The sequence below is a fragment of the Callospermophilus lateralis genome, chromosome 11 (assembly GCF_048772815.1).
Source record: "Callospermophilus lateralis isolate mCalLat2 chromosome 11, mCalLat2.hap1, whole genome shotgun sequence".
Classification (NCBI taxonomy): domain Eukaryota; kingdom Metazoa; phylum Chordata; class Mammalia; order Rodentia; family Sciuridae; genus Callospermophilus; species Callospermophilus lateralis.
Window position 1 is genome coordinate 14613833 of NC_135315.1, and position 232726 is coordinate 14846558.

At 46.7% G+C, this 232726-nt stretch overlaps 7 protein-coding genes across 10 annotated transcripts; 5 read left to right on the forward strand and 2 right to left on the reverse strand.

Moving 5' to 3' along the window:
- Nucleotides 1-17324: 17324 nt before the first annotated feature.
- Ern1 (endoplasmic reticulum to nucleus signaling 1) lies at nucleotides 17325-104663 on the forward strand. Its single transcript, XM_076870652.2, has 24 exons — nucleotides 17325-17366; nucleotides 17593-17772; nucleotides 17877-18059; nucleotides 49249-49369; nucleotides 65175-65208; nucleotides 66373-66445; nucleotides 70206-70278; nucleotides 72539-72661; nucleotides 76167-76268; nucleotides 77342-77603; nucleotides 79039-79117; nucleotides 80120-80285; nucleotides 83473-83591; nucleotides 86321-86509; nucleotides 88101-88368; nucleotides 88693-88783; nucleotides 89089-89278; nucleotides 90915-91014; nucleotides 91260-91459; nucleotides 95299-95446; nucleotides 96394-96521; nucleotides 98685-98808; nucleotides 99169-99236; nucleotides 100123-104663. The coding sequence occupies exons 1-24, from the start codon at nucleotides 17325-17327 to the stop codon at nucleotides 100333-100335; spliced, it is 3276 nt and encodes a 1091-aa protein (XP_076726767.1). The 3' UTR covers nucleotides 100336-104663.
- A 7317-nt stretch (nucleotides 104664-111980) lies between these two features.
- On the forward strand, nucleotides 111981-123008 carry Icam2 (intercellular adhesion molecule 2). Of its 2 annotated transcripts, XM_076869959.2 has the most exons (5): nucleotides 111981-112050; nucleotides 118193-118297; nucleotides 119587-119853; nucleotides 120939-121259; nucleotides 121914-123008. In XM_076869959.2, exons 2-5 carry the CDS (start codon nucleotides 118237-118239, stop codon nucleotides 122099-122101), a joined length of 837 nt encoding a protein of 278 aa, XP_076726074.1. In that variant the 5' UTR covers nucleotides 111981-112050; nucleotides 118193-118236; the 3' UTR covers nucleotides 122102-123008. The 2 variants fall into 2 exon arrangements, with proteins under 2 accessions (XP_076726074.1, XP_076726075.1); XM_076869960.2 differs by lacking the exons at nucleotides 111981-112050; nucleotides 121914-123008 and adding an exon at nucleotides 121784-121891 and having other exon boundaries at nucleotides 118125-118297.
- A 219-nt stretch (nucleotides 123009-123227) lies between these two features.
- Nucleotides 123228-125449, reverse strand: Prr29 (proline rich 29). Of its 2 annotated transcripts, none has more exons than XM_076871318.1 (6): nucleotides 125390-125449; nucleotides 125085-125139; nucleotides 124765-124880; nucleotides 123655-123875; nucleotides 123444-123514; nucleotides 123228-123256 (listed from the first exon to the last, which is right to left on the reverse strand). In XM_076871318.1, exons 1-6 carry the CDS (start codon nucleotides 125447-125449, stop codon nucleotides 123228-123230), a joined length of 552 nt encoding a protein of 183 aa, XP_076727433.1. The 2 variants fall into 2 exon arrangements, with proteins under 2 accessions (XP_076727433.1, XP_076727431.1); XM_076871316.1 differs by having other exon boundaries at nucleotides 125085-125160.
- Nucleotides 125450-134386: 8937 nt separating this feature from the next.
- Scn4a (sodium voltage-gated channel alpha subunit 4) lies at nucleotides 134387-177248 on the forward strand. Of its 2 annotated transcripts, none has more exons than XM_077110609.1 (25): nucleotides 134387-134458; nucleotides 148111-148765; nucleotides 148853-148970; nucleotides 149098-149188; nucleotides 149482-149610; nucleotides 150029-150120; nucleotides 151694-152026; nucleotides 152963-153026; nucleotides 153262-153403; nucleotides 154488-154697; nucleotides 155284-155437; nucleotides 157290-157528; nucleotides 159231-159404; nucleotides 160166-160522; nucleotides 165029-165517; nucleotides 167391-167526; nucleotides 168017-168171; nucleotides 168688-168861; nucleotides 169344-169466; nucleotides 170677-170955; nucleotides 171209-171262; nucleotides 171468-171605; nucleotides 172076-172180; nucleotides 172774-173044; nucleotides 173922-177248. In XM_077110609.1, the coding sequence occupies exons 2-25, from the start codon at nucleotides 148493-148495 to the stop codon at nucleotides 175181-175183; spliced, it is 5562 nt and encodes a 1853-aa protein (XP_076966724.1). In that variant the 5' UTR covers nucleotides 134387-134458; nucleotides 148111-148492; the 3' UTR covers nucleotides 175184-177248. The 2 variants fall into 2 exon arrangements, with proteins under 2 accessions (XP_076966724.1, XP_076727348.2); XM_076871233.2 differs by lacking the exon at nucleotides 134387-134458 and adding an exon at nucleotides 144792-144826.
- A 3685-nt stretch (nucleotides 177249-180933) lies between these two features.
- Nucleotides 180934-184111, forward strand: Cd79b (CD79b molecule). The gene is made up of 6 exons (XM_076870602.1): nucleotides 180934-181044; nucleotides 181538-181588; nucleotides 182467-182781; nucleotides 183019-183137; nucleotides 183437-183478; nucleotides 183584-184111. Exons 1-6 carry the CDS (start codon nucleotides 180978-180980, stop codon nucleotides 183680-183682), a joined length of 693 nt encoding a protein of 230 aa, XP_076726717.1. The 5' UTR covers nucleotides 180934-180977; the 3' UTR covers nucleotides 183683-184111.
- Nucleotides 184112-190123: 6012 nt separating this feature from the next.
- On the forward strand, nucleotides 190124-194006 carry Gh1 (growth hormone 1). The gene is made up of 6 exons (XM_076870654.2): nucleotides 190124-190210; nucleotides 191743-191759; nucleotides 192724-192913; nucleotides 193107-193223; nucleotides 193363-193524; nucleotides 193806-194006. The coding sequence occupies exons 1-6, from the start codon at nucleotides 190124-190126 to the stop codon at nucleotides 194004-194006; spliced, it is 774 nt and encodes a 257-aa protein (XP_076726769.1).
- A 15500-nt stretch (nucleotides 194007-209506) lies between these two features.
- LOC143410370 (intercellular adhesion molecule 5-like) lies at nucleotides 209507-215990 on the reverse strand. The gene is made up of 7 exons (XM_076871218.1): nucleotides 215936-215990; nucleotides 213701-213967; nucleotides 212537-212857; nucleotides 212007-212285; nucleotides 211008-211277; nucleotides 210115-210357; nucleotides 209507-209715 (listed from the first exon to the last, which is right to left on the reverse strand). Exons 1-7 carry the CDS (start codon nucleotides 215988-215990, stop codon nucleotides 209507-209509), a joined length of 1644 nt encoding a protein of 547 aa, XP_076727333.1.
- Between the last annotated feature and the right edge of the window lie 16736 nt (nucleotides 215991-232726).

Sequence of the window (232726 nt, forward strand, 5' to 3'; positions counted from 1 at the left end):
GGTGTGTGTGTGTGGTCAGTCCTTATCCAGGTGTGTGTGTGTGGTCAGTCCTTATCCCAGGTGTGTGTGTGTGATCAGTCCTTATCCCAGGTGTGTGTGTGATCAGTCCTTATCCCAGGTGTGTGTGTGTGATCAGTCCTTATCCCAGGTGTGTGTGTGATCAGTCCTTATCCCAGGTGTGTGTGTGTGATCAGTCCTTATCCCAGGTGTGTGTGTGTGATCAGTCCTTATCCCAGTGTGTGTGTGTGATCAGTCCTTATCCCAGGTGTGTGTGTGTGGTCAGTCCCTATCCCAGGTGTGTGTGTGATCAGTCCTTATCCCAGGTGTGTGTGTGGTCAGTCCTTATCCCAGGTGTGTGTGTGTGTGATCAGTCCTTATCCCAGGTGTGTGTGTGTGGTCAGTCCTTATCCCAGGTGTGTGTGTGTGGTCAGTCCTTATCCCAGGTGTGTGTGTGATCAGTCCTTATCCCAGGTGTGTGTGTGTGTGATCAGTCCTTATCCCAGGTGTGTGTGTGTGGTCAGTCCTTATCCCAGGTGTGTGTGTGTGGTCAGTCCTTATCCCAGGTGTGTGTGTGATCAGTCCTTATCCCAGGTGTGTGTGTGTGGTCAGTCCTTATCCCAGGTGTGTGTGTGATCAGTCCTTAATCCCAGGTGTGTGTGTGTGTGATCAGTCCTTATCCCAGGTGTGTGTGTGTGATCAGTCCTTATCCCAGGTGTGTGTGTGATCAGTCCTTATCCCAGGTGTGTGTGTGTGATCAGTCCTTATCCCAGGTGTGTGTGTGTGATCAGTCCTTATCCCAGGTGTGTGTGTGTGATCAGTCCTTATCCCAGGTGTGTGTGTGTGGTCAGTCCCTATCCCAGGTGTGTGTGTGATCAGTCCTTATCCCAGGTGTGTGTGTGATCAGTCCTTATCCCAGGTGTGTGTGTGTGTGATCAGTCCTTATCCCAGGTGTGTGTGTGTGGTCAGTCCTTATCCCAGGTGTGTGTGTGATCAGTCCTTATCCCAGGTGTGTGTGTGGTCAGTCCTTATCCCAGGTGTGTGTGTGTGATCAGTCCTTATCCCAGGTGTGTGTGTGTGGTCAGTCCTTATCCCAGGTGTGTGTGTGTGTGATCAGTCCTTATCCCAGGTGTGTGTGTGTGGTCAGTCCTTATCCCAGGTGTGTGTGTGTGGTCAGTCCTTATCCCAGGTGTGTGTGTGATCAGTCCTTATCCCAGGTGTGTGTGTGTGGTCAGTCCTTATCCCAGGTGTGTGTGTGTGATCAGTCCTTATCCCAGGTGTGTGTGTGTGGTCAGTCCCTATCCCAGGTGTGTGTGTGATCAGTCCTTATCCCAGGTGTGTGTGTGATCAGTCCTTATCCCAGGTGTGTGTGTGTGTGATCAGTCCTTATCCCAGGTGTGTGTGTGTGGTCAGTCCTTATCCCAGGTGTGTGTGTGATCAGTCCTTATCCCAGGTGTGTGTGTGGTCAGTCCTTATCCCAGGTGTGTGTGTGTGATCAGTCCTTATCCCAGGTGTGTGTGTGTGGTCAGTCCTTATCCCAGGTGTGTGTGTGTGTGATCAGTCCTTATCCCAGGTGTGTGTGTGTGGTCAGTCCTTATCCCAGGTGTGTGTGTGTGGTCAGTCCTTATCCCAGGTGTGTGTGTGATCAGTCCTTATCCCAGGTGTGTGTGTGTGGTCAGTCCTTATCCCAGGTGTGTGTGTGTGATCAGTCCTTATCCCAGGTGTGTGTGTGTGGTCAGTCCTTATCCCAGGTGTGTGTGTGTGGTCAGTCCTTATCCCAGGTGTGTGTGTGATCAGTCCTTATCCCAGGTGTGTGTGTGATCAGTCCTTATCCCAGGTGTGTGTGTGTGTCAGTCCTTATCCCAGGTGTGTGTGTGTGTGATCAGTCCTTATCCCAGGTGTGTGTGTGTGGTCAGTCCTTATCCCAGGTGTGTGTGTGTTATATCAGTCCTTATCCCAGGTGTGTGTGTGTGATCAGTCCTTATCCCAGGTGTGTGTGTGTGTGATCAGTCCTTATCCCAGGTGTGTGTGTGTGATCAGTCCTTATCCCAGGTGTGTGTGTGTGTGATCAGTCCTTATCCCAGGTGTGTGTGTGTGGTCAGTCCTTATCCAGGTGTGTGTGTGTTATATCAGTCCTTATCCAGGTGTGTGTGTGTGATCAGTCCTTATCCCAGGTGTGTGTGTGTGTGATCAGTCCTTATCCCAGGTGTGTGTGTGGTCAGTCCTTATCCCAGGTGTGTGTGTGATCAGTCCTTATCCCAGGTGTGTGTGTGTGTCAGTCCTTATCCCAGGTGTGTGTGTGTGGTCAGTCCTTATCCCAGGTGTGTGTGTGATCAGTCCTTATCCCAGGTGTGTGTGTGTGATCAGTCCTTATCCCAGGTGTGTGTGTGTGATCAGTCCTATCCCAGGTGTGTGTGTGATCAGTCCTTATCCCAGGTGTGTGTGTGATCAGTCCTTATCCCAGGTGAGTGTGGTCAGTCCTTATCCCAGGTGTGTGTGTGTGGTCAGTCCTTATCCCAGGTGTGTGTGTGTGGTCAGTCCTTATCCCAGGTGTGTGTGTGTGTGGTCAGTGCTTATCCCAGGTGTGTGTGTGTGTGTGATCAGTCCTTATCCCAGGTGTGTGTGTGTGTGATCAGTCCTTATCCCAGGTGTGTGTGTGTGATCAGTCCTTATCCCAGGTGTGTGTGTGTGTGATCAGTCCTTATCCCAGGTGTGTGTGTGTGTGATCAGTCCTTATCCCAGGTGTGTGTGTGTGTGATCAGTCCTATCCCAGGTGTGTGTGTGATCAGTCCTATCCCAGGTGTGTGTGTGATCAGTCCTTATCCCAGGTGTGTGTGTGTGTGGTCAGTGCTTATCCCAGGTGTGTGTGTGTGTGTGATCAGTCCTTATCCCAGGAGTGTGTGTGTGGTCAGTCCTTATCCCAGGTGTGTGTGTGTGATCAGTCCTTATCCCAGGTGTGTGTGTGTGTGATCAGTCCTTATCCCAGGTGTGTGTGTGTGTGATCAGTCCTATCCCAGGTGTGTGTGTGATCAGTCCTATCCCAGGTGTGTGTGTGATCAGTCCTTATCCCAGGTGTGTGTGTGTGTGGTCAGTGCTTATCCCAGGTGTGTGTGTGTGTGTGATCAGTCCTTATCCCAGGAGTGTGTGTGTGGTCAGTCCTTATCCCAGGTGTGTGTGTGGTCAGTCCTTATCCCAGGTGTGTGTGTGTGGTCAGTCCTTATCCCAGGTGTGTGTGTGTGATCAGTCCTTATCCCAGGTGTGTGTGTGGTCAGTCCTTATCCCAGGTGTGTGTGTGTGTGATCAGTCCTTATCCCAGGTGTGTGTGTGTGATCAGTCCTTATCCCAGGTGTGTGTGTGATCAGTCCTTATCCCAGGTGTGTGTGTGTGTGATCAGTCCTTATCCAGGTGTGTGTGTGTGGTCAGTCCTTATCCCAGGTGTGTGTGTGTGGTCAGTCCTTATCCCAGGTGTGTGTGTGTGATCAGTCCTTATCCCAGGTGTGTGTGTGATCAGTCCTTATCCCAGGTGTGTGTGTGTGATCAGTCCTTATCCCAGGTGTGTGTGTGATCAGTCCTTATCCCAGGTGTGTGTGTGTGATCAGTCCTTATCCCAGGTGTGTGTGTGTGATCAGTCCTTATCCCAGGTGTGTGTGTGTGATCAGTCCTTATCCCAGGTGTGTGTGTGTGGTCAGTCCCTATCCCAGGTGTGTGTGTGATCAGTCCTTATCCCAGGTGTGTGTGTGGTCAGTCCTTATCCCAGGTGTGTGTGTGTGTGATCAGTCCTTATCCCAGGTGTGTGTGTGTGGTCAGTCCTTATCCCAGGTGTGTGTGTGTGGTCAGTCCTTATCCCAGGTGTGTGTGTGATCAGTCCTTATCCCAGGTGTGTGTGTGTGGTCAGTCCTTATCCCAGGTGTGTGTGTGATCAGTCCTTATCCCAGGTGTGTGTGTGTGTGATCAGTCCTTATCCCAGGTGTGTGTGTGTGGTCAGTCCTTATCCCAGGTGTGTGTGTGTGGTCAGTCCTTATCCCAGGTGTGTGTGTGTGATCAGTCCTTATCCCAGGTGTGTGTGTGATCAGTCCTTATCCCAGGTGTGTGTGTGTGATCAGTCCTTATCCCAGGTGTGTGTGTGATCAGTCCTTATCCCAGGTGTGTGTGTGTGATCAGTCCTTATCCCAGGTGTGTTGTGTGGTTCATCCTTATCCCAGGTGTGTGTGTGTGATCAGTCCTTATCCCAGGTGTGTGTGTGTGGTCAGTCCCTATCCCAGGTGTGTGTGTGATCAGTCCTTATCCCAGGTGTGTGTGTGATCAGTCCTTATCCCAGGTGTGTGTGTGTGTGATCAGTCCTTATCCCAGGTGTGTGTGTGTGGTCAGTCCTTATCCCAGGTGTGTGTGTGTGGTCCAGTCCTTATCCCAGGTGTGTGTGTGTGGTCAGTCCTTATCCCAGGTGTGTGTGTGTGATCAGTCCTTATCCCAGGTGTGTGTGTGTGGTCAGTCCTTATCCCAGGTGTGTGTGTGATCAGTCCTTATCCCAGGTGTGTGTGTGGTCAGTCCTTATCCCAGGTGTGTGTGTGTGATCAGTCCTTATCCCAGGTGTGTGTGTGTGGTCAGTCCTTATCCCAGGTGTGTGTGTGTGTGATCAGTCCTTATCCCAGGTGTGTGTGTGTGGTCAGTCCTTATCCCAGGTGTGTGTGTGTGGTCAGTCCTTATCCCAGGTGTGTGTGTGATCAGTCCTTATCCCAGGTGTGTGTGTGTGGTCAGTCCTTATCCCAGGTGTGTGTGTGTGATCAGTCCTTATCCCAGGTGTGTGTGTGTGGTCAGTCCCTATCCCAGGTGTGTGTGTGATCAGTCCTTATCCCAGGTGTGTGTGTGATCAGTCCTTATCCCAGGTGTGTGTGTGTGTGATCAGTCCTTATCCCAGGTGTGTGTGTGTGGTCAGTCCTTATCCCAGGTGTGTGTGTGATCAGTCCTTATCCCAGGTGTGTGTGTTGGTCAGTCCTTATCCCAGGTGTGTGTGTGTGATCAGTCCTTATCCCAGGTGTGTGTGTGTGGTCAGTCCTTATCCCAGGTGTGTGTGTGTGTGATCAGTCCTTATCCCAGGTGTGTGTGTGTGGTCAGTCCTTATCCCAGGTGTGTGTGTGTGGTCAGTCCTTATCCCAGGTGTGTGTGTGATCAGTCCTTATCCCAGGTGTGTGTGTGTGGTCAGTCCTTATCCCAGGTGTGTGTGTGTGATCAGTCCTTATCCCAGGTGTGTGTGTGTGGTCAGTCCTTATCCCAGGTGTGTGTGTGTGGTCAGTCCTTATCCCAGGTGTGTGTGTGATCAGTCCTTATCCCAGGTGTGTGTGTGATCAGTCCTTATCCCAGGTGTGTGTGTGTGGTCAGTCCTTATCCAGGTGTGTGTGTGTGTGATCAGTCCTTATCCCAGGTGTGTGTGTGTGGTCAGTCCTTATCCCAGGTGTGTGTGTGTTATATCAGTCCTTATCCCAGGTGTGTGTGTGTGATCAGTCCTTATCCCAGGTGTGTGTGTGTGTGATCAGTCCTTATCCAGGTGTGTGTGTGTGATCAGTCCTTATCCCAGGTGTGTGTGTGTGTGATCAGTCCTTATCCCAGGTGTGTGTGTGTGGTCAGTCCTTATCCCAGGTGTGTGTGTGTTATATCAGTCCTTATCCCAGGTGTGTGTGTGTGATCAGTCCTTATCCCAGGTGTGTGTGTGTGTGATCAGTCCTTATCCCAGGTGTGTGTGTGGTCAGTCCTTATCCCAGGTGTGTGTGTGATCAGTCCTTATCCCAGGTGTGTGTGTGTGGTCAGTCCTTATCCCAGGTGTGTGTGTGTGGTCAGTCCTTATCCCAGGTGTGTGTGTGATCAGTCCTTATCCCAGGTGTGTGTGTGTGATCAGTCCTTATCCCAGGTGTGTGTGTGTGATCAGTCCTATCCCAGGTGTGTGTGTGATCAGTCCTTATCCCAGGTGTGTGTGTGATCAGTCCTTATCCCAGGTGAGTGTGGTCAGTCCTTATCCCAGGTGTGTGTGTGTGGTCAGTCCTTATCCCAGGTGTGTGTGTGTGGTCAGTCCTTATCCAGGTGTGTGTGTGTGTGGTCAGTGCTTATCCCAGGTGTGTGTGTGTGTGTGATCAGTCCTTATCCCAGGTGTGTGTGTGTGTGATCAGTCCTTATCCCAGGTGTGTGTGTGTGATCAGTCCTTATCCCAGGTGTGTGTGTGTGTGATCAGTCCTTATCCCAGGTGTGTGTGTGTGTGATCAGTCCTTATCCCAGGTGTGTGTGTGTGTGATCAGTCCTATCCCAGGTGTGTGTGTGATCAGTCCTATCCCAGGTGTGTGTGTGATCAGTCCTTATCCCAGGTGTGTGTGTGTGTGGTCAGTGCTTATCCCAGGTGTGTGTGTGTGTGTGATCAGTCCTTATCCCAGGAGTGTGTGTGTGGTCAGTCCTTATCCCAGGTGTGTGTGTGTGATCAGTCCTTATCCCAGGTGTGTGTGTGTGTGTGATCAGTCCTTATCCCAGGTGTGTGTGTGTGTGATCAGTCCTATCCCAGGTGTGTGTGTGATCAGTCCTATCCCAGGTGTGTGTGTGATCAGTCCTTATCCCAGGTGTGTGTGTGTGTGGTCAGTGCTTATCCCAGGTGTGTGTGTGTGTGTGATCAGTCCTTATCCCAGGAGTGTGTGTGTGGTCAGTCCTTATCCCAGGTGTGTGTGTGTGTGATCAGTCCTTATCCCAGGTGTGTGTGTGTGTGATCAGTCCTTATCCCAGGTGTGTGTGTGTGATCAGTCCTTATCCCAGGTGTGTGTGTGTGGTCAGTCCTTATCCCAGGTGTGTGTGTGGTCAGTCCTTATCCCAGGTGTGTGTGTGTGGTCAGTCCTTATCCCAGGTGTGTGTGTGTGGTCAGTCCTTATCCCAGGTGTGTGTGTGGTCAGTCCTTATCCCAGGTGTGTGTGTGGTCAGTCCTTATCCCAGGTGTGTGTGGTCAGTCCTTATCCCAGGTGTGTGTGTGTGATCAGTCCTTATCCCAGGTGTGTGTGTGTAATCAGTGCTTATCCCAGGTGTGTGTGTGGTCAGTCCTTATCCCAGGTGTGTGTGTGTGATCAGTGCTTATCCCAGGTGTGTGTGTGGTCAGTCCTTATCCCAGGTGTGTGTGGTCAGTCCTTATCCCAGGTGTGTGTGTGTGATCAGTCCTTATCCCAGGTGTGTGTGGTCAGTCCTTATCCCAGGAGTGTGTGATCAGTCCTGCGCCACTTTTCTTTCACTTAGCAACTTAGTGAGGCCCTAAGCGACTCAGCAAGGCCCTGTCTCTAAATAAAATATTTTTTTTTTAAAACGAGTCTGGGGATGTGGCTCATTGGTTAAGTGTCCCTGGGTTCAATCCCTGGTACCAAAAAAAAAAAAAGGAAAATTTGGTCATGGAGATGCACAAGAGCACAGCCATTTCAGAACAGAGGTGGAGGCTGGAGTGACCCTGCCACAAGCTGAGGAACACCTAGGACCAGCTACCAGAAAATGGGAGAGGCAAAGGATTCTCCCTTAAAGGTCGTTGGGGGAGCAAGGCCCTGCCACAGCTTTTATTTCAGACTTTTGGCCTCTAGAGCCGTGAATTGATAAGTTTTTGTTGTTTCAAGCATTCAATTTGCAGCACTTTGTTAGGGCAGTCCTAGGAAATGAACAGAGACCAGGGCTGCTGCTGAACGCCACACGGTGCACAGGATAGCCCCCGACCCCCAGCACAGAATTATCTGGTCAGTTAAAAATAAAAAGATCCGGTCAAAAAGGTCAGTGGTGTGGAGGTTGAAAAATCATCTTATAAGTTTAGTTTCTCCCTACAAATTGATAAGAGTATTGAAATCTAATATAAATTGTGGGTTTGTTTTTTTCTCATCAGTTGTGTTAGTTTTTGTTTCATGTATTTTCAAGCTCTGTTTTTAGCATTTACACATTTAGGATTATGAGGTTTTGTTCATAAATAGATAAATAAATAGATACTTTTAGCATTGTGAAATGTCTTTTATCTTTGGTAATATTCCTTGTATTAATGTCAATTTGTCTGATATAAATATAACCATTCCAGCTTTCTCATAAGTTTTGTAAGGTGATTTGCAATCAAGGTAACCTTTCAAATTCTCAGAGACTATCCCCAGGGTTGTTAAATGCTATATTTAATTTTTTTACTGAAAGTGACAGAAAACCCATCTCAAGTTGGTTTAAGCCAGAAAAGTAACTTAGTTCACACAACTTAAAAACTCAAAGGAGGGCTGGGGCTGGGGCTGAGCGGTAGAGCGCTCACCTAGTATGTGCGAGGCACTGAGTTCGATCGTCAGCACCACATAAAAATAAATAAAGGCATGTGTCCAACTACAACAACAACAACAAATAAATAAATAAATAAATAAATAAATAAAAACCCAAAAAACTCAGAAGAGCCAGTCTCTCGGCAAGACATGGCCCGGTGGCCCCACTCTGCCCTCTGTGCCATGGGCTTCATGGGCTTCGTTCTCAAGGCAGGCCCAGCAGAGTGGGGCACCGGGCTGGGCTTCCTGCTCCCTCACACCCACACGCACTGGAGATTTCCAACTTTGTGGGCTCACCTCTGAGCCAATCACTGTGGGACAGAATAGAGAATGCTATTGACCTATTCTGGACCCTTCCAGGAGCTGGAAGTGGTGTTTCATATGCAAACAATGGAGGTGTCCAAACCAACAGCCAACAGGGTATCATAGGGAAGGGAATAAAGGAAATGGGTGCTAAGAAAATACCTGGGTATCCACCACATTGCTTCTTTTTAAAGGTACAGTCAAAGCAGAACAAAGCAGCAGTCTTTGACTCAAAGGCTGAAAGATACTTTGCTTCCTCCCTACAACCCCCAACCCTACCTCACTCCATGAACAGTTCCTACACACACATTCCTGATGAACAGAAATTTTAAAAAGGGGGGGGGCATATTGGGATTGAACCCAGCGGCTCTCTACCACTGAGCTACATCCCAGCACTTTTTTTTTTTTTTTTTTAATTTTGAGTCAGGGTTTCACTAAATTGCTGAGGCTGGCCATGAATTTGCAATCCTCCTGCCTCAGCCTCCCAAGTCACTGGGATTACAGATTGTGCCACCATATTTAGTTTATGAGCAATAATTTAAATGAGTTGAAGGTTATAGAGTTTGCTTATTCTCAGACATGGTAAGTCCAAGGTGGAGAGTTACATGAAGCTAATATGATGGGGGCCGTTCCCACAGGGTCACAGTAAAGGCCCTGGGTTTTCTAAGTGCAAAGAAAGGCACTGATGAAGTTTTAAGCAGGAAAGTGACATAGTCTGATCAAGTTCAAGCTCCTTCATGTGACCTGCCACATTCCAAAGTCACCTCACCATGGAGAACTTCATTACAGAACACCTACCTTGTATCAGGCATTTTACATATTTCACTTCAGATTTTCAGAACAATTAGGGAACCAAGTCTCAGAAGATTAAGCAATGTGTTTACATTTGCACAATTAATAAATGGTCAAGCAGAACTTGGATTTGAACTCACAGCAGTTTGATTTTAAAGTTAGGTTCTTGATCCCTATACCATGCAGCCTCTTGAAGCCTGCCTTTGATTTAAGTCAAAACTATTCCACATTATTTGAGAAGTTTGATGACCTCTAACATTCACACACACTTCACCCTTGAGGGAGGGTACCTTAATTCCTCTGAACCACTCAAGGAACCAAACGAGGGACCAGGAGGAGAGGCAGTAGGGTCTCCTAACCTGAAATAGTAAATTACACCAAAAATCATATGGAAAGATCCAAAGTCTGACTCTTTAAGAGGAGAATCAAGAAGAACATTGAGCTTAAGAGGGACCCAAAGCAAGTGTGGAGTGCAGGTCCTGGGCTGTCAGAGCAGCACAAGCAAAAGAGGGTGAAAGATGGGAGAAGATAGAGAACGTGGTCTGGAGCAGTGTCCCACCAGCATGGGGGCCTGCATGTGCAGCCTGGGCTGGGTGGGTATGGATGGGGGAAGTGTCGCGTGGAAGTTTGAAGGCCCAAGAGTGGAAGAGATGAGACCATCCTGTGCGGCTGCCCTCTACCTCCCTCTTCTCTGTCTCAACTGTCTATCCATCCTTCCCTCCTGCCTCGGACAAACACACAGCATCTCATCACTTGGTCTTTCAATGAACATTTTAAAAGTCCCTCTTCTGAGCTTGATCCTGTTCTGAGCCCTGAAGTCAGGAATATGAATAAAACAGTCCCATCTTCAAGTAGCCCACAATATAGCCGAGGGGAGGGAAACCCTAGAAGTTATGGACTTGGTATCTCTCTTTCATTCCCCCTTTAACCACAGAGCCTTCTGAGGTATGGGTGTACATCAGAAAAAGGAAAGGAGAAAAATAGGACCCTTTGTTGAGGGCTGATCATGGATAAGGTATAGTCATATAAAAAATTTAGTCCTCTTGAGAATCCTGAACCAGAATTTTAATTGGAGCCTACGGGTTGTTAAGTGATGAACACCCAGCTCAAACTAACTAGTGGGGGTAAGGGAGGGTTTAGTTGATCAGGAAAGGCAGCTAGGCAGGCGGTTCTCAGTTCAGCCTAGAACCAGAAGCCCAAAAGTATCCAGGGCTCTCTGATGGCATCTGCGCTTTTATTTCCTTGTCAACTTCTTTCTTTCCTCTAAATTTCTTTCTTCCACAAGACACAAGAAGCTCCTGGGCCTCATACTTCCAGGCTTTGTCACCAGAAAAGAAATGAGTCTTTTCATGGCTCTGGTTGGAGTCAGATTGGGTATAAGTCTACCCTACACCAAATGAAGGTGGCCCTGTGATAGCTGTTTTGGTTATGAGTAGGTCATCAAACAACAAATCATAATATGCATGAACCACCCGTAACTCAACAGTTCAAGACAAGCCATTTTACTATGTCTCACAATTCTATGTTCCACCAAGAGCTTCTTTTCCGCTGCATGTGGTGGTGGCTAAGGAAATCTGGAGGCTTAATCGGGCTGGAGAATCCAAGATGGCTTGCCCAATGGCTGGCAGCTAGGAGCTCAGCTAGAGCTGTTCGGAGCAGCTCCATTCTCTTCCTGGGTGGCTGGGCTTCTCCCATCAAGGCAGCTAGGCTCTAAGAGGGGACACCTCCATAGTGAGTAGGCTAAGAGGAAGGAAATGGAAATGCTAGGCCTCTTAAGACCTGAGCTGGGAAGTCCCAGAATGTCACTTATGGTCAAAGTCCAGATTCAAGAGAAGGAGAAATAAGTGCTTCCTTATGATGAGAACAGCATGTGCGTATAGGAGGGGAAGAATTGTTTTCAGAGCTGATATGATTGCCCAGCCTGGGGAGGTGCTCATACCATCCAACATATCTTCCTTTCTTGCAAGGCTGGCCTCCATTCCTGTTCACTTGCTCTCCTCTGTGTCCCCTGTAGTGAGAACAGCACCTTGAACATGACAGGAGCCCAGTAAACATTTGACGAACTGTTCAATTCTTCCTTCCTCATCTTCTTGTTTGAATCACTGCACTAGTTGAATGCTTTCCATTCTGCCTTGCCAAGGTCTTTTCCTTTATTTATATATATATATTTTTTTAGTTATAGATGGACACAATATCTTTATTTTGTTTATTTACTTTTATGTGGTACTGAGGATCGAACCCAGGGCCTCACATGGGCCAGGCAAGTGCTCTGCCACTGAGCCATGACCCCAGCCCGCCAAGGCCTTTTTCTAGCATTCAAAGTGTCTCCTTCCCTTTTTTGCTCTAGATTAAGATGAAAATAACTCGTATCAACAGTTTCATTTGGTCTCTCAAGTGCTTGTTCCCCTGACCCGTCTCACTCTGATGCCTACTAATCAAAACCCAGACTGACTTGGGGTCTCTGCCACTGGCCCATCCTGCGTGCCCTCCCAATTTCGCCTCCCCTGCCCCTCTGTGGAAAAGCCCAGCATGAGCTCGCTGATGAGTCTGAGCCCTGTGCTTTCCTTCCCCCAGGCCTTTGTGCAGATCCTCCATGTCTCTTCAGAAGGTCTTTTCCCCTGTCTGGCAAAAGGTGCGTTCCGTCCTCCATGAAGAAGACATCCCTTCTTCCACGAAGCCTCCTTGCTCTGTCCATCGCCCCTTCCTCTTCCTACCAGGCCGAGCTCTAGACCACAGAGTTCTGTTTCTCTGAGTTTATTCCCATCTTTCTGCATTTCACAGTCACCCTTGTACCTTGGTCATTTCTGTGCATTGTGTCCCATCACCTTTACAACTTGCAGATTCCCTGATATTCTCTTATGACACCAACTCTTTGTACTGAGAAGTCCTAAAAGATATTAGTTGAAAGAATGAATGAATAAACAAAAGAATGAGTGAATGAATGGTAATCATCCATGTAGGGGGCAAAGATGACTTCGTCTGCAAAAAGAAGTTGACCAATAAATTAGGGCAAAAGTCCCACTCTGCTTTAATTTTTTTTTTTTTTTTTTTGTACTGGGGATTGAACCCAGCAGAGCTTAAAAGACTGAGTCAAAAGTGGGGGGGAACTGACCCACATCCCCAACCCCATTTACTTATTCATTTTGTGGTGCTGAGGATTGAACCCAGGGCTTTGTGCATGCAAGGCAAGCACTCTACCGACTGAGCTATATCCCCAGCACCCTGAGTCCTGTTTTAAAAAAAGTTTTATCTAGAGACAGGGTCTTGCTAAGTTGCTCAGGGCCTCGCTAAGTTGCTGAGGCTGGCTTTGAACTCACAATCCTCTTGCCTCAGCCTCCTGAGCTGCTGGGATGACAGATGTGTGCCATCACCCCTGGCACTGCTTTAAAATCTATCTATAAAATATGGTGGATGAATTCTCCTAGAAAGAAAGGAGAAGGAGATCATGGAAGGCCTACTTATTACAACTCGAAAACCACTCAGCCTGGAAGGAAGAAAAAGAGCAGGGAGACAGAAGGAAAGACAGGAAATAATATCCAAGAGGCAAAAGTTCAAGAAGAAAGAACTATTAACATACCTGAATTAAAGAGAGGCCCAGGGATAAAAGGATGAAGCATGACCCCTGGGATTTATAAGAGGAAGAATGTTTATGAGCTATTTGAGGGAAGTTTCCAGAGAGTTCTGTGGAAATAGGTCAGACCCCAGGGGATTAGGAGGGACCTGCAGTGAGGAAGTAGAGGTATTTTGAGAGGATGGCCATTTTCATAGTGGTGCTATGTTGTCCATCTGACATTATTAATATAAACTAGTGACACTTTGAACACTTTGTCACATAGCATTTAGACCTGGCATAAATGGGGGTGAAATACAACTGCTCAGAAGCTAGTGAACAAATAACTTGTCAGGATAAACCTGAATTAGTCCCTAGAGGAAGCAGGGGGAAAGTTCACTATTCTCAGGCAGATGGCTGCTATATATTTTTACATTCTTTTGTACAACTCCAAGATGAAATCATGAGATTTTACCTGTTATTTAAGGCAATGTCCCTCACCACCACATATTCAAGCTTTTGGTTGTTATTAGTATGCCAGCTCTTCCTATCCATGTGTTCCATACCTGTGGATGCAACCAAGTTTGGATAGAAATATTTGGAAAAGAACTGCAGCTATACCAAACATGCACAGATTTTTTTTCTTGTCATTAATCCCCAGACAATGCATTGACATAGCATTATATTATGTTACTATTATTAGCAATCTAGAGATTATTGAAAATATATAGGAGGATGAGGGTAAGATATATGCAAATGCTATGCCATTTCATATGAGGAACTTAAGCATCTTGGAGTTTTTGTATTTGCAGGGGTAGGGATGTCCTGAAACCAATCTCTCACAAATATGGGGGGATGACTGTCTTTCACAAAAATGCCAGCCTGGACTACTAAGTACACTTAAAGGTCCCATAATCATACCTGGTTATAATGCTGTTGACGTGGGCGAAAATAACAGTCAGTTGATGGTGGAACATGTTATAGCATCTAGGGTTAACTCAGGAACTCCAAAGTTAAATAGATCTCTGGTTTCCAATTCATGTTGTGCCTCTTGCTAGTGGTGTGTTATCCACCAAGCTGTCAACCTTTCTCAATTTTAGTGTTATCATCTGAAAGAGGAGGCTAATGGCATGTACCTCATAGAAGAGTTGCACAAGATGATCCCGTAAAGCAGATATTTGCACATTTCCAGTCAACTGCAATGGTCAATAGTCACCTTGATAATAAGAAATAATCACTTTTGCAATATAAGAAAGTGTGTATCATAGTGGGTATGGATCTATGGTAGAGAGGAATTCTGACAAAGAGTATCACAATATTTTCAAAGTCAGTCATCCTTGAACAGGAAAAGCCAAAATTCTATTTACCTAAGACGAAACTGCTCCCAGAGGCAACAGATTTTAGCTTTTCCCTTAAACATTAGAACAGAGCTGGGTGTGGTGGTGCATGCCTATAATGCCAGTGGCTCAGGAGGCTGAGGCAGGAGGATGACAAGTTCAAAGCCAGCCTCAGCAACTCTTCGAGGCCCTAAGCAATTCAGCAAGACCCTGTTTCTGGATAAAATATTAGTGGCTCAGTAGTTAAGTACCCCTGGGTTTAATCCCTGGTACAAAAACAAAAAACTAGAACAGAAAGGAGATAAAAATTTATCTTGCTACTAGAGACTGACTCCTGCTTCATTGTTTTATTTATCCCATTATTCCTGTGAATCCAAATCTGCTTGGAAACAGCAGTAACAGGGAGTTCACTAAAAAACAAACTCTCTGCTTATGAAGATGCTATTCCCTGGAGACTAACTCAAGCTTTGAAATATAATCTCCATTTCCAGCTTTAGGAACTTTTTTTTCTAAGTCCCCTTCTTCAAAAGTAACTATTGTTAAAAAAAAAAAGTAGCTATTGTCTCACTAAAGAGCTATTGCAAGACAACCTGACAAATCAATGTAAAAAGAAAATTTTAAACACAAATGAAATAGGCAAGTAGAGGTCATAATTTCTTCCACTAGAGGGCAACATTTGCTAAAATAAACATTAGCTATAGTCTCAGTCTCCTGAGGAGACTGGAAAACACAGGTTTCTGGGCTGTGTTCCCTGGAAATTCCGAATCATTAAAGAAAATGTATTGAAAATCCACTTTTTTTTTTTTTTTAAAAGCTCTTCAACTTTGGGAACCACTGTTTTAAAGAGAAGTGAAAATAAGATCTTGCTATCTCCCTTTCTCCTGCCTCCCAGCATTGAGATCCTGCTATAATCCTTGCTGAAGCTAATGCATATATACATATACATTTCTTACCTTGGTGACAAAAGAGGGTTTATTTTATACTAAGACCATGAACTTGGCCTTACTTAGTGGATATTATTTAAATCCTGAAACGTTATTTAGTGTCCATTTTCAGTGTTTTTGTTTGTTTTTGGAGTGAGGTCTGAACTCACTCCAAAGGTGAGGCATTCTGCCACTGACCAACATACCCAGCTCTTTTAATTTTTTTTTTTTTTTTGTACTGGGGATTGAACTCAGGGGCACTTGACCAATGGGCCACATCCCTGCCCTATTTTGTATTTTATTTAGAGAAAGGGTCCCACTCAGTTGCTTAGTGCCTTTGCTAAGGTTGGCTTTGAATTCACAATCTTCCTGTCTCAGCCTCTGGAGTTGCTGGGATTACAGGTGTGTGCCACCATGCCCAGTTCCTTTTTAAAATTTTGAGACAGGGTCTTGCTAAGTTGCTGAGACTAGCCTCAAACTTGGAATCCTCCTTCCTCAACTTCCCAAGTAGCTGGGATTACTGATGTTCGCCACCACATCCAGCTCTGGTTTTGGGTCTTTTATAGGGGAAGGTACACTTCACAGGCATCTACAAAATATTTTCATTTCTGTTTTTAATCAGTCATGCCAGCTTTTGTCTTGTCATAAGTAAAAAGCTGTCAAAAGCAGTATTTGACTGAAAAGCAAGATTATGGGCAACACCACCATAAATAAAACCAGTGCTTATCAGTCTAAACTGTCAATCAATGGAAGAAGTTCATGAAGCATGTGGCCTGAGTAAGCCTAAAAACCATCTTGTGGTGCATAAGCAATTTTGAGAACATGTAACAGTGCAATTAAGGCTTGGGAATTTGATCCAACTAAATACAGGACAAATACTCCTACCTGGCCCAGGTTTCTTGGATGATTTTTGTTTGTTTCCAGGATCTTTAAAACTGATTTATGAGTCAGATTGAGGTCAGCATACCCCTTTGTGTTTCATCTGCAGCATTTACAGGGTCATAGTGACATTTTGAATTGTCAAAGGTCTGCCAGGGTTTCAGCACAGCAAGTTCTCCTCCCAGACTTACTCTACTGTTTGAGAAAATACACTGAAGAAGAGATGTGAAAGTCAAGCTTTTCAGTTAAGCTGCTACTGCTGCTGCTTCTTCTTCTTCTCCTTTTTTTTTTTTTTTTAACTCAGCACATGTCTAATAGATCTTGTTGTCACTTTGTGATCTATCCAGGTAGTCATGAAAGAGCTCCTCCATTTTAAGACTGTAGGCTCCTCCCTGGCTACCTGCTACAGGAATGCTGAGGCTGTTTTGCCAACTTCTCTCTGCCCATCTCAAACCTCTCTGTTTGCATGTAGACATGTCAGTGACACTTCTCAAAATGTCTCTCCTGCTTTCACAGTTGCTAAATTTGTCTCTTAAACTGATGTGTCGCTTTCTCCAGCCGGGATAGGATTAGTCTATTAGCTGTGATTCAAGTTAGGGGTTGGGAATGGGGAAACTTTATAGGATTTGGGCTTCCTGTGAGCATTTCTGTCTGTTATAGTTGGGTAGGTTGACCCAAAATGCACACAGACCAGCCACTTGGCCATGCCTCTGCTACTCCTTTGCAATTTTTTTCTAACATTGCTTACTTCCCGGCTCCCTCTAAATCTGAAATATCTTAAGTCTGTCATCTGAGCAAGTTAGGAAAAATAAAAAAATTAGTACCTTTTCTTGCTTTCCTAAGATTTGTACTTCAAATCTTATTACAAGTAATATGTCCTTCTCAGTGGAAGGCAGCTTGGGACCTAGTGACCAAGCAGCTGCTGGGCGCTTTAATTCTGATTAATAGCCCACAACCCTCAACTAGACTGGTAGGAGCCCTCAACCCACACACTCTCTGCAATGAGCTGTGACATAAATCATCTCAAGCTTCATGAGGTCAAGCTTCACAAAGTTACGTAAACAAACGTCCCATTAACAAACACACAAGACTCAAGTATCCCAAATAGTTTTCTTCCTATAATTTTTAGTGAATGACTTGGCCATGGTTCATTCCAAAGGGAACTGATGGCTGCTGGACTCAATTTGAGGGGAATTCCTGAGGGTAAAGAAAGGGAAGAAAGAAAGAAAGCCCCAATAAATGGGCCTTTTTCGGCTGGATGGGGCACAGCAGGAGGGCCTCTGCAGTGAACTGTGCGACTGTAGGTAGGGCAGAAGCGGTGCTTGCTAGAATCCCCTGCCAGCAATTCTTCCACAACAGCTGGAAGACCAAGAGTAGACTTCTGGGTACACTGGGCGGCGGGTGTCCCGGGCTTTCCCCTAATTAGATCTGACGCCGCGGGTCCCTAGGCAGGGTTAGCGGGGTCGCCTGGAGGACGGGGCGTTGTCGGGTTCTCCGGCCTTCAGACAAACTTCTCGCCTCAATAGCCGGGCCCTCCTAACGCCGGACGCCAAGACTCGGTCCTTCTCATCAGCAGCGGTGGCCTAAAGGACCAGAGCCCTCCAGAATCTCGCTCCGCCCTCAGCCCCGCTTTTCGGTTTAGCCACGCCCAGACCCCGCCCCAGCCTACATTCGACCCGCCCCTCCGGGCAGCGGGCCCGCCCCTGGTAAGGCCCCGCCCAGGCCCCGCCCCCCGAACCCGCCCCGACCGGAAGAAGTGGCGGCACCCGGCGCTTATAGGGCCCGGAATGGGGGTGCCGCCGCCGCCTAGTCAGCTCTGCGTCCGCTGTGGCTCGGCCGCTGCCGCGCTGTCGTCGCGGCGCCCCCGCCCAGTCCTCCGTCCGCACCGCCCCTGGAGCCGGCCGGCCGGGCCCGGAGCCAGGGCCCAGTCCCCGCCATGCCGGCCTGGCGGCTGTTGCTGCTGCTTCTGGCTCTGCTGTTGCCCGGCTCCAGGGTAAGTGACCTGGGATCGCGGGATGGGGACAGCCCGCGGCGAACCGGGCTGTGACCGGGGGAGGGTCGCGCGGTCGCTGGGGCTGGGATCCGAGCCGGGGTACGGCGGTGGCCTGAGGCCGTGCGCCCAGCAGAGTCGTGGACCGGGCGTGGGAGGCGGCGCCGGGCCGCGAGCGCCTTCCCGGCCGGAGTCGTGGCCGGCAGTGGTCACGCTGAGGAGTCCGCCACCCGAGGGGCCTCTGGGGCCAGCGCGGCTGTCAGTGGCAGCGGCTCGCGGGGCCGGGTGGGCTGGGGCGAACTTCGTGCAGTCTCTCGCAGGCCCGGCGCCCCAGCAGGCTGCCCACCTGCGGGACCCTTCCCACAGGTGGGCGACGGCTCTGCCTGGCGATGGCCGCGGAAGGACGGAAAGGGCCCTGTAATCGAGGGGAAGGGGATGACTTGAGTTTCGAATCCTTGTTTGAACTTTTTAAAAATGCGACTTTGGGAAGCGAATGCAGCAAGCGAATGGGGAAGCATTTTTACCCAAGGGCTGGATTCTGCTTACCTGCCCTTCAGGTTTCTTAGTATTCGGAGGTAGGAGGCTTCCTTTTGTGCGCCAAGGCTTCATTAAGCAAGTTAAGCTGTGGGAATTTTTGACTCTTTTACGATCCCCCCATGGGCCAGAGGTGAAGCCACTTCAAAAGTTTGTATACCAAAAACTGTCTCCTCACGTGAGAGCACTGTGGGTTCATCAGAAAGGTCCTCTCATTTTTTTTTTTTTTTTTTCTGGAGAAGAATGACAGGGCCCAAGTTTATGTTTATTTAATTATTTACAACCTTCACTTAGGCTGTGGACATGGGCACCGTGACTGAGGAGGACATTTTGTGGGCAGTTAGACTGAGTTCTAACTGGTCACTTATATCTTCTAGTTGGAAGAAGTGAGTGCCTTTTAAAAAACGTATTGTTCAGGATGTGGGTATGGCACATTTGTACAGGTTCTGTTTAATGACCTCTTTGAAGGTACCGTGTTCCTTTTAATATGGCATATCATGTACCAGGTGTCCAGATGGAGAATTGACTTGTGTCGCCCTGAGGGCCAGCCAGGGTGAACTCTTTGAACTCTCATGCATTTTAGGTAAATAATTGTCTGTGCTCTTGGAGTAACAAGAATTTGGAAACTGCCCAAGTAACAAATAAGGTCATCTTTTTCAAATTCAGGTTTCTTTGAAAGGAAAATTGGTATACACTTTCTTCTTGATAAAACTTTGATAAGTTAAGGGTTTTTTTTAATAATTAGAAAAACCCACTTTCACAACTCAGAGCTAGGGTCAGGGTTTGAACTTGAACACTGCACCTTGATTTGGAAGATTATTGTTCACAAATATGAGTACAAACTGATCAAACATGTAAGGTGGAAATCGATCATCTCATATTGCCAGGACCCAGGTGTATGTAGTTTCTTTTCCCACATCTTTGCATTTGCTATCTTTTTCTAGATTGTAGTGTTTTAATTATCGAGTGATTTAAGATTAAGGAGCCAATAATAACTATTTAGCTTTAGTCAGGGCTTCAGTTTCAGTTCATGTAGATATTTCCAAATTATATTTAGAAATCCAAACTTCTCAGGGTTCATGGTAAAATATTTCAGGCCCTTATCAAAAGGTTATGTTTCACTGTTACTGCTTGGTGAAAGGTCAGAATGTCACTCCCAGAATTTTATTGCAGTAAAAGTTTTGACCCCTCAAACGTAGTATTAAAATTCTAAGTGAAATTTCTAGGAGGTTGTACTTAAACTAGGTAGTAGTTATGTTATACAGAACACAGTGGCTGTAAAAACAAACCTGAGTTCTAACTGGTCACTTGCTTACTGTGCCCTCAGGTAAGTTATTTTACTTTTTAGGAATTCAGTTTCTTGATTTATGAAATAATCATAGCTAATGTGTGAAAGAAGGCGCCTTGTACCTAGCAGATAATAAATGTCCATTCTCTTTCTTTCCCTATCACTTTTTTTTTTTTTTTTTTGTACTGGGGATTGAAAGCAGGAGTGGTTTACCACTGAGCTATATCCCCAGCCCTTTTTCTTTTAATTGCTGAGGCTGGCCTCGAACTTCCAATTCTCTTGCCTCAGCCTCCCAAGTCATTGGGATTACAAGTGTGCACCATCATGCCCTATTGAAGTCATCACTTTTTGATGTTATGCTATGGCTCTGCAGGAAAGGTTTTTTTTTTTTTTTTTTTTTTTAAATGACAATCTTTTTTTTTTTTTTTTCTTTTAAGAGAGAGTGAGAGAGGGAGAGAGAGAGAGAATTTCAACATTCATTTTTTTTTTAGTCTTCGGCGGACACAACATCTTTGTTTGTATGTGGTGCTGAGGATCAAACCCGGGCGGCACGCATGCCAAGCGAGCGCGCTACTGGTTGAGCCACATCCCCAGCCCCCAGGAAAGGTTTTTTAAAATAATATTTCTTTTTGATTGATGAAGTAACTAATATATTGGAAGCAATACTGCCTGTGATTTTTCTTTCAGTGTATGTCTAATTGAGCCAGGCATTAATTAATTATTGGTTGAGACTCAAGACTATCAGATCCCAAATTGCAACAATGTTGGTATTATTAAGCACTTGAGACTGTCTTTCCCCCCCCCTTTCTTTCTAGATCCTTATCTTGTACCTGGTATTGGTAGTGTCGCATCATCACTGTCATAGTTCTCATTTTATGGTGTTTAGGTGCCATTTTTCTTAGTTACTAAAAAGATTGGTAACATGTGAAGCCAAATACTTTCTAGTTAAATATATCAAATTTATTTAGCCTGCATTTTGGTTTTGAGATGGGGTAAAAGAAGTCACTGAGAACTAAGGACCTGTACACAGAAGCACAGTGTGCATCTGAGAGATGAGTCTTAACTAGAAATGTCCTTGCTTATCATTTATTCTGATAGCTATCGTCTGCATGAATTATCTAATAGGCAGGACTGAGATATTTATACTGTGGCCATGAGTAGAATGTTCCATTAGTTTAATTAGTTTATGTTATTAGGACTGTGGATCATGAAATTAAACTGTAATTGTGTACACTCATTTGCGCAAGCCACTCATCTTTCTGCCATAGTATAGCTTTTCAGAGCACAAGAGAAATTGTGTCTGAGAGTTACTCTTAAGAAAGTTTGATGATAAACCATATTCCTGAATATAAATCCAGTAAGCTACATAAAGATTTCTTCATGTTGCCTGGATAGAATAGTATCGCCTATGTGGGCTAGGGAATGTGGTTATTTGTTTGCCTTGGGTTTTTTATTCCATTTTTTCAGGATGAAGAATCATTGGATAATTTATGTTATTTTCATTGGAATCCTCTTTGGTTTTAAGATCCAAAGTTATCTGTATATCCAATATTTTGATTGTTTTATAATGATCAAACATTCTCCTTAAAGAAATGATATAAAGGAGAAAAGCCTAATGTGCCTTTTTAATGGATTCGTTTTTGTTGTTATTGTTAGTTATACAAGACTGCAGAATGCACTTTGATTCATTGTACACAAATGGAGCACAACTTTTCATTTCTCTGGTTGTACGCAATGTAAAGTCATACCATTCGTGCAATCATACATGTACCTAGGGTAATGATGACCTTCTCATATGGATTTGGTTTTTATTATTTTCAAATAACTTGGGGGCCTGTAACCTAGCAATATGATTAGAGTATGATGCTGGCTTATAAAAAAATAGGGATGATGAATCATAGTCTGTGAATAATAAACATGCTGATTGGATATATTTCCCAGAAGCTGAGAATTGTTTCCTATCTTTATCTTTTCCATATTCTATGTTTGGCATTAGACTTCCCTACCTCAGAGCAACATAGCACTGAGATATTCAAATGAGTACACAGACCAGATATAGACTGGGAAAAGTAGAACTTCAATAATAATCAGGGCTGGGGATGTGGTGAAGTGATAGAGTGCTTGCCCAGCATGAGCAAGGCCCGGAGTTCTAGCACCACACACACACAATTACAATAATAATCATGAGGTCATTGGTTACATTTTCTTTTTAAAATTTTAAGTTAGTTTTAGGCTCTGTATCATTTCTTATTATCTGTGATCTTTGTTCACATACAAATACAAGTATGTGTTCTCTCTCTCTCTCTTTTTTTTTTTTTTTTGTTGTTCCAGAATGTTTCCTATAACATTCTAGAATTAGGTCCTACATTTGTAGCTTTGGTAGCACCTTTGTAAACCATCATCAGTGTAAAAACATTTGAACTTCTGTGCCCATCCACAGGTTGACGAATGGGATCCTAACTGATTGGGATTGATGTGGTAATAAGCCATGATGCTTTGCCTAGCATTTGCCCTGCAGGGGTCATAAGGATTGTGAACAGTTTTCCACTATTATAAAGAAAGTTGTACTTCCTTTTTATTTTCAAAAAATTTTGTATGTTTGGTGTTTTCTTTATGATAACATGGTAAGATTTTTAAAAAATCTTTCAAAGTAATCATATTCAGTGTAGAAAAATCAGAAAGGATGGATAAGCCTACATTAAACAAAACAAAAACCCCCCTAGAGTTCTACTACCCAAACATAGCCTCTGTTAATATTTTCAACAACTTTATGGAGACATTGTTCAACTGTCATCACAATTCACTCGTTTAAAATGTTTCAATCAGTGGCTTTTTTAATACATTCACAGAATTGTACAGCCATCACCACAATCTATTTTAGAACATTGTCATCATCCCAGAAACTCTGCCCAGTAGCTCCCAATCCTCTTTCCCCCTTAAATCTCCTATTTTCTGGTAAGCATTAAACTACTTTTTTCTGTCTCTATACACATTAACCTGTTGTGGACATTTCATAAGAATGGAATCATACAGTATGTGGTCTTTTATAACTGACTTTCATCTAGCATCAGGTTCTTAAGGCTCATCCATGTTGTAGCATGTGCCAGTACTTAATTCCTTTTTTTTTTTTAAAGTTTACTGTTTTTATCATTTTTTTAACCTCTGTTTTATTTATTTATTTTTATGTGGTCCTGAGGATCAAACCCAGTGCCTCACACATGCTCTATCACTGAGCTACAACCCCAGACCCACCTACTTCCTTTTCATTACTGAATAATACTTCATTATACAAATATGCCACATTTTGTTAAGTCCATTATCAGTTGGTGGACATTTGGGTTATTTCTACTTTTTAGCTGTTATAGATAATGCTTCTATATACTTTTATGTACAAGTTTGTTGTTGTTTTGTTTATACTGGGGATTAAACTCAGTGGTGCTTTATCACTGAGCTAAGGCTTAGGGCCTCATTAAATTGCTGAGGCTGGCCTTGAATTTGGGATCTTCCTGCCTCAGCCTCCCAAGTCACTGGGATTATAAGTGTGTGTCATTGCACCTAGTTATGTACAAGTTTTTGAATTCACATATATTTTTACTTTCCTTGGAATGAAATTTCTGGGTCAATAGCTAGGATGGGATTGCTGGGTCATATGGTAAATTCATGTTTAATCTTTCAAGGAACTTTCAGATTCCTTTCAAAAAGCAGCTGTGGTGGGGTTGGGGCTGTGTGACCCAGTGGTAGAGCACTTGCCTGACATGTGTAAGGCACTGGGTTCAATCCTCAGCACCACATAAAAATAAATAAATAAAATAAAGGTATCGTGTCCATCTATAACTAAAAATATTTAGAAAAAAAAAGCAGCTGTGCTGTTTTACAGAGTTTCAATGTTTCATATCCTCACTTATTATTGTCTCTTTTTAATTGTAATTATCCTAGTGAGTATAAAAAGATACTCCTTATGTTTTTTTTTCCTTTAATATCAGTACTGTGAATTGAACTGTGAATATGATACTATCTTGCTAAGTTTGAGACCAAGCTGGCCTCAAACTTGAAATCCTTCTACCCCAGCCTCTGGAGTAGCTAGTATAAAAGGCCTGTGCCACTGTGCCCAGCTCATTATGGTTTTGCTTTACATTTACCTGATGGCTAATTTACTAACATCTTAATATATTTGCTTCCAGACAGTTTTTTTTTTTTCCTGTGCACATGTCTACATAGATAGACACATGTTTTCAGTTTTGTCTTCCCCAAACTGAAACAGATCTTTCTTTGTCAGTAACTTTAACTCTGCAACATCATTCTTACTGACTGCATAGAACTTCTCTTAATGGATGTATCATAATGTGACTTCAACCATTTAGAGATTGAGACTTTTTAATTTTCAGAATTATTTTCAATGTGATGGACCTCCTTGTTGCTAAACTCTTGAATACATATTAACTACTTAATTATTTGCTTGAAATAAATCCCTTGAGCTGAAATTTGTTGTTTGTGTGTACTGTTTTACAGCCCTCTGGAAACCCTTAAGGAATGTTGGATGTTTTAAAACGCAGAAAAAAACAAAACAAAACAAAACAAAACCCACCACCACCACCAACAACAACAAAAAAAACCTCACCTTAAATTGGTTTTATGATAGCTACTTCATTATTATTTTTTGTGGTACTAAGGATTAAATCTACTTGCACTTTACCTCTAAGCCATATCTCTAGCCCTTTTTATTTATTAATTAATTTTATTTTTGAAACAGTAATCTTTAGGACTACAGGCATGTGCCACTATATCCAATATGATAGCCATTTTAAAAGTAAGCTCTTAGCTGGGCATGGTGGCGCACACCTGTAATCCTAGCAGTTCTTGAGGCTGGGCAGAAGGATCAAAGCCAGCCTCAGCAATTTAGCAAGGTCCTAAGCAATCAGTGAGACCCTGTCTCTAAATAAAATACAAAAAAGGGCTGGGAATGTGGCTCAATAATTAATTCCCCTGGGGTTTCAATTTCCAGTACTAATAAGCTTTTTTTTTTTTTTATTTTAGCACTGTGGATGGTAAGTTGGGTGAAAATGGAATTTTTAGATTTTGTTTATAGATTTTATATATGTGTATGTATGGTACTGAGTATGGAACACAGGGCCTCATGCATGCTGGACAAGCTCTCTACCACTGAGCTACAACAGCTACCCTTTCTCGTTCTCTTTCCACATTGCAGCTTTTTGAAATTTAATTTTTTAAAGATGTACCATGCGTTTTTTTTTAAATGTAGATGGACACAATATCTTTATTTTTATTTATTTATTTTTATGTCGTGCTGAGGTTCCAACCCAGTGCCTCACATGTGCTAGGAAAGTGCTCTACCACTGAGCTACAACCCCAGCCCTTTAATTTTATTCTGAGACAGAGTTTCACTAAGTTACCCAGACTGGCCTTGAACTTGTGTTCTTTCTGCCTTAACTTCCCAAGTAGCTGGGATTACATTCATGAGCCACTGTGCCTGCCTAGATTTTGTTTATATTTTAAAGGTATAGATAACCATAGCAATCTCTGGATGACATCCTATATAACTAAAAGATTTTGAGAATTTTTTTTTTTTTTCATCCTGGTGTGTTAAACAGCTTGGTTTACAGCATCCTTTGGTATGCAGTGGTTTCACAATCTGAAACCAATCACTTTCTAGCAGATGTGGCCCCCATAAGCACCCTGAAATACTTTGGGGGTAATTCTGTTACTTCGGTTTTTGAGGGCAGCCTATCTCCTACAGATAAGATTGTTTGTATGCAGGGTTATGAAGCCATTGAAAGTTTTGCCTCAAGACTGTTTACAAATCAAGAGTTGATGCATTGATTGTTCCTTTGGAGGCTGCTGTTCTTAAAACGTGTGGGTTGTCCATACAACCGTTTTTTTTCCCCGAGGAAGATAAAAAGTACCACTTGATGAAAGTCATCCCTTTTGTTGTTTCTTGTTTGTTTTGCTTTTCCCACAAACATACCTGAATTATTCATCCAAAACAATGTGTCACTTTCAAAATAATCATTCCTTTGGGGTCAGCTTACATGTTATACAAATTATCTTTTTAAGACTTTGCGTTGTATCATTTGATAATTTATCTAACCCACTTATTAACCCAACTTTAAAGGAACCTTTAAAAATCATATTTACTCTTAAGCCCATTATCCTTACACAACTTAAAATATTTCCCAATTCCTTCCAGTCTTTATTTAATACATTTTTTTACATGAGTCATACTGCAACTTTTTTTTTTTATATTATTTAGTTTGACCACACAGTGCATTGAGGAGACTTGAATTTGATTTTTATTTGTTTGTTAAAATGAAATCCATCCTCAACTGAGCAGGAGTTTATACCACTTAGGGGATTCAAATATAAATATAATATAATGTAATTATAATATAAATATAATATAATATATATATTTTAATATCTTTTAATTGTAAATGGACACAATACTTTTATTTTTAGGTGGTGCTGAGGATCAAACCCAGTGCCCCACATGTGTGAGGCGAGTACCCTACCACTGAGCTATAACCCCAGCCACTCAAAAGTATATTCTTTGAAGGGAGATTCTAAAAAATTCCAGAAATAGTAGCTTATGTGAATAAACCTATAGTCTCCTGGGTGCACTGGAATCAGAATATATTAGACTGCTAGATGATATCTTAGATATCTGGTCCATTGAGTCTCAAGGTGCACACAGGCCTATGGCACATATCCCTCGGGATATGCTGTTTTCTTTAGCACACGTGGATTTTAAGTTGAGTGTAAATGGAAATTTTAGATTTTTAAAATATCTTTTGTATGGGGCTGGGGTTGTAGCTTAGTGATAGATTGCTTGCCTAGCACACGTGAGGCCCTGGGTTCAATCCTCAGCACCACATAAAACTGAAATAAAGATATTGTGTCCATCTACAACTAAAAAATAAATACTTTAAAAAATATATCTTTTGTATATGTGCATGTGTGCATGCATAGTAGAGCCTTAGAGAGTGGAGTTTAGGGAACAAACTACCTTCTCTTAGCCATGACCCTCCCCTCCCAAGTTGAAACCCTAGCTATCTAGAGCAAACATAGGAGGAAGCCAAGGCCACAGAGGGCTGGTGACCTGTCCAAGGTCATATACATGAGTGGCAGAACAAACTTTGAAACTAATTCTCCTGCCCCTCACCAGAGAGCAGCCCTGCAGAACTTAGATTCTGGTGCATTCGTTAGGACAAATTAGTCCAGCTCCCCCAGTTGCAGCCTGAGGAGCAGGCATAGGGGGTTGCCCTGAGGCTTGGGGGCTAGAGAAGTACATCCAGTAGGCTGACTTGTACTACTTGTAGATTTGTGGAAAGTGCCCAGATAGAGCTATTCCTCCTACTGCTAATTACCTTTATCTGATTGTTATACTATATATACTATATACTGCATCTTTACAGTGGTGCAAAGATGGAGCTTTAAAACGGAAATGCTGCCTTTACCTGAGAAGCTCCGTGAGGGAGGTGGACCATTTTTAGTGTTCTGGAGCCAGCTCTGGAGATAGAGAGTAAGAGGCTATTAAGCCCAATTCACAGCTTAAGCTTATTATTATTATTTTTTTCCATTTGGGGGTCTAATAATATCCAAGCAGGTGTGCTTTTCAGTAACATCTCACCCGGTATTACGGTTGAAATAGCAAAACTGAAAGTTCATGTCTTAGAAGCCTTTAACCAAAGTTGCTCACAGTCTTTACCCTGAAATCCTGAAAAGATCAAATTTCTAATGATACTGCTTTAGTTGCTTATAGTCACATTTGTTTTTTCACAGAACTAGGGATTGTACTCAGGGGCACTGTAACCACTTGAGCTATATCCTTCTCTGCCCCCCAGCCCCCACCCCCTTTTTTTGAGACTTGTTAAGTTGCCCAGGCCTCAAACTCGCAATTCTCCTGCCTTAGCCTCCCTGGTTGCTGGGATTATAGGTGTGTGTCACCCCTCCTGGCTGTATTCTGTATTGTTAATGGGGTCTCATAAGTAGTATATGTTTCTACAGAATTTGGGAGGCTTCCAGGATTCTTGCTTGGGTGGACACAACCTGTGATAACTTCTTGATGAGTTCTTCATATCAGTAATGAGATTAATTTTTTCATTTCCAGACCCCATGAGATAAATGGTTTATTATTATTCCATGTCTGTTTCATTTTTCACTAGGCAAGATGTTTCACTGTTAAAAAATGAACCTTGATCCAGGGTCATCCTCTTATGTATTAAACATGGTTTCCTTAGTTAATAGGCTAATTTATAATTCTAATTCAAAACCATCTCATTCTCCAGTGGATTATTTCCCCCCCCTTCTATTTCAAATGAGGAAATAATTGTTGGTGTAGGCCTTGGGAATGTTTGTCATGGAAACCATTTTTTTTCATTCATTTTTGAACAGCTGTCAGCTCCCCAGAACCTGACATTGTCATTGATCTCCGGTTGAGTCAGAGGAGTAAATCAGATATCTTTTCTCTTAAAGCCAATGACCCGTGACTCCTGGGGCCTGTAGGTGTGACAGAGACATCTACACAGAAGGCCACAGCTGTACCTAGGCGTGTTAGTCGAGGCAATGCTTCCCAGCTCTGACTCAAATTAGTCACCTGGGAAGCTTTTAAAAATCCTATGCCCAGAACATCCTAGGTGAAGGAAATCTGAATCAAAGGGAGTGGAGCCTGGCATAGTTTTACACCCTAGGTGACTCAAAGGTGCAACCATGTTGAAGCCTTCAGGTAATTCCTGTACTTTAACTGGACAGAGCAATGCTTCTATGTGTGCTTAGTAATATCAAAGTGCTGGACAGAGCAGAGGCACTGTTGGCTCATTTTATATAAAGGATAGGATTGGAAGATTTTGCTAGTTGGTGGTGAACAAGAAATAGAGAATCTAGTATTATGTTTTTTCTTCCATACTGTATTGCTCAACTTCTAAAGAGCAGGTAGTGCTTTTTAGAAGCATTTTTTCCTTGGATATTTTTGAGTATAAACTGTTAAAATCGCTTTTGACAGCTTTAGTTGATAGCTGGCCTTATATTAAAATACAAGAAGTTTAAAGGTTTATTAAAAGTTACCCAGCACTGAAGCTGATTTATTGTTTCTGCCTTTTCCATATATGAAGAGACCTGAGAATCAAAACAATACTGCTCTCCAGGTTCTGTCACAGTACCCTGTCAGGTAAAATCACCCTTGTGGTTTTAAAAGAGCTTCTGTAGCAAGAATGAAATAGCTAAGCGAATAGACAAAAGAAATTTATGGAAGGAGTGAGTGAGACAGTTAAAGCACAAGAAGGAAGCATGTGAACAAAAAGGAACTTTCCTAGAAATCAGTATACCAAAGACATAGGTGCACTCCCATGTTTACTACAGCACGGTTCACAATAGCAAAGATGTGGAATCAAACCTAGTGTCCAACAACACACATATTGATCAAGAAAATGTGGTATATATACACAGTGGAATTTATTTAACTATGAAGAAGAATGAAATTCTGTCACTTGCAATAACATGGATGGTATTGGAGGGCATTTATGCTAAATGAAATAAGCCAGGCACAGAAAGACAGATATCCCATTTTCTCATTCACGTGTGAAAGCTAAAAAAAATTGATCTGTTAGAAATAGAGAGTAAAATTGTTGTTACCAGAGCCTGGGCAAGGAAGAGATGAGGGGAATATAGAGAGAGGTACATGATTAGGTACAAAAATATAATTAGATCAGAGAAAAGAGCTCTTGTAGTATATGGTAGGGTGACTACAGTAATATGTCCTAGATTTCAAAATAGCTAAAAAAAGATTTTGAATGTTCTTAACACAAATAAATGATACTTGAGATGATGGATGTGCTAATTACCTTTATCTGATTGTTATACTATATATATAATCAAAATAACACATTGTATGTACATAAATGCATACAATTATTATGCTTCTAAAAATTTTTTTAAAAGGAACTTTGCTTCCACAGTTTAGCTATTGTGAACTGAGCTGCTATAAACATTGATGTGGCTGTTACTATATATGCTGATTTTAAGTCCTTTGGGTATAGACTGAGGAGTGGGATAGCTGGGTCAAATGGTGGTTCCATTTCAAGTTTTCTAAGAAATTTCCATACTGCTTTCCAGATTGGTTGCACCAATTTGCAGTCCCACTAGCAATGTATGAGTGTGCCTTTTCCCCCTCATCCTCACCAATGTTTATTGTTGTCTGTATTCTTGATAACTGCCATTCTGACTGAATGGAGTTGAAATCTTAGTTTTGATTTGCATTTCTCTAATTACTAGAGATGTTGAATATTAAAAAAAAATTTTTTTAAAAATATTTATTTATTTTTTTTTTAGTTTTCAGCAGACACAACATCTTTGTTTGTATGTGGTGCTGAGGATTGAACCCGGGCCGCACGCATGCTAGGCAAGTGCGCTACCGCTTGAGCCACATCCCCAGCCCCGAATATTTTTTATATATTTGTTGATTGAATGTATATCTTCTTCTGAGAAGTGTCTGTTAAGCTCCTTATTATTGATTGGGTTGTTTGTTTTTTCAGTTAAGTTTTTTTGAGTTCTTTGAATATCCTGGAGATTAGTGCTCTATCTGATGTATGTGTAGCAAAAATTTACTACCAAAATGTAGGCTCTCTGTTCACCTCATTGATTGTTTCTTTTGCTGAGAAGAAGCTTTTTAGTTGGAGTCTATCCCATTTATTAATTCTTGATTTTATTTCTTGCACTTTAGGAGTCTTGTTAAGGAAGTTGGACCCTAATCCAACACAATAAATATTTGGGCCTACTTTTTCCTCTGTTAGACGCAGGGTCCCTGGATTAATTCCTAGGTTCTTGATCCACTTTGAGTTGAGTTTTGTCCATGGTGAGAGATAGGGGTTTATTTTCATCTTGCCGCATATGGATTTCCAATTCTACCAGCACCATTTGTTGAAGAGGCTGTCTTTCTCCAGCGTATGTTTTTGGTGCCTTTGTCTAATATGAGACAACTGTATTTATGGGGGTTTGTCTTTGTGTTTTCTATTTTGTATCATTGGTCTAAAAGTCTATTTTGGTGTCAATACCATGCTGTTTTTGTTACTATAGCTTTGAAGTATAGTTTAAGGTCTGGTATTGTGATGCCTCCTGCTTTACTCTTCTTGTCAAGGATTGCTTTGCTATTTTGGGTCTCTTATTTTTCCAAATGAATTTCTTGATTGGTTTTTCTATTTATATAAAGAATGATATTGGGATTTTAATTGGAATTGCATTTAATCTGTATAGTGCTTTGGGTCATATGGCCATTTTGATAATATTAATTTTGCCTATCTGAGAGCATAGGAGATCTTCAATAGATGAATGGATAAAGAAACTGTGGTATATAAACACAATGGAATATTACTCAGCATTAAAAGAGAATAAGATAATGGCATTTGCAGGTAAATGGATAGAGTTGGAGAATACCATGCTAAGTGAAATAAGCCAATCCCAAAAAACCAAAGGCTGAATGTTCTCTCTGATAAGTAGATGCTGATCTAAAACGGGGAGTGGGGAGGACATGGGAAAAATGGAGGAACTTTGATTGGGCAAAGGAGGGAGTGTGGGGAGGGTGCATGGGGAAAGATGGTAGAATGAGATGAACATCATTACCCTAGGTGCATGTAAGACTTCACATAGGGTGTGACCCTACATCATGTACAACCAGAGAAATGGAAAGTTGTGCTGCATTTGTGTACAATGAATCAAAATGAATTTTGCTGACATATATACCTAATTTAAGTAAATAAATAAACAAACAAATTCAAAAAAAAAAAAAAAAAAGGAATTTTGCTACCAGGATGTGCATGGATGGTAAGTGGTAGGAAGCTAAGTTGGTGCCAGGCCTTCTCCTTTTCAGGGGAGAGCTAGAAGGTGGATACACCACCTGGATGGACAGCTGCTCCAAACAGTTTCTGTCCTGGGACAGGGCTGACAGGGCTGACTGTGAAAATGGAAAATGACCAATTGGTTGTTTTAGGTAATTGGACTAATCTTGATTGCTACCCAAAGAACCTATTTGTTGGATTAACAATAAGAGGAAACTCATTCCTAAGTATCATGTTGACTTGGTAAATCAAATCTAAAGCAGTGTTAGTAGAATTGAAGGTCACTCTTAAAACATCCTTGGAACTGGCTAGGTGTCTATATAGACTACCACGTGGGATGATTTCTGGTTGAACTTTATGGAAAAGAAGTCCCAGCTGGCAGATCCAGTTCTTCACCCCTTCAGTAGGCAGGTTGGCATGGTTGACTGTTTTAGCAGTTTTAAAATGTAATTTATGGCAGTCACTTGTTTCCATATACACATTTTGACCCACACAGTGACAATGTATTCTCCCAGTGATGGGGAGTGGGAGGTGAGGGTTCTCTATTAGCTAGCTATGAGACTTTGGGCAAATGAACCACCCCTGCCCCATTTGTAAAGCAAGGCAATGGAACCAGAAAAATCTCTTTGGTGGGCCCAATTCCAAATGTCTTCTTAAATTAGAGACACCAGTTACATTAAAATGAACAGTCACAAGCCACCTTCTTTTTGGCCCAATGTCACATTCTCACCTAGGGAAATGGAAGATGGGAGGGCTGCTTTGTTTTGACCTCTTTGTTTTGACCCAAGCTCCTGAATGTGGTGAACTTCATCTCTTTATTCCATCTGTTTGTCCATTTGTTTATTCACTGATTTTTTGTTGTTGTTGTTGTCCCTTGTTGGGCACAAACTCACCAATATTTGAAAGTATGTTGTTTAGTCAGCTTTGCATTACTCTGTGTGTGTGTGTGTGTGTGTGTGTGTGTGTGTGTTGCTGAGGATTGAACCCAATGCCTTGTGCATGTGAGGCAAGCACTCCAACAACAAGTTATATCCCTAGCCCTGGCTTTGCATTACTTTGATCAAAAGACCCAACAAAAACAAATAGACAGCTGGTGTGGCACATGCCTGTAGTCCCAGCTAAGACTAGGCAGGAGGTTGGTAAGTTCAAAGCCAGCCTAGCAAAACTTAGCAAGGCTCTAAGCAATTTAGTGAGACCTTGTCTCAAAATAAAAAATAAAAGGGGGGGTGGGGCTGAGGCTGTGGCTCAGTGGTAGAGCGCTCGCCTAGCATGTGTGAGGCACTGGGTTCGATCCTCAGCACCACATATAAATAAAATAAAGGTTTCATACAAAAAAAAAATTAAAAAAATAAAAAGGGCTAGGGATGTGTCTCAGTAATTAAGCACCTCTAGGTTCAATCCCTGGTACCAAAAGGGCGGGGGGCGGGGGAGGAAGGAAGGAAGGAAGGGAGGGAGGAAGGAAGGAAGGAAGGAAGGAAGGAATAAAAGAGGAAAAACTTTTTTGGCTCGCAGTTTCAGAGGTTCAGTTGATGGCTCTGGGCCCAAGATGAGGCAGAATCATGGCGGAAAGGCGTGGTGGAGGAAAGCAGCTCAGGACATGATACCCAGGAAGTAGAGAGAGTACTCCACTCACCAAGGACAAAAAATAAACCCCAAAGGCACACCCCCAGTGACCTAACCTCTTCCAGTCACACCCTGCTTGCCTACAGTTACCACCAGTTAATCTGTGTCAGTGTTTAATTCATCCACACATAAGTTAGACCTTTGAAAATTCTTGCATTTTCTCACACACTAGCTTTTGGGAGACACCTCATATCTAAACCATAACACACACATTATGTGTCAAGCACTGATACACATTAATGAACTAAAACATTGTCACCCCAGTCCTCACGAAACTTATATCTACGTGGTAGAGACAGGCAAGGAATAATAACATGTAAATATATAAATTATAAAGAATGTGAGAAATTTTTGTGGCAGGGATGGGGGGGCACAAAAAACATAGAACAAGAGAGATGGGGCGTGGCAAGTCGCCACAATTGTGTAGTTTCATCAGATACAGTCCACCTGTCCTGTAGGGCTTCCAGAAGTGTGGGCCTTTCCTGACCACTGTGCGGTTGTAGATAAAGACTTCTGCACTCCAGGGAGCATCGTGCCACTTAGTGTTGGGTTAACATATAGGTCTGCACTCTGGTTTGTTCTCCTCTAATCTTCTAGAGGACTGGTGTCAACAACTCACAAGTTGAAAATCCTTGAACAAATTTGAGACATTGAGTGTGACTGTTGTTGAATTTTATAACTTGACAAGAAAACATTTAAGGGTTTGGGGATGTGGCTCAAGCGGTAGCGCGCTCGCTTGGCATGTGTGCGACCCAGGTTTGATCCTCAGTACCACATACAAACAAAGATGTTGTGTCTGCCGAAAAACTAAAAAATAAATATTAAAATTCTCTCTCTCTCTCTCTCTTTAAAAAAAAGAAAAGAAAAAGAAAACATTTAAAATTATGTCAGGGAAACCTCGGAATATCCCTCAATTCAGGGAACAGAGCCAGCAACTCTTTGATTTTTATGATGGCTCTTCTCCCAAATACGTGTGTGTGTGTGTGTGTGTGTGTGTGTATTTTACATCAAACGAAATTAAATTTTTCCATTACAGAAGTATTTGTATCATTTCCAGATCAATTGAAATACTGTAAGAAAATTGTAGGTCAGATTTGTGGAGTCTCTGATCTAAAACATACTACTTGATCTGAACAAGCCAGTGATTTTATCCTGTCATTTTGGTAGGGTTCATTTTCTACTTGCCCTGGTCTGGTTTTGCAAAGAAGAAAACGGTTTCCTTTACACATAGAGATTGAGAAGAAGTTTATCTATAGTTTTGGAACTCAACTGACTGAGAACCAGGCCACAGTTGCTTCTGAAACAAACCCTAAGTCATCTTGATCTGATGGTTTATACTTAGAAATCTCTGGGGTTTTCTGTGTCTAGTAAAGTTCAGTCACTTATCTGATCTGTGGCTTGGAGAAGAATAGGGGTCTCCCTTTCAGTGTAGGTGATGGTGATATTAGAGTCTATAGCATGTAAGTATAGCTGAAAGTCAATCTTCTGGTCCCATATAATATTAGCTGATTTCTGTGGTATTTATTTAACCCACCCTGAACCTTAAAGTGAATCAGATTATTACTAGTATCTTGTGTTGCAACATTTTGAGATAAGTGGAGACATCATGATGTTGCAAGATCAGGATTGGGAATGACTTGTGTTCAGAGGCATCAACAACAAGACTTTTAAACTGTCTCAGTGGATTTGGGGTATGTTTTGATTGGTTTGGGCTGGAAGAATCTACAGCAAATCCTGAAGAGAGATGAAGCCAAGGTAAGTTAGGATGATTGTGCTTCAGAACTAAAAGGTTTCATCCAACTCTGTCTTCTTCCTTCATAGAACCTGAAACTGATCCCTGGATAAGTCTAATGACTGGCCCAGAGCCCAAACCAGAACACACACATGTGTGCCCCACGTCACCTTCTTTCAGCTTCATTCCCCCCCAACCCCCCATAAAAATCTATTAAGTATGTGCCAAGTTCATGAGGATAATTCAAGGGACTTTGGTTTTTTGAACCTGGAGTTTCAAGGAGATAATCAACAGGTTTAGAGTCATGTAGACACAGGGTAGGCTGAAGAGTGAGATGGCTTGGCCAAGCAGGGTAGTATGGCTCAGAAGCTTAGGGATTGCCCCAGGCAAGGCTTGGGGATGCTGCCAACTCAGCTGTCAGGAAACATGAAGGACCTAAAGTCTTTTTTCTTGCCTTCCACAGTTCCTCTGCTGGGTGGTCAGCTCCTTGAAGGCAGGGGTTGTGTTGGCCTTGGTGCTCCAGTGCCTCCTACATACCAGGACCCTTCTTTTATATATATATATATATATATATAGGATAAAAGAGAGAGTCTGAGGGTGGGGTGGAAATAAGTGAACTAGCAAGAGTTAGAAACTAAAGGAATCAGCCAGCAGGAAGACAGGCGAAGCAGGGAGTGCCTGGGCAACACTGTTAAGTTCTTCAAGTCCTTACTACCTGCTTGAGTAATGTGAGACCATGATTCAGTGACTTAACCTCATCCTATGAGGTTAGCATCCCCATGAGTTCTACCTACTCAAATAATCCTGACATGACAGGAAAGAGCTGGGCATGATGGTGCACGCCTGTAATTCCATCAACTTGGGAGGCTGAGACAGGAGGATTACAAGTTCAAAGCCAGCCTCAGCAACTCAGCAAGGCCCTAAGCAACTTGGTGAGACCCTGTCTCAAAAAAATTAAAAGGGCTGGGGAATGTGGCTCAGTGATTAAGCACCCCTAGGTTCAATCCCCAGTACAAAACCAAAAAGAAGAGAGGAGAGGTTTAACACGTTGGCCTTCAGGGGGTACTTTCTGATCTTATATCAGATGATTGGCCAGACTTTCAGATAAGAAAACTACAAAAAATAAAAATAAATAAATAAATAAATAAATTGCATCAGGGTTGTCATGAAGGCTGCATTTAAACATTTCCATCAAGTTTTGGTGTGTTACCCTCATATTCAGCTATAAGCCAGTTAAGCAATATTAGTCTAAAGTAAATATTAAATTACAAGTAAGGAAGACAGCTGGGGTATGCACACAGATTGTGTGCGTTGATGTCTCCAGGCTTCACCTTAGTGGAGCTGGGGTTTTCCCTCCAGAGCCACACACCTTCCTGCCCTTTCTGTAGGCCACATAGGCAACAAATCAGACACATAAAGGAAATTCAGGTTTTGGTGGCCCAACCTGTGTTAGTGCACCCCTGGGCTTTTGCCTGCTCCCCAGCCCCACCTTACCTGTTACCCCTTCTGTTTTTTTTCTGCAGTCACTCTGGTTCTTTATATCCTGAAAAACAAGAAATTATCTTTAATCTCAGGGCCTTTGTACAAGCCATGCTCTCTGCTTAGGGAATTCTTCCTTTCCTTTCCCCTTTCCTGTAGATCGTTTAAGAAAAAAAAAATATTTTTTAGTTGTAGTTGAATACAATACCTTTATTTTATTTATTTATTTTTATGTGGTGCTGAGAATCTAACCCAGGGCCTTGCACTTGCTAGGCAAGTGCTCTACCGCTGAGCCCCAGCCCCCGCCCTGCTGTAGGTCTTAATTCACATGTGACTCCTTCAAGGAAACCTTTGACACTGTAACCCCACCAGCACCACCACACACATCACAAAACCAGATCATCCTCTGTTATGTTCTAATGGTTCCCTGTGGGTCGCTTTCCAAGTACTTAGAGCAGTTGGTTATTTGCATGATTATTTGACTTCTGTGGCCCCTTGTTAGATAGACAATACTCTCTATGAGGGCAGGGATCAGATCTCCTTTGCTGTGATTAGATTGTAGTGTCTCACACAGTAATAATTATGATTAATAATGATAATAACTCATTAATGTGGCACTCACTGTATTTCCAGGCACTGTTCTAAGAACATATTATTTCACTTACATCTCCCAACAACCCTTATAAGTAGATTTTATTACAATTCCCATTTTATGGATGAGAAAACTAAGGCACAAATGAGTCTGTCAGTGACTGTCCAAGGTAATCTGGCTCCAGAATCTGTCTTCTAAAAACCATATCATATTGCCCAGGCACTATATTGAACTGAACAAATACTTGTCCAGTTGTTCAGTGTCATCGGAAAATGATGTGCCACATAAGGTTTCAAATGATTAACATACAATTCCAGAAATTAAAATGCAGTGATATTTGGTGAAAATCTTTTCAGCAGTTACATTCTTCCTTCTTAAACACCACAAGGCAAACTCTTCCAACCTTTCCTTGATCGTTCTCTCTTGTCTCTGTCAGCACTGTCTGTATACTGTTGCCCGTGAGGGTAAGGGATGAGGAGCAACTGAGATTTGAGACAGAGTGGATGATCAGGTTTTTGAGTTTTGTTTATTTTCTGATGATATCTTTGGCTACTACCAATTCTTTTATTAAGTGATCTTCCTTACTATTTATATAACTTTTGCCTTTGAAATTCTTAATGTTTATTTTGCTTCGCTAGCATTTAGAAAATGTTGCTATTCTTTAGTTTTCAAAAGAAAAAATGAATTTGGAAGCTTAGCCACCTTATCCCATGGTCCACATGCCCAAGTAATCTACTTTCTGGACTCAGAGAAGTTGGCAGTAAGTTTGGATGACCTCCAGAGTAGGCAGAACCTGACCAGGATGGTGACATTAAGGATAGAGATTCCTGGGAAATTTGAGCCTATTGATAGGAGATTATGTCCTATAAAACATGTCCCCTCCCTATCCCTGTTCTGGGAGCCATTTTCCCTTTTTCAGAAAGAAATTTTGTGCTTTGATGTATATAGAAAGTCCTCTTCCTTAAGCCCAAAGGTTTGCTATCTCCTTGTTGGTAATTCTCTCCTGCTTCTATTTCCTGCCAACCACTTGATAAGCTGGGGAGAGAAGCAGTATTCCCTCCTGGCCAGTTCCTATTGCTTTGTGCCTGTTTCTCTGAGTCCTCCATTTGCAAGCCACAGCTCTGTGGGTTTGGTTGTACCAATACAAGTCTTCCAAGCAGTTTCTTATGCTTTTCTATCTCTGTCCAAATATATGAGACTTGTATAAAGACTACTTCTTCAGTGAGCCTAGAAAAATAAATATATGTGCTGAAATTATAGAAATGTGATGACTTAAGATTTTTTTTCACATGGAAAAGTCACTAAGTATCCTTTTTTTAAATGAGTGTCCTATTCCTTCTAGTAGTCATAGCTTACATTGTGAGGCCCATCAGTTTATGGTCATTAAGATGGTCCTTGCTATTCAAAGGGGTTCCCCTGTGCTAATCAGTGGTGTGCATTTCCTTGGCACTGATGTTAACAGAATCATGTTAACTCTTGACAGTGGCTGCATCATCATCTTTATGACAGAGCATCTTTTAAGATCATTAGAACTGGGCCATTCAGGACATCTATTTACAACATGGTGATTGTAGTTAAAAAAAATTATTACGTACTTGAAAATTGCTGAAAGTAGATTTTAAATGTTCTCACCACATACACAAAGATAAATATGTGAGGTAATTTGCTCATTTGTTTGATTTAGCCACTTCATGGTATATACATACAACATCGTGTTGGGTTGAGGAGGTAGCTTAATGGTAGAGCATTTGCCTAGCATATATGAGCCCCTGAGTTTAATCCGCATACTGCCAAAAAGAAATGGGGGAAAAAAAAAAAGCCTGCATCACTGGGTGTGGTGGCATACATCTGTAATCCTGGTTACTTGGAGTCTGAGACAGGAGGATCACAAGTTTTAGACAGCCTCAGCAACTTAGGAAGATCCTGTCTCAAAATAAGACTTAAAAAGAAAGGGTTGGGGATGTACTCAGAGGTAGAAGGCTCCTGGTTTAATCCCCAATATTGCAAAACAAGAAAACATCATGTTGTACACGATAAGCATATATAACTTTTATATCAAAAAATAAAATTCTAAAAATTTAAAGAAGTGGGCTAAGATGGATATGTATTGTAGGAATTTTTATTTAAAAAAAAATTTGTGGTTGTAGATGGAGAGCATGCTGTGGGGAGCCATTCTCACACGTGACTGGGCAACTTCCGGTTTGGGTCTGAGGCGCTCTGGCTAAACTGTGTTGGAGCTTTCCCAACCCTCTCCTGGTGCGAGAGCCTGTCCGTGTGGGGGTGTGACTTGACCACTGACCCTGGGGCCAATCACTGACCCTGACCTTGGAGTGCGGCCCCCCTCAATCTTCATTGGATGGAATTCTCCCCTGAATTTCTTGTTCCCCAATAAAAGGCTACTCCCTGGCGTGCTCCCCCTCTCTCTCTCCTGCTAGCCTTGAGTAATCCTTGCTGCCCCCGGGTGGTTCGAGGTGGGAGCCAGAGGGGGAGCCGTCTCGGACCTGGTCATAGAAAAAGGTAACTGAGTCTGTGTGTTTTATTTCGATCTCACTAGTTAACTTTTATGCCAAGAACCTCTTTAATGAAACCAGTGCGCTGGTTGCATGGTGGAAGCATGCTTTTATTTTATTTATTTTTATGTGATGCTGAGGATTGAACCCAGTGCGTCACTGCTAGATGAGCGCTCTACCACTGAGCTACAGCCCCAGCCCAGGAATTTTTTTTATGGTGGTTAAGGCTGTGACTTTTTGTGGTGTTATTCCCACCCACTTAGATCTATAGTAGGATCTCAATTTTCATCTGGAGAATTTTTTAAAGACCACACCCTGTATAATTTGCAGTGTTGTTCGGTATATTGGATGTTTTTAGAGAATCTATAAATTACGTTTTGGTCTCATCTAAAAGATCCAACCCTCATATCAGAGCAGAGTGCTGATCTTCATCTACTCTAGCAGGATTCAAAGGGGAGCTTCAGGCTTGAAATAATTTACACTTATAACTCTCAGAGAACCATGATTTAAAGTAGCAAAATTACAGTGTGGTGCACTGGGCAAAAGATCAGATGGGGAGGCAGAGACCTTGAGCCAACTCTGTGCCTATGTTAACTGTCTGTGGTGCCTTGGGCAAGTCACTTCGCCTCTCTGGGCCTTGATTTCCCCTCTTGTGAAATGAGAGGTTTGGTAAGGCCATCTCTTCAGCCCTTTTCATCTTGGAAATTACATACTCCAGAAGTGGTTAACAGCCCTGCTGTTTGATCTGCGTTGTGTGGAGCCATATGGACTTATATATGTCCATCCAGATAATTGGAAAAAGGAAGAAGGGAGTATGGTGGACTTGGTAGAGAAGTGGGTAGTCCTCTGTATATTTCAAACCATGGGGGTTTTGGCTGGGGAAGTCAGTCTGGCCAAGTGTCTCTACTAGAGATGTATTTGCTGATATTTAACTTGTAAAGTTTGGCAACATCTGGCAAGTGTAGGTGGCAATTATAACATAAATACAGTTGTTTGTATGTAATTTTTATTTAACTAGAGTACTTACCCACTTTCTACTTGACCCCTTCCCTTTCTACTCCCTTCAAAGAAATCTCTAGCCAAAATATAAAAAGTAAAATTGACAGTTTCAGATCAATTGCTATTATCGGACTAGGAATTTGGGTATCTTTTTTTTTTTTTTTTTTTTTTTGAGAGGCGGGTACCAGGGATTGAACTCAGGGCCACTCAACCACTGAGCCACATCCCCAGCCCTATTTTGTATTTTATTTAGAGATAGAGTCTCACTGAGTTGCTTAGTGCCCTGATTTTGCTGAGGCTGGCTTTGAAATCACAATCCTCCTGCCTCAGCCTCTCAAGCCGCTGGGATTACAGGTGTGCGCCACCACACCTGCCTTGAGAATTTTAGTATTTAATTGAGACTTTTCCTTGGGTTTCCATATGAGGACAATGATTTCTTCTTCTGCTTTGTAGGTATGATATTATCTACTTCATGTACATTTTAAAGATATATTAATTGTATAAATTAATGAGGTTCAATATAACATTAAAAAAATTATTTTTAGTTATAGATGGATACAATACTTTTACTTTATTTATTTATTTTTTGGGGGGATCGAACCCAGTGCCTCACACATGCTAGGCAAGCGCTCTACCGCTGAGCTACAACCCTTGCCCCTCACTGTAACATTTCCACACCTGCATATATTATGCATTGATCACATCACATGAGGATTTCTCAAAAACAGTTTGACTACACATGAGGAGTCATACTAAAATGGATCAAGTTTGGCTTTTTGGAAGTCAGTGACGGCCTTATGAATTTACAGCCTGAGTCAGTCCTTTATTAATTAAGTTTGTTAGGATGCTTCTCCAACAAGGTAAGTGAGCCTAGTAGGTTTCTCAATTGTTACTAGATCTAAGTTGTAGTTATTTCTCTTTAGTGAAGATAACAAAAAATAGTGGCAGTACCTGCATTCTAAGCTCAGCTGCTAAATGATTATGTCACTTTGGGTTTTAGTTTTCTTATCTATAAATGCAGGATTTGGCCCAGCTCCCCAAGGATACTTGGGGACCTTAAGGATTTGATACTACAGGAAGAACAGGGCTTTTCTTGACCATGGTATAATAAAGGATTTCCTGGAGCACCTTTCTTGCCCAGGTGTCTGTCTTCCTCCCATGGTGGCAGAGGGACCATGAAGACAAATAAAACTTCAATTCACTGAACTTAGACATTTAGCCTAGGGCCCCAAAACCGGTTTTGGGGGAAATACATTAACCTGTTGTGAAATTATCATACCTTTATGCTCAAGAATAAAGTGGATTTGTGAAGTACCTTTTATCAGTTCCATTAAAGAGGAGGAGTAGCTTGAGCCAAAGAATTCTAACTGTCTTGGGTAGTGGTTAATTACACCACACCCCAGAATTACCACAAATACTAATTTAACTCTCCCTGCTGCTTAGTTTAGAAACCACACAGCACTGTTCGTTTAGGCCTTGCTCTTTACTGCATCCCAGATAGACACTTGACTCCCATCCAAAACAAATGTCATGGTTACCTTTATTGACATAGTATCAGGAAATATAACAGCCGATAGACTGGTTAGAAGGAACTGTATGGTTGATGGATTATTGCTGACCTGAACATAGGTAAACAAAGTATAACAGAATTTGGAATGACTTAGGAGTGGTCTGGAATCCTTAAAATGATAATTAAAGTAAAAGAGTCTCTTACCATCACCTATGTTTTATTTCTGTTCTGAGTCTTTATTCCATTTCAGTAGATAGGAGACTGAAAGCTGTGAGATTTCCATATCACTGTGCACAGGTGGCTTTATAGAAGTCTCCATATGTAGAGATGAATATTTTGTTTTTCAATCAGATGTATAAATGAGATGGGGTTTGGGGACCAGGGCTTGATTAGAATAAAGAAAATTTTTTATCTGTCTAATCAGGCCTTTACTTAAAATACTTTAAAAACCAGGGTCTGTAGCACATGCCTATAGTTCCAGACTTGGGAGGCTGAGGCAGGAGAGTCACTTGTACCCTAGAATTAAAGACCAGTCTAGGGCAACATAGTGAGCCACCTCACCAAGTGAAAAAGGAAAAAAAAAAAAAAAGATACCTTCAAAGGTAGGCCTTTTACTGAGAGTTCGCTCCTGTGGGTCACATGGGCTTTCTTTACCACTAAAAGAGCTGCATGTCATGGGTCTGTGCACTATGTACTTATTGGTGGTGATTTCATCTGGTGCTTTGTTGAATTCTTAATAGTTTTTTGGCCCTCATCAGACCCAGTCTCCTACCATGGGATAGAATGGCATTAGAATGACAGTACTCTGCTGGGTACTTTTGTAGAGCAACCAGAATTAGCAATAGTCTGGCTTTGCAATTATAGTCTGAAGTAGACAATGTTGTTACAAATAGAATGGTAGACACAGATGTTCCTATTTTTAAATATCACATAATGCCTGCCAAGAGTCTTTGTTATAAAACACTATTTTGAAGTACTTCCTACGGGATTGACATTACTGCCCAAGTTTTTGTGTGTGTTTGTGTGTGTGTGTAAATTTTTTTTGAAGAGGCCTTGCAAGACTGCAATCTTGTTATTGCACACTAGAAAGCATCTTTCTGATATTTCTTAAAATCAGCTGATCCATCCTGTGGCCTTAACCAGTTAGAGCTAGCTGAATAATTTAGTCTACTTGCCTGCCGCTACCTGTTACCAGCCTCTGCTTTGTTCTCCATCAGAACCATCCACCCTTGCTGTGTCTACAGATGGGCACTTGCAGTCTTGTCTTGTCTCCGTTTTTAGGTCCTTTGGCCATAAGCATGACTCCCTTTGGAGAATACCTTTCCCAACTTCAAGCATTATTGATAGTTAATAATTATAAGCTCTGATTCTTTAGCGCATTCTAATTTTACTTGAAATTTATTATTTTGCATTTGGCAACACACAGCTTTAACTGTTCTCAATTAAAATGTGCCTTAACTGTGTAGCAAAACAATAATACCTTGGAAGTCTTTCTTTTGTAATGCTTCCCTCACTTGCCTATTTCAAGTCTAATCTGTAATGCTGTGATGTATATCGACTGGCCACCCCAAGTGAATCAATCCTTAAGTCAGTTTGCCTTGGCTTTACCTCAGAGACCAGCCATCCAGTAGATGTGAGTCCTGGCAAGAAGCCTCTTCACTGCAGAAGGCAGCCTGGTTGTTGATGGCAGGTGTGGGTTCTAGGAATCTAGGTACACATGGTATTGTATAATGTCCCATTGGAGACGTGCCTTGCTAGCATTATATAACTATTGGTATTTTTAATTTGAAGGAATGTTTTCTTAACTTTAAATAAAATGAAAGTTAGGATTATGCAATATAACAGGAATATTAGTTAACAACAACAGCACAAACAACACACCAGGGAAAATCAGACTCTGAACAAATCCTAGCAGTTGATATGATACTCCTAAAAGAAAAAAAATAATTGTCATTAACCAGATTATTATATTCTAACTTTATAAATACTATAGTCTTTAGTGATGGAAGTGAGAAGGGGAGAAGATATATAGAAAAAAAATTTTGTTTTAACTCTACTCACCCCACTAAACCAGCACCATGATAGAACCATATGAATTTACCTCTTAGAGATGAACATTTAGACTTCATCAATTGGCATTGCTGCCTGAGAATAGTCGTAGGGCTTCTGCGTATATGTGTGTATATCTTTTTTTGAAGGTGTTTTGGAAGTGGAACAGAGATTACAGTCCTGTTATTATGCTCCAGTTTTGTAAATGGGACGCAGATTACAATCCTCATGGAGTATAAATCGCTTTGTAAAACTACAAGTATGAGGCATGTGTATGCATGAAACTGCCTCTTCCCACTGATTTAGAGATGGTTGCATTAACCTTATTTCTGACCTTTGTTATTAGGTAGTCACCTAACCTAGAAACTAGTTTTTAAAATGTGTCTGCACTTTCTGAATTTTATTTCTTTAGAAAGTGCAGCATTTCTGAAACCCGGATGAGAAACCTTCAGCAGTCCTGTGTTCTGAATCTCAGAGGAGCTTCCTCAGTGCCTCCTGCTGTGCTCATTGAGGGGGCCGTGAGGGAAAGTGGCAACTTTAGTAATAGGCATGACCTTCAAAGCCAAGCCAATGGGTCTTTGCTGGCTGTTCTTCAGCCACTGGTGAACCACTTTCTTGCCTGAATGGTCCCAGATATTGGCTTAGAAATTGGTAGGTTTTTGTTAGAGCCTATTCCATTTGTTTTTGTGCTGTTTAAACAGTTACCTATCCCTTGGGTCCATAATTCTCTTCACTGAAAATTTTTTCTAAACAAAATTATTTCAGAGGGTATTTTATTTTTTAGGTTTTGTTTGTTTGTTTTGGACCTGGGGGATTGAATTCAGGGGCACTGTACCACTAAGTCACATTCTCAGCTCTTTTTTTATTTTGAGACAGGGTCTCATTAAGCTTTGAATTTACAATCCTCCTTCACCAGCTTCCTGGGATTACAGGCATGCACCACTCACAGTACCTGGCTCAGGGATCATTTTAGAAAATAGTTTTTCCTTATTGAAGCATAAAATAATTAATGCAAAAGGAACAAAAAGTGAGCTGAGTTCAGAATATGGAGAAAAATTAAATTGTTGGTGACTTACCTTTCACTTATCTCTGCATTGGCAGAAGAGAGTTACTTTTGTATCTCTGTGGTACCAAGGAGGTGGTGCCTCATTGAAGCTGCTGGACTTTGGGGGAAAATTGTTTTATAATCAGAATATTGGGCTTTGCTTTTGTTTATGTGGAGGCGAGGGGCCTTGTTGAAATCCTTGCTAAGCAGAGCTGTAGAAATTACCCTTCTGTCACTCAATCCCTTTAAGTAAACTCTGCTAGTTTTACCAGGAGCTCTTTCCCAAGAATCATCTGCCTCCAGTAGTCGAGCTTCTCAGTCCTCAGGCTCAGCCTTTCCAGAATGATCTCCAGTCACCTTGTATGAGAAGGACTATGTAAACAGAGCCTGATATCTATACCAATTAGCTAATGGATGTTTAGTTTTAAGGTAGACTAGACTACATACTATTGAGTACTTCCTAAAAGTCACTGTCAAAGCTAGGTGTATATATTCTACTACTTTTAAACACGAGTTATATTCCAGATAGTCAGTGTGAAACGGATCTGTAGAATCAGCCTTTTCTTTCTATTTTCAGGCTCTCTGGAAACTAGCATGTATAGCCGTAGGGCCTGTTGCTATTTCATCCGTTCTAGAGAAAAGAGCACTGAAGACTGAACCGGCTGGGCAAAGGTAATGGACAAGTTTATTATCGTGAAGCAGTGTTTTTCAATGTTCAGGTACAAGTAGTTCTAAGTTGTGTTCAGAATCACAAAAGGCGTCTAGAAGCATATTTAATCCTTTAGTTATAGCAACTATATTTGAAAGCAGGCATTTTCATGCTTCAAAAAATACTGTGGGGGGAAGAGCCAGAAAATGTGTAATTTTTACTTGCCTTTGGAGCGTGGCTCCCAGGCATCCTGCTTTGAAATGTTGAAAACTTTAGACGAGAAGAACCTTCCAGTTATGAGATTACTGTGGATATTGTCAGTAACTATCAGAGCTCTCAGTTGCTAAATTCAACTTTTCTCTAACCCTTGTGTTTTCGAGACTTTTAGAAGACTACATTAGTTGTGTGATTAGTATTATATTTCGATTCACCAGCCAACCATAGACAGTTTTTCTTCCTGTGGTTTCTAATATGCTCAGACAAGGCAGATGGCTTTTGTCTCCACTCATAGGGAAGTAACATTGATATGTTTTAGTGAATATTGACCCTTTTAAATATCAATTATGTGAAAAGATGTATTCGGGAACATTTAGTTTATTATTGTTACACTGTAAGTTTTAATAGTAACAACAAACTCTTGCTCTTAGATGTATATGATCTGATTAGGAGACCTCTGTGTTTCCAAGTTTTGGTCCCTTCCTGCTTGGTATTGATGGTCGAGGGTGGTCAAGTTGCCTAATGTCCTGAGATAGAAAGCACTTCATCTAGAACTCAGGTGCTTGCTGAAGCTTCTTCAAATTGTATCTTTTCTGTCACCTCCTAAATTGTACATCTCCTTTTTCTTCATAAAAGATTCAATGTAAATGGCATCATATTATTGAAAAGTCAGAGAAGAAAAAGTACTATTGCTGTAATTTTGCAATATTTTCTTCATCTTTTTTTATGTTTGTATTTTTAAAAATAGGAATGTCAGAGGCATGCACTATTTCAGTTGCAGGTGACAGAAGCCTGATTCCAACAAGCTTAAGCAAAGAGGGAAATTTACTCTAAGGACTGGGGTGTCTCTGAATCCCAGGGAAGAGTCAGGCATTCTGTCTGAATCTGTGAGCCATGTTTCTCCTTAGCCTTCCTTTTGTTTCTCTTCCTATCATCCAGCTTTTACCACATGGCAGAGAACGTGTTCATAGAACTCTCCCAAGTTTTCTTTCTACTTCAGCCACCCAGAGATTCCAACTCAATTCTTAGATTCCAAGACTTGTTATACAAATGGTTATTCCTGTGGTCACTATTTGACCAGTAGGTGGAAGGGTCCACATCTTGGCCCGCAGGTGTGCATACATCTACCTTGTCATTTATTCAGCCTTGGAATTGCTCCTGCTAAGCTGATCTGTACATCCAACAGCAAGCTGCAAACACACTCTCTTCTCTGGGAGATAGCGCTATCTCATTTAGCAACAGCCTGGTGCTCTGGACCATGCAGCTTCCTCATGTCAGGTCCAGATGTGGCTTATTACCTTATGGGCTGAAGTGATTTTAACCATTCCTAACACTGTGTCCTTTGGATCCTCAGATAGGGCAGACATTACCTTTGAGATTCCTGTTTTCCCATCCATTTCAGATCTGAGACTAGTTTCCTGGTTCCACAGGTAGAATTAAAGCAGACTCCTCTTCCTGAGGCTCTAGACCTTGCACAGAGAATGGACCCAGCAGGCAGTAGTAAAGTTTCCTGTTGTTCCTCCTCCTCCAGGGAGTAGGCGTGGCCTGGGATTAAGCAAAGGGTTGAACCTTTCCCCCCTCCAGGCACTCCCAAGAGATAGATGGAAAGAGCAAGGTTCTGGCAGCAGTTCTAACACCCCATCCCCCCTTCACTAGTGGGTCTCCCCCATGGAAAAGGAATTCAAAGACTGGAGTGTTTGACCCCCCCAACTCAGCCTGCTCTGGAGAGTGCCATCAGTGCCTAAATTTTTAAAGGATTAACTAGGCTTCATCCTGGTTCTTAATGAGAGAGACAAGGCATTCTGGAATCAGGCTCTCATGCACAAGCAACCCACCAGAACTTTTGTGTTTAATGCTAAAAGTCAGCCATAGTCCAATTTTTTAAAAATAGCATTTATGACAAAATTCAAATGGTTTCAGTATAAACAAATTGCTTTGTCCTGTTTTTGATTCAAGACCCCCTCACAGGAACCAGCTAATTTGTGGAATAGTATAGTCACAAAGGAAGGGAAAATCTATTACAAGGGTTGCATTGCTAAGTGGGTCCCTAGGAAATCTTGCTAGCATGCACGCATGACTGCACCTATGGATACCATGGGTGAGGGTCCAGTTCGTAGCAAAGCCAGGCAGACAAAAATCTGTCCAGTATAATTATGACCACTGTGTACATCACACTTTGGATTCTAAAATTTTTACTGGATGACATGTATAAGAATTTTTCTGTATTGCAGATTTTTCAAAGTTCTGTGTTAATGCTTATGTAACATTTTATTCAGTTTATGTATTCTTATTTATTTTAGCCTTTTAGATACTAGAAATTTTGTTCTTTCTGGGGTTTTTGTTGTTGTTGTTGTATGTAAATAGGATGTAATGAATATCATTGTGTCCAGAGCTTTTGCATATCTGAAATTATTTCTTTATCTCTAGAAATATTACAAGATCCAGAAGTATGAATACTTTTGTATTTCCTAGAAAGATTATTTACTAATTTGTAATTTTTATTATGACCAGCAGTGGATCAGAAAGATAATTTCATAGACTTTGGATATTTTCTTTAAAAGTATTTTGAATTTTTTAAATAACATTTAGCAGAAAAAGGTACATTCCAATTTAATTGTATTTTGCTTGTGAGGAACAGTTTGAAGTTTGAGGTCACACTTTTATTCATAAGTGTATGCGTATGTGTGTGTTGTGTGTGTGTGTTTATTTTTATTCTTTTTTTTATTCATGGAGTCTTATGAAATGCCCAGGTTTTAGAGAGTAAAATAGGCAACTGGTCCCAGGAGGGAAGTCAGATACCTGAGCATACTGTCCCTCTCCCTGTCAGTGGGCGCTGCCAGCAGATTGTTTCAGAATTTTTGTCCTTGTCATGTTAGGTCATAAACCGTTTTCTCTGCAGGTAGGATTGACAGTGAGATAGGATAGGTGACCTGGTCCCACTCCTGATTCAGCTCTTGTCTAGACATGTGCTCTTGATGGGAACGCAGGCCTTTCCAACCTTAGTTTTTCCATCTGTGAGATGGAGGATTTCATGAGGGATAACTCGAGGCAGGGGTCTGTGATTGTACATGCCCAAGGCAAAGAATCATATTGACATGGAGAATCTTCTACATCCCATTGCAGATTTTTGGAAGTACCAGCACAGTGACACTGCCTGAAACCTTATTGTTTGTGTCAACGCTGGATGGAAGCTTGCATGCCGTCAGCAAGAGGACAGGCTCCATCAAGTGGACTTTAAAAGAAGGTAATTTCGATTGGTCCTTGGGCACCTTGGACATTTGCTTAGCTGCTTCCAAGTAAACATATTCCAAAGAAAGAGAGAAAACAGTTATATGTTATTTAATAAAATAAGAAAGGAGAATGGAATAAAGGGAGGGAAATGAATTCTGCTCAGACCATGTGTCTGTAGCCTGAATTGATTATCCACTAAGTGAATCAGTTGAAGAAGCGGGTCTTATCTTTTTTGCTTCTTTGCTTCTGTCCAGACTTTAAATAGCTCTAGGTTTTTCTATTAATAGCTCTAGTAGTTAGTCTTTATGCTGCATTAGATATGTTAGGTCCTGATGATTAGAATCTTGTTATCATAATTACACAAAGATGTCTTCTCAGCTCCTCAAATTACTCATTTGTTTTTATAGTCTGAAATAACTGAGGGCTATAAGATTTGACATTCATCCAAGCTAACCATTTATTGGGTTGTTGTGGTGAGGGGAGCAAAAGACTGGGCATGTTTTTATTTAACCTCTCATGTGTCTATCTTATGATCTTATCTTCCTGATGCTAGTTAGCAGAGTGGAGCCCTACTGCTGGGAAATTAATTGTATTTGATTTCAAAGGTAATCTTCCCAGATAAAGCCATGCAAATCTCAGGATTTGGGACTTTCAGTGTTATTTCTGCTTGTCTGGTAGTAATTCTCATTTGGCTATAGTTTGTCACACCAGCATATTTTTTTGTGGCACTACTTTATGGCTCGTTATTTTCATGAGCACAGCCAGTAGTATTCCTTTGTGGAGGGAAAGCTTTTGAAATAGTAGTCTAGATGAAAAATTATTTGGCATGTGTCAAAAGGTCACATCATTTTGTCAATTCAGTAGCAAACCTTGTGCCCATCCTGGGTACCACAGGCATCCTGCCTCACTTGATTGGGCCCTGATTGTATCGGCAAGAACTTTAAGCCCCCAAAAGAACTAGCTGTCTCAGGAGTGAGTGACCACAAGAAGACTGTAATGCTGATGTTTTCATTTCAGGTTCCAAGAATTTCATCTGTACTATCTGTTCTTCATGGTTAAGACTGTAATGCATTAAAAGGAAAGCAGAAATCTTTAAATTTCAGAATTTCCTATTTTGTACAAAGGTGAAAATCATTTAGTCACAAAGGACTAGGAGAAACATGTTGGCTGTTGAATGTTAGGACCCTGCCTTGGTTTCCAGTGTTTCCAGGCAGGGCCCCTTTCCCCAAGCTGCTGCCTTCTGCTCTGCTTTTCTCTGCATATGCAGTTTTAAGTTGATCTTCTCCAAGTCTTTAAGTAGCTTCAGCTGTATCCAGCAAAATTGTCTTGTCTGTTACTTAGTCATACATACAAGTCAATTTGTTCTCTCCTGTAACTTAGAGCTGAAAGAACTCACCTCTTTTTTACTCCATTTAACATGTATTTAAAGAACCTAAACTGGGAAAGATGCTGTGTGGACATGAAGATGAAAAACAGAAACTTTGTCCTCAAGGTACCCAGTGGTCTGATGGGGAGAAAAGTCAAATACTGAGAGCTTCCACACAGAGCCAAGTTCTCTATGTGTGCAGGAGAGGTACTGGTAATGTGCTGGGAGCCTGCACTATCTGCTGCAGGAGAGGCAGTGTGAATCTGTGATGTTGGAGGTGAGCCATGGGGCTTAGTTGAGTTTCAGTTGGGAGAGAGGCCTGGGAAAGAGCACAGGAGGCTGCAGGTTTGGATGCAAGGACGGGCCCCATGCAGCAGGACTTTAGGGACACATTAGAGTGGAGGGGAGGGGAGTTAAGTGGTATATAAAGCCTTACTGACTCAACAGGAAGCTGGGAACCATTAATGTGCTTAAGCAGGTGACTCAGCTGATGCTCTGCTTTCAAATGAATCCAGCAACAGTGTGTGGAGGGTGACTAGAGATAGGAAGGTGACCTGAAAAGGGGTAGAGGGAAGAGAAGGGATGGGAAAGGGGAGAGGTAGAATTCAGCAACTGATGGTCGGGGAGCAGGAGAGGAGTTAAAAGACACTTAGGAAATCCTGTTGGTCTAATAGTTTCAAGTAGTATTCATTATGTTCTCGGTCTCGTTGCTTTGATAAGAATAGGCTGGCCTTTTAAAGTTAAGTTCAACCCTTTTTTTACCAGGAGCCTCAATTTTTATTTCTCTACAAAGATTAAAGGTGCTAATGCATTGATAATTTGAGTTGGCAATTTAATTTTAATTTTGGGGTTATAACTAAAGTTTTAAGACTAGCATTTCTAAATCATTAATATATACATGGATTATGAAGGGATCCAGATGCTGCTGTAGTTCCTAAGGATGATTCTGTAAGGAAACAAAACAAGCAAAAAAAGAAGAAAAAAACCATAATAATAACAGTAGTTTTCATTCTAGTGGAGAAACAGGAAAGAAATTCATGGTGAAAAGAACTGTGGAGAAAAAAACAGAGAAGCAGAATGGGTAGTGCCACATTGGGACCAGGTGAGAGGACAGCAATTTTAAACAGGGAAGACCCCACTGAGGAGGTATCTTTTAAGCAAGACCTCAAGAAGACAAGGGCATGTTTTTTGGGAAAGGCATAGCAGGTAGGAGCAGGAGTGTCCTTGGCTGAGAAGCACTGAAGTCGGAATGGCTGGAGTGGAGTAGGAGGTGAGCCATGCTGAGAGGTTATGGGGGCTGATCAGGGAAAGAGTGGCCCTATTCTCCCTTGAAACAAAATTTATAGACAGTGACCTACACATTTCACAAAGAAATGTGTTACTCACTGGTAATCTAAAACGAAGATATTAGAAAAGTAATTTTTAATCACATATGCAGAATTCAGCACATAATGCTGAGCCTACACTGCTGTCCGCCTGTTTGAGAATGCTGTCTGTCGGTGCAGATGAACCTAATGCAGCAAGGCTGTCACCACACCTGTGGAGACTGGCTTTCCCAGGTGGTAAACTTCTTGGAAATGTTCCATACAAGGAAGTGTAGTCTTACCTGACATATAGTAGTTACCATTTGAGAAAATTTAGTGTATGGAATCATGCCAAAATTACTTTTGTGCTTATGTGTAAAGCAGATTGCAGGCTTGAATAATTAGTAAAGGTTTTTGGCCCCGTGTGAGTGTCTGGGAAAACATGAGAGCAGTGTGCAGATGCAGCTTAATCATGGATCATCAGGACTATGTAGCCTCCCTGGTCCCCACACTTAGGACCTGTGTCATCCCCAGTCCCTGTGGCCATCAAGAAATGCCCTTACAGATTTCCTAAGCATTCCCTATTGGACTATGCCCTTTCCATGGAAACCACCACCATAGGGCCTGTGGCCAGTGTAAGGACATCTTTTTTTCAACCATTGGAGGAATATGAACAGAGGAGTGATATTCCTCGGTGTTACAGACTGAGTGTTTATATGTTTGTGTCCCCACACAATTCACATATTGAATCTTTTTTTTTTTTTTATACCAGGGATTGAACCCAAGGGTGCTTAACTACTGAGCCACATCCCCAGCCCTTTTAAAAAATATTTTATTTAGAGACAGGGTCTCGCTGAGTTGTTGAAGCTGGCTTCAATCCTCCTACCTCAGCCTCCTGAGCCGCTGTCGCCTATTGAATCTTTGTTCCCCAGTTTAATAGTATTTGGAGGTACAGACTTTGGGAGATAATCATAAGACCCCATGATAGAATTAGTGTCCTTATGAGAAGAGGAGGAGAGATCAGAGCTTGCTTGTGCTGCCACATGAGAAGACAGCTGTCTGCAAGCCAAGAAGAGAGCCCTCACCAGAGCCCAATCATGCTGGCACCCTAACTCAGTCTTCCCAACCTCCAGCACTGGGAAGAATAAATTTTGTTTAAGTTTCTCAGTCTCTAGTATTGTGTTAGGCAGCCTGGGCAGGCTGAAACTAAAGGCCTCACTTTATAAAGGATCAGCAGGAGCCATGTTAAGACTGAAGAGAGGGCCAGGAGGAGACCAAGCAGGAGTCTATTGCACCGACTGGACAAGGGAGGCTGCTGCCAGGGGCCTGAGTCTTGGCAGTGGGAACTCTTGGTGCAGGTATCTTTAACTCATCAACCCGGGGTTCTTCAGAATACGAATCTGTGACTCCATTTAGTGGTTTCCTAACTGTTTACTTTTTTTAGGAGCCCACAAACTATGAGTTTGTTGAACCCACCCTCTGCCCCTTACCACAGTGGTTTTGGCAGGTGCTTTTGTTCCTCAACCAGACATGCATTGCTGTTCCCAGAAGTAGAGGTTTCTTGTTCTGTAGTGGCAAATTATACCTAGTAGGAAAATGAATCTTATTTGATCTCTGGAACTAACGTGAACTATTTCTCCAGTGAACAGGGTTGAGTATGTTTCATTTCTGCAGTTTTAGACCAAATGCAAACTGAGAATGGTTCTGTCACATTTTGTTTTAGATTAGATTTTACAAAGCTTGCTTTGACCTGGTGGAGTTGAAAGGCTCTAGTATTTCCAGGATTAGTTTAGAGTGTCTTATAGTCACCATAAAATACTAGTCACTACTGGTTTTTGATACTCAAATCTCCATTAAACTGGTTATTTTTTAGTAACCCTACTTTTTTTTTCTTCTAATGATAGGCACAAAGGACTGGGTCTGATTTAGAACCATTCTTTGCTAATCATAAAAATATGCTAAATGTGCATGTGGCTCCTTTCTCAACCAGACTCCTGAGGTGTCCCTGGGGAGGTTAATACTGGAGATTTCTCAGGAGAGAAAGGTGAGAACAAAATTAATTATTTGAAATTTGAAGACAGTCTTATTCCCATGTGTCTCCCTTTCTAAACATGTACCTCTTGTTTTGGTTTTTCCCTGTGCTGACAGTCACAGCCTACCAGTCTAGAAAATACTGGTGCTCTACTACTTTCCTCTCCGTGTCCAGGTGGTTACCACATCCTGTGACTTAGCAGGCAGCTTCAGAATCTGACTCCTCTCAGTTCTAGATGAAGTTGGCAGCTTCCTGACTGCCATCACCGTGCCCCGCATCCCTCCGCCTACCTTAGTCCTGCTGCCCTCTGTACGCCCTGCACAAAGACCATTTGGACCATGCCACACCTGCCTCTGAAATACTCTAGGTGCTGTCTATAGGGGGCTGCTGCCAGTGTGGTCTGCCCACCTGTGCATGAGAAGAGACAGGGCCTTCACAGTCCTCTTACCCACTTCTCCAGCCTTAGCTCCGTGGCTGCCTACCCTCCTGGCACATAGCTTACCAGGTCTTCACTTATTAGCATTAGAAAGACTCCCTTCCCTGGCTGCTCACCTGGCTTCCCAAGGCACGTTGTTGCAGCCTGTCATGGCACTTCTGACTTGTGCTATCTGCCTCTCTTCCCACTGGATTTCTACATCCTTGATGAGACCTCCAGGCAGCCGGGGTACTCAGTAAATGTCTGAGGTACCTAACATTCATTTGGCTTTCAGGACTCTTCTGACTGATATCTCTGGGAGTCCTGAGAAGCAGACAGGATTTACCTTGCGTCTTGGAATGCGTCATCTGTCATTCCAACCATCATGGTGGTGATTTCCAGCTCCAGTGTCTGATCTTGAGTTTCCTACCGCATTTCATGGCTTTGTGCCATTGTTTTCCTCGCCTACCCCCTAGCCAGTGTGCACAGTACTCTGGAAGAGTAGGAGATTTGTCTTCAGCAGGGTGGTGGAAACATGAGAAGAGGAAATTGTGAAAAGTGATGACGTTTCATTAGTACTTCTAACCTGTTTTCTTTTAAGGAATTTTCTAGGCTTAGGATATGCATTATCTACCTTTCCACCTCACTGCTCAAGCACAAGAAAGGTGTTATCTCTTTCCCATTGTTGTGGAGGATTGAAATTAAGTCTTATAAGTGAGAATGTGACAGAGGCCTATTTTTGCTTTTGAAAAAAAAAATATATATATATATATTTTTATACTAAGGATTGAACTCAGGGATACTCAACCACTGAGCCACATTCCCAGCCCTATTTTGTGTTTTATTTAGAGACAGGGGCTCATTGAGTTGCTTAGTGCCTCACTGTTGCTGAAGCTGGCTTTGAACTTGCAATCCTCCTGCCTCAGCCTCCCTAGCCAAGCTTTTGAGTATTTTGAAAAGGTGTTGGGTTCTCTCTTTTTTCTCTGAGTTTTACTATTTAACATGGAAGATTTTTTTTAATGGTTGAATAATTTCAATTTTTAAAAAATTTGTTCTAATTAGTTATACCTGACAGAATGCATTTTGACATATTGTACACAAATGGAGCCCAACTTCTTATTCCTCTGGGGGCTGTACGTGGTATAGAGTCACTCCAATAGTGTAATCACACATGTATATAGGGTAAGGGTAATAATCTCTGTCTCATTCTACCATCCTTCCTTTCCCCATAGCCCCATTCCTCCCCTCACTTTCCTCTACACAAAGCAAACTTCATTCATTCTTCCCTAACCCCTACCCCCCGTACCTCACTATGGATCAGCCTCCACTTATCAGAGAAAACATTTGGCTTTTGGTTTTTTGGGATTGGCTTATTTCATTTAGCACGAGATTCTCAAGTTCCATCCGTTTACCTGCAAATGAACATGGAAGATTTTTAACTTCTGAGCGTAGAGGTATTATATAATGCAACCCACGTACCCATCCCTCAACTCCAGAAAGTGCCAACTCGTGTTCAGCTTTGATCATCTGCACTCCCACTGGCTTCCCTTCCTCGTGCTTGGGATGTGCCTCTAAGTGCCACTTTTCATATTTCAGAGGGGTTCTCTTAGTAGCAATCCCATATGTAGTAGCTGATTTCGGCTCTAATAGGTATCCTTGGCAGTGTTGGTTGGCATATGTTGGAATACAGTTGTGATTATGGATAAAGTTCCTGTTGACTGACTTAGTTACCTTTCCCTTTATGTACCTTTGATTTATGTACCTTTGAGTGTCTGTGTGGTTTGATGGTACCCCCATTGCTTGAGAATGAATTCTATGAGTTTATGTGTGACACCCTGAGAGGCACCACTTGGGCGCGTGGGCTTTAGATTTTCAATTCCTTCCGGACTGATTATAACCTTTCATGTGTGTTTTCCACCTGAATGACTTCTGTCAAGTTGAAGATGAGTAAGAACATGGTAGAATTTGGTTGCTGTTGGTATGGCTAGTTTTCCTGATTACTTGGTATTTCTGTGTGGTCACCTTTGTCAAACACAACATTGTGTGATCTGCAGGGATGATTCCTGAAGGAAACTTGTTCTGTGCTTTCCCAGTTCTGATGAGATTTACAATTTGAGGAGCTTTTGATTAGACATCTATTTTAAAGTGCTTTCCTCATAAAAGCTGGACTTAGAAGAATGTTTGAGACTTTCTCACTTAAACTTGGGATCTAACAACCTTAATGGAAGTTTAGGGCTTAGATTAGCCAAGCACCTTTCCTCCAGAGGGAAGGAATAAACTGCCAGTAGGGAGAAATGTTCCCTAATTGGTCACTTGATGCATGGAACATATTTGGGAGTGTTAAGTTTTGAGGTAAAAGAAGGTGATTGACTTTGTTTCTGCCAATATTGTTTAATAAGAAAATAGTATTAGAACATTAAGCACATTCTTGAGGAAATGGCAGTTTATCACATTCAGACTGTACCTCTCTAGTTTCCCTGTTTCCTTCCACTAGGATGAAAATCTGTCACCTTTTCTCATTCCTTTCTTGTACTCATTCCTGCCTGGTCAGGACTGTTTGGCTGGTGGCTTAGGCCCACCATACCTGGGCTGCCCTGCTGCCTTCCTTCCAGCTGTGTGACTCCCTCTTTCCCCTTTCCTTCATCTCTTCCCCGATGGCCACCACCTGTCGAATCTGCATTTGGAAGACGGTATCACATTGTCTTTTTCTCCAAAGCCTCCAGTTGGGTCCTGTTGCCCACATACGCCATTGCAAAGCCTTTAAGACATATTGGTATTGTGCCTCAGCAAGAACACGTCATACTGACCAGGCCTTGTTCCCACACAGGGTAACAGTTCCTCACTCGTGTTGTCTTGTCATCCTCATGCTGAGTTCCTGCCACTTTTATGAAGCTTTTCTACCTGCACCTAGGAGGGCCTGTGGCACATACCACAAGTTTTACGGTTCTTTGTACACCACTTCATGTATAATCACTTTATAAGTCAACTGTACACTTCTTTTCATTACCCTGAGCAGTACATAACGGAGAACCAAGCTGATAATAGACACCTGACATTTGTTTTTGAGATGTGTGTGGTAAATCTCAATAGATGATTACTAGTATTGGGGTTGTTGACCTTCTTCTGAGAGAGAAATAGAGAGGGAAGGCAAATTTGTTATAACTTTGTCTGTGGGTCCTTTTGAAATCTCTCTTGAAAGCTCCAACTCAGTAGTACATTTCAATCTATTACTAGAGGTACACTTCTTAGAAGGAGCCAGTTTGGAGAATTTCTGACTGTGCTGTGACATCTTGGTTACAGTGGAGAAGTCTTCAGAGGAAGCTGCTTTTAAATGCCTGCATGTGGGCCCAGATCGGGGGTCAGAAGGAAGGCCAGGGGCATTTGGGTAGTACAATCAGAGCTTGTCTAGATGCTGCTCGAGAAGCGGTGTGTTCCAGAAATATTGGTGCTCATCTGGGGAAAAGAAGAGAACGATCTTGCAAAGTTCCTTGAGCTGTAGTCAGTGAGCAGCCTGTTCTCATGGCTTCTGTAATCAAAGAGCTCTTATTTCTTCCCACATGGAAGAAATCTGCCTGAATCATTCAGAAGGCCATTCATCCTGAACTCTGGTTAGAAATAGTTCCTTAGATCTTGATTGACTTCGTCAAAGACATTTTCTATTTAGCTGACTTGTCACTGCACATTCCCCCTATGCCTGCACCAATTCTGGCAAGGCTGTGTCAGAGACACCCATTGTAGTGCTGACAGGGTCTTGGTGTGGAGTGTAACTCTCTTCTCACTGTGCACCCCCGGAAACTGGGGGACAGGCTTCCCCAGACCCCTGCAGGTAGGAGCTGAAAGGATATGCCTTTCTTTCCGGGAATCTGTTTGTTGAAATACCATCCTTTGTTAGCTTCTATCATTTTTTATAAACTTTTCATTTAGAAAAGAGAATAGCATCATGAAAACCTTTGGCACCGAGTGCCCCGCTGTAGTACTGTTCATCACGTGGCAGTCCCCTTTACTCTCCTCCATTATTTTGAAGCAAATGCCAAAAACAGCTGCCCAGACTGTTCGTAGATTTTATAATGTAGGCTTGTATGTGGAAATGTGTTTCCCTTAGGAAAAATTTGAATGACTGTATGCCACATGTGATGTCGACGATCTTAACTTACTGATTTCCTTCCATTCTGCAGACTACATTTGCAATAGCCACTTTGTGGAGAGCAAGGCAAAGACTGGGGCAGCTCCTACCCAAGAGCTCCTTCTCTGATTGCTCACTAAACTGTACAGTGAACTTTCTGTACTTTTCTGTGTATATTTCACATTAAACAAAACAGATGGGCCCTGCCCCCAGATTGATTAAAATTCAATCCAGCCCTCAGATAGGAACCAGGGAAGCCACAGGCAATGAAGTACCTGGCCCTTGAGAAAAGTGCATCATGAATACACTGCAAGTGCAGTGGAGGGTGCATTTCTGATTTCCTGAAGAAGGGGGCGTTCGAATAGATTTAAATAGGTGGAGATGGAGCAGGTAAGAGTGAGTGTAGCCACTAACGTGAAAGCACAGAGTGAGTTTGGGGAAGAGGCATCACTGGGAGATAATTTGCAAAAGAATTGGGCCCACGTTTTGGGGGACCTTGAATGCTAAGGATTCCAGTTACTAAACCATGTGCTTAGAGGCCCTAGGGTGCCACTGTACTTATTTTAATGTTTTGAGAGAAACACCTTGATCCTTGACAAGTGTCAAATTTCATACTTGAGGGAATTTGTAGTTTTAACATTAGATTATGCTGTATTCCTTTCAGTGATGTTTTGTATCTTTGCAAAAGTGAGTTTTTGGTACTTGCCAAATTTTAGCATGTGCCAAAATTCAAATACCACATGGAAATGCATGTGGAATGTTAACAAGGGTGCAGTGTCCAGTTCCTTACAAAATTTGGAAGTTGTACAGTCCAGGTACCAATAGGTATGCACATCCCATTGGTAAGTAATTGTGGTTAAGAATGAAATAAAGCTTTTTCTTTCCATTTTTGTGGTCCCCCCACCCCCCGAAAGACTTTTCAGTTTCTAGACCCTAAGTACTTACTAAGTTGTTTGGACCTAACTATTGAGTAAATGAAACTGTTGGGTGTTTCTTTTGGCCTATGGCACTGGGAAAAAATTACAGAGACACGAAAGGTACTGTGAACGAGAAAGTTTGGGGAACCTCTGACTTGAGCCACCGAGAGAGAAGGCATTCAGTAGGCAGAGAGGAGTCGTTATAGGCTTCTGTGGAAGGGAGAGGCATGCACAGATTTGCCTTGTCAAACCCTCTTAGCAGCAGATGGAGTGTGGATCTGAAAGGCAGACTCGCAGACACGGAGAGATGTGAATGGTACGACCACTTTGGACGACTGTTTGGCAATTGCTTATCAAGTCAAATGCAAACAATATGACTCAGCCATTCTACTTCTTAGATATTTTCCCAGGAGAAATGAAAACAGGCTCAAATAAAGACTTGCACACAAATGTTAATAGTAGTTTGATTCACAATAGCAAAACCAACAACAATAAAGCAACTAAGACAACCCAAATAGATATACAAATTGTGGCATATTCTTAGGGTGAAATACTATTCAGCAATAAAAAAGAGTGATATATACAACCGGGATGAATTCCAGTAATGTTATACAGAGAGAAAGAAGCCAGCTACAATACCAACTGTATGGTCTCCATGTGGATAGAACAAACAAAAAGAATCTATCAGTGGTTGTCTGGGGTAAGGATTGAAGTATTGAAACCAAAAGGGTATGAGAAAATGTTTGGGGTGTTGGAAACCTTCTGTATCTTGACAGTGATGGCAGTTACAGGAGTGGATATGCTTTCAAGATTATTCAACCCGTGTACTTAAAATGGATGCATTTAGGAAAGAAAGGGAATCATGTACAGAGGAGGGGGGAATTAGAAGTTTTATAGGCAGAAGGGGCAGTGAGGTAGCCAGCAGAAAGGAGGAGCTGGAGATTACAGACAGAGGACTGCCTGGGGCCCCAGATGGAAGTGTGAGTATCTGGGCTTGAGGGTTAAAGCCTGTCCCTTTACCAAAGACTGGAAGGAAAGGGTGGAGCGGGCAAACTAAGAAGGTAAAGGGTTGGCAGTTTCAGTAAGCTCATGCAGTCCCCCTGTGGCACCGAAGGCAGATTCATCTGTGGTAAGAAAGGGCCTTGAGGTGAATGGTTGATCCCTTAACTCAATAAGGTAATCAAGAGCAGAAGCCATTCTGTGGGAGGCAGGGTTTGAAATAGCAGCTAGGAGGGATGGGATCCAAGGTCAACCAGAAATTAGATAGATAGAGCTAATGGCCTGAGACCCAACCGGCCATATGTGTATGAGGTATCCCACATATGATTGCAGTATTTTCTTCAACAGTGCTCAGAACCTGGATGGAGGAAAGAGGCTTGCTAGGTAGGTCCTGGGTTGAGGGTTGATTGTATGTCTGCTGGATGATTAGAAGTGATCAATGATGGATATGCAGGCTAAACAGGAAGGAGAAAGGAAACTAACAGTTGCTCCATTCAGCAGTGCATTAAACATCTTCTGTGTGCCAGGCACTGTTTTAGATGCTAAGAACAGCAGACAACAGAAGATAAACCAGCTCTCTAGGAGCTTGCAGTGATAAAGTTGGACATTAAACAAGTTGGCAACAAAATGTAAAGATCTTCAGAGGTGCTGAGTGTCATGGAGAAATATTAAGCAGAGACGAGGGATGGGATATCCCAGGGGAATAAGCAGTGGTTGTGGAAGACCTCTGTGAGATAATGACATTTGGTCAAAGACCTAGGCAGACAGGAACAGCCAATGCAAAGGCCCTGAAACAGGGGCATGCTGGCAGAATTCAAGGAATGCAAGGAGGCCCACATGGCTGGAGGCAATAGAAGGATGGTAAAAGGTGAGAGGAGGATTGCATGGGATTTATGGGCTACTGTGTGACTTGACTGAGCGAGATCAGGAGCTAACAAAGGATTTTGAATAACCAGAAGATAATCTGATTTGTTTTTAAAAGGGTCACTCTTTTCTGTGTCAAGGCACTGACTGAAATTCTTAACAAGTATTTAATCCTCATCTAATCCACAGAGATGCCACATGAAGTTGGTATCATCTGTTTTTTCTCCCTTTACGATGAGGAAATTGAGGTTAAGAGAGATTAAGCTTTGCCAAAGTCACTCAGATGGTCAGTAGCAGAGCTGTGATTTAAGCCTACATTTGTCTGATTCCTAAGACCACATAGATGAGGAGAAAAGGGAGGACTTGGAACACAAGGGTTCTGTGATGTTAAAGGGACACTGGAAGTAGGAAGCAGTCCTTGTAGACTACAGGGTTTGGCAATCATGGCATGTGTTGGGGAGAAATAGGTGTCAGCAGTGTATTTGAGTCTTGGCTATCCTCTAGGTGAATGGTTGATCCCTTAACTCAATAAGGTAATCAAGAGCAGTAGCCATTCTGTGGGGAGTGACCTGGATGGTGGAGGTTGAGGTGCTGGTAGGAAATAGTGAAATGTCTAGTTAATTGATCTAGAGGGAAGAACTCACGGTGGGGACCTAGAATCCACCTCTTAAGGTTAGGATTAGAGAAGTGGATATGCTTCCTGAGAGAGAAAAGAGAGGCAGGGGTGAGAACATGGAAATGCCCTTCCAGAATTAAAGCAGGAAATAGGAACAAAACTTCTTATGGAGATAGAAGTGTTTAGGAATTTGGACAAAGGAATGATATAAACATCTATTTTGTCATTTCAGCCTCAAATTAGCAAGGATGGTTAGATTAGCACAACCCAGTAGCAGCCAGAACGCTGGTTCCTGTGTGTGGAAAGGCTGGGACATTTCAGGCCCCAGCGGACACTAGGGAAGCACCGTCGGGTCCAGCGGCTGCTCCTCCCAGGGCAGCAGTGAGCGGGCTGCTCTCCTGAGTTGATCCAGAGACCAAACGTTGATTGCAACAGTTTTCCCTGTAACCTCATTTTTAACTTGAATAACACTCATTTTTACACTTGTGAAGGAAACCCCTCCCCCCTTCTTTTCCCTGAAAGTAGAACAACTTGTTGAGGTTGGCGTTTACCCTTATCAGGCTCCATACAGATAGAGTGGCTTATTTTGCAGTGGTGTTTGTGTTCAGCCTTACAGTTTGCTCAGTGTGTCTTTTCCCATGGTTGAAATCTTAAAGCAAGAATCTTGCCTGATACCAGTTCTCATTAACAGGTCAAAACCACCATATTTTCCTGTCGATGTTTCATTGTACACTTTCAGATAATGCATTTTGTTTTTGTTTTACTGGCTTCCCAAAGTGTCTTTAACCATTTTTAGATGGAAAAATTCTGAGCATATGTACAGAGAATAGTAAAATGCCTCCCCAAAGTTCTCATGTTCCATCTTTAACAGTTATCACCAGTCTGCCACTTTTTATCTGTCCCCACATACATTTATTTTGTATAATATTTTCAAGCAAATCTTGGATCCAAATGATTCTTTAAGAAGAAAATTATCTATAGAAAATTCTTTGTTGTACCTCTGAAGCCACACCTCAGCTTGCTGGCCCCTGTCAGAGCGGCCTTAGTTGTTGGGTTTTTACCGGGTCCACACATTTACAGAGCTTATTATCTAGGTACCCATTTTCACTGAGCAGATGGGGAATGCTAAGGTGACTCTAAGCTCCTCCTTCTGGACTTTTCTCCTCCTGGACTAGAAACAAGCATGGTTCTGACATCCCAGTGTGGGAATCCTTCCTTGTTTCCACTGGTGTCCTGTATCTTACATATGGGGCACATCTTAGGGCCTGAGGCCTCAGGCAAGTGACCCATGGGGAAGCTAGAGAAAACCAGGAAAATCTGCATCTAAAGACAAGTTGATAAGACTAAGCAAACATTGTACATAAAGATCAATTTATAAGCAAGTATTCCAGTCATGTCACTCTCCGGGTTTTGTTTCTGGTGAATTGCTAGATGTTGACAGTGTCCTTTTTATCTTTGTTTATCTGTGATAGCATTAAATGACTGAAATGAACATAAAAGATGCCTTTTTTAACTGCCAGCTTTCTTTGGAATATGACAGACAGTCTTGCTTTTCCTGGCTTGCAAAACTTCAAGGCCACATTGAAGTACCTGGGTCCTAATTGCACCTTGACTAGTTTGTTTCAGTCAGTGAGTGTCGTGCACCTTTATTTCCTGTCTCTTGCATCAGTCTGTTTGTGAGAGTGTACTGAGAGGTGATTAATGGGAAAGATAAACATATGCTTACTGACTGAAAGTTCATCCTGTTTCCTAAAGTGCTTTTGGTTTAGTGAATTGTTTGTTTGCTGCCCACAGACCACATCTGGTGAATGTACTTCTGTTGTAGTGAGCACCGTATGTCTTTGTGTAGGAGCTGGGCTTTTAAAGCAAAGTCAACATGTGATGAAGCTTGATAAAGCTTCCGTCATCAAGAATCCCAATTGGCAAGGGGGATTAGACAGCTGTCTGAGACCATAAAGCAGAGCCTCCTGGGTCTGGGAGTCTACATACAAAATCCTATTAGAATGTTCTCTGAAGTTGTGTACAGCACAGCTGTAGCCATAGGGTTTTGAATGTTGGCAATAACTCCTCCAGTCTCTTGCCTGAGGATTTCAAATGTGTTCAAGCTCATGCCCTCTCACCTCTACCACCATCCATTCCAGACAGTCAGGAACCACCTCTTGATGTGTGCCAGGAGAATCTAGGGAGACATTTCCATTTTTAACTGTTGTAAATATGAAATTGATTTAGAGGAAAAACAAAACCCTTTTCCCAACTTAAAAAGTAATGCTTGCTTTTGTAGAAAATTTGAGAAATATAGAAAAGGTTGGTTATACTCCCACAGAGATAACTTTCAATTAGCATTTTGGTCTTTCCTTCTAGTTTTTCTTTGTGCCTTGAAAATTTTCCCCATACTTGCATTAATATTCTACATGCAGTGTCATAACTGAATAAAGATTCGTACATGTTTAAAACTTTTATTAGCCCCTTTAAAACCTTAATTTCCCACTAAGTGGACATTCCATAATTTAAACATATTATTGAATAGTTAGACATTTGTAATACTATTGTGAGCACCTTTGTACAAAAAGCATTTTCTATATTTTATATTTTTAAAATTGAATTTTAAGGAAATGAAGCTAAAGGACCAAAAGGAATCAATGCTTGAAAGATCCAGGATTGCCACAGGCTGCTTCAAAGTGTGTGTACGTCTACCATCAGGCAGCATCAGTTCTTTACCCACAGTTTGGCATTTCATAATGGGAATCTCTAGTGCTATTCCAGGTTTCTTTTCTTTTTAACATATATTTTTAAAATTTGTTCTAATTATTTATACTATTCCAGGTTTCTGACAAGGTAATGATTTGGATTTTAGAAGTTCTCAATGTGCCAGATAGTGATGTTGTCACTCTTGTCTACTGAGGATAATGACTAGTTCTTTCTTCTATATCTACCCCACGAGTGACACTCAGGTTTCTTAACAGCAGTTCCATTCTGGGCTCAGTTCTCAATCCAGTCTCAGGGACCATCCTAAGAGCTTATGTTGGTGTCTTTGTGTGTAGGATTTCTAAAGTGCCCTCGAAGATGTTATCTCATGTATATCAACCTCTATTATCAGTACAACTTGTCACTTGGTCCTGGGAAATCTCTGGAATTCTTGACATTTTCCAGTCTGATGATGCCTTTGTTGTTCTTTTGCACAGACCCAGTCCTGCAGGTCCCGACGCACGTTGAAGAGTAAGTTTTCTGATTTGCTCTATATTTCCCTTTAATTCATTATCTTATTCATTCAATCAACATTTACCAGGCTAATTGCTGGGAGCACATACAGGCACAAGTTTAAGATATAAGAAGAATTAATGAGGTATATAGAATGCTACAGATGATATGATGGGGAGAGGGTGCTGTGATCCTTGGGGAGAAGAGGACAATGTGTTAAAAGAGTTTATCTGAGATGAACCTTAAGTTGAGTTATGAGTTTAAACTTCCAAAGTCTGTATCTCTTGCTGGGTGTGGTGATACACTCCTATAATCCCAGCTACTCAGGAGGCTAAGGCAGGAGGACTGTAAGTTTGAGGCCAGCCTGGATAACTTTGCCAGACCCCATCTCAAAACAAAAAATAAAAAGGGCTGGGGAGTGTAGCTCAGTGATAGAGTACCACTGGGGTCAACCTCAATACTGCAAGAAAAAAGAAATGTTTGGCTCTCTCCCTCTTCAAAGTCAGACAGAGGAGAGGACTGACCTACTTCTAGAGTATATGTATTATAGGGAAATCCAGATATCCCCTGTACAGATGATGGCGTGTCCTAAGTTGCACAGGGACTCAGCCAGGGGTTTCTGGGTGACTCTCATAGTTCAGTCTTTAAACTGTACGGAGGACCACCTCCCATTGGTTTAGTGGGAAGCTGCTGACAGAGACCCCAGTCCATCTCCCTGGCGAGTTCTCTGACGTCAGGTTTTCTGAGTCTGCTTTTATTGCCTCCGTTTGAAAAATAAACATTTGTTCAAAACTAAAGTTAGATTTGTTCTACTTGTTTATATACCATGACATACTATTAAATATTAATTGTTGATGTTCTGTGCGCAGTTGAGGAGGCGATTGGAAAGTAGGCGTGCTGGGTCCTTTTCACTTATCCTACCCTCATCCAGAGTGCTTTGACCAATGACAGCTTATCTTCTATAGTTTCTAGTGATCCTTCCTTTGTAGATTGTTTTTCTCCACTTATACCATAGGGTGTTTTATTTATTTGTGGCTTACGTGAGAGAGCAATGGGTGGAGTTGTCTTCTACTCACTCACATCACTCCCACTCCTGCTGCATGGTGACTTTGCATGGCTTTGGTATTCAGTTGTGTGCCCTGGGCAATACTTCATCACTAATACTTTTTATTTCATCTCTAGGCCTGCTTTCCTCCCAGATCCCAATGATGGCAGCCTGTATACACTTGGGGGCAAGAATAATGAAGGCCTAACGGTGAGGATATTTAGCTTCTTTGTGTACCCTGGAGGGTTCTTAACTGTGTCCTTAACTGTGTCTGCATGCCAAGGCCTGGGAGTTTGAAACAGACTTCTGAGGATTTGATTCAGGCAGTCTGGAGTGGGGCTTTGGCACCAGTATCTTTTCACAGCTTCCTAAGTTAGTTTTTAATGAGCATCCAGAGTTCAGAAACAGACCCAGACCAGCAGATGTTGGTGGCCCAGCCAACACACTGGAAGGATAGAGGGGTCTCTGCGGTGACAAGATTGGCTCCAATCAGAGACTTTCAACTTGGGAGGAGGGGGTGTAGTTTGAAACACTGTCTCCACCGCCGTCCCATCCTTCAGGGGGGCCTGTAGTATTCACCCTGTCTCCATTTGAGAATCTAGATCTGTGTTTGTCACCCTTTGCTTCACATCATAATAACCTGGGGAAACTCTGAAAAATGTCTGAGCCTAGGTCTCAGTCCAGGAAAGTCCCAATTGCATTGATCTAAGACATAAGGATTAAAACAAAACAAAACAAAACTTCCCAGTAATAGAAACAGACCCACATACATGGTTACCTGATTTATACAAAGGTGGTACCACAGTATGGTGGGGAAGGATGCTCTTTTCAGTGAATGGTATAAGTCAACTGGGATATCCATAAAGAAAAAAAAAATAGCTTGACTCCTACCCCACACTGTCCACATGAAAATCAGTTCCAGACAGATTTAAGACCTAAATGCAAAATAAATAAATAATAAAGCTTTAAGGAAAGAGTAGTGAAACGTCATCATGACCTTAGAGTAGACAGAATAGAATATAAAAAAATTAACTATAAATCTAGGCAAAAATTGATTAAATTAAGAACTTTTTACCCTGAAGAAAGGAAACTACAAAGTATTTATGTTCTATTTAACTGTTGAAGGATTCAAATTCAGAATATTTAAGGAGCTCCTGTGGACTGTTAGAAAAAGATAGATGACCCAACAGAAATGGAAAAGAGGACATTTAAATGATGAATAAATATATGAAAAGGTGTTCAATTTTATTAGTTATTAGGGGAATTCAAATTAAAATCACAGGGCTGTGCTGTTACTCAGTATGCATACAGCTGCTCACCAACATGATTAAATGCGAACATTTTTTTAAAAAAAGGAAAAAGCGTGGCGGGATGTAGAGCAACCAGAACTGCATCCTCTGCTGGTGGAGATAAAAGGTGGCATAACTGGTTTGGGAAACTGTTTGGCAGCATAGAGTCCATACAACCTGGTAACCATCACCCAATATAAACTCAACAGAAGTGCATGAATGTATACCACATCAGACACCACCCAAATGTAGAGCAACAGTATTAATAATAAACAAAAAGTGGAAACTAGCCAAATAACATCAATGGTAGAAAGGGGTAAATAACGGGAAGCTGCGGGTGGTAGCACATATCTTTAATCCCAGGGATTTAGGAGACTGAGGCGGAAAGATTGTAAGTTTGAGGCCAGCCTCAACAACTTAGCAAGACCCTGTCTCAAAACAAAAAAAGAAAATGGGGTGTGCCACTGGATTTGATCCCCACTACCACAGGGAGAGGATAAAAAAAGAGTTGAAGGCAATGTTTGCAGAATTGTTACAACAAGGATCTGAGTTAGTCAAAAGTACAAAATAAATGTTTAATAAATAAATACAGAGACAGTCATGCAATGAACTCTGTGACAGTGAGAATTAACAGTGTGTGACCTTACACAACATGGATCTATCTCACAAATGCAGTGTGGAGCCAAAACATCACCAAAAAAGCTACATTCCAAATGATTCATTTATATAAAGTTCAAAAGCAGGAAAACCTACTCTGTGCTGTTTTGAAGTGAGGATAATAGTTGCCCCAAGAGTTAATGGCTAAAAAAGGGGCACAAGAGGGATCTTCAGGAGTGCTAGAAATGTTATCTTCATCAGGTGCTAATGACATGGGAATATTCACTGAGGTGTGATTAATAATTACTGAGGTGTGTGATTGTGTTTTTCTGTTTGTGTATCATGTGATTCATAGAAAGTTTGAGAGATTCTAAGTTTATGAGATTCTAATACATAGCCAATGATGAGAACCATTGGTCTAAACTGTAAGTGGATTATGGGTACTAATTTGGGTATTTTAAAATTAGTTTTTGAGCCAGGCATTGTGGTGCACACCTGTAATTCCAGTGACTAAGAGGTTGAGGCAGGGATATTGCAAATTTGAAGGCACCCTCGAAACTTAGTGAGACCTATCTCAAAATATAAAAAGTAAAATAAAATAAAAATATCTTGGCACATCCTCAGCCCTATTTTGTATTTTATTTAGATACAGGGTCTCACTGAGTTGCTTAGTGCCTCACTGTTGCTGAGGTTGATCCTCCTGTCTCAGCCTCCTGAGCCACTGGGATTACAGGTGTGCACCGCCAAGCCCCACCACCTGGCAGCATTTCATAAGCACCTTGTTTGTCAGAAAATGTTGAGCCTCTCAGCAGCCCATAGATGTTTTCCCCATTTTAGAAACTGAGCCCAGAGAAGTTAGGGAATAAGTCTGAAGCTTTTAGGACTGGAGTTGGGATGTAAAGAAGTCTAATTGAAGAGGATGCTCTTAACACCACCGTGCCTTCCTGTGTATTGTGGCTTAGTAATTCCAGAGATCATAGGTTTCCCAGCCTAGGCCTCAAAGCAGGAGGGCCGTGGCAGTGCTCAGTTCAGGGCCCAGGACTCCAAACCAGAGGACTGGCAACCACTTTCTGATTATCAGAAACATCTGGCAAAAACCCAGGCATTACTGCCTCCATTTGGCATTTTGCCTTTTCTAAGGCTTAGTTGGAATGTTGAAATGGCAGGAAAATCCAAATTATTGATTCAGTTTACAGTTCTGTTTATCAATGCTACAGAGAAATCTTCTCTTGGAGAAAAAGTGGCAGCATTGTAGCCTGGAGTTTCTGTAACAGCAGTATCTGTAGAATGGTTTCAGAAACACAAGAGTATTCCAAAAATAAAGTGTACTGAAACGAGCATAGACCAAAAGGACTTGTCAGATGTCAGCTGTAGACGCAAAAGAGTCAGTTTTATGATGAAACATGTTGAAACATTTGGATTTCTTTTGGTTTCTTTTCCTGGCACCTACCATAACTTCCTTTTTCAACCAGAAAGCTCAATTTTCTTGTTTTTCAGTAGAGAATGATTTACTGAAGGAAATACCAAACTTCTTTTTCCACCTCCAACTCTTGTGTTGCCCATGTAATGGTGCCTTTATTCCCTCCAGGCTTGAAGCTTGGTTGCAAGGTTGTTTCTCTTTCGCATTAAAATCATGACCTCCTCCCACCTCTAAAAGGCATCATCATCCTTCTACCTAGTCTAGCCAGCTCTGGGTCACTTTTCCAAGATGGGAGAATCCTTTCCAGCTACCAAGATAGTGTAATTCTCCATATTTGTGTTCTCTTCTCAGAAAAGGCTTATGTCACTCCTGGTAAGTGCCCTGGACAGAAAGCCTTGCCTCCTTGTGTCAAGTAAAGGAATTAGTATTTACAGAGTTCAGAGGCCAAGGCCTTTCAGTAGTGGATGGAAACACGAGGTGCCCACCTCTTCTTGGGTTCCTATTAGGAAAACTCCCATCTGCTAAGTGTTCTTTTCTTTAGCAGAACTTGGTAACAGAAACAGACTGCCCAGTAAATTTGTAATAATTGCATAAGACTTGGTTAACTTATTTTTTCCTTTTTAAGTTTTCTTTACTTTTTTTTTTTTTTTTTTTTTTTTTAAAGAAACTTCCCTTTACCATCCCAGAGTTGGTACAGGCATCCCCATGCCGAAGTTCAGATGGAATCCTCTACATGGGTAAGAGTTTCTGTTCTCAACACTGAAACTTGGAACACTTTGACAGAGAGTCCTGGAATCTGGGCAAATGGCAGTTGAGAGAGAGGGCTGCTGTCGTCACCCCCTTGCCAATCCTTCTGGGAAAGGTCTTTCTTGCCTTGGTCATACTGCAAGTGCTGTTCATGTCAGGATCGGCTGACCAGTTAAGAAAGGGTTCCTTTCACCAAGGAGAAAAATTGACACCGTAAATATGGTTACTCATTTAACAAGCTTTTAGTTGCTGGTCTGGCCTACTCCTGTGATTTCAAAATTACAACATCCCAGCTGCAACTGTGTGAAATTTAAAGTGAATACAATTGTCTGAGCCAACAGAGGAAAGCTAGGCCCTGCCTATTAATTATAGGGCTTTCTTCGTATTTCCTGCTATCAGAATATTTGGTAGAAACAGCACTTAACAGCTTGCCTAGATAAGCTGCCTTTATACCTCTGGGGTCACAGCTTTTAAAGCATCAGCTCACCTGCTTTTCTGTACCATTTTGCTGCCAAAATGTCAATAAAAATGCATTCGTAACACAAAGGAGAGCTGTATTTATCTTGAAATCATAGTAGTAATAATAGCCTGTGTTTATATAGCAGCTTTCTTTTTGAGGAACTGAAAGTGCTTATTGCCTGTTCCTGCCTTGGGAGCTTTATGTGTTTTTCTGGGTCTCACATGCAGGCCAGCTTTTAAGTTTTTGCTGGGCACACTGGGGCTCTTGCTTCCTTCCTTCAAAATGAGGAATCCCCAGCATATGGATTCAGAAGAAATGACCAACAGGCTTTTTTCTCTGGGCCATGCCAGGCCCATCCAACCATCTTCTGACCATCTGGTCTTCCAGCCTTTCCCAGCAATGTGTCATTTGTGGTCTACTTAGGACATTGTGTTTCCATTATCTTTGTGTGATGCCATATTAAGTGAGTTTATTAAGTATATTTAAGAACATGGTAGTTCCCCAGTCTGTCCATTAAGGTAGTAGCTGGGTTATGCAGACTGCAGTTGTCCTTGATATATGCCATGCCAGATGGAAAGGATTCATGGTCACAGCTGATTGGTGACAATCTCATTCTACCTTCAGTCTTTTTCATATTAACATCTTACTGAGGATAGAGAGTTCACAATGTGTGGACAAGTTGCATACGTGTGGGATCAGCATGTATGCCACATGTTAGAACTGAGTGTAACTCTAGCAAATTCAATGCCCTGTAACCTTCCTAGGATCTCATTGTTCTGCTTCCAAAAGTGCTTGGACGTAGAATACTTTTAAGGTCATAGCTTCTTGGAATATGTTGACCTTCAAACCAGAGGCCCATGCACTGCCTCACCATTCCTAGGATGCCCTGGTGTGAATAGCGCAGATACGAAAGCCTTGGGTTTCCCTCATACTGGTGTTTGGCTGTGCTGTTCACCTGTTCATATCTTTTAATCAGCTGACCAAGGCGAGGGGTATGACCTATGGCCTGGGAATAACATACTGACCCAGGGGGAAGCTGAGGTAACTTTGGCCTCATTAGCATCAGGTTACAACTAGCACTACTGACCAGTCACAAGTACTAGGTAATTATAGTTAAAAACAGTAACTATAGATCCTCTTCACATGTGGCTTAATTAGTAGGGATGTTAAGAAATATGAATTATGGTTATCAAGGAGATGAACACCTGAGTACATTTCTTTAGTATTTGGCTCCTTGTCTTCGGGAAAAGGATTGTTCTTTACAGGCCAGACTTTTCATTAAAGGCCATTAATCAAGCAATAAAATCTAACTTGAAAGTTAGGAGAACTTTTTTTTTTTTTTTTTTTTTTATTTTAAAAAGAGAGTGAGAGAGGAGAGAGAGAGAGAGAGAATTTTTTAAATATTTATTTTTTAGTTATCGGCGGACACAACATCTTTGTACGTGGTGCTGAGAATCGAACCCGGGCCGCACGCATGCCAGGCGAGCGCGCTACCACTTGAGCCACATCCACAGCCCCAAGGAGAACTTTTTTTACTATAACTTAGTTATTGGGTTTGGAGAAATTTTTATGCCAATGATCAGATTATTAAGTGATTGTAAGACCCAGTGGCCTAAGAAGTTATCTCCACATTACCATTTACTTTATCACCTTCAAAATAGCGTAGAAATGTCTTCAACATTATAAGAATTTCATTCATAGAGTAGAATATCTAGAACAACTACTTAAGCAGTGATAATTTTTTTCTGTATAGAATAAGTATAATTGACAGAGTATCCTGTGACCTTTAGGTAAAAAGCAGGACATTTGGTATGTCATCGACCTCTTGACTGGTGAGAAGCAGCAGACTTTGTCATCGACCTTTGCAGATAGTCTCTGCCCATCAACCTCTCTTCTGTATCTTGGACGGACAGGTAAGAAATGAACCTCCATTTTGTACAATCGACCTGTTTCTAGAAAGAATCTGATAAAGCTCCCCTACCTGCCTCTGCTCCTGACCTGGTTCTCCAGAAGATGGCCAGGGCTGCCTTCTCCAAACAACCTTAGCATCTCTTTCTAAGACCCTACAGTGGCCTCCATTGCCTAAAGGATGCAGTCTAAGCTGTGCCATGACCCACATAGTCCCTCTGTTCAGCTGTCACTTCTCAGCCCTCAATGCTGCATTTCCCTCATTAGAACATTTTCCAATTGGGGTGAACTACCTGCAGTTCTCAAAATAGCAGTGCAATTCTTTACGACTCAGAATGGGGTATCCCTTCTGCCAGGCATGCCTGGTGTTGCCTGTATGGTAGATGTCCTCTCTTCCTCCACAGCTGCTCAAGAGTTCTCTTCTCTGTGAAGTCTTTTCCCCTGCTTCAAAGCTCCCACCCTGCCCAGGGACACTTGACTCAGCTCTCTCATTCTGGGGACACATGTAGCAATTGACAGGCCTATCATAGCAGCCATCACACCCCTGTCATTGTCCCTTTACATTCATGAATAGCACCCACTTCACCACACCATTTTCTGTTTTCTTTTTTTTCAGTCACTTTCTTAATGCTTATTATTATATATTTATAAGTTTTATGTGCTTGTCTTCTGCCCCTCTCACTAGAATATCAGGTCTCCTAGGGTAAGACTTTATTTTAGCTCTATCTCCACACTAGACATACTCCCTGATGCACAGTAGGTGCTCAGATATTTAAACAAGTGAATGAGTGAGCAAAGTCTTACTCATTTTCATATGTACAATACCTCACATACATCAGGATCACCATGAAAATTATTGAACAAAAGTTAAAACTAAAAGAAGACTCAAAAAAAATCTAGAAGCAAAAAATATTATACCAAAAACCTACGATCTTATAAGATGTACAATTATTATGTGTCATTAATATTTTTTTTAAATAGGTAAAGCAGGTCATTAAATGAAAATATTTAAAAACCTGGGATGAATTCATGTACAGTTGAGCTCCAAACTTAGGTCTAAACATTCAGGCAACCTAAGCTTTGAAGAAAGAGACAGAACCTTCCTCAGATGCTTCAGAAAACAGTGTATTTCTACAAATCAATGAAACTGATCTTGGGCCCTGTAACAGCTGGCTGGCCTTACCTGTCCTAGGAGGGAGGTCATAGGCTGCTGCCTTGTAACCCTCCCCCTATAAAAATCAGGCGTTCTAATTTTCAACTGTTGTGACTGCTTGGGATTTGTTGGCTTACCTTTTCCATCAGGTAAAACCTTACAGTGGTCTCAGCTTTACCCAGGTATAAAAATCATGGACTTCCAGGTAGAACTGGGACATTTAAGAGAGTTGGGCTATGCTCTGGCATTAGGTGCACATGCATTACTGTGTAAAGCTATTGTTTCCATTTTATTCCTGACTTTCTGGGTAGAGGATTCAGAAAGGGATGGGTGAAGACAGTCATCTCTATTCTACGTCTGGCTCACCTGTGTCTGGGACCTTGGTCCACCTCCATGTGACTTTTCTCCACACAATAGCCTGGACTTCTTAACATGGCGGCTTGATTCCCACTTGGTAAACATGGATGTTGGAATGCCTTATAAGGTCTGAGCTTAGAAGTCCTAGAACCTTACTTCCACTGCATTCTGTTGGTAAAAGGAAGTCACAAAGCCAGTCCAGAGCCAAAGGTGGAGAAATAGAAAGAGTGACTTGCATACTCCTGGGAAGAATTGTTAGTGGTGATCTTCAGATATTGCCCTGTAGTCTTCCCTCAGGCTACAGTAGTTTACAGCCCTTCTGCTTACAGAATCTACTCACCCTTCCCAAGATCCCCAAAGTCTAGTCACAGCATTATTCTGAAGATTCAACATCATGGAGTCTGTGTCAAAGTAGAAGCCTCCTCTCATTAGGTGAAGGAAAGAGAAAAGTTCTCTTACTCTCCCACCTGCCCCTTCCCCCAACCCAACAATACATGCTGAGATAGGATAGCTGTTGTAACAATTCCTGTTCAAAAATGGAAGGAAACCGAGGCACATAGCAGATACTGGTCCTTAGTAATTCTGAAATCCAGCCAGGTACATGTTTTGAGGTTCCCATACTCTGGGGGACAGGGAATTTTCCTTGATTAGGGCCTAGTTCTGCCCTCCAGGATTGGTTTTATTAATATATTGTTCTCAGTTGCTCTTGGTTCTGTCTTTCAAGAAATCCTTCTTTTCCATAAAAATGGCTATTTTTTAACTTTCTCAATCTGTTTTTTGTTCATTGAAAGTAGGGAGTCCAGAGGTTTTCTTTTATTTTAACTATCTCTGATCATTATAGTCCATGGTGATATTACTCCTTTAAAAACTTTGTGGGTTTCTCATGTGTCAAGTTATAGTCTATACCATTGGATAACAGTTGTGCCTTTGAATCCCTACTTTGGAATGTGAGAGTGCTACGGCACCACAAACTCTTAGGGTTCTTATACCCCTTCTTACCTTACAGAGGGTCTGAGAGATACTACTTTAAATCTTCCTGAAGTTTCAAGGAAGGGTCTCAGTAGACTCACTCTGAGTTAGATTTTGACCCTGACCTGAGGCCCTTTTTTTTTTACAGCTAGTGAGTGCTTTGGATTTAATCTTTGCCTTGAGGTCATTTTTTTTCTTTTCTTTTGTTTTATTTGTTTTTATTTTTTATGAGAACCCAGTTCCTCACATATGCTGGGCAAGTGCTCCAACATTGAGCCACAACCCCGGGCCATTGAGGTCATTTTTTTACATTGGGCATCTTTTCTAGCTGGAGAGCCAGTCCTGGACCCTCTCTTTTCTCTATGTTCTCACTTAAAAGCTGAATGATTTCTTTAGCTCATTGTCTTGCAGTATAGCATACATGGCTAAGAAAAATATTTCAGCATTTTCTGCCTTTTACCTAGAAATCTCAACCAGACCCCTGAGTGCATTCCAAGTTACTATAAACAGTAGTCTCACTAATTATTCACATCGATGGAAATCTCATAAGCTGGGTCTTCCCTTTTCAGGTTCCAGAAATGGTTTCTTCACTTTTTCAAGTCTCCACTAACAGTCCTCTTATTAGCCTCCAGCCTTCACCTCTCCCAAGTCAAAGTTACATGTTTTAAGGTTTTTTTGTGGCATCGTTCCCCTTCTAGGTAATGATTTCTAATGTCATATAAATATTGCTACATAATAAATCACCCCAAAATCTGGGTGGATAAACACAACTGTTACCTTTCTGATGATTCTATGAGCTGTGAGTTATAGGGCACAGCAAGGGTGACTTGTTTCTGCTACATATGCTGGTGGTTCACTCGTGTGTCTGGGACTATAGTTCTCCTGCACCTGGCTTTTCTTGTTCCACATGGATAACCTGGTCTTTTTAACATGTAATTTAGGGAGGATTTGTTTGTTGTAACTAGATAAGGTCAACACTTTAATTAGGTGCTAGATCCCTTTGTGATGGTGGACTGCTCTGTGTTCTTCAGAATATACCATCACCATGTATGATACCAAAACCCGCGAGCTCCGCTGGAATGCCACCTACTTTGACTATGCAGCCTCACTGCCCGAGGACGACATGGACTACAGTAAGTACTCCTCGTGGGCTGCATGAGGTTGGCAGGCACATTCCATCTATGGGAAATGACCTCTCCAGAAAGAGGATTTCCTTTAAGATACCCTTTATCACTGGGTTTTGGGCTTGCTGTTGGCTTGTAGTAAAAATGTCCCAGTCAATATGACAGGGCCTGGGTGAGAAGTCTGAGGGGAACCAAAGTAGAATGGTAGTGAGTTTAGATGAAGAGGAAGGAGGGCATACCTTGTTGAGTCCCTGTGTGTCACAGAAGAAATTTACAAGCCCATGGACACTATAATTAAAAATCAGCACATAAGCCAGGCACAGTGACACATGCCTGTAATCCCAGCTACTCTTAACGTTGAGGCAGGAGGATGGCAAGTTTGAGGCCAACCTCAACAATGTAGTGATGACCCTGTCTCAAAATAAAAAATAAAAGGGCTGGATTGTAGCTCAGTGGTAAAGCACCCGCCAGGTTCAGTATCCAGTACAGGGGACTGGGGGCTCAGCATGTGTCATTAACAGCCTCATCAAGAAGGCTACTCTAACTGTGGCTCATCCCCTAGTTATTTCTCTAATCTACACTCCTCCAACTCAAATGATAACTAAAAACCAATTTGATCATCTTAACCTTAGTATCTGAAAATATGACTCTGCCTAGAATATTTTCATCTCTCTCTCTCTGAATGCTTCTTTGTGAGTGAGGTGTTCATAAGTCTGATTTGCAGCTTGATCTATGAATTTCAAACAATGCTATAAAATTTCAGATTAATAGGCAGTTCTATTGTCTCCTCTCTCCTTAGTATTTACTCTCTTATTAAACAGAATGGCAGAGAACATGACTGAAGAAATTGCCTTTGGGGGAATGGTCCTATCTTAGGTTTATACTGCAGGCAGCATCAGGTTCCCTGATATCAGTGTCTTGATATCAGGGAACCTGAACAAGTTCATGGAAACCATAAATTGTTCTGAGAATATTTCAGAAGTCTTGTTTTCTCTGAGTGACCGCAGCTTGCCAAGAGAGTAGAGGATGTGGTTGTGGGATAGAGTGAGACAGAATGTACTTTTGTTGTTTGATCTTTACAGAGATGTCCCACTTTGTGTCCAATGGTGATGGACTGGTGGTGACTGTGGACAGCGAATCTGGGGACGTCCTGTGGATTCAAAACTATGCCTCTCCAGTGGTGGCCTTCTACGTCTGGCAGCGGGAGGGTCTGAGGAAGGTGATGCACATCAATGTTGCTGTGGAGACCCTACGCTACCTGACCTTCATGTCTGGGGAGGTGGGTCGCATCACCAAGTGGAAGTACCCGTTCCCCAAAGAGACGGAGGCCAAGAGCAAACTGACGTGAGTCAGGGAACTCAGGGCGGAGGGTGGCAGCTGTGACACTGGCATTTAGTGTACCCTACATTGGAGGAGGCTAGGGGGCAAGACAGATATCTCCAAGGCCCTGAGGAACATCATGAGCCAAGACTGTCTCAATCAGAAACCCCAGAATATAAATACCAGGGGTTACCCCTGGATGCATCAGAGCTCTTGAATGTTAAAGTCAGAATTTGGGGTGAGAATGGGAAGGAAACCGCTGAAATAACTACAGTGCAATTTGGCTATATCTCTTGTGGAAATAGAAGAAATCTAAATTATTTATTTATTTGTTTTTGGTACCAGGGTTTGAACCCCAGAGATGCTTGACTACTGAGCCACATCCCCAGCCCTTTTTATTTTTTATTTTGAGACAGGATCTCACTAAGTTGCTAAGGCTGGCTTAAATTGTCCTGCCTAAACCTCCTGAGTCGCTAGTATTATAAACATGCACCACTGTGCGTGGCTAGAAATTTATTTTTTTTTAACTTCATGTATTTTCTAAATTTTTATTGTAAGCTGAGTTCATTTCAAAAAGCAGAAGAAAAAAAAGTGGTATGATATATCAAAGACTCAGTAGGCTGTGTTTTCCATCCCAACCTGCTAATAACCTGTCACGAAGTCACTTAACCATGGCTAGCCTCAGTTTCCCACTTTACAGAGTTGTGGGAAATATAAAGAAGATAATGTACATGAAAGTGTTGTCTAAATTATAAGACACTGCTCCTATGGAAGGTGTTTGTTGAAAGAGGCTTGGTGATTAGTAGATAACTGGCTCCACAAAGGCTGTAGATAGTAGTAGCCAGAAGCATCTAGAGGTGCAGCTCCCACTGTTGTACACTGATACCACCATCAGCCATGGCCCCATCCCCTCCACACTGCCCCAGACACGAACAGACTGCCTAGCTAGGGGACTAGAAGTTCTTACAAATCCCTCTGCTCTGGGCATCTGGAGGAGAGCAGTTGACTGTTCCTCTAGGCTCTGCTGAGCCTCTAGAATCCTTAAAAAGCCCCGAGACAGCATGGTAGTAACACTAGGGGTAGTGGTATGGAAATGCGCTGATCAGGATCATTCAAGAGTCTTACGCAGTGGGTGCTAAGCTGACTGGTCATCAGATATGGTCCTTTACACTGAGCAATGTGTAGCCCAGCCTTGGCATTTTGCAGATGAGGAAACTGAGGCTCATCCTTTGGCAGCTTGTCTATATTTTGGAAGGCAGCACATGAAGCTGGAACATGAAGTCCTGCTGTCCGATTCCTTGATGGCACCCCTGCCTCACACCCAACTCTCTCCTCCATGCCCAGGACTAATGAGGCTGTTCCTGTGGGCAGTATTCAGGGTTGACTCTGCTTTCCCAAAAACCCTCTTTTGTGGAATCTGTACATGAAATGACTCGAACACATGTGTCTTTTCTCCCAGGCCTACCCTGTATGTTGGGAAGTACTCCACCAGCCTCTATGCCTCTCCCTCCATGGTGCATGAGGGGGTTGCTGTTGTGGTGAGTCTGCTGCGGGGCTTGCAGATGCAGCCTTCTGTTCCTTTTCCACAAAGAACGACTTTGAATTATATAGGACATCCTGCTGGTTATGAACATGAGACACAGAGCTGAAAGTTTCAAGAGCAGCTTCTGCACATCCCATATTCTATTTTGAAAGCAAGATATGCAACAGAAGCAGCCTCCTAAAGCCGGAAGCATGGTTATTCCATGTTGCTCTTGTGTTCAAATCTAAGCTCCCAGGTGATGTCCAGGCCCTCTTCAAGCCAGGACCACCAAGTACTTGCAGCACCCTGTTAGTGTAGCCAAGTGCAGCTTCTCCCCGGTGCCCAGAGTTCCCTGTTCATCTTTCATCTGAGCATTTATTGGGACTGACATCACACTTCAAATGCCCTTCCTTCTTCCTTTTCCCTAATTCAAATCCCTTACATTCTTTGTGACCTCCCCAAGCCTCTGTGGACCTCACCAGCCTGCTGTGAGCAGTCTTTTCTTTGAATGTCTAAGGCATTATAATCCCAGCAGCTCACCCTGACCCTTCCAGTATCTGGGCTCTTTTGTTTGTACCTTGTCTTCCCAGCAAGTTGGTTACTGCTTGTGTGAGCAGGACAGTGCTGGAACCAGCTGGGCACCTAGATGGAATTGTTTCCATGAGTTGCATCCGTTGTGATTAGTAGACAGCCACTCATTCTCCTTCACTTAGATCTTCTCATCATGGTTTCTTGAAGCCTGTAACACACTTGCTGGTCCTCAGAACCCAGGTTAAGAACTGAAAGGGTGTCAGTGGAGCAGTCCTGTTCTGAGAAAGCAACTTCCCTTGCCTGGTCCTAAGGCCCCTGTGTCTTGCTCTGAGTGTTCTACACTAGAGCCCCACACTAGACACGGCTCATCTGGAGGCATGGCAGATCTATCAAGGCTCAGGATAATGGTTGGGGAGGTGTTCTGTGGGATCTGGGGAACCTGCTCTCCTGCAAGGGCTCCTGGACTCACCATGCTGTGTCTCCACAGCCCCGTGGCAGCACTCTTCCTTTGCTGGAAGGCCCCCAGACTGATGGTGTCACCATTGGGGACAAAGGGGAATGTGTGATCACACCCAGCACAGACCTCAAGTTTGACCCCGGACTCAAAGGGAAGAACAAGCTCAACTACTTGAGGAATTACTGGCTCCTGATAGGTAAGAGCTGGTCTCCAGAGGCAGCCTTAGCTGATGGCACACTGCCTCCTGGTGGACAAAAGCTGGCCTTGCTGGTTTCTAATGCTCCTGGCTGAAGGCACTGTGCTCTGTCACTTCAAGGTGGTCTTTAGACCTTGGAACATATTTTACTCTCAGGGAGATTAAACAGGATAGCCAGGTTATCAAAGAGGTGAGAGCTCTCAGAAATTGTTTATGTAGTGTTCCAAAATTCAGGTTCACAGTAACATAAACTTTGTGTGATTACCTGACACAAAAATGTCTATTTCTGGGGCTGGGGATATAGCTCAGTTGGTAGAGGGCTTGCCTTGCATGTACAAAGCCCTGGGTTCAATCCCCAACACCAAAAAAAAAAAAAAAAAAGTCTCTTTCTTATTTCTCACCGTGACCTTGTATAAGGAATCCTCTTATTTCTGTTTTATAACTAAGAAAACTGAGACTATTTCTATGGGAAGTTGGTTTGGAGTTCATGTGGGTGAGGAGCCAGGAGAGAAGAGGTTAAGACCAGGAGAATTGAAAGCCATGCAAGGTCAAAGGCTGCCCCGAGCCCCACTCTTTTCCTTTATTTTTCCGTTGTTGCCGTCATCACTAATGGTCCTGAGGTTGAACTGGAGGCCCTGCCAGAGGTTATAGGGTTAGAGGTGGAGTTGACAGGTGAGAGGCTTTGTGTTCCCAGAAAGTGTCCTAAGTAATTGAGCAAGATGGAGTTTTCTTGAATCACGTCTGCTCTTCTTATTTTTCCTTCTCTCTCTCCCTCCCCCCCGTTCTCTCTCTCTCTCTCACACACACACACACACACACACACACACACACACACAGACACACTCCAAATGGCGCTGTCTCCCAGGCAAAGGTAGGGATAAATCCCAGCGGGGCAGGCCAGAAGGCTGGTAGGGATGCCAGAATGCCATGGAAGTTGACAAGGCTTCTTCTCCCCATCCTCTTCCTCTTGGCACTTGCAGAAAGAGGTGAGTGCTGGATCTCTGGCACAGGGATGAGGACAGCTGGGAGACCCGATACCTAGGAAGCATCATGACCTACCAGGCAGTGGGTCTAGATGGAGCTGTGTGCCTAGGAGCTGTGGTGGGGAACCTGGTGTGCCTGAGCCCTGAGGTGCCCTTTACAGGTTGCCCAGCTCTGTTTTGTCTTCCTCCTGATTCCTTGTATCCGTTTTTTTTTTTCCTTATTGTTTTTAACAAATAATAGGCAAAGGAGACAATGAAAGATTTCTACTCCTTTCTTACAGAAGTAATTTGGGATGTATGCCCAAGTGGACCCATGATGGAAAAAAAATAGCTAATTGAGCAGAGGTCATTAAACTTACAAGGCTTTTCAGTTTTCTGTACCAGTTAAGGGGTACGTGAACTGCCTGCCAGTGATGAAGAAGTGACACTGAGGAGAATACAAAAAAAACATGGGGGGAAGGTCTTTATGGCTAAGTTGTAAAATTAGATCCCTTTAAAATGGTTTGTGCAAGAATGAAGACTAGGAAACTTAACAAATTATAAAGAAGTAGTTAAATAAGGATCTCACAATTCTGAGGTACCCTCTGAGGAACTCCACAGGTAGTCATTTTTAAATAACGCAGAGGGAGTACTGACAATCTTCTTGCAGACTAGGGCCATGTGGTGTACCCCTTTACATCCATGTATGTCCTTCAGTTTGGTTTTTGTGAAAGAGATTAAAGACACCCCAAGTTCACGCTCATTTTAAAGACAGAATAGCCTCATGAGCTTGAGAGGCATAATCTATGGTTGCCCTAAACAGTGGTCCTAACCTGTGATGCTCCCAGCATCACCCAAAGCTTTGTCAATGAGGCATGGACCAGCCCTGGAGGGCCTGATGCCGGAGGTCCAGGACCTAATTGATGCTGATAGATAAATAAATCACAAAGGCCAGGTACTATTAAGAACTGTAGGAGAGACAGGGAGTTTGGGCTTAGGACTTCCATAGCACCCTCTTGGTAGGCGTCCTATAGACAGGTGGGAGCACTAAGTGTGAGCGTTGGGGAAAGGGGCAGGTAGGATGCTGCAGCAGAGTGGCGCGTGGCACCTCATTTCTCTTAGCTGTAGGTCTCTTGTCAGTGGCCTCAGTTACCTGCAGTTATCCACATTCAGATTCCTGAGCATACCAGGGGTCTGAAGTGGGTAGTCACAAGGTGGGAGACCCTGCCCCTGAGCATCGGCGTGTCTCAGGGATCCTTGGTAATTGTTCAAAAGTGGGTTTCCTTTCAAGATGATGTTAAGCTGTAGGTGAGAAGAGATGGAGGCTGGATGAAGGACTGCAGGAGGATTTTCCAGGTCAAGAAACACCCAGCCTAGACTAGATCCTGCTAGTTTTCTTCTCCCATTTGTGTCACAGCTTCTGATGGGTTTGGGAGAATAATGGAGAGGTAGTAAGGTGAGAGAAACCTGAATCAGTGAGGTGTGATCCAAGTGAGAAAACAGAATAGAGCCTGACAGCCAGCAGCCATGATGAGGAGGCAGCCTGGCCATTTTAGGCCACACTGGAGACATTTAATTGAGATAAGTAGATTATCTCAATTAACATGATATCCCAGGTCCCAATTTTAGTCATCTCTCTTATGGTAATTTAAATCCAGCAGATGCTCAATAAATGTGTATTGAATGATAGATAGTCATGAACTAGTTGTGAGGAGAATGGTATGTGGGCATTCAGAGAGCTGCGACACCCCACATCCATCTGGCAGATGTGCTCTCTTGCTGTCTTATGAGTGACTCACCACGTCCTCAGACAGAAGCTGAGGCTGGGGCTGGCACTGCACTGAGAAGCTGTGCTGCTCAGAAGGGATGCTGGTTAGAGCGTGGAAGAAGAGCTCCTTGGACTCTGAACAGGCTTCCTAACACTTCACCTGTAACCTGGGCACAGAACCCACACAGGCCTCACTTTGGGACACTTCACAAACATCTCAAACCCTCTCATCTTTATTCTCTCTGTGAGACCCACAGTACTATATTCTACCAAGTAATGACATTTCTGTTTTGATGAAATTTTTTTGGTTGCTGCCTCTCATTTTCTCTCACTTTGTAGATGTGAGGGTTTGCCTTGTGGAACACCTCAGCAGGTGGTGACTGTTGCCTGAGTTTAGTGTTGAATGTCACCACTGCTTGGGAAACTGTTCTCAATCAAGGTTTGTTTCCTCTCGCAGGACATCATGAAACCCCGCTGTCTGCATCTACCAAGATGCTGGAGAGGTTTCCCAACAATCTACCCAAACATCGGGAAAATGTGATTCCTGCTGATTCTGAGAAAAAGAGTTTTGAAGACGTAAGTGAGGAGTGGCCAGCTGCTGGCTCTCCTGCCAGGCGTTGGGGGATAAGGCAGTAGACTTTGCCCTGCCTCAGAGCTCACAGTCTATCTGGAGGAGAGAGGACCACACCAGAATCCATAGCAAAGGAGATAAACTGTTCAAGGCTGCAGGGGAGGAGCAGGAAGTAATTCATGAAGGAAAGTACAAGAAAGGCCCAGGAGGGAGCAGGCCTGGAAGAACGGGGTGGGCTTGGCATGATGGGTGGGAGCAGGAAGGTCCTGGAAGGAAGGGAAGAGCAGAGGTGAGAGCCTGGGTAGGAATGAGGCTGGGATGCCCAGAGCTGGGCCGTGAGGAGACAGGCCCCACTGGATCTAAGGCTGCCAGGGAAAGAGCTGAAGGAAATGAGCCAGGGGCAAAAGGGAACCACTTCCCAAGTCTCAGACAAGCCTGTTGGAGGGGATAGGGCTTGGAGAAGAGGGGAGACCTGAAGTTTTATGAAGCCAAGGTCAGACTACTAACAGTTGCCTGGTTTGGTTGCTTGAAGTGGCAGAGGCTTGGTCTGGCAGGACCCCAGAGCACCTGGAGGGTAGTACCTTGGGCACAGGGAGGTTATTCAGGTAGCAGCTGCCCTGAAGTGCTGATGTTGTCTGTGGAGACGGGGTGTGCTAGTCAGGATCTCAGCTGAGAGAGAGGGCCCACACAAACTAGGGTAATTTGAGAATTACCCTAGTTTATTAGTGGCAGGACTGTTCAGACAGGTGTGGACAGTACCGGGGGTCTCATGAAAGGGGAGAGAGTGGAAGGGAACTCAGACCAGGAGCTGAGAGCGGCGATGGAGGGATCCTCAACCCAGCAGAACTCCTTGTTCTCCCACCTCTGTCTTATCTGCTGGTGCTCCCTGTTGGCTTCACCCAGTCAGAAACCAGAGGTGTGGAAGACCATGCTCTGGCCCCTGCAGGTCAGCCTTTGAGGATACAGCAGGTGCCCTGTGGAGGAGACCCCACACCACCAGCTGAAGTCCTTACTGAGTTTGGCCCTCACAGCTGCTGCCCTACCATGGGGGCCCAGGGATGGAGAAGGTGCCTGGGCTAGGGGAGGGTCAGGAATGAGAGCAGCTGCTGATGTGGAGCCCAAGGCCACAACAGATTCACTTGAGAGACTTAGGTTTTATCAAGAGGCAAAGGGTGATCATGGTCTCTTAAATAAGAGTTCAGGGCACAGCGTCTTTATCCATTACCTCTGGAGGCAGCCAGGTTGGAGAAATACACTGATTCTTAAAGCAGTGATTTGAATAGCATTGCCCTAAGAGCTTATTAAAGTCGTGCATATTCATTATTGAACACTTAGAAATAGAACTGTAAAGACCATACCCTTAACGTAACACCCAGAGGTAACCACAGTCCAGACTTATATATTTAACCATCTGGTCTTTAGCCACAGTTCTTTTAAAATCCATCAAAATACTCTCGCTCAGACAGTAATGAGGCTGACTCCTTAAACAAACACTCTCAAGCAGATATAGACGAAATGAGTATGGTTGCTGGTCACATGCTCTGCAAACACTCCTCAGTTGCCTGCTACACACCAGGCTGCCACACTTCCCATGCACAGTGGGAGATACTGGGTGGAGGTGTGAGCAGAGCTGGAAGTGCCTGGGAGGGCCCAGGGAGCAGCAGGGGAGAGAATGGTGTGGGAGGCTCACAGCCAGTGGGTAGGGAATCCCACTGGGATGGGAGGCTGTGTGCTCATCTAGTTGGGCAAACAGAAGAGGAAGTACCTGGAGCACTGGGTGTATGAGAGGCAACCGGCACATTTCTCAGGGATTCTGAGGAGCTTGGAGCTTTATCTGATTTGAACCTTCTAAATAAAATTTTCTTTAACAAAGACTTCTGGTGCTTCTTAAAAACTTTAGGAAAATAGTAGAATTCTTGAATAAATTATTTTAGTTTTAGAGTTACAATAAAAGTTTATATGTAATGTAAGAAAGCAACTTCATCTCAGCATTGAAGGGAGGAAGTGAGGGAGGGAAGGAGGGATAGAGAAAAAGGCAGCTTCATTACTTTATAGGCACATGATGGGGGGGGCTTTCCTTTTTAGTGTGAAATTATATCATCATATTGACTGTCAGCTTTTCACCAGATGTTGTTACAGATGATTTCAGTTTTTCCAGACATCAAATCTAGGATCAGAGGAGGAAGTTTTTGCCTTCATTGAACATTTTCAAAAGAATATCAGGTCAGATGTGATGGGACACACCTGTAATCCCAGCAAGTTGAAGGCTGAGGCAGGAGGATCACAAGTTTGAGTTCAGTCTGAGCAATGTAGTAGAACCTGTGTTAAAATAAAAATTTAAAAAGAGGCTGGGGCTGTAGTTCAGTAGTAGAGTGCTTGTCTAGCATGCATAGGGCTCTGGGTTCCATTCCCAGTACCACACACACACACACACACACACACACACACACACACAAAGAAATAATATCAGAGTCTAAAGGCACTTGCAAAAGTATTTTGCTTTGAAATATGTTTTTGAGAAATGGTAACATCATTATAGAAACATGTGGTCTTTCAGAGCCATTGCCTTGGAAGAAGCAACAGTTATCTGATGATGTAACTTTGATGTGCTCAGAAAAAAAATCCAGCACATTAGAGAAGGGTCCAATTATAACTAGGGATTCTCTTGATCTTTTACCTCACCTATATCTGGCCAGAAATTCTGCAATGACATAGTGATTCTCTCCTACCCCAGGTTATCAACCTGGTGGATCAGACAGAAAATGCACCAACCACTGTGTCTCAGGATGTGGAAGAGAAGTTGGCTCGTGCGCCTTCCAAGCCTGAGGCTCCTGTGGACTCCATGCTCAAGGACATGGCTACCATCATCCTAAGCACCTTCCTGCTGGTTGGCTGGGTAGCCTTCATCATCACCTACCCCCTGGTAAAGCTCAACCTTCCCCCCTACACCTAGCCTACTGCCCAATCCGTTCCTGCAATTCTCCACCTATCATCTTTATCAGACAAAAATGGCCAATGCATTTCTTTTCACATTTCAAAGTCAATATTTGAACCAGATGTGGTGGTGTACATCTGTAATCCCAGCTACTCATCATCAGTTCAAGACCCAGCCTAGGCAACTTAGTGAGACCCTGACTCAAAATAAAAAAGGGACTGGGGGTGTAGCTCAGTGGCAGAGCACTGCTGGGTTCAACCCCCAGTACCACAAAATAAAAAAAGAAAGAAAAGAAAGAAAGTCAATATTTGCTTATCTTAAAAAAATTTTTGTAGTTAGAGATGCTAGTGTTCTAGATAAGGACAATTTTGTACCTAAATCTTAATGTTTTTTAAAAAAACAGATTGCAAGAGCTGATTTATAAACCTGCCCTCAGATCATTTTGAGTAGTTAATTATGCCTTCTTTTTTAAGAACAGGGATAATAAACAAAACCCTTTCTTCCCTTGAAAATTGCCTCTTAGGTCAGTGAGAGCAAAAATGGTAGCGTGGAGATTCCTTTGACTTCTCAGTTGGAAATAATTGAGCAAAAATTCTGCCACTGAGGGGCAGCAGGTGGGATGAGACCTTGATCCCTCCAGCAAGTCCATGGAGCATCAAGTGTTGCCTCCTCAGAGCAGCAGTGCTCAGGCAGCCCTCGGGGGCCCGGGACAGCAAACCCTGCACACACTTTGCTTTCTGTGGACAGTCTATTCACCTGATAGTTTTTGAGGTCAATAGGCTCTGGGAACCTAAGCCTCCTCCCAGGGTGCTTAGCTAGTAAATGGTGTTTCCAGGACTTCAACCCCAGGTTAAGAGAAAGGGAGCTAGAAAACTCACCTGTGGGTTGTGGCTGCACTCAGGCCCCTGTAGTCATCCTCCTGTGCCAAGTAAGAGTGATCACAGGTTACTGCCTCTTCTAATGATGCTAGAGTGAACCTCTCAGGGTGCTGGAGAGGAGTGAGGGTTCAGGGAGGCAACATGATAGATGAAGCCCCATGCTGCCTTGTCACAGCCATGTGGCTGGGGCGGGTGGCAGTGAGGTTCCAAGCCCCAGCTTCCTAGCTGCCTTCTGTGGGCTGCCCAGGCGCTGACCTCCATCAAGCACACAGCTGTGGGGAGCTGGCCTCGCCCCACGCACCATATTGCCTCCCACCTCAGAACATCCTCCCCATTCAGTGTCACCTTTGCAACAACTCCCAGACTTCCATAAAACTCCTGAATTCTAGGATTAAGTAGAAGCCCCTTCCTCTGGGCCAGTCCTTCACCCAGGGTAGAATTTCCTCTCTCGCTTCTGCCTGGCAGCCATTCAACCTCCACTGGCCCTTCCAAGGTTGGGGCATGGCCATACTGGGAAGGGTCGCACTGGCAGAACGACCTCCAGTCATTGGACAGATTGTGCCTCTCTGTGGCTTCTCCCTGGTCTCATGTCTAGGGTCACATAAAGTACACCTGGTCCCCTGCCTCGAGGAGCCATTTCTTTCCTGTGCTTGCTTCCCTGTGGAATACCACAACACCTACCTGGATGTGTTTGTTTGCAGAGCATGCATCAGCAGCAGCAGCTCCAGAACCAGCAGTTCCAAAAGGAACTGGAAAAAATCCAGCTCTTGCAGCAACAGCAGCTACCCTTCCATCCGCCTGGAGAATTGACCCAGGACGTCGAGCTCCTGGACACATCAGGCCCCTACTCAGAGAGCTCAGGCACCAGCAGCCCCAGCCCGTCCCCCAGGGCTTCCAACCACTCTCTGCACTCTGGCAGCTCTGTCTCCAAGGCTGGTGCCGGCCCCTTCCTGGAGCAGGATGAGGAAGGTAAAGCCAGTTGCCATTTTGGTGCTGCTTTATCTTTCTGTTGAATTCTACCTGAGACGTAGAGCACACCCCATCCTTCTGCAGTGTCTGCTTATCTTATCTCCGTGACATGATAAAGGGCCATTTCTAATGCAAAGAAACAATACAGGGGAGGAGACAGCAGCCCTGGGCATAAATGGGCAGTGAGCCATGCTGGCCCTTGTGTGGAGCCTTTTAAATCCCAACTCTTAATTAGAGGTCAGGAAGCTGGCAGCCATTTTAGCTTTGAAATTCTTTAGGTGGAACTGTTTAAAACAATCTCTTCTTTTTCTCCTTTTGTGCCAGATGAGGAAACCAGCATGGTGATAGTTGGGAAAATTTCTTTCTGCCCCAAGGATGTCCTGGGCCATGGAGCTGAGGGCACAATTGTGTACCGGTGAGTAGAGTGGCCGGTCCTGCGCCCTTCCTACCAAGTGTGTGAGTGCCTGTCAATTGCAGGCTGAGAGTCAGGCTCCAAAGGCACCACAGGATCAAAGTGGTGACCATGGCAGGTGAGACCCACATCCACAAAGCTTGTATACTAAAAGAGAAGTGATGTCCATGGGGTTGCTAGTGGTCAGTCTGTGAGACTGATAAGGTGACCTCTATGTCACAGGAGGACACTGTGGGTCCATAAGTCTCATCTCATTTCCATAGCCTGCTTGCACCAGTCAAACACAACTGTTGCTCCTTGTCCTACAGGGGCATGTTTGACAACCGTGATGTGGCTGTGAAGAGGATCCTCCCCGAGTGTTTTAGCTTTGCAGACCGTGAGGTCCAGTTGTTGCGAGAATCAGATGAGCACCCGAATGTCATCCGTTATTTCTGCACGGAGAGGGACCGGCAGTTCCAATATATTGCCATTGAGTTGTGTGCAGCCACCCTGCAGGAGGTGGGTATGACTGGCCTTTAGGTGCGAAGGGCCACTGACAGCTTTGCCATGGCCCCTGTGGACAGCCTCCCTTCCCCTGTCAACTGGGATGTTGTTTTAGGGATTGCCAGTTTGTTATTGTGCTTTATGAACCTGATTGAAATTGCAGTATAGGAGACTATCATGCTAAGTGAAATAAATTAGTCCCAAAAAACCAAAGACCAGATGTTCTCTCTAATATGCAGATGCTAACTCACATTAAGGGGGAAGTTTGGGGGAAGAATAGAGGTTCTTTGGATTAGACACAGGGGAATGAAAGGAAGGAAGAGGGGAGGAAATAGGAAATACAGTAGAATGAATCAGACATAACTTTCCAGTGTTCTTATACACAACCATATACTCCCCATTGTGTACAACAAAACTGGGAAGTTCCACTCCACACATGTACGATATGTTAAAATACATTCTACGGTCATGTATAACTAAAGAGAACAAATAAACAAAATTTTTAAAAATCACAGTACAATGAAACGTACTCCTTTTAAATGTATAGTTTAATGCATTTTGACAAATGTATATATATCCGTTTAACCACAAACACCAAATGTAGAATATTTTTGTCACTCCAGTTGTATGTGTTTATTTATTTATTCGTTTATTGGTACTGGGGATTGAACTCAGGGATGCTTTACCTGTAAGCTACATCCCTCACACTCTTTTTTTTTTAATATTTATTTTTTAGGTGTACACAATACCTTTATTTTATTTATTCATTTTTATGTGGTGCTGAGGATCGAACCCAGGACCTCGCACGTGCTAGGCAACTGCTCTACTGCTGAGTCGCAGTCCCAGCCCCGTCCCTCACACTCTTTATTTTTTATTTTGAGATAGGATCTTGCTAAGTTGCTTAGAGCTTCACTGAATTGGGGAGGCTTGCCTCAAACTTGGATCCTCTTGCCAGTTTTAACTTGAGAGGCTAAGGCAAGAGGATCCATGTTTAAGGTGCACCACACCCAGCTCACCCCAGTTTTAATGGGGTGGTCTTCTGAACACGCCTGGACAGTCTTGGTTTGTAGTTGGAATGTGTCTCCCCTTTTGCCTTCAAGGAACCTGTTCAGTTATTATTCCCATCTCTGGTCATGGCTGGTGTGTGCTTGGAGGTTGCTTGTTGATGAGTGAAGACTGTATAGTTATCCAGCAGACTTATTTCACTCTGTTCCCAGGCTTACCTTAAAACATTTCAGTATCATTTGGATTCCTCTGCAGGCTTACCTATATGAGGCAGTGAACTTGAATGTCTTGCCGCCTTCTTCTTCTTTTTTTTTTAATAACTTTTTTCTTTAAGACATAAATCTTTATTTTTATTTATTTATTTTTATGTGGCGCTGAGGATCTAACCCAGGGCCTCATGCATGCGAGGCAAGCGCTCCACCCCTGAGCCACAACCCCAGCCCCCGCCTTCGCCTTCTTATTTTTCTTATTGTAAATTAGTACATTGGAGCTTTACTTATTTGTTTAAGTCAGTCTATAACTAGGAGATCTGTTGGGAAATATGAATTTCAATAGAGAATGTTGGTAATAATGGAATCGGGAATGAGCTCAGGATCTAAGAAGTCCTGAGGGCTGCGATATGACCTTGCCATTGTGTCTTTTGCAGTACGTAGAGCAGAAGGACTTTGCCCACCTTGGCCTAGAGCCCATCACCTTGCTGCAGCAGACCACCTCAGGCCTGGCACACCTCCACTCCCTCAACATTGGTAAGAGGCTCCTCAGGGGCCAGTGGGGGTATCTGCCTGGTACATCACAGTTGTACAAGGGTGAAGGGGGACCCTAGGTGGTTTCTTGACAAGTTGGATTAGAATATAAGAGGGAACCTTACGTAGTTTAAAACCTTTAGAGAGGATAGTGGGTATATTGGGGTTTGACAAGAACCCATTTCCCCCTTATGGGAGGCTGGGGTTGCTCATGGTAAGCACTGGATGAATCTGGAATTCTCTCTTAGTTCACAGAGATCTGAAGCCCCACAACATTCTCCTCTCCATGCCCAATGCACACGGCAGGATCAAGGCCATGATCTCTGACTTTGGCCTCTGTAAGAAGCTGGCGGTGGGCAGGCACAGCTTCAGTCGCCGTTCCGGGGTGCCTGGCACCGAAGGCTGGATTGCCCCAGAGATGCTGAGTGAAGACTGCAAGGAGAACCCTGTGAGTGCTGGACATGGCCTCTGAAGACCACAGACCCAGTCATTGTGCCTCCATAGTCAGAACCATCAAATTCAAGTTTTGGGGGCTGAGGCACATGTTCCTGCTTTAACAGAAAGCTCCTATGCAAACATTTCCATATTGTCTCATACTCAGATACATGAGGGGGCAAATATGGGCAGTTGTCTATTTTTTTATCCTATTTTTTTTAATATTTATTTTTTAGTTGTAGTTGAACACAGTATCTTTATTCTATTTATTTATTTATATGTGGTGCTGAGGATCAAACCCAGAGTCTTGCACGCACTAGGCAAGTGCTCTACCGCTGAGCCCCAGCCCATGGTCCTATTCTTCTAATCACTTTTAAATCACATTTTTTACTTGGGGGAACTGGGGAATCAGGGTGTATGTGGGATAAGCAAACCTCCAGTTTTCATTATTTTTTATATTTGTTTTTGTTTTCCCCACTTTTTAATTTGAAGAGTTTTAGACATGCAGAAAATTTGAATGTTATTGTGACCTATGTTCCTCTATATGTCGATGATTTGCTATATTTGCTTTGTCTTTCTCTTGCTGAATTATTGGCATAGAAGTAGCAGCATTCCAAGCCTGTATACCTCTATATACAGCAACAGTGTCTCTTAGGAACAAGTACCTTCTACTTGGTCACCACCATGTCATTATTACACCTGAACATTCAATAGTGTTCTCATCCTATCACCTAATATTCACATTTCCAGTTAGTCCCCAAAGTCTTCTCTAGGGCTGGATTCTGTTTACCAGGACCCCATCGATTCTTCTGCATCGCATTTGATTTTATCTTCCTAAATTCCAGTTGTCTCCCACCTATTTTATTTCTTGTTGATTACATTTGGAGAGGATAGGAATACCCTGTTCGGGGTTTGTTTGCCTATTTCTTTATGACAGTCTTTAATATTTCTCTCTATTCTTTATATTTCCTGTGAACTAGATGTTAGGTCTGGAGGCCTGATTAGATTCCAGTGAAATGTTTTGGGCAAAAACAAAACACAAATCACTACATCAGGAAGTGTATGATAGCAAATTGTACCCTTGTTATTGTACTCCTATTAGTAATGCCCACTTGAGTCACCTGTGTCTGCTGATCTCTCTTCTGTAAAGGTTCATTTCTCCCTTTGTTGTTAGCAAGTCATGTGCAGGGTGACCCTCTGGCACAGTGGGTGTTGAAGTCCTTCACCCAGTGGCTTTCATCTATTGACCATGCTTCCTGAAGCACTCATTGCAAAGAAATTCTTCATTTATTATCTGGTATTTAGCTCCAATTTTAACTCCTTTTCTATTTCTTTCTTAATCACTGTGGACTCAAGATTCAAGTAATAGTCAATGGTAGTCATTCTTTTTTTTTTTTTTTTGTCCTTACTCCTTTTGATACTTAAAATGTCCCAAATTTGGCCAACAAGATCCCGTTAAGCTGGCTTTGGCATCCATTTGCTAAGAGTAAGCTCATATTTGGACATCTTTCTTTGTAGCACAAGTCATCAAAGGCTCGTCTTGTCCCTTCCTTGATCCAGAACTGGGCGGGATGAGCCATCTCAAACAGAACAAATAGGGTAGAATCCCTCTTATCCAGTTCCCTGGGGACAGCAGCCTGTCAATTATCACAAGTCAGAAACAATGATGAATTATTAAGAAAATACACACGTATCTTAAATACATTTTTTTTCCTAGTACTGGTGATTGAAACCAGGGGCACTGTACCACTGAGCTATGTCCCGGGTCCTTTTTTCTTTCATTTTGAGATATGTTCTCTTTAAGTAGTGGAATCTGGTCTCTAAGTTGTAATCCTCTGGCCTCAGCCACCCAAGTTGCTGGTTATAGGTGTGCACCACCACGCCCAGCTTTTAAACACATTTTCACTTAAAGCAAGTTATGTAGTTCTTTAAGTAATAGGAAATTTCTGCCATAGGTCAAGGTTTTGTTTTATTTTTTTCAAATTTGGGTCTGACTGATTGAAGTTGTTCATTTCTCTCGAACAATATTCATATGCCACTTTTGATGAGGCTCAGACATTTCAAACATGTCCTAAGGGGCTTGAGAGCCGAATCCTTTGTGTCCCAGTCCAGTACTGTTGGTTCACAGCAGTTTGGTAGCCACTCCCTTTTATTGAGTCTTCCCAAAGATTCAGCGGACCTCTCACTTTGTAGAACTCATATTTTATCAGCTTAGGGAATATTTAAATGACAAGTACAAATGGCAGTAGTACATTTGGGGATGAACTGAACTGGGACCCAGGAAGGCTGGAAAGGCACATGGCTGGAGTCCCCACTGCTGGACTCCACCTCTTATATTTTCCACAGAACAATTTGGGAGAAAAGCCAGGGATTCTTCATGACCTTCCATGCTGGAGAAAACAGGCCCTTAACAATGTAGCAGTTCCTTCGGCCTCTCCACAGGCCAAAACAGAACAAAACCTCCCTGCCCTCAGTGTGGCCTTTGCTGGGAATGAGAGGCAGCATGAGCTGCAGAAGGCATGGGGGGTGGCACGGCACCGTGGGAAGGTGCAGGGGCAGGAAAAAGATCCAACAATGGTGGCTGTGTTCCAGGTGTAAAATTAGAAGACCTGTCCTGGCAGGTCACTGTCTAGGAGGGACCCTGAGCTTGTCCTCAAACCTTTCTGTCTATGTCCTCATCTGGGAATGCTCACCCCACAAGGCTGTGGTGAGGCTAAACAAATGTGCTACGTTGTTAAGGGCCTGTTTTCTCCAGCATGGAAGGCAGTGAAGAGTCCCTGGATTTTCTCACAAGTTGTTCTGTGGAAAACATAAGAGGTGGAGCCTAGCAGTGTGGACTCCAGCCATGTTCAGGGACCCCCTTATGGTAGACCTTAAGGAGCATGAGCTACAAATCACACACTGTGTCTCTTTAAAGAGAGGCTCACCTGGACACTGAGCAGTTTGACAGGATAAGTGAGAGGTGATATCAGAAGATGTCAAAAACTGTTGTTTTTGTTAAGATGGCACCTGGCACTTTGCCAGGAGGAGTGGTTTGTGAAGTAACGCCAGCAAGCCATTAAGATGATAAGGATTCCTTAATGACTGACTGCTGTATCTAGATGATGTTAATTAAGTTAAGCTGTGTGTAATTAGTTGGGTATATGTACCTCTGCTGTCCTGCAGAAAAGCGGCTCCTGCTACCTTGGGTGCCCTTTGAGTTCTCACTCAGTTCCTGCTGAGTTCACTCGCAATAAAGTAGTTCCCACTTCAACCTTCAAGTTGCTTGTCACCTCTCCGTTATTTTGCCCAGCCGGACTATGGCAAAAAACGACTTCACTGGAAATCTGTTTGCTGCCAATTTTGAACCCCAAACAGATTCCTTTACTAACAAAGTCTAGATACCTATTATGTGCTGGCACCTTTTAGGCACGAGGGCATAGCAGGAAAGTGAACACGGAGGTCCCCACCAATGAGGACTCTGCTGTTGGGTAAAGAGCCTCTAACTGCTAGGGGAGCCACCTTCGGGCAAACACTGTTGTTTTAAGTCGCTGTTTTCCCATATTAATGCATTTAGTCTTCACAACACCCCTTGAGAACAAACCATCACTGTCCTTATCTTACACATGAGGAAGCCGAGGCACAGTGATCAAGGCCGAGAGGCAGAGCCGGCATTCCAGGCAGTTGGCTCCCAAGACCACTTCTTCCACTGTGACCATGACACCAAGACTGCTCTGTGCAATTAAGATCTATCAGCTGATTCTCCTAAGACACTTTCCAGGGGGCTAAAGTGGCAGCAGTACTCTTCCTCCCTAGTTGTGAGTGAGGCAAGAGCTCTGCCTGAGACCTCTCATGCCCTGCGTTTCTTTTCAGACCTATACAGTGGACATCTTCTCTGCAGGCTGTGTCTTTTATTACGTCATCTCTGAGGGCAGCCACCCCTTTGGCAAGTCCCTGCAGCGGCAGGCCAACATCCTCCTGGGTGCCTACAGCCTTGAGTGCTTCCACCCAGAGAAGCATGGTGAGTGGGTGGGGACTGGTCTGGCGTTGCCTCTACACTCCTGCTGCTCCCCCTGGGCTTCAGGGTGTACCAGGGCTGGGGGAGGGATGGCTAGAGTTATCCTTGGAGCACCAAGGTGTTCTGAGGTTCCTGCAGAACCTGTGCCCTGGGCAAGGCCCTCTGGAGACCTGTTTTTTCCAGCTTGTGATATATAAGGCTTGAATAATCTAAGGTTTCTTCCTGTACTGGCATTTGAGAGGACAAATTGTCTGTGGTTCATAAGTGACTGTGTGAGAGCACATGGTCAGTGGACACATTCTGTGCTGGGATGGATAGACTCTGTCTTCCCTCTCCTGGCTCAGGCACAACAAGTCTTTCTTCCTTACTTTGGAGTTTACTAGGTTCTAATGCCCATGATAGCCTAATGCTGTCTCTTGAAAAAAACTAAAACTAAATTATTGTTTTGCTTAGGGGTTAACTTTTCTTATTCATTATAACAAACGATTATCATAAAGGCCAATATTTCCATTATACATTATTTGATGATTGCTCTTAACTTTTTGGTATATAGTACCAATCACTTATCTAGAAATATGTGCACACGTTTATAAAATGGGCTTAAGTTACTACTTCCCAACAGGCTCATTTTTCAACTTCACCTTGAATGTCTCTCCATGTCAATCCACATCTAGCCACACCATCATTTTAATAGCTCATCATCCAGTACCTGGAGACACAGAGTGTCTCCCAAGTCCCCAGTATTAGGTATTTTCAATCACTCCTTTCACAAAACACACAGAGGACTCCCCTTTATTAGCTGAAGTTTGGTGTGAGTTTTTAATTATCTTATTGGAGTTAATTCCTGTAAGTGGAATCCTGCATTCAAAGGTATGCAGATTTTAAAGGTTTTTGGTATTTTGTTGTGACTTTGGGTATAATAATGGGTCGCTTATTTTCCTCCTTTGCAGAAGACGTCATTGCACGTGAGCTGATAGAGAAAATGATTGCCATGGATCCTCAGCAGCGGCCCTCAGCGAAGCATGTTCTGAAACACCCGTTCTTCTGGAGCCTGGAAAAGCAGCTGCAGTTCTTTCAGGTACATGTGTCTGTTTCTCCACCCCAAGCTTTCATTCATGTCTTCCTGATTTTGAAAATGGAGAAAAGGACAAAGACTAAAACAAAAGACCCAGAATCCTATAACCAAAATAGAACCATGGCGGCAGGTTAATGTATTTATTTCATACTGGTAAAAATTTAATTGGGGTTACACCATACATATAATTAGGAATTATTATTATTATTATTATTTCTTCTTCTATACTTAGTGTTTTAAGTATTTTTCATGTTAGAGTTCTAAAATTTTAATGACTATTTTATCATATGGATGTGCCATAATTTTTAAACTCTATATTATCGAATTTGCTAATACACAAAAAAAAGTAGATCAAATACTACAAAGAACTCCCCTTTACCAATTCCCCAGCTTCAATAAGAATTAACTTTCACCCTCTTCCCACTCCTGATTATTTTGGAGCAAATCTCAGGCATTATATAAATTCATTCAAGTGTCATAAATTTGAACATTTCCCTATATTGGATTTTTATTCTGTCATCTTTTACCCAATCTCTGCTTAGCTCTCATTTTTCTTAGGACAGATTCTGTGACATTAAATTATAGAATCAATAACTGTGAATGCTTTTGGTGGTTGGATAGTCTTTGTGACTGTGTGACATCTCCAGATGGCTTTGTGGAGGTTGTGCTTCCATTCTCATGTGGTGTGCCCTGAGCATAACTCACCCAGATGCCTCCCACCGGCACAGCATGGCTCTGAAAAGCAGCCTCATCGGGTAGAGCAGCTCCTCCTGGGTCTTGGCAGAGCTGAGCTTTGCAAGCACCATAATTCAGAAGTGATCATCACACTGTCTTAGAGTCCTACTGGCGCCTTGGCTATAGTGAAGCCCCCAGAACATAAGCTTCTTGTGGTCAGGAGTGATTGCTTCATTCTCTGCTCTGTCCCCACCTCCTAGGGAGAACACTGCCTGGCGCACAGCAGGTGCTAGTAACCATTTGTTTGGATTGGGAGGGGCAGGCCCAGTGCCATCTTCCAGGGCAGCAGTGTGTAGCATTAGGGTTGATCACTGTTCCAAATTCTCAAGTCTAGGCCACTTCGATGGCAAAATATAGAATAAGGCTAAAACTTGGGGGCTGGGGTTGTAGCTCAGGGGTAGAGCATTTGCTTAGCATATGGGACACTGGGTTTGATCCTCAGTATCACATAAAAATGAATTAATTAAATAAAGTTATTGTGTCCATCTACTAGTAAAAAACATTTTTTTTTAAATTTTGCACAAAGGGACCTCCACGTCACCGTGGTTTAGGATTAGCATCTCTAAGTCATGTCTTGCAAATACAGTTGGCTTCTATCCATGTCAGCTCAGAAACACATCCCTACTGTGCCCCGTATGGCAATCTAACCTCTCCAAGGCTTTTCTCTTGGATTACAGATCAGGTGTTCAGCCATTCTGGCTTTATCTTTGTCAAGAAAAAACTACAGCTTATCTAAGGCTGCTCGGTGTTAACATATCTGGCTCATAGCTCCTCGTTCCCTCCAGTAGTGACCTTCTTACAGGTGGGGATGCGAGAGGCTGGTACTCAGGGTGCCTCCTGACCCTCTTTCTCCTTGCCAGAACCAAACACAGCACAGGGCTTGAATCTAAAGAGGCCTCCTGATCCCATATTCTCACCACCAAGTTTTTCCCTCAAAAAGAAGGCTTGGTTTCTTGTCTTTTCCAATGTTCAAATGAGGAATGACAACACTCCTAGTTAGGATTTGAGCATGTTTCAATTGATAGATAAAGCATGATTTGCAAATGGATTACAGAGGTTTTTTTTTTTCTTTTTTCTTTTTTTTGGCAAATATAGATTACACATGGCTCTGTGTAAACGTGGTTGTGTGTGTTTGAGAGAGAGAGAGAGAGAGAGAGAGAGATTCCAGAGGTGTGTTCATGGTCAGTTGTGGAGATGATCTCTGTGGGCCTCTCCTAGTGAGAAACACACACAGCTGCTCAGCAGGGCGGAGTTGGCGAGCCGGGGAGGCAGGGTGCAGGGTACTTTCTGGGAGCAGCCTGGGCCCAAAGAGGAATGACAGGCTCTTTAAGACCTACACAGCAGTGGCCATTCTGTGGGCCAGCATGTGCATCCTATAGCACTCACCATCTCTAACATTGACCAGCATCTGTTGCCTTGTTTCCCTGGCAGGACGTGAGTGACCGAATAGAAAAGGAGTCCCTGGATGGCCCGATAGTGCGACAGTTAGAAAGAGGCGGGAGAACCGTGGTGAAGATGGACTGGCGGGAGAACATCACTGTCCCCCTCCAGACAGGTGATCATTTCTAAGAAGTTAGCAGGGACATGGCAGCCGCAGGTTGTCCAAGCTCCAGATCCCACCTTGGGTTTGAGACTCTGTGGGGTCTGGCTGTGGTCATATTGATGTGTTTGATTTTGATCTTAGAGTGACAGGTTAATGATAGTGACTGGGGGTCATTTCTGATCTGGTTGCAACCTTGAGGTGACTTCATGCTAATGCAACCCTCAGATATGAGGTGGGGCATCTGCTCCTATGACTATAAATAAAGTGATGTCACATTTCAGCCCAGTTGCTTAATCCCCAGGACTCTAAGAATTGTTTTCTTTTAAAAATTTGTTAATTTCTTAGCCATTTCATCCCTTAATGTTTTTCTAGATCTGCGTAAATTCAGAACCTACAAAGGTGGCTCCGTCAGAGATCTCCTTCGAGCCATGAGAAATAAGGTGAAGGACTTGTGGTTGCTGGGAGGGGAGGTGGCCACACAAGGCACCCACCTCTTTTGATCTGTCCCTACAAGTCCTTTCCTCATGCTGGTTTCCAGCTCTCAGAGGCTGGACTTGACAAGTTAGAGGCTATTTCTTCCCTCATACGGGTCTTTTTCTCCAGGGATGTTGAGGTACAGGGTTAAGCCTCTCTGAGCTATGTCCTTCATGGTCTCTCTGCTGACTCCCATGCCCTCTGACTGACAGCCACCATACAAACACTATAACGGGGACACTCTGGGCACCTTCTCACACAGGGTCTGGTCTTCAGGGATTCAGGGAGGGGGCCTTTTTTGTCTTCTGGGGGGCCTAGGGGTGCTTTTGGCCTATGCTGTCACCAGGTAGCTTTCAAACAGGGCCCAACCCCAGGCACAGTCTCCATGCCTTGTGGGATAGACACTTCAATTCTAGGTGATTTTATTCCACTTGCAGCTACCAGGACCTTCTCTTGGTCCTGACCCTCATGGGAAGCCTGTGCACCTACTTGTCCCCAGGCTGGACCTCACTTGCTTTTATTTATTTATTTATATATATATATATATATATATATATATATATATATATATATATATATATATATATATATAAAATACTTTTTAGTTATAGATGGACACAATACCTTTATTTTATTTGTTTATTTTATTTTTATGCCTCACACGTGCTAGGCAAACACTCTGCCACAGAGCCACGACCCCAGCCCCCTCGCTTGCTTTGAGGCCTCTTTCTAAAGGAGGGGAGGGAGGCAGGACGATTGGGATGGACTGTGGGATGTGCCTTTCCTGTATAGAGAAGCAGCCAGCACTGTGTCTTCTAGCTGCTAACCCTCTGTGTCTGCCTCCCTCTGCAGAAACACCACTACCGGGAGCTCCCAGTGGAGGTGCGGGAGACTCTGGGCTCCCTTCCCGACGACTTTGTGCGCTACTTCACCTCCCGCTTCCCCCACCTCCTCTCACACACCTACCGGGCCATGGAGCTGTGCAGCCACGAGAGACTCTTCCAGCCCTACTACTTCCATGAGCCCCTGGAGCCCCTGCCCCCAGTGACTCCAGATGCACTCTGACCAGGGCAGTCCCTCCATTCTGGTGACCCAGCTGTGACTGCAGACCTGGTCTCTGCAGTCCAGAGCTTGATGCCTCCCAGCTTAGCAGGGAGACCAGGCTTCCCAAACCAAGTGCCTTGAGCTGCCCACTCTGCAGCCAGCAGACGATAATGCTGACCCCAAGAAGTGGGAGAGGTGGCCCTCATGACCTATAGGAAACTAGGAGAATGCTGGCCCTGAAAGCTTTGTAGCCCAAGGATGTCTGCAAAGGAGGCCATGAAAGGAGCACCGCTGACCCTCTGCTGGTTGAACTCACTTCAGCTTGTCTCTGTTTATAATTCCTATTTGATGTCAGCTGAGGGCCTTTCAGGAGTGGAGCAGAGGAATTCTGTGTGGCCTGCAGGCTGAGACCAGCTAGGCTGGGCTGCAGGAAGTGCAGCCTCTGCTAGAGTGGGCTGGAGAGGTGAGGAGTGCTGAGGAGGAGGACGTTTGGAGATGTTCTCCTAGGGAGAAGGAACCTCATCACAAATGCATCCAGAGGCTCCTTGGCTACTGGTAGCAGTGTTTCCCCAGGCAGCAAAGCCGTGAGCATGGGGCATAAAGTTAGGGACGGCTCAGCCATGCACGTGGGCAGCTGAGGTGTATCTAGTCTCTGGAAATGAAGAGGACACTCTGTTCTGGAGGCTGCAGTTGGCAGCGTACCAGGGCCTGAATGGAGCCCCTGAGGTGGATTGTGTCCTGGGCCATTTGGGGCCAGAGGGGAAGAGTTCCCTGGCCATCACGGAGGGCAGCTAACACCAGACAGGGACAGGCCCTCAGGAGCAGAGGGGAGCCACTGAATGGGAGCCTCCTGGCTATACAGAGAAGACCCTGAGCCAGCTTGTGAGCAATAAGGTCCCTCTGTTCCTGAGGTCAGCAGATCAGGATGCACCGTGGTGAGTGAGAGCCTGTGGGCTGGGAGCCAAGGCCAGGGTCACGTGGGCTTCGTGGGCCAGCTTTCATATTTCTCTTGGCAAATCTTAATCTATTTTGATCATACTGTAGAATGCTATATTAGCATAAGTAAGCGAAACTTAACTTGAGGCTTGCTCATGAGGAAGAAATGCAAGATATCTTCTATTTTGTGTGGTACCAAAAATCATCATCCTCTTGAGAGTATTCCCATGTAGACCATTTTCTCCAATGCCGAAGAGTAAAACATTCTAGTAACACTATGTAAATGTACTAATGTCAAAGCAATATTCCCTAAATTATGTCAGTACCTTTTTTCCCCTAAAATCAATCAATGTTCATTTCTAACTTTAGTTTCAGTTAAAACTTCTGTCTTTTCCCTCCTGAGAGCTTAGAGGTTATGGTGCAGTCAGAGTCCGCAGCGGGAGAAAGTTCTGTGGGAACTTCCTGCAGCTCCTGGTCTGCTGAGTGTCTAGCCAGTCTGCATCAGAGCAGCACTGTCAGCTTTGCGCAGCCACAGGGTGCTGCTTCCCATGAGAGGTTTTCTGCTTCTGTTCACATTAGGTCGCTTACCCAAAGTTTATTCTGCCTTTCTATTCAGTTTTCTTGCTTTCTTAATGACTAAAGTGGCCTTTTTCTTAATGCAACCCTACATCTTTGAACTTCCTGGAGAACCCGCACATGACCTTAGAGCCTGAGCACTGTGGTTGGCTCCCATGTGTCTCCTGTCACATAGTCAGGAACACAGCTGGCTTTGTCCCCTGTACCTGGTCTGCCTTCACAGTGGTCTCTGTAGACTTGTATAGGTCACTTTGCTAGTGAGTCCAAGAGGTGACAGCCCGAAAAAGCATCAGGAGTGGAGCAGGCGCCACACATGATCTAATAGGACTCCCTGCTTCTGGAGCTGCCGCTCACCTCTTTCTCCTGGCTGGTTTTCCCTTCAGGAAGTACCCAGGCAGCTTCTTGTGGCCCGCTGTGGCGTCATCTCCCTGTTTTAGCCCAACTTACTGAGAGACAGCTTTTTCAGATGCCTTTTCCACTCAACAGATAGATGATCTGCTAACCACCCAAATTCCTCAAACCCTTTACCCAGCACATTTTATTTTAGCACTTACTGCATTGCACTGGGCAGGACACAGGTGCCAAAGAAAGAGATGGGCCAGATAAGCACAGCCTGCCTTCCCAGAGCTGCTTGTGAGAGTCACCAACAAAGACATCAGTGCTACAAAGAAACCCCAGCAGTGGGGAAGGGTGTGCGTTTGGGGTTTGCACCTCTGCCTTAAAATTGCCCCCATCCCAGAGTCCATGGGCTCTGGCCAGGTCACCATCCCTCTGTCCTCTCTTCTCATCTCTAGGGACTCAGGCACTTGTTTTGAAAACACCTGGGCATCATCTGGTGAATCCAATTTGAGTCTAGAATTCCAGTTTCCCAGTTTGCTCAGCAAGGAGGGGGTTGTCTGAGGCAGAACGGCTCTGCAGCACTACACACCTTTAGTCCAAGTCATGAGGCCTCTGTGATTCCCAGAAGGCTGCTCGGCTTTTTAGAAGTCTTCTGTCTTCACCTTTAAGACAGAATTGAGTTGTATCGGTTAGGAATCAGAGGACCCTGTATTTCGTTTAAATCTGTCTTGGACTGTGCGTGAAGCCTCTCTTGCCCATGAGCCACGTTTCTCTTGCTGCTGCTTAAGTCTTTTGTCTTCGTTTTTGAAGAGCACCACGTATCCATCATTAGGCACAAAAGCATTGGCACTTTGAGGAATGCTGTTATCACTCAGCACGTCACCAGGGCATCTGGTGGCTGAAGGTGAAACCCACGTGCAAGTGTCCTGCTCTCACTGCAGCAGCTGTCACAGGCTCTTCATGGAGACAGCACTGGACAGTTACAGACCCATATTGGGTTGGAGGTCTGCCGGGCAGGGGGTCCAGGGAAGTGCTTTCTTTCCACCCACCTGGAGGATTGGTTCTTGTCAGGGTTGACCTGAGCCTTTGGAGGGGCGTTGTGTGAATGTGATTCATTATGGATGGCAGGTCTTTCTTGCCCCAGTAAACTGGCTGTTGAGGTGAACTTCAGGCAGAAGCAGCCCCTCGGGTTGCTGGGCCCTCCCCTCCTGGCTGCTTTCTTTTCAGCAGCTGGGCTTTGGCCAGGTGTGGTTTTGCCCACTGTTCATCCTCCCTCCATTCATTAAATCCTTGTCTGTCTGCTCCTTGTTCATTTTCTTCAGTCAATCATTGGTTAGAAGGTGCTAGAAGAGCCAGCACAATAGTCCTTCTCTTTGATCTTTGATTTCTGAAACCACACTTCTCTTGCTCATCCCTCCACATCCGGGAGCAGTGGTGTCAGTTGGGTGTTCCTGGCAGAAGGTCCTGGGCCTCTGTGCAGGAAGCCCACATCACCCCAGTTCCTCCAGTCGGGCCATTATCTTGCCAGCCAAAGTATCTGTCTCTTCTTATTCTTTGTTTTCTTTATAAAATGGTGATTTCCTGTGAGTAACTCTGGTTCCAGTTTTATGTGTAGACATCTAAGTCCTTTCTGTATTCATTGGAAAACCACAAAAGACACCTCTGTGGCTGGGGAGACGGCTCAGTGGTAGCACGCTTGCCTCGCATGCAAATGGCCCTGAGTGTCATCCCCAGCCCACAAAAATAAACAAAGGATGCATCTGCCATGAACCTCCCCCCGGAGCAGCCTTAACCAACACTGCCAGCCAAAGTTCCCACCTGGGCCTCTCCTGCTCTCCATGTTGGTGGGTACAGTATTCCTTCCCAGTGTCCCTAAAGCTGTGACGGGGAAGTCCCCACTCACCTAAGCATTACTGGTCAACTATGCGGCATTCTCACATGCAAACGTTGTGTAGTGTTGTTTTTGCAATGACCTATTTATTGAACCTATTTATATTTATTTAATTTTTACTCTGAAGTATATCCAGTCACGGTTGCACTTGCTTAGAGCACATCATCTGTTTGGACAGTGCCCCTGACCAATTCAAAACTGGAAAAGGAAGAGTCCTACTTATCCTTCCATGGATGGATGCCTTACAGTAGTCTTGTCTTTTAAGGGTGAATAATTTGGTCGGGGTAAGATGTTAATTTTTAGGTGATATTTTTTTTAAATCTGTGCCACCATGTCTTCTCTGTGGATGGTTTAATGTTTGGTTGGTATGTGTTAATTGTGTGGTACAATCCTTTTGGTGGAATCTTAAAATTTTTTTTAGCTTTATATTTTATAAAATGCCAGATTGTACAACTTTTAAGTGTATTTTTAAAGCTTGATGATCTGAGGGTCATTATCTGAGTTAACGGCGTATTTTCGTACCTCTTGTACAGTTTTATAATCTACTGATTGATGATGGCATCTTATGTCAAGCCAACCACAAATAAAGGTAGTTTTAGATTTGGGAGTTGGTGTATTTTCTTAGGGACTTGAGCCCAGCTCACAGGCAGGGGCTCCTCCTGCTGTCTTCTGAGGGGCAGGCTCCACAAGGCCTGAGCAGCTGGCCCAACAGCAGGACCCAGGGCCTGGAGCACCCTCTTTGGGGGCAGTTTGTGGGAAAAGCTTACCTAAAACGTTGCCGAAGTCCCCAAAAGTAGTATTTGGGCTGCATTTTTAGGAATGTGGCCAGTGAGAAGTCGGCTCCAAAGTGGAGTCTGCAGTTTGTACTGCCAGCAGGAATCTGGATCAGGAAACCTAGGCAGGAGAAGACCCAACCAGGTTACTCGGCCAGCCGAGCCCTTGGGGAGTCTTGGTGGGCTCACGGCACCAACACCCGAGATGTCCCCGCACTCACACCCAGAACCCTCCAGCGTGCTCTCCTCCCACAGCCCCATCCTGTCTGAAGAAGTCAGGTGAGGCTCCCCGTGTTCCCCCACCAGGACAGGGGCCACTCACAAAGGGACAGTGAGGCAGGGCCTGCATGGACGCTGGCCCCCTCCTCATATCATGCTGGAGGGACTCTGGGTGTCACATCTCATGATTAAAACACTCAGGGTCACTCCAGGTGAACTGGGCTACACGAAATAACCACACAGAGACCTCTGACCTTAGGGGTCCATGGAAAGAGAGGAGCACGTGCTGAACCCTTTTATTGGGAAAAAGCCATTCAGATGAGGTACGGGGTCAGGTTTCAGGGGATTGAATCTAGCTTCTTGGTGTCTGCTGTCAGCAGATTGACTGACATCTGGGGAGGCCATGCCCATCTCATGAGCTGGGTGGGGATCATGGCAGAACAAGGCCCGCCCAGACAGAGGGGCAACGCCGGTTCAGTCCACTTTGTGCACTCAGTGCTCATCGTTGACAAACACAGCCCATGGCTGGCTGGCCACATCTTCACATTGTCACCACTCAAGGCTAAGGGGTGCTCGGTTCTATGTGGCAGCTCCCAACATCTGGGAACAGCACTGAGTCGGGCAGACACATCTCTCTAAAGCACTGGGTCTTAGAAAGCCACATCCCAGGAGAAAGAGAGCTGCCCTTGGTTTCCCCTCGGGGCTGCTAAGCAGAGTTGAGACCCAGCCTGGAAGTGGCCCGGCCCAGGAGGCAGGCAACTGGTAGCTCCCTTTGGCTGCCTCTGAGCAGAGAGATGCAGAGGAGGCTAGAGTCTAAAAGACTCTTCTTTTCTGCCCCATGCTGTCACAGACAGGGTTGACTGGCCAAAGACAGGCCTTGAGGTGAGGTGAGATGGTTTGTACAAGTCAGTTCCAGGCTTATAAGAAGTTGCTCATTTTCTGTACTTTGGCTACATTTCATTAAATACATATAGCCAGACATACAAGGATCATACATGTCTATCTCCTGTCAGCCTATGTAGCCACTTGTACTGTCTTTTTATATGTGGCCCATCTGGGTCATTCTTGCCCATATGCACTATAGCTTCAAGAGATTGTCGCCAACCTGCCTGCCTTTCACTATGGACCAGGCCCTGCTGGGGCATCCTGTGCCAACAAGGCCTCACTTGTTGGCCTTATTCTCTGTCCCTGAGCCCAGTATTTCCCTCATGATTGAAAACACTTAACAGCTTTCACTTAGTGAGTGACTGGCCAGATCAGATCCTTTGCCAAGGCCCAAACCCAGATCATGAGTCCATCTCTGGGACAGCTGCTGAGGGCAGAGTAACAGGGCTGGTGAGGACTTGGCAGCCACTGGGAGGCCACGCTGAAGGACCGTGGGGGTAGAGCAGGCAGGACAGCAGGACAGAGGGCTGGGCCTCTGAGAGAGTCCAGCAAACAATGACTCTGCCTTGTCCCTTTCCTTCCCTCTTGTCCCTTTGCCCTGTCTAATCCACTCAGGAAGCTGAGGCAGGAGGATCACAAATCCAAAGCCAGCCTCAGCAACCTGGTGAGGCCCTAAGCAACTTAGCAAGATCCTGTCTCAAAATATAAAACGGACTGGGGATGTTGCTCAGTGGTTGAGCACCCCTAGGTTCAATCTCCAGTACCAAAAAAAAAAAAAAAAGGGGGAGAGAGAGAAAGAAAGAAGAAGAAAACCTGGTAAGCAAACAAAAGCACAAAATTAGAATACAGGAAAAGTTCAAACAACAGAAATAAATGGCATACATTCATCCATTAAAATGCATAAATTGGCCAGACGTGGTGATACACACCTGTAATCCAGCTATTCCAGAGGGCAAAACAGGAGGATCATAATGTTCAGGGTCAAGCTGGTCAAGCAGCTTAGTGAGATCCTGTCTCAAAAATTAAAAAAATAGAAGGGGCTGGGGATATAGCTCAGTGGTAGAGCACTGGTCTAGCATGAGGCCCTGCGTCCTATCTACCCCTAGTTTGTGGGAGAAAATGCAGAAATTCCCAGGCTGGGTTTGCTTAATTTTTTTTTGTTTCTAATTTTAATTTTTTTAAATTTCCATATGAGCATCATTTACATATGAGTCAAAATCCAAAACTATAAAAAGATAAATGCTTCCTTTTCCCCTTCCTGGTCCTTGTATGTCCAATTCTACCCCCCAGTAGAGACTCTCCCTTTGGATTCTTTGGTAACTTTATAGAAATGTTTAAGGCAAAAAAAAAAAAGCCAATGCCAGGCTGCCCCCAAACTGCCAGGTGTCCATCACAGGCTCTAATGGTTATATTTGCAGAAAGAATATGAAATTAGAACTGTTTAAAAAGCAAAAATACCTGGAGAGAGGGAGGGAAAGACTAAGGAGCATCTTGGCTTGATTGCCTTCCATGCAACACAGGAAAGGGCAGCTGGTGGCCACTGGGACACCCAAACTTTCCAGAAAGCTGGCATCTCCCCCTATAGAGACCCTTCAGCAGCTCTTTGGCTATTGGATGTTTACGGATAAAGTTATACATCTACATAGATGATCCGCCTTAAAACTCAGGATCCCAGCTCTTTGCAAACCTATTTGTAATTGTGAAGGAATATGATCTGTCACAGCCACACTGCCTGGAGATGTAGGTGTCGTGCCTTTTGGACAGGGTGGCGGGGCATTTGCTCACTGTGGCCACAAGATGGCGCCTGTGGGCTGCCCCATTCCTTCAGGGCGCCAAGTGTTCAGCACGTAAGCCTGGGTGGGACAGCCCATTGCCTCCCCACTCTAGAGTGAGGCTTGAATGATGTTGGGGTCCAGACTAAAGAAGAATCGAGGGGCTTGGTTTCATAAACTCAATTTCTTCATTAGCTGGTAGTTTTCTCAGTTGATACATATTCACAATGTTTTCTCATTTAAGGATTAACACTACAGAATATGGACTATGGAAATGATCTTGGAGTCTGGCATTCTGTGGATCCATGCAGTAGTTCATACATGTACTGAGGTGTCCTTGAGCACAACCAACAGGGACAGAGGTAGATACATGTCCAGGCACAGCTGTAACAACAGACATAAACTTCATTGAGTATTTACTGTGTACCAAACTCTAAGACAATGTTTTACAAATTATCCTTGTAATTCCACTCTCCTGGCTGACCCTGCAGCCTGTTATTTAGCCCCTCAGCCACTGAGCCTCAGCCCATCACGAAACACTAACCTTCCTGGCCCTGTTCAGCATTTGCTCCATACCTATTTCCACTTGTGATTGTGATTAAGGGGACATTATTGAAACCGAGAACACTTTCTCATTCTATGAGCAGCATGCTCTCCTGATGAACTGATGGGGAATGTTAGCATCACCTGGGAACTTGTTAGAAATGCATGTCCTCAGGCCTCGTCCCAGAGCCACTGAATCAGAAACTCAAGATGGCCCAATAGTCTGGGGTTTAGCAAACCCTCCAGAAAATGCTCATCTTTGAGACTCTTTGCTGCAAACTGTCTCATAAAACTAAGGCGTTTGCTTGAGTTCAATAAGCATTTACTTAGCATAATCTTGGCAACGTGCAATGTACCAGTAATTCATCAGAGAAGGAAAGGAAATTAATAGACATGGTATGCAATCTGCCCAGAAGCTACAAAATTGGAGAAGGAGGCGTATAGAGGAGGGTTGACCAAATGATGCTTGAGGAAGAGAAGAAAGAGGCCTTAACCCTGGCTGACCACCAGAACACCAGAACCGTGTGTGCAGCTTCCAGAATGGGCACACAGGTTACAACCTGACAGTTCCAGGTGGACTCATCCCTGCAGTACAAGAAAGGGAGCCCTGCCTGATGAGAGGCAGTCCAGCTTCGGCACCCATGTGGAGTACCACAATGTTTGAATCCCAAAGGAGAAACCCCACCCCTGCTCTGAAGAAGAACCTCCTTAGGCTCCCTTCCTCTCTCTTGAGTGCTGGATGACCATGAGTGACTTTGCAGTTCCCTTATGAAGGGCCCTCTTCTCTCTGCCCACAACAGACCTCTGGTGACCCCATGCAGGTGACCATGCCTCAGTGCCTTTCTGCTTTTCCACCCTGTGTGCTGGTTCTCAATGCTGTTGCACATTTGAATTCCCTGGAGAGCTTTAAAAAGTGCACACACACTCACACACTTCCTCGTACATATACGCTTACAATAGGCAACGATCATAATTTGCAATAGTTGAGACATACAGAAAAAAACTTACCAGAAATTCAAACTTAACTGGGTCCCCTGGATTTTAAGAGAGTTTGAAATCGTGTTGGTGACAGGGTCTAGACCCTAGGGACAGGGGACAGCTCTGTAAGAATCATTTCCTGAGCCCCCTTCTTCATGGTGCTCTCCTCCCGAGGCAGGCTTCAGTCCCTGCCATAGTTTGGATCTTGAATATCATGCAAAGGCTTGGTCTCCAGTCCATGGTGCTATTGGGGGTGGTGGGACCTTGAAGAGGTGGGGCCTAGTGGGAGGTCTTTAGGTCATTGGAAAATACCCTTAAAGGTGATAGTGACACTCCCTCCAGGACCTTCTTTCTTTTACACCCAGCCACAGCCAAGAGATAAGTGGTTTTGCTCTGCCTCGTCCTCCTGCCACTATGAGCAGCTACCACAGTCCCAAAGTGAAAGGGCCGACCAGGCATGGACTGAACCCTCCAGTGCTGTGAGCCAAAGCAAACGTTCTCTCTTTATAAGCTGAGTATCTCCGGCATTCATTTCAGGACGGGAAATCGACACAGTCCTCGAGGACATACTCAGCCAGCCCAGAGCTCTCACTGGCCTCCCTCCTGCCCCAACCCCTGGTATCCTGGTGTGATTAGCAATCATAGGTCCTGGTGCCAGCAAGGAAATGTCGTTGGCACAAATGGTACCCGAGGAAGCATGGAAGGGGGTCTTAGAACTGGCTACACACAAGGGGGGCCTTTGCCTCAGGCACCATATCCAGTCCCCTCCACCACGACCTTGTCTACCCTTGTCTACCCTGCTGGCCTGTGCCCAAATGCAGAGGGCGGCCACCTCTGACAAGCCAGAGAAAGTCTGGTTTATGCAGGAACAGCTCATGCTGCACAGCTGCCGGCCGTGAACTGCTTATGCCCTGTTTTCCTCAATCCTGCGCAGCTTGGCTTTCGACAACTGTTCTGAATGACTCCCTGGAGTCTGGACCAAGAGCATGTGGAGGTACTCTCAAGCATCAGAGCCCTCTTGTCATGAAGACCCATCACCAAACTAAGCTGCCAGGGCTCAGGCCGGCCCAGGCAGCGTGCAACGCTATTGGAACAATCTTTGCCTGATGATGTCACCCTGAGTCTGCTTGCACCAGCTTCTTTGGCCACGACGCGTGCTCTCTTACCCTGGACTTGGTTGCATGAGGCAGAAACCAGCTAAATGTAGGGGCTGGGGCTGGGGCGCAGTGACAGAGCGCTTGCCTAGCCTGTGTGAGGCGTTCGGTTCGATTCTCAGCACCGCATATAAATAAATAAAATACAGGTCCATTGACAACTAAAAAAATAAAAATAAAGAAACCAGCTAAAACTGGTTTCTCATGTAGAAAGAGGAACAGGCTGACTCTGCAGGCCTGCAGGAATAGGCCTCGGGAGTTTACCCTCGCCCCTTCTCTGTGTCCTTGCCTCCTCCTCACCTCCTACACCCCCAGGTCCCCTGTGACTGAGGGAGCGGGGCCCCAGGCACCATCTCAGCATCAAATTCTGCAACCAGGAAGGAAAGGCTTTTTTTTTTTTCTCTTTTAATCCCAAGAGAAGATCCAAGGTAGAGTGCCACGTTACCCATCTTGGCCCAATCGTGAGACCTGGAAGGTAGGGTCAAGTAGGACGATGAAAGCTTCCCCGAAAATCTGACCAAAGTATAGGAAGGAGGGATTCCCTCCAAACAGGGACAAGTCCAGACAGAACTTCTGGAGAAATGATCACAAATGGGACATTGCTATGATTTGGACAAATGTCCCCCAAAGGGTATATATAAAGGCTTGGTCCCCAGGGTGGCAGAGGAGCCATGGACCTTCAGGAGGGGGGCCTTGGTGGAGGTCCTTAGGTCTTTGGGAATAAAGTCATTCTGTCCATCTACAACTAAAATGTTTTTTTTAAAAAAATATTGCTAGGCAAGGTTCTTAGTCACTAATAGAAGGTTTTTGTGGAGTGGTAGGACACAGGCAGGGTCACAAGTCACAGCTGCTCTGTGATGTCAGCTAGAGGAACGCAGGGGAGCAGAGGGGGCTCATCCTGGAATTGCCTCGTGCGCAGAAGGCCCTAGTGTGTGCAGAATCCACATGTCAGAAGAGACGGTCTCCCTCCTTCCCAGAGGGTAACAAGAGGATGGCCCCCCAACAAGTTAGACATAGAGTGACCACGATCCAGCAATTCCATGTGGGTTCAGACCAAGCAAATTGAAAGCAGGGTCTTGAACACGTGCATCTGCCCACCCTGTTCACAGAGCATGATTACAATCCATAGGAAGTGGAAGTAACCCCGCTGTCCAAGGACAGAGGAACAGATAAAATGTGGCACATGCACATATAATCTAATCATTAGTCCTCAGTCTTAAAAAAAAAAAAAAAAAAAGGAAATCCTGACACGTGCCACCACATGGATGAGCTTGAGGACATGGCGTTGAGTCACGGGATGGCGGCGCTCTGGGGCTCTGAGGGTGGTCAGACCCAGAGGCAGCAGGTCCAGCTCGGTCACCAGTGCCAGCTGGATGGTGGCGCAGGCTGAAGAGCAAGGTGAATGTTTCGCAGGCTACAAACTGAACGTTGAAAGTGGTTAAAATGATAAATTTTGTTCTATATATTTTACCACAATGGAAAAAAGAAAGAAAAAAAAAAACACAAACCTGTAGTGACTCTAAGGTCAGGCGGGTTTGTTTGTGGTGGAGGCCGCCCAGCACAGGAAGCACGTGACCCCACAGGAGCAGAAAGAAAACCACCTGAACCAGACGCCGCAGGGTGGCAGGGCAGTGACACGGCTCCTAACGGCGCTTTCCTGGCCCACGCAGGTAAGTCACAGCCTCACATTGGTCCTCTGACTAACTAGGACAGTGTGGGAAGAGTTTGGGACACGGTCAAGGGCTGAATTCCAGTCTCTTCCCCTGTCTGGGCCAGTAAGCACAGCGGGTGGGGACCCCAGAGTCCCCGGGGCTGGAGGTCTGCAGGGAAGTCCCTGTCCTGCCTGGCCTCTGTCGGCCGGCCTACCTCCGTGGTTGTTTCTTGTTCTCTGCTTTCCTCCTCCCCTTCCTCTTCTGCCCTGGCATCTGGGTGACCGATTTATGCCTAGCAACCCGCAGGTTGCACACTGATTTCCACTAACTTACAATCCCACCAACAGTGCAGAGTGTAAGCGTTCCTTTTGCCCACATCCTCTCCAGCATATATTTCTATGTATATCCTTTGAGGAGAGGGGGTGGCACCTGGGATGAACCCACTGAGCCGCATCCCCAGCCCTGATTTGTATTTTATTTAGAGACAGGGTCTCACTGTTGCTTAGCGCCTCACTTTTGCTGAGGCTGGCTTTGAACTCATGATCCTCCTACCTCGGCCTCCCCAGCTGCTGAGATTACAGCGTGCACCACCGCACCCGGCTCTATTTGTATTCTTGATGGTTGCCATTCTAGCTAGAGTGAGATGAAATATTAGTGTACTTTTAATTTGTACTTCCCTAATTGCTAAAGATGTTGAATATTTTTCCATGTATTCGTTGGACATTTGTATTTATTTTGAGAAATGTTTGTTTAGTTCATTTTAATTTTCACATTTATAGATTGGGTTATTTGGGGTTTGTTTTTTGTTTTGTTGGTAAGTTTTTGAAAAAAAAATTTTTTTCTTTCTACTGGGGATTTAATCCAGGGATACTTACCCATTGGGCTACTTAATCCCCAGTTCTTTTTTATTTTTTTATTTTGAGACAGGGTTTCACTAAGTTGCTTAGGGCCTCCCAAATTTGCTAAGCAATCCTCTGGCCTCAGCCTCAATTGCAATCCTCTGGCCTCAGCCTCGAAAGCCCCTGGGATTACAGGCATTGAACACCATGCCCAGATTTTTTTTTTTTTTTTTTAGTTCTTTATATTTTTCGGAAGTTAGTCCTCTGTCAGTTTTTTTATTCTTCCACATAAACTTTATTATATGCTTTCAATTTCCATGAACAAGCCTATTGGGATTAACTGGAATTGCACTGAATCTGTAGATAAGTTAGGGGTGAATTGACATCTTTATACTATTGAATCTCCTACCTATGAACATGGATTATCTCTTCATTTGTTGTCTTTAATGTCCTTCAATAAAGTTTTATAATTTTCTTACTACAGGTCTTATGGGTCTAGGATGTTAGATTTATTTCTGTTCCTTGTTTGGCTATTATAAATGACATATTTTTAAAGTTACATTTTTGTATGTTACAGATATACATAAAAGCAATTATTTCTGGATATTGATCATATAGCTAGCTAAAATCACACACCTCAGGCTGGGGATGTGGCTCAAGTGGTAGCGCGCTGGCCTGGCATGTGCGGGGCGCTGGGTTCGATCTTCAGCACCACATACAAATAAAATAAAGATATTGTGTCCACCGAAAACTAAAAAATAAATATTTAAAAAATTCTCTCTCTCTCTCTCTCTCTCTCTCTCTCTCTCTTTTTAAAAAAAAAAATAAATAAATAAATAAAATCACACACCTTGCTAAATCATTTGCCTGATGATTCTTGTGGACTTTTCTATCTAGTCATCATAATATGCTAATACTGATGGTTTTGCTCTTTTCTAATTCTTACACCTTGAACTAAAATATATAAGTTTTAAGTATATTCTCCTTTTAATATTCTAAGACCTTTTATCAAGAAAAGGTGTTGAGCTGGGCACGGTGCCCACACCTGTAATCCCAGAGGCTCAGGAGGTGGAGACAAGAGGATCCCAAGTTCAAAGCCAGCCTCAGCAAAAGTGAGGCACTAAGCAACTCAGTGAGACCCTGTCTCTAAATAAAATACAAACTAGGGCTGGGATGTGGCTCAGTGGCTGAGTGCCCCCTGAGTTCAATCCCTGGTACCAAAAAAAAAAAAAAAAAAGTTGAATGTCTTCAACACAGATATGTGTGTGTGTGTGTTTGTGTGTGTTGTTTTTTGGTTTGGGATTTGATAAGATGGTCATATAAGCCGGGCATGGTGGCACACACCTGTAATCCCAACAGCTCAGGAGGCTGAGGCAGGAGGATCACAAGTTCAAAGCCAGCCTCAGCAACTTAGCAAGATCCTATGGAACTTAGTAAAACCCTGTCTCAAAAATAAATAAATAAATAAATAAAAATGGGCTGGGAATGTGGCTCAGTGGTTAAGCACCCTGGGTTCAATTCCTGGTACTCCCAAAATAAATAAATAAATATAAATAAGTGTATATATATATATATATATATATATATATATATATATATATATCTCCAAATATGTTTTCCCTCTTAAATCTGTTAATGGAAGGTTTTAGAGTGGACTCCTTCAAAAGCAGATCCTGGGACAAAGCCTCGGGCTCAGGCAGGTTACTTGGGAGATGACTCCAGGAAGCAGAGTGGAGGATCTGGGAGGAGGTGGCAGGAAGGGAGGAGCCCATTCAAAGGAGCCAGACTGTGTTGCAAAAGGGCCAGTTCTGCTGGACCTCTGACCCTCCCAGTATTGGACACCACCAGGAAGGAAGCGCAGCTTGTCTCCACGGGCTGCTGTCCCCTGGTTGGGTATCGCTTCCTAGGGACCTCAACTCTCCATTTATCTGGGGAACGGGCAGGCACGGCATGGCCCAGAGGCACAAAGCGAAAAGAAGCCAGGTGTAAGGGTGTAAGTTTGAGGGAGGGGACAGGGGCAGCAAAAGGCTCAGATCAGAGGCCATGTGGCTCAGGGCACCAGGCCGAGTTTCCAACATAACCGCTCTGGCTCCTGGGCTCTCCTTCCACTGCTGGGCACCCAGCTCGGCTGTGACATCACAGGCACCCAGGGCCTTGAATGTGCCAAGCAAGCACTTTGCCAAGTTGCCCAGGCTGGCCTTAGACTTGCTATCCTCCTGTCTCAGCCTCCCAAACACCTGGGATTACAGGCCTGTGCCACTGTGCCCAGCTTCCAGCAGTTTCTTTGGGAGAAGATTTCAAATCACTGATTCAGTATCTTTAAGGGTTACAGAACCATTCAGGTTTTTTATTTCTTCCTAAATTACGTCTGGCAAGTCATATTTTTTTTTTCCTAAGATTTGGTCTACTTGGTTCCATTCTTCATGGCATACATACCTTGTAAGTCTTCTTTTTTTACTTTTAATTGTGGTAAAGTACACATAACATAAAACGTACCACTTATCCATTTTAAAATGCACAATTCAGTAGTGCTACATATGTTCACGTTGTTTTGCAACCAATCTCCAGAATCAATCTTACAAAACTCTAATGGCCCATTAAACAACTCTCATTTCTCTTCTCTCCAGCCCCTGCCGTCCACCCCTCTACTTTGTGTTTGTGTGAATTTGTATCGTCTTCTTTTTCATCTTGTGCTTGAAAGGAAAGTGACCACAACACTCGGAGCGACCAAGAGATCTTTTTGCAGCAGTGCAACAGAGGAGAAAAGAGAGAGAGAGAGAGAGAGAGAGAGAGAGAGAGAGAGAGGAGAGCATGCATGCAAGGGAGACAGAGAGATCAAGAGAGACAGAGCAAGAGAACAAGAGAGCAAGAGAGAGGGGCCCAGCAGGAGGGAGTTTATAGCCTCTGGGTCTGCAAGCTGCCTTGTTGGCACAAGGGGGGGTTGAGTGTTCATCCTTGAGTGGGGGTTGAATGTTCAGCTTTGACGCAAACAGGTGATAAAGGACCAGACAGAGGGCTGTTTGAGTGCGTGGGCCATCCTGCAGCTAACATTTGTTCAGCCTGCCCTGCAGATAACATAGTTCAGCCTGTTCTGCACCTAACAGTGCTTATGTTCCCATTCTGGTTCCCAGCAGTGTTTATTGGTTTCTCCTCCTCCTCCTCCTCCTCCTCCTCCTCCTCCTCCTCCTCCTCCTCTTCCTCTTCTTCCTTCTTCTCCTCCTTCTTGTTTGTTTAGAAATATGTTGTACCAGAGACTTGCCCAGAAATTTCCTTTGGCCTTCTGTCTTTCTTCTCCTTCCTGAGGGTCTCTGGGAAACCAACCCCTGACTGTCCTCCTGCTCTAGTTCATCAGACAAGACAGCTGGCTCTTGCTCACGGTGACTTCACTCCCTCCTACGTGTGTAACCCTGAACAAGTCCCTTAATTGTTCTGTGCCTCAGTTTCCCCATCTGTAAGACAAGGACAGTAACAGTGCTCTACCTTACAAAGTTAGGGGACTCATGAGTTAATACTGTGGAGTGCTATGACAGTGACCAACTTGTAGCAGCCATGTGCTAGGTAACGACATCGCCACTGCATACCGAGGTGGCAGTACAGTGGTAGCCAGGGAGTCCCCACTGAACGCACCTCCGGCCCTACCCTGCTGGTCAAGCCCCTGGGCGCCCCCTGCGACTGCCCCATGGGTGGTCAGTTCCCTGATCTCAGAACTCTGTGAACCCTGAGTGGAACTGACCCCTCCTGGCTGGGATTCCAGCCTCCTACTTTTGCCTCTTTCCCCCAGCATCATTCCAAATCCCAAGATCCCTTTCCAGAGACTTCCCTAGATTCAGACTGAGAAAGGCAACACTGAATGACTGCAGAACAGTCACTAACTTTGGCCTAAGTGGTGAGGGAAGTGCTGATGGCCCCGTGCCCTCTCAGTCCAGGAGTAGAGCTGGGCCTGACTCCCTAAAACTCTGGGGCCTGCATTCTCTCTCTCTCTTTCTCTCTATCTTTTTTTTTTTTTTTTTTTTGTACCAAGGATTGAACTCAGGGGCACTCGGCCACTGAGCCACATCCCCAGCCCTTTTTTGTATTTTTGAGACAGGGTCTCACTTCACCCCCTCCTAGGTGTGTAAACCTGGACAAGTCCCTTAATTGTTCTGTGCCTCATTTGTAAGGCAAGGACAGTAACAGTGCTCTACCTTACAAAGTTGGCGGATTGATGAGTTTCTACTGTGGAGTGCTATGACAGTGACCAACCTGTAGCAGATGCACCCATGTGCTAGTGCCTCACTTTTGCTGAGGCTGGCTTTGAACTCATGATCCTCCTGTCTCAGCCTCCTGAGCTGCTGGGATTACAGACGTGTGCCTCTGTGCCCAGCTGGGGCCTGCATTTCTAAAGGCCCCAACTGGAGTTCCCTGAGAAATCAGGGGACCTACAGCCTGGTCCCAGGGGATCTGGGACAGAACTGGGAGAGCAAAGGTAGGATATGTGGAGAGCAAGATCCACCTGGGAAGGTCCTGGTCCATCAGAGTCCAGCCCTCACCTGCGCCCTGCTTCTGGACCCCTGAAGGGAGCAGGAGCTTCCCTAGAGGTAGGCTGCAGCCCCTCAGCCCCAGCGCCCCAGACCAAGACCCTGCCTGGAGCGGGCAGGGAATGTCAGCAGGCTGGGCCCAGAAAGGGAGGCTGAGGCCACACATATCCCTTCTCTCCTGGGCCTGGGCCTCTGGGGACTGTTGTGGGCTGTGATTACCAAGGTTCTGGACCTCACATGGGCCCTTAATCAGCTGAGTCAGGACAGGTTTAAGGTGGAAGCTGAGCGGGAGGGGTATGCATACACGTGCTGGGTATTTGCAGAAAACTCAAATTCCTGCCTGGTTTTCCTTAAAAAGCCCAGGTCTCTCTCGCCTTTGCTGTGGTGACCGGGTGCCCTGATTGGATATTTTCTTCCCAGAGGAGACTTCAACAAAGTGTCTTGTGGGATTTGGGGTTCCCCAGATCTGCGCCTTGGAGGCCTCATTCAGCTGTGTGCACACAGTCCACAGGGATCCCGTGTGCACACACGTGAACACACACACACACACAGGTGTTGCCTTCCCTCGCCCCACTCTTGCAGGGGGCTTTGGAAGAAGAGGTTCCTCCCCTGCTTATCAGCTGTTTCCCAACTTCCTCTGCCTGCCGACCCTGGAGGCCTGGAGGCCCGGGAGTTGGCCTGTGCACGTGGCTTCCGGAGCTCCGATAATGAGAGGAAATGTGGTCATCAGCTCACAGAAGGCTAGGAATCTGGGGCTGCGGCTCCATTCACTGCTCCCAGGCTGAACCGTTCATCTTCCTCCAGACAGACTCCGGCTGTTCCCTGGGAACCCGTGGACCCAGCTGGAGATGTCTTCTTTAAGTCGCTGGGGCCTACACGCAGCCCTTCTCGCCCTGCTCTGCTGCTCAGGTGAGCGGGTCTGACACATGGCTGCCCGGGGTGGGGTGTTGCCCCGCTCTCCAGATTCAGGCAGGGAAGGGGGAGGTCCTGGCCCTGTCGTTTTTGAGGCTTTGAACATGGGGTTCATTCTACCATGGGCACAGGATACTGTGGCAGCCTGTCCTTGGGTTCCTGTGGCCCTGGGCAGTGGGGAGGGTCCCGGACTTTCGGACACCAGGTGGAACAGACCTCACAGCTTTGGGGTGTGTGGTATGGCAGGTCGTGGAGGCTGAATGGTGGGGGTGGGTGGGGGGCTCAGGAGGTGAAGGGATGCTGGGGGACCTAGGGGACCGTAGGGGGCAGCAGAGGACATCACCTCCCGGCCATGACGGTCAAAGTGAAAACGAAACTTCTTTCAGTGGGTTGAGGGGACTAGGAAGGGAGGTGGCTGCCATATGCTGAGCGCCCTGGCCCTGGATGGTCAGCCAGGTGCTTTCAAGCTAGGGGATACTAGCCTATTTACGGTGGAAGAGACCGAGGCTCAGGGAGAGGAAGCCCCCAGGCAGCCGGTGGCGAATTCCGACTCACACCCAGTGCAACCCACCTCCAACTCCCCTCTCTTGCCATTTCGTCATATGCCACACGCTGCAGGCTGAGCGGGGCGTGCAAGGGAGATGGGAGCATGGGACACAGGCTGGCCCAGCTGGTCTGGATCCAAATGCTCTCGGTCTACTTTGGTCACTGCTGAGTCCCCAGAACCTAGCATGGTGCCTGGCACATAGCAGATGGTGTTTTTGTTTTGTTTTTAATGTTTCTTAGTTGTCGATGGACCTTTATTTTTTTATTTATATGCAGGGCTGAGAATCCAGTGCCTCCCACAGGCTAGGCAAGCACTCTGCCACTGAGCCCCAGCCCCAGCCCCTAGCACATGTTTGAAAAGAGTTTACAAGGAAAGGAAGGAGGGAGGGGCTCGACCCAGGCCACAGCTCAGAGAGCACAGCTTAGGGCTCACCTCCATTCTCAGAGAGGCTGTCGGGGGGGGGGGGGGGGGGGGGGGGAGGCTTTCAGCTGGACCTTGAAGGAGATGGAAGAGGATCTTGAGGAAGGCCAATCTGCAGCTGAGGAGCAGAGGGGGTGGGAGGAAGGAACACCCAGAGGCTGGGAGGCATCCAGGATCTAGCCAAGAAGCCTTAGGCCTGAGGGCACTGGGAGAGGAGGAGAGGGACCATCCATGGCCCTTATCCTTGGACTCCTGGTGGCAGGTGCTCTGCTGGCAGGGCAGCAGGGACATTGACCACACGATGCTTCTGTTCCTCCAGAGTCTAGTGAGGCAGCATTCGAGGTACACACATGGCCAGAGAGGCTGGTGGTAGAAAATGGAGGGTCCAGGACAGTCAACTGCAGCACCAGCTGTGCCAACCCTGATAAGGGAGGCCTGGAGACCACCCTGGACAAGACTCTGCTGGAGGAGCAGCCTCAGTGGAAGTTCTTTGGGATCTCAAATGTCTCCTGGGACACGGTCCTCTTTTGCCACTTCACCTGTGCTGGGGAGCAGCAGTCAAAGAGTCTCAACGTCAGCATGTACCGTGAGTGGCTGTGCGCAGGCCCTGCTGTCCCCAGGGTGCTGCCCCTGGGGCCTTCCACCACAGCCCCCACCTCCCTGGGTTCCTGGGGTGACAAGGATCAGGACAGGACAATGGGCTCAGATCTGCCCACACCCTGGGTAGGACTCCTTGAGCCCCTGCTATCCTTGCAGCAGGCCCCAGGTCCTGAGCCTTGCTCTAAGGAGGACAGCCAACCAGGACTTAGGCAGATCCCACAGTCATTTCTCAATGTGGTGTTCCTCAGCCCCGCCCCCGCTCAGCCGCCAGTGCAGCCTGCCTCCATGACATCGGTGGAGGACCATCAGGAGACCTGGGCACGCTCTCACCTCATAAGGAGAAGGTCGAGTGCCACTTGGTGTCCTTATCTTACCCTGAGAGCCCGTGGCAAATGGGTTACCATCACCCACAGACACCTGCCCAGGAGCCATGGAAACACTCCAGATAGGCCAGGACTCTCAACATTTGGCTCTGGGGGTATCGATGAGGTCCTCCCCATCACCAGCATCAGAGGATCCAGATGAACAGAGAAATGTCCTGAAACCAACAGGTGATGCTGGGTGGGGGTGGGAGTGAGTGGAATCCAGGGCCCACCACAGGGCCCGTCAGTAGTCGGGAACCTGATCCTGGAGAAGCGAGGCTGGTCTGCAGTCCTCACCCCTAACGGAACCTCGCAGTTCAGTTCCTCAAGTGCCCAATGCCAATGAGCTCTTCCCTTCTCCGTCCAGCTGTTTAATTTTTGAATTTTTTTTTTTAATAACTGGAGAGGAAGGAGACAGACTCAAACTTTTTTAAATCTTTCCAGTTAGCTGTACAATTTCTGGACCTTTTCTTTGTAGACACCAGCTCACCTCCATGTTGTCTATTCTCCAAGTCACGTCCACTAATCTATCGCCCGGCACATCCTTCAGCTTAATTCTTCTTTCCTCCTCTCTTCACAAACCAGACCCCAGCCCACTTTCTCCCTTATAGTTCCTGGAACACCACAGTGACAGGAGATGGCCCTGGCCGGGTAGGGCCTGTGGAGACACACCCCATCCTAACCAGGCCTCCCTCCTTCACCCCCACAGAATTTCCAAAGCAGATCATACTGCAGCTGCAGCCCATCTGGGTGACCCTGGGCAAACCTTTCACTATTGAGTGTAGGGTGTCCGCTGTGAAGCCCCTCGAGAGCCTCACCCTCACCCTGTTCCGTGGCAAGGAGACCCTGCACAGCCAGACCTTTAGTGGGGGAGCAACTGACCCTCAGGAGGCCAGAGTCACATTCAACAGCACGGCAAGCAAAGAGGATGGCCTCCTGAACTTCTCCTGCCAGGCCGAGCTGGACCTGCGGTCTCGTGGGGGGGACATCTTGCGCAACATCTCAGAAAACAAGGTCCTTCAAGTCTATGGTAAGGAGACCCCAAGGGCAGAGGGGAAGGGCGATAGCATTCCCTCTTAGCCTTCAGCCCCATTCTCAGGCAGGTTGGGGTGCACATGTAATCCTGAGGGCTCCCCTTTGCTCCCCGTCTTCCCTGATTCTCTCAAGTCCCCAGCCAGGACCCTGGTTGTTCCAGAAGTCAGGAGAGCTCAACTAGTAGCTTGGCTGTCCGTGAGCTGTGTGGCCTTGACCAGGGCAATGCCCTTGGCTGCTCTCTGCAGTGGGAAGGCTGGTCTGCCTGACCTGGAAGGTCCCTGGGGCACAGCTGTCCCGTAACTCTTGATGGCTAGAGCATTCTCTGTCGACAGGGAGCCTGTTTATCCAGAACTCACAGGGCCCTGCTGGGGAGGCTTTGTCTGCACGATGCCACCCTCCAAGCCATGGTCCTCAGCTACACGTAGCTGGTCTCAGGAGCTGCTAGCAAGGGGACATCTGCCCTCACAGTCTCACAGAGGTCTCACTGGTGGTCTGAGGCCTGGGTCACCTTTCTCCTAGATGCCACTCTGGAAGAAGACACCACGTGCCCTTCCTCTTGACAACCTGGGTGACTGCTGGGTGGATGAGTGGGTGGAGCTGATGGGTAGCACCTGAGAACTTCTAAGACCACCACCCCCTCCTTCCCTAGAGCCCCCGCCGGAAAACCAGATGGTCATCATTGTCACAGTCGTGTCGGTACTGCTGTTCTTGTTTGTGATGTCCGTCCTGCTCTGCTTTGTCTTCGGCCAGCACTGGCGCCAGAGGCGGATGGGCACCTATGGGGTGCGAGCTGCCTGGCGGAGGCTGCCCCAGGTCTTCCGGGTGCAGCACATGTGAGCTGCGAAGCCACTGCCATGGTGGCTGCTGGAACTCAGCATGGCTCCTCAGGGTCGTGGTCCAGCCCTGGCTGAAGGACTATGACAGCAGCATAGGACTCTGGCGACATTTCCTTTTTGAGCCTGAATACAAACGCCCGGCCGTAACCCTGTGTCCTCCATGTCTGCTCCTGGGATATCAGTCAACAGCCCAGAAGGGGAAGGTACAGGCACGGGCTTCTGCCCCTGCAGGTTCCCTCAGCCTCTTCCTGTCCTCTCTTTCACAGGGGCCTTCCAGGGCTCTGCTGGCCCAGGCTCAGTTCCCAGACACCAACCCCATCTGGCCCCCAGTGATGAATTCCTACTGGGGGAGGGGGAGAAACAATGTGGCCTGTGAGCCAAAAGACACTGCTGTCACCTGGCCCGAGGTCCCCTAGGATCATTCCTGGTGAGAGCAGGACACAATTCTGACTCTCTTTCCCACTGTGTGAGGATGGGGCCCAAGGAAACTGGCTCAGCTCCAGGGTCTTCCCCGCTAGCCTCTCCCCTCCTACTTTGGGCCCTTCTCTCCCTCAAGGCGGCCTTCAAAGATCTGGGGAAACCAGAACATTCCACTTCTCTCTGGACCCATTATTAGGCCAAAAAGGCAGCCCCACCATCTTTGTCATTCTAGAAGGAGGAGTGAGGGACAGGGTGGACCTGGGGTTCTTGCACCTGGGTTTGCCCCAAGTCCAGGCAGGAAACGGTTGGGTTTCCGTGGTTTTCAGGCCCTGAAGGGGCAAGAAGGAGTGCTTACAGTCCAGTTAAAAGTCACAGTGGGTGGAGGGCTGGGGTTGTGGCTCAGCAGTAGAGCTCTCGCCTAGCACATGCAAGGTCCTGGGTTCGATCCTCAGCACCACATAAAATGAATAAATAAAATAAAGATATCGTGTCCAACTACAACTAAAAAATAAATATTTTATAAAAACCCACAGTGGGTGGAGAGGGGCTGACCCACCAGGGAGGAGAGGGCCTGGCTGAGGTTGAGATGGTGAGAAAGGATGTCAGCGTGGACGCAGAGTTGGCAGACAGCACGGGGGCAGCTGGAAGCTTCCAGGCTGTTCTCTGTCTTGCACTGAAGCAGGCATGGTCCCCACGAGCACCCATCTTCACAGCATACTCTCAGCATCATAGTAATCTAAGGTGACAGCACCCCCATCTTGCCTCCCTCCTGCCTCAGTGGACTCCAAGGAGGGAAAAGAGAAGGGGACAGTCCAGTGCCCATATCAGTGATAGCAAAGCCCCTACACAGGGCACATGGCCCTCCTGGCCTCCCCATCCATTCCTGGGCTGGGTTCCCACTGCCCACTTACCCAGCCCCCTACCTGAAGCAGGAGGTACATCTGCACCCACAGTCCCTGTGGCACTGGGGGGTGGGGGCGGTGGCACAGCTCTCCTGATATGGGGAGAGAAAAGAAGATCCTTCAGCAGCCCAGGCGTCGCCTCCAGTGCTTCCCCCACAATCCCCTTGGCCTGCTCTGCCAGCCTGGCCCCAGAGCAGGAACCTGGTAGAGCCCAGACCTCAGCCTCACTTACGTCCCCCTTTTCCTGGAAGCAGGAGGCCAGTGCTGAATCCTGGGTACATCCTGCAAGAGGGGCTGATGTGGGGGCGGGGGGAGGAAAGGGGCTGGCCAGAGTGGTAGGGATCCCAGGGAGGGCACTGAACAGGGCAGGTAGTGGTGGTGGAACACCAAAGGCCCTTCCTCCTGAGTGTCCATCTCCTCCTGCAGTTCTTCCAGTTGGTCCTCTAGGTAGACCTAGGATTGTGCAAAGGGGAAGGGGAGATGGTGACAGAGGATCAGACTCTTCTACCCCCACTCCTCTGTTCATCTACATTATTTTCTCCAGATATGTACTTTCAACATGGCTACTGAGCATTTACTGTATCACGCAAGGCACTTTGGAGACATTTATTCCTTATTTTACAGGTAAGAATACTGAGGCTCCAAGAGATTGAACAACTTTTCTAAGGTCCCCCAGCTAATAACTGGTAGAGCAAGGGCTGGAAAAATCCAGGTGACTCCAGAGAGGAAGCCTGGAGTCCACTCAGCTGTGCTGGGCCTCACTCTCAGCTCCAGAACTGCCTTGTGCCCCTCCGTGATGTGGAGCATCCTGAAGGTCCCCCTGCCCACCCCTGGAGGGTGGGTTTACCTCTCACCCCCTTCACCAACGTCAAAATCCTACTCGGCTCTCCAAAGCTGGTTCTAAGGCTTCCTGCTCCTCTTCCAAAGAGGGATGGCCCTTTCCCCATCCCTCACCAGGTGTGAGCATGCTGCCTACATTTCCTAGGCCAGCCATGCCAAAGCCGGCAGTATTCACAGCCGTTGGTTTATTCATTCACTTGTTGGACAAATACCAATTGAGTCTAGGCTAGGCAACAGTGTCCATGGTGCCTGTAAGTGGGCAGGGCTTGCACTGCAGGGAAACTTCCATGAAAACTAGATCTGTGTGGTGTTGGTTTGGGGACCCTCCCGGCATGGATGCTTACACCTGGCCTGACACCTAAATGCATGCCAAAGGGACTCAAGTATAGGCTGGCTTTCCTTGCCTCTTCGCCCAGGACTTTCTCTCCAGGAGAAACCCCAGTTGGATCACCCAGGGCCTGCAGGTGGGCGAGGCGGTGGCCCCCTCCCCACGCACCTGCACCTGCGCGCTGGGCGAGTCTGACCCGGGGCTCAGCGCCCCCGCCGCCCCCGCCGCCAGGCGGCTCAGCAGCAGCTGGTGCACCTGCGCGTTCTGCAGCATCATCAGCTCCAGCAAGTCTAGGGGCCAAGAGTTCAGCCGGCTGAACCCGGCTCCCGCCATCTCCCCGCCCCGACCCCTCACCCATTCCCGATCCCAAGGCCTTTATCTTGAAGTCCAGCCCCCAGCGGAAGCGGAGGTGGGGCAGCGCGGACCCCCGACACCTGGAGAAAGGGAACGTCGGGGACAGAGGCGGGCACAGCAGGGTGACCCCGGAGTCTCACCTTCCTTCACGCGGCCCGGCTGCGGGGGCGGGGGTGGGACGGCCGACGGAAGGGACTGCAGGATGGTCACCCAGGGCTGGGGACATTGGCGGGGAGACTCAGACCAGGTGGGAAGGGATGGGGCTTGTCGCGGGAGCCCCAACACCTTCCTCCCATGGGTTGCTTCTCCCTCCCTGTCCAGTCTCTTCCTCTTGTTTGGGGTCTCTGTCCTCACCTCCACCGTGTATCCCCTCCAGAATCCAGCCCTTCCGGGGGCGGTTCCCCAGCGCCGCTGTCCCCCCCCCCCGTAAAGTCGGGCTCCTCACCGTAGGGTCTGCACTCCGTGGTGGGGCGCTACCCCAGCTCCCGCCTGGCCCAGAAGCCATGGCCAGCGACTGCGGGTCAGGGTTACCATGGCAACGCTAGCGACGCCAAGGGAGGAGGACTTCCACTCCTGCGCCGCCGCTGGGCCCGCCCAGGCCCAGGCCCCTGTTGCCCTGGGCGACTTGCCCTCAGCCCTCCTCTCCCCCTCCCAGAAGGACGTGGGGTCCTACCGCTGTCGGTCTGGCCTCCAGGAGGCCCTTCCTTTAGGCCAGGGCTCCCAAGACTTCGGGTCTTAAACCTCCCTTTATCTTGTGGCCTTCCTCACCCTCGCTACTAGACGGGAGTGGGCCTATGTTTGTTGAATGAATGAACAAGTAGCTGGGTAGCCTTAGTTTGCTGGTCCCAGAGTTCAAACTTAGCTGATGAGTTCAACAGGAATAGAGAATAGAGAATGTTGTGTGCACAAGCTTGGAGTGAGGGTCTGCTGAGCTAGACAGCCCCTCTGTCAATCAGAAGAGGGGCCCTCTGCAGACAGTGTGGTTTCTGAAGATGACCAGGAAGGAAACACTGACCTGATTCGCAAAAGAGGCTGGGGCTGGGGCCAAAAAGGGTGGCCAGATGCTTATCTCTCCTTTGTTTTCTCCCTGATTTCTGGCCAGTGTGAGTTGCTACCCCTCTTAGGTGAATAAGCGGTCCCCAGTCCTGTCCCATATACTGGAACATGCATTGTTCTGACAGGAAGTTAGCAAGGTCTCCATTGCTCAAGAACAGGTGAGGGGGGAGATCTATTTCGGCAGCTGTGACCATCCTAAGATAGGCCCTGAGCAGCAGTCAAGGAAAATCCGGACAGGAAGCTGGGATTAGCACCCTATGAGGTGCCCTTCCCCCACCCCCCCACTTCTGTCCTGCTCCCTTCCTAGCAGTCCTGGAGTCTAGACCCAGAAAGACCATTTCCACCTTCCCCCTTTGATTCTTAGTCTTGTCCCCAAGGGAGGGGGCCAGTGGGCAATGCATTATTTGTCTTGTTGGTCTTATCGCTGCAGAACCACCAATAAGCTGTGGTCGCAGGCCCACAGGAGAGGAGCATGCTCCATCTCTACTTTCATTCCAAAGCCGACCACTGTACCCCCAACAAACCTTGAACAGGGAAGTGACTGTGTGTGAAGAGGCCTATCTGAAAACTGGAGGTGGTATCCTGGTCCCCTCCTTGGTCCCAGCCCCGTGGGGAAGTGTAAACAGACCCTTGAAAAGAAAGCAGAACTACAGCACCATGGAAAGTCCCTGTAGGTGACTTACGCAAGAAGAGATCGTGAAAAAGAGAGAATTCTATAACTGGGGGACGGAGATCTGAGCAAGGTGGCCCCCAGATGGGATCAAGCAGCTTGGGAGAGAGAAGGCACTTCAAACTGGAGACAGCCAGAAAAAGTCATGGCCATGACCTTCATTCCTCAGAAAGGAGCCCGGAGCCTGCTGGAGGTGGCTGTGGAAGGCAGGTGGGAGGAGGGATCGTTCCCGTTCCTCAGATGTAAAACTGCTGGTTAATTGTACAGGGAACTTGTATTTTGGAAAACAAGGCTAAGGTGAAAAGTGTCTGGCTTGCGGTGTTCAAGTTCTTTATCATAGGAAAACCAAAGCGTTTGCTGCTCGAAAGAAGGAGTGCACAGACAGATCTGCTGAGTTCTTCACCTGAGGAGACTTAACATCAGTTCCCCAGAGCAGGGGAGGTGACTCACCAGCTACTTCCTTGACTACTATTATTTTCTTTCAGACATTGGCCACTCCACCTATTTCCTTTTAATTTTTTTTCCATCAATGAGAACTCTATTTTATATCTTTGGATTTTTTTTTTTTTGAATTTTTTTTGTGTGTGTTTGGGTGTGTATGTGTGTGTGTGTGACCCAAAACAATTTGTACCAAAATTCAGCTTCCCAAGACAATTTGTTCTGCCTATTGCCTTGGTAAATCTATTTCTGGGAATAAGCTAAACATGGAAAAAATTTACACTCAAATGTGTTCATCACAGTGTTATTTTTAAGAGTTAAAAATTGAACATTACTCAAAGTCCAATTATAGGGGAATGGTTGAATAAATGAAGGTAATCTACCCAAAGGAATATTGTATAATCATTAAAAAGTATGGACCCAGAAAAAAAAAACAAAAAAACAAGTTACTCCTCTCCTCCTGAGATGCAAATGGAGAGGAAAAAGTTCCTAAGATTCTGATTAGAAATTTCAATGGTTATTTTGAGTGTAGGTGAGGGAACAGAGAGAAAGCACCAAGCAAACAAGGAGCTTTATTCTCATACCCAATACTTAGATACACAAATTGGATGGAGCTAGAACATAAGGATTGAAGGAAAGAAACTATATATTGCTCTGTAAAATCGTGCGACTGACATAGAATATGTACTAAAGAAGGAGTCTTGAAAACACAAGAGTGAAGGAATTCCATTTTCTGCTTAGAAACTCTACGCTATTTCTACAAATTATGGTTGTCCTTATGAGGTATGTGTTAGGGTTTAGATATGAGTGTCCCCCAAAAGCTCATGTGTGAGACAATGCAGAAAAACTTTAAGAGGTGAAATGATTGGGTTTTGAGAAGTTTAATCAGCACACTAATCTAAGGATATGGATTAGCTTGGTGGTATCTATAGGCAGGTAAGGAGAGGTTGGAGGAGATGTGTCACTGGTAGCATGTGCCTTTGGGGTTTAAATTCTGTCCCTGGTGATGGAGCTGTCTCTCTGCTTCCTGATTGCCATGTCCCGAGCCACCTTCTTCCTCCCCACCCTTCCACCATGATGTTCTGCCTCTCCGCGGGCCTAGACCGATGGAGTCAGCCTTCTATGGACTGAGACCTCTGAAACTGTGAGCGCCAAATCAACTTTTTCTCCTCAAAAACTGTTCATTTCAGGTCTTTTGTTTACAGAGGCAAAAAAAGCTGACCAAGTTTGCATATGTGATTTAGTCTAATAGGCACTTGGTGATTGTTCAGGTTGGGGTGGTCTCGCTGGGACCGGGATATCTAAGGTGAAGAGAATACTTGAGTAGCAGGCTCCCTAAATATTGTCCAAGGAGTAAATGATGTTATTACAGAAAGATAAATCAAGGTGTACAGAACTGGAAAAAGAAAAAGCGGGTTGTGACATGAAGAACTCATGTCACAACCCGCTGATGGAGGGAGTGATGATATTTTTAAGGTCTGCTGCACAGTTTTCCTGAAACTGGCCTTTGGTGCTGATACTCTGAACTTCTACCCATTTTCTTGTGTCAGATCCCTGTTTGCTAGAGTCTCTCAAAATTCAATTTCTGGCTTAACCATCTCAGTTTGGTAAAGCACATCTATCTGTAGTTTCCTAAGAATGAATTCAGGGGTGGTAAATTTTTATGATATCTTATATTTTAAAATGCCTTTATTCTAGAGGTTGGGGGTATAGCTCAGTTGGTAGAGTGCTTGCCTCACATGCACAAGGCTCTGGGTTCAATCCCCAGGAAACCACACACACACACACACAAACACACACACACACAATGCCTTTATTCTACTCTCATGTTTGATGGACAACTATAACTTGATATGGAACTCCAATTTTTTTCTACCTCTGTTTTCTTAACAGTTTTTAAGTTAGTATTGTTTCACATAAGGTATTCAGAGGGAGGCAGTCCTTGAAGTGGTTCAGTCTCCCAGTGGTGTCCTCAGACTTCCTTCCTCTCTGTGCTCTTGATCTTCCTCCTATCAATCTGGGAGACCAGGGGTTTTAAGTTTTAACTTTTATAGTGTCTGTAGGAAAGGCAAGATAGGAAGCAACAGCTGCTCATAGAGGTGGAAGGGGACAGTCTACAGAATATGCCATAAAACTTTTTGATATGCTCATCTAGAATTATAATTTCCTTCCAGTTTTCATTTTGTCTGAGAAATGTCATTGACTTTTTATTTTTTCACCATTGCATGGACATTTCTATTTTAGAAAGTGTTTAATGTCAAAGAGCCTTTAACATCAGAATATTCTTTGTTTATATATCTCATTTAAAGGTTGAACATGTTCTTTCTGAAGAAATAAATTTGTGTTGTTTTAAAAGTAAAAAAAAAAAAAAAAGACTGGGCTTCATGGGGCTTCAGGGAAGAAGGAGGACTGTACTGGAAACAGGGCTAGAGGCCATTCATGTTACATCCTGGCAAAAAAAGTTGTCTACATTTTGCCCACATCCTGAAACCTCTGTGAGGCTGAATTCAAAGGTGATGTACTAATTAAACTGGCAGAGAAAACTTCAAGCCAGCACGCCATTTAGAAAGTGGCATGATATCATTCACAGCTTTTAACCAAGTTTACTATGATAATCAGGAGCAGAAAATTTTGAAAAACTTGCAATTTGGCCAGAAAAGTGAATTGAAACTAGGCATGGTTGTTAAAGAGATTACAGCCACTAAAAACACTCAAAGTACCTTACCCAGAAACAACAGGAAAGATGGCTCAGGGGCATCTCAGAAACTGGCAAGCCCACAACCATCTCAGGCGGAAGGATGTAAAAGTAAAAATTCCTTTGAGAAGAGACCATGGGGTCACCCTTCTTACCTGGGGAGGGGAAAGCCGGGGAAGTTGTTTCATTGTGCTCAGTTGCTCAGGTACTCATGGTCGCTGTGACCATGGTCCTGAGAGGCAGCCTACTGCTCAAGATGGTGGTAGACATTGGTGTCAACCACATGGTACTGGGTCTGCAGGAATGCAGGATGCTGGAGTTAGGGGGTCGTGGAGGTTTCCACCAAGATTTCAAAGGAAGACCTAGGAGGCCAGGCAAAGTGTAGCAGGGTCAGAGTCCCAGTGGCTGCCCTTGAGACGTGATGCATGAAAATGTGAGAAGGAAGCCAGAACTTCAGTGGAGAGCCCCGAGCTTAAGAGATGTCCAGGAAAGCTGCAGGAATCCAGCAGAAACAAGCCTAGAAAGAGGCTGTGTGAGCTGCAACCAGCAAGGCCACAGGGGAAGAGCTAAGCAGGCCCTTTGGAGAGAACATCACAGTGCCATGCGCCCCGGATGCTAGGCACAGAGCTACAGGATTTGTTCGCCTAACTGGATATTGGTCTTGCTCTGGTCCCATTCCTTCTCTCCATGCCCCCATTTCTCCCTTGCAGAATGGACATGTTTACTGTGTGACATTATGTATTGGATAAATGTAATTTGTTTTTGATCTTTACTGGGGGAAAGAGCTAAGAGTTTGCCTTGAGTCTCAGAAGAGATTTTGGAGGTGGTATTTTTGGTAATGCTGGAACTGCTAAGGCTATGGGGACTCTTCAAAATGGACTAAATACATTTTGAATTATGAGATGGGCATAAACTTCCAGGGCCCAGAGCTGGAATGTTATGGTTTGTATATGTATTGTCCTCCCAAAACACATGTGTGAGACAATGCACGAATACTTAGAGGTGAAATGATTAGGTTATCAGAGTTGTAACCTAATCAGTGGATTAATCCACTGATATGAATTAACTGAGACTGTAGGCAGATAAGTCATGGCTGAAGGAGGTAGGGCACAGGAGCACACCTTTGGGATACATATATTGTCCCTGGTGAGCAGAGCCCTCGGTACTTCATGGGGGCCATGTCCCGAGCTGCTTTCCTTTTGCCATGATGTTCTGCCTTACCTCAGGCTCAGAGCAAGAGAGTCAGTCATCTGTGAACTGAGACCTCTGAAACCATGAGCCAAAGTAAACTCTTCCTCCTCTCATTGTTCTTGTTGGGTCTTTTGTTCACAGCAACAAAAGGGAGGTAAAACAGGGACCAGGCTTCCAGGTCCTATCCCATTGGAATTGCACTATGGGATGGAGTTCCAGAGCTCTCCCCTCCCAGGACCCCTGGAGTTGAGTGGGGGTACCAACCATGAGGGAGCATCCTGCTGAAGGTCCTGGGAAATCAAATGACTCAGGGCAGATAATGGACTTTCTTCTTCCCTCCTCTGGACCTGTCCTTCTCTTTCTTCCACAGGTGGGAGACACCACTTTCAAGTTTACTTCAGTTACTTCTGACAAATTTAGACTTCCAGATTTTTTAAATCGAGATGCACACAAACCCCAGGGAAGGATTCTGGTTCATCTTGATTCACACATCCAGCTTTTGGACCAACCACTATGGGCAAGAGGACTGGCCAGACCATGGGTGGTGAAAGGCCAAGGTTTGTCGTCGGAGATTAAAATGCACACACACAGATAGCAGTGACAAAGATGAAGCACCTTATTGCAAGCTGGTGCTAGCTTATATAGAAAGTGAGAGTCAGTTATCTTAAACCAGGAAGCTCCCGGGACCAATCATAGTAAAGGTCAGGTCATCACGCTCGCACTTCCGCCCTGCATAAGATTCAAGGGGATCACGAACTGTTCACAAGTATGGAAGACGGGAGGACCAATTAGTGAATTTTCAAAACAACTTGTTATCCACCCACTGGCAATTTGCCCGCCACCATGTCTGAAAGGCCCGGGGAATTCTCAGGGAGACTCCCAACAGGTGGCATCTCCATCCCTGAGTCAAGGGTAGGGTGAAATCAGCAGCCCCCCAGAATGACAGATTTGGAGTAGGGGAGAATCAGATACCTAAAGAAAGGAGGAATACCGTTCCCAAGAGAGAGTGCAATTCTTTCCCCCTGTGCTATGAAATAAAGTCATATTTAACAAAGAGTTTTGATTTCCAATCGACCCCATCCCAATCCAAATGACACTTTGTGCAAATTAGAAAAATTAACGCCTTCCCTGAGACATTTGTACTACCATCTGCCTGAAAATTATCATGGTAAATAAACTAATCTATGGTGACCTCAAATGTGATTGGTGCCCGGAGCAGTACAACCCATATAACCAACTGTAGCCGCCCAACCTCTCCGAGGTGCTAATTCCCTGCAGCTACTCCAGTCCTTTTTTTTTTTTTTTTAAGAGAGAGTGGGAGGGTGGGGCGGGGGGGGGGGAGAGAGAGAGAGAGAGAGAGAGAGAGAGAGAGAGAGAGAGAGAGAGAATTTTAATATTTATTTTTTAGTTCTCGGCAGACACAACATCTTTGTTTGTATGTGGTGCGGAGGATCGAACCCGGGCCGCACGCATGCCAGGCGAGCGCGCTACCGCTTGAGCCAATCCCCAGCCCCTCCAATCCTTTGTTAAAAAACATTTTACTCCATAGAACTTTGGGCCGAGGCAAGATAGAGACCAAAGAGGCAGAACCATGAGAGGACATGGTAGCTGGCTCCCACCCACTTCCAGTGCCCACAGGCAGGGATCAGTGTCCCATTAGGGGGATGGTGACCAGTTCCCAGGCAGTGACCAGCAGCAAAGTGAGCTGAAGTCAGAGCAGGGCTGGGAGTGATTGATGAGAGGGACCCTGAGGAAAAGCTCTGGGGAGACAGTTTGGAAGGGCTTGGGAAGAAATGCGGGCTTTTCCTCTGGATGCTACAAGCAGAAGAATGCCCGAGGGACTGGGGTGGGGACATCCAGGTTAGGGTTGCAATAAAACGAAGTGGACACTGCTTGTCAGAAAGGCCAGCAAGCAACCAGGATCAAGAACCACACATAGAGGATACCAGCACTCACACCCACACCTAGGTTTAGAAAACCCATCTCTCAGGGTGTCGGTGACTCCACAGAGGCCCATGGTGAGCCCCTGGGCAGGGGTGAGATGTGGGAAATCCCAGGCCTGGCAAAAAGTGCTCCGGCCACAGCCAGGCCTGGCCCCCAAGGAGGGGCTCCGTGGTGACCAAGACAACATCCAGAGAGCGGGAGCAGAGTGGCTGGGAGATCGGGGCCCAACCCCAGAGCTGGGGTGCCTGCTCACCAGGCTGCCCTGAGCCCCTCTGAAAGGGCACCGCCCAGGGCTCAGCTCACTGGAGGCCCGAGGCAGCAGCCAGAGCTCTGGGCTGCCAGAAAAGATGGAGGCAGTGAGGAGCCCAGGACGGGGAGAAGGGGGAGGGCACCAGGACTCCAAGAAGGACTCCAAGAAGCCTGGGAGCCCCAGTGAGCTGGGGCACTTCCCAACAGCTCCACTAGGGGTCACCATAGCCGCAGAGTGGGTGGGGGCTCTGAGCCAACCTCCTCCCTCCTCCCACCACACCCTCTCCCCAGGCTCTGGGGGACAGATGTCCAGCCAGTGAGGTGGGGGTGGAGCAGCAAAAAAATGCTCCTGAGACCACTGAGTGGTCAGGCTAAATGGCCGGCTGTGAATGTGCACGTGTGTGTGCCCACACGGGTGTGCGTGTGCAGACCTGCGTACACTGGATACAAATCTAGTGAGCGTGATAGGTGGCCCCGTGTTCCTATGAATTGGAGCATGTATTTTGGCACAGACCGCTGTCCGGATAAGTCACATGTGTGAAAATATAGGACCACACTAGCACGAACTCACACTGGATAAAATCCTCTTGTCCATGATATGCTGTTTTTGGGTTCCTCTGGGCATGAATGTGCCCATGAGCACATATGACTATGCGTGTACAAGCATATTCTTTTGCACAAGCCTGATGTGAGCCTGGGAATGTTTGTGTGTGTGAGTTGAAGGTATGTGTGAAGGGGTGTGACAGTAGTGGAAAGGTTTGTGCGGATTATGAAAGGGGCTCGTGCTGGGAGTGCAGCTGGGGGCACATGAGTGTGTTCCACAGTGAGTGTGAGTGTGTGAGTGTGAGCCAGTCCATGCCAAGGAGCGCCCTGGGGGAGAGTGTGAAAAGAGACTCAAGTGTGAAGACGAGCCCTGATTGTCAAGGTTTGGGAGAGGACCTGGGCATGGGGGCTCATAGTGTGTCGTGTGTGTGTGTGTGTGTGTGTGAGGGGGCGAGTGTGTCACCGCTGCCACTCCCAGGGCAGGGTGGCCCCAGAGCCCAGGCACTCCCTGGCTGAACCCATAGCACACCCGCGAGGGAAGTGTGGCTGAGGCTCCCACCTGAAGATTGGCCCAGTCCTCAGGTTTCACTCATGACCCTGTGACATCAGCGGCAGCAGCTGTCCTCGCCGGCCCGGCCCCCCAGCCAAGTCCCCCAGAGTTCCAGCCCCAGCCTGAGGTGGGCACGGCGCTGCGGGCTTGTCAGTCGCCACTCCGCTTCCGTCCAACAGTGAGTACCGCGCCCCTCCACTCCAGCCCAGCCGGGGACCCCAGGGCCGGCACCCCCAGCGACAGGCCACCCTGGCCCCAGCCCCAGCCTGGCTCCAAGAAAGTCTCCACTTTGCTCTGGCACCGCTGACCTCCTGCCCACACCGGGCTCTGCTGCCTGTGCCCAGGCCCTACTCTGCCCGGCTGCTCTGCCGAATCTCCTTCTTCCTTGACCCTTTCTTTGTCCCAAACTTGCCTCTCTCTGTCCGTCATTGGTTCTCTCTGCCCCTGCCTGGCTGGCTGTCGTCACCCTCAGCGAGGGTCCTTGCTCTGGTGACAAAAGCCCCGTGGCTAAAGCTTGGCTTAGGACAGGCACAGAGTGACCCAAGGGACAGGGACAAGGCTTCAGTTTCTTCAGAAGAGAGTAGGACAGTCAAGACAGTGACTTTGCAGGGTCTGTGTGCAGGGGCTCAGAAGCAGGGTGCGGGGAGAGCGTCAGGAGGCCGGGTGGGGGTGGCGGGTGGCGGGTGGCGGGTGGCGGGTGGCGGCGGCTCCTTTGCTTCGCTGAAACAGGAATCTGTGAGATGCCAGCAGAGGACACATCCCAGGCTGTGCCGCCAGCGACGGGCTGGGCTCTGCCCACCGTCTCCGCCCTCCTCCAGCCCACTCAGCTCTGGGGCTTTTTTTCCTGAAGAAGCTGAGCCCCAGGAAGAGGAGGGGACCAGTGGAGGGGACCAGAGGAGTGGCAGGAAGATAGGGCCATAGCACCAAGGGGACTGGGCGGGGGGGGGGCCGGGCTAGGAGAGCCCTGGGAGGATTCAGGAGGGCATGTAAGGCTCAAGCATGGGGTCAGGGGGCAGTGCTTGGCAGGCTACAGCCCCTCCCTCTCCTGGCAGAGCAGGGCACGGGGGTAAAGGGTGGGCAGTGGCTGGTGGAGAGGGTGGAACGGTCTGAGCCCCAGCTGAGTTGGGGACAGTTTGGAGATGCAGGAGCTCAAGAGTGGTGGGGTGCCAAGTGTTGCTGCATGTCAGAGGGACCACTTGAGAGAAGGATCTAGAAATCTAGAGGGCCACAGGAGACTTCTAAAGAATCACTTTGTGTGAGCGGGAGGCCCGAGCCCCCTCCCCACTCCATTGCCCCGTCAATCCCCAAGTCCAGTCATCTCACCCCCCGCTGAGGTCTGGGGTCAGAGCAGGGGCCAGACATGTCTGAGGGTGCTGTGGGAGGTGACGCCCAGGTGGGGACCCCACACATGCGAGGACCTCTACCCAGACCTCTTGCAGCGGTCACCTGCACAAAACTAAATCAGCCAGCAGAGCCTGGGAAGGTACTAGGAGGCCATTTAATTCAGCCACACTGGGGAGCCAGGTTGAGGTGGGTAGCCAGTCTGGAGAGAGAGGAAGGAGCTAAACTTCAGAGAGATGGGGTGGAGTCAAGAGTTACAGTTGCCATCACTCATCTGTGTCAGAGACAGAGGGTGACTGTGTCCCAGATGTCTGACTTGGGCCAAGGAGACCCCAGTAGTGGCAGAGGCTGGAGTCAGGTGTGGAGGGTAGAAGGGGAAGGCAGGGAAGGCTGGTTCTCCTAGACCCTTAAGATTCTCCTGGCAGCATCCCCAAGTCCCCTGGTCATGGCCAGCAAGCCACATCACCTGTGTGGGATGAGATTGAAGGATAAACATACACAAGGGTGTTTGGAACCTACCATGTCAGGCAGGGTGTCCAGGTGACGGGGACTCCACACAGGCCCTAGGCCACATGGCACACAGGCCCTGAGCCCTGCCCGTAGGGCTCCTCAGAAGCCCACTCCCAGTTCCACCCCAGGCATCGCTCAAGGAATTGTTCAAAGATCTTAAGGAGTTTGGGGAAGTAAATGAGGTACTTCCTAGGCAGCCCCTCGTCCAGCCTGGTCCTGCTTGTAATTTCTGATTGGAAACAGGCAGTGGGGGGGCTCAGGACCAGGGGTCACCTCCCCAACCAAGGCTGGTCTGCTCAGCTGGCTTCCCTACCAGAGTCTCTGCCCTGTCCCAGGCCAGGCCCGGGGAGCCCTGAGTTGTATGCCAAGGCTTGGTTCTCAGATGGTGGGTGGTTCTGACCAGGTCTTGCCTTTGGGGGCAACTCTGGCCACCAGAACAGGGAGGAAGTATGGACAATGTCAAGGAGGAGTTGGAATAATATGGGGGGTGGGCATTTAGAGAAGACTCCAGAAGAAGGCAGAGGAGGGAGGGAACTGGAACTCAGAGAGTAGCAAGGTACTCGCCAGGTGAAAAACCTGCCCCTAAGGCCTCAGAGACCAGGTAGGAGATGGGAGGAGGTGGAGGACGATGGGTGTCAATGGCCACTCTACTGGCTATACAAACTGTCGACCCCTGACCCCTCTTATAGGAGGCCTGCAGGTTCAGGAGGGTTATGTCATTTACCTGGAGCGCATGGCTAAAGCCACCAGAATTCTGTCCACAGTGGCCAACCGCCCTGCTCCTTGGGAGGAAGCTAACTCTGGGCAGGGCTGGGTGGGGACACAGGTCACTCCTGAGACTCAGGGGCAGTGGGTAGTTAGGGGCAGCCTGAGGGCTAGGGCTCTGAGTAATTCTGGTGACTTCTGGAGGGGTCCCCAGTCCAGCAACGGCAGGGACAAGCCAGGTCTCCCTGTGGCTCCATCATGACCTGTTAATTGGGGCTGGGGTCCCGGGTTCCCTTTGCCTCTATTGCCCCTGCCCAGCCTTTCCCGTGTGCCGCCCGTTCTGCCTCATCAGCAATGGCTATTTTTATTCCCTGCCGTTTTCAGTCAACAGCCCGTGTTGGGGGGGTGGAGTAGCAGGAGGAATGAGGGGCTCCAGGAGCCAAAGGGCAGCAGGGTAGGGAGGCAGGGGGCCATAACCCCCTCAGAGGGCCCTCTGCCAGGAGTCCTAGCATAGGACGAAAGGGCAAACCCCCAATAGTCACTGGTTCCCACTCTGCTTCTGAACTGGTTTGTGAAACCCTGCACCCTCACCCACCCCAAAGGTGCTAGAAGGTCACGGTCTAGTTTAGACAGAGGTAGGACACACAGCCTAGTAGTAAGAGCCAGTCAGAGTCAGGCACAGTGGTGCACGCCTGTAATCCCAGTGATTTGGGAGGCTGAGGCAGGAGGATTGTGAGTTCAAAGCCAGCCTCAGCAAAAGCAAGGCTCTAAGCAACTCAGTGAGGCCCTGTCTCTAAATAAAACACAAAAAAGTGTTGGGGATGTGGCTCAGTGGTAAAGTGCTCCTGAATTCAATCCCTGGTAGCCACCCCTAAAAAAAAGAGTCAATTAGGGTCTCTTTAAAGAGGGCTGGCCTGCTAATCCCAGTTTACTACATCATCTTCATCTGGCAAGTTACCTCCTTCTCCATGCCTTGGTTTCCTCATCTGTCGAATGGGGTGATAACAGAATCGTGATGAGCATTAAGTTCTTGGCATGTAGTCAGCTCTACATATCTACTCACTAATAGTACTGTGGCTATCACCAGGCTGTTGGGCTTGGAAAGAAAATGTCTTGTGCGGATGAGAGAAATTAGGTCTCACCCAGCTCTCTACCCGCTTCAGAGCTGGGGGTGGCAGTAAGGTGTTTTCTCCCTGTCTGATCTCCCTGGGGCAAGTCCTTTATAAATTGGGCAGCAAACTCCCTCCCTTTTGGCCTGAGGTCCGCAGAGGTTGCTGTGATCTCTGTGAAGCAGGCCAGCAGGTCAGAGACCCCGGCTCACGTCTTAGCAAGATCTCCCCAAGATCTTCTTGGGGTTTGCAAGTTCTTGGTCAGCCTGATTTTGCAGAAGGATCTTCAAAGAGGAGGGGAGAAAACCTCCTTGGGATAGTTTCTGGGTTGGTAAGCTCTCCAGCTAGCCGTGGCACTGGCTGAGGGTCAGGGTGGAGCTGTCAGAGCAGAGGGCCCAACCTGCCACCCTTTCCCAGAGATTTCAGGTATAGCTGGAGGCCTGATGGCCCTGACCCCAACTCCCAGTGGCCTCAGCAGGAAGGGCTCTCAGCTCCACACCCCCACCCTGATGGGGCTGGTGAAGGGGAGGGGGAGCCAGGCGGGCCATGCTGTTCTCAGGCTCTGGGAAGGGCAGAGGGCTAGGGTGGAGTAAGGGGTGGGGGCGCTGTAGGGATAGAAGAGATAAAGGCAGGACACTGTCGGGAGGCAAGGGCAGGAGAGGGGAGGCGGCTCTGTGTCCAAGCGCAGATGAGGGGGTCAGACAGGCCTGTGGAGGGGGATGTGTGCTTGCCTCTGTTTGGGAGGGGGCATCCAGGGTATCCAGGTCACTGTGCTTGGGGCTCCTTAGAAAGATCTGAGGCAACAGAGAGCAAGGAGCCCCAGACCTGGGTGGAGTCTCCTCATCCCTTCCAGCAGCTGGGAAATGACTCATAGAGCTGATGAGTGAGTGAGAGAGAGAGAGAGAGAGAGAGAGAGAGCAGGCGCATGCATACACTGGTGATCTATAGTGGAGGTTGGGGGTGCATGTGGCAATCAGTTGGTGCCAATAAAAACCATACCTTGAGGAAGGATCTCTATCAAACTATTGACCTCTGTGCCATTCACCCTCCTGCCTCAGCTGCCAACACAAAGCCCCAGGAGGCCTGAGGACAGTCCTGCCAGGACCTGCTGGATGCCCACCAGAGCCCACAGCTTTCAGGAGCTTGGCTCAAGGACTCTGGCCTGCCCTTTGAAGGAGACAGTTGGGCAAGGGCCAGGCCAGCCCAGGGGAACATCTGTGCTGGAGGAGGGCGGCCATGTCCAGTCCAGTCCCCCAAAGGATTGGAGGGAGGCCATGTTTGTAGTAACAGGCACGCAGGTTTGGCGTGAGAGAGAGCTGTGTTCAAATCCTGGCTGTGCCACTTGTTAGCAGGGATGACAAAAGTAAAACACATTGAAGAGGCATGGACACTGAGAGCACCAAATGGATGTGTCCACTGTTCCTTTTTGTCAGACGTGATTTCTTTGTGGGCCTGTGCACATCAGAAATGTGAGTCGATGTGCTAAGATTTGAGGCTGGAGGAACGGACTCTCCTACTCCAAGGAGACTCTCCCCAACCTATGGAAGCCCAAAACTCCACACCTGGGGAAACCATCCAGCGCAGGCAGATGAGCTGTGAGGGAGTTAGCAGAAGGGGTCACAGCACACAAAACCCCAATATAGCCCACTTGTAGGTTTTCATTTCATAGAGTCGTGAGCCAACAAGAAGCACTCTGCGCAGAGAGAAAGGGTCAGGCTGAGGAGCAGAGGCAGAAGTTTGGGGAAAACCACCCAATGTTCCCGGAGAGCCCTTGGACATCAGCAGGAAAGGGACTGACTGTGGAGGGAGGATCTGTGATGGATCCTAAACAGGAAGCCAGCCCTGACACACAGTGAGTGGCCACCTCTACCAGTCTTAGCCCTTAGGTAGAATAATTATCAGACTGGTCGCATCAGGAGACTGGGGGAAAAAAAAAAAAGACGTTTGTTCTGATCCACTGAGCCCCACGGAGCAATCAGCATTAGCTGCCCTCACTGGCTCAGGAGCTGTCCCCCACCTGACCCCATGTGGCTTCCAGAATTCTCAGGGCCCCTGAGCATCCAGGGGTTTCCGTTCTAGGCTCCCAGCTGCAGGCTACTCTCCAAGGCCCCTTGGAACAGATTTCCTCTGCGGAGAGTGTTAGGCCAAGAGGGGAGAGCCACCTGGGGTAACTTCCTCCAGGCCTGGCCGGCCAAGGCCACAGCCTCTCCCTCCTCTCCAGCCCTAAGTGCTGGCCGAGGAATAACACAGCCACCCACTTCCCATCTGCACCCACCTGCTCCAGCTGAGAAAAGGCTGTGACTTGAGACTGACAACTAGGGGAACACGGGGGCCAAATTTTCACTCTTGGAGCTGGGCCACGGTGGGAACCCCAAGAATTCGGGGAATAGTCCATTGTTGTCTATGACTAGGACAGAAAAGTCTGATCTGTTTCACTATTCCAGAAAGTTCTGAGTCTGAGCCCCCACTGCAGATGGAGCTTAAAGGGGGTCTCCACTGACCACCTAAGAGCTCTGGGTAGTTTTTCTCTCAAAGACACAAAAATGTCAGACATCGGTAAGTGACGATAACTCTGCTAGGGACCAAGGACATGCCTGATTGGCAGGAGGGGAAGGGGTGGAGTCTTGAGTAGGGCCATCTCTTCATCCCAGGGATGTGCATTAGAGTGAACAGGGAGGGCTGTGAGGAGCAGGTCCCCTCCGTTCTTGGTCTTTCAGGAGAGTACCAGAGTGGCTTCTATAGCCTGGGGGATTTCAGCCATAGTGCAGCTGGGTGGGTTTCTGGATATTTGAAGAACCCGCCCTAAAAACATAGGTCACCCAGGAGGGAAAGTTCTAGAAATATATGGCAACAAGTTTGGGGGGTGGTCTATCCTGAGCTTTGACTAGTCAATAATTTGGGACTCTCAGGATCATAGTGAGAGATAGCCTTGAACTGAGGGAAAATCAACATCCAACAGGCAGCCCTCCATAAAAGACCTGAGATGAAGGGTCACAAAGGGAACTTGAGTAGAGGTCAAGGTAAAGTCCTACACCTGGGTTGGCATTAACCTTGTATCCTGCAACTTTGCCATAATCATTATTGGTTCCAAGAGTCTTTTTGTCTATTCTGATTTTGTACATAGACGATCGTATCATGCAAAGACAGTCTCATTTCTTCCTTCCCAACCAGTAGACCTTTCATTTTCTTTCTTTTTAATTTTTTTTTTTAGCTGTAAATGGTTACAATGCCTTTATTTTGTTTGTTTATTTTTACTCAGTACTGAAGGTCGAACCCAGTGCCTCATGTATGCTAGGCAAGTGCTCTACCACTGAGCCACAACCCCAGCCCTCCTTTTCTTGTTTTATTGCATTAGCCATGACTCCAGTCTGATATCAAAGCAGTAATGAGAGGAGACACCTTGCCCGCTCCTGGATCTTAGTTTCTCACTATTATAATCAATGTTAGCAATAAGGTTGTTTTTTTTTTAAATAAGGACTTGTTTATTTTGAGAAAAAAGGTCCCAAACATCAGGCTGTTCACAAAAATAACCCACAGTATCAACTTTAGAAAACAAATAAAGACTATTATACTAATTATTCTTCTAGAGGATGCACTTAGCAATAAGGTTTTTGATAAAAGTTCTTTATCAACTCCATGAAGTTTTTCTCTCTTCCTAGTTTGCTGAGAGTCTTTATTATGAATGAGTGTTGGATGGATTTTTTTTTCTTTTAGTATAGGGGATTGAGCCCAGATATGCTCTACCACTGAATGACACTCCCAGCCCTTTTTATTTATTTTTATTTATTTATTTATTTTTTATTGTTGGTTGTTCAAAACATTACATAGTTCTTGATATATCATATTTCACACTTTGATTCAAGTGGGTTATGAACTCCCATTTTTACCCCGTATACAGATTGCAGAATCACGTCAGTTACACTTCCATTGTTATTTTATTTTTTAAAGATATTTTTTAGTTGTAGATGGACACAATATCTTCATTTTACTTATTTATTTATTTTATGAGGTGCTGAGGATTGAACCCAATGCCCCATGCAGGTGAGGCAAGCGCTCTACCACTGAGCTACAACCCCAACACCCTTTTTATTGTTTGAGTCAGAGTCTACCTAAGTTGCCCTGGCTGACCTCAAACTTGAGATCCTCCTGCCTCAGTCTCCTGAGTTGCTGGAATTATAGGCGTGCCTCATCTTACGAATGAACGTTAGACCTCTTCAAATGCTTTTTCTGCATCGATTGATATGGTCATGTGATTTTTCTGAAGCCTGTTGATATAATGGATTACATTAATTAATTTTCAAATGCTGAACCCACTTTATATACCTGAGATACATCCCACTTGGCCGTGGTATCTAATTATTTTAATACATTGTTGGGTTTAATCTGTTAATATTTTGTTGAGGTACGCTTAGAGCGAAAAGGGAAAAGAGAGTTATCCAGTTTGTCAGACAGGGAGACCTAAGAAGACCAGAGCTGAGAAGGGTGATGGCACCCTCCACAGGTGATTGGACTGCCTGAAGGCATGCCACCTTGGGATGAATGGATACAAAGGGTGTCCAGGCCAGGGAGAAAAGGCCTCTGTGGTCAGACTATATCTGGAGTTGGGTGTTCCGATTTGGCGGAGCAACAGGGAAAGACAATGCTGGGCTGGACCTGCTCCAGGAAGAGATGCCTGGCCCTCCAGCGTCCTCACCCTCGGCTCCCTGCCTGCGGACAGCTGGCCCAGCCTGCGCCTCTCCCAACCCTTCCTCCCCCACCCATCCAGGCCTACTCCAGCCCCCAGGAAGCCCTGACTTTACCCACTTCCGCCCGTACTTCCGTTTCAGAGGAGGATCCATGAGACTTCTCACTTGCTAAATGGTCTCCAGCCCTGGCTCCTGAGGAGCTGGGTTTTAGTCTTGGCTCCGTCCTTCTTTTATCACTCTCTAAAATTATCTTATTTGCTTCCCTATTTGCTGTCTACCTCCTCCCTCTGGAATGCAATCTCAGTGAGGACAGGGACTTTGCCACCGCCATGGTCCAGACCAGAGTCCAGCACTTAACAGATGCTCAGAAAACCTTTGCCAAATGTGCCCTGGAGAGAGCTGCTGCCTCTCTCTGGGCTTCAGCACCCTATGGTGAAGCAAGGGGGTGGGACTCATTGCTCATTCAGGTCCTGGACTCCAACATCCTCAAATGCACTGGGGAAGGGTCCTGGGGCCCTCAGATCCTCACCTGCTGTGTCTCGGGGAGCAAGCTGCCAGGGCTGGTGGGAGGAGGGTTGGAGCTCTCATCCTGGCCCCCTTTGCTCGCCGTGGCCCAAGAGCCTCATGGAGGTGTGCCAGCACATGGCCTATGTCACGATATAGTGTTGTCAGAGCTTTGTCCCTGCCAGGAATCCACCAACCATATATGTCCTAGATGTCCTTTCATACCTCCACTGACCCACTGAAAGCAACACAGCTTGTCCCCATCTGTCGGAGATACATGGAAAGGATGGACAGGGAAACGTATGTGCTGGCCAATTATGGCCCTGGGAGGGCTCTCCAAGGCTGCAGGATAAAGCCACCCTCCCACTGGCCTGACATTGACCCTGGCCCCACTCCTGCCCTTCCTTCCTCTCTCTACCCCAAACAGTGTTTGGGCTCCATGTGGGGAATTCCCTGTGTCCTGCCTCTGTCTTTGCTCTGTCTGTTCCCTCTGTTCCCTGGGATGTCCTTCCCTCTGTTTCCCTGTGTTCCTATTACTCATCCTTTGAGACCCAAACCAAGTCACATCTTTCCTCCTTCTTGGAAGTAACACTCACCCACCTGAACTCCTGCAGCACCACCAACTCCCCTTTTGAGGGCAGGTTTTGCCGTCTTCTCATACCACACATGTGTGCCCAGATCCCCAAGCCTCAGACTGCCTGCCCTCTGCAGGCAGGACACCCGGCTGGGCACCTTTGTGTCCTACTCATGGCACATGAACAAAAAATGAGAAGAGGATGAAAAGATGAATGAACAGATCAAACAGGAGAATCGTGGGGTCCCTGGAAGGGTCCCTATCCAAGGCCTCATCTTTTTATTTAGTCATTCAACAAACACTTCCTGAGTGCCCACCTGGTGCCTGGTGCTGGGGCCCAGACAGACACAGCTGCAGTGTTTCAAACTAGTCGGGGAGAAAGACAAACAAGTTAGGCAAACAAGCATTTATGACTAATGATACATGATGTAAGGAGAACACAGAGGACTGTGGTAGAAAGTAAGGGAAGTCGAAAGTCACTTGGAATAGGGGACACTTGAATCTAGACCAAGGGTCTAAGAAGGAACTTACATATGAAAAGGGCAGGGCAGAGCTTCCGAGAGACCAAGGAGCTGGGGATAGGCCCAAAGGCGGGTACAAGCCCCGTGGTCAACAAGGTTGTTTTTTGACCCGAGCAACTGTTTGGGGGCCTGGCTTGATGGAGACTGGGTGGAACCAAGCAAGGACACAAATGCTTCATCCCAGTCAGGGTTCCTCTTGGCTAGCCGTCCAGGAGGCAGTGGACTCTACCAGTGTGGAGTCCATAGGTGTGGACACAGTTACAGGAACGCTTCCACCCCACAAAGATCACGCCCCGAGAAACTCTAGAGATTAGGTAAAGAGAGAGAGAGCCAAGCAAAGGACACTGATAAGGAGCAGCCAGAGGGGTAGAAGAAGAAGACATGAGCGTGATTCCATGGAGGCGAGAACATGGAATGTTCCAGAAAGGGGGGGGCTGTGGCCAACTAGGTTGAAGGCTTCTGAGAGGCCGGGGAAGGTGAAGACAGAAACGCACGCGCAGGACTTGGCAGCGGGGAGGGCGTTAGTGATTTGACAAAAGACGTCTCAGTTGAGCGGGGGAAACGAAAGCCGGTTGGAATGGGCTGAGTGGCCGAAAGGTAAGCAAGTAGAGACAGCTGGGGTAGACACTTTCCAAGAAAATTTTCAGTGAACAGGGACAGAAAAAAATAGCGCAAGAGATAAAGGGGGTGTGAGGGTGGCGGGTGCTCTGTCGTGGGTGACACTAGTGCTTGCTCCTAGTGGGAAGACGTTGATGAGTGGTCAAGAGAAAAGGTCACTGGGGGATGAGGACCCGGGGAAGGGCAGGGGTCTGTCCTGAGCCCAAGGGGAAGACTTGGCTTTGGGTCTTTCTTATCCTTCTACTATGACAGGATAGAGGGAGAAGGGGTGGGGCTGTGTGGACGGGGGGTGCACGACGCTCCCACGTTCTCAGTGAAGGCCGGGGCCAGGTCGTCACCCAAAGTACCATGGGAATGTGATAGTCTGAGGAAATAAGGGACACAAAATATCTGTTTTCCAGAAAAAAAAGTGGAAAGATGAGACTAGTAGAAAATTCTGCCCTTACAGGCTGGCAGGATTGAGAGCAAAGCCGAAGTGCGTACCCACAGTTTCACTGTGAGCCCAGCCCCTGGCGTCTTTGGCAATATCCAGCTGCTGAGGGGCCACTCAGGGTTCCTCAGTGTGATGAGGAGAGAGGAGGCTGGGCCTTGGGGCGTTTGTAAGACTGGGCGAGGAGGAAAGTGAGCCCGAAGGGGTCTGCTGCAGGGGGGACAGGGCAGGACCAAAGGACTGAAGGTACCAGCAAGCCCAAGGATCACAGCAACCAGGCCCCTGAGCCACCAGCTGAGCCAGTGGGGAGAGGGAAGAACAGGGATATTGGAGGAGATGTGGTTTCTGGTTACAGTTTGGGTTCAGGGTGGCTTTAAAGGAGAAAGGGGCGCAGAGGAAGAGTGCCTCTAACTTACTCGTCCATCAGCTCATGGGTTAGGGTGGTTTCCTTTATTGAGCACTAGGCAAGCTACAGTACCGACAAGGGTAGGGATCCAGCCATCCAGGCTGGAGGGAGGGCTTCCTGGAGGAAGTGGTTCTTGTGGAGATTGAGTCTGGAAAGACAAACTGTAGCTCTCCTTGGAGACAGGACAGGTGTTCAGGAGGCCAGCAGATCACAAGCAGAGGCATCGCAGGGGCAGCGATGGGAAGCCCTTGGCCCCTTTGTGAAAATGGAAGCAGTACAGGCCAGAGGTGGGCCCAGGTGGGGAAAGGGTTGGACACCCAGGGAGGGATCATGGAGGAGCCAAATGGAGGCAGGAAGCCACTGGAGGATTTAAGGGAGGGGTGTGTGGGGGTGAGAGAGAGGGGACAGGTGGCGGGGGATCAGATTTGTGGTTTTAGAAATACAGATGATGGGATGGAGATGTACCAGGAGGGAGGGAGGGATCGGTGGGAGGCTCTTTGAAAAGAACAGGTAAACATGCAAACAGTCACACTCCTGGAGAATAGAGAGGGCAGTGATGCCGGGGAGGGACATCCACGGGGTGTGGGAACTGACCAGATCTGCCAGTGAGGCTTTCTGCATCCACCCACCCAAACTGGGCTGCAGCAGAGGAAGATACTTCTTCCCTTCACATCATGAAACATCCGCATGTGAAGTGGCTTCAGGCTTGGTGAGAGGGTCGGGGCACAGGAAGTTAGGATGAAGGGCAAATTTTGAAGGGAGAGACGGGTGCTGTACAAGGAGCGCCGCCCCGCGGCAGGGAAGGGGGAGCTCCTGGAGCAGAGTGGCCACTGGGCTGGGCCTTGTCCACTGTGAAGAAAAGCAGGAGTGGTGTGGGATGCTCAGGGGGTTTGGCTGAGAGGAAGCACTGGGTCTGTCCCCTGAGTCTTATGACTCCAGTAAGGGTGGTTTCTTCAGGGATTGGGTTGGGACCCGCCTGTGGCTCTGGGTTTTGTGGTCCCCCAGGGCTCCTATGAAGTACCAAGTGAGCAGTATCAAGATAAGGGGATCGTCGGGCTGGGGACGCAGCTCGGTGGCACAGCACTTGCCTAGCATGTGCATGGCCTGGGCTGCGTCCCCAGTATGGAGGCAGGGAGGGAGATCAGAGGATTGATGCCAAATGGGTCCCTCCAAGGCCATATGGCAGGCCACTGTGCTCATGTGGTGACAAGTAAATGTGAGCCTGCGGGGGATGGGTGACGGAGAGGAAGGTGTGGAAGTGTGTGGCAGGGCCGTGAGGGCCTGTGTGAGGGGGCTTCAGGTCGGGTGTGCACGTGAACGTGTGGGTCAGTGAGCAGCTGCAGGACAGGATGGGTGGAACGAGCAGAGTCATCTCTGGGGAAACACGACTCCTTGAAGCCTGGCAGGGAGCAGCTGAGGAGCCGGGCACGGGGTGTGGCCAGCTTGCCCAATGGCTCTGGCCTCTCCGTGGCAGTCCTCCCCATTTGTTGACCAAGCTGAGAAGTACACCCGCCGGCCAGGACAGGGGCACTGCTACAGCTCCTGGACCCACCGTGGGAGGGCTGCTCTCAGTGTAGTTCTGGGGGTCTTTGGGGGTCTGTCTGAGGCCCTGCATTGGGAGTGGCTCCAGGATTCGTGCATGTGACGGCTATGTGTGACTGGGCTGCAGTGGTCTCCCCAGTGTCTGCTGATGTTGTCATTCTCCTAGGGACATTTTCCATAAGTGACCCAGCACTGCTCTTCCCTAGGGAACAGGCTCAGAGCTCTAGACACGAGGGGCCAGGGGCCAGAAGAGGCACAGGACTGACCCAGGAGACATCTATGCAGTGCCCACAGGCCCCAAATTTTCCTGGTGGATACCCCTTCTCCCCATCTAGTTCATGGCCACCAACCAAAAATGGTCCCTGAGAGCTCTAGCCCTGCCCCACTGAAATGGTCCCCATGACCTCTCTTGTATGTCCTCTAATATGTTAGCATCCTAGTTCTCCTGACATGTCCCCCACACACCCTATCGGCTCCTATCTGCCCAGGGATTTGAATCCCTGCCGTGGGAGGGAGCTGTCAGACCCTCTTCAAGGCCCGGATTCTTCCTTCTTCCCTGCCTCAACCTAATGCCAAATACCACAGAGATCAGGAAGGGGACTCCATACCCCGATATCCTTCCTCTCTCCTCTCTAGGCCAGGGATGGCAATTACAGGCAGAGGTGCCACATTCTGGTCCTGCCCTGGCAGACATTGCTAATCAATCACAGCCATCAGTCTGGCTGGGACCCCTGTATGATCTCCATCCACGTCTCCAGGTAGTCAGTATCAGCCAAAGCACGTGGCCTCTAAGATACTTTAGGTGACTTTCACCAGGCCCCTTGTCCTGGCCTATCTAGAGGTCACTGGACACAGCCCGCTGAAGTTCTCTCTCTGTCCCCGTAGGCTGACGCCACACAGTTCCCAGAGCTCAGGCCCAGGAGGCAGTTGACGGCATTGGCCAAAAGTCCCCAAGGCAGAAGAGGATCTGCTTGGTTTGCTGTCAGTCCTGAAGGGGGCCACACCACTGCTGGGGAGAGTGTGGTGCGAGGCCCAGGGGGATGCTCTGTGCCCAGCACCTGGGCAGCAGCAGCACCTGGGCCTTGCAGGCACATCTCCCAATCCCAGGGCCTGCACACCTACCTTCCTGGCCCAGCCCCTGGGCAGGCAGGAGGTGAGGAGTGAACAGGAGACCCAGGGAGGGGTGGCCACCCAGGACCCCGGGGCTGCACGCTGCAGCCAGCCGGCTGCCCACCGCCCAGCTGGCCCCTGAGCCCAGGATGCAAGGATGGCCAGCTCATCTCTGCCCACCCTGGTGCCCATCGGCCCCGACTGCCTGCGCCCCTTCACCCGGGAGTCCCTGGCAGCCATAGAACGGCGGGCAGTGGAGGAGGAGGCCCGGCTGCAGCGGAACAAGCAGATGGAGATCGAGGAGCCCGAACGGAAGCCGCGCAGTGACCTGGAGGCCGGCAAGAACCTGCCCCTCATCTATGGTGACCCCCCGCCGGAGGTCATCGGCATCCCCTTGGAGGACCTGGACCCTTACTACAGTGACAAGAAGGTTGGGACCTGGGAGGGCTCCCTCCATCTGTCTGTCTATTGCGCATCTGTCTGTCCCTTGGCCTCACAGACTCTTTCCCTGCCTCAGACCTTCATCGTGCTCAACAAGGGCAAGGCCATCTTCCGCTTCTCCGCCACACCTGCCCTCTACATGCTGAGCCCCTTCAGCATCGTCAGGCGTGGCGCCATCAAGGTGCTAATCCACTCATATCCTGCCAGAGTGGGAGAGGCGGGGGGCCAGGGGTGGGCAAGACGGGGCGCTCTGGGACAGGAGACCCTCGTCCACCTCCCTCCCCTTCCCACCTACTCTCTCACTTTCCTTGACCGCCCCCACGCTCTTCAGCATGTTCATCATGATCACCATCCTGACCAACTGTGTATTCATGACCATGAGTGACCCGCCTTCCTGGTCCAAGGACGTGGAGTAAGTCTCCCCTCCCAGAGCCCCAGCCCTGGCATGGCCCATCCCAGGCATCTGCACCTCTGAGGAGGCTTAGTGACGCAGATTTTGTCTTTCAGGAGGGCACACACTGTCACTATGACCCTCATCAACACCTTAAGTCCCCTGGGGGAAGGCATACTGTCACTCTCACCAATGTCCTCTGTCCTTGGGTGAAACATTTTGCCTGCGTCCCTCCCTCTGTGTGAGGTCTATCACTGCCACACGCACCCCTGCCTGGGTGACGTGCCTGGCCCTGGCTGGCCCTCTGCCCTCAGGTACACCTTCACGGGGATCTACACCTTTGAGTCCCTCATCAAGATGCTGGCCAGGGGTTTCTGCATCGATGACTTCACATTCCTCCGTGACCCCTGGAACTGGCTGGACTTCAGTGTCATCACGATGGCGTGAGCAGGGGCCTGAGGGTGGGGGGAGGGCAGCCAACCAGCTGGCATTCTCAGAGGTGTGGACCACAGGGGCCGTTGGCCAGTAGTGCAGATTGTGAGCTATACCATTCTCGGGGTGGCCCTGCCCAGGGCCTGGCTTGGATTCTCTGCTGATGTCCCTTTCACACATCATCTTTACCCACAGAAGGCAGCCTGACCCAGGCTTTGCCACTGGGCCAGTGGGCTAGCCATGCCTCAGCAGCAAGGCCACTATACTGTCCTCCCCAACACTTGGACCCCAATAGGAACCTCAGGGTATCTGACCTGCCCCAAGGCCCCTGTGGTAACCCTGACCACAAGAATCCTAGGAAGAACCCCTGATTTCTGTCCCACCACTCACTGGGCTCTGACACACCCCCACTGGTCTCTCCCACACCAGGTATGTGACAGAGTTTGTGGACTTGGGCAACATCTCAGCTCTAAGGACCTTCCGGGTGCTGCGGGCCCTGAAAACCATCACCGTCATCCCAGGTACTGGGGAGGTGCGGGAGCCCCTGGCCTCAGCCAATAGGTCTCCTGTCATGCCCAAGCCTAGAACCTGACGCTCGAGTTCCAGGACCCTGACCCAGGGTCACATCCTGGGCTCATGTTAGTGGAGGACACATGCCACAGCCTGAACACAAAAGGATCACATGGCCAGAGAGCCGAAGAGGCCCTCTGTGGGAGGCTGGGCATCTAAGAGGCAGGGTAGAAAGGTGGGAAAGAGCACAATCCTCCCCATGCTACTGTCCGCCATCGACCCTAGGCAAGTGCCCTACCCTGTCTGCACCTCCGTTTCCTTCTCTGCAAACTGGATAAGAACAGTGCCACTCGCTGGGTTGTTCTGAGGACCGGTTGCCTAGCGTGGGCGAGCAAAATAAACCAAAATAAATGCATATGGAGAAACTGGAGACAGTTCCTTCATGGAGGAAAGATGATCTGAAAGGGATGGAGAAAGGGCCGTAGGAGGAGGGAAACAGTTAAATCCTGATGCTAGAAAGTGCCTTAGTCCTCTCTAGTCCAAAGCCCTGTCGTGGAGTGAAGGAAGGCAAGACCCAAGATGGGACGTGCTTACGGAGGGCCTGCCACACACAGGCCACTGAGTGGAAGCCACAGCTGCCTCCCTCTAGGCCAGCACCCCCCAGGCTCAGAGGGGTTCTTTTTTTAAAATTTAGTTATAGATGGACACTATATATATATATATAGATAGATAGATAGATAGATAGATAGATAGATAGATAGATAGATAGATATTTAATGATGCTGAGGATTGAATCCAAGGCCTCACGAGTTTGAGGCAAGCACTCTACCACTGAGCTACAACCCCAGCTCTCGGAGGAGGCTGCTGTGCATTTGGTTTCCATTCTAGGGCAAAAGAGGGAAATGAAGACAGAGATACAAGAAGTCATGAATTTTCCATAGATGCTGGGATTCCATCAGGGTCAGTTATGCTTTTGTCTGAAGGAGCAGAATGCTTTTAGAGTTTCTCAGACTGAACCTTGGGTTCTGTGGTCAAAGAAGTTAAAGAAACGTGGCATTCAAATTTTTGTTTATCGCTGTAGGACTTCTCAAAGCATTGAATAGAAGTAATCTTTTTCTAATGTTTTGAACAACCAACAATAAAAAAATAAATAAAAAAAAAAACTTATTGAGGTCATAAAAAAAAAAGAAGTAATCTTTTTCCAATATATGGACCCCACCACCACCACCACCTTTTTAAGGACACAGCTTGGGAGGCTAGTGTTCTGTAGAGCACTTTGGGAGTGCTAACCTGGAGACCTTCATTCAGCCCTCTGTATGCTCATGTGTAGCTGCACAGCATCAGCCTAGCGATTCCTAGAGTCCATTCCAGTAGCTGAGAATCTGTGGCAATTCCAAGGCTCCACTTGAGCATGTACCCAGAGTAGGACGGGGTTCATCTGGGAAGGCTGGGGGAGATAGTGGTGCCCGGTTAAGTGGAGCCTTGGAGATGGGGTAGGCAAAGGCTTGGGGCCGGGGTCAGGATAAGGAGGTCCACTGCACCCCACCCTGCCCCTGCCAATGCTCTTAATTTCTCTGTGGTCAGGGCTGAAGACGATTGTGGGGGCCCTGATCCAGTCCGTGAAAAAGCTGTCCGACGTAATGATCCTCACCGTCTTCTGCCTGAGCGTCTTTGCCCTGGTCGGGCTGCAGCTCTTCATGGGCAACCTGCGGCAGAAGTGCGTGCGCTGGCCCCCGCCCTTCAACGACACCAACACCACGTGGTATGGCAACGACACCTGGTACGCCAATGACACCTGGTACGCCAATGACACGTGGAATACCAACGACAGGTGGTATGCCAACGACACGTGGAACTTCCACGACAGCTGGGCCAGCAACTACACCTTTGACTGGGATGCCTACATCAATGACAAAGGTAGGATAGAGGGCGACCAGCAAGGGAGGCCCTGCCCCAGCCCCTAGAGCGGCCCCTGCCCCACCTCTTCTAAGACATGGTCTGGAGGGACCTGATTTTTTTTTTTTTTTTCAGTTTGGTCATAGATAGACACAATACCTTTATTTTATTTACTTATTTTTATGTGATGCTGAGGATCAAACCCAGTGCCTCACACATGCTAGGCAAGTGCTCTACCACTGAGCTACAGCCCCAGCCTGATCTTAATCATCACTTATCACCCACTGTGACTTCCGGCACTCAGAATCCTTGCCTAGAAAATTGAGATGACAATGCTTCAATGGGTTGCTATGACAATAAACGGCAAACTGCTTTTAAAATCCTGAGTTTCTCTCTAGACAAAGTGACAGGTCCTTAACTTGTGCACCCAGTTCTCCTTCATCACACTTGGGGCTCCTATCTTGGCAGGGTCACCATCAGGCACCCAAATACCTTCCTCCTGTCACATACCCATCCTTGACGTGAGTCCCACACCCTCACAGCCACTCTCCCACAGCGTCTTCCTGCATGTTGGAGAAGGTGCCCTTTCCTCACCTGCACCCTGGGTTCTAGCCCCCACTTTCCCTCAGGGTCCTGTGCAGGTTCCTGGCAGCCCCTTGCACTTGCACACACACATACACACATGTCCCTTCTGGCTCTCCCTGTGTCCCTGCTGAATCCTGACCGTAACCGCACTAAGCACCCAGCAGACCCTGCGTGGAGTTGGCCTCCGCATGATCTATCCGCAGGGGGACCCTGGAACTCAGGGCTGTACTCAAAAGAGGGAGAGGGGTCCCCAGGGAACCTATTTGGTGTATGTGGTACACTTGGACCTGCCCGTGGGTGTGGAATGGGTGCATGCATCTGCGTGTGTCCATGTGGGTGATGTGCCTTCTCTGTGACCTCTGACTTCCGAAGCAAACTACTATTTCCTGGAGGGTGCCAATGATGCCCTGCTCTGTGGGAACAGCAGTGATGCCGGGTGAGTGATGTCCAGGGGCGGGGAAAAGGAGCCCCATGAGTCCTGGGAGATGGGGGCTGATTAGGGACTAGATGTGGGGTGCATGGGAACATAAGGAAAATCCTTGGGCATGGGTGGAAGACCCTCCTGTTTGGGGGACACAGGCAGGACCAAGGGATATTTTTCCCTTGGGGTCCTCAATCTGTCCCTAGCTGGAGATCTCCTCCCTAAAGCCAGTCCCCCATCCTATCCCTAGGCACTGCCCCGAGGGTTACGAGTGCATCAAGGCTGGGCGGAACCCCAACTACGGCTACACCAGCTATGACACTTTCAGCTGGGCCTTCCTGGCTCTCTTCCGCCTCATGACACAGGACTACTGGGAGAACCTCTTCCAGCTGGTACAGCTGCCCCCAGCCCCACATCCACAGCCCTCCATCTCCACTGCCTCCTCAGGGCCACGCAGGGTCTACCCCAGGATGGCCACATCTTCAGCTGGGCCATCTCCTCCATGGGACCCTGTCAGTGCCCCTAAAAGCTCTTGGAGCCTTCTGATGCCAGGCTCCTGCGCAGAGCCACGCAACAGCCTATCTTCATTCCCCACCTGTGCTTCATGAGCTGGAGGCTGGGTCTGGCACGGGCTCAGGCCCAGGAAGTCCCAGGCCTCATAGAAAGCAGTAGGGCAGCTCTGCCCACACCATCACAGTTGACCCTCCGTAGCCTCAGGTTTCACCTCTGTGGATTCAACCAACCACAGATCCAAATATTTGAGAAAAAAAAAATTGTGTGTGTGCTGAACATGTACAAAAAAATTTTGTGACATTATATCCTAAATAATACTGTATGACACTCTTCACAAAGCACTTCGTTTGCATTAGATGTAATATCATAAGTAACCTGGAAATTATTTAAAGCACAGGGAAGATGTGTCTAGGTTAGATGCAAATACCATGCCATTTTATATACAGGACTCGAGCACCTGCAGATTTTGGTATGTGGGGGACCCTGGAACTAATCCCTGTGGATACAGAAGGACACCTGTATTTAATGTCTACAGTTTGCAGAGCAGGAGGGTTGCATTTGAGGGATGGTGCCTTCTGATCCCTGGTGATATTAATAAGAACAGTGATTATAGCAACTAGTATTTACTGAGCACTTACTAAGTATCAGGCTCTTTGGCAGAGGTAGGATTCAACCAGGCCCCAAAGCCCATGTTCACCATTTGTCCTGACTCCCTGACCTCAGGATGCCTGACTAGGGTCCTCAGGGGTCTCTGTCAGGACACTGGGATCACCTGGATCCCATGTATATATTTCGGAGTTCCCCAGAACGTGGTTTAGCCTGCTAAGGATGGCCATCCTCTGCCTCAAAGGCCCGCAAACCCCCAGGCTCTGCAAGGGACACCCTCTGCTTATGGGTCTATGCAACAGGCGTGTGAGGGAGGGTGCCACCAGACCCCCTCGCTCCTTCTCTCCCCACCCTCAGACCCTGCGAGCGGCCGGCAAGACCTACATGATCTTCTTTGTGGTCATCATCTTCCTGGGCTCTTTCTACCTCATCAATCTGATCCTGGCGGTGGTGGCCATGGCGTATGCCGAGCAGAACGAGGCCACCCTGGCTGAGGATCAGGAGAAAGAGGAGGAGTTTCAGCAGATGCTCGAGAAATTAAAAAAGCACCAGGAGGAGTTAGAAAAGGTGTGAACCCAGGGAGGGGCCCAGACCCAGGGTTCCCCTTGCCTTCAGCCAGGGCTGCTTGGCTGCTGGCTGAGGGGGTGGGAGGGCAGGGGGCAGGGGTTGCGGACAGGAGGAGTAGAAGGTCCCAGGTGGGATGGGTGCCATCTAGGCAGTAGAAAGAGTATTTCTCTGCTCAATGCCCCAGTTTCCCCATCCACAACAAGGAATTTGTTCTTGTGAAACCTAAGGTTTCGTCCAGCTCAAAGACGTATGGCTTCAGGCTTCTCTCTAGATCTATGCCGGGGAGAGGCAGGGTCCCCAGGTGGCTGCAGAGAGTCGCTGTCCATTTTTTCAATCTCATGAAGAGTAGGTTCAGTCAGGGCCTCTGAAAGTGGAGGGTATTCAGGGTTTGGGTCCTCAGTCGCTTGGTCCTTACCCTGTCATCTCACCACCACCAAAGCTGGCCCCTTTCCCACCTGCTAGGTTTGAGACAGGCCAAGAAGAGGGGCTGTCATCTTAAAGGACTTGACAAGAGGCTCTGAGAGTCAATGATCCATCCCCTGGCTCAGAGTTGGGCTTCACACCCGTCACCCTTGCTGGTCTACAGGCCAAGGCCACCCAGGCTCTGGAAGGTGTGGAGGCAGACGGGGACCCGGCTCACAGTCAGGCCTGCAATGGCAGCCTGGACACATCACCAGGAGAGAAGGGGCCCCCAAGGCCGAGCTGCAGCGCAGACAGTGGTATCTCTGATGCTATGGAGGGTGAGTTCCCTGTACCCCAATCCCCCCTGCCCTGTCTGCCCTACCCATAGGCTATTTAGCCTCCTGAGGGCAGGGTGCAGGCTGACTAGACCCAGCTTCAGGAGGACAGTAATTTAATATTGGCATTGAGGAAATAAACTGTGATAAATATAGTTCTGTCTTAACCTGGCCAAGTTGTGGCTACAAGGCCAAGCTGCTGCGGGAACCAGGGGCTTCCGGGAGGACCTTGGGGGCTGCCAAGGCAACGGGGAAGGACAGGCTAATAATACTAACCAGGAAGGCCCTGTGTTCCGGAAACTGAAGGGCCTGCTCTTCCAGTGTTCTCTGGACAAAAGTTAAAGGTCAACATCAAATTCTCAGAGTAAAATCAGAGATTCCCCCAATCCCTGTACCACACCCAGGACCTGGGAGGAGAATAAAGATATCAAAATGAGAGATGGATGGAAAGATGATGGATGGTGGATAGTGGCTGGATGGATGGATGTGCTGAAAGATTCCTGAATGGAAAGAGACAGTTGGGAGTGTAGATGAATGAGAGGGAAGAAAGGAAGGAGGGAAGGAGGGCGGGAAGAACTATAGAAAGCAGGAAGAAAGGAGGAAATAAAGAAAAGAGAATCGACACAAGAAAGAAAGTCTCACCCAGAGAAGGAAGCTGGTCCCTCTCCAGGCCAGCCTGCCTGGGCTAAAAGTGGGGAGTTAGAAAGGTGTGTGTGGTGGGGGGAGTGAGATTACAGGACTTTGCAAACCCTTAGAAGGTACATATCATCTCACCTTGCGTGACCTTGCATGATGCATTCAGGTGACTGTGTGCCAGAGAATGGACCAGGGAATGCAGGACAGACAGAGCTGGCCCCTGCTCTTGCTGGGACCTTCATCATGAGTTTCCAGCCTCAGATGCTGGGGCACTACAGTGGCCTAGGGGTGGACATGGAGGTGAGGGAGGTCACCAACAGACTAGAATCTACTGCTGCCTCTGAGAGACTCAGATTTCTCATTCTTGGGTATGGTTGAGGTTGCACCCAGGATCTCTAAGGGGCTGCCACCCATTCCAGTCCCTTTCTTTAATCTACAAAATAGGTGCCATTAATAAATGAGTCAGTGAGATCATACCTAGGCCAAGGCAGCTCCCATTGGTCACAGAGACCACGGGGAGGAGCACCTTCATCCCATGGTCCTTACAGAGGACAGAATCTCATGGTTTGGGGGCTGCAAGAACAGGGGCTTTTTTTGGGGGTGGGGGGACCTGTTTTCAGAAAGCCACTCCGGAGGGAAAGGAGGATCTGGCTGAGGACACTCCTGCAGGGCCAACTTTACTGACTTTACCGGCAGTGGGGAGGGAGAGTCCTAAGGGAGTCTCAGTCTGGTCCCCAGACTTTGGTGGGCCTGGGTTCTCTCTTCTCTGGGTGTCTCTCCTGCCAGAATGGCAGCCCTGGGCACAGGGCAGAGGGCTAAGGTCCAGCCCGAGCTCTCTGAGGGGCGGGGCGGGGCGGGGCGGGGCGTGCCGAGAGGGCGGGACTTGAAATAGCTCACAGGGGTGGGCCCTGGAGGGAGTTCTAAGAGGCAGGGCTTTGGGGGGGTATCTGAGGGTGTGGTCATGTGGGTGGGACTTCGGGGGCGGGTCTGGAGTGACGAGATGTGAGGCGGGGCTTGGAGAAGGCCAGTTGAGGGTGGGGTCTTTTGAAGATAGAGGATGGGGAGGTTTGCTTAGGCCTTGCCAACCCGCTGGAATGTTGAGATATGGAGCGTTAAGGGGTGGGGCTTGGGAGGGGGGGTCCCAAGAGCTAGTGGAGGAAGGAACGGGCGCACCAGTAGGAGAATCTTCGTCAGGCACCTGTTAAAACCCCTCTCGCAGAGCTGGAGGAGGCCCACCAGAAGTGCCCACCATGGTGGTACAAGTGCGCACACAAAGTGCTCATATGGAACTGCTGCACCCCGTGGGTGAAGTTCAAGCATATCATCCACCTGATCGTCATGGACCCCTTCGTGGACCTGGGCATCACCATCTGCATCGTGCTCAACACCCTCTTCATGGCCATGGAGCACTACCCCATGACGGAGCACTTCGACAACGTGCTTTCTGTTGGAAACCTGGTAGGGAGGGGCCAAAGGGAGAGGGTGGTCATTAGGGGGCAGGATCCAGTGGGGCTGTCTGGAAATATGGGGCACTATTAGGAGGGCGTCTGGGGACAGATAGGGTTTTCCTAGTATATGGGGATAAGATGTGTATGGGGAGGTACCTGGGGTGGTGTGTGGGGTGTCGAATATTGATTTCAAGGCATTCAGGGACAGGGAGAGTAGGTGAGGCTCTGAATTCATTGAGATCAGAATTCCTGGGGGTCAGGGAGCCAGGCCTTGCTCTGGAAGTAGGGATAGGAGTGGGGGTGTGGAGATCGAAGCCTTGGTTGGATAAAAAGTTCTCCAGTTCCTGAGATTGACATGGGCCTGAAAGGGATCTAGGGACTTGGGGATGTGGCATATAGCCACGAAAATCCAGGCCCAAAAGGCCTCAGCTCACCCTGAGCGCTTCAGGGACTTGTTCCCACCTACTCCCCCATATCGCCAGCCTGGCCCTGCTGCTCCCCTCTCCAGCTCTTTGTGCTCTGCTATTGTTGACATGCCCTGATCCACCCGCTTATCCCTACCCATTAGGAGCATTATCACCTCGTTGCCAGCCCCAGTGGAGCCTGACAAAGGCAAAGCCGCTGCCTCCTCTAGCCCCACCCACCCTTCCCCATCCCCTTCACAATTTTTCCAGGGTGGCATTTGTCAAGGTGTTCTTCCCACCCCAAAAGGGAGGCCAACTCAAGGGAGAGTGAGATATGGGCCCTGGGCATGACCAAGACTGGGTGGGTGGCACAAGAATCAGGCCCTCAGGGCCAGGCACATCACTCCCATGGAGATGTATGAGGCAGCATGGCCAGGCAGGGCCAGAGGGGTAAGGGCGTGCCCTAGATTCATGGCACAGCTGCTGGGGGTGTGCATGATGGTCAGGGCCCGCCTGCCTGCCCAACCCCTGCCGACACTGTGCTACTGTCTGGACACCTGCTGTGGCCAGGGGCAGCCCCTGGGAGGGGCTCAGCGAGTACCCATGCAGACTGTAGACCCAGGGCAGCTGGTGCCCAACAGCAGGGGGACCAGGTCCAGGGAGTTTTCAGGGCTATACAACCCTCAGACTCCTGTTCCAAGGTTGGGGAAGCAACTCTGACCTCCCCGCATTGATTTTTTTCCCCTAGACCCTGAGTCCACCAAGATTTCCTAAGTCCTGGGACTGGATCCAGTAGATAGGATTAGGACATAAAGGAAAGAACCTGAACTCAGCACCCTAAGAACTGGCTGCTGGTTGCTGACCTGGCTGAACCTTGTTTGCTCATCTGTGGGATGAGTGTGATGTTCCCTGCCAACTCTGTGGAGATAGGGATCCCAGCCAGGCATGGTGGCGCCTGCCTGTAATCCCAACCACTCTGGAGGCTGAAGCAGGAGGATCACAAGTTCAAGGCCAGCCTGGGCAACTTAGCAAGACCCTGTCTCAAAATAATATTTTTGTTTAAAATGGATGGGGTTATAGTTCACTGGTAAAGTGCCTCTAGGTTTAATCCCTAATACCAAACAAAACAAAACAAAACAAAAAACCCTGCCCCACACACATATGGGCCATGGGTACCACTCTCTTCCTCCTTAAGGCTCTGGACCTCTTCCCTCAATCCACAAAACCTCTTCCAGGAGGTGGCTGGGAGATTGCAAAGGCCCTGTGCTCCCTGAAGCCTTTTGATAGGGCCTCTACCCCTCCCCCTAGGTCTTCACAGGCATCTTCACGGCTGAGATGGTACTGAAGCTGATCGCCATGGACCCCTACGAGTATTTCCAGCAGGGCTGGAACATCTTCGACAGTTTCATCGTCACCCTCAGCCTGGTGGAGCTGGGCCTGGCCAACGTGCAGGGGCTGTCTGTGCTCCGCTCCTTCCGACTGGTACGAGAGAACTACAGGGCCAGGGACTTCGGAGTGGGTGGGAGGAGAAACTTCAGGAAGCCAGAAGATTGGAAACGAGGCGCCCCTCCCCTGCCCAGGAATGTTTCTTACCTGTAAATAGGGAGCCAGGGATCCCTCCCTCCTTATCACACAGTTCTGGGGCTACCAAACTGACAACCCCAAGAGCTGACATTGGGTGACTTGGGGACAATCCCATAAAGGATACTTATATTATTATTTTTTATTTTATTTTTTAGTTGTCAATGGACCTTTATTTTATTTATTTCTATGCAGTGCTGAGAATCGAACCCAGTACCTCACACATGCTAAGCAAGGGCTCTACCACGAAGCCACAACCCAAGCCCCTTATATTATTTTTTTTTAATTTTATTATGGAAACTTCCATGCATCCAAAAATACAGACAAAGAAAAATGAACCTCTAAGTACCTACCACATTCTACAATTCTTATTTCACCCGCTTCCCTAGTTTTTATTGGCAGGAAGTATGTTAAAGCAAATGTTGACATAAAATGTCACTAGTAAAATGCTTTGTATCCTTAACAGGTAAGGGCTTTTTTCTCTTTTTAGCATACTAACATCAGGAAGTGGTAGAACATGAGTAGTCCCATTTAACCAGGAGATCACTCAGGGGTGGGGCTTCAGGCTACTTGGAATTGTTCTTGCAGCTGAAGCGGGGGCTCTGGGGTTGGGCCACTTGTCACGGGGCCTCATTTGCCCTTGTCCTCCCCATACCCGATAGCTGCGGGTTTTCAAGCTGGCCAAGTCGTGGCCGACGCTCAACATGCTCATCAAGATCATCGGCAATTCCGTGGGGGCACTGGGCAACCTAACGCTGGTGCTGGCCATCATCGTGTTCATCTTCGCCGTGGTGGGCATGCAGTTGTTTGGCAAGAGTTACAAGGAGTGCGTGTGCAAGATCGCTACCGACTGCAGCCTGCCCCGCTGGCACATGCACGATTTCTTCCACTCCTTTCTCATCGTCTTCCGCATCCTGTGTGGGGAGTGGATCGAGACCATGTGGGACTGCATGGAGGTGGCTGGCCAGGCCATGTGCCTCACCGTCTTCCTCATGGTCATGGTCATTGGCAACCTGGTGGTGAGTGAGACTGGCTGGGGAGCTTCCCCACCCTCACCCAGGAAGAGTGCAAGGGGTGTCCAGTGCCTTTACAAGGCTGTCGTTGGAGGGCCTTGTTGCTAGTAGAGAGATCTTAGGAAATTGCTGTGATGTTTTCTATCTTCTATTCCCCACACCCCTGAAATGGCAATTTTATATGGCTTCACCCAGCAAGTCTCAAATTTTAAACTGCTTAAGTATTACCTGGAGTTTCTAAAACATGGATTCCTGGCCCCTCCCCTGGAGAATCTGATTCAGCAGCCTGGGCCCAAGCCTGAATTCCAGACAAGCTCCAGGCTCCATCCAGGGATGGTGCTGTAGGCTGCTAATATTTTGAGTAACACCAATGAGTCAGGCAGACCCGTGTTACTGTCCCAGCTCCCTGGACATCCTGTGTGTAACCTTGAGCCAGTGACCACTCACCAGTCAGGTTTAGTTTCCTAACTGTCACATAGAAGAAAATAATAGGTATCTCAAGGGGCCTCTAGGAAGATTGGCCTTACTAGTGGACACAATATAACCAAGCATGGGGTGACCAGGACCCCAGCCTCTCAGCCTTCCCCTACCCTCTTATTCTCCTCTGTTCCTGAGCTCTGGAAAACAGAATTAGAGCCTGGCATTGGGAGACTCCAGAGGTGACATAAACTCCATCCATCCCACCCCTTCCTGTGGTTCATAACTGGGCAGGGAGCTGTGCAGGGGAGGAGGTGTGGCAAGGTGAAGGGCAGGGTCCATGGTCCAGCTGGACACCAGTTCTGTGGCCAGGGCCTGTGGAGGCATCTCTCCTTACCCTGCTCATCCCAAATCCTTCCCTTTCTGGGGTCACACTCTCAGAGCCCCATACTGCTGTGCCCAGCTGCCCCCTATGGTGGCTGGCACTGCCCTGGGCAACGGGGTAGAAGACGCATGCACGTCCCCGCATTCCAAAAAGACCTGTGGAATCCTTGAGCTGCTGGGTCAGCGTTCTCGGATATCAACTGAGCTCCGGCAGGGGGCAGGGGCAGATGGGGGAGGGGTGTCACCTCTGCTGGAGGAGGGGAGTGTGGGACAGCTACAGAGAAGAACCCAGACTGCTGTCCCTGAGGGGCGAGTGCACCTGAGTGGAGAGAGACAGGGAAGGTGCCTGGGTTGAACTTTGGGGCAGGATGGGTGGGGTGGGTCACTGGCTCTGAGCAGAAGTTTCTGAATGTACATTTAAGGGCTGTAGATGCCTGGAGAGAGTCTGGGGGGGGTTCTGTCTCTGTGAGTGGACACTCAAAAACATTTCTCACACCTGTAATCCCAGTGGCTCAGGAGGCTGAGGGAGGAGGATCTTGAGTTCAAAGCCAGCTTCAGCAAAAGCAAGGTGCTAAGCAATTCAGTGAGACCCTGTCTCTAAATAAAATACAAAATAGGACTTGGGATGTGGCTCATGGTCAAGTGCCCCTGAGTTCAATCCCAAGTACCAAAAAAACAAACAAACAAACAAACAAAAAAAAAAAACAACTATATTTCTCATCCCCCTTTTGCCACTTGCTGACTGGGAAGTCTTGAACAAGAAATTTAACCTCTTTGGGGCCTTAGTTTTCTCATCTGGAAAATGAGAATGCTAATGGCAGTGGTCCTGCAGGTTACATGACAGGTCTCAGTGCTTTGCAAAGTGCTTGGCCCACAAGGCCAGGGGAAATCAGAAGTTACAAGCAGGTGGTTTTGTGTTAATCGTTGTAATTAAGCTGATAACTTCTAAAATTAATGAGACACCCCTGCCTTTTTTTTTTTTTTTTTTTTTTTTTTTTTGAGACAGTGCCTTGCTAAGTTGCTTAGGGCACCAGCTATTGGCATAACTTTCCTGCCCTCTGCAAACCTGTGCGCAAGAGCTTTCTGTGCATTGTTCCTAGTCTTCTCAACACCCTGAGATGGGGAGCGCTGCAGTGCTGCCTCCACGTCCTGGAGGTGGCGCTGCCCAGAGCCACACAGCAATGAGAAACTGGGCCCGGCTGGGTGCGCTCACCTACATAACCCCAGAGACTCGGGAAGCTGAGGGAGAAGGACTGCAAGTTTGAAGCCAGCCTTAGCAACATAGTGGAGCCCTTAGCAAGGCCCTGTCTAAAATATATATATGAAGGGCTGAGACGTAGCCCAATGTTAAAGTGCCCCTGGGTTCAATCCCCAGTACCAAAAAACAAAAAAAAAGTAAGAAAGAAAAAAGAAACTGAATTAGGACAAGAGCTTGGGTCTGTGACTCCAGTAACCAGGATGTAATAAGAGCAGCAATAGTGATAATGATGACCATGATACCAGCTGTGACGCTGAGGACGGCTGGCACTTGCTCAGCCCTAGCCGGCACTGTGAGCATGCTCAGTGGTAGCGCCCAGAGCTGTCCATTCGCCTATACTCACGGCCTCCTATGGACAGCCGGCTTTATCTGTTACGTAGAAGAGGAGGCAAAGGCTCAGGGAGGTGATTAGTGAGAAGTACAGGGTTTGAGCCCAAGTAGCCTGGCTCTAGGGCCTACAGCCACTGCACCGTCCCCTCCGGGGACTGTCACCCCCGTCTCTCTCCCCATCTCCCCCACTCTCTCTTTTCCAGCCCAGCTCTGTGGCTCTCTCAGATTGCTCAGAGGGAGTGAAGCTGCCCAGGAGGCGGCATGGTCAGCTCCTTGGGCACTGTCCCCTCCTACCACACCCCCATGCCTCAGAGAAGCAGGTGTCTACCAGAGGGTGCCAGGGCACCCTGCCAGGGAGTGTGGGGACCCGTGCCCCTTGCATCCCTGACACTTGGTCACTTCCCCTGGGTTACTGTGAAGAAGAGGAAGTGACTAGGTCACAGATGATCCACCCCACAGAGCCCCCCAGGGAACATGACCTCTGTCCCCCTCCCCTCTCCCCTCCCCCTTGCCCGAGGAGGCTATTTCTGTCCCAGGCAGGAGCCGTGTGCAAACCCTGCTGACCCAGAGAGCAGCTAATTCCCATCTCAGATGTGTTTCTGGCAACTGGACGCCTCCCCCTGAGAGGGGGAGAAAAGGACCAATAAATGTGGGTGGTGGGCTCAGGCAGAGAGGAGAGGGAGCGGGAGGACGTGGCACAGGGATGGAAATCCCCCCAGCACACTCTTTCAAAGGGGATTTTAATGTATTCTTTAAAGCTACTGTGCTGACATGGTAGTTAAGACAATCCTGAAAACCCTTGGAGGACATTGGTCAAGCCAGACAGCGAGGCACGCGGGGAAGACAGTCAAGGGCATAGATTCCCTCTTATCCACTCACACAGTGACAAGCCCCAGGCCCCAGACAGTAAGAACCTGGCTCTGTCTCTGGTGGACAACAGCCAGGACCTCCCATCCCCGCCAGAGTCCTTCCTCCACTGCCCAAGCACCAGGGGTGTTTCTGGGGGGAGGCAAGGTCATTGCTTTGCAAACTTCTGGGGATGTCATTCACATTGTAGTCTAAGCAAATGGTGCTCTCTAAAATTGGGACTGGAAACTTGGGTGTTATTCAAGACTTTGCTGTGTGTCCTAGGGCAAACCACTCTACCTCTGGGACTCTGTTTCCTCATCTGTAAAACGCTGAACTGGCCAAATTAATCATGTTCTTCCCTATACCACGTAGAGCTTTCCATTATTGCTCATATAATAACAACCAATATGTTTTGAGCACATACTTGTATTGATCTTTTAATCATTAGAACATTGTGAGGATTACTGAAATCATAGTAATAAGTACACAGATAAGTAAACAGGCACAGAGCAGTGAAGCAGCTTGCCTTAGGACACAGCTAGTAAACTGGGATTCAGCATCATTTCAAAGCCTGTGCACACCAGTCTCTATTGCCACCAAACCCACCCTGTATTTTTCTGGTCAAACGTCCGTCTCCACTAGGCTTTGGGCTCTCTGAGGCCACTTGCTCACCAACAGTGGCAGGGGTTCAGTAATTGTCCACTAGAAAATAAAATGTGGGAAGAGGATAAGAGGTGGCCAGTAGTAGCCTCATCAATAGGAAAGGAGGAAGGGAAATAGGAATAGGTGTGGTAGGGAGCCCCAAGGGGAGGAAGAAGTAAGTAGCAGGCCAAATGTTCTTTCCAGAGCAACAGGGGACAGAACCCAGTGTCTGTTAAAAGTCCCACTTAACACATGAGGAAAAGAAGGCTCCAAGATTGTTTCCCTAGAAACGTGAGACTTGAGCCCTGTCCTTTGTTCTCCAGCCCCTGACAGTAGAGGTAGAGGACAGACTGGTGCAGAGTCCCTGTCCCCCAGTGTACCTCTCCAAACCTGCCATGGCAGCAGAGTCCTCTCACAGGCACGAGCCTCAGTTTCCATATCTGCAAGATGGGGATGATCTTGGCAGCCCTCCCCTCCAGGAGCCACTGTGAGATTCCATTAGGTGACGTCCTTCCAAATGCCCAGCATGTGGCTAGTCTGACCTGTAGACAGGAGCCCCCCTTGGTGGCTGAGGGTGGAGCCCCCAGGGACTCACAGGCTGCCCTGAGGTTCCCTCAACGCCTGTCTCCCAGGTTCTGAACCTGTTCCTGGCCCTCCTGCTGAGCTCCTTCAGTGCCGACAGCCTGGCGGCCTCAGACGAAGACGGCGAGATGAACAACCTGCAGATCGCCATCGCGCGGATCAAGTGGGGCATCAGCTTCGCCAAGACCTTCCTCCTGGGGCTGCTGCACGGCAAGATCCTGAGCCCCAAGGAGATCATTCTCAGCATCGGGGAGCTCGGAGGCGCTGAGGAGGCTGGCGAGGCCGGGGAAGGTACCCCCGAGGATGAGAAGAAGGAGCCACCACCCGAGGAGGGGGACAAGGACCTGAAGAAGGACAATCACATCCTGAACCACGTGGGCCTGGTGGACGGCCCTCCCTCCAGCATCGAGCTGGACCACCTCAACTTCATCAACAACCCCTACCTGACCATCCAGGTGCCCATCGCCTCCGAGGAGTCTGACCTGGAGATGCCCACCGAGGAGGAGACCGACACCTTCTCAGAGCCTGAGGATGTCAAGGTGAGCCCATCCAGTGCCCTGCTGGCGGGGTCGTGGACCAAATCACAAGTCCTCTTCAGTCCTCAGTTGCTCCATCTGTAAAATGGGGGTGATAGTTCCCAGACCATGGCTGGTTGTAAGCATCCCATGACATGCTGTGCACAGAGCACTTAGAAAGAGCTGTGTAAATGGTGACTGTTTTATCCTCATTGATGTGACTATGATGCTAGGCCAGGCAAAACGCTACCTGGGCCCTCACACCAGCAGGTGGCGCTCCTGGACAGGATGCTCTTACCTGTGGCACCTTAGTTCCAGTACTGGAGCCGAAGAAGCCTCTCCTAAATACTCCCATGGGCTTAAAGCCCCTGCCAAGTGCTTGATACAATCATCTATTTCTGCTTAGACCCTACCTAAGGTTGGACCCAGCCTCCCATCTGGCCAAGGTGCCAGATCCAGGTCAAGGTCTCTGAGCAGAGGAGCCAGAGGGTCAAGGGGAGTTGGGGACGAGGACAGCAGAGAGCTATCACACAGCCTCAGGGCAGGAGCCCTGACACTCCACCTGCCGGTCCAGGCAGGGCCCTTGCTGCTGGGCCAAGTTGCCCCCTAGTCCTGTCTCTCTCTGGTGAGGATGGGAAGGGACCGGAGCCAGGTGGTGATCTCCCAGAGGCTGCCGTGGAGGCTGGGACCCTGCCTTGAACCTTCCAGGGGAGCTGACTCTGAGCCGCCCTCACCTGTTCTCCAGCCATGGCAGGGAAAAGACTAACCCAGGAGTGAGGCCAGGCCCTGCCCACCCCACTCCACACCACCAGCCCTGGCTGGCTGGAGACAGGAGCCTAGCGAACTTTGCCCTGAAAGCTCTTGACTCCTTATTCACCCCAAATATGTGGCACGCTGACTTACCAGGGGGCCGAGTGCCTGCTGAGCTATAAATACCCTGGAAAATGTGGCACCGACCTCAACCTCGGTAGGAGGAACTTGGTGGGGGAGGGGCTGGAGAGGGCTGGGTCCAAGGCTCTGGGAGGGGAGGGGGCCTGAGGACTCTTTAAAGGGGGACAAACATGGTTCCCAGGGGGATTGTGGAAGCTGGGCAGGGCCGGCAGCTCTGTGGGTGCACAGGCCTAGTCCTCTGTGCCTCAGTTTCCTTTTACTGCCGGCTGGGAACAAGAACCACCATCTGGGGTTTTCTGGTCACTGTCCTCCACCAAGCTGCCCAGTTGGTCTTCCTCTTCAGGGGCCTCACGCCCAGCCATGAAGGGTCTCCTTGCAGAGTCGAGGGCAGGACTGGGAAGCGGGCCTGGGACAGCACCAGGAGGAGGTGGGAGGAGGCCTGGCCAGGCCGGAGCACCAGCCCCCGCCCCACCCCCACTCCGATCAGGTTCCCTTGGCGCCAGACTGGGGCCTTGGCTGGGGAAAGTTTTCCATCCTTCCTGGATCCCTCAGCCAAACAGACCCTGGGGGTGGGAAGTCTCAGACACTGGGGGCACCACATGCCTCTTCTCTGCGGCCTGTGAAGGTCCAGCTCCATCCTGACCTCTTTTCTTACTCCTGCCCTCGCAGAAGGACCTACAGGCCTTTTCTCCTCTGCCAGGCCCCTCGTGCCCCCAACACCTCCCAGATCACCCAGCAGCCTGAGCCCCACGCAGCCACCTCCTCCCCAGCTCTGTCCCAGGTTCTTCCTTTACCTGAGACCCTTACCTATCTCTTCATGCCCCCCTTCCCCCTCCCAGCCCTCATGTGGCACACAAGTAGGACCCAGGCCACCTCTGCACTGTCTGTTCAGTAACCAGGGCTGAGTGGACGGATGGGGGTGGACAGGTCTGGCCTGCGCCACCTGGTGGGAGGATGAGGGGGTCTCTCAGGACCCAGGGGTCATGAGCCCCTGTGGCCCCTGCAGAAGCCGCCGCAGCCCCTCTACGATGGGAACTCCTCCGTCTGCAGCACGGCTGACTACAAGCCCCCCGAAGAGGACCCCGAGGAGCAGGCTGAGGAGGACCCCGACGGGGAGCAGCCTGAGGAGTGCTTCACGGAGGGTGAGGATACACCCACAGCCAGCACCCTCACCTGGCCTGGGGCCTCCCCCAGCCCAGCGCCCCTGTAAGGGGCAGGCCACACCAGAGCCAGAGGAGGCCGTAGGAATGCAGGCGGCCCTCTTCGCCAGTGCTGCCCTCCCCTGCCTCACTCTGGGAAGCTGACCCTGGAGCCACGGGCCTCAGGAGACAGCCCTGGAGAAACATTTTTGTTCAAAGGTCCTGGGCTGGATGGTCTGAAGCCTGCTTGGGCAAGGTTGGGGGAGGACGGGGACAGTAGGTGGCCTGAGCCCTGTTTGCGGAGCATCCTCCCTCAGCGTGTCCATCCCTGGCGGCAGTTGATACATGGTGGAACGGGTTGTGAAGGGAGGACCTAAGCCCCCCACGTGAGCCAGATGGAACCCTGGGTCTGGGGACAGTGAGGTGGAGGCTGGGGAGAGGCACCCTGAGGCGGCCCTAGGCTTATGACGCGGTGCCTGTCCCTGTCCCCCAGCCTGCGTGCAGCGCTGCCCCTGCCTCTATGTGGACATCTCCCAGGGCCGCGGGAAGATGTGGTGGACCCTCCGCAGGGCTTGCTTCAAGATTGTTGAGCACAACTGGTTCGAGACCTTCATTGTCTTCATGATCCTGCTCAGCAGTGGGGCCCTGGTAAGCACCCCCCAGGGGATGGGGCACAGGCAGAGGCAGGTGCCAAGTCCCAAGCAGGTCCCCCTAGGGCGCTCTCACTCCATTCCAGGGATGGATGGGGCCTAGACAGTCCTGAATCTAAAGAATCCTAGAGCTACTCACCTCGACCTCCAGGATAGGTTCTAGAATGGGTCAGCTTCTTAAAGTGACAGACAGGCCCCCTTGTTCTGTGGGTTCTGACTTGTGTGCTCTCCCGGCCAAAGAGGAGGCAGGTGGGCCCCAGGAACATGGGGGCAAAACTGAACCTATGTCACTGTGAAACCCTCTGGCAGATGATTGACAACCAAGAGACTCCTCCCCGCTGGGAAGCCTACCCCTCCCCATGATGGAGAGAGGGCTGGGAGATGTCCACAGCTGCCCATCTGGCTCCCATGGCAGACCCCTGGGAACCAGCGGCTTCAGGCAGGGTAGGGGATGTGGCTGCTGCCCCAGCCTCTGGGCCCCTGGCCACCCACAGGTCATGCTGGTGCCCCTCAGGCCTTCGAGGACATCTACATCGAGCAGCGGCGGGTCATCCGCACCATCCTGGAATACGCTGACAAGGTCTTCACCTACATCTTCATCCTGGAGATGCTGCTCAAGTGGGTGGCCTACGGCTTCAAGGTGTACTTCACCAATGCCTGGTGCTGGCTCGACTTCCTCATCGTGGACGTGAGTCTGCCCTGCCCTGGACCCACAGCCAGCTCTGGAGGCTGTCCTGGCCGAGGACTTTAGGGGGCCCTTGCATGGGAAGTCCAAGCTCCAGTCAGCCCTGCTCCTCACAAAGACACAGCTGACCAGGCTGGGGAACAAAAGGCCATCTCTGTCCTCAGGCTGAGGGTCTGCCAATATGTGCGGAGGATTTCCATATCCTCTTTAATGGGCCCACAGGTCCGTGAAGGAGGCAGGTACCATCCCTCCTGTTTACTGTCATCCCCAGTTAATTGGTGGCATCATTGGGCTAGAGCCCAGGCTCTAGGGATGCTGGGACAGGTCCCTGGACTGCTGCTCCCACTAGGGAAGGGACTAGAGGGAGACAACCAGGAACAGTGAGCTCAGGAAGACCCTCCCACCCTGAGGGGCTTGTACCCAGGGGCTGTGTCCCTGGGCTTAGGGTGACCTGCACTCACCGACCACCCATTCTTCCTTTGCAGGTCTCCATCATCAGTCTGGTGGCCAACTGGCTGGGCTACTCAGAGCTGGGTCCCATCAAATCCCTGCGCACGCTGCGGGCCCTGCGTCCCCTGAGGGCACTGTCCCGATTCGAGGGCATGAGGGTGGGTACAGAGGGCTCAGGATGGGGGAGCAGCCAGCTGCGGGAAGGGTGGAGGGCGTGTGTCTGTACCCCAGCCACCACCAGGAGCAGGCCGAGGGCTCAAAGTGCTGACGACTGGGAGTGGGGCCCTGAGACACCTGCTCCTGCCCGGTCCCCACTCTCAGCCCCCTCAGCTGGTGTGCTCCACCACTAGCGGGCAGCACCCAGGAAGGCTGAGCAGGGAGAAGAGGAAGGAAGGCCTGTGGGTTTCTGGGTGTCCTTCCCTGACCTCAGCCTGGGCCCCCAAGGGCCATGAAACATAAGCAAGTGTGAAGGTGTTGGCTCCCTGGCCCTGAGCTACCTGCCCTTGAGCTCCAGTTTAGGGTCAATTTACAGAAGATCCCCTCAGGCCCTTGACAGCCGGAAGTGGCAGGTAAACACCGGGTCTAGGCAAGGCAAATGGGACTTCCCCGCCAAGGAGGACTGCCACCAGAAAGACCTGCTCCACGAGGACCCTCGGAATTGGTGGGTTCCGGGCTCATTCAAGAGGCCAGCCCGATGCCAGGCCCTCCCACCCCAAGACCAAGGACTCTTCCCCACTGAGGGGTATAACTTCTCCATGGCCACACAGCTGGGTGGTGCTTCCACCAAGAACAGAGCTCTCCCGGGCAGCACACCAGGCTTCTGCCATCCCCTCTGTCCGGAGGTCATGAAATGGCTCCTTCTTGAAAGGGACGGTTCTCAGGTCAGGCCACCAAACAGTTTGGTGGGCCTGTGTGACCAGGGATATAAGGAACAGAGGTCCAGCCCTTTGCTGCTTCAAAGCCCCAGGCCTTCCCTCTGCTAGGCCTTTCTGTGTAGTATCACTAACTGAGCTGCGAGCAGGGCCAGGTCACGTGGCTGAGTTTCCTATGGGGGCTGAGGAAAGTGTTTGTCTCCTGCCTGGTGACCCGTGACAAGACTGCTTCCAGAGAAGCCCAGCGGTTTCTTGGCAGCTCCAGCCAAGCAGAGTGGCCTCCCCAGCCCCCCATCTGGCGGCTCCCCAAGCCTACTACCCTCACTCCACCCCCACAGACACCCATCAGACAGCTTCCCCCCAGGCCTGGCTCAAATCAGCCCTCCCTAAATGACAAGGCCCAGCTCAGCCCGGTCCTCTGTTGGGGTGCAGTGGGGGGGCCTTCTCTCGGAGGCCTGGGAGAGGCTCTGGCAGTGACCCCCGACTCTGCCCCCAGGTGGTGGTGAACGCCCTCCTGGGCGCCATCCCCTCCATCATGAACGTGCTGCTTGTCTGCCTCATCTTCTGGCTCATCTTTAGCATCATGGGTGTCAACTTGTTTGCTGGAAAGTTCTACTACTGCATCAACACCACCACCTCAGAGAGGTTCGACATCTCCGAGGTCAACAACAAGTCTGAATGCGAAAGCCTCATGCACACGGGCCAGGTTCGCTGGCTCAATGTCAAGGTCAACTACGACAACGTGGGTCTGGGCTACCTCTCCCTCCTGCAGGTGGTGAGTGTCACTGGACCTGAACTGGCACAGAAGTGCCCACAAGCCTCTGCACCTAAATCCACTGTCATCCCTTTGTAAGGGAGCTTCCCACCTTGCTTCCAATGCTGTGGGACCCCAACGTAGTGTTCAGATCTCTCTGATCTCTGATGCCTGCCCCATGGGGCTGTGGCAGGTGGCCTCCAGAGCCAGGCTGGAAGGGGAGGAAACCCTTGGGTGAAGCCCCCACCCCTCACACAGCACCCCACCTCCCCAGGCCACCTTCAAGGGTTGGATGGACATCATGTATGCAGCTGTGGACTCCCGGGAGGTGAGTCAGCTCTTGGAGATGTGACTGGTGAGCAAGCCAGGGCAGACGATGGCCCGGGGACATGTTCTGCCATCCCTCCCTTCCATGCTGTCTCCTCGGGAGTCCCTGCCACCTGGGGTTGGGTGACCCCTGCTCATAGTGCTTTAGGGAGCGGGGAGAACCCCAGGCATGCACCCCACCCTGTCCTGTCCCGTGGCCCCTGCAGAAGGAGGAGCAGCCGCAGTACGAGGTGAACCTCTACATGTACCTCTACTTCGTCATCTTCATCATCTTCGGGTCCTTCTTCACGCTCAACCTCTTCATCGGCGTCATCATCGACAACTTCAACCAGCAGAAAAAGAAGATGAGTATCTTGCCCACCTTCCTCTGGCCCACCCCAGCCACCCGGGCTCCAGCCTCCCCTCCATGTCCACTCAGCCCTTCCTGTGGTCACCAGCGCTGCCTGAGCAGGCCCTGTGCTGCGTTGGGGCAGCAAGCCTGATTGCAAATCCCTCCAGGGGCCCTGAACAGTGACGCGGCCCCTTCAACCTTGATTCCCTGGTCTATAAAATGAGGTGGATACAACCGGCCTTGCTGGGTTACTCTAAGGGCATGGATGGAAATTGACCCAACCTAGGCTTCAAGGCAACTTCGGTCCTCTTCCCTCCGCCCCATCCCTCCATCTCTGGCCCTTCCCCAACCCCTCCCCCTCCCCACAAAGGCCTCTGCAGGAACAGAGTCTGCCTTAATGGTGGTGCCTGATGCGGGTGGGGGGGAGTCCTGAAGGCAGGGAGGGGGCTCCAGCCCGACCTTATGTGCCCTATTCCACTATACTTTGGAGGGAAAGACATCTTCATGACAGAGGAACAGAAGAAGTACTATAACGCCATGAAGAAGCTTGGCTCCAAGAAGCCCCAGAAGCCAATTCCCCGGCCCCAGGTACCAGCCCTCTGGACCCCTCCTCCTGTGGCTTGTACCAGGCTTCTGCCCCAGGGGGTCTCTGGGGTCCAAAGGCAGCCTGCTCTTTGCCTCTCGGGCTATGTTCCTGGGTGAAGTGAGCCCACTAGCTGGGAGTCACAGTGCACAGAGACACTGTATGCACACACAGCAGCTGCCACTAGACTCCAGCTACCAGTTTACCTCTTATCTGGCCCTGCACGAGACCTCAGTGTCCATCCACCTCCTCACCTGGGACCCTCAGTAACCCCTGGGACAGAGACCCCTGACAAGAGGGAGAAAGAGGATGGCCAGACACCCTCCCCAGTGAGCAATGGCTTTGGGAGAAGAATGAGGGGGACTTTGAAAGGAGGAAGGATCCCAGAGTGATGCTCCAGGATGGCGTGGTCACAGGCCTTTCCCTCCTATGGCAGACTCCATTATCGGCCCTGACCCCTCATTTCTGTGTGTCCTCTGTGTGGTGCCATCGTACCATCCTGTGTCTCCTGAATGTCCCCATCCTGTCCTGACCCTGCCTGTGCCCTGCCACCCCACGCCCACACACATGCATGCCGACACACCCCTTTGTGCTGCAGAACAAGATCCAGGGCATGGTGTATGACTTCGTGACGAAGCAGGTATTCGACATCACCATCATGATCCTCATCTGCCTCAACATGGTCACCATGATGGTGGAGACGGACGACCAGAGCCAGCTCAAGGTGGACATCCTGTACAACATCAACATGGTCTTCATCATCATCTTCACGGGGGAGTGCGTGCTCAAGATGTTCGCCCTGCGCCAATACTACTTCACCGTGGGCTGGAACATCTTCGACTTCGTGGTGGTCATCCTGTCCATTGTGGGTGAGCAAGGGCACAGCACTGAGATGAAAGCCTTCCTGGTGCACCTGGCACACTCACATAAACCCACGCAAGCACACATGTGGCCGGTGCAGTGGTACATGGCTGTAATCCCAGCACTGGAGCCTGAGGCAGGAGGATTCCAAGTTTGAAGGCAGCCTGGGCAACTTTGCAAGACTTGTCTCAAAAAATAACAAGGGCTGGGGATGAGGCTCCGTGGTGTGGTACTCTGGGTTCAGTCCCCAGCACCAAACACACACACACACACACACACACACACGTGTGTGTGTGTGCACCTGCCATTCATTCTCAACGCTCACAGGCAGCCTGTCACCTGTGTACACATGAATACACCTCAAGAAACACGTTGACCTGACGTACCTGTGCTCAGGTGTCCACATATGGAGCGGAAAACATAAGGTGATTCCAGGACCTGCTCACACGGAGAAGAGCACGGAACGTGCCTAACTGTGACAGTACAAGCCACCACTTAGCACTTCCTGCAAGCCTGGCTCTGCCATGCACTTTACAGGCCACGTCTCAGTCGTTCACAGCAATGCCACAGGTGGTCGGGCTATTACCCTTGGTTTACAGAGGAGGCAGCTGAGTCACAGCAAGTTAAGTGGCATGCCCAGATCACACAGCTGTCCTCCCCACCCCCCACTGCCACCCGTGGCATCTGCAAACAGCCTTAAGATGGGCCTTACCCTCGCCCGTCACCCATAGCACATCTCACCTCCAGCTGTCCTGGCCCGCTCAGGTCGTCCTGCCTGTGCTGGGAGGGTTGGCTCCACCCTTTCTGGGGCAGGGTGCACCAGGCCAGGCCCCTGAGCCCCACACGCCTCCGCACTCTCTGACCCACCTCCGCTCCTCCCTGCAGGCCTCGCGCTGTCAGACCTGATCCAGAAATACTTCGTGTCACCCACTCTGTTCCGTGTGATCCGCCTGGCTCGGATCGGGCGTGTCCTGCGGCTGATCCGCGGAGCCAAGGGCATCCGGACGCTGCTCTTTGCCCTCATGATGTCGCTGCCTGCCCTCTTCAACATCGGCCTCCTCCTCTTCCTGGTCATGTTCATCTACTCCATCTTCGGCATGTCCAACTTTGCCTACGTCAAGAAGGAGTCCGGCATTGACGACATGTTCAACTTCGAGACCTTCGGCAACAGCATCATCTGCCTCTTTGAGATCACCACGTCTGCTGGCTGGGACGGGCTTCTGAACCCCATCCTCAACAGTGGGCCCCCAGACTGCGACCCCACGCTGGAGAACCCAGGCACCAGTGTCAGGGGCGACTGTGGCAACCCGTCCATTGGCATCTGCTTCTTCTGCAGCTACATCATCATCTCCTTCCTCATCGTGGTCAACATGTACATCGCCATCATCCTGGAGAACTTCAACGTGGCCACCGAGGAGAGCAGCGAGCCCCTCGGCGAGGATGACTTTGAGATGTTCTATGAGACCTGGGAGAAGTTTGACCCCGATGCCACGCAGTTCATCGACTACAGCCGCCTCTCGGACTTCGTGGACACTTTGCAGGAGCCGCTGAGGATCGCCAAGCCCAACAAGATCAAGCTCATCACGCTGGACCTGCCCATGGTACCGGGGGACAAGATCCACTGCCTGGACATCCTCTTTGCCCTGACCAAAGAGGTGCTGGGCGACTCTGGGGAAATGGACGCTCTCAAGCAGACCATGGAGGAGAAGTTCATGGCGGCCAACCCCTCCAAGGTCTCCTACGAGCCCATCACCACCACCCTCAAGAGGAAGCACGAGGAGGTGTGCGCCATCAAGATCCAGAGGGCCTACCGCCGGCACCTGCTGCAGCGCTCTGTGAAGCAGGCCTCCTACATGTACCGCCACAGCCAGGACGGCAGCGGGGACGGGGCCCCTGAGAAGGAGGGGCTCATCGCCAGCACCATGAGCAAGATGTACGGCCCCGAGAACGGGAACAGCGCTGCGCAGAGCCAGGGGGAGGAGAAGAGCCCCTCAGGGGAGACGGGGCCCACCACCACGGGGCTCACGCCTGTCAGCCCCTCAGACACCACCCCCCCTACTCCTGTGAGCCCCTCAGACACCGCCCTGCCTTCCTCCCCGCCACCAGGGCAGACGGTGAGGCCAGGGGTCAAAGAGTCTCTCGTCTAGCAGGCAGCATGGAGGTGGCCGGCGAGTGTTGGCATAGGCCCAGAGCTCCCCCAAGGTGCCTGCGGGCCAAGTGACGGAGCTGGGCTTTGCATCCAGGACTGCGTCCGGCTCCCTTTGGGAGGATAGGATTTGGCCATGCTGGGGCTGACACTTAGGCCAGAGCAAGTGGGAGTTGCATTCGGGGCCCAGGATGGGTGGAAGCCCCTGCCTTGGTGAGTTCATCTTCAAGTTGCTCCTACCTCCCCACGGGCCCCGCCACCCCTCCTCTTAGTCAGGGGGAGATCAAATCTCAGAATCTCTGTCCCCCACTTGGGGAGGACCCAGCCTACAATGGAGGGCTTGGCTGCCCTCTTGTCACCGGAGTCTTAAGGGCTACTGGCCTCTCCCCGTGAAGTGGCCCAGGCCCCCCAGTTCCAGCCTGGGCAAAGATGTCTTAACCTCAGTGAGTGTGGACGTCTGCCCCGCTAACTCTGGGATGCAGTTTCCTCTGCCAGCTCAGGAATTCCATTGGAAGAGGGAAATGTTACTGGTCCAGAAATTGCTCCACAAGCCCAGTTGGCCACTGGATCCTGCTGCATCAGGCTGGGATTGTGACTCCTGAAATCCTTCCCGTGGACAGCTTCCCTGGCTGGCCCCCAGGGGAAGAGCAGAAAGAAGGATTCCACTTAGGAATTGCCCTTTTCTCAGAAGAATGAGGGGGTAGTACAGGCTGGGTCCTGCCAGCCAAGTCACCACACTTGGCCTGAGTGTCCAGGCCTGGGTGGGCCGGGGACCCTGATGCTCAGTACGAAGACTCTGTTCCTCCCCTCTCTCCCCTCCTGACACCTTCATTAGGCCACCAGGGTGCCTTGTGCCCCATCGAGTCTCGGAGATCTCTCCTTCTCATCTTCCCCTGCCCATCTCTCCTCCCCCTTCCCCACCTCCTTAAAGTGACCCTAAGAGATGTCAACCCTGGGGCCTGCAGCAGGGAAGGCTAACCCAGCTGGGGCTCAACCTCCTGACCTCCTGACGCCTGGAAAGCCATTTCAGCTGGCACCAAAGACTGGTCATGGCTGCACTGGGCTCTGCTGGCTTCCGGAGAACAGAGGCTGGGCCTGGAGGAGGGTGTGAGAGTCCTGCTCAGGGCTGTCGGGATTCAGTCACTCGTATGTGGGCCTCTGTGTCTGTGTCTGCTGGTAGCCCGAGTGGGTAGTTGTATGTGGGTTCTAGTGTGTGACTGTGTGTGTGTGTGTGTGTGTGTGTGCGCGCGCATGTGCGCCACTGCAGAGCCTGCCAGCAGATTCATGTGTGTCTGGGTATCTTTGTGTGTGTGTGTGTCAGTGTGCCCTGGAGTGTCAGACCGGGTGTGAGTACAGCTGGTGTGCGTGCATGTGTGTGTCTTCCGGCCTGTTCATGTGAGTGCCTGGATGTGGGAGAGTGAACCTGTGCCACGAGGGTGTGAACACGTGTGGTAACACTTGCACATTGGCCTAAGTTCATCTTCTTTTCCTTCTTGTTTCTCATCCGCCATTTGGTTAAAACTCAGGAAGCCGCCAAACCTCCCAAACGAGTTGTGTGTATGCACGTGTCTATGTGTGTGCATGCGTGTACTCACATGCGTGCGTGTCCATGGGCCAGTCTCCTCTGTTGTCTGCCCTGCCCGCCCCAGCCTGCTGCCCTCCCTCGGCTCCTCTCTTCCGGGGCCTCTCATGGTCACACCCAGGGCCTCGGCCTGTGTCTCCTCTGTGCAAGGACTCAATTCCTTCCATCTCTTCCTGTAGTGACTCTGCCTCTTCTTTCAGAATGTTCTTCCAGGAGGAGGTCAGCTCCCCCTGCCCAGCACCTGCCCCTCTGTCTTCCCCTCGTGGGCCCCGAGCCTCAGGACTGTCTGATTGGGTGTTCCCCACAGACTCTGCACCCACTGCAGGGGGAGAGGAGATGGGTGGGGTCTGGCCTCTCCCTGCTCGTGGCCCCTCCCCTGCAGACTGACGCCCCTTCCCACCTTGTCCAGGTGGGAACTGGCCCCAAGCCAGCCCAGCAAATGAGCTTCTTTGTACAGTTCCCACAATAAACCCTTCCCCGGCCTCTGGTGTGTGGTCTCTCCCTTGCACGTGCGTGGATGTGGGCGAGGGCCGAGGGCAGCAAGAGAGAAGGCAGGGCCACGGGTTCTGGTGCCAAGTGGGGTCAGTGCAGGAGCCTCTGGGGACCGAGAGGGGGAGCAGAGGCCAGTCCCTCCTCCAACACGCAGCCCCCGGGAATTCAGATGGAGACCCTGTGTCCCCACACCCTCCGGGAGCCCCCTTCACCTCTCCACCCCTGAGAGACCTCAAGGCCTGTGGGGCTCACCGGCAGCCCTTCCCTCTCCTCAGAGATGCTGTCCCTCCAGGACTACTGACCCCCGCCCCTGAGAGCCCAGTGTCACATGGGCCTCTGAGCAACAGAGAGCAATTTGACAAAACAAACTCAGCCCACAGACCCAGTGGGTGACAAGCGTTTGGTTTGTGATTTTATTATCGGTAACGACTTCTGGATCCCAGGACCGAGTTACTCCAAGTAAATACTTGGACCTTTTAAGGGTTTCTATGCCCCCTTTTCCTAGATCCTGAGGTTACACAGCTTGAGGGATGAGGGACACTCACAAGCCTTGTCTCCCAGGCTGTCCCCCCCGATGTCCCTCAACTGCCCCTGTGCCCCTTCCCATCTCACAGTTCTCTCTGGCTTTTGGGGTGGTGGAGCGAGCACCCCACAGGGTTCTCTGGCCCCACAGGCCGCTGACCTCCCTCCCTGGGGATGGGGCTTCTCTGGCCCAGAGGACAGGAAGCTCGCAGGGGACTGGCTACTCTTCCTGAGCCTTGACCAGTGGAAGAAAAAAGGCAAAATTCTGAGCAGGGAACAGAAAACGCAGGCTCCGGTCTCAGCTATTCCCACCCATCGGGGCTGGTCCCCTATTGCAGGTGCTGCGCTCCACGTCCCCAAGTGCTCCAGAAACACAACGGTCTTCCCCGCGCAAGGCCCTGTGGAGAACACTCCATTGGGATTATTTGTTTTACACAGATGAGGACACTTGGTCTCCGAGAGGTTAAGAACGGGTGCTGCCTGCTTGGGGGCGGGGAGGAACTCTGCTTTGTGGGCCACTGTCCATCTCATCTGGGGCTTTCAGTGCCCTTGGCCCTTGAAGGCCAGGGGTGCCCACTGTGACCATCTCAGTTGCCCTGGCACATTTTCAAATGCCTCCAGGTGAGGGCTCCATGGAGAACCACCGGCGACCTGGGGCAGTTTGGGCTGGTTAATACGGGGGTAGGATTTGAACCCGAGTCCTTCCCAGCCAGCGGTAACAAGCACCCAGGGCCCAGAGCGCCTGAGCAGGCAGCCCGGAGAGATCAGGGTTCCTTCTTCCCCTAGGCTCTTCCCCCTCCTATCCTTCCCAGGGTGCCTGGGGTCCCTGTCCTCTTGTTTCCCCCGCATCTGAACCCCTGGTCCCATTCCAAACCCCACCCCACCGCACCACCTCCTTCTCTTGTTTTGACGCTGTTTTCCTGGAAGGCAGGGGGCTACCAGATGTCAGAGTGGGCAGGCAGGGACAGTCGGGGGCAGAGGCGGGGGTGGGCTTACGAAGCCTCCTGTTCTGGGAAGGAAAGCGCATCATCCTGGGCCCAGGCCAGGGCTCGGTGCTGTTGTCACCAGCCAGGGAACAACACGGCCCCCAACTGTGACAAATAACCCTTCAGGCAGTGGGGGCCCCATTGCCTCCAGCCCTCCTGAAAGTGAATCCCTGCCTGGCATGAATGGGGATGAAGCCCAAAGGACACATCTGCATTCCTGCCACGGGGGATGTTGATGTTTGTGAGTTTGCAGGATTCTAGCTGCCCTCTGCCAACCTCCTAGTCCCCTGTAGTCACCTGGGCCCCAGGACCAGCTCCTGAGCAGGCCCCACACCACACAGCCCAGGGAGCACGCACACAGGTGTGAGATCACCCCCCAACATACAGGACGGCCCCACTCCTTCCCCAACAGCCTCCCAAATTTGGGAGACACTAGTACCAAGGCTAACCAAGGCCTCCCTCACCAGTGGCTCAGGAGGGGTAGAATTTGCTGGAGAGAGACCCCTGGATTTTGTCTGCTCCTGGGCAGTCTCTCTCCAGCCTCCTCCCAGTATCACAGAGGCCCGTAGTCCCCATGGCTGACCTCAGGTGATGTTCTTATTCCTGGGCTGTTTGTTCTGTGAGCTGAACATCTGACACCTTTTCAGAGAAATGTTTTTCCATTTGGAACATCTGGAAATGAGCAAGAATAGCTGGGGCTGCCCGGAACAAGCTGTTCCTCAGATGCAAACTTAACCCGTGGATCCCTGATTTCCTGGCCTGCTCCCCTCGGGCACAGGCCCTACCTGTCAGGTGACACATATGTTCAGGACACAGGTGGAGCGCTTAGACCCTCTGTGTGCCAACACTGCTGTGGGATGAGGGGTCGCAGCTCCCCAAACACAGGCAGGTCTGCCACCCACACAGGCTGTTTGAGAAATGGAGGGTCATGGGGACAGTGAGATGTGGACAGAGGACTTAGCATCTGTCTTCCTCTCCTGGGGGTCACTGTATGAGAAAGAGTAAAGGGACAAGAAAGAGAACGAAGCCACCAGGAGACACAAAACTCAGAGAGGACCTGGCGGTGGGGCTGAGGTTCGCAAGTCTGCACGGTTGTGTAGGTTGCACATGGGGCAAGGGTTACTACGGGGGACCCTGGACCAGGGGCGTGAAGCTGGGTTTACATGAACTCCTGAAAGCTGCATGTCCATCCCCTGCCCTACTGACAGCAGGATAGAGCCGGAGGGCCTTTTAGCTCCAGAACCTGAGAGTGTGTCCTTAGCCTTGTCCCTTGCCCAAGACCCTGGAGCTGCGGACAACACCTCGGTGCCCTCCCAGTGCCACACAACTCCCTGAAGAAGCTCCTGATAGTTTTTTCGGTTTTGGGGGGGGTTTTGTTTTTGTGTTGCTTAGGGCCTCTCTGAGTTTCGGAGCCTGGCCTCTCATTTGCCATCCTCCTGCCTCGTCCTCCCAAGTCTCTGGAATCATGTGCCACTGCTCCTGGCAAAGCCCCCTGGGTTGTTAAGTGGTGGGTTTCCTCTAAGCATCTCTACCTAGTTCACTCACTTTGGCCGCAAAGATGCATCTTCTCCCGAGTGGCTGCCTCATTTGCCGTACTCTTGCTCAAGAACCTCTGTGGCTCCCTTCTTCCACAGGCCAACTTCCAACATAATCACCTGCATGTCCTACAGGGGGTTCTGCTCGGGTTCCTGCCAGGTGCCTGGCTCCTGTACTGCCCTTCCTCAGTTCTCCTCTTCTCACGGGGTGAAGTGGTCCAGAGCAGAGGGAGCTCGGGTTAGATTCACTCCTGGCTGTTAGCTAAGTGCCTAGCGTGAAGACTCCCTGGGCTTTGCCCTCCCAGGAACTGGCGGCCTGCAGACGGGGCTGGCAGACCTAGGGGATGACCAATAATGGGGTGGAGACCAGGGAGAGAAGCACAGGCTGTCCCCACAAGACTCAGAAGCCCCTCTTCCAGGAGGCTCTTCCTCCGAGGCTCCCAGCTGTGCTGCCCAACCCAGGCGACCTTCTAGCCCTAGTGGCCCAGCTGATGAGAGCCCACCCTCCCCCAGTGTCCCAGGAGAGCCCAGGCCTCCCCTGGGTCACAATTTGCATGGCAGGAAGGGGCCTGGAGGGGAAGAGGCGGGGTGGTGATGGGCTGCAGCCAGGCAGTTACACGTTTTCCCCCAAGAGCCTCGGACGGTCACGGGCTCAGGCTCTGGGACAGAACGGTGACCATGGCCGGGCTGGTGCTGTCTCCGGTGCCTGGCAACTGGCTGGTGGTGCTGCTGCTGCTTCTCTCAGGTATGGCGGCCGTGACGAGGCCTCCTGGGTTTGCTCTGTGTCGCTGACTGAGTCTTCTGCTCTCGGCCTCCTCCTATGTCTCACCCTCTCGGCCTCCTCCTGTGTCTCACGCTGTCTGCCTCCCTGTCCCCCTCTGGCTGCCCTGGGGCCCAGGTCTGTGGGTCCCAGCAGTGGTGACCAGCTTGGGGTCTGCAGCCCCAGCCCCAGTCCTGCCTGGAGGGTGTGAGGCACAAGGCACAGACCTGGCTGGCAGCTATGGCTGTGGACGAGCTGGGCCTGGGAGGAGGAGGGGAGCTGGGGACAAGGCTCCCCGCTTCTGGTATCCCTTCTCCACTTGTGTCTCCCAGCACAGGGGCAGGGAGAGCCGAGGGGTCTCGAAGCAGCGGGCGCAAAAGGGGGCAGTGGACCTTGGCACGCAGAGGGCGCAGGGGTGGGGCAGCCAGTTGAGGGTGCAGAGGCCTGACCTGGGCCTGCCCACTTCCCCACCCTGCAGGTGAGCCCATGCCAGCAGTGAAAGCAGAGGACTTGCACCAGAATCTCCAAGGTCAGTCACCTTGCCCACTCCTTCTGTGGACAAGTGTGTCTGTGTTCAAGTCTGGTCACTGTTCCGGGGTTGACCTTGTGTTCCATCCTTGCCTGGACTTCAATCCCCAGGCCTCCTTAGGGTCACCCTCTGAGCCCCCACCCCCAGCCAGCTGTCTTCTCTTCAGACCAGCTGCTCCAGCCCTGGCCCCTGGGGGTGCCGAGTTCAGATCAGGGGAGTCAGAGAGGATTCTACCGAGGCCCATCTAGCTGGGGCATTGGGCTCAGCCTCATAATGAGGATAATTAGGATGGGCTCCTGCAATCTGTGAGGGGCTCACAGATTCCTAGGGGCTGCTTACTGAGACCAAGGAGGTCCTTGGAGCAGGTGGGAGGCCATCCCAAGCCGAGGGTTCAGGAAGACAAGTAGAACAGATTCACACCGGGGAGGCTCACCAAGGTGCTGGAGGAGGGTCTCAGTTGGCAGGCTGAGGATTTGGCCTTTATCCTCTGGGGGAAGTAGGGAGCCCTTGAGGATTTCAGGCAGGTGCAGGACAGCCCAGGGGAAGGAGAGCTGGAAGGACAGGGCCAGTTAGCTGTGGCCCTCCAGGCTTTGGGGTGAGGCCTGGTCCTGGCTGTTGTAATGAGCATGAAAAGAAATGGGTCAGAGCCCTTCTGAAAAAAACTCAAATGGATCAGGAAGAGGTGGGGTCCAGTTGTTTGGCGTGTGGCCTCTCACATGGCCTGGCTCCCCAATACCTGCCTCCTGACCTCCCCACACCCTGAGAAGCAAAGATAGGCAGATCCAGGGGAGGTGCCCTCCAGGATGGGGACCTACAGGACAGGCCGGCAGTCAGGAAAATGCCCAGGAGGATTTTGAGCCTGGCCTTGGTACCCACAGGAAGTTCTTGTGCCCGGATATGGCATCATCCACGCTTCATGGCCAAGAAACGGGGCTCTGTGGTGAGGATGCATTGCTACATACACACCACCAGCGTCCCCAGCAGTGTGACCTGGTTCCGGAAGCAGATTAAGGACCAGGACCCTCAGGAGCTGCCCCCAGTGCAGGGCCACATCCTGCAGTTCCGGAATGGCTCTGTCCACACCCTCACCATCCAAGGTGCCCAGTTCGAGGACAACGGCATCTACTTCTGCCAGCAGAATGGCACCACCAAGCCTGTGTTTTGTGGCTGTGGCACGGAGCTGCGAGTCATGGGTGTGTGCTGGGTAGACGGGGTGTTCACTTAGCCAGCCAGCCATACCCACCCCAGCCCAGCCCACCACCGGGGAGGAGCAGCCACTTATGGAGGTGGCATGGCCCTAGAACACCCAGGACAGATGCTGGGAAGCGGGTCCTTAGGGGTGCACAGAAGCCACCACTGCAAGCTCTTAGGATGGGCTCCTGCAAGAATGTTCCATCCCAGGCTCACGGCCTCAACTCCGCCTCCCCCAGGGTTCAGCACCTTGGCACAGTTGAAAAGGCGGAACACACTGAAGGATGGCATCATCATGATCCAGACCCTCCTCATCATCCTCTTCATCATCGTGCCCATCTTCCTGTTGCTGGACAAGGTGACCACAGGGGTGGGGAGACGGCCAGGAAGGCAGCCACAGGGCAAGCCAGACCCGGGCAGGGTCTCCATCTCGCCAGCACCCGGGGCTGCCCTCTGGGCCCAGCTCAGCCCCAGGGCCCACCCTTTGGCTCACCTGTTCACTCACCCTTTCAGTTGTTCTTGGAGGGTACACCTTGCTCCCCACCGTCTCCCCAGCCCTCCCCACCAAGCCCATGTCCCCAGCCCTCTCCAGCCTGGCCCAGCAAGGGGTAGGGGCTAGGGCACACTAACTCCCACCCCTCCCTCCACCCTCCTCAGGATGACAGCAAGGCAGGAATGGAGGAGGACCACACCTATGAGGTAAGGAGTCCAGGCCCTGGAGGCTCTGAGCCGAGAGGCCAGTGGCCGCCGTCTGTTGGCTTGGTGAGGGTGTGCCCGGGCCTGAGGTCCATTTTATGTCTCCAGGGCCTGGACATTGACCAAACAGCCACCTACGAGGACATAGTGACTCTGCGGACAGGGGAGGTAAAGTGGTCTGTTGGGGAGCACCCAGGCCAGGAGTGAGGAGCCGCCCGCCACGCTCCAGCACAGTTCCGGGGCCTCACTGACTGCTTCAGAGCCGCCTGGATTGCCACCCACCCCTCCTTCCTGGATCCTCAGATGGCTTCCAAAGCTGGCCTGCCAGAGCCACCTCCCCCTCCAGCCCCAGCTCCTGCCGAAGGACCTGGAGTAGGACAAGAGGGCAGTGACTGGGAGTGGGAGTCCTCAGGGGACAGAGTGGACCCAGCCTTCTGGGGAGGCTACGCGCCGCCATCCCCAGGTTTGGGGCTGGAAAGCAGAGACTTGTAGGAACCCACTTCCTGCAGAACCTGGGAAGAGCCATGGCCCCCAAAGGGGTGGTGAGAACTTTGTTCCCCTCCCCCATCCTCTCCCTCCCAGGGCGCCGAGCCTGGAGCCCATTCTCCCACGGAATAAACAATATCTGACAACCCACCCAGAGGCATGCGGCATCTCGTGGGGTGGACTGGATGAGTGTGGCCCTGTGGTCAGGTGTGGCATCCAAAGGTGGCACCTGTGGGCCTGTGAGGCTGTGGGAGGGGGGGACCACCATGATCACCTCCCCTTGTCTCTGAAGGCCCAGTTGGGGCCTGTGGTCACATCCCCCTGTCTTTGCCCATTACCTCTGGCCCTGGCTGGGCCTACAGCCACCACAGAAGGCAGATCCAGCCAAGGCTGCTGCCACCCTGCCCTCCTCTGACCTTGATGCCTTTAGGGCCAGAATCTCAACCCTGGAAGATCTTGTCCTCCCTACCTACCCCATCCCAATCCTGTCCATCAAGGTCCCCTTATAGGAAGTCCTCCCACAGCACCCAGGCAGTGCCAAGCCCTGTTCAGAGCAGGCTAGGCCTCGGCGGCTGCCCAGGCTGCTCACGCACTCTTGGTTCTCCAATTAGACTGGAAGCTTCCTGAGGGTCGGGAGTTTCCTGCCTCTACAACATTCCCTACCCATCTCCCACCAAGCCGGGGACATTTTCTTTTAAACTTGACCCAAAGCCATCAAAAGATTCATAAAGAGGGAGTCTACAGTGTGGTGAAGTTGGGGGTCCTTAGTCAGGTGACCCCTCAGACTTCCCCAGCATCATATCTGAGGGCCCTGGTTATCCCCACAGTGGCCCTGGGGCCCTACAGATTAGGGCCACATCTATCAATGTGAGACTGACTGGGAGTGCCACACAGCCAGGGAGGTCAAGTGCCATTAACCTGTGCCCAGAACCCCCACCCAAGTCAGGCTGGATGCCACTTCCTGTTGACCTGGCGGGGATCCAAAGCACCTCTCTGTGGTCCACGCTCTGATTCAGGCAGGCCAATCCCTACCCTGAGGGAGCTTCCAGTTTACCCAGAGAACCCAGGTCAGAGAGAAGCACCAATTTTTAGCAGATCCCCCTAGAGCCTGGGGGCCGGGTGGGGGTGGGGTAAGGCAGGCACACCTGGAGTCTCCGGCCGGTCTGTGTCACCAGGCAGGACATACTGGGGGCCGGACTGGGCGAACTGGGCTGGGCAGTTCCCTTCCTGACCCGGGCGCCACAGGGAACTGGCTTGTTTTGGCATCTGCCTCCACTGAGCTGGATCCTGTGCTTTCCTGTCGCTTTGCATAGCGGCACTAATTTTGTCCACCTGCCTCCACCAGAGACCTGGGTAGCCGGCAGAGGTTGTAGAGTCTTCACTTTTCCCCCAATCAGGGTCTCCCCCTGCTTGGGGCTGCCCTGGGTCGGGGAAGGCCTTGGCTGAACAGGAAGACAATTTAATACCCTTGAAACCCTGGGCTTCCCTACGGCCTTGAAGGGCCTGTTGACAGAAGATCATCTGGGCAGGGGACTGTCCCCTCCACCAGACACCCTGCAGGGGTGCTGGTCTTCATGGGTTATGAAGGAGAAGCCCTCCCTGGCTGTTTTTCTGTTTTAGGGGCTTTATGTGGGTGTTTTTGTTTGTCTCATGGGTTCCTGGCCCCAGGACTGACTCTGGCGCGGAAACCTAGCAGGGTGCTGGTGGAGGGGATGAGGAGTGTCCCAAGCCTCAGTTGTCTTATCTGTAAACTGGGAATCATAAAACCTATCTGAAGCTGGGGGTGGTGGTGCACACTGATAATCCCAGCTACATGGAGGCCGAGGCAGGATGATCGCTGGAGCCTTGGAGTTCAAGACCAGCCTGGGCAACATAGTGAGACCCTATCTCAAAAAAAAAAAAAACTATCTGAAGGACAGAAGTTGAACCAGATGCTGATTTTTTTTAAATCATATAGTAAAATTGAATTGATTTTCTTTTGGTATATAGTTCTACGAATTCTAGAACATGCATAGAGGTTTGTATAATTATCTCCGCAATCAGGAGATAGAATGTAGACAAAAACTTTTACTGGGCCCAACATTTATTTTTTTGAGACAGGGTCTCACTGAGTTGCTGAAGTTGGTTTTGAATCTGAGATCCTCCTGCCTCAGCCTCCTGAGCTGCAGGTGCAAATTCTTATTGAACACACCTCTTTTTTCTTTTTTAAATATTTACTTTTTAGTTGTAGGTGGACACAATATCTGTCTTTCAGGATCGAACCCAGTGCCTCAAGTGTGCTAGGCAACCATTCTACCACTGAGCCATAAGCCCAGCCCATGAACACACCTCTTAATAATCAATAAAGTTTTATTGAGCACCCCATACTCATTTACATTATCTGGGTTAAGACCCTGCTTACCCCTCATCCCCATCTTACAAACAAGGAATCGCCTGAATTGGCCAAAGGTCAGGCACCAATCTCCCGACTCCAGATGCAATATTCTTGCCCCACCAGCACATCTCCTCCCTTGCAGGATTTTGCAGCAGTAAGACTTTATTTTTTTTTTCCTTTTTAAAGAGAGAAAGAGAGAATTTTAATATTTATTTTTTAGTTTTTGGCGGACACAACATCTTTGTTTGTATGTGGTGCTGAGGATCGAACCCAGGCCGCACACATGCCAGGCAAGCACGCTACCGCTTGAGCCACATCCCCAGCCCAGCAGCAAGACTTTAAACCAAAGGAGAAGGGAAAGAAAAGGGAGAGGAGATCCCGGGACAACTTTGACTTCTTCAAAGCTCTGTGCTTTGAAGAGGTTCACTCTTCCTGTTGTTCAGAAAGTCTGAAGCCTGACAGGACCCATCCCTTGTTAATAAGGCTTGGATAGTCCTCCCAACATGCTCGAGAGTGTGTCCCTGGGCCACCATTGCAGGATCCCAGCTCCTGCCAGCCTCCCCCTCCCCAGAACAGCTCTGAGACCCTTGGTGGGCTCATGCCCCACTGCCCACTGGGGGAAATCCAGCTGGGTCCCTTGGGACCTTGGTTTAAATACAGGCTGGTTCCTCCTCTGACCCAGCTTGACTTCCGGCCCTCCTGTTGCAGGTGCTGCTAGGGCTGGGGCCATCTGACCTGAGGCTTTGAGTGTTTTTCCAGCAGAACCAGAGGTGAGAGAAAAACAAAATGTGAAAATCTGCCACTGCTTGGGTGACAGTGGGGGGTAGCATTCATCCTTGTCCTACACAGGGCCCCAAAGGCCATCTAGGAACATGGAGTTTGGGATTCCTGACCTCTGTCTGTTCCCGTTAGTCCACTTCAGAGCTGGAGTCAGAACCCAATCTGGGGAATTCTGGGTGTGTCCAGGTCTCCAAGCTGCCCCTGGTATGACATCCTTGGGTCCTGTGTTGTCATGGAAACAGCAGCCTTTCACTTGAAACCCCCCACTGCCCTACCCTGCCCAAAAGCCTTCTCTTAGATGACTGCAAAGGACAAAAATTAACAGGCATTAAATCCTGAATTCAACCCGAGTGTAGTTTGTTGAAACATGTTTTGACTGATCCCAATACAATTTTCAAGAGAAAGAAAGAGACGTTTTCCCCTTGGACCTAACCCATTTTCTCCGTGGGGCAGGAAGGGAAGGCAAGACACCTCTTCTCAGTCCAGGTTCTGCAAGTCCCGAGTCTAGTAGAAAATTGGTGTGCACTTGGCGTCAGCTCGAGCATACAGCCTTGTTCACTTTTTCTTTTCTTTCTTTTTTTTTTTTTTTTCCATGTATATGTTGCCGTACATTCAAGTTCCTGTCTTTGTTATTTCAAAATAATTTTACTAAAAAAAAAAAAAAAAAAACAAAATAATTTTACTTGCAGGAGGACATCTAGGTAGGACATAGCAACCTCATTGTCCCTGGCCGGTTAGAGTCCTGAGTTCCTCTCTCAGTTCTGTCCTCCATTCATTTGTTCCACTCAGCAGATGCTTTTAATCCTGGGGTCCCCGCCTGCACCAGTTTGCCCACTCTCTCCACTCCCTGGTTTGTTCTTTCCCCTTCAGTCTCTCTGCCATTTCCTTCATGGTAGTTTCCCTCAATTTGAAATTTTATATTTGTTGGCCATTGTCTCTCTCCCCAGTGGATCGTAAGCTCCAGAAAAGAGAGTGTGGTGTCTCTATTCACCTAGGTGTGCCCGTCTGCCTGACACAACTCCTTATTGAATCAGTTAATGCCTGAATAGAGAATGCGTGAGAGAGTGAGTGAACGAATGAACGGCAGAAACCCAGCCTCACTTTTAAGAGCCTACCGAGCAGGAGTAAAGGGGATAAGACGTCCACATCTAACCGCAGCTCAAGGTGGGCGTGGTTATTTCCAGCAAGGGCACACCTCAGGAAAAGCACCCCGGGCTTCCTACAGCTGTTGGAACACCCCTCAGAGCGGGGCGCTACTTTCTCAATGGTGCACTATCCCTGGAGAATAATTCCCAAAGCAGAGGGAATTACCTAGATGGTCCTGTTGCTCTAGATTGTTCCAGGATTGTCAGCCAGTGTAAACAACACCCCATCGACACACAGGGTCTGCCCCATCCTCCCCCGGCACACTTCCCATGGAGCTTCCTCCATGCTCTGATTGCATCTGGGGTAAACTCAAGGGTCCACTGAGATACAGGAAGTGAAAACACAGATGAACAATGAAACGTGCAATACAAATGTGAAGGACGGCGTGATTTGGTTCACTGAATCTGGCTATGGTGGGCTGTTTTTTTCTGTTGTCCTGAATGCAGGCAGACAGCACATCCTGGGGCTGAGGGCCCTTGCCTGCAATTCCACCACCTTTACTCAACACCTTCCATGCGGGGACTCGATCCTGGTTGGCCCAGGAGAGTCCTGCCCACATCAAAGGACACCACCCTCTTTACTAGATGGGGCTTCTGAAGCACTTGGCATGGGGAGACTGGGGGCCTCGAGGAGCCATCCCTTAGGAACTGGGAGAGCCTGGGCAGTCTGCTTCATCTCTGAGCCTCTGCATCCTCAATTATGAAATGAGACTTAAACATCTTATTGTTGAGAATAGTACAGGCACGTGTAGGCCTTCAGAAACACACCTCCTTGGAAAAGACCTGGGGAATCCCCACATAATCCTCTCTAAAGACCTTGACCCAAGGGGCTGGGGGATCAATGGTGCTAAAACTCATGCATAGGACACTGGAAGCTAAGAGGAGGTAGAGTATGTCCCAAGTGTGATTACCAGCCTCTGACCTCAGGGAGAGGACAGAGCTAGAGGTGGGAAGTGTGGGTCTCACATCACCCATGAGGAGTGGAAAGATGGGCCACCCATCTCTCTACTACCATCCCTGTGACCAGAGCGAGCAAATGAAATCACTCTCAGTGCACACACTTGAACCTAAGAGGGGGCTCTTGAAGCCTGAAAGGCCACATTAGGATCAAGAGCAGATCTGTGACCTTCTCAATAGGTACAGAGAACCCCAGAGATGGTCGATTCTGGACAGGCACAGAGTTTCCAAATACACTGAAAAGTTAATGGATTCCAAGTTATAAATGGGGTGATCTTTGGAGGTGCCTGGGGGTCCAACTTGAGTCTTTGGAGGCTGACATGAGAGATGCTCACCATAGCCTCTCCTTAGTGATAGACATCATTATTGGGCAGTCTGAACCTGGAGGAGTCAGGGGTCTCAGAGGTACTCCAAGACTGGGTGACTTCCCAAGACTGGAAGGGAAAATCTCAAGTCCAATTCAAAGCTTTGTTTTTGTACATAATGAATGACAGATGTGGTCTCTGAAAAGGTCTGGATTAGAGATCACCAACTTCTGCTGCCTTCTGGTCTTCCTTCTGGATCCAGTAGTTGCAAAGCGTATCCCCAGGGAGCTCCATGTCCCTGGTCACCACAGTTCTGGGATTACCTCAGTTATGAGATGGTGAGAGCAGAGGCTCTTCTTCCTTGGCTGGTCCCACCCTGTCCTTGGCAGTAACCTCTCTGGTGCCTCAGCCACACCTCAATTATGTCCTCCTATGTGACCATCAAAGTCAACTCCGGCTCCTGTTGTCCTCACTCCCAGAGGAGGCCAGAGATTTTTCCCTCTTATCCAAAGTCCATATATAATTCCCCAGTCTTAGCTAGAGGTCTCTGTCATGGGAGTTCCATGTATACTGTCCCCTCTCCTGGGAATGTAGGAGGAACATGACAGAAGGCTATGTGGGCTCAGAGACCCTCCAATTCCCACCTGGCTCCTCCTCTTCAGTGGAGCTGGATGGAGGAGAAGAAAGGGTATCCTCTCGTTCCCTGTGGCCCCTCTTCCTAGAGCCAGCACCTTGCCCAGGTCTTCCCAGACTGACCAGGAGAACAACCCCTAGCATCCTGGTGGCTTCTCAGCAGATAATGAGTCGGGGACACTGCTTGGACAATGCTTAGGTAATGCTGGGAAGGAAAGATGCTCTGTCTTCTGGTCCTAAAATCAGGGAGGTGGAGCGGCCTGAGCCCTGACACTCTGGACCACAGGGGTGTGATTTTTCAATGTTGGTGCCAACATTATACCAAACCATAGAACCAATCATTTCTGGGAAGGTTGACTTGTTATTCTGCTACATGGTCAAGTGCTGAATGCTCTGAGACTCAGGAGTGAGAGGTTTGCACAGCAGGGCAGTGTTTTATTTGGGGGCATTGGAGGCTGGTTTGCTTCAGATGCTGAAACAGCACCAACCTGGGCACCAGGAAGCCAAAAGGCCCTGTCCTGCTTTCTCCATCCTCACCTTGCCCTGTTGTAAGGTTCCCACATGAATCTGTGCCCCGGAACTTTCCTCTCCTGAAAACTGAGGCGTGGGGGAGGAATCTGCTCATTAAGGGAGGACAAATGATTAAAGACATTCTTGTGATTTGGGAGAGGATGCCAGCGTCCTTAGAAGCTAAAATAACTGGGCTGGAGTTGTGGTCCAACAGTAGAGTGCTCATCTAGCACATGCGAGGCCCTGGGGTTTGATCCTCAGCACCACATAAAAATAAATAAACAAAATAAAGGTATTGTGTACAACTAAAAAAAATAAATATTTAAAATAAATAAATTAATTAAATTAAATAACGGAGCAGCACTGCAGAGACTGCGAGGGGGATAGGTACAATGAAATACAGGAAAGCAAGTCTGTGCAGAGCTGCCTCCTCTGCTGAGTTGGTTTGTGCAAGTCGGTCTCTTGAAGCCTTGGTCTCTTCCTCTTGAAAATGGGTGTGATGGTAACTTCTCATTCACAAGGTGCTTGCAGGGGTTGAATGTGAGCAGGCTCTCGTCACCTGATGAGCTCTGCAAAGAGACTGAAAGGAGTTGGAGAAGGAAGAGAAGGAGACTACAATGACTCCTTCTTTTTATAAAAAATAAAAAGGGATGGGGATGTAGCTCAGTGGAGGGCATCTTTCAGGCTGTTGTACTCTTGAGTTCTAACACAGGGAGGAGACTCAAAGTCTTCAACTTTGATATTGAGGTTTCAGGGCTGTGGAAGGAAGCACTTGTGGTCTGTCCTCGGAATTTCTGCTTCTTGGTTTGCATTTCTGTGGCAGTGCAAGGAGTAGGGGCAATGCCCAAAGTTTGGGTTCTTTGCCCCATAGACCTGGACTTGAGGGAGACCCAGAAACTTGGGGAAGGGAAGAGCAATATGTGGGGTTTGTTCCCCCTAGTGGTCAGAATTGGCACTGCATCCAGCACCCTGCAGCTGGCTAAGGTGATGGGATGAAGGAAGCAAAAATGGAATTTGGGGCTGAACTGAGCCCAGAGACCCCAAGATCTATAGGCTTTCCCTGGCCCCCTTCCCCAGCACATACGATTTCTCTGGTAAGTGGAGGGGAACCATGCAGAGAGTGGGAAGAGGTCAGCGTTGCTCTCAAGAAAATCGTCCTAGCCCAGCATTGCGGGGTGCACACCTGTAATCCCAGAGAGTCAGGCCGAAGCAGAAGGATTAGAAATTTAAGGCCAGCCTCGGCAATTTAGCAAGACTCTGTCTCAAAATAAAAAGGGATTGGGATGTAGCTCAGTGGAGGAGAGCTTGTCTAGCATGTGCAGGCCCTGGCTTCAACATTCAATACAGAAAAAAAAAAAAAAAAAAAAAAAAAAAGCCATGCTGACATTGCTTTCTTTTGGAGGGTCCCTGTTGGGCCATCCTCAATGTGACAGACAACCCCACAATGACATCCTGGCACAGCACCCCTGGACTCAGGCTTCTCTCCTCTACCACCTACCACTTACAAAGAGGAAGGATGAGGTGGTCCCTCACTGAGACCCTGCACAGCCTCACAAGCCTGGTCAGAGTGGTGAGGGAACGGTGATAGGATGGGGACATGACCCCAGCGAGGAGCGGGAACAGGATGAGTGGAAGAAGCTTCTAAATTATCCATCAACACAGCCATCAGTGCCCCCATGCATAAATGTATAGAGAAAATAGGTGGGGGCCTTGGAGTGGGGGGAAGGGGCCAGGTATAAAAAGGACCTGCAAGGGACCAACTCCAGGATCCTAGGGCCGAGCTCCTCAAACTGCTCAGGGTTCTGTGGATAGCTCACCCAGGTGCAATGGCTGCAGGTAAGCACCCCAATCCCCCTTTGGCCTGGGGTAGACCAAGAGGAAATGAAGTGGCCCTGCAGGTGCAATAGGGACACTAACCTTGGTATTTAGGGCTTCTTAATATGAGTATAGCCATCTAAGCCTAATATTCGGCCACGTTGAGAATGGTCTCAGTCCCCGGGGAGAGTGGGAAGAGAAGGAAATGCTCTAGGGGCTTGGACAGAGTGGCCCCCTGCTTAGGGCCTCCTGGCCCTCCGGCATTTCTCTAGGTTGTCGGACTGCCTGGCTCCTGGCCTTCATGCTGCTCTGCCTGTCCTGGCCTCAGAAGGCCAGCACCTTCCCAGCCATGCCTTTGTCCAGCCTGTTCACCAATGCTGTGCTTCGAGCCCAGCATCTGCACCAGCTGGCTGCAGACACCTACAAAGAGTTTGTAAGCTCCCCAAGGATGAGCACTGGGCGGGATGGCAGGAGGAGGCAAGTCCCCCTGCCTCCGGGAAACAATGGGAGAAAACAGAGGGGCTCAGGGCTGAATGCTATCAAATGAGCAGAAACAGAAGGGGTTCCCGAAAAATAGCCATGAGAGCTGGTCACCAACTCCAACCTCAGAAACGTGCTTTCCCCAGGAGCGTGCCTATATCCCCGAGGGACAGCGGTATTCCATCCAGAACACCCAGGCTGCCTTCTGCTTCTCAGAGACCATCCCTGCCCCCACGGGCAAGGACGAGGCCCAGCAGAGATCCGTAAGTGGCCATCTGGGCTCTCCTTAGACACAGTTCTCTCTTCCTGCCCGGCAGCCTTCTCCCCAAAGCTGGGTGATGCTGGAGGCCCAGGCAGAGGCCATCCTGGCCACAGCCCCACACCCCAGCCCTTCCCCTGCAGGACATGGAATTGCTGCGCTTCTCACTGCTGCTCATCCAGTCGTGGCTGGGACCCGTGCAGTTCCTCAGCAGGGTCTTCACCAACAGCCTGGTGTTTGGCACCTCGGACCGCGTCTATGAGAAACTGAAGGACCTGGAGGAGGGCATCCAGGCTCTGATGCGGGTGAGGATGACACTGGGATCCCCAACCTCTGCCTGGGCCTGGAGGCCCTGCTGGCTGGACTGAGGGCTGGAGCTCCATGGGGCTGGGGACAGATACGCTGCTGCTCTCTTTTTACCTGTCAGGGCTTGAGGCAGGAGGATGCATCTCATTCCTCAATTCTCTTTTTAAATCCTTCTGGCTTTTCTCTGGCTTCCAAGGGGAGGAGGGAAGAAAATGGCTGGGAGAGGGAGAGCAGAGCTCCCTGGGGACTTGGCCTCTCCTGCCCTTTCTTCCTCTTTTAGGAACTGGAAGATGGCAGCCCCCGGGCTGGGCAGATCCTCAAGCAAACCTATGACAAGTTTGACATCAACTTGCGCAGTGATGATGCGCTGCTCAAGAACTATGGGCTGCTCTCCTGCTTCAAGAAAGACCTGCACAAGGCCGAGACCTACCTGCGGGTCATGAAATGTCGCCGTTTTGTGGAAAGCAGCTGTGCCTTCTAGTGACATGGCACCTCTGTCACACTGCCCCAGAACCTCCCCTTGCCCACCATCCTGTCCTAATAAAGTCAAGTTGCATCATTTTGTCTCGCTAGGTGTTTTCATACCGTGGGCAGAAGGCGGGCAGTGTGGGGCGAGAGGCAGGCCCGGAAGACAACCGTGGGGATGCTGTGGGCTCTAATAGGACCCAGACCTGGCTTTTCTTGGGCCAGAATAAAGCTGACACATTACTCCACTCACTTCACACACTACATCCATACCCTCCAGTAGGTGTCCCAGCTTTCTGGGTAGTCATAGCTCAGAAAGGTCATAGGTACTTGGAGGTATTCTACCCAGCACAACTGGCAATGCCAAACTTAGGCCCCCAAGAGCCAGAAGAAATGAAAACAAGACAGATTATTAAGTATAGGAGTAAAATGTCTCCATGGGAGAAAAATATGTCAAGTCAGTAGAGCATGGAGCAGGGAGTTGAGTTCTTTGTCTCACAGATTTGAAGAGTAAAGTCCACAGACACAAGGGTGAGAGCAAAGTAACAGAATTTATTAGATTAATAAAAAGAAAGCAGAGCTCCCAAGGAGGGAGGGGTCTCAAGAAAGGGATAAGGGATACCTAAGAAAGCTATTGTCTCAGGGTTTACAGAGATCTATAAGTTAAGGAAGTGGGCCCGCTGCCCAACCCTGGGTAAGGTACTCGGTATCCATGAGGTATTTGTGCACCTTTAGTCCACTCAAAAATATCAATCATGCATGTTCCCTTTTTTGGAGAGATATGGACCCAGTCACGTAGGTCCTGATTTAAGAATAGCCTTTTTGTAAGTTTCTTAGAAAATATCTGTAGGTGCTATTTGTGCTCTTTCACCCAGGAATTTACCCAAGGGCCATCTCCCTACCCTCTCAGCCTTACCTCTTCCTCCTGAGGTTTTTCCCCACTCTGGAGAGGTAACTTTAACCACTGTTAGGGAATTTGGGCAATGACCACTCTAGCTTCTTCAGGCTGAAAAGGGGTGTTGAGAGAAGAACAACAGCAGTCAGGGTCCTCCCAAAGAGACCTATCTAATGGACCCCTAAAAAATCAGATGGTACTTTCATGGTAGGTAACATCTCCATGACCATCTGGAGCTTAATAGACTCTGCTGGTGTCTGCAGTACAGAGGTCCATGGTAGCAGTTGACTAGACAAGGTGTACAGAGGGTAAGGATCATGCCAATACAGCAATAAACAAGACAGCAAAGTATTGGTTTTTTGCAAACAATTAGAACAAAAACAATCAGTGTTATCAGGTAGCCTCTGAAGACCACAAAGATAGCAACTTGTTAGAGTTTTAAGGTGTGGTTTGACATGTCATTCATTTGTGAGTGGACGTCATTTAAGGCTTTAGAAACATCAACAGAGTTGCTAAAAACATATACACAACTTTAAATTTTTATAACAGCACAGGTTTCCCCTTGAGCTATGAAATGCCCTTTGATTTTTGTAAACTAGCTTTCTCAGAAGCATCAGGGACTTTTCCCTTTCTACAGATCCTCCTCATTGCAGAATGTGCACTGGTTGGCTTCCTGTTCTCTAGGAACCTGTAGATCCCTTTGATCAAGAGGTCTGGTGACTTACCAGAGTTGCAGGGCCCTTAAAGAAGTTCGGTTGTTCCATGACTTCAGGCTGACCTTAGAGGGCAAGGGCCAAAATATTGGCTGGTTTGTTGTTGTTGTTGTGTTTGGGTTGCTCTCCCACCCCCAACTTTTACTTCCTTGACTTTAGTCTCCAAGTTTTGGTTTTAAACACCAGTAGGCCAGTTTCGCCATTCTTGAAATAGGAGCACTAGATTTTAACTTTAATGCCTATAATTTTATTGTTACCTTTTTATTTAACTGGAGTCAGTAGTAGTATTGAAAGTCAGCATTATATCCTATCTGACCTGTAGTTGATGGTTTATTGTTTTAAATTAGCTCATATTGTTTTGTTAGAAGTAGTAATTTTGTAAAATACTAACAGCAGTTATAAAGTTGTAGGATGATTTAGTTTGTATAATAGCTTCAAACCAAGAAACATAGTGTCTGTAATAACACTAAGCTATATTTAATATCTATTTAGAATATACAAAGACCCATTAATTTATTAACTCATCACATATGAAATTCTTTATAATTTTGTTTTCTTTTGCAACTTTTACAACTTTATATACCTTTTATAATTCCCCCAAATCTTTCCTTGGTTTTGCATTATATCCCTTGTTTATTTTGAAATCACAGTAATCTTTATAACAAAAATCTCCCTTTTGAACATAACTTTAAATGAGCTTAATCCTGGCCTATCCTGGCCTACTTTGGAGCTATCCTAACATGGAGTAAGGTGAGAGGTAGAGCCTTAACTCGGGTGAGGTATCAGAAATAGACTTATTATCTGATGTATTAAAGCATCTCATTTATAAAACAATGAAACATCAAGTAAATAAAGGAAACAAATGTAAACCAGGTTTTTAAATGGCAATGTGGCTCTTTTATGGCAGGTACAATGTACAAAAGAGAGCCTTCATCAGTTATCATACTTGTATTAAATCTATATAGTTTTCATTTTACAAGATTTTACATAACACTTAGACAAAGCTTGGACAAACATTTAGTTTTCATTTGTATACATTCTCTGGTCACATAAATTTAAGGTGTCAACTCTATTGTAATATCCTAAAATAATAGTTGTTTATTTAACCAGAGCCATAAAACAATCTTTAAAAAAATAAACTTTAAAATAGGTATGAACCCTAGTTAACAAAACCTAATAGACACAAGAAATTATCTTGATAAATAAGATCAGGACTAAGTTTTAAGAAAATCTTGGGGCTGGAGTTGTAGCTCAGTGGTAGAGTGCTTGCCTCGCACGTATGAGGTACTAGCTCAAGACTCAGCACCACATATAAATAAGTAAAATAGGGCTGGGGATGTGGCTCAAGTGGTAGCACACTTGCCTGGCATGCGTGCGGCCTGGGTTCGATCCTCAACACCACATACAAAGATGTTGTGTCCGCTGAAAACTAAAAAATAAATATTAAAAAAATTCTCAAAAAAAAATAAGTAAAATAAAGGTCCATCAACAACTGAATAAAAGAAAAGAAAATCTTGTCATTTTTTAAAAAATATTTTTATTAGTTATTGATAGACCTTTATTTATTTATATGTGGTGCTATGAATCAAATCCAGTGCCTCACACATGCTAGGCAAGCATTCTACCACTGAGCCCCGACCCCAGCCCAAAAATCTTGTCATTTTTAAGAATAGAGAATTAGACTTTGTTTTATATTGGTATGTGAAAAGTTGACCTTAGAAAACTCCTTAACTGACTGCACTGAGGATATGCCATTTAATAACACCCCAACTTTTTGAGATTTGCCTTTTACAAATCTTCTGTAACTTACTTAGATACTCTAGCTTATTTACATCCCCCTAGCTTTGTCCTGTCTCACTTTTTATTTTGAACTTTAGGATAAAAATATTTCTTTACCATGCCAGATAGTTTCTCTTTCAGAAACATTTTTTCCATATTAAGAAAACATATTTTCATATCTATAACTTTCTTATATTTTTTCCTAGTTATTAGCTTTTTTTGGTGGGGTGCTGGGGATTGAACCCAGGGCCTTGGGCATTTGAGGCAAGTACTCTACCAACTGAGCTTTATCCCCAGCCCTTAGTTATTGATCTTTAAGTTCATAATTTGAAACAGTACTTAATATTTTGTGAAAACATACAAAATTACTCTTTTTCTCAATAAAAATAAAATATTTTATGTTTTTCTTGTAGTTCTTTTTCTTCATCAAAACTAGTTTGGTTTTCTTTTTCTTTCTTTCTTTCTTTTTTTTTTTTTGTTGTTGTTGTTATTCCTTGCATTAGAAGAACACATATAAATAGAATTTTAACCCTTAATCATCTTGTTTTTAGTAAAGGCTCAGAAACAAAGCCATCTAAAACTGACTTTTCATTTACCAACAATTTATAAAAATACATTTAATAAACCCCCAAATATTTTGTCTTATGGAACTTAAAAAGCCAAAAGTACTTAGGTTAGTATTTAGCAGTTGATGTTTGAGTATTTTAACTTTGTAAATTAATCAGGTATCTCTTTTAACAAACGAGTTTATGAAGATTAATCCCATTTATGTAAATCTAATTTATTCATTCTAGTTAACATTACGTTACCCATGAAAACCAAGATATCAGACAAATCTAGCTAACCCTTTAAGTCAATTATTCCTGCAAAGGAAAATCCTTAAAAGCAATGGATGTTGTACTTTTGAACATTTTATAGATACTACTGTTTTCTTGGTTGGCTGGCCACTTAAAAAAAAACATGTAGGTTAGTAATTTTTAAAGATATCTTTACTCGTCTTTTTAACCAATTTAAGTCACAAGACCCGAAAGGCATTTGGGTCTATGAGCACTCATTTATCTATGTGCCATTATTGATATCATGCACACAACTTATAAATACAAGTACAAAACCTACAATACATGTGTGCATACATATTCATAAAAATTTATAGGAAACAAAGATATTATAGCTCTTTTCAAGGTATTAGATTCCCACAGACAGGAAGCAAAAGAGTTACAGATGTTTAATTATACATGCTGTCAGGTTTAATCCTTTAGAAATTAAAACAGAATCTGTCACATATTCTTGCAGTATGACTCAGCTAGAGGGTAGGCCAGTACAATTGGGGACATTAGAAGGAGAGTCTGGGGGGTGGAGCTGTGGCTCAGTGGTAGTGCACTTGCCTGGCATGTGTGAGGCACTGGGTTCAATTCTCAGCACCATGTATAAATAAATAAAGGTCTATCAACAACTGAAAAAAAAGAAGAAGTATAGTCTGTTATTCATGGTGGACACTGAAATTAAAGGTTCAGTGGACACTTGTCCTCCATGGGGGCAGATCCACCCCACCAGTACCACTGTTTATTTTTCCTGCTTAGTACTCTTCAAAGGAGAAGATCTCTTTCCTTTTCCATGTATTTGAATTAATCCTCGAAAAAATGACCTCTGAAAAAAAACAACAGAAAGAAAAACAGAGAGTTAGAAACTCCAGTTAGACAAAACCAGACTAATTGGTGCAGGACAAAGATGAATTTATCAGAAAAACTTGAGTTTAGAATAAGACAAAGAACTGAAAAAAAGACATGCCACAATTATTCTATTAAAGGAGGACATGGAACCTGTTTATCAGACCAGGGGTCACTTTTGGATCAGATTAGAGTCAGTACAAATATTTAAAGAATTTAGAAGACCATGAAGTCCTCAGAAAAATGATTTTAAGAAAAAGAAAAACTGTACCTATGGGATTGTGTGTGTGTGTGTGTGTGTGTGTGTGTGCGCGCGCACACACACACGCGCGCACTCGCACACGCGCCACATGCCTATCTGGAAGAAAAGAAAGCAATTTAGGGAAAAACTTATTAAAAGAGCAGAATCTCACAGCAGCTTGGATTTAAAAGTGACACTTTTCCTTCTCTGGTCTCAAGCTGATTTGGGCACTTGTTCATGTTGCTTACATTTCAGATGGGCATCAGACAGGCAGCTAAGGAGCAAGGAAAGCTGCCATTTTGAGCATGAAAAGCAAAAATCTTCTACATGGGGCACTTTTGGCTGTTTACTCCTTTTGTAAAACCTGTCTAGCTATAAGATGGTGTTAAAGTTTATTTTCCTTCAAAGGCCATTTTTTTTTTTTTTTTTTAATCCTCCATCTGGTAATCAGGCCAGGCTTGGATACAGAAAATTATCAGGCTTTTTCTTTTTAGTGTTTGAAGATTAAATCTATCCCAATTTTGGGGAGCAGATACCAGGGATTGAACTCAGGGGCACTCAACCACTGAGCCATATCCCCAAACCTATTTTGTATTTTATTTAGAGACAGAGTCTTATTGAGTTGCTTAGTGTCTTGCTGTTGCTGAGGATGGCTTTGAACTTATGATTCTCCTGCCTCAGACTCCTGAGCCACTGGGATTACAGGCATGTGCCACTTCAACTGGCCTATCCCAATTTTTAAAATACGTGACATATTTTATTTTTGAGGCCCAGGTTCCCACCTAAATGAAAGACAAACAAAAGAGAACAGATCATGAATCTCTGCACCAAGAAAACTGTCTCTTTGGCTAGTGACGCTTCCCTGATTTTGGAGAATCTAGGGGTCAGTAGTTCCCACCCCTCCTCCCATGTGACCTACTGGATTTAACCGCTGCCTTCCCAGTGTGGTCATGATCTATGATAAGTCTCTGTTTCCAACATGCCAGAGACTGAGAGAAGACTAGACTTAGTGAGCTCCTGAGTAAGTGTCTGACAGATGCCCAGATTTTTGTTCCAGAGAGAGGACTAAACATGTGAATGGAACTTGGGGCTCCCAGAAAAGCCATTGGTCCATTTTATTCACTCTTCCATAGATACAGGGAAAGCCCCAAATATGTAGCATGGAATGTGGGGTTGGTTTCTTTGTCTCATGAATTTGAAAAATAAAATCCATGAAAAATACAAGGGTGAGAGCAAAGTAGCAGGATTTATTAGAGTAATAGAAAGAAAGCAGAGCTCCCAAGGAGGGAGGGGTCCCAAGAGAGGGATACCCTAGAGTGGCTATTGTCTAGGGATTTATGTAGGTCTGTAGGTTAAGGAAGGTGGCCCTCTGCCCAACCCTGGGTAAGGCATTCAGTATCCACGAGTTATTCATGCAGGCTTTAGTCCATTCAAAATATCAATCATTCATGTTCCCTTCTTTGGAGAGATATAGACTCCAGTCACGTAGATCCTGATTTAAAAATAGCCTTTTTGAAAGTTTCTTAGTAAATATTTGTTTGTGCTCTGCTGCCAGGAATTCACGCAGCAGCCCATCTCTGTATCCTCCCAGCCTTATCTCTTCCTCCTGACGTCAATAGTTACCTTTGTGCAAAAAATGTAAGGTGAATATTCACTAAGTCAAACTATCCTTGGGAAGTGAAAAAAAAAAAAAGAGCACAAAAACAAGTCTGGGATAAACAAAACCAGCGTGTTTGGATTCTGAAATGGGGCAAGGGTAGTGGAAGAGATTCTAAATCGGAGGTTGCCAATACCATGCCAACAGGTGCCATGTGGACACTGACAGAAGGGATGAGGAGGGCTGGGTGGGAAGGGGCAAATTGCAACTGACACCCAGCATTCCTGTGAGGGATGCAGAAATAGGGCTGCCAGCCCTTCTGATTCCTTAACACAGCGGGGACATCCAGACTTTTACACAAAATCTAATTTTTAAACATTGGCAACAAGCACATATTGAAAATATTTTAAGGACAGAGATTAACCCAAACTCATTTGATCTTCAAGTTGTCAGCAGTTTTGTTCACAGAGCAGTGGATTAGAATAACTTGGTATGAGGCAAAGAAAAAGAGTGATTTGGACTCTATGGAAGTTGTGCTCTTGAACAAATTACTTGACAGGAATGAGATAATAAATACTGTTTTACAAGGCTTATGCAAGGATTAAATGAAATGATGTTTCTGAAGTGATTGACATATTACAGCACTCAAGAAATCCTGGTTTGGGGCTGGGGATTGGCTCAAGCGGTAGCGTGCTTGCCTGGCATGCGTGCGGCCCGGGTTCGATCCTCAGCACCACGTACAAACAAAGATGTTGTGTCCGCCCAAAACTAAAAAAAAAATAAATGTTAAAAAATTCTCTCTCTCTCTCCCTCTCTCTCTCACTCTTTCTTAAAAAAAAAAAAAAAGAAAGAAATCCTGGTTATTTTTGCATTGAATATTGAGGTGCTGCATGTTTTTAATAGAGCGTCTAAAGACTTGTTATTAAATCATATTCTGGGACTGGGGTTGTGGCTCAGCAGTAGAGCACTCACCTAGCACGTGAGAGACCCTGGGTTCGATCCTCTGCACCACATAAAAATAAATAAGTTTTTAAAAAAGGTACTGTGTACAACTAAAAGAAATAGATATTTTTTAAAAATCATATTCTGTTTTCCTGATGGCATCTCAGGTGTTCCTTATTTCCAAATAAGCTCAAAAGGACAGTTAAATTTTCAGGCTCTAAGCAGCTTAGTTAAGTGACCAGTGATCTGTAAATCAATACATACATGGTCCAAGTAACTCTATCATCCATAAACGGTTTGTGAGGTCATTAACTCTTTTTTAATGCAAATAATCAACCTTAATTAATCTTCTTGAGAAGTTCAGATTTTTATGTGTTATAATGAATCTTCTTTAAAATAGTGTCCACCTGTGCATTTTGTAGATTTTACATTTAATAAAATAAAGGGTTGGTTGGAAAGTGGAGCTCCATTTCTGAGCTCAAAACCATTTCTTCAACTGTGATTGGGCAAAGGGGAGGGAGAAGAGGGGAGGAGGTATGGGGGCAGGAAAGATGGTGGAATGTATGGACATCATTACCCTAGGTACATATATGGGACTGCACATGTGGTGCAACAGTACATTGTGTACAATTAGAGAAATGAAAAGTTGTGCTGCAATTGTGTACAATGAATCAAAATGCATTCTGCTGTCATATATACCTAATCAGAATAAATTAAAACAAAACCAAAAAAAAAAAAAATTCCTTCTTTTCAACAAGATGCACCGAAAGCTAAGGCTAAAGCCAAAGCTAAAGTTTGAAGGCCAAGAAGGCAGTGTTGAAGAGTGTCCACAGCCATAAAAAAAAGACCCGCACATCACCAACCTTCAGGTGGCCGGAAAGATTGCGGTTCCAGAGTCAGCCCAAAGTTCCTTGGAAGAGCACCCCCAGGAGAAACAAGCTTGACCACTAGACCACCATCAAGTTCCCCCTGATCACTGAGTCAGCCATGAAGAAAACTGAAGACAAAACACTTGTTTTCACTGTGGATGTCAAGGCCAAAAACACCAGATCAAACAAGCTGTAAAGAAGCTCTATGACATTGTTTGTGGTCAAGGTTAACACCCTGGTCAGGCCTGAGGGAGAGAAGAAGGCATGCATTCAACTGGCTCCTGATTGTACTTTGGATGTTGCTGGGATAATTTAAACAGAGTCCAGTTTTCTAATTCTAATTTCTTCTTTTTCCAACATAAATAAAAATTCCTCTTAGATCATTTTTTTGGGGGGTCTGGCTTTAAAATAATGGAGTTTTGCAGATGGACACAGTGCTGTACAACTCTGTAATCCCAATGACTCAGGAGATTGAGGTAGGAGGATCACAAGTTTGAAACTGTCTCAAAATGAAAAATAAAGGACTGGGGATGTAGCTTAGTGTAGTGCCTCTGAGGTCAATCCCCAGTATAACCAATAAATAAATATATAAATAAAAGAAAGAAATTTTGGAATTAGAAGCTCACAGGGCATTCTTATTCCCTTCTATTAGAAATCTTGTTCTAGAATACCCTTTACAGACGGAATCCTGACTATGATTTGTGTGGCACTAGGACCAAAGAAATTAAGACTTCACAAGATAACTCATTCTCTTAAACTACTCTGATTTCAGAAAGAAAAAAAAAAGTATTTCACACATTAAGCTGGAACCAATATCCCTGTAACATCCCTCATTTGACCTTGGAGTTATTTAGAAATCTGTAGTCTTTAGTTAAGTTGATATAATAAAACCAATAAATCTCTTGGTTTAAGTTTAAGAAAAAAAAGAAAGAAAATGGGAGCTATCTTAGTATTTGCTGAATGAATGTGGCAGGGGAACTACAATGTCCAATGCCCACAGAGGAGTATTGTAACTACAGGTGCTCTTCCACTTACAATGGCATTGCATCTGGAGTTATTGAAAATAACTCTGTTGAAAATATTGAACGTCATAAGTGCACCTGATACACCTAACCTACTGACCACCATAGCTTAGCTTAGAAACACAGTACACTGTAGAGTACTCTCCCCACCCCACCCCAGTGATTATGTTGCTGACAAAAGTTATGGCTCACTCTCTCTGTTAAGCATTGCGAGACGTTGGACCACATATTGCTAAGCCAGGAAACAACAAACTTTGACGTATGGTTTCTGCTGAATGTGTATTAAAAAGGGCCCCATCCTAAGTTGGTGGCCAGTCTGTATTAAGAAGATTCTACGTACCTCATTTGAATCAAATGTATGATGTCAAGATCATTGTAATGTTTTGAGCAACTAACTAAATTATTAAAAAAAAAAAAAAAAAAGAAGAAGAAGATTCTAAAGTGAGATCATCGTGACAGCACTGGACTGCAGGGGGAACCACACTCTGGAGTGTCCACTCAGATCCAGCTTGATAATAGTGGGAGCAAAGACACCGCCACTCATTGAGAATTACAAAGCTGATAGCTGATTTTGCAAAATTTTAGAATTTAAAAAGACCATTTACCCTAAACACTTCAATTTTCCAGTTGTTATTCTGCCTCTAAGCTCTTTCAATTAGGCAGTGCACACAGCCTCTGTTGCAAATGAGAACTGCCTAACACTTGTTTTCTAAACGCCAATGGCCTCCACACCCTAAGATTCTGATTAAATTGTTCTGGAACAAGGTTCTGTAAAAAGAATTTTTAAAAAAGTTTCCCAGGGAATTCTAGAATGCAAACAAGATCACAAAGATGACAGGGCTTGAAGTCTGGCTTAGAGGACAGCACATGTGTGAGGCCCTAGGTTCAATTCCTAGCACCATACACACTGAAAAGAATCAAACCTTGCTTAGTAATAAGGGGATTTTTAAAAAATAGATTTTTTAAAGATGAGCTAGATAGCACGTGTTTAGAGCTGTTGTATAGGCAAAATGGAGCAAAAGGAGATGAGAGACCCAGGTTCATTATGCAACTCTCTGTTCTTATTCTAACCAATCATTAATTTTTTTTTCTAATAATCCAGTCACAAAAAGACAAATACTGTGTGATTTCACTCAGATGAGATACTTAGAGTTGTCAAATCCATCAAGACAGAATGTAGAATGGTGGCTGCCAGGGACTCTGGAGAGAAGGGCACCAGGAGTTATATAATGGGTGCAAAGATTCCCTGGTACAAGATGGAGAGTGTTCTGGAGCTAGATGGTGGAGATGATTACACAGGAAGGTGAATGTGCTTGACATTACCAAACTGTATGCTTAAAAATGGTTAGGATGGTAAATTTTATGTCTGTCTTATCATAATTTTACAAATGTAAACAATATTTTCAAATGAAAAATCTTCCCAAGGGTAAGATGAAGAGGACTCCCACCAGGAAGAGTTCAATAGAGCTCAAGCAATTGTTGCTCCCTAAGAATAATATTTTTCTGACTTCATGCAATCTGGTGTGTGTGTTGTGTGTGTGTGTGTGTGTGTGTGTGTGTGTGTGTGTTTGTTTTACTAGGGATTGAACTCACTGGGACTCTATCATTGAGCTACGTCTCTATCCCTTTTTATTTTTCATTTTTAGACAGGGTCTCACTAATTGCTAAGGCTCACCTCGAACTTTCAAATTCTCCTGCATTGGCCTCCTAAATAGCTAGGATTGATTACAAGTATGTGCCACTACACCTGGCTTCATGCAATCTTTTGAATTTACCCTAATCTAAAATCAATTCTGAATGTCTTCCATCAGCATTGCCCAAACATACACAGCTAGTTTTGTCTCTGTATACACACTTAGAGTGGAAGTGACACCCCTCTTTCTGCATAAGTTCTACTTGGAACAAGATCTGGGTTTTTGAACCAGACAAGCCTTGAAGTTTCCTTAATCCAAAAGCCCCTGGTGGTGCAGCTCAGTGGTAGAGCACTTGCCTAGAAGATTGAAGACTGGGTTTGATCCCTCACACCACCAAATTCACAGAAGGCCCTGGCATGGCTGAGAAACACTTTGGGTGATTAGTATCAAGATTATTAGCCAGTCCCAGTTGACATAAACTTTCCTGATTTTAAGAACTCCTCAACTCAATGCAAATGAGCTAGTAAGTTTGGTTATCCAACTTTTATTCCTAAATCTTGGGAAACCAAAAAGGAGAAAAATAGAGGAAGGAGGAGGAAGAAGACTAGGAAAGTCAAAGGAAATAACATAATGGAAAAGAGAAACGTGTATGGAATGTGCAACTTATGATGGCCCTTAACAATTGTCACAAGTTTCTGACTCTTGCCTCAAATTCATTATGATTATAATTAAGGACATAATTACCACTGGGATTATTCACATAATAAAAAACAATATTTGTGAGCATGTGTATGGCACCATATTCATGTTTTCCAAATACTGTTTCATTTCTTTCTCACTATAATCCTCTAAATACTATTACCGCTTTAGTAAGGAGCCCCACTGAATATTTAACTTATCCTTTCTCAGATCTAGAAAGATGGCAAAAAGTTACCCTAACCATCTTTTTTTTTTTGGCGGGGGGGGGCAAGGGGTAACTGGATATTAAACTCAGGGGCACTCAACCACTGAGCCACATCCCCAGCACTATTTTGTATTTTTTAATACAAAAGATAGGATTTTTTTTTTTTTTCCTGAGGCTGGCTTTGAACTCACAATCTTCCTGCCCCAGTCTCCAGAGCCTCTGGGATTACAGGCGTGTGCCACCATGCTCATCAATCTTAACCATCTTTAAGAGTACAAATGTTGGGGTATTAAAGGTCACGCTTCCTCTGAAGATAATGGGCAGCTACTAATTACTGTGAGCAGTTGCTTAGAGGAAGATATTATCAAAACCTTTCAGGGTCTGGGGAGTCCTGGAGACAATGAAGGCAGCTACCCTTAGGAGTTCTGTTATTCTGGAAAAGAGATGTACTGAGATCCTTTGTGCTTTGAGAATTGGGAAGAAGGGGCTGCCCAACCCCTGACTGGGTAGATCCTGGGAAGGAAAGAAGAGAAAAATCTACGAGGGGAAGAGGCTAGACCAAATCTGAAAAGCCTGGTGAGATGGAAAATCCAAAGCACTGACTTCTAAAAGGTGTAACCCTGGAAACACAAACAAGGTGTCATCTACAGCCGTATTGAGACCTAAGGTAGTAGATCATCCTCCCATAAAGATTCACAGTAGCCAATCAAATATGTGGATCTGCAGAAACCCTTGATTTGGTGGGACTGTGTAAAACCCTCTGTCAACAGTGACACCCAGTGGCAATGAAGAGCAAAAGCTCTCCTTGAAGAGCGTAGAAAGTCCAAATGACCCCCTTCTTGCCTCCTTATTTTAATCACTGGGAGTCAGGGCTCTGGGGTCAGAGGGTGGCATTTGCAGATGTGGACCAACTAACTACAAGCCTAATGCAGCCAATCCAGACTATGAAATGGCTGGAGATCCCTGGATAAGGCTATTCATACTCTGATCTCTTAAACCTGCTTTTTCCCAGATTCTTCCTCAAGTGCTCAATTTGAGAAAATGAGTACTTTACACTAAGACACACATGATGAAGGAGTAGGAACCACCATCTTTAGTGGGAAAATTGAGGCTGAGAAGGTCACTTGGAGAAATGCTATTTTGCAAACTCAAAATATTCTCTCTCCCTCCAGGAAGCGCCCCCCACCAAGTTAGCAAAAATAAAACTGTCCTCCTTGAGTTGATTTACCTTAGGTATTTGTTAAGTAATGAAAAGCTAACACATTCTCTAATCAACTATAAGCGCCCCCCCTCCACCCAAGTTAGGCTTTCTCTTAATAATCTATCCTTTCATGATCATAAGAGTTAATGCACATATTTTTAACTAGATTTGATGTCATCACATGTAGAATGGGAGTATAATTCCATCTGTGCTCTTCTTCATCATGTTTCTTTTTTTATGTTTTTACTTGTAGATGGACACAATACCTTTGTCTATTTAGTTTTTGTATGTGGTCCTGGGGATGGAACCCAGGGCCTGATGCTTGCTAGGCAAGCACTCTACCACTGAGCTACAACCCCAACCCTTCATCATGCTTCTTCATGCTATGTATCTCATTACCATCTTGTCTCCACTTTGGGGGTGCTTTACTATGCTAATAAAGGTAACTGTGTGTTATGCAGTCACTCTTCTACATGTATTTGCCCCTCATCACCTAGAACTTGCTTCTTTTATCATCTGGGGAGATCTTTAATTTTATTTTGAAAATAGGGCAGACTATTGTCCTGTATAGATGGTTCTGTTTTAGTGACCTTGTCAGGCTCTGGCTTCTTGTATTTCTGCTGCCCACACAGTGCATAGTCTCAAGAAGGCTGAGATGACTTCCTGACCTCGCATCACCTGATATGTTCATAATTTCACAGCCTTGAAGATTAGTCCACTTTCTAACTCCTAATTTTCTGGTTTATCTGTTAACCTCTAAGACTAACAGCTAGTTTGCTTATTTCAACATGGACTGAAACCCCTGAAACTGTGAGCAAAAAATAAAACTGTTCTCCTTGATTTACCTTAGGTATTTGTTACAGTGATGAAAAGCTAACACATTCCCAAACCAACTATAATCTTGTGGATGGCAGGAACAATGATTTGTTCACAATGGCATTCCCTTTGCCAGGATGTTGTAAAACCAAAATGTTGCTTTTGTACCACTTCCCAAAACTCAGGGAGATCTGGGAGGAAGGGGAAAATGTTTCCCCTTTGGTATCTGATGCTGCATTCTTTCTAGCTAGTGTAGGTAATATGGAAGGCTGTGGGCCTCTATCTGGAAGTCTGAACTTTAGTTTTGAGGGCAGGTCAGATAGGCTACTGCACTACCTGCCCCAGGGTCACTGTTCATGCTATTGATTTGATATTCTGACCTTATAAATTATATTCAAAGCTCTAAAATGCAACTATTTGGTTTAATTTAAAAAAACTCTCAGGAATGATACAAAGAAAAGTACATTCAGATATCATCAAATCACATTTATTTTCACCAGAGCCAACATTTCATGACTGATCTGAGAGAAAAAATCTCGTTTTCTGATTCCTCATGCCTCTCCAAGAGTGAATAAACTCTTTCCAAAAAAGAAAGCCAAATCATAAAATCTTACAAGAGATTTTTTCATTCTCTGACTGAGGAATGAACCGAGTAGCATTCTACACTGAGCTACATCCCCAGCCCAAGGTGATTCCTCCTGACACTTAAGGAAATAGTTCTCAGGCAGATGAATATTATACATCTTTAGGAAATTAAGGCTAAACATTGAAACTAAACCCAAGAGCCCATATAGGTAAATATGTCAAATGTGAACTCATAAATTACTCTGCAATTGCTTATGAAAAGAAATTCAGAGATATTTGCAGCCTTAACCTATGAGGCAAATTTCATAGAGAAAAGGGTGGTGGGAATGAAGATATAGGATCTTTGTAGATCTAAGAATGATCCAATTAGGCACATAGCAAGATGGTTCTGGGTTGCCTTCTATGACCCTCTCACTAGCTGAACACTGAGAATGAAAATCCTAATGACTGGAGTGAACTCAAAGAGAAAAGTGAACTTGTGGATGGACTGGACACAAAGGACATGGGGGGCCTGAAACATGTCTGTTTTATGGGACAACATAACACAAAGGGTAATGTAGCCTCATGTTGTTTCTTCCTTTCTCCTCTGTCCACTCTTCCCTCCCTGGGAAACCCCAGTAGTAATTCTGTCAACCAAAGAGCTGTTTCTAGTCAACAATTATGTGAATTGCACTTTTCTGCTTGTTGAACAGCAAACTGATTGTCTTCTTCTTCTTTGTTATACTTTTTCTGCCTATAGGGCAATTTCTTCCTCTTCATTTTGCAGGGCCGATAGTTTAAATACAGTGCTAAGGTGATGCCACCCACTCCAAGGACGACAATGATGATGAAGAGGGTAGAGTTGACTCCTTTATCCAGTCCTAGTCCAAGCACAGAAGACAGAGAACTGAGAGGGATTTGAGGACAAGAGAATAACCCCACCCTTACCACCAGGCCCACTTCTAAGTCTCTTCCTCCCCAGCCCAATAAAATCTTTCTTCTTTCCAAGCTTGAGTAACAATCTCAAGGGGCTGGAGTTGCAGCTCAGTGGTAGAGCACTTAGCTGGCATGTGTGAGACACTGAGTTAGATCCTCAACACTACAAAAATAAATAAAGGTATTGGGTCCAACTACAACTAAAAAAAAAAAATATATATATATATATATATATATATATATATATATATATATATATATATATATATATATAAATATAAATAAAATCTCAAACCCCTAAGGGAATTCCATCCTGGGTCTGACAGCAGGGCAGCAGCAGTTACCTTCAACAGTGACATCAATGTCTTTGCTGACAGAGCCCAGCTTGTTAGTGGCCGTGCAGCAGTAGGTGCCTGTGTGGTTCTGGGTTGCCTTCTGTGGCACTTCAAGGTCAATGATCATCCCATTCCAAGTACACTCCAAAGCTGGAACTGGATTTCCCTCTGGGACACAGGTAAGCATCTGCTCCATTCCTTCTACCCATGTCTGGTTGCCAGGACAACCAGATTCCTCTAACCTTGGCTTATCTGCAAAAACAGAGTCCCCAAGGAGGCCAACTCAGTATGCTCTGTTCCTCTTCTCACCTCCATGCTGAGCTCCCTCTCCCCACACCACCCAAATGCTGTTCCCTCCACCTAACAGCTTTCTTTCCCAAGAGGAAGATTATTAGTTCCCTGTTTGAGCCAGCTCCTCTTTCCCTCCTTGTGGAAAAGGAGTCTGAGATGCAGCCTAGAGTATGTTTACAGATTCAGACTAATGGTAACACTGTTCTGTTACCCATTTAGCTTCCCAATGGAGAAGGAGTTGAGCAGGGGTGAACTCAGAAATGAGGATTTTCCCACTCTGCAAATTACAAATTTTGATATGGAATTTTTGGAAACTTTCCTCCTTAGCATCAGCTCCAACTTCCCCTTCCTATGTTCTCCCAGTGATCAGCTCTCAACTATTGCTGTTTAATCACTGCAACCACTTTCCTTTCGGGTTCCAATTTCCCTTCATCTTCCTACCCACTCACTTTCTTGGGGGCAAGTAAGCTTGGAGAGCTTTCGCTGTATTTTCTTTAATTTTTCAATGAGGAAAATGTGGCAATGTTAACAATGAAGTTACTGGCCAAGAAGATCTCTGGGAATGGGGAACAAATACTCCTTATTTTAAGAATGACCAGGTCTCTACTCACATAAGACATGAAGCTGTGTCACAGTGTTTTTAACCAACCGCTGACCCTGTACTTCCAAAGAGGCCTCACAGGAGAAATTTCGGCCATCATCTTCCTCCCTGGCAGTAAGTAGAAGCCATACAGTCTCCCCAGGAGCAGAGAGGGTTGGGGCTCCCTGTAGCTGAAGAGTAGGGCTGGGTGATGTTAATACATGGCCTGAACAGGTCACATTAATGTCTGTCCCTGCCAGAGGATATAATTCTTCTATCTCCAGGATGGGTGGAGGGAAACCTATAAAGAAAGGAAAAAGGACCCAAGAGGATGAGGAAGGAAGTTCAAGGCCATCCTTGGCAACTTAGTAAGACCCTGTCTCAAAATAAAAAATAAAAAGGGCTGGGGTGTGACTCAGTAGTTGAATATCCCTGGGTTTAATCCCCAGCACCACAAAAAAAAAAAAGGAAGAAGGCAAGAAGGAAGAAGGAAGGAAGAAAGGAGAAATAAAAAAAGGGAAAAAAGGAAGAATAAAGAAAATACATTTTTCAAAACTGGCAGCTATTTTTGTACTTTTTGCTGGAGGTCTCCCTTGGATAGGCAGACAACAGGAAAAAAGACTTTGGATGCCATTATGCTTCTGTAAAGGCTGAACAACAAAGAGTTTGGGGATTTGAAAGCTTCTCTTATAACAAATGCAGTGTACACATATTTGGTTATATGTCTTTAATATCTCTTTTCATCTTAGATTTCCCTTCAAATAATTGTTCTAGAATGAAGTTCAAACACCAGTAATTGCTCTGTACACAGGATGGCCTTAGGAAGCAGAGGGTGAAGGCTGGCTAGAACTGTCATGATGCACATCCCAACCTGCCTACACATACAGAGAAAGATGAAGACTAATATTCACTTGAGAGCATACCTGGCAAAGGTTAGCAGAGATACCTACAGTTGAATTACTAACCCATTTCTGTGTTAGTTTTCAAGAGCAGAGAACTCACATGGAAAAGGAAGAGGCAGGTCACTTACTGTAGACATACACGGACTTCCTTGTTTTCTGTTCCATTGGACCCAGAGACACAAGGCATGACAGCTCCTGATCACCAGTCTCCATGGCTCGAACAGTGGCATTGGCCCATGCTGTGTCCTCTCTCCAGAAGAGGAAGGGGCTCAGCTCTTGATCTCCCAGGAACATGTGGAATATAACTTCTTTGGCTGGAAACACCCTGGACACCTTACAGCTCACAGTCTCTGCCATCCCAACCTCCAGAAGGGAAGAGATCCAGATCTGGGGGCTCTGAGAGAATTCTGCCAAGAAATTAGCAAAAGGCAAGAAAAGAGGAAAGTTATGATAAATCATGTGTTATGTAGGACCATACAATGTAGGATGGGAGTGGGGCTAAAATGTCTCTCTCCCTCTCTCTCTCTCAAGGTGAGTTAAAAAGTAGAGGTGGAGTTCAATTAACCTCACAGCCTCAATCAAAACGAGAACTCAAAGGCCAAGGCAAGATGAGCAAAATGAGTGCCAGGATTCCTTTCACACCTGGCCTCAAACTCACCAAAGATCCGGAGTAGCTTGATAGCCGAGTTGCCATGAAAGAGCCCTCCACCTTGTGAACTCAAATCCAATTCTGCATGGCAGGAGAAATTACACCTGTCGTTCTCCCTTTGGGCTCTGACACTGATAGTGACCTCAGCAATTTGAGAGGCCACAGTCATGCTCACAAAGTTCTTTCTGTGCAGTTCTTCATTATCCTGGAGAAGGGTAAGAGTGAGGTTCTCCAGGGGTGTCACACTGGGCACTTGGCACTTCACTGTAAAGGCTTCATCCACGGCCACCCATGCAGGCTGAAGCTCCAGGATCACCTGCTCTGGTGGCTCTTTAAAACAAAAAAGGTAGGGCTTGATGAGTGAGAGCTACCCACTTCTCCAGAAAGAAATGGCATAGGACACGAAGCCTGTGAATATGCAAATGACAGAAGTGACTACTACCTTTAAGTTATCTGATATAGTGTCAATTTCCTGCTGCCCCCACCATAGATGGGATGAGTTAGTCTTCTAGTTCTTCTTGCTCATCAAAGGTGGCTAGAGCCATAACCCAGAAATGTGACAATGGAAGGGAGGTCCTTTGCTTTGTTGCTGCCATTCTGGAGAGCTTTTATTTTTTACCAGGGGTGTTCAGAGGCTGAGCAATTTCTAAAATACTTTTAGCATCACACAAAAATCACTCTAGCTAACTAAGTTCTTCACCTACAAGAGATTTCACTTATTCTTACAGACCTACCTTTACTACTGCTAGTTGCCCCACAGAACGATCCCCCTCACTACCTTCCCCAACAATTCAAAGTCTACCCATTCTTCAAATCAGGGGTCTCCTTCTTTGTAGACTTCTCTAACTACCCCAGCTCAAAATGACTCTCCTTTCTGTTATTCTAACAACTTGTAGCAAATAATCAGCACTAATATCATATTCTGTTGATGATTCAGAAGTTAGCATTATTAGCATCTGCTTCCTGTCCTCCAGAAGCTATGTCTGGATGCCCTTGACAGTCTGCTAACACAAAACCCAGAACTCAGCCTCTGCCAAAGGGAAAAAGAAGCATCTGCCTCTGGAATCTTCCAGTGTGACAGAAATCTTTAATAAGGGCCCTAATTCTCCCCTAAATAAGACAGATTCCCGTTTTTCCACTCCTCTTTCCTCCCCAGTTTTCTGCCCCACTCACGATACACAATGATGTCCAGGCTTGTATCCTTTTGAATCCCCGCACAAGAGAAGAAGCACTGCAGGACAGAGTTCTCTGTGACATCTTCCAGGAGAAACTCCTTCCACTGAAGCCCTTTGCCCAGCTGGATTTTCTTTAGGAATGTCTCAATTCCACTGGGTCCTGGATTTGGGCAGGTTGTGCTGCAGTTGATCACTAGAGACTGTCCATATTCCACTAGGGCCTGATTTGGCCAAACAGAAACCTCAAAAAGCTCTTCTATGGCCCCTGAAATGAACCACATATGCCGAAGACTTTGGTGAAGATCATGAGACCCAGACAAAATACAAGGCTTATTTTATCTAGTTCTAGGTAAAGGAAAACCTGCCCTGAATATAAAAGGTTCAGGAGACTGAACAAAAAAGAACTTTAATTACTGGTTGAGAGTCCCAATTCAACCATTACTCCTTCACCCATCTTCTTTCTTGAGATCTTGACTTCACAATGGCATTTTGGAGTTGCTAAAAATCATGTCCACAACTATTCTTTTCCTAAGCTTTCAGAATTTTGAGAAGCTCCCCACGACTGGCTACTGAGGACCCTCATGGGATTAGCATACAGATCCCTAAGTGAAAGAGCTTTGTCAATTATACCTCAAAGCTGTTTTTCTCAAATTATAGTTAATGACTGCCTTTACCAGAGTCAACTGGAATGCTGTAGATTCCAACTCCATGTCAGACTGAGTGATTATGAACTGGTGAAGGCAGGACTTGGAAACATGCTAGCGGTCAAAACAAGCCTCTTGGGGACCTTCTACACACCAAACTCTTAGAACCATTGGCCTAAAGGTGACTACCATGGTCACTCACTTCCTATGGAACTTCCTACCTCTTCTTAGAGTGAGAATATTCCATTTTGCTTTGATGCTAAGGCAACAAATGTTTTGAAGTATTTACAAGTTTGTTCTCTGATGCTTTAGAGCTAAATGACCCCTAAAGGCCCATATGTTAAAGGCTTGGTTGCCAGATTGTGGCACTACTGAGAGATGGTGAAACCTTCAGGAGATGGGGTCTAGTAGAAGACAGTTATGTCACTGGGGCATGCCCTAGAAAGGGATATTGGAATCCCAGCCTCTCCTCTCCCTCCTTTTGCTTCCCAGCTGCCATAAGTTGAGCAATTCTGTTCTACTACATGATCCTACTATGACATTCTGCCTTACCACAGACCCAAAAACAATATGATTGAGTAGTCATGGAGTGAAACCTCTGAAACTATGAGCCAAAAAAGCTTTTCCTCAAGTTAATTTTTTTCCCTCAGGTATTTTGTCCCAGCAATGGAAAGCTAACACAATGTTAGGGAAACAGTCTCAGATGCATTGATGGAAACGTCAGATATATTTTAGATTCCTGATGTAGGTAAGGTGCACAGTCCCTTTTAGCTACCATGTCCACCATCCACTATATCTACCAAATATTTCCCTCTGCACAACACCTGTAGAAATATTACCTGATAAGGCTCCAGAGTTCCTGTTACCAATGCAACAACTTTTTGCAACTGAGCTATAATAGACCCTATCCTAACAAGATCCTATTATAGGGCTGGAGGAGATGTAGCTAGTGTTAGAGTCCTTGCCTAGTATGTGTGATGCCAGGAATCTGTTATGGCTCGTCATGACACAAAGGGTGGCAACAAAGAAGTAAAACATTCTTGGGGGGGGCGCTGGGGATTGAACCCAGGACTTTGTGCATGTAAGGCAAGCACTCTACCAATGGAGCTACACCCCCAGTCCAAGTAAAATGTTCTTGAAGGGAATATCTCTCTACTGAGAGATGGTGAAACCTTCAGGAGATGGGGTCTGGTAGAAGACAGGTCATTGAGGCATGCCCTAGAAAGGGATATTGGAATCCCAGCCTCTCCTCTCCCTCCTTTCACTTCCCAGCTGCCATAAAGTGAGCAATTCTGTTCTACTACATGATCCTACCAAGACAAGAACAGTCGTAGAGTAGCAGAGAGCCTTGCAGAAAAAGACACATTTCCTAGCAGAGTTCTCTCTCTGATGGTCTATTAATTTAGGTTACCCAATTACAACCCAGAGACACCTGGAGATTCTGTGTTCCAGTGAATCAAGAGATAGGATAATTTCTCCCAAGAGTCAAGATGAATAAATACTGAAGTGTTTCCCCATCCCCTTGTTCACTGACCAGACGTGTATCCATACACATACTGGCCTAAAGAAACTTTCCCAAATAGCCTCACCTGGGCAAGGGATCAATGTCAGTAGGGTCCAGATACCAAACAGAAGCATTTCCATCCTTGGGAGAAAGGCTAAAAGCTGGAAAGAAAGAAAAACAGCAGTAGTGCTGGGAAAAGTGACCAAAACAAAGATAGAGAAAATTATTTTTTGATATTGTTAAGTCAGCCCCTTTCCTTATACCTCATGTAGTCTGGAGAGACTATAGCAAAAATATCAATAATTTGAGTGTATTAAAAGAAATTCTTGCATGTATTTATTTAAGTTTGGCTTATAAGCATAGGATAAAGATGAGGGAAAATATGTAAAAGAACAAAGAAATACTTGATTTTTGGGGGGGGCAATACTGGGAGAACTGGGGATTAATCCCCCAGGGATGCTGAGTTCATCCACTGAGTTGCATCCCCAACTGTTATTTTTAAAATTTTGAGGTGTATTCTTGCTAAACTGCTGAGGGTGGCTGACCCCAAACTTGCAATCCTCCAGCCTCAACCTCTGGAGTACCTAGAATTATAGGTATACACCACCACACCCAGCTATGAAGGAATATTTGTTTATCAAGATTCTTATATAAAACTGTACTGTACTTATGCTTTTACTAGTTTGCCTCCATCTATTAGACTGAGTCCACAGAAAGCCAACATGGAAACTTATATATAAAACAGTTTAAAGATGGATTTTGGTAGTGTTTCTCCTGGCACTGTTCAGTAAAAGAATGTGACCCTCAATCTAGAGAACATGGTCATTACAATCTTGTTCTCTGAAAAAAGGGAGAAATGTTTCATCAGGACACTGTCTTCAGGACCTCTGAGAAATATTCCTCAAATAATTCACCTCCTTTTGACCTGCCTCCACATTCACCAAAAAAACTTTGGATTATTGTTTGGCTGAGTTAAGTCTTATGTGTTCACTTTTTTGTTTATCACCAATTCATACCAAATTGATTTTCTTTCAAAACACTATTCAAGCTAATTTTTTCTAAGAAAAATATCATTGAAGATATTCTAAATAAAACACTCAGATTCTGAGGAAAATTTCAAAGCGTGAGTTTAAGAATGTCTTCAATGATAAACAGATCTTCCTAGTTTTGATATATGTCACTCAGAGCAAAGTTTGGCAAATAAGGCGACTGAGTAATATTTTTGTTCAAAGAATATTAAGATAGTTGAATAAATAGATTTTTCTTGCCAGGCACAGTGGCACATGCCTGTAATCCCAGCAGCTAAGGAGGCTGAGTCAGGAGGATCTCGAGTTCAAAGCCAGTCTTAGCAATGGCAAGGCATTAAGCAACTCAGTGAGACCCTGTCTCTAAATAAAATACAAAATAGGGCTGGGGATATGGCTCAATGGTTGAGTGCCCCTGAGTTCAATTCCAACTACCAAAAAAAAAAAGATTTTTATTTTATATCTTGGAAGTTCTAAAAATCATTTTCAAAGAAGTTTTAAATAAAGGTGAAAGGTGTCATCAGTGGGAGCTCACAGCCTCCCAAAGTGTAATTCTGAGGAATAGCATTCATTTAGAAGTATGAATTTAGATGACTATTATCTTATGCATTAAAGTAGACCTGTACAAAACACAATGTTTGAAAATTCAAATACAAAATGAGAGTTGAGTGTGATTCCAAGCATACGTTGGGGAGAGAAAAAAGGAAAGTAAAAAGAAATTTTTTTTAGAAAACAATAGCTTGAATAGAGTTCTGAAAGAACATCAACTTGGCCTGAACTGGTAGTGAACAAAGAAGTGGACACATATGACTTAACTCAGCCAACAGAGTTGGAAAAAGTACAAAAGTCCCAAGTGGGACTGCTTATATTATATATTCTTTCTTCCAACAATCACTGAGCATCTACAATATGCCAAGCTCTTTAAAGTGTTGAAGATATTTTGTCCTGTGACACATAATTCCTACAAGTCTATTGGGAAAGACAAATGTAAAAAATAATAATTCTGGGCTAGGGATATAGCAAATAACAACAACAACAATTTTAAGTGTTATAATAAAAAAGGAAGGGCTGGGGATGTGGCTCAAGCGGTAGCGCGCTTGCCTGGCATGCACAGGGTGCTGGGTTCAATCCTCAGCACCACATAAAAATAAAATAAAGATGTTGTAGCCACCGAAAACTAAAAAATAAATATTTAAAAAAAGGAGATAAGGATCAAATGAGTTAGTGCAAATCAACTATATAAATAAAATAGCAGTGTTTTAAATATTTTATACACCTTACATAAAATTTAGACAATCAATTTCGTATCTAATTTTTTTTTTTTGGAAGTGGCATGGGCAGGACAAAAGAAAATGGATTTCCTACTGCTTGATGGACATTTTAATATTCATTTTGTTAGTTAATTCATTTTGTTCTGGTGCTGGGGATTGAACCTACGGCCTTGTGCATACTAGAGAACTCTACCTCTGAGATATACCCTCAGTCCATGCTATGTAATTTTTAAAATAATATATCAGCCACGTTATCTATCTGCACATGCTATAATCCAAATGAACTTTTGAAGTCTTTGGGGGAAAAGTACTCTCTTCATAACTACTTCAGGCTTTTTTTTTTTTTTTTTTTTAAAGGCTGAGCAGGCACCATGAAAAGCATCTCTTATAAATTTTATTTTATTTTATTTTAGAGGGGGGGGGGAGAGAGAGAGAGAGAGAGAGAGAGAGAGAGAGAGAGAGAGAGAGAATTTTAATATTTTATTTTTTAGTTATCAGCGGACACAACATCTTTGTTTGTATGTGGTGCTGAGGATCGAACCCCGGCCGCACGCATGCCAGGCAAGCGCGCTACCACTTGAGCCACATCCCAGCCCTACTTCAGGCTTTAATACTCTACTGTTCTGTATCTTATTTCAATGACTATTATATTCTGAGTAATAATTTCTAACATTCAGGAAACATACATTATAATCCAAGCATGGGATAAACTAATTTGCTTCAGATCACACAATAATAGGGGAAGCCAGAATTCAAATCTAGGCATTTCAAATGTTCACCAATGCTCAGTCCTTCACTGCTTCTGAACCTTCCATGAATCCAAGTTATTTGTGCTTTCATGGGACCACTTTGTCACAATTCTCCAGAAGTTAATCAGAGCTCCTTCTATTAATCTCTCTTGAGCTTGTTGATGTTACCCTTCTGCTACAAAGTCTGACCTTGCTGTGAATTTATCTCATTACTATGTTCTGCTCTTAGAATCTTAGGTAAAACAAAGATTTTCCATTTCTGATCACTATTAAACCAAATTTATTGGCTTTTCCTTGTAATCACTACTAGTACATATTTATGCCCATAAGTAGGCATAAGAAACAGGGTGCAGGGATGAGAGATGGAGATTCTTTTTGTTTTCACATTCATATATTGACATACACTTTGTTCTGTTTTTTCATGCCCTCCCCACCAACTATGCACTATCCACACAGCTCTAATCTTCCAACCTTGCTTTCAAGTGGAAGGTTATGATCAAGTTTTCAAACATAAGATTTTATATTCATTTTGTTAATTAAATCAGCATCCCTAGGAGAAAACAATTTTTAGATCTCTGGCTTTTTCCATAGATTCTATGCCAAATATTTAAAGATTAAACTATCTGAAAGTCTAGGCCAGCACCCCAGTCCCTGCTGTGGATTGCTTTGGCTGAGTGGCCTGCACTGTACCCCCAGTACAAGTTCAGGATTCCCACCTTCCACACCTTCCTCTTACATACAAGGGTTTCTTATATACAGGAGTTATAGTCTGCCCTTTAAACCACCTTCTATTTCCTCTGCCTGTGATTTACTTCCTTCTTCCCCAACACTACCCAAGTTCAACTTATCTCCCCTCTGTTAGAGCCTCAAGATCCACCCTCAATTTGTTACTTTCTTTTCCCATGGCTCACATCACCCTCAAACACACTCTTGACTTCAAAGACCTGTGTCTCTCATCAGTGTCTCTCCCTCCCCTGCCCTGGACAGGCAGGACCCTTTGTTTTATCCAATGTTGGATCCCAAGAGCCTAGAATTTTTACAGACGTTCAGCAACTACAAATGAAATAGATAAGATACATCTTATGCAAAGAAACTTAGCCCACCGCCAGGGTGGAGGACATAAGACCAGTTCTGGCTGGGAGGAGCTTCCAGGATGAGGGGCGGTACCTGACCGTAGCCTTGAAGGACTTCTTTTTTGGGGGGGGGGGCGGGGTACTGAGGATTGAACCCAGGGGTGCTCTACTACTGAGTTACAGCCTCAGCCCTTTTCATTTTTATTTTGAGACAGGGTCTCGTTAAATTACTCAGGGCCTCGCTAAATTGCTGAAGCTGGCCTCGATTTTTTTTTTTTTTTTTTTTTTTTTTTGTGGTGCTGGGGGTCGAACCGAGGGCCTTGTGCATAGAAGGCAAGCGCTCTACCAAGTGACCCCTTGGCCAGCCCTTGGCCTCTAATTTAAGCCTCCCCTCTGAGCTTCTGGGATTACAAGCGTGGCCATCACGCCAGCTCCATTAAAATCTTTTTTTTTTTTTCTTTTTAAGGCAGACGGTATTTAAACATTTTAAAAATATGTGAAAGAACTTGGGTTCAATTCCCAGCACGGAAAAAAATAGAAAAGGAAAAAAACGAGTGTTCCTCGCGGCACCCAGTCCAGTTCACTAGTGTGAGGGGCGAAGCTCACCATGAGCGAGGCCTCCAGACTTGACAGAAAAGCCGGGACAGAACCCAGAATGAACACAAACCAAATAAGACCTAAGTCCTCACTGAGCCGGGGCCGTTTGCACGTCCCTTGCCCTCGCGGGGACGCTCTTCGCTTCAAGGGACACCAATCTTCGATCGCTAGACGCCTGGCAAACTCCGCTCTCAACAACTCGCACGCGCTTGGACCGTTTGGTCTGCACCACCAGGAGGGGGCGCGTCTTCGCGCAGCCGCGGAGAGGATTTTCCCGATCGCCTAGACACTCGTGACGCAAACGCGAAATCTCAGCGGGATTGGTTGAGACAAGTGAGGCGAGCAGGAAGGTAAAAACGACCGTAGGGGTGCGTAGAGAAGATAAGGGTAGGGAGGCATGTATCCTGGTGTAGCTGAGAGCACATATTTGACTCAGATATTGATTACTTAATAAAATAAAGTGAAAATGAAAACAAAATGTATATTGCAACAAATAGCGGCTCTATAAATAAAAACAAGAGATTGTCCTCTCCTGCGCCTGTTCGTCTGGTGGTTCTGCCTAAACCCGTGAGTCGTCCTGTTGCTGCAGTTAGATGCGCGCGCAGCCGTATTCCTTCCTAGGACCCTACATCTTGAAAGTCCTTAGGCTTGAGGATTTTACTTTTCAAATTTTCTCCGGGGTCCACTCAAGGCTACCCCCGCTTGAGTTGGGAGGTAGGTTTAGCGAGGCTTTGGCAGTATTCGAAAAGTCCTTCTTTTCTCGAGCCCCTACTCCCATTTTTATGCCCCATTCCACATGCAAATAACACTTTTAAGCGATCATCTTTCGCTCATTTTTCTCCAAATGAAAATTGGAGTTTGTCCAGAGAAGATGTTACCACCACCACCTTCTGGCTGGTAACGTTGGTCAACATCCCCACCCGTGGCATCCTCGGTCAGAAGCGGAATGAGGAACTGTGCTTATCAGAGACACACCTTTGACATCCCAATCCCGCGAACAGCTCAACAGGGCAAAATGGGGAAGACTCCTGATAACCAATTCTTTAAAACGCAGTGTTTCTTCTAACTCTTAATAAACTTGCCAGCACTTAACTACTGTAGGGCCTGGTTTTGACAGATTTCGGAGATTTCTGGGAAATTAGGGATATTTTGTTTTTGTGATACTGGGAATTGAATCCAGAAGCGCTCTACCACCGAGCTACATCCCCAACCCTCTCTATTTTTTAAGACTTCACTGCTTTCCGAGCCAGTGATTTCCCCCTGCCTCAGCCTCCTAAATTGCTAGGATTACAGGCCTGCTCCACCGTGCCCAACTGGAAAGATTTAATTGGTGGGTAGTTATTTATCTTCCTGGAAGCACTGCAAGGATTATTCAATTTGTGTGAAGTTAAGTCATAAGGTAATTAAAGTCTTTAAGAAAATAAAAGTTTAGGAGCTGGGGATGTGGCTCAAGTGGTAGCGCGCTCACCTGGCATGCATGCGGCCCAGGTTCGATCCTCAGCACCACATACAAACAAAGATGCTATGTCCACCAAAAACTAAAAAATAAATATTAAAAAAAGAAAAGAAAAGTTTGTGGCGGTGGCGCACTCCTGTAATCCCAGTGGCTCAGGAGGCTGAGGCAGGAGAATCTAAAATCTCAGCAATTTATGGAGACCCTGTCTCAAAAAATAAAAAAGGCTGGGGAGGGTTGGGGTTGTAGGTCAGTGGTGGAGCGCTTGCCTAGCATGTGTGAGGCATTGGGTTTGATCCTCAGTACTACATAAAAATAAATATAATAAAGGCATTCTATTCTATGCTGGGGATGCGGCTCAGTGGTTAAGCACCCCTGGGTTTTATGCTTGTACCCAAGGGTGGGGCGTGGGGAATAGAGTTTATGTCAAAATTTATAAAGTTGTGTAAATTCAAATGTGTGGTTAATTGTCAACTATATCCCAACACAGCTGTTTTCTTAATAAGCAGAAAAATATTTTTGCTAGTTTCTTCATTTGCATATCTCCTTATGTGTTACTTCTAGCAAAATGTATTATTGTGTGGTTGCTCCTATTGCTTCCCAGTAAATTTCCTATGTTAAATCACTTTTTAACACGTTCACTTCTTGTTATATATATATATTTTAGTTGTAGTACTTTATTTATTTATTTTTATGTGGTACTGAGCATGGAAACCAGGGCCTATACGTGCTAGAGGAGCCCCCACGTTCACTTCTTGTTTTGTTTTTATTTTTTGGATCCTTCACAGACATTTCTGACTAATGCATGTTAAATCTGAGCCTACCTTGGAATGTAGCTCAGCTATAGAGCACCTGCCTAGCATGTGCAAGGCCCCAGGTTCAATTCTTAGTACTGGGGACAAAAAAAAATGAAGAAAGAAAAGCCACAAACAACAACAACAAAACCAAAAGCAAATCTGAGCCAAGTCCTTAAGATATAGTGTAGTAACGCTTCAAGGTACCTTTATTTCTCCTTTGTGGCTTTGAATGGTTTACTCATTTTATGTTCATTTCGCCAAACTTCTACACATCAACATCCTAATCATTCTTGGTCAGAAACCAAAATTTCCATACTCATATTTGGCAGGATTTTTTGGCTACTTATTTCTTTCAGATACCTTTTTGAGTGTCTCTTTTTTTGTTTTTGTTTTGTAGTGCTGGGGGTAGAAACCAGGGCCTCCCAAATGCTAGGCAAGCAGTTTATCACTGAGCTGTGTGTCAGCCCCTGAATGTAATTTTTTATTTTGTCAAATGCTATAATTTTATTTTCCTTTTTTCCAATTCCTCAATGGCATATCAGCCAAACTTTGTTTTTTTATTGAAAAACTTAAATTTCAAGGCATTAAATAGCCCCTGTATCAGGGGCTGGGGTTGTGGCTCAGCGGTCGCCTAGCAGATGCAAGGCGACCCTGGGTTCCATCCTCAGCACCACATAAAAATAAATAAGTAAATTAAGGGTATTATATCCAACTACAACTAAAAACTAAATATTTTTAAAAAAAATAGTTGTACCATGTAAAAATATTTTTAAGTATTCTGTTAATTTTATAAATTGGCCCTGAGTTAATTTTGGTAAATAGGCTTACTTGGCTAACCCATGTCTTTATATAAAAGGTGCTTTCCTAAGGAAGTAGAGAAGTTGTTCCTTTAAATGGATAAGTGCTCTGGCAAAGGTTATGCTCAAGGATTTGTTGAATTGCTTAGATGTTTTCAACCTGTCCTAATAGGTTAACTACTGATCAGAATGATCAGTGAAACAGAGTTCTGGGGTGGGGAATGGAGTTAACTTAATCAGAGTTATTTCCTGAGCCCTCATGGTTTCTGCAAAGTCCTTTTGACTCTTGGAGTTCACACTGGAGGGATTTGTGGATGGAGACAATCCCCCACAAAAATGCTGCAGCATGATATGTTACATATTGTTACAGAGCCTTGGACCAAGTATTGTGAAAAACAAAAGGCAGCAACAAATTGATGATGTCATTTAGAAGGTGGGAATAATAAGTCATGAAAATTTCAGAGGCAATGACATTTGTGTTGACCTTGAAGGATAAACTGATGCTTCCACGGCAGAAAATGGGAAGATTATTCACTTAATAAATATGTATTGAGTACTTAATTTTATTTATTGATTGATTGATTGATATCGGGGATTGAACTCAGAGGCACTTGAGTACTTAATTTTATACCAAGAATGATTCTAGGTAGTAGGGACACAGCAGCATACAGGACATTCCCCTGCCCTTGAGGAACTTGAAGCCTAGTGACATGGTAGCAGAAAGAAAACAGACTATGGAAGGGCTTGGTATGTTCAGAGAAGGTGAGTTCATTGTGGCCTGATGGTAGAATACATTGTTTATCAGTGGAAAATGAAGCTATCAAGATAGCATGAGGACAGATAATAAAGAGCCACTTGTTCCATGCTAAGAATTTTAAACATACTCTTCTGTAAGTCAGTAGCTTGTATTAATATTATTATTATTATTATTATTATTATTATTATTTGCAGTGCTGGGGATCAAACCCAGGTCCTTGCATATGCTAAGCAAATGCTACACCACTGAGCTACATCCCGAGCCCTAGTCATTGACTTTTAAGCATTTTAGAGCTGTGGGACTTTTTTTTTCAGAGGAAATCCTGCCTAAGTCACTCAGTATATAAAACAAAAGCAGAGCTGCTTGGTCAAAGCAGGGATCAAGGTGGACTTCAGAGGAACCCTTAGTTCTGCTCTCCCGGCTCACCTCAGCTCTCCATAAAGTTCCTGAAGGATTTCTCTTTTTTCTCCTTTTAAAAAAATTTTTTTAAAATTGTACCACGGATTGAACCCAGGGGTACTTAACCATAGAGCCACATCCCCAGTCCTTTGTATATTTTATTTAGAGATAGGGTCTCACTGAGTTGCTTACAGCCTTGAAAAATTGCTGAGGCCGGCTTTGAACTTGCAGTCCTTCTGCCTCAACCTCTTGAACTGCAGAGATTACAGGGGTGTACCTCCATGCCCTGCACCTGAGGCATTTCTGAGAAACCTAAGGGATCATAAGTTAATCCCCCTGATGAAGGTAATGGAGGGCACATAAACAATGAGCAGAGTGTTTGGATCTGCTTTGTTGTCCTTGACTAAACTTATCTGGGAGGACAAAGTGGGATAGCCAGTTGCATGGGTTAGAGAAGAGATACTGAGGACTTAAGTTGGGTAGAATGAATCCCAGAAAGATTTAGGAAGTAAAATCAACAGAACACAGTGATTGAGAATGAGGGGGAGAAGGAAAGTGGAATGAAAGATGATTTCAAATGAAAGTCCTCAAGACTTTCTCTGTTCTCTTTACTTCTGGTAGTAGGCACCCTGGGCATCTGGCTGGGTCACTCCATCTTCCTTAGCTTTCTTTTGCCTGCAAGACCAGCGTGACTGTCTCAGCAAGGCAGGGTTGGCCCTTTGCCATGTCCTCATGCCCTTCACCAAGATTGATACAGAGAAGGAGGGGCAGTCTGGAAAGACAATGAGACATTGATTTTGAGCAGATGGGTTTAAATGACTTACAGAGCATCTAGCAGGGAGCTAGAAATATAGATCTAAAGCTCAAGAGAAAGTTGGTGGTTGGAGATGGAGATTTAGGGTCATCAGAAAACAGTAATTGAAAGGATGGAAGAAGATGAGTACGTCTAAATACATCAGGTATAGAGAAAAGAGCTAAAGATAGAAAGTGAGAGGACAAGGACACTTAGGGCCAGCAGGAGAGTACAGATGAGACAGAATCCCAGTAGAGGCCCTTCCCTTGTTGTCTCACTACAGTAGTGGTCTGTTTATTAATTATACCAATAATTCTGGATCCAAGTTCAAAAGCCAGGAGGTCACCTCAAAGATCTAAGAAGTGACCAGAAGAGGCCTCTGAGACCACAATGCCATGCAGGTCTCAATCTTTCACTGGAGAGAGAACAAATTGCAGAATCATGTCCCAGACCTTAGCTCCAGAGATTGTAAAAGTGTTACAAACTATCTGTAGCCCTACTCCCCAACCCCAGTTTTTAGATTTTATTTTTTTATGCTGCAATCTGGCTGGGCACAATTCAGGAGCCACTTATCAAAAGAAACGAACTTTATTTTTAGAACCACACACACCAAACATACAGCTCCTCAGGAAAATCTTCAGAGCCCAACTGCCACCATGGGCTTCCCACAAGCCTCTCAACCTCCCCCACTCCTCCTGCTCTTGAAGCCGATTGGCTGGGTCGCATGGGCGGAGTCAAAAAAAGTCCCCCAATGAGCAGCTCCATGGTCTGAAAGGGCGGGGAAGCAGCCCAATGAGCATCATCGCAGAGGAGCCAATCAGTTGGCAGCTAGAAGTTGCTGGGGCCTCTTGTGAGCCAATCATCAGCTGGCAGCTAGAAGTTTGTGGCAGCTGGAAGTTTGCTGGGGCCCCTTTGGCTGTGGCTCTCAACAAGATTTTATTTTTTAAAAAACAATTTTAGATCTACAGGGGAAAAAATACCATCTTTCATTAATGTGGTACATTTGCTCCAATGGGAACAAATATTGATGCATTATTATCAGCTCAAGTTCTTAGTTTACTTCAAAGCTCCCTCTGTGTGTTTCATAGTTCTGTGGATTTTTTTTTTCTCCAAGAACCTAGGGCCTCATGCATGCTATGCAAGCACTTAACCACAGAGCTACACTCTTGGCGCTTTTTTAAAAATTTGAGATAAGGTCTCACTAAATTGCTGAAGTTAGCCTGGAACTTGCAATTCTCCTGGCCTCAATCTCCCAAGTAACTAGGATCACTGACATGGCGCCATCATGTCTAGCTTGTAACATCCTTTTTTTTTTTTTTTAAGTATATTTTTAGTTGTAGATAGACACAATACTTTTATTTTACTTTTATTCTTTTATGTGGTGCTGAGGACCAAACCTAGTGCCTCATATGTGTGAGGCAAATAATTCACCACTGAGCCACAACCCCAGCCCTATAACATCCTTTTTAATGGTTGCAAAAGTCCTCTTTTGGGCTGGGGTTGTGGCTCAGTGGTAGAGCGCTCGCCTGGTATGCGCGAAGCCCTGGGTTTGATCCTCAACACCACATAAAAATAAATAAACAAAATAAAAGTATTGTGTACAACTAAAAAAAAAATATTAAAAAGTCCTCTTTTGTCAGATTGTGATGCTGTTACATGACTTAAAGAAAAGATTAGAATGGTAACATCAAATCTTGGCTTTACACAGCAGCAAGTCAGACTTTTACCCACATTTCATTATCTTTGGGCAAAAGAGCTTCTTAGATGTAACACACTAGCTTAGAAACCAGAAGAAAACATCTGGCATTCACTTAATGGAAGAACTAAAGCAGAGCTATAAACACCATCTGTCAATTTTTCCTTCCAAAGCAGCCTTTCCAAATTTCCTAGGTTCTCTTTGCCAACTCCTTGTCACAGCAACACCTGAAGAATATGAAACCATTGAGGCTTCTCATGGTATTCTAGGTTAAGAGACTGGCTCCCAGGGCTGAAGCCCAACCCCTTTTTTGTACTGGGGATTAAACCCAGGAGGTTTGGTTGTTTGTTGTTGTTGTTGTTTTGTTTTTACCACTGATCTACATCCCCATCCCTTCTTAGTTTTTATTTTGAGACAGGTCTCACTAAGTTGCCAAGGCTGGCCTTGAACTTGTTATCCTCCTGCCTCAGCCTCCCAAGTAGCTGGGATTATAGGCATACATCATTATGTTTGGCTGAAGCCCTCTGCTTTTATGCTGCTATCTGTCCCCACCATTGGAAGTCTCTACACTTTTGATGTTTATCTGTTAGACTGTGTTGACGGTGAAAATAGTATGTGTGGAGAATTGTGACCACAATGTGTACACAGAAGATGACCCAGCAACACTGATTCTGATTCATTCTGATTCACCCAGTACTGTTTCATTTCTTTGAGTCATACTCTGTCTTCTTTGCCTAACTCATATATAACCTCCTTCAAGAAGTCTTCATTGATGGTTTTTCCCCATTAATGGCCTCCTGAAGTATCCACATAGTACCTTATCATCAGTATAACAAAATACCTGAGACAATCAACTTATAAAGAGAAAAGGTTTATTTGGGCTCATAGTTTTATAGGTTCTAGTCTGTGATTGACTGGTCATGTTGCTTTGGGACTGTGCCAAGGCAACATATCATGGCAGGAGCATGTAGTAGGGAAAAATTGCTTACACCAGGGAACAAAGAGGAAGAGGAAGGGACCAGGGTTCAACAATCCCCTCAAGGGCATGCCTCCAATGACCAAAGGACTTCCCACTAAGCCTCACCTCTCAAAGCCTCTACTGCCTCCCAATAGTACCAAGCTGGGGGACCAAGCTTTAACACATGGTTCTTTGGGGAGCATTCAAGTTCCAAAATATAGTACATGGGGAAATTATCTTTTGTGCATTCATCTTCTTTATTAACATATATCAGAGATTGACACATAGAAGGTGCTCAATAAATGCTTCTTAAACTCTGAGTACAACATCTGCTGCTTTGTCCTGGTGTTCCCTCATTCTGCTCCTCTGTCTGTCCAATGCACTGGACCTGCTACCATCATCATATCCATGTGGCAGTTGGATACTTCAGTTGTCTGGGTGCTCCACTGGACAGATTTTTGGTACAGCTCCAACAGTACTGCCATCTCAATAAATATTTCCCATCATGATCTGATTATCCACATTGCTTCTTCTGAAATTCTGACCTCCTGAGGGACATCCATTCTTAGGAATGATCCTTTGCTGACCTAGTCTAGGGGAAGTACTGAGCTATATTGCTCCAAGGGCCTTCCTCTTGTGAACTCCAAGTAGCACTATTTGGCCAAACAAATATCTGGGCAAGGAACCACAGGGCCCATACTGGGACTTGCCCCTTTGGCTCTGATTATTTTAAATTCTTTACTATTAAATAGTTTACTCAATTAAATACTTGAGTTCCATTCAGTCTCTCTGAGCATATGTAGATGCAATAGGGTCCAGAGGTTATAGGAAAGTCCCTCCTTTAGAGTTATACTGGGATCATAGAAGTTTTCAATGAAAATTATTGAAATCCCTGAAAAGTAGGCACTGAGCAGAATAAGTATTCAGAAAAGAAGGAAGGAAGAGAAAAAGGCATTCCCAGCTAAGAGGACAAAGGCAAAGGAATGCTGCCACTTCTGTGACTGCAAGACCTATTAGTGGCTGCACCATTAGGTCCTATATGGGCATCCAGCAGTGGGAATCTCTCCCGTCCCCTATAGCTATTGATTCTTCACCATTAATCAGCTCTGTTTTTCACAAGTTCCTAATTGTCTGAAGTGAGACATCAGACCCTATTTGCCTCTTGAGTAACTATCAACAGTATCTCAACCTTCAAAACAAAGTGTTTCAGGAAAACTCTGGTTAATCAGCACCTATCAATCTCTGAGTCCCCCATGGCACTTTATTTTTAGGTTAACACTATTTCTCTGCAAGTAAAAAGCAGACACATAGCTACTGACAAATTGTGGTGTCTAGTGATTTAAGTTCCTGGAGTGTGAATTCTAAAGCCATGTGGGAACCAGGTTTGAATCCCAGCACCATCATAGGGAGGGTAGGCAAGCAATTGAATTTTTCTGCCTTGATTTCTAAAATAGAAGTAAAAATAGTATGTACCTCATGTAGTATCTAACTCGTGTGTTGTGACAATTCAGTGAGCTACTGTGTGCAGTAATGCTTAATAAATGTTAAGTTACTTTTTGCATACTGTGTAGGAAATCTTCCTTTATTCCTTCCATGTCTTAGATGTCTCTATTTTCTCCCTAACACTGTTTTTTTTTTTTGTACTGGGTATTGAACTCAGTGGCACTCTACCACTTAGCCACATCCCTAGCCCTATTTTGTATTTTATTTAGACACAGGGTCTCACAGAGTTGCTTAGTGCCTCGCTTTTGCTGAGGCTGGCTTTGAACTCGAGATCCTTCGACCTCAGCCTCCTTAGCCACTGGGATTACATGCATGTGCCGCTACATGCGGCTTCTCCCTAACACTTTGAGGAAATTTTATCATAACAATTAACTCAATGTTGATATTATTTATGTATCATTCTCTCCTACTATGCTCAAAGATTGTTTATTCATATACATTATAATAATGACCAGGGGAGACACAGTATATAACATAAGTAATTAAAAACAAGTACTCACGAAAAAAGAAATTCAAGCACATGCATGTTCACAGATGTACACTAATCACAATAGCCAAGATGTGGAAACAGCCCTAATGCCCATCAACAAATAAATGGATAAACAAATTGTGCTATACACATGCAAAAGAGTTTATTCAGCCATAAAAAGAAATAAAGTACTTATCCATGCTACAACATACATTAACCTCAAAAACATGCTTAGCTGGGCATGATGGTGCACACCTGTGATCCCAGCAACTTGAGAAGGTGAGGCAGGAGGATTGCAAGTTCAAGGCCATCCTTCTTAATTTAACAAGAGCCTGTCTCAAAAGAAAAAAGTGGGGGCTGGGGTTGTAGTTCAGTGGTAGAGTGCTTCCCTAGCATGTGTCAGCACCACATAAAGGTAAATAAATAAAATAAAGGTATTATGTCCATCTACAACTAAAAAAATATTTAAAAAAAGAAAAAAGAACTGTGGGTGTAACTCAGTATAAAGCACCCCTGAGTTCAATCCCCAATACTAAAAAAAAAAAAGAAGAAGAAGAAGAAGCCATTGTGTAAAGGAAGACAGACACAAAAGCCACATACTATTATTCCAATTATATGAAATATCCAGAACAGGTAAATCACAGAAATAGAATGCAGATTAGTGGGTACCAAGGATTGGAAAGAAGGGAGGAATGGGTAATGCTTAATGCTTAATTTTCATTCATACTATTGTGCCACCACCACCTCTATTTAGTTCTGAACAGCTGGGTTGATAACAGCTGTTTCAGAACTAAATAGAGGTGGTGGTGGCACAACAGTGTGAATGTAATAAATGTCACTGAATTGTTCACTTTTAAATTTTTTTTCCATATTTTTATTTTTTAAAGAGAGAGGTGAGAGAGAGAGACAGAGAGAGAGAGTGAGAGAATTTTTAATATTTATTTTTTAGTTTTCGGCGGACACAATATCTTTGTTTGTATGTGGTGCTGAGGATCGAACCTGGGCCGCAGGTATGCCAGGCGAGCACGCCACTTGAGCTACATCCCCAGCCCCATATTTTTATTGATGCACTGTAATTATACATAATAATGGAATTTGTTGTTACATACTCATACATGCACATTGAGTTTTTCACTTTTATATAGTTAATTTTATGTTATGTGAATCCTGCCTTCATAGAGTTTATATTTTAGTGAGGGAGCCAGATCAGATGGTAAGCAAGTATACACATAAATACTTATATGTGATAATCACTTGGTGGGAAGTAAAGAAACAGCAGAAAAGTTAAGGAAGAGCAGGGGATGGTGGTTTGAGAAATTGTAAAGATACCATCTGGACTGTTTCCAGAGACAAAGGCAGTGATTTAAAATGAGCCTACAGAGGTAAGCAGGAGTCAGGCGCTGCAGAGCTTTATATATTCAATTTAAGAACAATAGGGAGCTGGGAGGATTTTAAGCTAACAATTAACAGGGCCTGGATTATATTTAACTGTTTTATCTATTTTTAGAAATGCTTTATTTTATTCACTTATTTTTATGTGGTGCTGAGTATTGAACTCAGTGCCTCACATCTGCTAGGCAAATGCCCTACCACTGAGCCACCACTGAAGTCCCTGTTTTATCTTTTCTTAATTGCATGCATTAGTTTGCCTCTTTTCCAGAGTGGTGGTTGTCTACAAAGGGGACTGTATCAGAATTACTGGGTTGGCTTATTTTTATAATGCAACAATGGAAGCCATTGGATTGGAGGGAAGGTTGGCAGGTATCATTTGCAGTAGCTCCCCAGAGGATTCTGATTCCCTACTGCCCCTAGCACTTTCTCCTGAACTACTATTGTTCTAGAAGCTTGAAAGAGTGGAAATAGACATTAATTATCCATCTTACAGGGTTGGGGAAGGGCCATGGTTCAATGACTGAAACAATTTCAGTGGCCTGTTCCCAGAATGACAGGTAACCAACTCAGGGAAAAACAGGAGAGGGATCTCTGAGAAGTCAAGAGGCAGAAACACAGTCACAGCAGAATTTATCACTGTAACAACGATAAACAGAGGTCCAGGTGAGAACTAATTTCTAAAAAGGGCTGGAGGACTGCTATAAACAGTATCTGGGGTGCTATGGTGCAGGAAAGAAAGGAAGCAATCAATCACTTGGCTGGAGATGAAAAAGCAAATATTTTCATAGGGAAAAAAATATCTATAGTGGCTACCCTACCCCAAAGTGTAGCTGACTCAGAGCACCCCTTGGGAAGTTGATTAGAAATGCAGAATCTTGGGTCCTGCCCCCACCTGCTGAATCATAAACTTCATTTTTAAATTTTTTTTTGTGATGCAGGGGATTGAACTCAGGGACTTGTGCACTGATGCAAGCACTCTACCAATTGAGCTATATTCCTGCGGGCCCACCTACTGTTTTTAACAAGGAGCCTTAGGTATTTATATTTTATAATGTTCATTAAAGTATAAGAAGCACTGATCTATATTGGGGAAGGAAACTCCACACCACCACAGGGTTGGTCCCTAGCACAGCCAAGGGACTTTATG

What these genes read in the sequence shown, in the direction of transcription:
- Ern1 (XM_076870652.2), top strand. Translation starts at nt 17,325, where the DNA reads ATGGGGCACAGCAGGAGGGCCTCTGCAGTGAACTGTGCGACT. An exon ending in CGAGGACGACATGGACTACA is followed by an intron (nt 76,269 to 77,341) that starts GTAAGTACTCCT and finishes TGATCTTTACAG; the next exon opens with AGATGTCCCACTTTGTGTCC. An exon ending in TTCGAGCCATGAGAAATAAG is followed by an intron (nt 99,237 to 100,122) that starts GTGAAGGACTTG and finishes CTCCCTCTGCAG; the next exon opens with AAACACCACTACCGGGAGCT.
- Icam2 (XM_076869959.2), top strand. Translation starts at nt 118,237, where the DNA reads ATGTCTTCTTTAAGTCGCTGGGGCCTACACGCAGCCCTTCTCGCCCTG. An exon ending in CGCCCTGCTCTGCTGCTCAG is followed by an intron (nt 118,298 to 119,586) that starts GTGAGCGGGTCT and finishes CTGTTCCTCCAG; the next exon opens with AGTCTAGTGAGGCAGCATTC. An exon ending in CAAGGTCCTTCAAGTCTATG is followed by an intron (nt 121,260 to 121,913) that starts GTAAGGAGACCC and finishes CTCCTTCCCTAG; the next exon opens with AGCCCCCGCCGGAAAACCAG.
- Prr29 (XM_076871316.1), bottom strand. Translation starts at nt 125,449, where the DNA reads ATGGCTTCTGGGCCAGGCGGGAGCTGGGGTAGCGCCCCACCACGGAGT. An exon ending in CACGGAGTGCAGACCCTACG is followed by an intron (nt 125,161 to 125,389) that starts GTGAGGAGCCCG and finishes CAATGTCCCCAG; the next exon opens with CCCTGGGTGACCATCCTGCA. An exon ending in AGATGTACCTCCTGCTTCAG is followed by an intron (nt 123,257 to 123,443) that starts GTAGGGGGCTGG and finishes CTGTCACCTTAG; the next exon opens with ATTACTATGATGCTGAGAGT.
- Scn4a (XM_077110609.1), top strand. Translation starts at nt 148,493, where the DNA reads ATGGCCAGCTCATCTCTGCCCACCCTGGTGCCCATCGGCCCCGACTGC. An exon ending in TGGTCATTGGCAACCTGGTG is followed by an intron (nt 160,523 to 165,028) that starts GTGAGTGAGACT and finishes CCTGTCTCCCAG; the next exon opens with GTTCTGAACCTGTTCCTGGC. An exon ending in AGCCAATTCCCCGGCCCCAG is followed by an intron (nt 172,181 to 172,773) that starts GTACCAGCCCTC and finishes TTTGTGCTGCAG; the next exon opens with AACAAGATCCAGGGCATGGT.
- Cd79b (XM_076870602.1), top strand. Translation starts at nt 180,978, where the DNA reads ATGGCCGGGCTGGTGCTGTCTCCGGTGCCTGGCAACTGGCTGGTGGTG. An exon ending in GCTGCTGCTGCTTCTCTCAG is followed by an intron (nt 181,045 to 181,537) that starts GTATGGCGGCCG and finishes CCCACCCTGCAG; the next exon opens with GTGAGCCCATGCCAGCAGTG. An exon ending in CTTGCACCAGAATCTCCAAG is followed by an intron (nt 181,589 to 182,466) that starts GTCAGTCACCTT and finishes TGGTACCCACAG; the next exon opens with GAAGTTCTTGTGCCCGGATA.
- Gh1 (XM_076870654.2), top strand. Translation starts at nt 190,124, where the DNA reads ATGACAGAAGGCTATGTGGGCTCAGAGACCCTCCAATTCCCACCTGGC. An exon ending in CAGACACCTACAAAGAGTTT is followed by an intron (nt 192,914 to 193,106) that starts GTAAGCTCCCCA and finishes TGCTTTCCCCAG; the next exon opens with GAGCGTGCCTATATCCCCGA. An exon ending in GCATCCAGGCTCTGATGCGG is followed by an intron (nt 193,525 to 193,805) that starts GTGAGGATGACA and finishes TTCCTCTTTTAG; the next exon opens with GAACTGGAAGATGGCAGCCC.
- LOC143410370 (XM_076871218.1), bottom strand. Translation starts at nt 215,990, where the DNA reads ATGGAAATGCTTCTGTTTGGTATCTGGACCCTACTGACATTGATCCCT. An exon ending in CCTGGACATCATTGTGTATC is followed by an intron (nt 212,858 to 213,700) that starts GTGAGTGGGGCA and finishes TTTGTTTTAAAG; the next exon opens with AGCCACCAGAGCAGGTGATC. An exon ending in GACACAGCTTCATGTCTTAT is followed by an intron (nt 210,358 to 211,007) that starts GTGAGTAGAGAC and finishes CTGTTTTTGCAG; the next exon opens with ATAAGCCAAGGTTAGAGGAA.